The following is a 288,358-nucleotide window of genomic DNA, read 5'->3' on the forward strand; positions in this document are numbered from 1 at the left end:
TGAAACTAAAATACAGGCTTAAAATTCATTAGTATACTTTTCACCCCATGATACCAATGACTCCTACTATCAATTGCAAAGCAGACTACTGTTATCACCTGCTAGGAGATACAGGTTAGCATTTAATGCTCTCTTTTACCTCTGCTGATGTCCAGGAAAGAGGGACTCTCTGGGTCATCCCTCAAAGAAGAATAAAGCTGTCCCTTACACTGTTGATTCCCCATTCCTGAACAAAAGAGTATGTTTTGTTGCAGAGGATAAACTGATATTTCCATGCCCACCCATTTACTACTATTGAACCATGATGAATTCCTCAAATTGAGTTTTCCACATCTGCTATACCTGGTCGACATACAGAATAGTTAAGCTCAAACAAACAGTGATACAGCATAGAGTGAGAACTGACTATTAGAATTTTTTTAATTAACTGCAAGAAACTATTTTGAAATTATCAGCAGTGTCATGTAGTTTATTTACATACCTCTTCTTTCTTCGCAAATATAAGCAACAGTATTGCCATATGGGTAACAAACACTAGGATTTGAAAACTCATATACTGGGGAAGAAAAAAACAAACAAACAAAAAAGCAAAGTTATGGATAAACATAATATTAAACGAGTATTTCAATAAAAAAGTCCCAGGAGCTCATGGATGACTCACGAAGGCATCCTTCATAACTATTATTTAGTCATTTGAACAAAAGTAAGAAACATTTTTTTCCTGGAAACGCTCAGAAAGTGACATCGTAGTCCAAGAGGCAGGCTTCAGGCAAAGCACAGCTCACTGATTTGGGCTTGAAGACAAAGCCATAATTTGCAAGTGAAGAACAAAAGCTGTCCTTAAGCAGCTGTGCTCCACTGAAGAAAACTCATTTCATTATTTCCTCTCTGAATTACCATGGTACTTAAGTCACTTGCCTAGTCAAGGACTTTTTTGAGCTATAAGATGCGCAAACAAAACAAAATAATAATTGATTGCATTAATTTTCAGTGAGATGCTGTGATACTAGATACTTCCATGGAAACTGGAAATGAGATAGTTCTTTCTCTTTCATCAGTTAATAAATTGAGGCAAACAGGGCAGTAGCAGGACAGAAGAAGGCACAAGAGTCCTAGTTATAGCAACAGGGCTCCTCTCACAGCTGTGCCAACTTATATTTGTAGTGCTTAATAAATGAATTAGTAGAAAATTTCTCTGCTTTAGCCTTCACAGAGTCAAAAACAGATCTCTCACAAATGGTAATAATAAATAACAGACAAAAATATAACCAAAGTGACCATAAGAATGCATAATTACCATGTAATTTTTCAGAAATCAAGATCTTCTTCTCTTACAAAACAGAATTATATATAAATATGTAGTGCGCAGGTAAGTCTACATGGGTAACTGCTTTCCAATCATACTCTCCATTTTCATACTAGAGCCATAATGTAACTACCTGTGCCTCCAACCTGCAATATTTTGGGGTAGGTTTTTCTTTATTTTTTCAGCATATACTAAGCACATGAGCACATACTGAGAGAAAGTTAGTCCGCATAATTTCAGTACTAATTTTAAAACCTCTAAGTTAAAAAATACAGTGGTTAAAAACTTTGCTATTTCAAACTCCTATTTCAAAGTCATCCAGTGATGTGGAAGGATATTCAGTTTTGTTCAGATTTCCTTTGAGCCGGGACCTTATCTAAAAATATCTTTGTATCTGCAGATTTGTTAAGCACTGTATGTGGAAATCAGATTATCAAGACATTATTACAGTTTTCATGCACACAAAACTCCCCTTCATTTTGCAAGAAAGTTGGAGTCTGATCTACACTTACCGTAACTAGTAGACATTTGACTTCCACAACACTTCCAAGTAATCCCATGGCTGATGTAAAAGTAATAACAGAACCAATTCCAAGTAATATATAGGAAATAAATGCCACTAGTGGGTTCTTGCCTGAAGATACTGCAACACAATACATTCATACTGTCACTTTTCTTTTTGAGACTTCACTTACAAAACTTATTCCAGAAAAACAATAAAATCTTTGCAATGCTGTTACTGAAAGGGTGGAAATAGCAGAATGATGAAAGGATATTATTATTACTTATGCTATGGACAGTCAGAGAAAGAAAAAAAAAACGTATTTTCATAAATGCAGACAATGGTAAGAACATATAAGATGTAAACAGAACATATTCAACTAAACAACGTGAAACACTCACAATGAAATCAGAGAACAATTACAAGTTTGCAGATATTTCTTTCCATTTGGCAAAAAATTAGTAGCGCATGTGCAAATACTGTGCAGACATATAGTTCTCATTAAATCCAGACTCAGATTCAGTGCTAAGCTCCATCTTTGTGACTAGCAACTTTCCCTGTTCCGCTCTAACCATTTTTGATTGGATATGGAAAGTAGCAGGAGGTTTCATTACTTCTATCTCAAATGTTTCATACCAGAATTACTATGTTGGATGGTTCCCATATTATCAGTTGGGAATTGATGTTCCTTGGCATAGCCAAGCAGGCAGCTCCTTGAAGATCCCAGCTGTGACCCAAACCTTACTTCTCTGTGAAACGATTTGCCAAGACACTCTGGGAAAAAGGAATATCTAAATGGAGAGACCCAAGCTCCAACCTGTGTTTATTCCACCCAAATATCCAACTAAAAGATCTAATGTCAAATGCAGGCCAAAAGCAGTCTGTTAAACTATATAAAAGATCAAGAGAGCTGAATTACATTTCAGTGATCCCTCTATGTACCGCACATCAAAAGAAAAAATCAAACAAGTTACAAAAATATATAAAGTGTAGGTATACTGACATATATTTTTCCCTATTTTGATAATTGTACTTGGAAAAATATACACAAAGAGAAAAAAAAAAAGTGTATGCATTCCAATCCAATACTGCCACCTTGTGAAAAAAAAAAATCTTCCATCACTGTTTATGTTAATTTATCCTACAATCATTTGAAACAAAAGAAAAATTCTATTTATACTCACATAGCACACTGAATAAATTGTTTCTGTCAAATAAAAGCCACAGGCCAAACGTCAAAAGCATAAGACCCAGAGCCTGGAGAAAGAAAAAAAAAAAAAAGGAAAAAGAGTTATTGTTTTAATTAAAAACATTTAAAAAAAATAATTTGAAGCTTATAAATAAGAAAGAGAAAACAGAATTTTTACCAAGAAAATTCCATTGAAGACATTTAAGTAGTACTTCTGAATAATTACTTTATCTTTTATTTTCATTCTTCTGCTTTCAGTTTTGAATCACAGCTGAAAATATAATTATATATTTAGTTCAATATGAAACAGATATAACTAAGCTTAACAATTACAATAGGATTTATTTTCTTCAGCTAATTTTTTATGAATTTTATCACCTCATACATTGAACAGAAAAATACTATCAACAGTAGAAGCATCAAGATGGTGTCTGGTCTCAGTTGCCTCTGATGTTACACTGTACAACATGTATTTCTTTTTTTAGCTTTTTTTTTTCTTAACTGCTAAAGACATTTGGAGACAGCATGTATGTGGCAAGATTTATATTGCAGAGCTGGCAAGACTTACATCATCTGGAATACACTTTTGCTTATATATTTCAATATACTTAGCTTGCTAATTATTGAATATACCAGCTGAAATGAAGAGACATAACCATAGTAAAGACATAAGCTCTCTTTTTTTAAGTGACCTAATTCAATTTTTGCTGAAAATAGCAGATACAGCCTAATTATTTCAGTGTGATTTAGCACACAGTTCTAGCAAAGCCATAAGAGCTGTCAAACTGTGCTACCAACTGCCTTGTACCAATCTAGGGTACCCTTTACACTTTTGAAGTAAATCTCCTAGTCATTCTGCTTACTTTTTTCCTCTGTTTCTTTTAATTGTGGAATGTGACAGGATGTGAAAATCTGAATTCCTTTCAAATGAAACTGGACCAAGAAATGCACTCCATCTGTCATCAACAGCAAGTCAATGGAAGGGCAAGCAGAGACCCTGCCCACAGCAACTACCTTGAAATACATGTAAAGTATGCATTAGACTCTGAGTATCATCCTAGAATCACCCTTGAAAATGCTTGCAAATGTTGACAGGACCACAATGAAGTCACCTGGGCATTCATATCTTGAGCACATTTTAACGTACTTCAGTGGGAAAGACCCCTAGCACTGTAAACTCTTTGATGCAGGATTTCTTTTTATATACATATATATCATTATTATTCTTATTATCTTCATAGTATCATATCTTCTGGGCCTCTCAAGCTTTTTGCAGAGAGAGTGAAACTCATATCTGCCCCATGTTACCTTCTTGCCTCTTCTCCAAACATACTCCATGATTTTAGTCTGCCTGGCTTTGTGGTACAAGGCAAGAGGAGTCCAAGAGCAGCAGTGTTACAAGATTGACTCTGCAATGGCAGCCAACTGCAGTTGTCCTACACTTCTCATGCGTTAAGCAGGCAGGCACACAAGCATGCACAGACACATGAATGTAACCAGCACAGGCATAGTCTTCAGAAAGTATTTTCTAATGCAAAGGGATTTGTTTGAAAGGAATTGTTCTTGTCTTCTGTCAGAATTACTATGGATTGATTACAGTAAGAAGTTATGCCTCCTGTTATTTGCAAAATGGAAAAAAAAATAACCCAAAGATGAAACTTCTGCGGTCAAAAAAATCTTGCGTTAACAACTTATTTTACATGCAAAACATATGTTACATATGTACCAAATTTGTTGATTAGAAGATTCAGCAAACACAAGCTTTGCCTGCTCTGTCAAGATCCTTATGCCTGGATTCTGAATGTTCTGTTGCTGAAATGTAGAATGAAGAAAGCTGTAAGATTCTCAAACTAGCTCTGTAGAGGGTTTGGGTCAGTAATACACTGTGTAAACTTATGGACTGTATTAGATAACTGGTCTTGCACTTTCCCAGAAGAAGATCCACTACTTTAAAGAGTAATAAAGCTTCAACAGAATTTTCAGAAACATCATGTGTTAGAACATTGGTGTGATGTGTTATCCAAGTAAAAAACCCTCAACAGTATTTCACTTGAAAATTGGCATCTGCAGTAGTTTTTGTTGAACAACTGCAGTTTCTATGCTTTATTTTGAGCCATTTTAATAAGTCAGTTTATCTTCAATAATTTATCTTAAAGCCAGAAATATTAACTTTATAAAATTATTTACATTTTACATTACATTGTTGCTTCACACTAAAAATCCTTACCATCTCTGAATATTTCCAGCCTACCTTAAAGAGAGCAGTCGCATAATGATATATTTCTTTCTGAAGTCCCACTTAACCACATTCTTACAACAGAGAAGTTTTCTTCTGTTGATCAGCCCTGACTTCCTGGTTACAGGCAACAGGCCTACTGAAAAGAATCTTTTTCATTGGCAAAGTTGTTTGCTAAAGGCATAACATAGTGCCTGTGGTCTTCAGTCACCATGATTACAGCCTAACTTGCATTTACAAAACAAATACTAAGTGCACAGTCAACTCAGTGCTTGAAGGCTTGACCACATTGAAAAGTTCACTGGTTACATAAGTCTGTAAAATACAGGATATTTCGAATGGATGAGTTTCCACTGGTTTAAAATTTATATATCTTACTCATCCATAACACTGATGAGAAAATGGTAAACAGTTGCCCTTTAATCCAGTATCCTGAGGTTAACATCCACAAGTCTTTCAGAAAGGCCCTCAGTTTATTTTAAAGACAGTAGATGGAAGAAAAACCTGCTATCATAGAATCATCATAAAATCATAGATTGGTTTGGGTTGGAAGGGACCTTAAAGATCATCCACTTCCAACACCTCCTGCCATGGCTAGGGACACCATCCACTACACCAGGTTGCCCTAAGCCCTGTCCAGCCTGGCCTTGCGAGGGATGGGGCAGCCACAGCTTCTTGAGGAATGCTGTTCCAGTGTCTCACCACCCACTCAGTAAAGAATCCTTGGCAGACCCTTCCCATTGCTCTCAAAAGTGCCCATTTTCTATGTAAAACCTGTCTTTACCTTTCATGTATTATTTTTCTGTTATACCTGTCTTTGCACCTTGGTATTCCTAATTTAACTTTGGGGACAGATGCATTGCCTAGAACACCATTAGATGCTAAAAGGATATTGCCTACACTCTCCCTGCCCAATATGACTTTGCTAGACTGAACTGTGTGGAGTCTTTAATTCCCAAAGACCTGTGTGTGGCCGATTGTAGCAAAGTATTTCTCATCTCCAGGCAGCTTATAAAGGAATAGCATTCAGAAGAGTTCAGAATCTTGCCTAACATTCTGCTGTTGCTTTTTCAATCAGATTCTGAAGTGTTCATATTCCAAACCTTAATTATTTTTGAATCTTGCAAAGTGAACATGGCATTTGTTTGTCATTTATATGGGTAGCTAAAGAACAAAATCAAGGGTATACATCTAAATTACACAAGGCTGGTTAATGAGCAAACAAATGTAACAGATAATACCCCATGCCCTGTGGCAGGCTGCTGGAGATCAGGAAGTTCTTTAGGTTCTCATGTACACTTTACATGTAGTTCAGGGGCAGTTGCTGTGGGCAGGGTCTCCACTCACCCTTTCATTGACTGAGCACCCACTTGCAATTAATGACAGATGATGTACATTTCTTGATTCAGTTTCATTTGAGAGGAATTAAACTTTTCACACCCTGTTATAGTCTGAAAAAAAACCCGACCCAAAACAGGACAACCCAAAACCAAAAAAAAAAAGAAACAAACCCCAAAACAGAGGAAAAAAGTAAACAGGGTGACTGAGAGTCTTTCCAAGCTATGACAGAGCCTCAGCGTGTGATCACAGCGGGGATGTCTGGTGTGTTTTCATTTTTTATGCCTCTGGAGTTGTCCTGGCATAAAGGAAGCAAAACTGCAGTGTTTTAATCCATCTTTACATAGTTTATCTTTGGTTTGCTTTAATTCTTTTTTCTGATTTGCCGATTCAGATATATTCTGAACACTACATTCCACTTCACTGCTTACCATAAAAAAGCATTGAAAAGTGAAACAGCGCACAAAAACAGGTTGAGAGCTGCCTGGTCCCATAGCGCGGACTTGCAAGAGCCACCGGCCCATCGTCGCGAAGCGCCACCTGCTGGCAGAGTTTGGATCCTCCGGCTTGCCTTCCCAGCAGCGGCTTCCTGTTGCCTTGGCGACGCTCCGCGGTCAACAGAGCGGTGGAGGGATTATCGTTGTCCCGCGAGGGCCTGACTAGGGGCGGTTGGGGGCTGCGGAGTTTCACTGCCGAGGGGTGGCCTGTCTCCGGAGTCAGCCAGGAAGGCGGAGGCTTCGGCAGGAGTTCGGCTGAAGGAGGAGTGAGTAGCTGCATGGAGTAGATAAAGGAGACCGGCGGGCTATGGTCTACCGAGAGCGAGGACTACAGCCCCCAGCATGCAACGCAGCGTCTCTGCGGTTGTTCCGGGAAGGGGCGGTGGGTGGGAGGCCTCCCTGCCGCCATGGTTTCTGGGAGATGTAGTTCCTCTCAAGAAGGAAGTTCTTTGTACTAGACTTTACATCTGGGATGCGCTCGGCGTGTTCTTTCTCCTGTGCCAGCAGCCGGCGACGGACGAGGCTCGCTGGCTCTAGTGGAGCTGGTTTGGGCTGCCTCCCCTGCCCCCTGACTGGGACTAGGAGTGAGGGAGAGGGGTGCGGGTTGCAGAGGGAGAGAGGGATAGCGGCGGACCCCTTCCCGTCCTGCCTTCATCCGTCTGCAAGTCTTGTATGTTCTTCTGTGGGTTAGTCTATTTCTTACTGCTTTCTCTGTATCCGTACAACTTCATCGAATGCTTTCTGTGTTCTTAGTTTGTCTTTTTTTTTGTAATTGTTAATATCAACTATATATACATTATTATTTTTTATTATTTGCAGCTATTAGGTTTGTGGGGGAAAACAAACAAACAAAAAAAAAACCAACAAACCTTTGGGAGGCTTAGATCGTAGCACTGATACTGTCCATTAGAAGTAGAGAGCAGGCAGACTTTTTTAATACACGAATTTAGTAACACCTGCAGAACTTCGAGGAGTAGACTGGGGGCAGAGTCTCTTATCACAAACTAACAGTTTTCTTATTTGCTTGCTGGTATGAAGTTCTCAGAACAAACTTCTGCTGTTCCTTTCATGTTTTAAGCCAAATGTTCAGTAAATACAACTAAGCTTATGCTAAAAAAAGCATCGTCCTTATTTTGTTTCATGCAGTGCTGAAAGTTAATATTTTCCTTGTGCAGCTTTGAAAGCAGATAAGACACTGTGGAAAGTAAAATGTCAGAAGATACTGAGGGAATTGAAAAAGAAATAGAAGTTGAATTAAGCAGAATCAGTGTTTCTTCCTTTGAAGCAGATGACCTTGACACAGAGGTATCAGATGAAACTTTGAGAGACAGTGAGGTGGTAAGTATTCAGTGGGCTAAAACTGCTTCTATTTCTGCTTGAAAGTAGTACGGGCATTGGAAAGCTGATGTAATGAATGAACTTTTTCCTGACATAGCTAACCTGAGGATTTATTCTGAAAAGTTGTCTCAGTAGTATAGCTTCATGAAAAAACTGTAACTGCCAATAGTGGCAAGACAGTAAGCCAGATGAATATCAGCATTCTGCTTAAGTGAGGAAATCAGGCTTGGAGGTAATGTTTTGTTTGAGATCCTCTGAAGCAGGAATATTTTATTAAAGTTGATGAGGTAGATTAAATCTGGATGAATAAAATAATGCTTCTTCATTTAAATCTGTATTTAAATCTTACAAGATACTATAATGTTTGAAGACTTCCTGTTATTAATTTAATAATTTGATTGCTTAAATCTTCATTTTTGGATGACTTCTTATTTTGGAAACATGTTTTCATTTGAAATCATGTCATAGCAAAAGGATTGGTCTATAGTTTATTAGGGTAGATTGTACTGGTTGTGTGTGACTGTATATCATATGTTTGACATGACATAAAGATCAGCAAAGGCATCAATGATAATTATTTATGCACTCACATGCTGAATGCCAGCAATGCTTACCACAATTTACACACCTGAGAGAAGGCAGCCCATTTCCCAAAATCCTTGCAGTATTTGTTAATTTTTGTCTTAACCTTTCCTTAATTTCTTGGTCCAACGCAATTACACAGAAAATGTTAACTGAAACATGCTTGTGAAGGTAATGGAAGAGAAGTTTCTAAGATATGTTCCAATCAAAATTTACTTAGAATGTAATTAAAAGTGAGAATTATTAATTGTTCAGTAGGTAATAAGACAATGGAAAGAGTGTAGTAATTGAGAACAGTGTTGGTAGCCACTGCTACTAAATCTCCATCAATGCGTTATAGGTGAAGCCAAAACGAGTATTCTTGCATGTCAAGTATTTACCTCTGATCATGATTGTGAGATGAAGATGCAGAATTTGTGTCAAATACTGTGTTTTTCTAGATTTCAGATGACTTGCCAGAATCCGTTATCTCCTATTTAAACTTCATAAAAAGCAGAAATCAAGATGCTGAAAAGTTTATACTGCAAGACTCAGAAGATGAAGAAACTACAAGTAAGCAAGCATCACAGATAAAATATTTATGCACCTCATATTGCCAGTAGAAGTTAGACTAATAATCTGAAGCAAAGTTCAGCATTTATATGCCCAGGGAGCTGACATTGTCTGTTCCATTTTAGTTTTTCACATCATGTTGGGTTTCACACTCATTTAGTGTAATGGTCTTTGTGAACAGGAAATTCAGTAGTTGTCTATATATTTTTATATTTAAGGAAGGTTTCTTTTTATAATTTGGGGGGTTTTTTTGTTTGTTTGTTTTTGTAATGGGCACTTACTTACTCCTCCTCATTATTTTCGTAGTACTTTGGGTTTGACCTGTCTGATACAAGTTCTACTGTATTTTTCTACATGGAAAATGTTCTTCTGTGTTTTGTGCTGTGGAATTCTTTTTCATATTTCCTATAACTGGATTCTTACAATATCATTGTTTGTGTTCCAGATGCTTGTATTTGCTGCTTTTCATGTACATAAATGACTCGTATATATACTTGAGTAAAATTGGGCCTGTTTAAGAGTTTTAAAGAGAAATAATGTTTTATTTTTCTTTAAAGAAATGCAGTAGCAAAGCAATATAGAACAGAAGTGAGTACTGGCAAGGGATTTTATCTCTGTGTACCAAATTATGCATTTATTTCTTCTTGCCATCCTTCAGTTTACTTGGCAGACTTGGCTTCTGAATATAATGAAGATCCAGAGCAATTTAAAAAAAAGGTATTCTCTATTTAAACAATATTTGTAGTGAACAAAATTCTATTAATTAATCTAGATAATTTACACTTCGTTGACCTCCTAAGGAGACCTATAGATGTGTTCAGTTTTGTTTCTGTCAGACTATGGTATTAAAATGAGTTTGTACGTGCTGTTCGTTATAACCAGGTCAGCTGTAATACACCGTGTTTATAAGTTTTAAAATTTGGAATAAATTCTCTGTATCAGTAGTTGAGGTGCTCAGCACAAAAATCAATAAGATGAATTAAAACTGAATAATCTTTTATTGTTAATTATTTGTAGAATATTATCTCAATAGTATGATAAAACTTTTAAAGTTCTCTAATCTTTTTATCATGATTACGAGTATGTGCTACTATTAGTCTTGCCCCTAATATATTCCATTATTTTGTAGAAAATGTAAAGATAATGTCTGTAACTTTCATAATAAAGAGCTATCCATCAGGATTCTTGTATGTTTTCATAGGATTTAGCTGAATAACTTGCTGGAGTTTTTAGAAAAACATAAAACTGTTTTGAATTTAATCACTTTTAATTTGTTGCCTGGCTTTTATTAGTACACACTTTTGCATACATGATTTTTTTGTTCTCAGAACACCATTGTTTAGCACAATTACTTTATGTGACTTCAGTTGCATTAGAAATATTAATATATGCCCCAAGCAGGTGATGAACAGATGATAAATGAGCAGGAATAAATTGCTTCTTGCCAGTGAAGAACAATGAAAGAAGCATGGCAATCTGCATGTCCATAGTATTACTTCCAAGTACATTCCTTAAAAATTTACTTTGTGACTAGTTTTTCCCCTGTGTGCATAACAGTATTAATGCATAAATATAGTAGTTAGTTCCAGGGAAAGAAAAACAAATCCCAAGTGCAAACCATTAATTTTTCTAAGTCAAAATATAAAATATATTAAAAAAACCCACATAGAAATATGTATTTTGAGAAATGGTCCAATATTTATTACTCTAGAAAACAATATTTTGACTGATATATTTACATTATTCAGTGTCTAAGGATTCCAGTCAGTAGTAAGTTTTGTATTATTGTACTTTTCATATGATGAAAAGGTACTATTTGAAAATGAAAATGAAGACCTACAGATTGCTACAACAACTAGTTATAATAGTCAGTCCACCAGTGATGAAGTGGTATCTGATGACCATTATGTTACAGGTAAGCAAATGCATTAGTGTTTTGGTTGAGTTGCTCTTCAGTGTCATATCACTATTTCCTGCTTTTATGTTTTCATGACTATCATAACATTCTTTGTAAAGAATTACATGCTCCAGTATGCATTAAATTTTGATACTTCATGAATTGGACACGAGCAAATGCTTGCACTTTTATCTCATTTCAGGATCACAAAATGACCCTTTTCTCTAATGTCTTTATAGAAATTTGTTTCAAAAAATACTACTCAAAAATTATTGAAATATTTATGGATACAAATAATTATAAACACAAATGGAAACCAGATTTGATGCCCTAAGCAGGTTGTGCTTTGCTCATAACTTATAGTCATATTGGCTAGGAGTGTTTCCTTTTGCCATGTCCTTTGCATGTTTTGGGAGTGGAGTGCTTCAGTTATAAAACCCCTGTGGATAACCACAGAAGACATTAATCCTGAATCCAAAGTGTAATCCTGAAATATACATCGATAGAGTAAGCATGATTGTAACAGAGTCAGTAATTGTGCATCATGATAATAAGACATCTCTGATGAAAAAGACTCATGTTGTAGTTCTGATTTCCCTGGGGATATATATTGCTGTCTTTATCAGCACAGAATCCTTTTCTTGTCAATACTTTAAAACTTTTTAATGTCCCTAGTGCTTATAAGGAAAAGAAATAAAAGGTTTGGTTGGTTGATTACAAATTCATAGCTGATGTTGAAATAAGCGTAAACTTTACTCATCGTGAAGTAGAAGAAAAGTGTAGACAAGAACTTGAGCAGTGGGAGAAAAGACAAAAGGAGCTTGAAGATGAAAAGAGGAAAAAGTGGAAAGCTGAGAGAGAAGCACAGGAAAAACAAAATGAAGATGAACAGACAAGAAGGAGGCAGCATCTGGAGGAATTGGAGGCTGAAAAAGTAAAGCTAGAGCTTCTTCATAAGGTAATCAGTGATGCTAAAGTCAATCTGTTCCCATCTAGACTATTTTAATTGAAGATCTAACGTGAAAAGGAGAGTACTATCCCAAACTGTATGACTGTCCTAAACTCTGTTACTTGTGATCCCAAAATGAAATGTAAGACATATTTAAGTATGATCCATTAAGTTTTATGCATTTACTACTTTGATCAACAGTGATTGAATTTGCTGTGCTAAGTGTTAAATTATTCTCTTGGTTTTGCTTTTACTAAGTTTTTTTTATATTATGACACTAGCCAAAATACCAGAATTGAGAGTTGTGCTAAATTACTCCCAAATGAAATATTGTCACTATACCTTAGTTGAAAATACTTACTTAACTTCGTACCTTCCACCCCAATTTAATATTTAGATGACAAATTGTAGGTGAAGTTTTCTAAATCAAAATAATTCAGTTCAGAAATGCTGGTTTTGTGCTTCATCTAGATAAAAATTACAATACTTCCTTTTCTTGCCTGTATCTGGGAGTCAGACTTCATCTACAGAGTACTGCCACAATGGAACATGACTCCACATGTTGACTGATTGCACTCTCAACATATGTAGTCATATTTTGTGATAGTTTGCATTGTGCATACTGAAGAATAAAATTTGATAGCTTCCCATAAAAGAGCATAAGAATGTGAAGAAGTCTACCTCTCAGTCATTTTACTGTAAGGCCACGATATTTTATTATTTAGCCTAAATATTTGTATTCTGAGAGATGCATTAGCACTGTATTTTTAGTTAACTAATATGTAGCTTTCTGAAGAGGTGGGCATCATGGTCCCAGCAAGGTAATAAGAGTCACCAAAATTAAGGAAGGGCTTAGTAAGTGAAAAGACCTTTGATCTCTGAAGGCTAGTTCAGTGACTGATACAGCTCCCTTTTCAACAGGCCACAAAATTCATTAGGCTTCCTCTGCTCTTTTATGTCATGAAGCATTTTTGGATATAGAATGACTTTCTTTCTCTGGACAAGGTGGAGCATATCCCCATTTAGACACTTTGGTAGTGCTGTCACTAACACACTCTTTTTGGAGGTGAGACATGGAGACCAACTTCCTCCTTTACAGAAGGATCTAGACATTTAGTCTCCTACTGTCTCAAGAGTATGCTTCTGAATATGCATGAAAACCAGTGCTTAGACACCTGGGAGACTTTATGCCCCAAGTTGGAAGTGCTAGGTTATTTATGCTGGTTCCTTTATATCCTGGTGTATATTTGATTTGGCTGATACTGATTTATCTTGGTTCCACTAGAAGTTATGTGGTTCTGGATCAGCCTCTTCTTTTTTTTTTTTTTAGGTACTTACTGTCTGCTAATTTTCAGTCAGATGTAATTTCCAGATAATTCAGTCTTCTTTCTCACTGAGACTCTATTGAGCAAGGAGTGAAACACTATTTATTTGCAAATAGCAAGAAAATAGACTTGAACTTTCATTTTCTGTTGGGGAACAATTTCAGTGAAAAGAATTTATTTAGCTTTACTGAACAGAATTCCTGTTTGAAAGATTTTAAGATCAACAGTAACATACCAGTTCAATTAAAGGAAGATAGTTCACACTACTTTCAGAGTATTTTGGTTATATTTCTGTTATCTACCTGTACTTTTAATAGTTGTTTCACAAGCAGAGTTTTCATCTTCAATAGTAGTACAGAACTTGGAGAGGAAGGTGGCAGTTGTTTGGGTCAGTACCAAGATGCTGACTTTCTGAAGGTACGCATCTTTCAGTACACGACCAAATCTGCATTACAAGTGTAAATGCCCAGTTGTTTATTTTATTCTCGCACAGCTGAGCTTCTAATTTTAATTTGGGCGTTCATAAAAGTGCAAAGTCAAGAAGATGGGGGATATTGGAGAGAGGGTGGTTTGTGATATTCCAGATTTTGTACAATATTCACTTGAGTTAATTTGTTGTGCAGAAACACCAAATTGCAATAGAAGATCAGTTGCAGAAAGAAGAGAAAGCTTGGAGAGACAAAATGATGCAACATGAGGTAAGGCTCTACAATGAGGTTTTGTTGAAAGACTGTGAGGTTACTGTCATACATTGTAGAATCAATGTTATTCTGAACCAGTTAATATACCATATTTATTTATTAATAATAAATATGTGTCAACATATATGTGTCATATTTTAAAAGTGTTTGAAGTCTATTGTTATTGTTTTGGCCTAGGAATTGATCATGAAACCACAGTTGCAAATGGAAGATGATAAAAATGCCTTGGAAAAGCAGAAAGCAAAAGAAAGACAACACCTGACAGAACAACAGAATACAGCAGCTGTGAAAATCCAAGCTAGATTTAGGTCATTTTTAGTCCATAAAAAATATGCTCCCATCTTAAAACAATGGAAAGATGAAGTAAAAAAGAAGCAGAAGATACTAGAAGAAACAGAGAGAGAAATGAAAGAAAAAGAGGAAAAAATGAAAATGCAAATGGCAGAAAATTGGCAAAAGAAAGAAGAAGAAAAGAAGAGACAAGAAATTCTTGAAAGACAGGAATATTTGGAACAGGTGAGGAGATGTGAGGATTATGAGAAAAAGAAAGAAAGCCTGGCACTTAAAAGAGAAAAACAGTTGCAAATAAGAAGAGAAGAACAGAGAAAACAAGGACAAAAAAAATCAAAAACTGTGATGAGTGAAAGCACAGAAAAGAAGAAAGGAAACATAAACAACCATAAGCAGACAGAAAATACAAAAGTAGTAGGAGAACAGGAGGAGGAAGAAATAGAGGAAGAAGGAGAAGGAAAACAGGCTGAAATGATGGATGAAAAAACATATTGGATTATTCCAGCACAAAGAACTTTGACATTAACATCAAATATGCTAGGCTGTGAGAAGGAGCACTTTTTTCAAGTAAATAATGAGAGCATATACAAAAATTCAGTAACACATATAGGAGAAACTTACCCACAAACTAGAGATCTTAATCAAGCTTCAAACAGTCATACTTCAACCAATGAATCTGTTAATTTTGGAACTAACAACATGGTAGAAAGTAAAGCAAGCAATATATGCAGCAGTCCACCAGTCGTCCAACCAGATGGTAGTGAAAAAGAAGTCAAAGATCATGTTTCTCAGTCTGAAGCAAGGAAGAAAACAGTGTTTCTGATGGAAGATGCTAATGAAGTCAGAGAGACTTCAGACAAAATTCAAGATTCAACTGAGTGTTCCAGTAGTATAATTCTTCCTGATGATATTGAAAAGAAGAGAATAAACTGGATGAACACATGTAAATCCTGGTCTAAAATACATGAAGAAAATCAAAGAAAGAAAGCAGCTGAAAAAAAAGGACCAAGGAAGAGTTCATTTAGCAAGATGCCTAAGATGCCTCCATTAAGTATAGAAAAGATACTTCATAGCAGCCCTTGGTGTACTCCAAAGCAGGTAACTATACAGAGTATTTAGAATGAAATTGGAAGCTACAACATAGCTTTTTTATTATGATTTTTTTTTTAATTCAGTATGTCAACAAATCCTTTTTTGGAAGAGGAGATTATTATTGAGTAGGATATAGATCTTAGTGAGACTTCCTCTGCACAACTGCAGAATAAGGACAATGAGAATTTGCCTTTTTTTTGAGACTTTTGAATGTGTGTAAGCATTGTGGAGCAGCCTGGTGTGGTATTAGTCTTCAGACAGTTGATAGTATTATAAGTCTATAAAAGGCAGGAGCACCTAGCTCCTATTTTCTTTTAATGTGTTTTTTGCCTTGGTATGAGGGTCTGCATTTCAGCTCCTGCTTTTCTAGCCTCTTCAGAGTTTTGAAAAGAGTAGTCTCTTCCAGAACCAAGACATTGCTGTTCAGCTTATAGATGGTGGTTTTGCCATAAATAACATCTCTTAGTTCCCAGCACCTACTTTTCTTTCCACTTGTTAACTTATCACTGTATGCCTGTTCTGTGCTCTCATCTTGTTATCCAGTCTGATATGACTGCGTATGCTTTTAGTCTGAACTATTTTTGTCTGGTTTTGTACACTCACTTATTATTATGATAGTGTGATGGGAAACAATTCACGCTATTGGTTCCTTTGTTTAGTGTTAATCTTCCACCCATTCAAATTTCATGTCATTAGTAAAGCACTGGTTTTATTTGTTATAAGGTGGGTGTTAAAATCAGATTGTTTTCATTACATTTTCTCCCATTTAACAGATCAAACCCATCATTGTCATCCTTTTCTACATGAAAGGATTAACATTAGTTGTTTGCATTTTTCTAAAGTGGAAGTAGAATGTAGTTTGGTTCTTTTTAAAGAAAATAGCCATAATGTGACATTGTACAATAATGTTCAATATATGCACAATTACTTTTATTTATCAATAAATTCTTGTAGGTCACAACACTTACACTTGAAGATTTGCCAGCTTGTAGTCTCTCAACGTTATCCGAGTGTTCAAATCTTCAATTTTTGACTCTGAGGCGCTGTGGTCTAGTTGCACTGGAAGGACTAAGTAGCTGCAAAGACCTGAAGTATATCAATGTGGAGGTACAAAGTGTGTTTGATTCTTTATAATAACCCAGGTAGAACTGCCAGTTCTGCTGCTTAGTTGGTTATGCAGTTGTGTCCAACTGTGAATATATAGCTTTTATTGCCTTAAGAGCATAGGAATTTCAACAAAATACTCTCAAGTGTTAACAAAGTTATACCAGCAGATTTGCACTGTGTATAAAAATTTGCGTTGTACTAGACCAACATCCTGCAAAACAATCAAACTATACTAAGAAAAGCCTATGATAGTATCAGTCTAGGATTAGCGTTAGTATGGCACACTGATAGATCTTCATTAACTCAGATTTGAGTGGGCAGATGCTGCTCACCATAGCAGATGCTCAACTTAAGCAGGAATGGGTAGAAGGAAAAGTCCTTTGCAATACACACAGTGAATGTTAGTAAAATTATTCCCGTATATGCTCAAGGAACAGTACAATGTGTTACACTAGAGGCATAATGTCTAGGTACTTCTACTGCAGTGTCGTACATGGCCTTGTAAATTTAATGACAAAGGAAAACTTTTTGCTCTGTGGTGCATCTTAGTTCCAGAGCTTGACAATTTACATAAAGCAACTCTGTTCACATTTTTCATTTCATGTGCTTTAACAAAAACAATTCAAAAGAAAGATAATATGCCCTTATTTCCATAAGGAGCTGGGAGACATGGTTACTTGGGACATGGAGAAGGCTGAGGTACCTAACAACTTTTTTGCCTCAGTCTTCACCAGAAAGTGCTCCAGCTGCATCACCCAAGTCACACAAGGCAAATTCAAGGACTGGGAGAATTAAGAACTGCCCACTGTAGAAGATCAGGTTCAAGAATATCTAAAGAACCTGAAGGTGCCCAAGTCAATGGGACCTGATGAGATGCATCTGCAGGTCCTGAGGGAACTTTTGGATTAAGTGCCTAAGCCGCTATATTTGAGAAGCTGTGGCAGTCCAGTGAAGATCCCACTGACTGGAAAATGGGAAACATAACTCTCATTTTTCAAAAGGGAAAAAAGGAAAACCCAAGCTGTGTGATGTGGTTGACATGTTGGAGGGAAGGATGCCATCCAGAAGGATCTTGACATGCTTTAGATGGGCCCTTGCAAAGCTCATGAAGTTCAAAAAGGCCAAGTGCAAAGTCCTGCACCTGGGTTGGGGCAATCCCAAGCATAAATACAGTCTGCGTGGAGAAAGGGTTGAGCGTAGCCCAGTGGAGAAAGACTTGAGGCTGTTGGTTGATGAGAAGCTCAACATGACCTGACAGTAAGACATGTTGAAATATCTGTATCTTTTTCTCAGTTTTCTTACCAATTATCAGGATTTGATAATTTTGAGTATCTCAAAATACAAGAGCAAAATATTAGTATAAGGGCATAATATCCATGTTTCCAGCCTTCCTGAGACTGGTATTTTTACGTGATTTTTTTTTTTAATCAAATATTGGCTGTCACAGGACAGATTTGGGTTTGTGGTTTGGGGTTATTTTTATTATTATTGTTTATTTATTTTAAAATGTTATGCCTTTAAAAATACACAGGATTGTCTATGATATATCAGGATAATTTAGTTAAGGAAAAGACTCTTAGATATATTTTAAGTAGGCTTTATTAATAACTTAATAATAACTTAGTAATTATACATGTTATTAGTTATAATATTTCATACTTTTTTCTGTGGCAGCTAATGTGGCAGTTGTCTTCTATTCAGCATTAATGAAGAAACAGCCTCTTTTGTCACAGTCCAAGATTGGTTCATAGATATTTCTCACATAGCTAAAGCAGCTGCCTCTTTTTCCCTTGGACATTCATTTCTACTTGATATTGCTCCTCATTTCTGTTGATACAAAAGCTAACATGTGAGCCATATCAGTTCTGTGCTTTAACTTACTGATACAACTGAAGAGGCTGTCCAAGGTCAGGAATTAGTGTTATGGCTTCCAAAGGAAACCTGTAAGCATTTCTGCCTGCAGCTGAAGGTAGTGCCTAAATCCAGTCAGTTTGTTAATTCTGGAATAGGAATTAGACCCTTTGGTTTAATCAGTATGTTGCAGAGGGAAGGAGTTCAGGTTTGTTTGAGTATTTGCTGGTGAAAAACAGGAAAACAGCAACGGCACCAAATAGTGTAATAAAAATTTGAGGAAGCATTATTAAAACGGTTTTGGGAAGGGGATGTTAAAAGAGCGAGATCTCTTGGGAGCAGAACATTAGCTGAGAACAGTGTTAATGTTTGTGACCAAAATATCTCTAAATGCAGATTTTCAGTCTTTGTTAATAGATTCCAGCAAAGTCATAGCTCTTTTCATTATTGTCTAATAAATATGATGGCTTCTATTCTTTTTTTTAATTTAGTCTTCTAAAGGGATTCGGGAAACTGGGAAAGCATAAATAGAAACAACCACTCTGTCCTTAACTTCTTTTTGTACAACATTTTTTGTGCAACTTCTGGGCATTTTCAGAGCCAGAATTAAGTTTGAAATATATATTTGTTCTATTCCAGCAGGACACTAAAGACAGCTTCTGTGACTCATCAATTTATTTTTTTAATGGGAAAAATAAAGATGACCTTACTCCTAGCTAGAAGTTTAGGATAAAAATAAGTTATTATGAACTTCTGTCATATTTTTAGACTTAATTCTGACATTTCACTTCAGATGCTTTTTAAGATTCTCATTTTCCTTTATTGCAGGAAAACGACATTCAGACAATCGACTGTGAAAATCTAGAAAATCTTAGTATTCTTATTCTGAGCAAGAACCATCTTTCATCAGTTTGTGGCTTAGATGACTGCATAAATCTTCAAAATCTTGAACTTTCCTACAACAGAATCACTCGGATTGGTAAGAAAATTAATGAAAAGTTATTCTAAATTGTATGACAATGCTTGTGCTGTTTATATTCAGTTATACTTCACTTGGATTCAGAGCCAGCTAGCTGCTAAAGGAGGATGACAAAAGAGGCTTAGAACATACCTGCACTTTAAAGCATACTCCACATTTGTAGCATGGCTTAGCTACTGCCGTGTGTTACTTCTACCAGGTTGTGTAACTATTGTCAGTCAAAGATAGCTAAAAATCTTTCTCCAAAGGCACTTAAGATTACCTGCATTAACTCAGTCGGAATATGTGAGTAGCCTGAGTTCAGTTTATCTACAGAAACAATATAAAGCCTAGCCTTGAAACTGCAAAGAATTACAGTGTGTTCTTGACTGACACAGTAAGTAGTTGTATAGAAACCATATTATCTGGTTGTTATTATTATTCCACTCTGCCTCTTCATTGCTACTCATTGCTCCAAAGTTGGAAAAAAATAATGAGTTTAAGGTAGAATCATGCCAATCATTTAGGCACAGCAGGTGTGCCAACCCCTCTTGTTTCTACAAAGGTAGTTTGTTATATTTGTCAGGCCTAACACTTGACAGGCAGCAGGTGTACCTTTAGCAGTCAACCATTTAGAATTTACATGTACCCAGACCACACAACTGATTCATCAATACATAAAATCTTTCTGCCAAGAGATAGATGTTTTCTCTTGGCCAGCAAGGAATTTTTCATTGCCTGTATGCTTGTACTGCTACTTGGACTATAAAGTGCCTAAGGTGCAGATAGCGTGTCTCAGCTTCTGGCAAGTTTTTTCTTTTATTGCAGTGAGTTTTGTGTTATGTAAATTTCATGTAAATGTAAACAGTATCCAGAGCCTTTTCTACTGACAAAAGTTAATGAAAAGGTAGCATGGTGAAAATAACAGAGAGCTTTGCTGTATGTAAGTGGTGAAGATGTTTTTTTTATTTTAAAATTATGTATGTCCATGCTAAATCTAAAGATGTTACTGGGAAAGACTGCAGAACTGGGAATGGAAAGGGTATAAGGAGTTTCCAATTTTGATCAACATGACACAGCAATGTGCGCTTGCAGCCTAGAAAGCCAACTGTATCCTGGGCTGCATTGAAAGGAGCATGATGAGCAAGTCAGGGGACGTGATTCTTCTGTCTACTCCACTCCTGTGAGATGCCACCTGGAGTACTGCATTCAGTTCCAGGGCTACCAATGTAACAACGATATGGACGGGCTCAAGTGAGTCCAGAGGAGGGCCACAAATACGACCAAAGGACTGAAGCACCTCCCCTGTGAAGATGGGGTGAAAGAAATGGGCTTGTTGAGCCTGGAGAAGGCTGCAGGGAGGCCTTTTAACAGTCTTCCAGTACATAAAAAGGGTCTACAAGAAAGCTGGAGATGGACTTTATACAAGAGCATGTAGTGATAGGACAAGGGGCAATGGCTTTAAACTGAAAGAAGGTAGCTTTAGTTTAGATGTTAGGAAGAAATTCTTTACTGTGAGGGTGTTGAGGCACTGGAATAGGCTTCTCCAAGAAGCTGTGGCTGCTCCATCCCTGAAATTGCTGAAGGCCAGACTGAATGGGGCTTTGAGAAACCTGGTCGAGTGGAAGGAAGATGTCCCTACTCCTGGCAAAGAGGATTGGAACTAGGTGGTCTTTAAGGTGCCTTCCAACTCCAGCCACTCTATGATTCTGTGATATTTTCTTTTTTTTTTTTTTCCTGATTGATTTAATTTTCTTTAAAGTAAATGGACATACTTTATTTTCCTGCAGCCCAGCAGGAAAATAATATAAAACAGTTATTAAGGTGATAGATGAAACACTTCCATGTAAGACATTTATATAATTAAATGGTTTCCACTGTTAAAAAAAACCCCAAAACTGAAACAGTATGAACGAGGATAGTGCAATTGCATGATAGACAGCAAAGGCATAGCAAACAGGAAATCGGAAAGTAAAAAAAAAAAATCTCTAGATTTAGAGGTTTTAATGTTTATATTTTTAATATTTTTTGCTTATATGTTAAAATTTGGAATGTTACTATTTATGAACTGAGTTTATAATGCATGAAAGTAAAGGTGCTGGCATATCAGTGCTAATTGTAAAAGCATATCAGGACCCTAATGAGAAACAGTAGAATAAACTGGTTAAACAGACATCACCTATATCCTTGTGGCCGATAACGATGAGTAGGACTCTTCTTCAGGTTTGTTTCACTTGATAAATATGTTTGAAAGATTACTGCAGGAATGATATGGTATTAGTAGATGACATATAGGAATATGGCATCTGTGTGGAACGTAGTATGTGGAATGTATAGGCCAAGTGGAGTGAAATCCTCTCATACTTTTCTGTTTTGTTCAGTGTGCTGCTATGTTTACTGAGTCTGTAATAGTATGAGTGGGTAAATAACTGTTCACAAAAGTCAGCTTGGAATCCATCTTTTTCCTCTCCAGAATTGCTTTGAGGATGTCTGGTTAAAACATCCTTATTATAAAACAGTACAGGATTTGTTTCATACAGTAACATACTGGTTGTAAGTAGTCACATAGAATACACAAAAATGGATTTATGGGTTTTAAGATGTTAATGTATCATTCCCATCCAATCTTGGAAGATGTCCCTTAGCATTTTGGAAGCTGCAGTACTGCTTTTTAACAAAATCTGTGGTCTTTTGTCCTAAGACGTCAAGCTTATTTGTTTGCAGTGCTTCTATTTCAATAACTTATCGTAGGAAACTTCAAGCATACTAAGAGGTTTTTTCTCTCACTGAAGTACAGCAATCAGTAGGGGAAAAATTAGTTGCCAGAAAAGCCTTAAAAATAACAGTAGAAGTATAAGAAATGTCTCAATTATGCTTTTGCATTTAAGAACGCATGATCACAAATTAAACAATTGTGTCAGTAACACACTGAAGGTCAGTGTGTGTTTGTACTTGAAGATGAATGCATTACTTACACAAAAAGTAGTATTTTGACTTGAGTCATAGAATACGCTTTTGTAAGGTGTCTGTGTGGTCAGAGTGTGTTGGTTAAAATTCTAGCAATGATCAGAATAGCAATGCATAACCGTGGATAGTTGTAAATGCTTCTTTGGACCTACTCTTTTTAAGAAAGCAGGGTTTTTTTAACCAGACACCTTTGAGATTTATTTGGGTTTTTTTGTTTGGGGTTTGTTTTTTTTTTTTTTTGCATGTGTGTTTTCATCTTCATGTTCGCTGTCAGCTTTCACTCCTCACTTATCATTTATCTTTGTCACATGTAGATGTTATTTCAGAGCTGCATTGATAGCTAAGATAGAGTCTCTAGCTAACAGACTCCGGCTGCACTTTCAAATTGCTAAGAGCTACTTCTGTAAAGGTTCTCCACAAATTTTGCTGAAACCATATGTTTTTCAATAAATGCATTTTCCCATATACTGATGTATTGGTTACATCATATGTAAAACAGAAATATCTTCTGGAAATATGCGGAAGACTTTCATGCTTGTTTTTAATTTTGCATGTGTGCAGAAGAAACATTAAAATGCCATCTGTTTGTATTACATTATTCTCTCTTGTGCATGTTTCTGATGGACTGCATTTGATAGTTCCAGAATAGATTGTGATCCTATTGTATGTAGCCTTGGCATGTCTGTTCTGGATGACATTTGGTCTAATTAAATGAGACAGATGAGGAAGAGATGTTAAAAAAGTGCTTTTTGCAGCATGCAGAATAGGAGATTTCTAGATCGAGTATTAGCTCATTGCCTTTTCTGACTGTGTGTGCAGTCTTTTCTCTCTGTCCCGCTCAAGACCAATTCAGTGCTTTTAAAGTTTTCAGTACTGGTATGTTTATAACAGCAGAGTCTTAATGACTGCTCTTGTAAGGAAGTCTTGGGAGCTCTTGACGCTGAAACGAAATTGTTATTGAGACCGCTAGATGGTGCTGGTTCCTTTCTATTTTTATCCTAGAGTAAAAGAAAATATGGACCAGGATCTTGCAGTGAGTATAGTATGCCATGGGCATGTTTGAAATTCTTTCAGAATAATTAAAGATTTGTATATTTATTTCATAAAGCATTGTTTTGAAGTTACAGTATAAGACATTTGGTTTAGATTTAGGATTATATCTCTTCAATATCAGGTGACTATGTTGTTTTTATTAGGTGCTTCCCATTTTTAAATTACTGTGATTCAAAGGCCTGTATTTGTTTGGGTATTTCTAAACATACTGCTAGTCTTGGCATTTCATTCTTTGCCTTTGTTTTCTCCTTATCATTAATTTTCTCTTTTGGTTCCTTTTCTGTATTTTCAATAATCTGTGGCGTGAACTGGTCTCTCGTCTTATAATCAAGTTTATTTTCAGAGGACAATCACAGAGACATTCACCTCTGTAAAGCTGATTTGACTTACTTTTAGGGACTTGGGAAGTCTCGAGTGAGATAAAAATGTGATAAAGTATTATTTGATATAATAAGTATATAAAAAGTAAGAAAAGTAAATTCAGAATTTCTTATTTTAGATATGTTTTGTAAAAGTTGTCCCTTCAAAGGAGTTTTACTACAGATACACAGAAAAACTGCTTGGACTTGTAGCAAGCCAGATGCATCTGTGTCATTGCAGAACATGTAGCATGTATAACACCATGGAAAGACAGTGTGATTTTGCCATTTTAAGAAGATGATTCAGGAAAAATTCTGTGGAAGAAACAGACAGTGACAGGAACCTTTTCCTTTTTATCTTTTTAGGGTAGAGATTGCACACATTCTTGCTCTTTACCTGGCAGGAATAAGTTTGTTGGGAGTGTAATGGCTATAGAAGTATAGGCTTATATTTAAAGGCACCAACCTTTCTTTATGAAGTTCTTAATTAAAAATGTTTCATGATGTAATTCCTGAAACAAGATGCACTTTAACAAAGGTAGTGCTGTCTTAAGTTTTAACACAATTTGTTCTCATGGTGCTGATAGCTTGAAAAAACCCCACTTTTAAAAATGGAGTAATGAAAATTAAATTTTAAACATAAAACCTGTTTCCATCTTGAGGGGTGATTTTAAGAGGGCTATTAGCATTTCAGAGAGCCCATAGGTTGTAAGTAGCAGTTATAAAGTGTTTAAAGTATATTAAGTATAGTTTATCACTAAAAGAATGTTCTGTTGCAACAGAAATGCTAAAGGGGTTATGAATTGGTTTTATTGCTTGGTTAACAGGTTCAGAAATTTTTGAACTATACATGTTGTATATTTGATGAGGTCAAAATACAGAAATTATTTTTGAACCTTATATAGGACTAATATTAATTGTTACTATAGTTAATATAAATATATTGAAAGTTCAAAGTTTTCTTAGTACTTGAAAGCCAACAGGTTTTTATTTCATCATGGTTTGATTTAGATAAAATCTTTAACTTTCAGGTGGTCTGGAGTCACTGAAAAATCTTCAGCAATTAATTGTGGACCATAATCAGTTAATCAGCACAAAAGGTCTTTATGAGGCACCTACTCTCATTCACCTAGACTGCTCTTTCAATCATCTAACACAAGTTGAAGGCATTGAGAACTGTGGCCTACTTCAGATTCTGAAGTTGCAAGGCAATAACCTGCAGGAGGTAAAAGCTTTGAATTCAGTGGTTGTTTTGCACACACTTATGTTGACAGTCATGTTTTTCAGAATGCTGATCATGTGCACATTGCTTGCTGTGGGATGCTTTCTGCTCTTGTGTGAGGGTTTTTTTCCACTATTGGAGATTTTTCAAAGGTACAGACCGCTCACAATTAGTATCTTCTTGCTCTCAAGTCCTTGAAAAATTTGCCCTTCAGAAATTATATTTCTTCTCTCTGTAGCATTTAGTCTTCAATTTGTATTGAGGCTGACTCTTTGTTTAAAATGTAGCTGAATATTATTATAATTACATGTAACTAATAGTTCAGGCTGATTTGATATATGCTGATCCTCCAAAAGTTGAAATTTGTGCTGCAGCATTTCCATTTAAAAATAGAAAGTAGTTTGTTAACTACACTTAGTCGTATTTACTAACACTGATTCTATTATGAATCTGAGAGAGGAAAACCATTGTCAATAAGCAGCAAATAAGTGCATGAATAAAATAGAGACTGTGCCTCTTGTTTTTTCTTTTTTTTTTTTTAATATTGACTTTTCAGACTAGAAGGCATAAAAAATACCACCTGATATGCAGAAATCATGTGAGACAACTGGTACATATATAATAAGGAAATTATACATATATCAAAAATGTGGGGTTTGCTTGTATTTAGTAATGATTTATGAAAAGCATCTGGTAAGCATTCCACTGTTGTTTCTCTAATTTATATTAATTTTAAATAACCATCTCTTTTCTGTTTAGTTTCCAAGACTGGAAAATCATGTTCTCCTTAGAGAACTATATTTGGATGACAATAGCTTTTCTACTATGAGAATGCTTTCTTTGTATTGGTTGCCTCTATTGCAGATTCTTTTGCTGTCTCAAAATAGGTAAGCAAGTATAATTCTACCGCTTACAGAACTGGCAGAGAGATGTTTACTAACATAACACTTCTCTGAAAAGTAAAATTCTCAATGTGATTAAAATATCACTGTCTTTTCATATGTGGTTGACAAGTAATGATACTGGCTACCTTTAGCTAAGAAAATTTAAAACAGCATTAACTATTAAAAGTATTTTTTCTATAAGATGTTATATGAAAATGATTTTTGAGCATTGTGACATTATTAAAACCATGATGTTTCTTTTTTTTCTTTTTTTTCCCCTTTCTTTAGCAATTGTTTCTAGAGTATGTCTGTCAAACTTTGTATTTCACAGCTAGCTTATTCAAAACAGACTTTGCAGGCTATGTTAAGTGTAACTGCTAGAGTTAAAAAGGACAGAAAAGAATGGTTTTTATTTAGCATGCATATGTTAATGCCCTCCAAAACGGGCATATTTGCTTTAATTTTTCACTGTTATGGTTCAGTTTGAAAGGTATAAAATAAAAAAGAAGGATCAAGACAATCATCATTAGACTAGATCATGCTCTCAAGTACTCTGTAATTAGCTTTCTGTTCATTTTCTAAGCTAATCTGTACATCTGTAAAGTCATAACGATCAGATATTCAGAAGTCAAAATTTTGATTTCCCTACCCCCTTTTTCTCAATTTAAATTCTGCCAAAAAAATAAAGAACACATTATAATTTCCATGTTAGTCGTAAAATTAATTTTATTAATATAAAATATTTTTCTATACTGAGACCATTTCACTCTGAACAAGATTGATCTTAGCGAAGCAAACAGAATATACTATGCTACACATCACATACACAATATACACTGAGCTAATCATTTTACTCTCCTGTTAGTGAAAAGGAGATGCTTTTAGAGTGGGATCCATCTGCCATATTTAGTCATTTGCTTAGAGACTAATCATATCCTACAAGTGCCTCTTCATCTTCACTGACTATTAACAGTCAAAATGACCAGCTCATCTGTAGGTGTCTAGTTGAAGAAATTAATCTCATCTCATCCTATGTGACATTTAGTTGAACTGTCTCTGGGAGCCTATGGGATAAAAGAACTGTAAGACTGAGTCTTGTTATTATAAGGCATTTCCTTCATGGAAAATGAATACTATTTGAGTGCGTACAACCTATATTTTTTTATAACTTTTCAGATTGTTTTCATATCATCTTTAATGAAGTGGTATGCATATAAGCTCTTAGGTGTAAATATAACACCTATTTATATTTACAGAATCTACTCTTCAAGTTGGGCTTTTAGGTTTTTGGGTTTTTTTTTTGTTCTTTTATTAATTCTATAGTTTGGAGAAAATGCTTTCTGCTTTTGATTAACAAGGACATTAGTTGTTAAGTGTTAGATTCTGAATCAAACAAATTGATTTAATTCCTGTTCTTCAGTTTATTTATTTTTTTCCTTATCCTGATCAGCATTTTTTTGAAAAATGCAGTAATGTGGCTCTTTGTGTAGTTTCTTCCTCTTCATACCATTAGTTTTTTGTTAACATTAAGATGTAGGTATGATGTGTGTAATAAAAGGTGCAAAACTGCTTGAAGACTCATGTGCCTGCTAAGCAGAGAACAAATAGGAGCACCATCTCAGGCATAGGTTGAATGCAGCCTCTGGATCTAGGTTGTGGTGGACTGGCTGCATATATGTAGCTTATGGCACTCACCTATCCCATCTTACCATTTTTAATGTTCCTTGTAGTGCTTATTATATTTTTCCGATGGTCAAGCTGAAACGCAGTGTTTGATCCCCTGAGCTGAACTGGGAGAAAACACGTATTTTTTCAGCAGCAAACTGGATGTGCTGAAAATAAACACATACCTCCTCCCCAAGCAATTCTCTTTCTTTCCTTAATGTTTCTATAGTTTATCTCAAAACTTTGTGACAAACAGGATAAGATAGCCTTAAATGTGTATTAAAAGCCTTAAAATTCCTGGCGTTTCAGTAGCATGCTCTGTTACACTCGCTTTATGTGCACTTATAAGCAGCTCCATATGTGTGCTACAGCATAAGTAACTCGATGTTCTATAGGAACAGTGAATGTAATGGAGTAAGCTGTTGAAAGAAAAGCTGTTTCTTTACTTTTATCCTACAGCTAGTGCAATTTTGTGAATTTTTTTCAAGTGTGCACTGAGTGCCATTTCCTTTCTACTGATTGCAGGAAGCCCATATAATGGTAATGCTGTGAATCTGTATTCTTTCACAAAGTGAAGTACTGTGAAAAGAAAATTCTTACACTAATTTACAGGATTTTTTTATTCCTGAGGTGCTTTTCCTGCATCATAAATCAGAAATTGCCAAAGATAAAACTCAAAATAATAAATGCTTTAAACCTGGAATCTAGCAAAAAGGAATTAGAATAGAACAGGTAGTGATGAACTCCTTCAATTATAAAAAATGGCAGCTATTTCACCACTGCTGCTTTTATTATTTTACTGTGGCTTTCAAATACAAAGCATAAACTTCATCAATATGCAGTTGACCAAAACCAATGATGAATATCCTTTTAACTTGGTTATTGCAGAATTGCGACTATGAATATCTGTGCTCTGTTTTATAGTGGTTGGAGAACACAATTATTAAGTTAGTTTAAAAAGGGAACATTTTCCTTTTTTCTCTTTTGTTGATAAAGGTTTAGGAGTAGGAAAGAAAAAGCTTTCCCCTGGGACTAAAATAAATATATATTTAACATGTATTTAGAGTTCATATGGTATTTATATTTACATGTAATTCTACTTGATTATGTAGCTTACTTGTTAATGTCTTTTGTTTAGAAGTTTTACAGCGAGGCACTAAATCAGTCTACTGTTCAGGTAGCCATTGCTTTTGGGGGCTTTTTGGACATCAAAATAGAGAAATCTATCTGTCTTAAATTTTGTGTTTTAATATGGCAATAATAGGGCAAAGTTCTTTTTTTGCTATTGCTTGTTTTTCAATAAGATAACCTACCTGTGCTAGCAAAAAAATTAATATTTTTAAAAAATACAGTCATCTTGCAAAAATTCCTTTTTTGGGGGAAGCTGACTTGGCCAGAATCAAATTCTTTATGAAAATGTTGCTCACATGTTTTTACAACTAGTTGCATACTAGTCCTAAAATTCTTATAATAGAAACGATAAAAACTTGGCTTAATTCTGTCTTAGTATGTACTGTTCTCCGTACTTCAATATATATGGTATCTATGTTTTTAACCTAATTTCTCAAACATTGAACTTCCTGTCATTGCAAGCCACCATATTTTGAGAATTTGACCACTTTTACAGAGTTGCCGTAATAAATTTAAATATCAGTGGATGTTCAAATAAGTTAGTCATGAAAAGGTTATATTTACAGATAGTGGGGTTTTTCTCCCCATCCCGTCCTTACCAGTCTAGATTATTTTTGATCACTTTCAGTAATTCTTTGCTGGTGATAAGTTTAGCTCTAAGTATATGGCAGTACAGTTGAGGTAAGTGCCTACTAGAACATTCAAGAAACAGGTGGCTGAGAGATTTCCTACATTATATTTGATTACCACTTATAAATATGGCAAATATTGTAAATTAAAAGATTTCTATTTTTAAAGAATGAAACAGAAATGTTGGCTTTACTTAAAATTGAGATTAGTATAAATTTATATTTAATTATTTAGCCCTTCTTACTGCTAACATCTCATTATCTAGATGATAATTTTGCTGGGAAAAACAATGTACAGCAGGGTTTGGGCCATCCTGAGCAGTAACTGCTGTTCACATTAAAGTTTATTTTGTTTGATGCATACATGCAACTAGTCTCTTAAATCTTGGTTTTTAACCTAGAATTTCTCTGGCTATCTGTGTCTTGTCCGGCTACAGACTTAAATGGGAGCAGAAAGAGGAAACTATAGTTTGCTTTTTTGTGAATATCTTTTTCTTTCGTGTCTTCTTTGTAATTTATCTCTCTCTTATGCCCAGGGCTAATGTGACAAGGTCAAGTAGTATTAAGTTTTCAGTAATGTCCTTTGTCTTTCTGGTTTGAATTTTCTTAGGGAAAAAAATTAACAAAGAACATCAGCAAAAGGAAAGCTATAGAATGACGGGGAAACATTTTAACTCTCATAGTGCCAATAGCAGGCAAGGACAGTCCAGTAGACATTTTCTAATTCACCATGGCATATACTGATAAAGATCTAGAGAACTCAGTCACTGTAAATGAAAAAATGCTGCATTATCCTTCATCCTTTGTGCAAAGTGTGACATTTATTTTTCTGGGTATTTCTGAATATGTGACTGTATAATCTGAATCATGTATTTTCAGTCTTTGCAGCCATACTGTTATTAATATCTATGATTGTATTTGTTACAAATATTAAACATATTTATGTACTATTGACTGGTTATGAGAACCTAAAATACTGATATTTGAAGTACTACATACAGTTCTGCATAAAGCTACATGCTTTTTTAGAGTTAATACTACTTCTTCATATTTATTTGATTCCATGGAAAACTGGCAGGGAGGTAGTAGAACTACGTAGGACTAGAAGCAGAAAAACTTTACAGTGTGGTTTGAGAAACAAATGGAAGTATACTGAGACATACTCAATTGCTTTAAATCTGTTTCTCTGCATTTATTACTAAAACGTTATGTTTTTTTATAGAAATACTCATGAACTGAATGTGGAATATTTTAACTTTTTTTAATTTTTTTGCGTAAAGTCAAATGTTCAACAAGATTAAAGAATCTGCAACTAATACTTGGTCCCAAATTTGTGTATCAGTTAAATCCAGCTCTATCTTTAAATTGTAGTGCCTGTGCTGAAATACAACACAGCCCCACATTTCAGCAACAAATAAGTATTTTTGACTCTGACCACTTGTATGTTTGTTGATAAAATGGGTTTTCCTTTTTGCATGTTTATGTTTCAAACCATAACAATTCTGATTTATAGCTTTCAGAGGCACTATGACCCTCAGAAAATGCTGTTTTTCATGAAAATGTGTGTCACAAAATAGATACACATTGCCATTGGTGTTACCTTTCTCTTATTATGCTCAGGCCTTGTCCTTACAAGGATGAAAGATGTTACATAAGTGTGTATTTTTTTTTTAAAGATAGTTGATAAAGTACTTGCTTATATATAAACATTCTAGTTTTAGTTGAAGACTGATTTATTTTGCATCTTGATTTTAATTTTTCCTCCCTTTTTCATATTTAACATAAATCAAAATAAATGTTTAAATCTGAAAGGTAATATTTGCAAATAGCCTGGCAGTTGACCAACCCATTCAACATTCCTTATTAGTTGCACCAGTGCCAGTTTGTAAGTAAAAAACCCTTGTTTTAATAGTAGTGATAATAGACACCTTACAGTCCAAAATCCTTTGTACAGATGAATATCAGCTGTTTCCTTATGTTTACTTTTCAATAAAAATTTTGAAGACAAGTAAAAATTTTGTCATGGCTTTGCTCATGTTTTGCTGCTTTGTTGCACAAGAAAAGCAATTTCATAACTGTCTGTATAATAGGCATCTATTTCACACTGTCTGACAGTAGTAGTAAAACAGAGGAAGTACGAAAAATACATTACTGAACAGTGCAGTCTTGACCTGCAATGCAACTATGACAATGATTAAGTTAGGTTTAAGATCTAGGCAGTAATGATGAGTGGAGAAGAGAACCAAGGTGACAAGTAGTTTCAGCAATGCAACATGTAGGAAGAGAAAAGAGAAAAGCAGATTATATTTCTTCTCCAAACTCAAGGCTTTCTGTTAGTTTCATTGTAGTTATGGTGCCTAAAAAAGCCAATTGGGTTGTCTAAATTTTACAAGACTCAGCACTAAATGCATGAAACAGAATAAAATGTTTACTAACTAAACAAAACCAATAATGAGCAAATATTAAAAACAGAGCTAATGAGAAGACTAAGAAATGTTTTCAAGTTAAAATTTCAGTAATTAGTTCTAGCACCTTGGATAGCTAAATGAGTATTTTTTCTATGTAAACAAGCAAGTTGTCATGACTATAAAACATCCTGGTTGCCTTCTGTTTATGAACAAATGTTTTATTTAATTGAAAACCCAAAGCCTTTCTGTTTTGTTCTTAGATTAACTGAGCTTGTGCCTTTGAATTCATTTGTATCTTTGGAAAAGCTGGATATCAAAAATAACTGCTTGTCAGGTGAGTTGTATAAAAAATACCTGTAAACCCCCATCCAAGCAAAACTTTCTTAAATAAATTCTTACTTGAATTTTATTGTTCCTGTTTGAGACATTTATACAGAAAACATATGTGTTTTCCATACATGGATGTTACACATAATATTTACAACTATACTGTATAGGAAGCGGAATTGCTTGTAGTACTTCATGATTTTGGTACAGTTGACTTTCATGTAAGATTTAAATGGTTCTGCATTCAAATTTTAATTTAATTTCTTTCCTACTATAATACAGACCTTGAAGGTGTCATTTCATGGTTAAGTGGCTGTCATAAGCTAAAGGACTTGTCACTCAGTGGAAATCCTCTTCTCCAAGAAAGAAATTGGAGGTAAGAAATTGATTTGCTCAATCAAAAAAATCAAAATCAGCCAAAACCTAGGTGTATATACATATTGCTCATCAACCAAAATCAGCCAAAAATTTAGTGTACATGTGTTACTTAAATACTAGAGATGAGGAAATATGAACACTATGACAATTTGAAAGAGAATTATGTGAAAACAACAAAGAAAATTCAATTCTGTGATCTTTATTTTCTATTAATTTCAGTTTGTGGTTTTGTTTAAACAAAAATCTTGATGTTTGACCTAACACTTGGAACCTTATTAATAAGCAGTTTGTGCTAAAACTTGACAATGGTCTCTCTATTCTGTTTAACTGTTATTCTGGATATGTATTTGTAACTGCTTCTTTGTCCATTGATCACAATATCTACCTTCTAGGCAAGAACTGTTCCCCTTTACTGACGAGTTTACCACCTTTGGTAACTTTAACTTTCTGGCGGGTGTTTTGTCTGACTTTATTACCCAGTTTTACATTTCATTAAAACTTCTGCACAAAGACGAGTATCCATTCAACCTTTTTCTTCTTCTATCTGTGCTATTTAAAAACGTTATTTATCTTGATTATCAATGGTCTTATACTGCTTACTTGCCCTTCTTATAACCATCAGCTTCTGATTATCACAAAGCTTCATGGAGTATTTCTTTTTCTGCTTTGCGTTCTCTTTTTTTTATTATTATTTATTCCCTTCCATCACTTCATCCATTCACTGCTTAACAGTCTTGCTGCTTTGGCAGGTTCAAAGTACACATAGCTAGAGAAAGGATGGTGTCAATAATATATGTATCAAGAAACCTTGGCTTAACATCTTTTAAGGAAAAAATTTAGAAGAAAAAAGGTCGGAATGAATTGTTGTGTTTTCCTTAGTAGAATCATAGAATAGTTAGGATTGGAAAGGACCTCAAGGTCATCTAGTTCCAACCCCCCTGCCATGGGCAGGGACACCTCATACTAAACCATGCCACCCAAGGCTTCATCCAACCTGGTCTTGAACACTGCCAGGGATGGAGCATTCACAACCTCCCTGGGCAACCCATTCCAGTACCTCACCACCCTAACAGGAAAGAATTTCTTCCTCATATTTAATCTAAACTTCCCCTGTTTAAGTTTCAACCTGTTACCCCTTGTCCTATCACTACAGTCCCTAATGAATAGTCCCTCCCCAGCATCCCTATAGGCCCCCTTCAGATACTGGAAGGCTGCTATGAGGTCTCCACGCAGCCTTCTCTTCTCCAGGCTGAACAGCCCCAACTTTCTCAGCCTGTCTTCATATGGGTAGTTGAAGCTTAGATTTTTTTTTCTTTTTTCTGAGATTTTTTATCTTTACACAAAAATTAATAGTTCATATGATTATGAGACACAGGTGTAAAAATAATGCTGTTTGTTGCCTGCCAGTAATGTGTAATACTTAAAGAACAATCTGGGCTAAAAAAAAAGGCTGATCCTAAAGACCAGCTATATATACAAATATATACACATACACGGTTGGACTTGGTGATCTTTAAGATTTTTTCTAACCCAGTTGATTCTATGATTCTGTATGTGAATATATAAAAACTGGATAGGGTAAAAAGGAAACTTGGCATATGAAAAGAGATGCAGTCACCAAAATCCCTGAAATGAGCAGTTGTGATAGCATTGTATTTGTAAGCCATATTAATAAAATTGTACATGGATAGTTCTTTTTGATTTTTTGGGGGGGCTTTGTTGTTGGGTTGTTTTTTGTTTTGTTTCATTTTGGTTTGTTTTGTTTACTTTAGTAGAGGTCTCCTTGTTTCTTGAAAATTCTGTGGTCTGAAACCCTGTGCATGGCCCAGTGTCATCAAGACTTAAAGCTGTCAGAGAATTGCTCAGCAGAAGCACAGTAGTGCTGTTATTTTAATATGAAGCGTTCTTTCATTTTCCTTAGAATTAGCCCTTTCTAGTCTACAGGCCTTAAAGAGCAGAATGACAAGCTAGAAATACAATTTTAGATATTTTTAAGTGATTTTCCAAAATATATGTATTGAAATGGTAGTGTCTTTTTATGAACTTGTACTATAATTCCCTTTAATGTCCAAAGAAGCATTTAATCATTAAGAATTTAAATCATTATCAATTCTTTCAGTTAAGGAAATCTAATATTTACCTAGGAAAGCTTTGACATAGTAAAATATGAGGACATGTAATGAGACACAACAGTTAGACTTCCATTTTGGATGTAATTAAAACAGGTGACTGAGGTTTTTTTTTTATTAGGAAAATGTGATTTTTTTATTTTTTTTAAGCTTAGCAGTTTTGAAGAATGACCAAAGTTATTCTTTGTATGATTCAAGTCAGTTAAAGGTGAGGCTTTACACTGCAATGTTACACAAGAATGTGTTTAGATAAATTGTAATCAAATTTGCTGTATTAGATTGCCTATTTTAACAACAGCAAATCTGTGGGTATGTGTGTTTTGGCACATGTCTTCTAAGAAGAAAAAAAAATAAAACCACTCTTAGATGTATATCTTACATTATAAGATTTTTGCACAAATTTCTGATTAATATTCTGATGGAAAAAAGAAAATCCTCTTTGAAATGTTTAGTTGGAAATGAGTCATTTAAAAGATAGCTGTACAAATACATTCTTGATGGTTGGTTTCTTTTTTAATGAACAGACTTCTTTGCACTTCCATGGTGCCTGCAGGTAATTTTGGGAATAAAATTCTGTGACTGTGACAATATTTTAAATTCCTATGTGCATTGTTTTAATTCCCAGTATTTTTAAGAACTAGCTGTTATTTTACTAGTAACCTTGAGGGAAAAAGTTTTCAGAATTCCAATTTAACTGTAAGAACTGACACTTTAGATTGCTCGACCCAATAGAGCTTTTATGATTAGACAAGTGATTCATTTGTCTAAAGGATTTAAAGTAGGGATACTATAAAACATGGATTTGCTGAATACAGCATTGACCATAACTTTAGGCTATATGTTCTAGTGAACTTTACATAACCCCTTGATACCAACAAAGGAATTAATTGTAAAATTTCCCAATTGGTTTTGTACTTTCATGTCCAGCCAGTGATAACACCAACAAAAGTGAAGTAGTAAGAAACTGCTTTTTAGAAATTAAACCCTGGGATCAGTCTGAGCACTCCTAGGGGAATGCGTTTCAATGCTGTAATGATTAATAGAGCCTCTTAAGTGACAGAATATTCACCAGGAAGTTTTCACTAAATGAAATATTGACTCAGCCCTTCACCAGGAGAAACCCAGCTGGAAAAACTAGTGTTGAGATCCCATAGCTCTAAGACACAATACTTCCAGCATCAATCAACTTTGATATAGCACTTTCATATGTATCACTATTCAACATCAACTTTGGCAGTTTCTCTCTATGTGTTCAATGGCAGTCTATCTAAACCCATCGTTTTATACCAGATGTATTTCAGACAGTATTAGTCTTACATTAATTGACAGTAGAGAAGGAAAGTTTGATATTTTCAAAAAACTAATTCTATTGAGCAACATTTTGGAATATTCAAACTCAGTCACAGAAACTGATTTTAAACTTGGTGTATATTGTCTAAGCTGAGTAATAATCCTTGACCTTCCCAGCAAACAATCAGGTAGTTCTAAAATTTTGGAAATTGCATTATCTTTTTTAACAGTAAGAGGACTTAAAGCCTACAATAAGTACTCTTTCAAGTGTTAATAAGTACTAACTTAATGAAAATGTCAAGTGTTGATGGATTGATTTAAGCAGCTTTGAAATCTTGAAACTGTTGACAAATTTGGTCTGGTGTAAGAAATAGACTAGCTAATATTTCACGATAACCTAAAAGACTGAGTATTGATTAAATTATTATTTTTTTTAATTGATAGACAAGTATCTCATACATATTGTTTTCTTACGTCAGTGGCCCCAACTGTCCTTTTCATAGCAAAGAAATGTCATCCCTGACATCCCATTCACTGACCCAAATTCAGTATTTCAGAACTGGAAATTTTTTTCCTGTCAGTCATACTGAATATCATATTGCTTTATGCAAATGCTTTAAGGGCAATTATATCATATTTATATCTTTTATATACAATTTATATCATATTTATGTCATTATATGCAATTTTTATAATATTGCTTTATATGCAAATGGTAAAGGGACTGACAATATTTAGTATTCTGTGAAGTTTTTATATCTAAACCTTTCAATGGTCAACAAAATCAGTGCTGTATCTTAATCCTATGGCTTTGCTTGCTGTGTTAGCTACTAATGGAATGTGTTACAGGTGCCTGTGCACAAGTGTGTAAAATTTCCTGTTACTGTTGAAGTAGGCAAAATGCTAGCTCTAGTGAATTGAGGATGTTGCCACTGACCTCTCTGGAGTCAGTATTTCAGCAGTGCTCTTTATATCAACAAAGTATTAAAAAGTCTTGTTAAGTTGTGTAGTTTATTAAGAATAACGTTTTTAGTTAATAAATTCATATATGAAGTAATGAGAAATATATATATGTACTTAGAGAACTATCAATTTTTTCTGTTTTGTTATGATTGTATCAATAAAATCGGAGTTTTAGCAATAGATGATTTTTGTACAAATGATTATAACTTTTTCTTTTCTAAGGCCTTTCTTTTGTAAGGTCCTTCCTAGTTTACAGTTGCTTGATGGTGAAATCTTAAACTGTAATACTTTGCCTACAACTGAAAGGATAAAAAAATCAGAATCAAGTACTTTTATGGAACTTTGTCAACTTCAAATTGAAGAAAATGTTCTACTGAAAAAAAAGGCTGCTGAACTGAGGTATGTATATGAATATAAATTACATTCAAAAATATGTTTTCATGTATTATTAGTGTAGTTCTTGGTGTCTTATGAATTTTACTTAACTTTTTGCCTGGAAATGTTAAGAAAGAGATTAGAATCACAAACTCCAGTGCAAAGAGTATTTCAGACAGGCATTAAAATATTTAGGCCTTGACTTTCATTTGTTTAAGTTTGAGTAAACAGGTGGTTCAAAACCTTCAGTTAGTAGCAGTTGAATGAATTCATACATGCAACATAGTACAGTGGTACACAGGAGTAGTAGTTTAAATCCTGAAAGTAGTATAATCATATTAATGTGATTTTAGCTTAATCAAACCTAGTTTGGCTATTGGTGGGATATATGGTCCGCTTTTTCCTGCATTTATTTCCCATGTCTGTATTATTGACGTTCTAAATGACTGAAAAAGGTTTGACCTCTTTTCTCTTAAAGTAGCAAACCAGATGTCTCTATTTCTACATCTTTGATTTTTGTCACATTTACTACCTTTACCATTATTACCATGATCAGTTGTCTGGTTACTTCAGCTTAGACATTGCAAGTGGTAATTTATCATTTACACCTACTATCTTTTCACCTCTTTACAATATCTAAGTATCACAAAATTCTCATGTTTGTACTCATCCTCTGTGGTAGAGAAAACTTTCTTATGTCTGAGATTTAGGTCCTGTTTCATCAGTATTATTTGAGGAAAAAATGCCAGTCTGTAATTAGGATGTGTCTTGTGAGAGAGCTGTAGTAAAATCTAAGGACCAACTTTTCTGTACATGTCTGCAAGATCATAAAAATGGGAGGGAATTATGATATTCAAAAAATTTAATGGTTTATTTAACCATCGTATGCATGAATGGGCAGCTGCAAAGGTAAGAAATTTGTTGGATAGTCAGGCTCAGACCAGAATGGCTCATGCTGCTTTATGGAAGCTGACATGTCCATCTGACCTCATTATCAAAGACTTGGAGCAGGAGATAGAGTGCACACTTAAATGTGCTTGCAGATGACAGCAATTTGGAAGAAACAGTTTGCATGCCTGAGGGCAGGGCTATTGTTCAGAAGAACCTAGGCAAGCTGGAGAGGTAAGCCAGCAACATGGACAAATGCAAAGTTCTTTATCTTGAATGGAATGACTCTTTGGAACAGTACAGGCTGGGACTGACTGAGAAATGTCTCTGCTGAAAAGAATGTTTGGATCTGGGTAGATAAGAAACTGAATGTGAATCAGTAATGTGCACTGGTGCCAAGGAAAGTTAAGAACATCCTGGGTTGTATTTACAGAAGCATAGCCAGTAGGTTGAGGAAAGTTATTTCTTTTTCTTCAGCCCTTATTAGCTCACTGCTGGAATACTGTGCTCCATATTTTGGGTCACCAGTGCATAGAAGACACTGATAAATTGGAACAAGTTTGGTGCATTGCCCTTTGGATAAAGCTCTGAGCAACCTGGTCTGATCTCAGAGAAGCAGGAGGTTAGATTTGAGACCTCCTGAGGTTCCTTCAACTGAGAATTTTTCTGATTCAGTGTAAGTTTTGCTTGAAAGAGCTTTCAAATGTTTGAGAAGAGCAATAGTCAGAAGAAAGAATTATGTAAATGTCTCTTCTTTCCTGAATGTATGGTTTGGGGGGAGGCGGTGGAATGAGGGAGAGTTGTGGGGTTTTTAAGGTCTTGAGAATTCATTCACAATGTTTTAAATTGGTAACTGTGGCATGGTTGAAGCATCTTGTATCAAATCTAGTCTTAAAGTTAATTTTTTATGTGTTAAAGCTCACTATGTTTTATTTTGATTAGAAGTATGATTTAAGAATTATTTGAAAACCGTTGAAAACTGCAGTTCATAAAAGGAACTCTAAATAACTTGTTTGTATATAGGTCTTCACAGTATAGCTGTTATATGTACATACTGCAATACTTCGACTGAATTAATGTGACGTTGCTAAAGAACAGGCCAACAATAGAGCAAACTTCTCTGTTTCACATCTTGCTAAGTTATGAGCCCCTGTAGGTGTGACCTCAAATATGTAAGCTGCCAAAAGTAATCACTGCTTGCTTCCCTAATCCATGTTTCATAAACCACTGCTGGCCAGTTAAATTGTCTGTTCTGTTTCTGCCTGAAACTTCACTGTTCTGGCCATGCTTAAGAATGAAACATGTTGTAAAATTAAACTTCTCTATTCTAATAAATGCTTTCTGTCACATAATATTTAGATGTCTAGTAGTAAGTCATTGTATAAAAAAATCATACGATACCTTAGCTGCAGTAATTTGCTTTCAGTCATCAAATATGCAGATGTCTGGCTAGTGGAACTTAAAGTTTATAAATACTGTATGTATAATACAGTGAAAATGACAGGAATTTCATAAACGGTATTGCAGGGATAGAGTCTGTAAACAGTGCCCTCTTTCATGTGTTTGCAAGGGACTTTTGTAACCCACAAGTAAACATCAGTGATGATGCTTATAGAAGTTTTGCCAAAGACAAGTTAGATTTTACCACACTATTACGAACAAAAGCTCAGTTAAAATTGGAGTGTACTATTTATTAGAATAATGGAAATCACAGAAGAGCTGCAAAAGGAAAAAAAATTACATGAAGCAAAATTTTAATGGGTACACAAAGTAGCAAACAAAGGAGTAGAATATTATTTATGATTTACCTGCAGTGGCCAGGAAAATACTGCCATTGCTGACTAGAACAGGCTTGTTTGTCCTCTGTCCATTTTGCTTCTAGGAGGTTTGTTCTGCTACTTTTCATATAAATTTCACTGTCTTAGTCAGACAAAATGATGCTCTTGGAATAAGCTGACAGCAAGTAGTAAATGCTGTACAAATGTGTCAGCTCTGTAAGCAAGCTTCCACAGTTACCTTAAAACTTTGTAAGTGGCAAAGTTTTGGCTGATTTAAACTCCACTGGAAGGCCTTTAAGGAGGAATTACTTGTCCATTTCCATATTTGTTAAGTCCGCCTGTGCATGGCTCCTTACACTTTCTAGATGGTGTCAGTGGAGGTTTGTTCCTCGTCACCTTTACTTTTCCCTCCCCAGATACTGTGTGGGAAGCTGAACAGGGTTTGGTCTATATTAATCAAGCCGACAGTGATGGACACTCTTGGTGGATTGATGTTAGGATTGAAGTTGTAGCAGTCATTAATAAATGCCTGCCTTGAATTTCCAAACAGATTAAAGTCTGATTCTTATGCTTTTATCTTTACTCAAAGTCCTTGCAAAATTCTAGCACAAGTTGAAAGGTATCTTTTTGGTAAGAGAACTGCAGGTAGCTTTCTGCTCTTAGCATTTGTTTGCAAAAGTAATGTCTTGGTCTTTAGGGCCACTATTCTAGCACATTTGTACATTGCTATGAAAGACACATCCCTTTGTCTTCTGACTTGTTAACACTTTCCCCCACTGCAAAAGCAGTGCATCTTTTGTGGCTGTGCTGAAATTTGAACCATTAAACATGAGAGAATGTGCTGGTCAAAAATGCAAGACCTAAAAATTTTACTATAGCAAGACTGAATGGATATTAACACTTCTATCAGCATAATCTCATTTCTTGTTTTGTCAAGATGCCACTTTATGCTTAAAACCTTGGTTGTAGCTTACCCAACAAGCAATTCCAGAAGAGTTATTGTGACCAGACCCCTTGACCTACTGTGCCAAAAGAGGTCTGAAAGGCAAGCAAACAATTAGCATTAACTGGAAAGGAAATAGTGTGCTATCAAAAATCTCAATACTGTTAGTATTTTTTACTTTGTCTTCTCTCTTTCCTCACACGTGAGGGTTGGTGGCTTTTTTTTTCTATTACAGAAGTAAATCAGTTGTGCATATTTTCCATTATAGCAGCTTCCTATCTGTGGTTTGAATAAACAGTCCTCAGAAACATGTCTCTCGTATCAAGAATTCAGTCCTGAGACACTGAGAAAGCTGCAGTTCATTGGTAGGATAGCTCTATCCCAAGCCTATTGAACAGTTCTTTTTTTCTCCAGAGCTGCTTGAAATCCCTGTTCACCTAAGGGAACCACCAAGCTAACTGCTACCTAGGACTTGTGTCCTATCTTAATATTTGTTTTCTGTGTTTTGGAGCTTCACTTTTGCAGGTGAATCCCAGGTACAGTTACCAAGCCCTTTCCTTGCTTATAGTTCTCTGAAATATCACTACAGCTTCCTTTGTGGTTTCTTGATGCGGAGGCTGATCTGACTGCCTTAAAAGAAAGCCACTGATCTATGGGGAGCAGCCTAAAAATCCTGCAAAAGCAGAGTACAGTTGTGAATTACCAGGGAATGTGTCAGCTGGGAAACAGGGTGCATGCCCACAGCGACAAGACTATTTTGCAACTGCTGCTTGGAAAAGCTGCTCAAAAGGAACCTTTGTGAAAAAAATAACACAGGATCCCCGGTGACCATACAGTTACTCCTCCCTGCCTGAATTTTCAATTTCCTTCAGCCTTACCTTCCATTTCTGCTTCCCACATTCATAGCCACTGGAAGGGTGAGACAGCAGCTTGGGATGGCCCTGCCTCTGTCGAAGGAGAGGATGCGCAAATATCCTTTTCTGTTCACTGTTACAGTGTTTTGTTTTTCTTTTTTTTTCTGTTTTTCAGTTTTCTTGAGAGTAAACAAGTACACTCAGGATATGTTTTCCATACAGAAGTTTATTTAGCTCAATACATAACGCATTCTGGATTTTTTCAGGCAATATTTTAATCCTCAAATAAACAACTGAAAGCAAACCAAATAAAGAAAAGGTGGAAATTAATTATATTTTTTTTTGCATTCTCACCATAGTATTTTTGTAGAAATTTTGTAGTGATGTACCAAATTTATATTTTCAAATACCTTAGCTAATTTAAAGCATTAAACTATTTAAAGCATGTAAACTATTTACATATTTCATTCTTACTGTGAAGTTAGAGACACCTAGAATTTATTAGATCCTTAAGTGAATGCATGTATTGGTTTAAATATTTTTTAAGAATTGTCATATTTGTGGAATTAACAGGAATAGGAGTAATATTGTGTAATAGGTAATCAAATGTACAGCTAATGCACAGTGAGTTGTGTAATTAGGCTGTGTGGATTTGGCTTCCAATTTAGCCATTCATATTTTGTCCAGTAGCACTGAAGTTGCACTAGGAGAGGAAAGTGTGGAATGTTTTTTAGTCTTGTAAGATCTGATTCTATATGTTCTTAAAAATCAGAAAAATTATTAGTTGAACTTCACTAGAGGAAATAGCTGTATAGGTTAAGAGCCTTTTCACAATAAAACCTTATAAAAGCTTCACCTTTCAAGAATAATGAACAGGAAAGCAAACTGTTATTCAGACTATAATCTTAGTACCTGATTTTTCCAGTTTCCTGAGAATTGATCTTATTTCTATTTTTTTCTCTTGGATTGCTGACTTAGAATTGACTTTGTGGTCCTCTGATAATAGTGCCAGATTAAGATCTCTGCATCTACCTTTATTATCAAAGGAAAAAATTTCATTATTCCAAAGGTACCTTCTACCTAATACAACGGACAAACACTGTCCTAATACAGCCTTATGAATCTGTAACAATTTCTTCATATTTACTTTTATTCATTCTTGTCATTTAGATGGTGTAGCACAAAAAATGAATGAGGTAGACTTTGCAGATCAGCGCTGCTTCAGTCTAGTTAATTTCCTTATACTGATATTAATATCTATACCAAGAAGCTCTCTAGCATTGTGGTTTGTTGGTTTGAGTCTAAGTTTGGGGTTTGTTGATGTAGTTCTAATCTAAATTGTAGAATTACTGTTATTTTTATATTAGCTGTCATAGTTTCGAGATAAAATTTGATTATTAAGGCTATTACAGCATGTGTAACAAAATTATCTCAAATCCTTTACAATTTTCAGCTTCATATGCCTCTAGCCACATGTAAAATTAATAGTGAAATGCATGCCCTGGTGTCTGTTTCAAACAGATTGAAACCTTTAAAAAAAATCAAAAGTCAGAGTAAAATAAGCAATCTAATATATGAGTGTATTTTAAAAGTTGCCAAAAAAAAAGGAAAAAAGAAAAAAAGAAAATAGGATTTATACTGAAAATGTTTTTCAATCAGAGTAATTATTGTTCACCGTAAGGATATGGAAACATATAAGAATACTTTAAAATACAAGGTAGCTTAGAAAGCAATAGAGGGAATATTTTTTTAAAAAATCATTCTTACATTCTGAAACATGTAAAGACATTTTTGTCTTTTTTTTTTTTTTTCCAGAACTGCCTCTTCTATAAATTCTGCACAGGGACAATGCTGGTATTTTAATCAGTTGATGAAACTTAGCATTAAACATCGATATGCACATGAGTATGGTGAACTATACATTACTGACAGAGATGGACCAGAAGCACTGCAAAATCATCTAAAGCAAACATCTACTGGCTGCCTACAGGAAAATAACCTCTTTATCATGGGTGCGACAGAAAATAAACAGGACTTGTTGGATCCTTCCAAAAGATGGATTGCTACTGGCCATACTCAGGCCACATTCATTAACTCCTCCATACCTGTGCACCGAAAGGAAAATAAAGAACATCAGAAAGTGAAGGAGACGAGCACTGAATCTTGTATTAATTACAGTGGGGAGAGCAAAGGCAACAATAACATGTCAGCTGAACTCATGTTGCAGCAGTCAGTGATAGTAGTAAGTAATGTGGGAAAAGATCTTCAGCATTTTGAGAATGATACAGAAAGGTAAGAGAGATATCAGACTGCTTTCAAATAGGTTAACTATGTAGGCAATAGGAGTGATGATTTCTTCTTTAAAACAGAGGCACAGAACTTGTAGTAAGAAAACAAGATTTTTACAATTATTAGAGAGTGAAGAGTTGTTTTAAGGAGATGTACATTAGAATTCCATATTAACAGCAATCCTTTGTAGTATTCTGTCAGTTGATGTATTAGAATATAGATATATATGTACTTAAGATAATTGTTAAATACTGTCTAACAAGAGAATTTGAAAACTTCCACTTGATCTCCTACTTTTTTTCTTCTTTTTTGCAATAAATTTATGACACCAATTCAATTACATATACAATATTAGAGATGAAAATGCTGGATGGTTTGTAGAAATGTTGGGTCAGGTTACAAAGTGTAAGGCTTTTTTTTTGCTATCCTGTTCATTAGACATTCAAGATTCATTTGTGTAGAGTTTACTATCAGTATAGTTTAGAAGGCAAGAGGGAAAAGTTGCTTAGATCTACCATCCTACTCCCTTGACCTTAGGCCAATCTCCTGCTGTTGTGATGACTGAAGAACTAATAGCCTGCCCTGCCCTTGGTACTCCTCCAACATGCTTCAACCTGCTTCTTAAAGGCAGGGGTGAGAGGCCAGTTCATCTTCTTCTGTGTTCCCAAATATTCTCCTGTATGAAACAGACTGGTTTATTATATCTTTGGAATGTCTTTGCTGCTGGTTAGTATGGTTCTGGATTTATGGTCAGGGAAAACAGAATCTGATATTTTTGCTCTAAATATACAAAAATTCAGTTATGGTTCTATAAGAACTCCATTTTGAAAATACATGTTTTGAGGACACTGCGGAGAACAAGAATGAAAGGTATGCTTCTTCGCACTCCTTAGACTTACAGTGAATGGGCAGTAGTGCTTAGTAGGTACTTAAGACAATAATGATTCGTCATAACATTCAGGAAGACAATAGAATTCATCATTGCCTCTCAGGAAGTTGAAAGTAAGTGCACAATAGTAAAAAGATTAAGAGTACAGTAGTCTATTGTGGAATATGTATGCTTCAGAAAAATCTTTTTTAAATAGTTAATTTAGAGTTTTTAGTTAATATTTTAAATGCATTCTGTTAGTGAGTTGTTGAACAGTTCTCTTCAGTCATAGAGTCAAAGAATGATTGGGGTTGGAAAGGACCTTAAGATCACCTAGTTAGGATCATCAACACCTCACTAAAAAAAACATGCTACCCAAGGCTTTCTACAACCTGGCCTTGAACACTGTGAGGCATGGAACATTTTCCACTTCTTTGGGCATCATGTTCCAGTGTCCCACTGTGCCCTCACAGTAAAGAACTGCCTCCTTATATCTAACCTGAACTTCCCCTGTTTAAATTTGAACCCAGTACCCCTCATCCTATTGCTACAGTCCCTGATGAAGAGCCTCTCTCTGCATCCTTGTAGACTCCTTTCACATCTTGGAAGGAAGTTATGAGGTCTTCATGCAGCCTTCAGTGCAGGATGCAAACCACTGGGCAGTTGTTTTTTAACTGAGCTACTGCTTTTTATAGATGCAAAGCTTATAAATAAATCATGTTTGGGGTTGGGAAAATTAATGAACATATTTTAAAATTCTGGCTTAACCCCTGAAGTGTGCTTTTGTTTTCTAAAAAGTACACCTCTTTTTGTGTGTACTATAGATGTGCTACACGGGGAAAGTAATATTTAAAGACTGGAGGAAATATAAATTTTTTTCTTAAACCCACTGTCCAAATGAAATGAGAATTTTATGGAGAAAAGGATCCCAAGTCATAATGCAGAGCTGCCATTAAAATTTTCCTCTATCAGTACAAATTAATTGAACATATAAAGATCAATCGTTCAAATATAAATATACTAAGATATTTGTATGTAGTAAATAGAACAAATATAAATAGCATGTAATCAGTGCTTGTTAATCACTGAGCAAATTAAGAAATGTACACATATAAGCAGTGGTTAGTAGTGTTAAAGTGAAGGGTATAAGTAGGCAAAAAATTAGATTGAACTTTCCATTTTTCCTGTTTACTCCTTTGGAGATATTTGTCTCATGCAGTTTTCAGCATTTAGCTCTCTTTAATGATCCTTTTTTCTTCCTTTTGGACAGTGGACATAAGTGGACCCCTCCAATAGTTTATTCATTGTTAAACCCCTTAATTTTAGGAGATTCTTCCTGTAGGGTCAATATACAGGGAACAGAGCCTAGTGGGAATTAGTCCGCTTGGATAATTGATTTCCCAAGTTATGTGATGTGAATATCCTCCAGTGTTTCTGGGCATACATGTCACATCTGCATTGTAATTTCTCAACAGTCTTAATTGCAGTGCCTTCCATTTGTCTCAATGCATAGTACTGTGTTTCATGGTTATAATTGGACAGCTATAATAATCCAGTGTACTGGCGAGGCTATGTCATTCATAAAAGCATTTATATCTCTGTAAGGCTACATATGGCAGCATCAGTGATCCAGTCTTTTTGGCGGCAGTACCATGCCAGGAGGAAAACCAACTGCACAAAACCAGAGAATCATCAGTTTATAGAGTCTTTGAGACAGAAGCATGAAGCTGCCACACTAATCCAGGTTGGGTTATGGTATTCTCTTTACTTTGCAAATTTCATAAGCAAAAAACCTTACTAGTTTTGTGTACTTGTCATCTTCTATTTTTGTTTAAGATTTTATTAGTGAAAGATTAATAGTTTCATAATTAAACATTTATTTTATCATCAGCTTAATGTTTCTAAAAGAGGGCCTTCTCTACAAAAAGTTTAGTAGAAGCATAAAAATGTTTTCCCTTTCTCACTATTTCCCTGAATTATTTTTGCTTGATTTCTCATATTATGCTTAAGACATACCGTGCCCATGTTCTTACTGGGGTATGTATGCTATTAAACTGACAGATGCTTCACTACTGGTACATCATTTATGATAGCCATACAACTAACCATTCTTCCCATCTCTTCTATTCCCCATCTTCAGAGCCTAGGATTGCCCTATCCATAGTGACACTGGGAACAGACCATGGCGTAGGCTGTCCTGTGGTAGATACTGAGCTAATAGTTAAACAGAATAGATTCCTATGTGCAAGAATTGAAGTCCATGCCTTGACTCTGTTTAGTTTGCTAACCAGTTTACTTACCTGCAGAGTTGTCAGGGTTCATGGGGTTTTTTGTATTTTTAAACAGACCCTGTATTGAATCCAGATTTCAAGTTATCTTGAAAGCATTCTATATTGTAGGTCTTCTATAAAAATGTCAACAGTGCCAAAGTGATTTAGGTTTCTAAGTTCCATTTTCAAACTGGAAATCCAAGTAATTCATTAGTATCTACGTAACAAATTGGCAGTAGCAAAATGTTTATTAAATGTGCACACTAAGAAACAGGACAAGTAGAGAATCATATTACAGCAGTCCAGTTATCTGGGAAATTGAGCTAAAATTTTTTTCTGGAATATAATTCTTAGCTAGTATGTTAATTGATCTCCATAAACTTTATAGACTTTTAAACTTAGTTATATATTTGACTTCTATTACATATTGAAGAGTTTCACAAATTCATATAGTGATTAAAATGTCCTTCCTTTCATTTGTTTCAGACCTCAGAATTTCATAAGCTAGTATGAAAATAGTCTTTCACTATTTATCTTCTGTGTATTTTTTTTAAATCTCTTTATATCCATTCTTACATTCATTCATTTGTAAATAAAAGTTTAGTCCATTTATTCTCCTTTTACATTACTCTGTACTTTTTATCTTTTTGTCTCTCTATGAACCTTTACCTCATTCTATTACAACCTTTTTTAAAGTGACTAGAACTGAATTCCATGGGAAGATATATCATGAACAAATATATATATATATATATATATATAGTTCTGTATATGTTTGTTCTATATATTTGTTCTGTAAGGCAGTTTTCATCTTCTTTATTAAAAACAAATATATAATTTTACTTTTTGATCATGAATGAGCACTGACCTATTGCTTTCATAGACCTTTGTTAACAGCTGCCTTACAGTTTATCCTTCTGCATATACTATTAGGATTCCTTCCTTTTCTCCTTTGCATTTGTATAAACCAATCGTATTTGTTGTATTAAATATATTTTTCATGTGATCACTCAATACATAAGGATATTTTATCAGGATGGTTATGAAGATCTGTAGGAAAATAGGAACAATGAAATTGTAAGAAAGCAATTCTAATACCTTTAATCTTTTTTTTATAATAATGTCTAGAACCAGTAGCATTTTTCAATATCCTATGCAGTTGGACAATAGTTTCCTAAAAATTAATAAGCTAAACATACCTATACTTAGAATAGACAGAATATAAGATTTAACCTTCCTATTTTAGTGCCTTCATTGCAAAGCCATTAAATATGGACTACACTACATCTTTCAGCAAAGTGAAATTTTTTTGCATGGTGCTTTAAATGCTTAGGGCATCTTGAACTTCAGTGGTGTTAAACACTGATTTGGGGGAAAATTGCAGTCCTGAATTTAATTATCTTAATATCATCTATGTAATTTTGATTTCTGAAGTGTTTTCCTGGATCTGATTCTAAAGCTTGGCATGTGTTCCTAACACCCTTCCTCTTTTTCTAGCAGTTAATTCCTAATGTGCTCATTTTTCTTAGATATGATTATGCCTACTGGTAATGTTTTTTTAAGTAGAGATCTTAGACAGTTAAGAAAGAGTAACTGACCTAGGTCAATTGCATGAAATGTCTTTAAGAATTGCTACTTGTAAACTGTAAGACATTTAGTACAAGTGTATTTTTATTCTCAGAAATTTGAAAGTTGACACTCAGCTTTTTCTTATGTAGCCTTTTCTTTCAGTTTATAATAGTCCCTGAAGGAATTGTCAAATAATTAATTAGTTGACCCAGGTTTGTAGTTGAGGGAGTTGCAGGATTCCTTTCTGCTTACTTGTGGAGAGCCTCTTGAGTACTCTAAGCTTTAGACATATGCTGGCATTTAATTTGTCTTGTAGTTTTAAATGTCACATAAAGTTCAAAAAACAGATCATTGAGCTATTAAACCAAGGCCCAAGATGTTTTATCTTCCTAATGGGATAACATAGAGAATCTGGATTTGGGGTTGATCTATGGCTTTGTATAACATGCTTTAAATTTTTTGTTTAGGCATTTTGGAAGGGTTTTCTTTTGCGAAAGAAACTGGCCAGTGCTCTTGCAGCTGTTAAAAGCAATGAAGTAGAGGATGACTATGAAGAAATAAATGTGGATGATTTCACGTTTTCTGAAGTAAGCACAATCATTAGCATAAAAAAAATATGTATAAAATAAACATTTTTATTATTAAGCAATTGTGTAGGTGTTGGAAATAATCAACTATGAATGGACTACCAGAGCTAGAATTAACGATGTCCAGAAATAAAGAAGTATTTGTTATATTACATATAAATTTTAAATGTATTTGTCATGGATTAATTGCTTCCTGCTCTTCGAGATGCTCTGGTAGTTGCCTTGCTGTTAGTGTCACACCCACCATTGAATCCCATAGATTTCTACACTTAAAGGAAAATTGTGTGAGAATAAGGAAACAGCTACTTTTGTTCCAAAGTGTTTAGCTTTTTAGTGTTTTAATAACAGATTATAATGTCAACAATATTTGCGTATGTATTTTGTTCATTTTCAGGATAGACTGAGAACAATAATATATCTGAAAATATAGCTGAGTTTCAGTGTTGTAATATTCCAATAAAAAGAGCACACCCACAAAACTGGAGGTGAAGCAGGCTTACTAACTCTTCTTTTGGCTTATAGGTATAGTGCTAAAAAGACTACAAGTCTGAATACAAAAGTAAATTATGAAGCAAATTACAGTTAAATTGGGGGGAAAAAAACCTCACACATAGAAGGTATGTGATGCATAAAATCCAGAAATCATTTCTAGTAATTTTCACAAATTATAGTTAATAATGTTCTTTTAGTTTCAAAAGATTTTAACTGGTTCAGAAGTTTTCATTCTAAGAAATAAAAGCAGGCTCCAAAGGAACTTGAGGAGTAGCATCACATTCAAAACTTAATTTAGCAATAATTAAGTGGGAAAAAAATGTCTACAGGATCAATATTTTCATTCAGTAAGCAAGGAAAAGAATCTTTAAAACAATTTTATCTTATATAGCTTCAAAAGGCACAGTATACAGGGGAAGTTTGAAACTCAGTAAGCATGGTAATGCAGCTGTTGGTGACTTACCTATGTATTTGCAGCTTGCTTTCATTTTTTGCATTTGTTGGTTGCCCTTTTTTACTTTTTTAATGGTTTCAGGTAAAGCAAAGAAAACTGATAGCAATTTGGCCATTTGAGACCTAAGAGGATATATGACTGAGGGGTTTTTTTTTTCATGAACCCTTGTCTCTGAATGTGCTTATTCAGCTGCTGCATCTTTGCAAGAGGAATTTATCAATATTACACTGCAGTTTTGCAAATGAGATCGATGTGATAGCCCTGCTACTGGCAGGATTAAATCCTGTTTATGATCACATGTTTGTATGGGTCATAGAGAGTTATGAAACCAAATATGTTGTTAGTTGAAACAGTACAGTTTACAGTTGATCGCTCTTCAGTCATCTGAATATCAGCCTTTTTTGCCACTTGTTGTGGTTTGTATGAAATTATTACCAATGACTTGATGACTTGGAGTAATTTTGTTTTTTTCTTCTACCTTTCAGCAGCTATTTTAACACACTTTTCAGAATTACTGTCTTATTATAAGACCATGCAAAATGTTTGAGGCAGGAGTCCCAGGAATCATTTGGTAGACAGGAAATGTGTTTGTGTAAACATAGAGATCTGGCTTAAATTTTAGGATTTTTTTTTATTTTAATTTGGAATATATATACAAAAAAGAGCAGTCTCATTAGTTGTTCTCTGATCCCTGGCTTCTTTCTAAAATAATAAAAAGCAGAAAGTTGAAGGATTTATTTCTTCACACAGGAAGGAAGTATCTGTTCGTATATTAAAGAAGGAAAATATCCTGGTTTGAATTATTCAGTCAGTAGGCCAGAGTCTTATATGCTGTAATTCAATTTAGTTGTTCTTGTTTCCCTCTGTTTGGCCCAAATAATCCTGTGATGTGTCTTGATATTTTTTTATTTTAATTACTAAACTGAAAACTACATGGGCAGTTTTATTTCATCTGTCTGTCAGGAAGGCAGTCTCATGGGCAGGTGCTCCTGAGGCCAGGGAGGAAAGGAAGAAGTGAGGAAGGCAGGGAAAAGGGCCAGTTCATTTGAGAGAGGCTTGCACTGTATCACCCTCTGGTGTCGCCACATAGCTCTCTCTGGTTTGCTTTTTTGTTGGGGCTTGAATTGTTTTTTTTTTTTTCCCAAATTGATACTGTGTTTATAAGGAAAGAAATAAAAGATATGTCTAAGGAGCAATTCTCAGAGAAAGTGTTCAGGTTCAGATGATGACAGGAGACCCACGAGTTGACATTTTAATTTGCACAGCTGGCTCAAATACTGAACTGGGGACTAATGTCAAAAAAGTTACTCGAGCACTTAGCTTCTTGTGATGAAAAATGTAAGAACATCTGTTTTCTACAGAGCAGTGTATGTGATAAATTTACAATGTATATGCCCATGAAAGATATACTTTGTTCAGTGAGTGAGCATTTCAGTGTTCCAGATTGATGTCTGTAACTAGACTTACACCCTGCAATATTTGTCTTACCATTTTTTTATTATTATTCTTTTCCCCCAAGCGTATATCTTTTCTGTACTAAAGAGTTTGATTGTGGGAAGTATCTGGCTTAACTAAAATGGACCTACGCTCTGCTCTGCTTAGCCCAGACTAGCCATCCTCCATACTAGGTTGCTTGGTGTTAGATTACCTGGTTCTGTGCATCTTTAGCTGTTTCATTCTCTGCAGCTGGGCCATACAAAATCACATGGACTTTCTCCTTCTGCAGAAATACGCAGCAGAAGCTTAGAAGAGTCTATACTGCTTATTCCCTCCTTTTTCACCTCAGTGTTGCTTTCTGTCCCCAGTGTTTCATAGCTGAAGCAAAGCCAAATAATGGCACATAATATCAGTGCCTATCTGTTGTGTTTCAAACATGTAGGGAGGAGTATATATTGTGGGGTCTAAGAGATCCCATATGCTAAGGTGTGAAAGGAGAGAAAAATATCCAGACACCATTTTGCACTGCAGAATTCAGTTTGGATAGGGTAAATGAAATGAGAGAAAATAACAGAAAAAAAACATTCTTTATTGCAAACCAGTAGAAGTAAACTAAATTTTCTCCAAAGGTCTTTGTAATAATCCACTATTTTCTAGTGTAGTCATTGTTTGGGTTTTTTACCAGTGTTGCATATATTTCAGTCATAATTATTTTATTTGTATTTTTTAGTGTTCTCACAAGATCACTAGTGTGCAAGCACCCATTTAAACCATTTGCAAATACTTCAATGTCATTAGACACCAGTCTTCATTAAATTACTATTTAATATATTAATTATAAACTCAGTGTACCCAGGGCTCTGTGGAAGGTGAGGCTGTGAAACACCATAGGGAAAACTCTAGTCCTTGCCAAAGTTCCTCTTTTTACTTTTTGCTCAATGAACAGTGGTATATTTTAGCAGAAGTTTGGCACCACATCACGTGAAAAATGAATTGCATGTGATTGACCTGGAGGAAAGGCCTTTATCTTGTTCACATTAGCAGGATTAATAATCTTTTTCCCTGAACAATTACTGGTATCTTGTTGTATTCATATCAGCTCTCATACCTTGCCAAAGACATTCAGAAGCAATTGATGGCAGTAGTGTTTTATGTCTGTTGTATTGTGCAGTGTCAAACAGGCTATCCCAGATGAGATGAAAGATCTGGCCAACACATGTCTCAGAAAGTATGAGTCTGGTATTTAGTGATATTTTCATGTCTTTCATGTGGACTTTGGAGAATTTCACCTTATATGCTCCATAAGGCTGATCTTAAGGCAGCCTTTCATCAGCAGTCCATCCATGCACCAAATGATCTACAAGGCAGAACTCATTTCACCTCTGGTGAACAAAATCTGACAATGTATTTGCTTGACATAGTTTTTACTTTCTGTATTCTGTAATCATTAGCATTGTTATTTTCTCAATGTGAATATGGTAAAAGCCAAACGCAAAATGGCTGAACTTACCAATGTGACAGAAAGCTGAATCAGTTGAATATGATCAGTTTTAAGACAATACTTTACTCAGAACAATGACTACTGAATAATTTTTTTCCTACACCGAGTCAGCATATGGACATATGTCTTATTCTCATCAAGGTAAATACCGGTAATGGTAGTTACATAGCACAGAATGTAAATACTGTTTTTCTCAAGATGTCATTTTTTTTAATTTGGTTTTAAATCAGGACTATCTAGTCGTACTTTTCAAAAGAGAAAGTAACTTTGTAAGTTGCACCCAAGCTAAAAAGAAAACTGTCACTGTTTTCTTCATCAAACAGAGAACAGCTTTGTTGCCCTGAGACAAAGTGTTGTCCTGCTTCTGCGATTTATTATGTAGAATTTTAAAATCCCAGTTTTTTTGAAATTATAGGCTGGGAGTTTCCTTCACATTTTACATATCCACAATCAGACACATAGCCATTCCTATTTTTTTTTTTGTTTGCCTTCTATGGCAGCTAGGTAGCAGTTCTCTGTGTTGTTTTCTGGGGGTTCTTTTGTTTTCTTTTTTGGAGGGAATGCAGGCGGAAGAGGGGAGGAGAGAGAAGAAAAACTATGTTATATGTGCTAACTCTTGAAAAGTAAACATCAATTAGAACAACAATTTCTTTACACCTGATTTTAGTGTTCTTATCACATGTCAAAACTAGACACATGCAATGTGTTTTATTTTAATATAATCTTTCATAATGTGGTTTGTCTCAGTCTTTGAGGTTGTGACTGTGGGCTTGTGACAGTGTCAGGATCCAACTGGAGACTCAGCTTTTCATACCAATCTTTGAGACAATGGACAGCAGGGCCTGATTTCAGATCAGTCTTTCACAGACAATTTTCTGTCTGTTTTCTGGCTAGTGCCAAGAAATAAGTGTAGCCTATGGATTAGAATGTCTCCATAATATTTCTTGTATCTTGACGCACTTGCATATGTCTAGCTCTTGTAATTGCTTATAAATGTCAGATCAATATCCAGCCTTTCTGTATGGTATACTGTAGAGAATATGATCCTTTTTCATCAGAGCTATGACAAAGTCACAGTGTTGTAGAAAAGCAAAGAAGTGTATGATGAAATTTCATTAGATCCATCCTCTTTAAAAAGGAGGGGAAAAACTCTCTCCTAAGTAACATATTGGAAGAGCAATCTTCTCAGTAAGTGTTTATGAACAATGTCTTAGTACAATCATGTTTCTTCAGCTGCTATGTTAAGGAATTGCATGCCATTCTCAGTCTGTGGCATCATCAGATACATAAAGCCCCTTTTTTACCTCTTTCAGCAATGAGGCATATTTAAGAAGTTGAAATCTTGTTTTCTAGTTATCTGATAAATATCCTGGGCTTGGAAGTAGATTGTTTCAGTCAGTATCTGATAAAATAAACACAAACACAGCTATTAGGAGTTGTGGCTGTTGCTAACACTCCGGCTTTACAGCTCATGCAGAATGTGCTCTGACTGCTTTCTGACCTTCCATCATGAGATATAAGTTCTAAGCCCACTAATGATGCAGAACACTAAAGATATTTAGCCAAATGGCATAGTATTTTTTCTAAATTATATTTGGCATGTATGACATATCAAAGTATGGTGATGTAATTAATGTACTTCCTAGTCTTATTCCTCTAAAGACAAAGTAAAGCATTGGAATTGAATAAACAGGCCAAGCAATGGAAAAAATATACAAAAGTAGAAAAGTCTTAGTTCTGTGGAGTTTTAGACTCATTATGTAGCCTCAAAGGAAAAGCCGTTCTAAGCCAAATGCCTCATTGTAAATGGAAGAAATAAGAGAACCATCAGTTCTTCTCAGTGAGTACATCTGCATCTGGAATCTCTTAAAAGCTGAGCCTAAGGATCACAAATCACTGAATATATCTTCCCTAAGTTCTTTATTTTTTGCATAATGTTAAGACTGACATTTTAGTGTTGGTATAGATTGTGTTATAGATCTAGTTAAATGTTTGATTTTTACCATGTCCACATACCTTGATTTCCACTGAAAAAAAAAAGATATTTTTAGTAATGTCTATTTAAAAATTTCAGGAGCTATCCTAACTGACTTGTCTGTGCTCTGTGAGAAGAGGCCATTGATACAACCAATACTGTAATTGAGTAAAATAGCAGTACTTTTGGAGGAACCAAAGAGGAAAGTGAGATCTCAGCTTCCTTTCTCCTCCACAATTAAATCCATACATGTCTCATTGCATGGAGCTTGAAGTCATTTTAGTTTAGAATGTAGCAGTTGTTATCCAACCACAGCACAGCTTAACTCACCTGAACATATACAAGTTCCATGGAACAGATGGGATGCATTCAAGAGGATTGATCAAGCTGACTGATGTAATTTTGAGGTCAGTCTCTATCATCTTTGAGAGATCATGACAACTAGAGGAGGTTACTAGTGACTGAAAAAGGCAGACATTGCACCCATCTTCAAGAAAGACAAGAAGATTCAAAGAACTACAGGCCAATCAACCTTACCTCACTTCCTGGGAAGGTTGCAGAGCAAATCCTCTCAGAAGCCATTGCTAAACCCGTGAAAGAAGGTGATTGAGAGCAGCCAACATGGGTTTTCCAAGGGCTGATTATTGCTTTCTGTCACAAGGGAACTGGCACTATAAATAAGGTGAGGGCAGTGCATATTGAATGCCTTTATTTTAGCAAGGCCATTGACAGTCTCATGCAGTCGTATTATCAAAATTTGTTGAGGTATGGGCTGGACAAGAGGGTGGTAAATTAACTGGACTGCCAGTCTCAAATAGTTGTGTAAAATCCAGCTTGAGGACAGTAATTAATGGATGGTAGGGGGACCAAAGTAATTAATATTTTAATAAATAACCTGTATGATGGAACAGAATGCAATCTCAGCAAGTGTGTAGATAATACTAAACTGGGAGCAGCAGTCAGTATGCTGTAGACCCAGGGTGTTCTTCAGTGCAGCCTGCACAGACTAGATAAGCACGTTGACCTCATGACGTTCAGCAAAAGCAACTGCAAAGTCCAACATAAGGGCTAGAGTCACACCATGCAACACTGTTAGCTAGGGCTGCCTGTCTAGGAACCAGTACCTCAGAAAAGGATCTAGGGCCCTAATGGACTTTCTTTGCCATGCAATTCTTGAGTTTCTAATAGTGGCAATAGTGAAGGGAAAAAAAAAAATTACAACAACCCATACCCTGTAATGCAATCTGAATTTAGCTAAAATTTATGTCTATTTTGCCCTTGAATGGAGTGGGCTAAGGAATCCTAGATGCTAAATACTGTTAAAATCATCATCTGGTTAATAATAGGAAAACATCCCAAAGAACCAGCTGCTAAAGATCTTGAATTTCCCAGGAAGTGGCAGTGTAGGCTCCAAAAGAGTAAGTTGTTAAGACTACAGTTATGTATCAACAATTTTCAACTTGCAGATTCCTTTGTGCATAATTTATTTCAAATACAAAAATTATTGCTAGGAACATATAAGGAGGACTGTATAAGTGAAGCTGAGAGATACTTACCTTCTTTACAGCTGTGTGGGTTTAGTGTAATTAAAGATTTTTTTATCATCAGTTTCAAAAAACGTATGCTTACAACTGAGTCCTTTGCTCTTTATCTTCCAAATACTTTTTTTGATATTGAAATAAGGATTTTTCAACAAAAAGAAAACATTGTCTAGAAATTGAGTCAAATGTCTCATGTGACAAGAACTTTGAAACGTATTAAAGGTTAGATGACTATAAACTTGAGACTAGTCTATTTTTAATGCCCTGTGCTTCTGCCTGACTTCCCTTTGACGATAAATGCAAGCTGAAGTACAACTTTCTTTTCTATTGTCTTTTTAGTATTGATTTCCCAAACTTGATAGAACATTTCAGGTTATATTCCTTTGAAATTCTGTATTCTTTGAATGTACAGTATTTAAGGGGTGAGGATGAGCGGTCCCTTGGCTGTTCAGTTTGCTGCGTTTTCTGATTCATTGCCCCCTGAAAATTTTGTTTCTTTTCACAGAGGTACAAGAACTTAGGGAAAAGGCCTTTAGGGACATACCAGCCAAAGTCTGTATAATGTGGCAGAGTCAGAGAAGGAAAGACCTGAATATTCTTGTCATTTTAATGTGAAAAGACTGCATCTGGGGTCTGAGAGCCTTTTTGAGGGGTGGTCTAAATTCAGTCCTAGGAGCCTGAGGTTTATTGACGTGGGTGGGGGTATACATCTCAAAAGTTTTTTTGAAGCATACATTTCTTGTGCTTACTTGAGCCATGTCTAACCTCTGAGGCTGAGGTTACCATTTACCCATCTGTATAGTTTATTCTTGTATTCAAAAAAACAAAGATGTAGGACCCAGAGCTTGGTTTGAACACTTGTCAGGCTTAAGACAAAAATGCATTTCTAGAAAAGCTTGGGTCATGTAGGTCAAGAACGACTGACACGAAGTACAGTAAGATTCAAACTTTTGGAAAGTTAATTATGTATGTGCACAATCAACCTTTTTTGTGAATGAAAACTTTTAGTGTCCCTGAAATTTTCATCATTTACTTACTTTTATATATTCAGAAATAAATTATTTCCATAATTTTAATAATACATATCTAGGGAAATCACAGTTACATATATATATGTGTAGTAGGATTACATACCGTAATAATATATTAGGATTTGAGAGAACAGTTAGATTTCTGCATATAAAATATTTTGGAGACATTACATTTGGATGAGACATTCCCCAGTAAAATTTTCTTGCATGTTTTTCTTGAGAGAATGTTACAATTTTTCCAGTAATTGTCAATACATGCTTCTTATAAATGGATATCTACACAACTACATCTGTTCTCTAATTTTCCTACAAGAATGTACTCTAGTAATTAACCAGCTTTTTTAAGTTTATAAAATCTCTTGTGGTCAATTAATCATTTCAATGTTTTTCTGGAAATCGGATGATACTTGCTACTTTTTTTGGCTTGAAACGTTGCTTAGTTTTAGCAGTCATAAGAATGCAGCCATGCCAAGCTTTCTTTCCTAATTCTCTTGTCTTCTATAAAGACAGGGCTGAAAAAGAAGCATCGCCAAAGGTTAAAATAACCTTTATTAGGGTGCTAACCTATTTATCTTTACCACATAAACTATGTGAAAAACGTGAAAGACAAATGCAGAGAAAGACTATTTGTTCTGCTTGCAGTTCAGAGATCCATTTTCTATAAAACATATATTCACTAAGCCAATTAAAAAGAAGTCTGAAGGTTTTTTTTATAAATTTGTTCAAGTCAGCACATTTACATGTAGTTTTAAAATGGCAGAACTTAGACTGAAGTTTTGTGGTGCTGGAAATGGAATAATAATGCAACTAATAGATGATTCAGTTGAGAATGTTTGTATTTGATGCTATCTTAGCTTTGGAAGTCTTTTAGAAAGTCTGGGTCTGAACTGATATTCAACTTCCTAACACTGAGCTAAGCTTTACACATAAACTTCAGTAACTCAGCAAAACTACCACATAGAGCAATCTGCTTCCTAAAAAGACTGGGGGAAATAAAAAGCTAAATACAGATCTTTAATTTCAAAGGAAGTTTTCAATCACAGCCTGTCACCAGTATATAAATGAACATAGAAAAACGATCTGGTCCTTTTGTATCACCTACAGGAGCTAAAATTTGTGATTTCTTAAGAAGTTTCTCAAAACTTACTTATTCTTTTATAGAGGATATTTCTAGCAAATAATACTTGGGCCTTGTCAGAAATTAAGTTGTTTTTTTTTAAAGAAATTAAAGATGTTGTCCTGGATTGACATGATATTTGAATTAAATACAGAGTGAAATATGTTTGCCAGGAATGAAGAGAGAAAGTTACAGTTTTCTGCCAGATGAAAGACAATATAGTATGGCTGGTACAGCCGGTTGTAGTAGGACCTTTTCTGTTGTGAGCATCCTTCAGCATAGGATCTTTCTGCCTGACCACTCCCCCTTGCAGTCTGATAAATTATTAAACTACAAAATATCTAACACTAGGAAAAGCAGTTCTATATGTGACATGTATTGCCCAAAAAGAAATTTTGCCAGCTTATTTGAAATAGTCATAGAATGCCAATGAATGTTCTGCCTTTGATTAAAATACGATCTTTCACTTATATTTTTGGTTTAAGTTTTTGATTTATTTTCTTGGACTAAGCTAGATTTTAACTGCACTGTTGAAATATGCTCACTAAAAAATAGGAAAGTAGAAATTAAGGATATCGCCACACTAAAGAACTTTAAACTTGTATTCTATAAAGAAAATAGTGGAAAAGTCCTTCAGATTTGTTCATTTTGTCTTATTACATATTCTTATTAAAAAATAATATAGTGCCATATAATCATAGGTTAGTTTGGGTTGGAATGGATTTTCAAAGGTCATCTAGTCCAACCCCCACTGCAATGAGCAAGAACCTCTTGAACTAGATCAGGTTGCCTGGAACCACATCCAGACTGGCCTTGAATGTCTCCAGGGATGACACATCTACCACTTCTCTGGGCAAAAAAAATATGAATGTAAACACTTTGTAAAATCTGGTGGAATAAATGCCTTTCTAACTGAAAATGACACTAATGGCCTGCCTCACTGAGGGGAGAAGTTCAGAAACAGGTTAGACAAAACCAGGCAGGTGAACTGAAGGCTGAATCATTTTTTTTAAAGAAAAGAGTTCCACACACAATTTTTGTGAAATCGCAATATGCATTTTTTTAATTTATTTTTTTTAATAAAATGCCCTTTTTTCCCCTCCCATTTCTTCTGCTCTATTGTAGTGCTCAGGAGCAGTCATGAATCATAGAATTATAGAATAGTTAGGGTTGGAAAGAACTTTAAGATCGTCTAGTTCCAACCCCCCTGCCATGGGCAGGGACACCTCACACTAAACCATATCACCCAAGGCTCTGTCCAACCTGGCCTTGAGCACTGCCAGGGATGGAGCATTCACAGCTTCCCTGGGCAACACATTCCAGTACCTCACCACCCTAACAGTAAAGAATTTCTTCCTTATATCCAATCTAAACTTCCCCTGTTTAAATTTTAACCCATTACCCCTTGTCCTGTCACTACAGTCCCTAGTGAAGAGTCCCTCCCCAGCATCCCTGTAGGCCCCCTTCAGATACTGCAATGCTGCTATGAGGTCTCCACGCAGCCTTCTCTTCTCCAGGCTGAACAGCCCAAACTTTCTCAGCCTGTCTTCATATGGGAGGTGCTCCAGTCCCCTGATCATCCTTGTGGCCCTCCTCTGGACTTGTTTTAACAGTTCCATGTCCTTTCTCTGTTGAGGACACTAGAACTGCACACAGTACTCCAAGTGAGGTCTCACAAGAACAGAGTAGAGGGGCAGGATCATCTCCTTTGACCTGCTGGTCACGCTTCTTTTGATGAAGCCAAGGATACAGTTGGCTTTCTGGGCTGCGAGTGTGCACTGCTGGCTCATTTGTATTTTCTCATCAATCAACACGCCCAAGTCCTTGTCCACAGAGCTGCTCTGAATCTCTGCTCTGCCCAACCTGTAGCTGTGCCTGGGATTGCTCCAACCCAGGTATAGGACCTTGCACTTGGCATGGTTAAACTTCATAAAATTGGTATCAGCCCATCTTACAAGCGTGTCAAGGTCCCTCTGAATGGCATTCCTTCCCTCCAGCATATCAACAGAACCACACAGCTTGGTGTCATTGGCAAACTTGCTGAGGGCACACTCAATCCCACTGTCCATGTCACCGACAAAGATGTTGAACAAGACTGGTCCCAACACTGATCCCTGAGGGACACCATTCGCTACTGGTCTCCAGCTGGACATTGAGCCATTGACCACAACTCTTTGAGTGCAACCATCCAGACTGTTCTTTATCCACCGAGTGGTCCATCTATCAAACTGATGTCTCTCCAATTTAGAGACAAGGATGTCGTGTGGGACAGTGTCAAACGCTTTGCACAAGTCCAGGTAGATGACATCAATTGCTCTATCCTGTCCATCAGTTCCATAGCCCCATCACAGAAGGCCACCAAATTGGTCAGGCAGGGTTTTCCCCTAGTGAAGCCATGCTGGCTGTCACCAAGCACCTTGTTGTTTTTCATGTGCCTTAGCATGCCTTCCAGGAGAATCTGCCCCAAAATTTTGCCAGGCACAGAGGTGAGACTGACTGGTCTGTAATTCCCCAGGTCATTCATTTTCCCTTTCTTGAAAATGGGGGTTACATTTCCCTTTTTCCAGTCATCGGGAAGTTCACCTGTCTGCCATGATTTTTCAAATACGATGGGCAGTGCTTAGCATCTTCATTCGCAAGCTCCTTCAGGACCCGCGGATAGATTTCATCAGGTCCCATGGACTTGTGTACATTCAGGTTCTTTAGATGGTCTCTATCCAGATCCTCTCCTACAGTGGGCCTAGGGTCTTCATTCTCAAAGTCCTTGCTAATGAGTCTGAGTTCAGCGTGAGGTTTGGATATAAATTTTCTTCTGCTTTTTTATTTTCTGTTGGTTATTTTCCTATTATTCTCTTAGATACCGTATAAATAAAAGCAGTACATAAATATCAGTAAAACATTTTATCTGGCCTAACCATTGCTATTCTGCAAACAGTGAATGAATCAATGAAGAAATGAAATAAGAAAGGAAGGAGGTATAAAGAGTTATTTCTTCCTGATTTTCAAAAGTAGTTTTACAGTTTTGCCAGATAGTGATTCAACATGTGATTCTGAGTTTCACTATGTTTGGAAACCCCGCGCAGTTTCAGCTCCAATGGCAACAAACATATTGACCTTTTGGAGTTAAGCTACACCACTTTAGCAGAAATCCTTAAACTACCTATTTCCAAGATCTGAAAGAATATATGAAGAAAAAGATTGTCTCCAACATGTCCTGTTTCTTTCAATCTTTCCATAAGCATCTGCTACTGAACTCTTCTGGAAACAAGTATCAATCTACTGATGTAGATAGATACTTGGTCTGACCGAGAACACAGTTACATATCAAATGCTGGTCTTCCTTTTCAGTCTGTGTTAATGTCTTCTCGCATCCTCTGCTTCTAACCATAGCACAGTTTTGGGGATTGGTTTGGTTTTTATTATACTCTTGTGATCCTCCTTGATCTAACAGATGAAAGACAGTATGTGATAACATTATTCACAGTTTGGACAGTTACTTGTTGAAGTGCTTCAAAGCTGAGTGTAGGTTTTACACTGTGTTCTGTCAGCTATTTTTTGTTCATAGTTTAAATAGGACTCAGAACAGTCCAAACTACACATATAGTCATTATAAAAGATTATGTAACTCCAGAATGTAATCCGGAGCATATAAAATATGCCTAGAATTAGATTGTGTAAATAATATTTGCACTAAAAGTCTTCTTTTCAATAGCTCATTCAATCGCAGTTTAAGTTAGTAGAACCATTGTCGCTGATTTTTATAGTTGTAGGATTTGATTCTGTTTCTGAAACCACAGGATTTTAATGTTTTATTGTAAATAGTGATTGCAGTCTGCAAAAGAAGGGACAGAAATGTTTTAGAAATGAAGGAATAACAACATGAAAAATGTTTTATATATAATGTGCAATGAAAAATAAAAAGTCCATAAGTCTCCAGAGTTCGTTGATGAGCTGCAATATCAGAGGGGAAAAAACCCTGTAGGGTTAGATTCTCAAAGGGTTAAAAAAATGCATTGTGAATCAGGATAAATAGGTTTTGACTCTGATGGATAAATGGAAATAGCAAATACCATGGAAGTTTTAATAATAAAATTCAGAAAGAAAACCCCAAACCCAAATATATTTGCACCTTCTTATTGTTGAAGAATAATATCAGGGATAATAATTGCATTGTATTTAAAAATGAGTTTGGGGGTCTGTATTCTTTTTCGTCTTGGAAGTGTTTTATTTGTATCTTGAGCAGGAGCTAAATCAAAACAAACACAAAGTCTGGCACAAAAAAAAAAAAAGAAAATTAAAGAAACCTTCGAATAATTTGGCAAGTATTAAAAATGTGTTTCAAATCATAAGTTAGAGTGAATTTATTTCTGTGAAGTTTTAACAAACATTTATAAAGGTCTATGTATGTTTTGTGTACCTGTAAAAATTGCAACTTTTAAAAAGTAATGAATACAGTCTTTGATTTGAAACAAACACTGTAAACAAAGTATGGAGGATACAGAAGTGTGAGAGATCTTCAGATAAATTAATGTGTTTTAAATCAACTGTATGCGATTTACACGTATGTGTAAAACTACATATATATCTCAATATTTATGAAATTGGTTCCTTAACTTGGCTTCAGAAACAAATGTATGCTTGTAACGGTTTATGTAGACCATATAATCAAGCACTATAATTTTATTTGCTTTGTAATTCATCTCAGATTGTTGGTTTGTTGTTGTTTTGTTTTTTTTTTTTGTGAACAATATCAGTAGAAATGGATGTAGGTTTTAGCCTTAAGTATTGACAATTCTGCCATAAACTTTGCATTAGTTTTAATTTAGGACAGTATTTATGGGGAAAATATGGACAAAAGTTTCTTCAATTTAACACTGTCAAAATCTCTAGGGATACACATCGTGGAAGAGCTTATATCTGAAAATCAATTCTGTGTTTATTTTTGTTGGTCAAAGCAAATGTCAGTGTTGTATATTTTTATAATATGCTACACATTCATAGGAGTGTGAAACGTGCTTAATGATAAATCAGTTATCTTTTTTTCTTGTCTTGCACCTTTGAAAAAGCACCTTTGAAAAGTGCTTTTAGATTTTCATTGAAATTTATATTCAAGACTTAGAACACTGATAGACATTTTACAGGCTATGAAAGAAATAGAAACACTGTGAAGAATATTAAAATAATAACTGGTGAACAGTGGGCTAAGAAAATACTTGTGAGAAAATTTCAGCCTGAAGTTTAAGAGCAAAGAACTTTAATTGAGTCATGGTACAACTATTAAGCAGAAGGATTCAGTCAATGATTCTTGCTGCTTAAGTTATTTTTGTTAAAAAAAAATGACTACAATTTTGGAGTGGTAGTTTTCATGTTTCATGATTTTGTTGCTTTCTATCACAAACAATTTAATCGGAGAGCTAGAAATTCAAATAGCTAGTATGCAGGCTGTACCTAAAATTTGACATTAGAACTTGGATCACATTCACTTCTTATGTAAGACATCTAAGTAGCCAGGTAATTAATAGACATGTCACTGTACACAAAAAACTAATTAGATTATTTGACATTTAAATTGTACAAGAAATGGAAATCTACCCCTCTCCCAGCTGTGTTGATTCTCTTCCAAATAAAGGAGGAAAAAATACTTCAGAAATCTGCCACTTTCATAAACCTTTATATACCAGCAAAATTAAGAAACAGCTTTTACGAAAAACTGAGTTGACCTATGACTGGGTTGCAAACCCACTCTTAGAAAATTGTTAAAAAACTCTCATCTGAAAAACTAGAAATATGATTTGTTCAGTGCATTTGAAGAGTAAATTCAAGGAGGACAAGGAGAACTAATATCTAATTTCACGGATAGTTTTTGGTCAGATTTTCTCCTTTTTCTCCTAGTTGCTCGTTTTGCATTTTGGCCATTCTGCCCATAGACCCCAGGCAATTACAAGACTTGAATATATCATAGCTTTGTCTCTGCTGAGATACGGATGTATCAGCCTTCTGTGCCTGAATTGTACCAGTTTCACATCTTTAAATGATCACCTATGTTTTGATTTACTACAATCTGCTTCTGGCATAGATTTTAACTGTGACCTTTTTTTTTCTTTCTTTTTTTAATGAAAATTGTTTGAATCAACCACTCAGTTGTTATTATTGGCATAAGACTAATCACTGAGAAGATATGGATTAGTGGGTTGCAGGTAAATGTACCAGTTAAAGAATGTGATACATTTTATTTGTTGCATGCCTCTAAAGTTTATTTACATAGATTTCTTAACATATACAACCACCTGAGAGAGGAGCTGTGGTAAAAAGGATAATGGTATATGTTTATCATTAATTGAAATTATAGGAAGGGGAAGAGTCATAAAGGGACATTATCAGTTAATCATGAGAGCATAGAGTTTATCCATATTTATTAAATGAAGGAATGAAAACCAAAACATACTGTAATCAAAGAACAGGGAGTTCAGAAACAAGGAAATAAATATGTAAGAATAAATCCCTTTTAAGATATGAAAGTAAAGTAAAAATTTATTTATTTTGAACAGTTAAGTCTTAATGGAAGGTGAAGAATAATACTGGTTAACCAATTACCTTATAATAAAAAAGAGTGGTCTTAGAGTTACTGAATTATGTGACCACTACCTGAAGCAACCTTTACAAATAGCCAGAATATGATCCTTTTGTCTCTCAGAATTTCAAAGGGTTTGGAAGACCTTCTTCTTCACCAGTCTAAGGCTGTGCAAAGTCCTGTTTACGCAAACTAAACAGTAAGGTATCAGAAGTTAAGATAATTTCACAGGGTCAGAAATCATGCAATCTGGAATAATCTACGAATGAGAGAAACACAGTCCAGTTTTATAAATTAGACATTTTCAAAAGAATGAACCCCAGGCTCTTTGCTGCTAAGGTAAGAACAGACTGAATGACTGAGCCCTGTGTAAGCGAAGCCAAATTCTTCAGCAGTATTTACTTACTGTGTAGGAGTAATTTATTTCTCTCACTTATCAGAATACAGTGAAAGAACAGATGGTAAAAAAAACCTCAAGGACTTATAAGAAAAATAAGTCACATGCAGTTGAGTTTGAAACAAAATCTAAATTTTGCTTTTATGAAAGAAAACTGAATTCTGCCCTGAAGTGCTAGAGACACAAGTTAGCACCTAATCTTATCACCCTTCATTCCAAGCTATTGTTTCACTTCAGAAATTATTTCATAATATCAAAACTAAAATTGATTAATTGAAGGAATAAGTACATATAGCATTCACTTTTTTTAACACCAGGTTTCAGTGAAAACTGTTCACTGATTCAACTCAACAAAAATAAGTTTGACAGGATCAGGCGCCTACATCTGGATATAAAATACTAGTTGAAAACAGTGAACAAAGCTGTTCATGTTCTTTAGACCTTTAAATACCTTAGGTTTGTATTTATTCAGCCTTTGTATGGCAGTCTTTTTGAATAACTTGGGTTTATTAACAATATTGGGATAAAATTACAAGAATTTGAGGAGAGGATGCATATTCCCTAAAAAATTGAATGCCTCTTCCCAAAAAAAACCCCACAGCTCACAAATACTATTAATCTAACTTTTTAAAAATAAAAAAGGATAATACAGATCTCCAAAGGTGTTTTAAGTGTGATTGCTCTGCAGGTGGCAGTTCTGATATACGACTTGAAAACACTTGGAACAGTGAGTAAGACAATTTAAGAGACTTTAAAAAAGCTATCAAGACTAAACTATTTAGTTTAACTTTACTCATTCATGCAGGCTGCGTTAGAGAAGGAATGGCTAACTCTAGATTCCACCCGTTTCCCTTCAAAAACACTCCTGCTCTCGAACCAGCTGTACTGGCCAAAGGTAACATGTCACAGAAACTTCTTACTCTTCAGTCTTTATTCATTCCTTAAAGATATGCTATTCTGGGGTGATTAACATGACAATCTATTGACTTGAAAAACACAATTACTTTTAGAAGTCTCAGACTTCCTCCTCATCTCCAGATGCAATTTTTCTTTAAGGTTTTCTTTCATTTGCTTATTTTTTTCTTTATTTTGGATCTATTTCAACACTTCACAGTAGCAGAAAAAAAAGATGATGTGCTTCATCTGTACATTTGGCAGTGGATTAAGAATTGCTAGTTGACACACTACTTTAAAAAAACTAAGATCTGCATTATATGACAACAGCTGACTGTTTTCAGAACAGCTAAAGGTCATTAAACCGTAATATCTGCTAGTTATTTGACAAACTTTGAAGTTTTAGCCTTTTGTTTTAGTAGATCTATCTCTTCTTGTTACAAGCTTAGTAATACTAATGTTTTATTTCCTACAGTTAAAAGAAAGGACTCCTATAGAAGTATAATTCATTATATTTAGGGAATGAGTCCCCACATGTAAGGTCTAATGGGTATATCACTATTAAGACTCCTTTCTATTATGATAACAGATTCTGCAAAGCATGGTGCAGGTTTACCTGCACATTTTAAACTCAAACTTGCAGGAATCATTAATAGAATTTTTTTTCTCCTTCTCGCTTATAAGTATTCTAGGCCTTCACATTCCAGTGAACATTCAAATGGTTCGCCAGTGTCACCACAAGAAGTTGGGGAGTGCATTAACAGCCCACATTCATATTTAGCAGAAAATAGTTGCTTTCATAGCAGGTAAGTTAATTTTTTTTCTTTATATTTAGTTCATTTGTATTTGACAGAAATCAAAATGAGGAAAACTTGAGGCTGTTTTCTGATGCTTTTCCTACATTTGGTTTATATATTACTGGAGTTAAAAAAACTGGGGCAATCCCAAGCACAAATACAGGCAGGACGGAGAATGGATTGAGAGCAGCCCTGAGGAGAAAATTAGTGCATTGGTTGATGAGAAGATCAACACTACCTGGCAATGTGCAATTGCAGCCCAGAAAGCCAGCTGTATGCTAGGCTGCATCAAAAGGAGCATTGCCAGGCTCCCAACACCAGAGGGATGTGGACCTACTCAACTGGGTCTAGAGGAAGGCAACAAAAGTGGTCAGAGGGCTAAAGCACCTCTCCTGTGAAGACAAGCTAAGGGAGTTGGGGTTCTTCAGGCTGGAGAAAAGAGCGATCCAGGGAGACCTTATAACAGCCTTCCAATACCTGAAGAGACCTACTAGAAATCTGCAGAGGGATTTTTTACATGAACGTGTAGTAACAGGGCAAGGGGTAATGACTTTAAAGTGAAAGAGGGGAGATTTAGTTTAGATATTAGGAAGAAATTCTTCACTATGTGAGTGGTGAGGCACTGGAACAGTTTTCCTCAAGAAGCTGTGGCTGCCCCAGTCCTGGAACTGATCAAGGCCAGGATGGATGGGGCTTTGAGCAACTTGGTCTAGTGAAAGGTGTCCCTTCCCATGGCAGCGGCGGTTGGAACATGTGATCCTTAAGGTCCTTTTCAACCCAAACCATTCTATGATTCCAAAATGTATTAACTTGTTAAAATCAAATATATTAAATTCAGTTGTTGTTTTTCATTGCCTATCAGAATTAAGAATATAAGAATATATGTATGTATTTTTATTTATCTAGTTTTGACTTTAAATCATAAAACTTATATTTTTCACATATAACATAGATGTTGAAATAGAGATTTTTAAGACTAGATAAAGATTAAAAGGGATTTCATACACAGCTGCATTCTTTTGGAGAGAAAGGACTGAAATATGCTCCAAGTAATTGAAATGTAAACATTTCAAATTGATGGCAGACTTTTATTACTCTCCAAGATAAAGCCTTCCTGGAGTATTAAAATAGATTTTTTTTGTATTATTTCCAAGCTCCAAAAGTGCTTTTAAAAGGCACAAACAACTGTAGAATAATAATGACTGCAAAATAGTCACCCAAGAGCCTTATTTACCTACTTTTTAGTACCACTCTTTTACTTTGTTTTTAGGTCAGGGAAGGGAACAATGTCACAGCTTTCTGACTGGAAGGAAAAAAAGACATTTTCATTCATGTCTCAAAAAGAAGAGAAAATTTCAGAAGAATGGTATGTTAAGCTATTTTGCTTACATAGGGACTTCCAAGAATATACACAGTATAGTTGGCTTTTGTTGATTGCCTTTTCTAAGTTCCACTTTTCAAGAATCTCTGTTCTATACCAAATTAAAAATTATTGTAATTACTTTTACAAGTGTGCGAGAGAAGCTTAGTAAGTTGCAATAATGTAATGTTAAATATTGCAGCTATCTGTGTAATTCATAAAGCTTCATACCATGCATAAGAAGTACTATATGCACTTTTATTCTTTTTAAAAGTTTATTATACAAGAATATGCAGCTGGTGTAACAGAATACATGTGAAATGCTTAGTAAATTATTATCTTCCCCTAGGGGTTTTAAGGATATTTCTACTGCACAGCTAATGCTGAAGAGGGCCCGTAAAATGAAGCCTAAAAAGTATAGTAATAAAAATTTAGGTAAGTAACAGTTCAAAAAAGGGTTCTATTAATGTAATTTTTCTGTAGTTAAATCTCAGAATAGTTACTTTCTCTTAAGAGTTTGCTTGCACACGTTAAACATTCATTTGAATAAAGGTGGGTTCAGTAAAAAACTACTCAGTTTAAATCCATTTGTTCCAGTGATAAAAAACATCCACTGGATTCTGAAGTTGAATATTTGACAGCTATGCTAAACAGATTTGTTTGTTTGTTTGTTCATGTATCTCTTTTTCCAAATGTGAAATTTATATCTCTGCATTTTGTGCTTTTTATGCTTTCCTCTTGTGGGAATTGCAGGTTAAAAGTGTTGACCTATGCAAGAACTATTTATGAAAATGATTGCTTAATACATATAAAATGAAATAATGTTTTTTTGTATTAAATATTCACTGTGGATATAATGTATCCAACTCCTCTGTAATTGTCTTCTCGTTCCTCTCAAATACTGCTTGCGTCAATGAACATTTTCTAGAACCATGTTAGTATGATACGGTAATGCAAATGTTAATGGAATATGTTGTTAAAAATAGTAATAAAATACTGCTAGTATGGAAAACATTCAAATATATAAGAACCTGGTTGACAATAAGACCTAACTCTAAATGATGTTTGGAAAATGTACTTTTATTTAGATTTAATAAATGTAAATTGGGGAGAGTAAGGGGGAAAAAGAGACATGTAATCAGCAAACCATGTTTTATTGTTATGGAAAGGAAAAACATGGGTAAAAGGTAAAAGTTAATATATTTAAATCTCCATGGCTTCTCATGATGCCCTAATATGTTAGCTAAAAAAAAAATAGTAATAAATAGCTGGTGTGCAGCTAAGGTTTTTACGTATGTTCCGTTTGGTGGCCTCTGCATTATATTTTAATGAAAAGCTTATTAGGTTATATCATCTTTTTTCCATATGCTCTCTGGTTTATGTTAGTGGTAATTAATCCAGTCATAAATGTCTGATTGAGCATATCAAATTTGCTATCCTGTTTTTGTTGTAGTTCTAATGGATTATTTGGATATGTTTGTATTCAGTTTGTTCAGATTATTCATTATGGTATATGGATGTTGAGCTTTCTAATGTATCACTTGGAATATTCTCAAAGTATATTACCAGTTTTAAAAAAATTAAAACTTTTGCACAATTATTTTACAGGTTCAAATTTTCTTCTTGACACCACCTCATACAGAATTTTTTTGTCTTTTTGACTTACCTCAAGCACGAAAATAACCTGTATATATAATTTTGCTGTGTAGAGTTTTCTGACAGTCATTAAAATCACGGTCCTTTTCTTCAGCTATGCAGAAAGTGTAATTTCTACAACCAAGAAATATAACTGAAAATATTGCATGCTCAATTTTCAGTACAATATCAAGCCAACTATTCTTGCTTATACAGCACACTTATCAGTGTGGACCAAGTATACCATTATCAATTAAAAAAGTATTTTTATCTTAAACTTATGTTAAAACTCAGTTGTTGCACTAAAAAATTATCCTGATCTAATAGTCACCATGTGGGAAGAATCTCCATGTATATAATTATGTTTTATACCAGCTACCTCCTCTGAAGTGGTGGGAGCAAGTCAGGGTCTTGTTGAGGGTCTGGTTGAACAGAGCAACTTTACAGCATTTAAATTAGGGTAGCTATACCTTATCCTGGAGGCTGGCCATCTCCAGATCAGTAAACTGTAACCGGATCCATTAGGCTGCCAGCATCTTTCTTGAATCTACATGTGATATAGCTCATGCTAGAATACTTGCAGCAATTTCAGTATAACTAGAGAGAGTTCAAAATCTTATGCCATTGTTGTCAGTTTAACCCTACTGAAGAAGGAATTCTGGAAGAGACTTTATTCCTTCTAATATTTAAAAGCAGATTGAAATTAATCTGAATAAGTAGATGACAACATTGTCTTTTAATGTTTCTATACCTATTAGCATCCTACCACCTTCACCTCCTCTGAAATGAGCTTCCTATATCTTATACTTATTGAAGTTTGAGAAGCTTGGTCAAGTAGGAGTCCCTGCAAGAGAGTTGGAACTAGATGGTCTTTAAGGTCCCTTACAACCCCAATCATTCTATGATTCTATGATAAACTGCATATGAAATATTATAGGATTTGGTTTTAGTATTATTATTTCTGTTCTTTTGAATTTCCAGGTACTCAGTGTAATTGCAACTGTTTCATTTTTAGCTTTCTGATTTAAAATAGTTCAATGTATGCTACCTACAATAAAATAATTTTGTTAGTGATAAGGATTGCTACCCACTAGAAAAAAGTAGCCAGCATCCACCTGAAAGAGTGAATTATAAGGTGTAAAAAAGCAATTATCCATGATATATCCTTTACTACACATCAGTAGTAACTGATAACTACAGTAGTAACTGCAGTAACTACAGTTTAAGGGCTGACAAAAAGAAAAGCAACAGCATCTCTAAAGGTTCTAGATGCAAATAAATTATAAGCTATTAATAAATATACTGATAACTTTTATGCTAAGATTTCAGCATCATCTCAACCATCTTTTATGTGCTATTGATCATTCTGTGGTACTGATCTTTTTAGTTGCAGGTAATGATAAGGTGCTGGTGGTTTTTGTAGGAACAAATGGCTTGTCAGAGGATTCTGTCTGCTTCCATATGCTATCAAATTCCTTTGCCTTAGGCCCAAGATTCACAAGTTCTAAGTGTTAAATGAGTTTCCATTCAAAGAGTTTTACAGTTGCTCTTTAATATAGTCAAGACATCTGCTGGATCGGAACTTGTATTGGACAGTCATGAATAGCTTCAATTATTAACATTCTCAGGTGTGGGAATTTTTTCTTTAATTTTCCATCTAAAACTTTTGCTCCTTCCAGCGCAATTGGTTAAATATAGAATCCCACATCTGAGTTAGTCATGTGCATTCTTTTGTGTAAAGAAATAGCCACCTTAATGCTATAAATTTCCTCCTGAATCATAATTCAAAAACAGGCTACTTGCATCTCACTGTAAAAGCACTTACAAATCTCCATTGCCTAGAAGAAAACCTGAAGTGACAGGCTGAAGTACAGAGTTAAACTGTAGATATGTAGAAGAAACTGAGAAGTATCTTACCTCATCTGTCTGGCCACATACCTTCTCAGTAGTGAAAAAAAAATGGAAAATACTAGCAAGTGCACTGAATGCTGTGGTTTCTATTACAAGACACACCTTAAAGTAGCATATCCTTATAATAGGGAGTGAGTCAGGCAATGCTTATATTGCAGTAGACTAGTCCCACCAAATAATGGCCTTAAGGGCTGTTATGCCCTAATCCACTACAGTTACGTATGCTTGTTTATGTAGTTAAATAAAGTTGTGGCCTGTATTTTAACAATACCAAATGTAGGCTGTGTCTGCTTCAACTATTTTACTCTACAGTAAGATAATACAAAAAAGTGTGGGCAAGAAACCAGAAATATTGCAGCCAAGTAAAATGGATATAATGTCAGAAATATTCCTGTTTATCATGGCTGCAGAAAATTCTATAGAAATTCTAATTCAAACTCTAAGTACAGCAGATGTTAATGCACCTCACTGTGCTTAAGTACAGTAACTCAAAACAATTCTAACTTCCTAAAGATATCTTGGCACAACAGTGCAGAGTTTCTTGATTCACTTTGAATTTTCTTGATTCTGTGGATTTTACATTAACGTATGAAAGTTAACTTTTCTTTTAAGATGGCTGGAAGCATTGTCTTGCTTTCAGCTTGTCTCCCCTACACTGCTGTACTACTTCTTGTTTAACTATTTCCTAACCAAAGGAAAACTTGCCAGTAACTAACAGCATGAATGGTTAATTCTTGCTGCCACATAGGTATTTAAAAAAATAAAATTAAAAAAAAAATAAAAAGGAGCTAGAGTGGGCCTTGACTCCTAAATCCAGAACACAATGGCACTGGTATTTCACACAGGTCAACAGATACTTTTAGTTCTATTACAGAATTTAAGAGAGCAATGCAATGATAATTATATAAAAACAAGCAAACAAACAAACCCCAAAACCAAACAGCAAAAAATCCAACATACCCCCTTCAAAACCCACAACCCCACAACAGATGATCTGACTATACAATACTGATTTGTTGAATTAACAACAGTGGGAATAAAAATGTGGGGGATGTTATTCCTTGTTGCACCTTACATCAATAACCATTGATCTATATTTCCTTAGTAGCAGAAAGAAAGCTGCTTCTGTTGCTGTGTATTTCATGTAGCAGTATCATCTGGGAACTCCAGCTATGGATGAGTTGAGGTCCTAATTGCTGTTCAGTTATAGAACAAAATATGGTCTTCCTTCCAAATGGATTTACAAATTGAAATATCTTATAGATAAGTATCTGTCACTCTGTGCTACTTTGATTTGTCAACTCTCTAAAGTTGACAAAGATATGTTTATGTTTTTTCTAATTACAGATATTGCACAACAAAAATTAATGACATTTAATTTTTTTCAGTTTTCCATATTATCAAGAAGTTATTTAGTAAATGTGGTGCCAAATCAGGCAGTAACTATTCCCTCCATATTGTTTCTATAACATTTCTTGTGTTTGTCCAACTTATCTTCTATAGTTGGAGTCAGCCAAGCAATGTGCATTAAATTACCTCCCTGGTTCCTAGACTGCCAGCGCAGATCATTGTCTAGTAAGCCACATTTAAATGAGAATGCCAGAATCCAGGAAGATATTTTGTATGATTTTGAACTGCTGGACTCTTTCACAGTTCTCTGTGTGAAATCTAAAACATTTGATTGCTTGTCATCAAAGCATACATACAGTTCATTTCCCTAGCTCAGAGACTGAAAAGCACTAGTATTATAAACTGTGTGATATTGCCTACGTTTGGAACTAGATAAAGAAAAGGACTCATTTTTAATAACAAAAGAGCTGTAGGCAGTGGTTGAGGTGATCAAGGTAGGTACAAATTCAAGTACTCTGGCACTGTGTTAAATCCCTGTACTTAATTTTGCAAAGACTCAAAGATAAATCTTCTGATAGAAATCTCTTAGAACAGTTTCTAACATTTCCCTGTCATCCCATTCCATGGACCTTCTTTACTGCTGGTATCCTTGCACACAAATAAATATTTGAAAAATCTAGGTGTACACCAATAACTTCACGTGACTTCACCCAAAAGTCCTTGGTACAATTTAAATTTGGACTAGTTGGAGTTTTCATAGAATTTGGTGGAAGGCCGGATTAAGGAAAGATGACATTTTAAAAATATTTTGGAAATATTTTAGTAGACCCACACAGGAAAAGAAGTGTATAATTTCAGAAATTATTTTAAGTTAATCAAAAATAGTTTGGAAAGCCTCAATTGCACTTTGTTGAAGTTTTATTTTTTTTCACTTTGTTTTTGTTCTTCTGTTGAAGGAAAACACTGACTTCATAATTAGTATAAACCTAGTTATATAGTACATATGGGAACCAGTATATAATAGAAGTTAGAAGTCCTTTTATTGATACTGTTGTATCAACACTGAATGCTGCATGTTGAAAAAATTGCAATTAGAAAAAAATTTGCTCTGAACATTTTTGTCCATGTATAGTACATGTATGGCTATGTATTTCACCACTATAGAAAATGCAGTACTAATTCATACTTTACTTAAAATATTTTTATAACTTCTGTTACTTAAAATTTCAGTGAGAACTTTTAAAATATAATGTATTACTACTCAGTATTATTTTGGCCCAAATCTTACTGTGATCTAGTGCCTCAAACATTTACTACCCTTAAGAACACTAGGTTGTTACAAATTTTTTTTAAGCTGGGTGGCATGGCAATATAGGCCTACTTCATCCATCTGTGCAAAGAAAAAATATCTACAGACCTGGCAATCCAGTTTGTGAATAAAGTGATCCCATTATCAGAATCATTCTTATAATCTGCCTTTAAAACTAATGGAGCTAATCATTATTTATTGTGATTCTTAGCTTGTTTCATTGAATTTACAAATTGTGCAGTAAAAGGTGTTAAAATTACTTTAAATCTGATATCCTCTGGGTTAATCTGGAATAATCATCATACAACAAGATGAGAGATGCTCTACTAGACAATTTGAAGTAAGAAAATGTATCTCTGATTCTGCCTTGGGAAGAATTATTCCCACCTGTGTTTTCTACGATTCCTTCGTTAAAGGAATTGAATTAAAATTTTCAAGTTTGCTGCTTTGTATTTTGCTACTTCGATTAGCCCCATTAAGAGCATTCTGTCAACCAAATGCTGCTACAATGTCGGCTGACCAAGGATATGTAGCAGTTTGATGTGTTTTGTCAATGCATTATCTCTTAAAAGTATCCACACTCATTAAAGATCTTCACTCAGCTTGTTGTCTTGCTTGTGTCAAGAGAGCATTCTCTGAAAAACAGTGGAGTTCCTAGTATGCCTTTATATACCATTAGTTTATACCTGAAGCATCTACTGCAAATACAGAGGTCTAGTAAAAAAAAAAACTTTGTAAATTGGGGTTAAACTGTGCAAGAAATTGCCCATTGACTTAACAGGGCATTAGTATCCTTTCTTTCCATAGGTAAGGAAACAGCAAAAAAAACTACTTACTTTGCTGCAGAATTAAAGATACTCCTACAAACGTTTTCAATAAACACCAGCCTGGCCTTGTAAAAAACTCAAAATGAAGCGTCAGCTATAAATAGCCATGTAAATTTATTCTGCCTCAATGCTTATTGAGTTTTTCAATTTCCTCTCTTTTCCTGCTCTATCTCTTCTGGCAATGTCTCACATATTCATTTCTGTTACAGTTACACTCTTTGTGGAAATTTAGATTATTTCCTTGCCGTATGTACTTTCTTGCTATGTTCTGCTGCTGTATTCCTTCTTTAGTTTTATTAGTGTCTACCCTTTTCTGACACTTTGTAGTCACCTCTGTAGACAACCTTCTGCCTCATTGTTTCTCAGATATTCCTGAGAGTGTATTTGTCTGCTTTTGCTATTGTCTTCTTCTTTTAACCATGAGAAACATATTTCTTTGATTTTTCCTTTGGCTTTCCATTACTCATAATATGCTCAGTGCCATAGCTTCACAACCCTATATATACTTTTGCTCATCATTAAGTATCTGGTTTTGTTTCTACATTCTTCTAAATCCTTTTGTTTGTTTTTTTTTTTCTTTTTCTAATAAATGGCTGGTTTATTCTGTGCTGTGCATAAAATTTTCGCATTCTTTCTAACCTACTGTTTCCCTTAAACTCCTATATTTCTTCTATGTCAAGCAAATAATACTCCCTTCACATCAGAAATAATGTATGAAAATTGCCTTTCGTGACTTGGGTGGTTTCACATTAGTTTAACTTTTGTTAATTAAGCTTTTTTTTCCAGTTTAGTAATATGTATTATCTAGATTTATACACAATTCTGTGCTCGTCTTTGCTTCTTTGGAGAATTTTTGAAATAACAGTTACGAAACTAAGAATTCATACGGTGTCATATAGATGAGTCTATAGACTTTTGACTTTTTTATTTCAGTATGGATGGCACATGCAAGAAGGTTCGTTTGTTATCTTCAAGTTTAGCCTCAAAAAAATAATCTGCCTCTTGTTAACATTTTTTGGGTGTAAATGACTTGATTTATACTGCTGAATAATTCTGAACCACAGCTTTTAGAAACAGTGCTTGGCATATATTCAGTCAATATTTCTGCTTTAATTTCAAGATTTGAAAACATATTTTTAAAAATATTTTCTGGAAATATATGCTTTAGAATTTAATTTGGAGATGAGATAGCTAAAAGATCAATGGTGTTAAAATCCTGTGAAATAGTGACTTTGATTCTCAGTTGCACATGTTGCTTTATTTTAGAAAGTGTAATCCTTTGTGAATATAAAACCTACTTTTAAAGGTATTTTCATTTATTAAGTGGCTAAAAGGTGAAAAACTGCTTGAAGGAATGAATGAGCCAGGTCTGACCTTTGATTTTAACTTGTTCTTGTCATCTAGACCCAGCTGTGAGACTGGCGTTGTTCAAAAACAATGAAAATAAACATCTCCATGTGAAACCACTGAGGAAGACACAGCCTATAAATGCTAGTTACTTTGAAGGTATGAACAAGTATTTCACTTTATGCATATAAGCGTTTTTATCTTTTAATGTGTTTTAAGCAAGCCTACTTGAAATGTAAAACAATATGCACAAATAGAAGAAGTCAAGAGTTTAAGGTCCTTATCTTTTCCTGAGTATCTCAAGTTACAGCAGTGAAACATTCCAATTTCTGTTCATCAGGGAGGGTGAGGGTGCTCCTAGCGATTAATTCATAATAAACTGGTACATAACTTATTTATTATTATTACATTTTCATCATAAAAATAATCATTATAAAAACATAAAAACATGTCAAAAACATATAAAATGCAAAACACTAAAATAAAATTTTCAAAATGAAATGCCACTTCAAATTCTTCATCTCTTTGTCATCTTTTCTCAAGCTATCCATTAATTCCTGATAATCATTAACATGTTTTTAGGAAAGTACTTTCATAAATATTCCCTAAAACCCATTATTTGACAGAAGACAAGAAAATAATCTCCAGCATGTAAATATAAAACTGACCTTCCAAAAGCATTTAAACACTGGTGTAGCTCCTTTACTGTTGAAAATAATTTTAAAACCCTCTTCGATTTCAGTATAATTAGAATAAAGCTAATTCTACTGAAAATGCTCTTGTTCTAAGAAGCTGAACATCTCTGGAGGCATTTTTTTTTCACTGTTTTGATTACTTTTGCAACTCAGTGTGTTCAGAGAGTTGTCTCTTCTGTCCTTCTGTCTTTTCAAAGAAGTATCCATATGCTGTCTGATTTTTTTCCCAAGCCTACAAAGTAAAATTTAAAATAATGCTGCATTAATATTCACTGAATGAAAATAAAAATTAGAACCTGAGACAGGTGTGCAATCAACCTGAATGTACCTGAACTGAATTTGGTCAGTTAACCTAGCTGTATGAAAATCTAGATTTGCCTCACATTCATGAGTACATGCTCAGATTTGGTTGGAAGCAACTCTTGGTAAATTCTGAAGAGGAAAAATGTTTGCACTATTATTTTCCTTGGATCTAAGCATAAATTCACCTAGAATATAATCTGTATATATGTGACTGATTTAGTATTCCCAGTATCTCATATCTGTTGCTGTGGCTATGCTTATATGCCAGAGTGCATCATATACTGAATAGAACATGCTGACTACGTATAAAACACTGAATGTCCTAAGCTTACAAGCAGTAGCATGACTGTTCAAAACCATATCAAGCTTGATCACAGGCTCAATACCCTAAAGTCATTATAGGTTTAGCCTAGCTTTTCTGCCATCAGTTTATCTGTTCCTGTCTGGAGATATTGGAAAAGCCAATGTATGCGTCCTAAATATTAGTGAAATTATTTTTGTAATACATGGAGAGAAGGTACCATAGCAGATGAGAGATCAAAAGGCGAGCACTGTAGTGGCACTCTTGTTTATCTTTCATTTCAGGGACCACTGGGTTCCTTTGGCCAGCTAATAGATTTTTTTTTTTTTCCATCTTTTACTGGGTGCTCATATGCAATCTGCTAATCCTTCAAGATGAGCAATACTCTTCTGTTGGATCAGAATATAAAATTCTCCTACCTGAAGTATTGCTATTGCAGATGGTATGGCTAGAAAAAGCTAGGTTGTGATTTAGAACTCTGAGAGGAACACAGATCATTTATTTATGTGTATGTGAGATACCATCAGACCAAACTAAGAGTTTAAATTTAGAATTTGGTAACACTTTGCCTGTTACCTACTACAAAGCAAAGCACATGCATGATAATTTCAGCATTGTGTTATCTGTCATTTCTTCCCTCACTCACAGAAAAGCTTGTTTCCCATTTCCTCTCTCTCACCTTTTGACCATTTCTTCCTCTTTTGCCTGGAATAGATTTCTTTGGGTCTGTTCTCCGATGGGAGTTCTTTCTGTAACAAGAAGGTGGAATGTTTTCACTCTGTATCCATAAATCTTGTGGACACTGTATTTTAAGTCAAGAGAGAACACAGACCAGTCCATTGCATGGTGGAAATAAACTTCCTCCATTCAAGCCCTTTTACCTTCACAGACTGGTAGTCACTGCTCTGGTAGAAAATCTGAATTCCAATCTATCTTCTTCATAAACTACTAGATAAATTACAAATAAAAAAATTAAATAAATAAAAGACATGTTCTAAATATTCCTGCTTTATTTCTTTAAATTGTGAAATGGGGGGAGAAACCATAGCATCAACAGCAAGTACACATATGTTATCTGTTAAATAACAGAATCACTACTTTTGAAAGGGGATGCCCTCGGAAGTGAAACAATTAGAACAGTTTTAGATTTTCAAACTGGAACATGTCATGGTAGTGAATATTTAAGAGGTAATCTAGTTAAAAAGTAAGATGAATGTCTTTTGTCTTCCCTGTGTCTTTAGCTTGTCTTTAAAAAAAAATAAGACAAAAAGAAGTAAAAAACGAGAGGTATAAAAATAAAGAGTGGAAAGGAATAAGTTTAATGTGTGTTGCTTGTGTATTTCAGAGGCAAAGGTTATATTCTGTTGTAAATTACTTTCTCATCTAAACTACTGCATCATATTGGCAGTGTTGTATCCTGCAGGAACACTGCATCTGTAAAAGAGTATCTAAACATAGTGAGGACACAGTATTGATTCTATATTCAACTCTATTCCTGTTATAAAAGTTGTGATGAGCTAATATGTGAAATGTTGGTATCCAATTTTGAAAACCTGTGCATAACTTTAATCCCATGGGACAATTCACATATCTCTAATCTGGCACACACATTGTAGGAATATACTTTTTTAAAATTGGAGAGACATCATAAAATTTTATTACATTTTAGAAGAGCCTTACTCACTGATGTTATAAAAATCCCCAGAGGGGACCATTATTTCACATTTGTATCACAATAGTATACAGAATTTAGTTGGAGACAAACCCCTTTGTATTATACGCTTCACCAACAGCATGAGGAAATGTTCCAACAGGCAAGAATTTACCATTTAAAAGTACAAGCAGTATGTGAAGGCACAAACCATGGGAGCATAATTAAATGTGTATTCGTGTATATGTGTGTGTGTATATGTGTATCTGTCAATATGCATACATTACATAGCACTTACGATTTTTTGTTTCTGTATTTAGAAAGGAAAGTAAATAATGAACAATTACTCGCTGGTGTAATTTGTAGTATCAACGTGTGTTTTGTAATCCTAATGCCTTCTGTCTATGTGCTGTTTCAATATCTTTAAAATGAAGTTAATACGTGTGGTTATTATCTAATACAGATTCATTAAAACGATAATTTAAATAAATAATATTTTTGAATCATGCTTATATATTATGACATTAACTTCAGTAGGTTATAAAGTATAAATATGTGTTTACTGCTTCTCTTAAGAAACTATAGCCTAATCAATAACCTGAAGACAGATGAAGGCCTGCCTTAATCTACTTTCACTTCTGATGATTTGCTGGATGTTCCCTGGAATTACATATACTACACTGTGGGGTTTTTTTGGTGTGATAAGTTTATGCTTCCACCCTGGTTGTTGAGTTTCAGTTAGTGTCAGTTGGTTGACAAACAAAATATGCCTGCTTACAATTTTAATGAAGGTTTTTTGAGATTCTCATGTGTTTTGTAGATGGTGACATTTCAAAAGATCTCAAAATTTTGGAAACGTTATGAGGATCACAGATAATTTTCGACATTTCCTATTTTGCTGCAAAGCATAACTTTAGAAAGCTTTATGACTGCTTCTCCTCTTGCCTGGAGGCTATTTCAGTTATTGATTTAACATAAAATAGTCTTGACTATTTTCTATCAAGTAGATCAGGAATTGGAGGAAGAATATACCATTGACTACTCTTTTCTTAAGAAACTCCAATTAGCCTTGACTGAACAAGTAACAGAACATCTCTCTCAGCAGTGGGTCTGTAATTACAGGGTATGTAATTTCATTTCTACGAAGGAAGAATACCTACTTCTCCAACCAGCAGAGTGAGTGCTGTGTCCCAGTACAGCAGCTCAGAACTAAAGAAGAAGCCCTGAGGCCTAGTACATTGTTTTGCTTTAGGAACAGTATGTATCTTTTGGGGTCCTCTTTAATCCATCTACCTCAGCGATTTTGGTGGGTTATCCAAATAGTTTCTGTTCAGAGGAATGGGAAGCTGGATTCCAATCTGTAGAGCAAACTGGGAGAAGACAGTAAATCAGCTAAGAGTCCAGTCAAACTATCCGAAGTATTATTTGGATATGATTATTTAACTTCTCAGAAATTCATAGACTATGCTCTAATTAGTTATGTAATTAGGTGATTTATTGCCACATATACATTTATTTTCAGTCATATCCATATCCATCAGTGGCACATCAATACCACACACTTCCAAGGAGTAGAAACAATGCAGCTTCACCCAGGAATGTGCACAATGACCAATGCCAGGAAGTTTAACTATATTAAAAATGCATTGGACTATGTTGTCAAGATATGTTTACTCAAGCTTGCGAACCTGTAGTTCTAATTGTTATTACTGTATTTCCCGTCATTTAATGCTCATTGGTGACTAAAGAAAACAATGAGTATACTGCTAAAGCAGATTTCACCAATACAGATTTGATAATGAACAGATTATGCTTTATCAGTTAGCTTTTAATTGCAGAAATATTTATTCATTTCTCTTTAAATTGTCGGTAGAAATAACATTTATTTTTCATATTGGAACAAGAAAAGGTAAAATGATCTTGTGATTATGTACTATGATTGGAAGATAAATATCAAGGATCCATTTAAAGTCATCTGTTTTCTAGCTTTCTGATAGTTAACAATTATAAAACTCCTTGTAGTCTCAAGTGGAAAATGTTGCAGAACATCTTTATAGATTATTATTACTAATGCTAATTAAAAATCTGAACTCGAGACTTTGGAAGGTGGTAATTTAAGATTATCTTTGAGTTAAATATGTGAGCTCATTAAAACATTGTTACATAGCGATCAACATAGTGTTTTAGGTTTTCTGTATTAAAAAAATACAGTGAAGAAAAAGTATATATGGCAATTAAATAGAACTTGTGTTTGTTCAAGTCACTGATGTTTTTAAATATCTGCATCAGAGTTCAGCGAGTTCTAAGAGTGGAATGCTAATATTCATCTTTTTTTGAGCCTGAAGTATTTTTGTGTGTTATTAAAGAATATTTGAAAAGGCATTGAACTACAGCTGTTAATTTGTGTTGGCTATTTTTGTATTTTAAAAATTAGCTATTTTCAATGGAGAAGTAAAAATGGCATCAACTCCCAGGAAGTGCATTGTTTGTGCACATCCATTTATAAATTAAGTCATCTTTTATTGAGCTGTGGTCTGAAAAGGATTAACAAACTTATTCTAAATCTGGCCTTGCTGCAATTATACCCTCTGAATTGACATGTTTACAGTTAAATTTAGTTATTACGTATCTCCCATGCTTTAAATTTGTATGCCACGTTAGTGAAGCAGTTTCTAAACCATAAAGCATTGACAAAAATGACAGAATAATGCATTTCCAGAGAATGCAAGATCTGTCCTGAAACGTGATGAAAATGCATTACAGAAACCTGTAGTGTGGAAGGGAATCTGTCTTTTTAAAATCAGAATTCTATGGCTTTGTTTCTTGTTATTTAATTTGAACTCACACAACAGAACTCTCGCATTGAAATCTTTTCTCATTTTAAGGAATTAATGGCTCTCCACCAGCCCTTTAACATGTAAAATGAGTAGGTTACTTGTGTCCAGTACATCCAAAAAGAGCCAGGTTAAAATAAACATAAGGAGTTGGATATCTTGGAAAAAATCTGTCATGGGTTTGGGTTAATCATCTCCAGAAGAAATTCAACTTGATGCCTGAAATGTAAGACTTCTTGGAGAAAGCAGTAAAGCCTGAGGCAGTGTTGATCTGAAGGAGTGCTCTCCATGGGTCAGAGCTGCTCTGCTGGCAGAGTGCAAACCCAGTTCACAACAGCGGTACGCTGAAAAGTTGTAAAAGACTGCAGGGGCCTTACAGTGCACGCAGTCAAGCTTTGGTTACATAGTTCTAGTGGCCCAGTTTCTTATTAGAAAATAAAACTAAAAAATAAAATCTGTGCCTAATTTTCTAGCCTCCTGTCCATCAATGACAGTGTAGGATTTTTTCAGTATTCGTGCAGTGAAGGAATCCTGAAATTATCATATATGTTAAAAGATAAATATGTAAAATATCATTTATGTGTGCTTATGCAGTGCACTTCAGTGTCTGAATATTTATAAATGATCTACATATATGACAGTTATATTAATATTTTTGCTTTTCAGATTTATTTTAAAAAAATAAACAATAAAAAATCTATTTGCCTGAACAGGAGGTACTTGCCATAGATGCATACTTACTTAATCTTATGAATTCTCAGTGTGGTTCTAGTCTTCAGGGTTTCTGTATTCCTGTGTTAAAGGTTTCTAACCACATATTTCACCTGCCTGTGTATTATCTCTTTGTTCCTGTCTCTAATATTTTGCAGACTCTTGTAATTTGTGGTGGTATAAGGACTTTATTAGTACATCAGACTTAAATGCAGTCTCTAAGCTAGAGTGTTTGCTCCAACAAAGTCCCAAAACTCCAATTTTATACAATGTGTAGGCTGTTACCTGCGATTCCATAGCACAGTAGTTTACCAATCTTTAGCCTAAAGGAACTGAACATGAAAAAAAAGAAAAAGAAAAACAAAAAAAGTCCTTCTGCTTTTTTGCTAATAACTACCCAATGATGACATCAGTGGGAATGGAATTTCACCCAAAATGTCATCAGAGGTGAAGACTATGTTATCTCATTATTGAATAAGGTAACACAATTGTTCAGATAGTTTTATTTGTATCTTCTAAGATTCTATGTCTCTTTCTTTCTGCCTTTCCTAGACGTTTTATGTCCAAAAGCTAGGTAGTGTAGATATCTGCATCTCAGCCAATGTATATGTAAACACGTTTACTCCACATTCAGATCCACAGCTTTTAAGACTGAATAAGGCAATCATTTTGGATTAATAGATCCCTGAGTACTGAAGCATTTCAAATCCTTTTTCATTTGACCATTCAGTGACCTGATAACTATTTCCTGTCCCTAAGTAAGGTTGTGACCCAGGTCTTAGAATGCAAAAGACAGATAATTTTAGCAACAAGTTAAATCCAAAAGGATTTGGTTGGAGGGGGTAAGGAAGAATAGGTTTGGCTAAATTCCTCTAAATAAAGCATTACAGCACTTGGCTTTAGTACATCTAGTTAAAAGTAATTGTTGAATTTGCTATCTGTTTGGATGGTTGGGGACTGTAGCCCATATTGGGGTGGTTACTGAACTGTACCCAGTTTCTACACTTCCACAAACCAATTTCTAATGAAGCGGTCATTAAAAGTGGATTTTAAAATGTATTCCAAGCATTTTCCAAAGCAACTTGTTCAAGCATTACAATCATATTGCTATGCAAATTACATTTTAACATAGGGCACAGAAAGTGTATAGTTTGTGTCCGTAAAAGTGTCATGAATGTTGCATTTCACATTCATCTTGCAAAAGAATTTCCATTTAGTATGAAGCTACGAACAAGGAATATAAGGTATTCTTAGAAATATTTTATAGGTACAAATCTTGTTTCACTTGGACAACATGATGCATTTTAAATCCTAAGAAACGTTTCCTTTAGATATACAGTTTAGTAGCAATACCTCTGCATATTTTAAGTACTTTCAGAGGTGAATTAAAGGAAGGCCTTCACTACAGAGCTTTTCATTGATTTGAAACTGTAATTGATTGAAGTAATGGAATATTAATACTATTAATGATATCAGAGATCTACTGCATTACAAAAAGGCCATTTTCATGTGTTTAATGTTCAACACACATTTAAGTCTCATTTTTTCATTAATAACGTGGTTTAGATACATAATATTTGCTGGTATTGGGCAATATTTTTTATGCAGAACATTACAAGAAGACTTTAAAATTGAAATATAGGTATTAAAATTTTTATGCTGTTCAATACTGACTCTTATAGCAAAGCTCTCTACCTTTTACAGGTTTCATATGATCTATAAGATCTATGTGTGATAGACTTTAGATAATTTTACAAGAAAATGCAATTAACTCAAATATTCTAAAAAAAATGTACAATCATGCAGTGATACCTGAGTAACTTTTATACAACACTTCACATTTTATTTCTATAATGTACATCTTCCAACTTCATAACTTTAGAGTTCAATTCTTATCACATGCAGTACAGAAACGATAGCAGTTTTTTGAAATTTGAATATAGGTTTGTGATCTTTTGAAGTATGCGCTGCAGATATTTTATCTGGTTTATGCACATAAAAAAGGTAGAAATACTGATTTTTCCAGTTACTTTCATGTATATGTATGTATGTATTTTTTTCTCATATTCCTGAGAAAGGTTGTGTACAGAGATAATATTTCTATATAAAATTTTGTTTACATGGTGTGCACATTTATTCCCAGGTTAACTAATCCAACATGGTTATAATTTCATAAAGTACTACTTTTGGGGAATCCTGTAGGCAACCCAGTCCAGGTAACGAGATAAAGAAATACAAGTGCCCAGCCAAAAGAACACCTTCATTTCTCTTTCACAGTCATTATTAGACAGGAAGATTATTAATAACTTTAATTTTTTGAATGTTTTCTAAATGCAGATTAGGTATCAGGCTGAGAAATATATACTAAGAAATTGACTGTGGAATCTCATTTTCCTATAACACTTGCATGCTTTTTTTTTGTGAACAAGCAGCAAGCTCAGTAGTTTCCAGTTGATGAAGACACCAGAGGTATCTTTGTCAAAAATAAAATTAACTCTTTTAAGAGGAAGAATTTAAACATTAATGTGTATTACGAAGTTAAACTTACAGAGAATTTGCTTTAATAGTTGATGTGTATTTTGTGAGAAATTAGAAGTGAATGAAAAAAGAAAGGAAGCTATGTGCTACTAATGCAGAAAGTTCTGATTTAACCTACCAATGACCTGACTTTGTTTGTTCAGATGACAGTTCTAAAAGTGTGCAGAGAATATTCCCTTTTAATACAGTTATTTGCCGCGAGCTGTGACCTCACTGCCTGTCAGGGAGCAGGTCTGAATTGGCCCTTTCTCTGATATCGTGACATTGCTTCTGTTGCCTCGATTGTGACCTCTGATTGCCTGATACCCCTGAGAATTCAATTTAATAAGCGTGACTCCTGACTCTTAGCCAGGTCTGCCTTCTTAGGTTTTGTCAGACTCTACTTGTAGTCTGGTCTACATATGCTAAAATACTGCATAGGCTGTCATCATACTATGTGAGTTGTGTGCACTGTATTTAAAATTCTCTTTCAAACATATTTCATTTATTGCAAACAGAAATATTTATAGAAGCTTACTAGGAATAAATTATTAAAGCTGCTACTTCCACAGTTATGGCTGCTCAGGATTTTTGTTTTTTTACCTTTTTACAGTTACTATTATTGCACTATATTACTAAGAATGCATGTTATCCGAGCATCATACTAATTTCTTATTTTGAAATTTATTTCCCCTATGAGAGTGTTATGTATTTCTATGACTTCCCAACAACAATATGTTCATTATAGAATTAGCAGGGGCAAATTCTCTTTTTTCACTGCATATCTCATATGGTTACACAACAGACAGTACTGATGAGCACCCAGAGCACTGAGATGTAGTTATTCAGGACTAGTCAGTTGAAAGCTGAAGAGTCTGTTTGGAATGCAGAAGGTGAGTAGAACTATGACTTATTAAATATCATTGAAAATTAGATATCTTGGGTTTAGTGATTATTTTACTACATCATTGCATTTTCTCCTGTTTTCGTCCTTTTCTAGCCAGAATCCTGAAGGAGAGTCTATTCAAAGATCTCACTGCCTTGAAGGTGATGATGCTATTCAGACATTGCTGCAGTTCTAGTATCCCTTGATGCATTCACTGAACCAGAATATGGAGAAGTTCAAAGATTTGAAAAAGAGTTTCAAGAACTGTGGTACAATTTACAGACAAGTTTTTGTATTTACTTATATAAGTTTTTGTATTATTGAATATACATATACCTTTTTCTAACCTCTGTATCAATACCTCTAACATACTAGCTCAAATCAACATAGCTTTTCAGAAAAGCAGAAAAATCTTGCTGAACAAAATAATGCTTTGTTCTCACTTTTGTAGTAAAATGAAAAAAAGTCTGTAAATATTGCAATTTCATTTCATATTTCTCTATTTCTTCAACTGTTTTATAGAACTCTGTTCACCTTTTCACTCAGATTATTTTATGTTAAAATTGCTGTATCTTGTATGACAATGAAACTATATTAGAATCTTTTGTATAAAACATGTTCTCTAGTATAAGGTAAAAAGCAGGTATTTTTTTACTGCATTCAAATTTGGCAATGAAATGCTGTTTGTTCTTCTTTATGACAGCAATTGTTACAGTGGAAGTAAAATCTTGGTTTGGACAGTTATTTTTTTATTTTTTTTTTATCTTTTTCACAAATTGATGTGTAAAATAATACAATTTTAATAGCCTAATGCAGTAAACCGCATAATATCTGTTTCCTTCTTCTGGAGTAAATAGTATAAGATTATCTACTGAAGTTCCTTGACCTGAAGTGAGGGTTTGCTTACCTAATTGGAATTTATGGGACTTCTTTTCATTCTGCATCAGACCTAAATGCTCTATAAGTGCTGTTTATAAGCTCCTGTGCTATTTGCAGGAGCATAGATAATTAGCTGAAAAAAAGCCAAGTTAGGAATGGACAATTATTTTACCTGTTGTAAGGCAACAAGTAAAACAAATCACACTTTTAAGTTAATTAGATATGGCTGCCTAGAAGGCTATTACAAATATAATCAGAATACACATGAGGCAAATTCATCTATTGAGAATCATCATGGCATTTAACTTATTCCCTCCTTTTCAAATGAATTTTATGTATATGTACATAGAAACATATATGCATATGTCAGTGAGTTGGGGAGTTTAATAGCAAACTTAGCTGAAAAGTTTAATTAAAAAAAAACTAATTTAAAAGTAGCTAGTCTAAGAATATTTACAGTCAAGCTTAAGGAAGATTAATTTATGTTTGATAATGAAACAGTTTTTTGTTATATTCATTTTCTCATTAAAAAAAAAGAATTTGAATTAAGGTCTAAACAAAATTCTATAGAAAAACAGGAGGAGTCAGGGCTAATTTATTCTCTTTTCATCTCTAATTTCTTCATTCAGTAAGGTAAATCATTCAAACCTCTGCACGGATAGAAAAAAATGTCATTGTAACTACAACTGATCTCACATCAACATCATCAAGCCAATTCTATTATTGCGGGGCTGAATACTCTTGAATATGTGTTGATTTTCCTAATATTATGTACTTATTTCTATTATTGCATTTTTCATGTGTTTACAAGCTGAAAATTTCAGTCCAAATAATCAAAAAATTCATTTTAGGAATCTATAAAAATGCTAAGTGCTTTGAGGCATACGAATTAAGAATTAACCTGGAGCAACTTGTAAGCAAATTGTGGCTTGGGGATTTTTGATTCTAGTTTTGATTTTTGTTTTATTTTTTTTTTTTTTACCTGGAATTCCTTTGTTGTTTTGTTGTGGATTTTTGGTTTTGGGTTTTTTTTTAATATTTAGGTAGATCCATAAGACCCTGAAATTTTATATCATTATTCTCTTCCATGATGTATAAACCAATTAAGTATAACTCAATAAGAAGAATTAGTACTTTAATGTCTATATTTATTAATAGTCACTCATAAGTTTAGTACTTATGGTTCTCCTTAATCTGGGTATAAATATATAAGAATTGTATACACTTGGGGATTAACTCATTTTAGATGTAGAGTCTTAAGAAAAAGAACCATCTCTATGTGAGACTTTTTTTCCATTTAATTCAATGTGCATTAAATCAACCCTTGTTTATACAACATTTGGCATAAAGACAGGCCTGATCTTCAGTGGTACCTCTGGGTTTTACTGTAAAGTAAATTAAGCAGGAGCCTTGCACTTAGTCTGTGTAGACTCTCTGTGTGTATTTGAAAACCTAGAGTAGTTTGCTGCTATGCACTACTGCACAGACAAAACTGTGATTTGTTTTAACAATATGTTCATCAAATACCAACAGGTATTTAATGTCAGCATTCGAAAGTAAGCCAGAAGTAATTTCACCGATGCAAAATAAAACACTTGTAAATTGAAATTTATGTGTATACATAATAGATAAAATAGATAACAAATTCATAGGTATTTGTAACTGAACTGCGTATTGATGTTAATACAATAATTTCATTATTTGACTTTCAGTGTTATTCTGCATTGAAAAATACCAATCACATGTGGCACTAGTGTACGTCATGTGTATTGATGCATGTGAGTTCTTATAAACAAGTCCATATATTATTCAGATAACTATCTAGAAAAAATGTTTATTCACAAGAGTAAACATAACAAAGATTATTTTAATGTACATTCCAAAGCTGTGATACAAAATTACTTATTTTAATTACTTATAAAAATGATGACTATTAATGTGGTGCAAGTCAGCTTTGCTGACTAACTTCATGCTGCTCCTGAGTAATGACTTTTTTTCTTTTTTTTTTAATACTTGGCCATGTATCTTCTCAGATTTTTGTTTTGAAATAATTTGTATTGGGTTTGGATTTATTTTTTTTTGTCCCTTTCTTGTACTTTTAAGTCCTTCAGTACAAACAAAACCTACCTTACTAGTTGTCACACTCAATAAAATTTATTGTATTTTGTATTTTCTGTCCTCCTGACAAGGGACAACATTGTAGTTAGACCTCCTGTGCCCTTACATAATTTTATTTTGTGTTTGTTTTTTTTGAGAATTCCTTTAGAAGATCTGATGTTGTAAATCAGTTTGCTTGGTTTATTGAATTTAGAGAAGAGTATTCCTCTGGCTTGGTCTCGATATGAAATGATAATCTTTTTTTGTTTGGGAATACTGTTTCATTAGTGAACAACTAAACACTTCTGTTCAAGTTCTTAATTGCTTCTGTCAGATAACCTTAAGAACTGGGAATGCATAGAAATAAAATCTAACAAAAAACTTTATAAAAAATTGTTTTGATACCATGCATCTTGTAATTTTCTCCTGAGCAATATAAAACCCATTCCTCTGTTCAGTAGAGAGCATCCATCATTAGGGGTTTATTAATTCCCAAAGATTCTGAGAAAAAATAGAGTCTGCACTAGGCGTATTTGTGGGATAAGACAACTTATGTAAGGATGTAGGAGGTAAGGATAAACAAAATAGGCTCAGTATACTTGCATTTTATTTATTCCTTACACTTACTAATGAATGACTGAGCATGGAAACACTCAACATATTATTTCAAAATATTTTTTACATCTCCTTGATTTCTTTGGTTCTTCAAGGGCCTTGACTGTACAAAGATCTCTGAGTAACTGTTGGCTATATTCCAAATTTGTTTCTCAGGTTTGGTTTTGGAGGGGTTTTTTGTGTTGTTTTCATTGTTTTTCTTTTTAAGAAAGAAACAGCTAGATTTTTTCACATATATGAAGCTGTTTTATGTTGTTTCCCAACCTATACATAAAACAAGTCTGCCCTTGGGTGGTCAGACTGAGAAATGTTAATGTTCATTTTAGTTGTAGTGCAACTTCTACCTGTTTGAGTTTGAGGAACCTGAGGAAGCCATGTGTGTATCTGTGTACATAGTTAGATGCTGAGATACTTAAATTTTATATGTCTATATATTTTACATCCTATCTTTGTCACTTGTTATACTTTTATTCCTGAGTAAAATACAGTCTATCTTCGCTTTTACCACAGCATTAATCCAATAAAAAAATTCTCACTATCCTAATAGTAATGCTGTTTATTATATTATTACCACTATGTACAAGTCCAGCATACTAGGGCTGAAGACTCTGATGCTTGGGTGCCTTCAATACTTGCATTAGTACAAACAAAAATACCCAGAACAGCTGATATATGGAGTCAGTATCTATATAGCATTCAATCAAAAATTTAATAAATGCAAAATCCTAGACTTAGTCACCAGAGCTCGATATTTGCATTTCCAGTCTTGGAAGGTTTCAGAGAAACTAGAATCTGACGCTTTCCAAATGTTTGTGCAGCTTATTCTTCTGCATTTTCTTCTGCTTTTCTTCTGCTCTTCTATGGTGAAGAAAATCACATGGGCTTTGTCATTCACTGAGATTAAAACAAATAACCATAACTATATTTTTAATTCCACTATTAAATAACTGCTGTAGCATTCTGAAGAAATAAACCTTGTTTTTTTCTGAGTATTTCATGGATACGAATGTGTTTCAACAGTAGTCTACATAACTCTAAGCAAAATGGTTTAAATTGTGCAAAATTAACCAGCTCAATCAAATGGTAGAATATTGTTTTGGTTTCCAGCATCTTAAAAAAAAAATTATATAAAATGTTATATATATATTTTTTATATATGTATATATATATATATAATTATTTGGTGAATAGGGAATCTTATGTTTACTAGTGTGGACCTGTATTAAAGCAGTTCACTAATGTTCCTTTTTCTTGTTTTCCCATCTCTATACCTTTTTAATTGACTCGAACAACCAAGTCTTACATTATTAATGTTATTAGCCCACCTCTATTCAATCCCTAAATCTTCCTCTATATGGATCTTAAAGTTCCTATACCAAGATCCACTGCCCGAATCAGATCAGAATAGTCATAAATTAGCAAAAAATTAAATCAGCAATTACCTGTGTGGCAGCTTCCTGTCCATACCTCAGGTGAAATATTTCTTTAGATTTACAGGTCAGTTCTGAAAGGTGATACATATATATAGATACAGATATATATTTATATCTTAGGAAATGTCACTATATGAAACTGATATTGTTCTGAAGGAAGTTATAGAAGAAAAATGAGAAACTGTGTTTAACGTAAATAGAATACAGAAAGTGGTGACAGCCCATAAAAGTTGCAAAAATGGGATAAATTGGAAGGAACAGTGTTTAATGCTGCCTTGAAGTCAGTGCCAGGAGAGTGGAACTTATGAAGTAATTCAAAGGGAAATGAACCATGTTCATAAGAAGAGTAAAAGACATAAGCAGTTTAAGATGAATTAGTTGTTTGTAATATATTTGTGTGATCAGATGGCTGCAATGGAAGAGATTAAATAATCTGGAAATACTGTAAGAACCTCATTGACACTGTTGTGGTATGAAGAGAGAAATAACATTAAATAAGTTATCTTAAAAGTATGCCATTGAAGACTATGTAAGACTTGGATTTGCCTTAGCTTGGGGAAAGGAGCAAATTTAGCATAAAAAATAAGCTAGGTATAAATACTAATTGCTACTGATAAATAGTAGGGGTGGAGTATTCTGCAGAAGCAGGAACAAATAGCAAAATGGAAAATAATGTGTGGGAAGGCCCAAGTTTGAAATCCTGTTTTCCTTGAATTCAGAAGCTGAAATCTGTGCAGTTTCAGTGGTTTAAGAATCTCAGTGAAAGTGTTCAGCTTTTGCATAATCAAATAAGACATCAAAGAAATAACACAGAAACCAAAGGCTGAAATATGGTATCCACTGAAGCAGAACGAACTATGTAAATGAAGCTTTATTACTGGTGTTAATCACCTAGAAATAGAGCAGAGTGTAAAAGACAGCAAAAATTAGAAATGAAAACAGAGAGAAAAAGGACAGCCAAAATAAAGACTACAGTCTTAACTGAAGATTGTGGGGATCTGGAGTCAGCGAAGGAAGAATGATGTGAAGGTGAGGTCAAGGACAGTCATGGTGAAAGGAGATGATTACAATAGCAGATGAAGAGACAGAGAAGAGAAGAAGGTTTGCAGATGGAATAGTAATATAGTAGACTTTATTTATAGTCTGAAAAAATCTGAAATACCTGGTAAAAAGAGACACAAGTCTGGGGGAGGGGAAGGTGGGAAAACCCCTCAGATTTATTTTTTTTTTTTAATTTCATATTTGCTTTTCTATTTTCTGAAAGACATGCTCTTTTGAGTTGTTCAAAACTCCCTGTTCAAAATTCTCTGTGATGTAGTTGATAAGGCATTTTTAAGCATCAAGAAATTTTGTAGGTCTTAACCTGTGGGTGGTATTCTTGTGAGAAAAACCTATTTCCAATCTTACTCAGCTGTGAACTCAGACACCACTATAAATATTTTTATTTGATTCGTGCTGGTCCTAGAGATGGAAGTTGATTCAGTCAAAAGTTACTCAGATGAAGAAGTTTCATCTACAATTACCTAATCTGTGCAGTATAGCTATGTTATAAAGAAGTTTCTTTGATTTTAAGGCAGAAATGTGTGTGTTTCACTATCTGAAAATTCCATACCTGAGCTGTAGATAAACAGTGCCTGAAGATACTGTAATTTTAAGTGAAAAGAATTCATATCAATTACTGCCCCATAATATTAATACCTGTCTGAAAGTCATATGTGTTAGTAAAATAGATGTATTCACTGAGTACCTGTGAATATGCTAAAGACCACTCTGAATACCATTGGTTTCCCAAAACCATGGAGGCATGTAGTGTACATTTGGGCATGCAGTGATTGTTATGTAATGCTTAGGTGTATTTAATGTCTTCTGACAAATGTGTCAAGGTTTTTCTGGAAATGAAGAAATTCATTTCTCCTACATTCTCTGTAATTTCCTGGATAGTTTTGGGGGTAGAGGTGGGGGGGTTGTTCTGGAGCTTTTATTATTGTTATTTTCCTGTCTGTTTCCAAATTCTTTAGTTTCTTGCCTTGATAGCAATGTGATTACTTACATTCTTGCTTTCTGTGATTCATGTATTACACAGATTATAACAGAAATAATGCTGGTTTATTTATTAACTAACATATGCAGAAAATATGATAAAATTTTTGAATTTTAGGTTTCGGATTTAAAGGTTATTGATGTGTATTATAACATAACTTTATAGAAGACATGAGAAATTAAGAAAATTCTCTTAGGTTATATATAATTTTAATTTTAATTCAGTATAATATTTTTACATAGTTTGTACAGCCATACACATTCACATGCACATGCCCTCATGATACACATTGCTGGCCAGTAATGTATGCCAGAATGCTAGCAGATAAGAAAAATATCAATGTATTAATAGCATAGACATTATTTTTTATAACCAAACCCAGCTACTTAATTCTTATATTAAAAGCACCATTTTCAGAATGCATATTGAGAAAATTAACTCTGTTCACAAATTTTTATATTAAGGGAGGAATGCTGAAGAAATCCCAAGCCCTTCTTTCACATTCTGTGTCTTAGTTTTCTTAATCTCTTACTTTATTTGTATTGTGCTCTGTATGAAACAAGTTTTGAAGTGACTTAAATCACCCTCTAAACACAAAATTCAGCTTTGAAAAGTTGGATACAATGCAGACTTCCACACACACTTCTCTGTTTAAAAAAATGTGACATAATAAAGTTAGATCTTTTATCTTCCCATCACCAACAAATAGATTTATTTTAAAAAAGATAAATCACTGTGTTGAATCAGGTTCTTCATCATTCTCTAGAATATAAATTGACAGAGAGTTGAGTAGCTGAGATTTACAAGAATCAGGATCAGGTTTTTCTGGGCATACAATCTCAAAACTTAAATGCAGAATCTGAAAGATCACCCTGAATATTAACATTGTATAACCACTTTCCTTCTTTGTGTATACTTGCTTGCTGTTAGGAACAGTTGCTCTCCACTGGGGAACACTGATATAAGGTGCACCTTAGACAGTGGGAAAAGGGTTTCAAGTACTCCTTTGTGTGGTGAGATTTGAATCTCCAGCTTTCACATACAAAGCTTTTTTGGTGTTTCAATCCTCAAAGCTGACTGCTACAGCTGAGGGCACAAGATGCATCAATCTTGAAGAAAATTCTCTCTAGAATTTAGAGCACTTCACCAGAACTAGTTCACAGATTTAGCCCTTCTCCTTTAACTTGTGTAATGGATTATTCAGAGATTGTCTAAAGTGCATAGGTAGCATCCGTATTTTAAACTGAACATGGGTTGACTGTCTCAGAGCATGCCCAGCAAACAAATAGATGTTTTATGGAGATTGAGGATAACATTTTTCTAGATCCCAAAGTTCAGTTTTTTACAGATTTTCGTAGTGATTTGGGGACATAGAAAATAGATTTCTATTTTCCTGTAATGTTCAATTCCAAGGACGTTTCATGTGGTTCTGTATAAATTCTCTCTTCTTAGATGACCAGATTCTGTAGGAAAATGGCAGTAAGTGCCCCTGAATCTGCACTGGATCTGGCCTTAGTGCACAGTATGTGTGTATATGACTAATTGGCAACATCTAAAAATCATTACTGTATTAATGCCAAGCGTAAGACTATTCCAATCTTAAATTATTAAAGTGTGTGTCATGTCAAGAAAAAAAAAACACAAAACAAACAAACACAAAAAGTCAAAAAGATTGAAAGCTTAGAAGTGATAATATAATGAGGGTATGATGCTTTAAATACCTCTGGTATTGAAATAATTTGGGTTTTGACAGAGTTGTGCCTTCTTTGATCTATTGCTTTTTTCTTTGATATTCTAAGGGTTGTCTGGGCTTAACAATTAAAGATTATAGGTCTGATCCATTTCAAAGATGCAGAATGCTTACTGCTCTTAAGAACTGTGGAATTTGTGAATGTTAGTACTTCTACAAAATCAGGTCCAGGTTTTTTTAAAAGACCCAGAGCCCTAATTTAAGAAAGATATCAAGCAAATGCATGTTAATGATACTGATATGCCAAATCCTCAAACACATGATTTTCATAAGTGAAGGAGAAAAGTGATAATTCTACAGTTTAATCCATAACAGAGCATTTTTTCATAAGAATTAAAAGGAGAGATGTTTCTATTAAAAAGTAAGAATATGATTTTGTTCCAAATAAGAAAATAGAATACAGAGTTCTGCAGTGTTATTAAACAAATTATTGACAGTATGTGCCTATTTGAGAAAAAAAAAAACACTATTAACACTAACATGGAGCAAGAATACTCCATTTCCTAGCATATATCATTTTATGGAAAAAAGCCAACTCAGTGCTTTGTGCACATTTATCTTGGTCCCTTTCTCGTTTGAATAATGATTCAATCATTAACATGCAAAATAAATAAAAATAAATTTAAAATAAAATTTTGTTAAATAAATGCAGCTGTGTTTCAGACATAACTCAGTCAAAAATTCAAACTGCAACTAAGGCAAGTCATTAACAATCATTTTGGAAACATAACTTGCTGAGTTAAAATTATTCTTTTTGTTTTGAATGTTTATTCATAGCTTATTGTATGTGCATCTTTTTTCAACCATCACTGACACACAGACTCAGACATGAACTTTTAAAAATGGATTTAAATCCCTACATTGATTTCCCTCTTAATGGAAGAATGTAATAGTAAATGCATAAATAATACTCAACCTTTTAATGCAAAGATGTAATTCCCTTGAGAAAGATGGCAATACTGGACCAATTTTTCTGTATATAGAGAAAAATCCTGCAGGTAATTTACTGGGGACTTATTCCACATTGGAGAGCATACACAGAAGGCTCAATCTCCAGTACTGCTCTTATGAAGCCATACAGTCTTCATCTGAAGAGCTGTAAGCATATTAGTGTAGCTTCAGACTTGGAACCTATAAATTTTCAAAATGTAAAGGTCGGAAGACTGTATTACTGAACCAGGAATAGGGGAAGGCAATATCATAAACTTAGAAAAGAAGAAATGGCTCCCACGTTAATCAAGGAAGGTGATGATCTCTGTACTTGACCTTTTTACACAGCCCTCGCAGCCTCATTTGGTTAGATACAGTGACTGCCCATCCAAGCTTTTTCATTTTCCATCTTCCTACAGAGGTAAATAAAAGTTCTTTAAAACATCTGAGGGTAAATTCTTCTGCCTAAATTCTAGTCTGTGTGTCACTGGCAAGACATCTATGACTCCATATTCTGGGCCAGGACCTTGCTTAATTTTAATAAGCGGGGTTTGGCAATTGAACATGTTCAGCCCAAGTAACTGCCTTCTTGTCTTTTGTAAAAGGCAATGCACTCAAGTCTATCTATCTGAGGAATCTTAAAAAAAAACTATTTTAAAACAATAATGAAAGACAGGAGTATCTTTTTTCCTCTGCAGGTAAAAAAGAAGAATTTTCTCAGCTGGATACTTCTTTAGATGAGAAATTACAAAGGAGAAAAGACTTTACATACAAATGGCTTCATACACAGCTTTTGGATTATGGAGCTGCCAGTTTCAAAAATACGAAGTGGTGAGGTCATTGCCTTTTAATTAGATTTTTTTTTAACTTTTAAATTTATCTTGTAAAGTGAAACCCAGGTTAATAACTCTAAAACAAACATGATTTTGTAGCTAGCAGATAGTACAATGTATTTCGTGGTCTCAAACATGACAGCTTTTAGAATTACTTTAGTAGTCATTGTACAGACACTTCTTCCACAGTGGTAAGCAGTGCAGAATTTTATGATAAATAACTACATAGCTTTATGCTACCAATACAGTGTTTGTTATGTTATAAAGAGTGTAGGAAAAAGTGCTTATTCATCACATATTTTATAACATTATTGGTATATATTATGGTTTTATTAAGATCAGCTATAATTAGATCAACTGTAACATTACCTGTATTGTTAGATCTGATTAAGGAAGTAAAACACCAATTTTTTAACTAGATTGTATGTATTTATATTTTTTCTTCAAAACATCAGCTCAACTTTTTCATCTTCAGAGTATACCTTAGTAAAATATTATAAACATGCTTGTTCTTTATTAATTTTGGTTGTTAAACAGGTAAAATAGCAATATAATTTAAAAAAAGGTTACTCTTATTCCATAAACTAATATGAAGACATAGTAAATATATTTTGGTCATAAATTCAGTATAAACTATTGATATCCCAGTAAAGTCATTAGACACAGTGTCAAGCACCCCTAATAAAACCAAACAAGTTGTCAGTGGACAAGCAGTGGACTAAGTGTAAACATTTTAACTTCATTTTCCTTAAAAATATATTTAATTTTTTATGAAGTGGACTGCATATTGCTATGTTTTGTATGGAAAAATATTCCATATTTCTTAATTGTATCAGTAACTCTAGGGAGTATATGGAGCACGCACTCCCTAGAAAATATTTATCTGTCAGTCATGTTCCATAAAAATGAAACACTCCAAGTGTTTAAGATAACTGCCGTTATTTTTAATTTGAATGAAAACATTGGAACAGATCATAAAATGATGTATAAAAATAATAAGACATGGAAATTTATGAAAGAATTGTTTTAAATGTTATTATGTTACCTCTGCAGGTGTGCACTATGCACTAGTACTTGTAATGCCATTTTTTGCAATTATGATACCATTTTGGACTGTGGCAGAAGTCCCGCTGATCTCCATTGGAATATCACTTGTAGACTGTTTGTAACAGCTGGTGAATTTATGTAACTGAGAACAGTTTTATTCCTATGTAATATAACAACTGATTTTACTATAATTTATGTCAGTACAGCAAAAACTCATGCACAGTTGCATTTATTGGCATTATTTTTTTAATTAGTATTATATCATTTTAATAAACAATATTAATTGTTAATGTTTTCTTGATTTTAATCTTAAATATAAACATTTTAATATTAATTACTCTGCTACATCTTAAGCATAGAATTATTTTAAATAGTATCATTTCTACTTAAGAACGAGTGTTTCCAGGAAAAGATGCTGTACAGGTATTTTAGTGAACCCAGTAAAGTGGGACTTAATGAAATTTCTATCCTATGTTTTTCCCAGCTGTCATTTTTTGCCTGAGTTAGATCCTGTGATATGTGACAGTAGGCAAGTACAACTTGTGGTAAGAACTTGTTTCTTTATGGGACTTTACGGAATTCAGCTATGCCTTGGTAGTGCTTCCAAATGCATATTCGATGTAAAAAACAGACTTTTTCTAATTAAATATAATCTTTAATATTGTCTCTATTTGGCAATCAAGTCACCCATTGATGGAGATCACAAGAAAATGTTTTAGCACAGGAACCCATGTGTATACATAGCATTCTAGTTTAATGATCTGATATTAGGTTTAGATTTAAGTCATCAAATGCTACTGTGTGTTTTTTAAAGCTTCTAAATCAATCAAAATGTTTTCAAAAATTAGGTATGGTTCAGCACCAATTACATTTTTGACTGAAAATATGTACTCTTGTCAGTCAGACAAGTTTAAACATTCCTAAACTCCCTAAATCACATACCTAAATCATTCTAATGTGCCCATAACATCATTTATGGAAATATAATGAGTTGGGCTTATGTGTTAATATGGTGACATTATAAAAAACGGTGTTTAAAATCAGAAACTATTACAATTTCTTCTTTGTGTTCTTGCATCACTGAATGTCCACTACCCTTTTCATGGTTTGGTGGTTTGGGTTTTTTTTCAGCATTTGAAAAAAATCATTTTCTGAAATGGGTAGGTTGGCAGTAGGGGGAATATGATAAATTAAACAATCTGAAGATTTACAAAATAAAAAGACTCAGTGTCAGAGATAAACAAGCATTCCTTTGATAGTCAGCAATGTTGGGATTACAGGCCAATTTATACTCACCCTGCATACACACACACAGAGATATATATATATATATACATACACACACACACTTTGCATTTTACTGCCAAATTACTAATATTCTTGTTTATATGAGTATATAGGGGGTTAAAAAATCGGAAAAAAATTATAAACTATACAGAATTAGTGTCTTATATTCATATATATATATTGTAAAATGTTGCATAAAAAGAATTTCCCAGTTAGAGATGTCATGTGTCTCATTCTGTACTCTGAGAAATCTTGGCACTTTCAAACTCCTACCTTCCTTAGCTTCATCATCTATGCAATATGTGTTTTTTGGACAAACCTCTAAAATTCAGTGTTGAATAAGTGTTTTTAAGACTTAGATGTTTCTATTTACTTTTTTCATTAAGTCAGATTTTGTCAAAGATGTTTCTCTGGTGTGGGGTGTCCCCAGTTCTTAGATTCCTGTTAAAGTTTAGGGGCTGAAATCAAGAGCCAAATGACCGTTGTGATGGGGTTTGGTTGCAGCAGCACAAATAGTTATTTGTTGCATGATGTCTAAAATAGTAATTGCTCTAATTTGAGCAAGTCATAATCTAATAATGTTATCTAAATTACATATTATGTAATTATTGTTAAGCATATGTACATATAGGTAGGTTGTATTTTATTTATAGTAGACAGTTCTGTCCACAAAATCCTACTGCAATCCCACAAGAGTATTATGTGGTGTGCCCACATAACTGGCAATGTTATGGAATTGTCACAGCCTGTGCCACATAATTACATAGCTGTTCCACATGAATGACATACAGAGAAAAATACAGTAGAAAAAGGAATAAAATGTATCTCTAATGCAGAAAGCAGTACTATGTAGGCAATGAAGTAATGATGTGGTTTGTACACACAGACAGCTGGAGTATTATGGTTTTTAAATTTATATGGATTCTCTTAACTTGTAAAGGTTTAAGTGCAAACATACTCCTGCTGCTTTGGCACAACAAATCAGTTAAAAGCTATGAAATCATGGCAAAAATTAAGCTAGTACTTTGCTGCAATTGTTATCAAAAAGTAGGAAAAGTTGTGGTAAACTGAAAGAAAAAAAGCAAACATACATTAAGAAAATAAAAGAAAAAAGAAAAATATATTAGAAAAGAAAAGCATTTCTAGGAATTTCCAGTAGTCTAGTCATATGTCATATGCTTGATCATAATATTTCCTTGTGTGTAATAGGGTCCCTAATTTGTATGTGTTTCATAAGCCTGCATTCTGAATGTACCAGATTAATATGATTTTTAATTAAAATTAATTTTTTTATTAAAATTAATTAATTAATTATAGCATTTTCTAAATTATATTTGTGAGCATTCCAAGAGTTTAAGACATTCTTTTTCATGGATACAAAATGTTATTTCAAAGGTTGCATATTAACAATCAAATCTTAGCTATTCCAAATGGGAAATAAACCTGATGTATTAACCTGCAGTAAATCTAATATCTTAGTGCATTCACCTAGATTATTTTGATGATTTGGATTGGTAGTAAAACTACAAAAGTCCTTAGGAAGGCATGCTGACTTACAGTTTAAGCTGGACACATGAAAATAATATTATTTCCTGAATGACAAGTAGGATATACTTACTGATTCATCTTTGTATTCAGTTTAAGTTATCTACATGCTTAGTCATTTCACTGTTAAATAGTATCTCCAAACATTAAGATATAACTTGAATTTAAAACCACTCAACCTCAGAAGGTTACAGAATATCTTGATAACATAGGAATAGAAAAATATTCAGATGCAGAGCTGTATTCAAAGAAAAGGTTCCTTCTGGTTGAAATTAATTTCCAATTAATTAGAATTTAAAAAAAAAGTTTGTAGTAAAAACTAATGGCAGAAAGTCTGAAGAGTTAAATCTGATGATCACAACAGACGGCAGTCCAATACTGCACTCTGTGAAAAAGTGTACAAGTATCTTAAATGTCTTCCAAATTTTTGGCTCTAAGCTATAAATGTAAAAAGGAAGGTTTTAATTAGCTTCAGAAGACCTTCAATCAGGTTCTTTACAAACCTGAAATTAAGTTTGCTCCAGTGATTAATACAACCTTAAATATTACTCTGACTGTAATTGGGTAAAAACACTTATCTTTATTTGAAAGAAAATAACAAAGATTTTACATCAGAGAACAAGACAGCCCTATTAAAGTCTAGTATATAATACTAAATATTGTTGTCTACGTGATGATGAAGACTCAGATTCTATGATTATAGGGATTGGATAATACTTGTGTGGAAAGAGTTGTTTAAAATGCTGTGGCCTCCTGGGTCTTTGGGAATTGGGACAATAGAAAACTTCTGCTGTGTATTAAAAGAGATTAGACGGAAATAAGAATGATCAAGAATATTGTTTCAGATCACCCTGAGCATCACAATGATTGCATTATTTTATTACTGAAGGACTAAAAGCTTTCTATTTAAAGATTTTGAACATGAGGAGCTCTCACAAGGTTAAAGTAACTGTAAATATTAAGGCAAAAAATATAAAGAGTTGTCAAGATAAAACTCTTGTACTTTTCAAAGTTTCTAGACACTGCTATGGAAGAGAATATAAAATATTGATGCTAGCAGCAATAATATAGCCTGCTACTTGTGCAAAGAAAATTTTAAAATCATGGTCATTAAACATATAAAAGGCAAGCATCAGAAAACAAAGGATAAACTTTCGGTACTAACACAAGGGGTACACAGTCACTAAGGAAGAGCATAATATTATCTGTATCTTTGGAGTTGTTGGTTTGAAAATGCATGAACTTTTTAATGAATTTTACATAAAACAGTGACTGGGTAAAGACAAAGAAATGAAACAGGTCTCCATTTCATCTGAGTCCTCTAAGTTAGACTGGACTACAAAGCCTGTCTGCATTGGTGCAGTGCTGCTCTTGGTACAGTGAGCTGGTTTAAACAGGAAGTCTGGAGATCGTCTTCTCCAGAATACCCTACAACTTTATAGTAACAGCATTTTCTTGAGAAAAGGGGAGCTGCAGGCTTCAACCCCCCCCCGAAAGGAGTTGAGACCCAGTCTCCTGATTCCCAATTAAGCACTCTAGTTACTATGATACTGTTTGCTTTTATAAAAAGTGGACTCTACTCAGTTGGACACCTATCTTCTGAAAGGATTTGGGGCTTTTCAGCCCAGATAGAGGAAGGATTTAATCTGCCTTCTGGACTCTGCTTCTGAAGGTCCAGAGACTAGAAAAGTATGCCCTTATGTTCAGTACTTCCAGCTGACTAACTACACTGTGGATTTTGTAGATCACTCTTCCACAGTGTCTGTTTTTTCCTCATCATTGTTACTGCCTCAGTATCTAGTCAACAGTATTAGATGGCTGCTTTTGGTATTAAGCAACTTCATTTCAAGGAAAGGGAGCTCTTGTTGGGCAAATGTGAAGTCATTTCTGCAAAACTAACAATCCACCATTTACAGTGTGTGGCATCTTCCAGGTCGGTATTTTTAACCTTTGCCCTAGATGTCTCCAAAGCAAGGACTCATTGCTGAATATCTATTTTGCCATATTTATGTGCAGAAAACAAGCATTATGCCAAAATGTATCTCCACTGGATGTTAGAAGTTTATAATTAATATAATACTCTTACCTGAAGTACAATTAAAATGCTGTCTGGTGGTTATGGTTAATTAGCAAAAAACGTAGATTAAATTACTTACTGGGCCCTTGACTGATTAAACTGATACGTGTCCTGGATAAAACATAAATATTGCAGAAAATAATCCAATATGACATCTCTGACATTCAACTATAACTTAAATTATAGACTGGTCAGTAAATGATCTTAAGCTGTTTAAGGTTTCATCAGCCGTCTGCAAGATTGATTTTCTTCAAAATTACTGTACTAAAATGTTTTCTTTTGTTGTTGCACTGACTCAGATCACAAACCACAATTTTAAGATCGGCTCTTATTTACAAAAATGCTTTGACATAGTGCATTTGTTCAGCTTAGGCAACAATAAAGGATTGTGGTATCATTTTGAAGAAGGTTGTTTGACAGACCGTGTTTGTTTATTTGGGGTAATGTGAGCTGCATTCAGAAAATGTTATATTTTATTTCATGATTGTGTACATTCTCTCCCACTGCTTCCAGGCAAGCCCTGTAAGCAGAGAAGACACGGATTTAGACCTTGTTTCCATGGCCAGTGGAAGTGCTTTGACTGAGAACAGAGAAAAAAATAAGCAGGCACACAGACACTCAGCAAGATCCTCAAGTAAGTTACAGTTTTTTTAAATACCAGTTTTAAAGATCACTTTAAAATGCTACGAAAGGAGCATGCTTGGAATCCCTAAAAACACATGCTACTACCTTTCTGTTTCTTTCTAACCTAAAACCTTTGCATATGTTTTCTACAGTTCTGTTTAAAAACGGTCATGAATAAAACTTTGCTTTTCTGATTTTAATGGGAATTTCCATATGATGGAATACGTCTTCTGATGATCTGGTTCTTAGAAAATTTTTTTGTAAAGCATAGTGAGTTTTTTTAAAAAGTTTGCTGTTTTGGGTTTTTTTTTCCAAAAGCGGTTTGGAAAATGCATGTTTCGTTAACTGAATACCAGAGCACATATCCTAATTGAGCCACAGATTTCTGCTATGTTGATTGCCAGTTATGCTGTAGTATGTGTGCCCCACTGAACTTACTGTAGCTCAGTGGCGGAGGATCCTTTTAAAGCCATATATTTTTACCACTCTATTATCCTACAAATTAACAAAAGAATGTCTATACAGAAAAAATTAAAGTTATAAAATGTTAGCATTATAAGTTTCATGTTTTATTCTGTGTAATGTAAGTGAAGAAAATGTTACTATATTTCTAATGATATGAGGTGCTATATTTTTTTTGTTTGTGAACAATACCTTTTCCAGATAAATAAAACTCCATGCCCCCAAAATTACAGAAAATATAAGCAGTATTAAATAAATTTGGCAAAATTATTGAAATTCCTAAAACTATTTAAGTAGTGAAGCTTCTTGAAATGTTGTATGTCAAAATAGAAATCAGGTTAGTTCATAAATTGTATGCATTTTCCACATTTGCCTTTTTTATTATGTTTTCATATATGATGACTTTTCACTTTTAACAAAAAAAAAACAACAAAAACTCACTCTAAACATGTAAAAATATTTGATGCCTCTATTTTTCTGACATACTTTTTAAAGGCTTTGGAATAAAGATTTATTTACATTATATTAGTCTACCACAGGCAAAAAATAACAGTGAGTACAATTTGTCCATGCTTATTTACTTGATTTACTTTCCTAAAATTAGATTAGATAAAATTAATCATCCTAGTCTAAATTAATTTCGTCCATGAAGAAAGAATATGATTCTCTCTCTGGCTGCCATCTTAGAAAAGAAAGAATTATGTCCTTAGTTTTCCTGGTTCCCTCCATTGGCTGGTTATGAACCCCCACCATTTAAAGTAGATGAGATTCCTAACTGCTAAGATCTTAAATTTAGGTAAGACAAGTCTAAGCTACTGACATCAATGGCAAAATTAACGTTATATTCATATATTCAGAATAGAATGAATTCATATCTTGGATAACTGAGGTATGCAGTATACACTACATTCATATTAATGTATAATTGCTGTCTAGATTGTAACCCACACTGTATGTCCATCCAGAAGAATAAATAAGTATAAGGTCTTTCACCAATGATAAGCATATAGAACTATGTTATGAGTTTGGGAACAATAAAGATAAAAAGTGTCATTCTATTATGCCTTCAAAAAGAAGAGACTAGGAAAGGAGCAGGAAAGAATCATCAACTGGTGAAGTCAAAAGTGCGAGAGACAGAGAGACAATTTACAGTGTCTGCTAATATATATGTATTTTCATAAAATACACATATATTACAACGCGATTTTATATTCATTCTCCAGATCTCATGTATTTCTGCACATGCATCTATATAAATCTTTTCATCATGGATTTGATAAATTAAACAGTGATGATACATTAAATTATAATGCATATTATATATAAATGTTATTACTATTAGCTTTGTACAATTTATATTCAGTATATAAACATGTTTATTGCATTAGTTCCGTTTGCAGAAGACATTCAGTTTTCAATGATCGAACATAAATTATTAGCTGTGTGGGTATCCATAATCTGATACACTAGAAATTTGCCTTTATATATTATAAAATACTTTCTCGTTGTATTGTTTCTCTTGGTCTTGCTTTCTGAAATAGCTAACAAAGAAGCCTGGAAACCTCTTTAGTAATTTAGTATGTCTATTCATTTTGAGCTAGCCTTTTATTACAGAAGAGCTTAGAAAAGGTGCTGTGATGTTAGAGGTGCTGCCATTTGAATAAATAATTAAATCAGGTTCTTGTACTATTTTTTCAGGAGAATTCAACCTTGATGGTTTGCTTTTTAGGTATATTTACCAAAAGAAAATCTCCAATATATATGATACCAAAATAAAATCATTTTATATACTGCAGGAACATGACTTCATGACTGATAATGTGTTTGTAAAGACAAAACATACAATGCTTCAAAGCTGTTATCCTTTCATTCAGAGGGGTTTTTTTAGAAAGGCCAAGTCAAGATTTTCAGACATATTTTGGGAACTGCCCAATTTTCTTAGAATTCTTCATTAAAGAATTTGAAATGTTTATCACCCAAACTTACCTTTTTTTTTTTCTGAAAAATGTGGATGGTGTATGTTAATTCTAAACTAACTTAATTGTGTTCCTTGACAAAACAAGGTGAAATGAAGAATAAAAGAAATGCTGTGGCCATATCTCAGTTTAAGGAAAGCATGTGTGTATTTGAAGTATTTGACGTGATCCCATGTTATATGTTCAAAGGGAAAATTAACTGTGCATTAAATTCATCAAGTATTTAAAAAAAAGTATATATAGCCTAAAGAAAGAGTAGCAATCATTCAATTAGACTAATTAGTTATCTGTCTAGTTTAGGACCTTGTCTCTACTGATGGGCAATATGTTATGTTCTCAAACACTTTATAATCCAGAAATTGTAGGGGTTTTTTTATGCTCCCTGGTAACTAATTATTCTTTTCCGTTTCTTGAGGTGGGCTTTTTTTTGCGTGGGTTTGGGGCATTTTTATGCATTCTTGTCTGACCAATTCTAAAATCTTGATCTCTGTGTTTCCTAGTGCTGATAAATTGCAAAAGTAGGCGTGTTAGAATAATCTTTAGCTGAGTATATTTTCTGCCTTTCAGTTTCACATAAACTTACCCTGCTTTTATGCAAAAGGAGAGAAAAAAGCTCTTCATAAGATGGTTAGTGGCTTACAGTTTGAATTATGCAAGATTCAAGTACCAATATTCATTGGTATTTTCATTAACTCTGTAAATATTGGGGTGAATTGCTGGTTACATTTTTTGTTTTAATACTTGCTTGAACACTGTTACTGTTGCAAGATGGGCATAGAAATGTTTTGCAAGAATTAAATGTCATTTATTTTTTTTATATCTAGCTAGACAGGATGATTTTTTTCAATACTAATGCCCACTTTGTGAGCAGGCAATGACAATCGTAACCTCTATTCTATCATCCTTATCTGATTCTAGCCAATCGACCTTTGGATGAGTCTCCTACAAAATTACATTGTCTACCTGTCATCACAATTTTGTTGTTTTTCTTTGCAAATCATACTTTATTTTCATTGTACTTCTTGTCTTATGAACAGTCTTGTCTTTTGACAGGGGTTTCCAGAAGCACCAGATTTTGAAAACGGAATGCAATGGGAGCTATGCCTTTAACTGTTATTTAAAATACTGTCCAGAATTCTTAATTCTTCTCTTGCTTGAATTCTAGTCTTTCAGGGAGTCTCTGATATGAATAAAAAACTCTTTCCAGGAAAAAATTTAGAAGAACTTGGACCTGAATCTTGTCATTCCTAAATCACCCCTAGTTCAAAAAATAGCCCATAAATACTCTCTCCACTACAAAACATTTATCAATTTCATTTCTCAGATAAATTCAAACCTTACCATTCTGTCAGTCAAATGAAATTAATGAAGTTTAATAATGCCTTTCTTAGAGTGGAAAGACTTCAAAATCAAGACAAAAAAAATTAAACACAGTAACTTTTATGGTACAGCTTCACTTCTTAAAAAAATCCCTGCTTTCCTGCTCCTTTCTTGTTAGCATTAGTATTGTCTATATATTCTAGTTCCATAACTGCTGTCTTTCATTTAGGATTTATAAACTCACTGCATGCAGTAAACATCTCATTTTAAAGCTCTCTCTTCATGCCTTTGCTCATATTTTACTGAGGGGTTTCTGGTGGTCTTTTTTCTCTTTCCTTTTTTTGATTTTTTGTACGCAGTCTGAATTAGAATGTTATAGAAACTGAGTAAGAAACATCTTAGAAACATGGCATTAAATATGGAGGTGCTCATTTAGTTGTCTTTTCGTTTCCTCAGCATTTGCCTGCTTAAGAGTCTCCCTAGAATATAATGGTAATATTTGTCCTTTCTCTTTAAAAATGTGTAAGAATGCTGTAAATTTATAGTGGATATTTACCATACAAATTGCTTATTATTGTCAGCAAAATGTTGAACCCAACTTACCTTAGAAATCACAACTGCTGTCATGATTTTAGGCATAAAAATGTCTCTTCTGCAAGCCACATCTGGTTATATGACAACATTAATGTTAGTGGACAAACATTTTGCCCAGTAAAAGATAGTGAAATGAGTCTGTAGTATTAATATTTTTGTGCTGAAAAAAGGCATTAGATGGATGCAAAAGGGTTCCACAGTTCTGACGTAATCAAAATTTACCAGGCCTTGATACCTAGTAAAAAAACATGAATGTTGTTTTGAACATCATTTCAATGTAGTATTTTTTCACCAGATTCCTCTGTATATCTTACCATAATAAAAAATATGCCTCAGAAAGAAAGGTGTTAATCCACCATACATTCATGCCTAGCATATATTTACATGGTCAGAGAAAAATAGTTAAAAAGTAATTAAACCTATGTTAGGCTCTGAAAGAATGCAAAATAGTCTCAATCTGGAAACCCTTAGACATGTTAGACTAGAATGTTACCTAGGCAAAAAGCCATGCAGAATGATGGGGTAATTTAGCAGTGGCACAGCTCTATAAATGACTTCCAAATTAGAACTTCCTTATATTCTGCAAACTTATGGTGCAGGTAGATGAAGTTCATAGATTTAGTATTGTGTCATATCCAAATTTTTCATCTGACTTTGATTCTTTCTTTTAAATAATCAATGAGAAAAGGCAATGTATTAGAAAATAATAAATCAGTACAGTAATCTTCATTACATTTTAAACATTCTTGAGTATTCTGAATTTTAATTGATGTCCTGTATATGAAAATACACAGCACAATGGAACTTGTTCATTTGCAGGCTTAGATGCTAAAACTTATTTTTCTGTTTATGATGCTGGTAGGATACATTTTATCCACACAAGGAAAAGTATTTGACTGCAGAATCAAGAAGTTTGGCTTTTTCCCATTCTGTTGCTAGCCTGTTAGCTGATACTAGGAATGTCATTTGGAATCTATATACATAAATTTTCCTATCTGCAGAAATAATAGTCATGATATATACATTCCTTGTATAATGTTTATATATCTGCTGATGAAAACATCATTATGTTTAACAGTTTGGAAAGGGAAGGGGCTTCTTCCTCATTTGTGAACTGGATAAACTATTTGGAAGCTGACATGTCAACAAAGGAGTCATGTTACAGATGGATATACATAGGTACAGCCATGCAGGCAACAAACTAGTTACAGTATGGTGACAAAATCAAGGGATGTGTCAAATTGTGGAATGGTTAAATCACAAAATAAGGTAATTGATGGCAATGTAGGTCTAACTCTCATTCTTTTACTTTCTTAAATTCACTGATTCTCATTTTCTTTTTCCTTAACTGGAGAGATGTTTTGTTGAGTAACAATAAAAGTGCAGTAGTCCTTGAAGAAATATTGAAGAAGGTTTCTTTCAAAAATGAACATATAATTGTGAAAGTGAATATGAGGTGAAATCCTAGCTTAATCAAAGCCAGTAACCCAGATATCAATATGATACATACATCTAATAGACTGCAAAAAATCTTCAATTTTTTTACTGTTTTGTAGGGATTTTTTTTTAAAGGTACAACGTTTGAGTATTTCCCTGTTCTTGAAATATGCCATCTTAATAGCATATTTTTTTTTAAATGTAAAGAAATGCACATAAAAGCCTGTCTTATCAGTTAGTTCTACTGATTTCATGCCCAAGTGTTCTAAAAATTCAACTAGTCATACGTGATTCAACTAGTCATACGTGATACAAGACTAAATAAATCTGGATCAGGAATGTAGTTGTGTATAGTTTTGCATAATGAGAATACTTATGCATACAAATTTGACAGATTCTGCAGGATCATGACTTTTTCTGTTTGTTAAACATAGCTGAAATATACTGCTTTTCTGACCATTTGAAATCGTTATGGAGCTACATGTATATTTTTCTATGTATTAATTGTATATCAAACAGCACACACCTAATCTTTTTGAACAGACTGCAGACTGGTGATTTACAAGATGCTCCTTGATTCAGTTTTAGGTTATATATTTTAAAATACCCTAAATGCAGACTTTAAAAGGCATTTTGAACTTGCTTTCATAAAATTTATCAGGGAGAAAAATTATACAGTAATTTCATCTGGTTTGATTTGTGAAAATAATTCAAGAACTGTGTTTAACAGATCCACAGAGGCATTTCCTAAAATTTAAGTGCTTAATATTACATACTGATAGTCTTTTAGTAGGGTTTGGGGATACTTGGGTGCAGGTTGGTTGTTTCTGTTAAAGAGAAGCCAGGTTCTTAAAAATGAAAATCCAGTCTGAGACATTAACCACTTGGAACCTTGGAACCATTAGACACATCAGAAAAATATTTTTCATATGGGAGGGGCAAACAACAATTTTGGATTTCCTTTTCTGTGGGTTTTTTGTTAGGTAGTTTCAAAAATTTTTTCAAGTCAGTGCACAGAAGGACACAGTAATGAATGCTGGGCTACTATGGAGTAGTTCTGTTGGATGGCAAAGACGTGTCTCCCCCAAGAAAAATCTTTCCTTGTTCTTTTTTCCCCTTCTAATCTGTCTGTTTTTCATTGCTGACTTTTCCATACTTGTGCTCCATACTCCTTTCATTTACTATGAAAAATTGTTCTTTCTGCTCCTCAAACTTCTTACTCCAGCATCATCATCCTCTCCCATCCACTCTTAGGCTGCCTTCACACAGTCACCAAGTCTTGTGTTTCTTTCCACAGATCCTTCTCTGATTACCTTTTTCCTCAGTCTCTCCATTCCTTCTTGTACCCAGATATTCCTTGCCAGTGTTGCTCAGACTTATCATCTCCTAGTTTAACCTTCTTCCAAATTTGGCCTGGTTTAGTGTACTATTTAGATAGATCTTGAGCCCAGACTCTTAATGTACTTATTCTGTATATCATTTCTTATCATCATCTGTGTTTTCACTTTTTTCAATTAGGAAATTTCTGAGAGTTAGGGCCCATCTAGTGACACTTAATCCATGTCTTTTATTCTTATTTGGTCCCTATTTGCCAATTCAAAACTTTCTTCTTTCCCATATTTTCTCTCTGCTCTCAGTGTCAGTCTGTACGTCAAGTCATTCTAGTCTCTTGCACCATCTATGCCAGGGTATTGTGTACCTGGTTAGCCTTAGTTTCTCTAAGAAACTGAGTTAGAGAAACTAACTCTCACTTAGTTTCTCCTTAGTTTCTCTATTAACTCCAAGTCAGTCTCATTTCTCTTTCAGGTTTTAATTCCAGCCCCCTGCCTCTTCTCTCAGTCTCTGTCCTATGGGATCTGTAGTTTTTATCCGTTCCATAGCTAGGCTACATCTGCCACAGAAAGCATAAAACAGTCAGACTCTTAAGTTCCCTGACCTAGCATGATCTTCAACATTATTTTTAGCTGTAGTCTTGCTTAGCTCTGTGTAACATCATGGTAAAGCATGTTTCCATGCTGACTGATATTTTAGGGAATAAAGCCCAAAAAAATCAAGACCTTGTCCTCTGATCATGTAGAAACTTCAGTTTGTATATACTTTATCCAAATTTGGACAGATCCTAACAGCAAGTCTCTATTACTTGGCAGACTTAAAGTCTTCTGTGGAAAGGGGAACATAAATGTTTCACATATTTTCTTAGAAGTGACCGACCTTTCAGAAAACTTCAGCCAAAGGCAGATACTCTGTGTAAAATTTCATCCTAAATGGTCAAAAATTGATAAATGGATAAGGAGCTGAAAAATAAATAAATAAATATTTGGCTTCAATAACCAACAGTGCTTAAAATCCTGTTCATAGTTAGGAAAATGTTATAAGTCACAGGAACTTATTTGAGCATTATGTTTATTATTTTAAGTGTTCAGAATGGCAATTAATAAATTTTATAACTTATTCTTGCAAATGCTTGTAAATATTTATCTATCTGAATTTCTTCATGCAACTCAGTCACATTTAAGTCAAGTATTTAATTGTCAGCAAGATCTAGTCAAAACAGCATCATTGTTCAGTGATTAAAGATATTTAAGTTCATTGTTTCTATAAAATTTTAAGCTTAGCCTCTAGTCCTACCAACTTGAAGTCAAGGAGATTTACAAAGAAAACTAATCATTTGCTCGCAAAACAAAAAGAAAATCATAAGTATGTTTTATCTTCAGATCTCCATATGGAAAGGAGATATATCTTTGCATATTGCACGGGATTTCGTATATAATGCTCCTTCTGAAGGCTGTACAAATATAAGTGTATGAAATACAAAATTTAATGTAAAATTGCAATACATTTTTATTTTGATGTAAATAATGCAACTAAAAAAATGTTTGATCCACTTTCAATATATCCATAAGTAACATTATTAAAAAATAACTTTCCTGAGATTGTAGCATTTACCTTTTTCACAGACCTGCTGAACCTAGCTTCTTTTCAGAGCTTAGATTGATGTAAACGCTTTGCTGCTATGGATTTGTTCTGGTCACTTTCATTAAAATGTTGAAGTGTTTTCTCCATGCCTTCTTATGCTGTATTTGCACTTAAGTAATACAATATGGTAAGGACTTTGAAATAAATTATATCTCCAGACACACAATGTTAGGTCGATCGATAAATGCCCTATGACGTCTACTATACATCATAAAATGTCTATCATAGCCTGTTTAACAAAGCTTTTCTTCTTGGACACCAAGAATTTCATTCAAAGCATTTTACATATTGCATTACTTATCAAAACAGAGGATATGTAAACCTTGACATTTGTTAAAAGACCCAGGCTTTAACCAAAAAAGACCAGAACAAATCAATAGCAGAAAACAGATTAAACAACAGAAAAGTGACTGCTTAGAAATAGAAGCATGTGAGCTTAACCCAAGACAAGCTTTCAGCACATACTCAGAAGAAATGGTTATTCAATATATACAGGCACCTGAAAATCTCTCAGACTATACTGGAGCTTCACATAGGCAATGCTACAATTAAATGAAAGTACAGTAAATAACTGTTACAGCCTGTCTTCCAAGCCTGATTTGGGATAGGAGAAGTTAAATTGCTTTTCTTGGCTAAGATTTTGTTTCCATATGAGGGAGTATTAGAATAACTGTATATCATGTAAAATTGTACTTAATACACTTACCAGGTTCTATTTAATTCCTGTACCAGTAATGATAAAAGTTATTGCTATTATAGAATCATAGAATCGTAGAATCATAGAACAGTTAGGCTTGGAAATGACCTTAAGGTCATCTAGTTCCAACCCCCCTGCCACAGACAGGGAGACCTACTTTATTAACATTACTACTATTACTGTTAGTATTATTGCTATTATTCCTATTATTGTTACAAAAAATATCAGTACTTTATAAAGTAAAAAATCATTAGTTTTAATAGGTCTACTTTATACTTAGTAAAGATACTTATATCTTGAAATAATGTAGAATCTTTCTGTTGTTGCCTTTGAGTAAGTCCCACTTCAAATATACTCATGGAACATAACATGAAAAGAAAATATCATGACTGTGCTTAAAATTACTCATAAATCACAAATACACACATGCCAATCTATGTGTGTATGTGCACATTTTAATGACATATATGCCTTACAACTATCTTTACATTGATTACAAAATATAAGTGTAGATATGACCTTTTATTTTTCCAGTTAAAAAGTTCTGATAGCAGTTATTTTTATTCACTCATATATGCTAATACATGAACTGCTCATTTGCAAGACACATTGCAGATAAGGGGGAAATGAAGGTATTGCAAATCCAAGCTTGCTGGAAAAACCGTTTACATCATTAGTAATGGAATAAGAGAAAAATATAAGACTCTCTTAAAAAAAAAATAGAGGTGCAAAGTAAGACTTTAAAATAAAGTGCACCCCAAGGAACAGTTAAAGGAACAGATGCAGACATTTTAACAATACCTCAATATTGATCTTGAAGCACGTCAAGTGTATGCTCAGTAGAACATTTTTGAAGAAATGCAAAATGCAATCGTTTTTTTGTGAATCTTTATTTATTTCTCTACATTGAACTAAATATCCACTCCACTTTTTATTACTTTTTCCCTTGTTCTTAAAATAATTTAAAAAATCTCATAAAGCAATAAAATTGCATAACTTCCCCTGAGCAGGCATAAACATACTTATGTCCAAGGAGATGTAAAGCATAATAAACGTAAGTAAAAGTAACAAATATAAATTAAATAAAAATAATAAGCATTTTTTGTTTGGTTTGGTTGGGGTTTTTTGGTTGATTGGTTGGTTGGTTTTAGTTGGGATTTTTTGTTTTTGTTTTTGTTTTGGGAGGTTAAGAAAAATAAGACTGTATTTTAAAGGAATGTTTCTAAGTGTTCTGTTTCCTTTGAACTAATTCAGCATGGCATTGTCATCCCTTACCAGACTCTTTAGTCTTCTGTCATCTACTTGATCTCGAGAAAACTCTAACCATTTGCTAATGGAGCTGTCTTTATTGAATATTTCTGAAGCAAAAAAACATTGCCCAGTTGAATAATAATGTAGAATCAGAAAGCTAATTGTAAATACAGGTATTGACACCAAGTAACTGTGTTTTAGTTTTAATTTGTATATGGTATCTTTACTTCTTGCAAGATCCTACCTAGAGGTTTAATTTACACTTAAGTTCAAAGCTGTTCTTACTTCACTGCAAGAACGTTCATACCAAGAGTTTCACTGAAATTGCAAAAGACATAAATTAAAAATAAGCATAGTAATTGTGGGCATGTATGATAAATCAAGCAAGTCCTATATTTGCAATGCATTCCATTCCTGTATTTTCTTTTTTTTTGTTCTTTTTTCAAACATAATTATCATTTAAGCCACTAGCAGTCTAAGTATAATATCTGAGAATTAGGGATAATATGAATAGAAGCAAGCAAACCTCACTATGCTTATATGCAGGTCTAACTCATAACTTTGAGAATTCTTCTTCCGGGAATAGGTGGTTCAATCTCTATGCCAGTTCTCTTTTTCTTTACTGCAGTTAGACTGGTCACCAGGACAGCAACACTGGTAATAATACCCACCTCTTAGTACTATTTACTAGATATAAAAGGTGCTGTATCAGAAATGCAAGCATAATTATGCTCATTTCAAAGATGGGAAGATGGGACATACAAGGGGAGTGATTTACAGTGATTTACAACAAACTTGTCTTGTAGATGTAGTTGATCATTCCCTATATTTTTTTTATTTTATCTGGCCGACAGTGCCGAGAACTTTATGAAGCATGGAAAGAAAGAATACAGAGTAGTCTATGCCTTAATCCTATCTTTCTAGGTCACTAGTGTGTAGCAAATTTTGAAGTAGACCCTAGGAAATATAACCAGCACTTCAGGATAGATAAATGGACTTGTGCCTTTCAGAATTTGGGATAGGCTCTGATTTATTAACCTGCATTCAAGGCAGCAGCCTACACCTTTAGAGTACCTGACATTTTGCAAAAATATCTTCAGGCTGAGGAAGGTGTCCTGTTCTGTTACTGAGGGCCTACAAATCCTGAGATTAGATTCTCACAGACATCTAATACTTTGTTTTGTTCAGTCAGTTTATATTCACTCAAAGTTAATAAATTATTACATTTTGCTCACAAGATATTTGACTGTGTTGCCATCTAAACAATGCAAAAATGAGTTGCAATTAACATTTGAGTCTGAAGTTTACACATGCAGAATTCATGCTATGACAGATGTGGCTGTTATTCTGCCAAAATAAAAGGTTATATTAGTAATTTATGAAGACTTTTCACAAGTTTCCTGCAAAAAAATATGGCAAGTCTTTGGGGATTTTATTTTTCTGTAATAATTATGTACATTTCATAGTAATGGGAAGACAAAATATCCCTTGCAATGAATTTTCTATAGTTGTAAGAGGGAAGCCAGAAAATCTGTAGACTTCTAAAGTCCATTGTGAAAATTATATCTAGCATTAGAGAGAGATTCATAAACAAGTGAGGTTATTAGTCCAGAAATAATCCAGATTAGGCAATTAGGATGAGATTGACTTCCTGTTTTGCTACATTAACTCTATCACTTCTAAACTAATTTTCAGATTTACTGTTACTGATGGGTTTTGTTCTGTCATTTGTATTTATTCTGGTTTTAAAACAGTATAATAACCAATACTTATTTTGTTGAAATATAGAAATAAATAACTGTTATGTTGTCTTTACCATTGATACAATCTTGAAGATGAGTACATGGGAAAGTCAATCTCAAGCATAAATTAGCCCCAAACTTCCTGTCCAGTCTGAACATGCAATACCTATTTCCCTTTTATTTATTTATTTTTTATTCTTTTTGTTGTTTAACAATGTTTTCGATTTCATAAGACATCTTTTAAATTAAAGGGGTACGTGGAAAAAGGAATTGTAGGCTGGGAAAAGCTCCTGACATTTAGATCTAGCAGACTACAGAAAAACATCCATGAGAAAACAAAGATGTTCTTCCTTTTGAAATGTATAGCTATGTTTTTTATATTAATAAATAGAATTATATTCAGCCATATGATTTAAGCTTTTAATTTTGGGGACTATTTATTGTGAAAATTTTATTTTTGCTATTGAACAGTACTAAAAAGTTGACATATCAAAAATGCTAAAAATATGCAATTAGTAAGATTTTGCTTTAATAGATGGCAAAAATATGTTTGTAAAATTTTTATTTGATAAGCTAAGTGTGCTAATTTTAGATATATGTATGTAAAATGACCTGTTCTACTGTGAACATTTGCTTGCACAGTTTGTCTTCCACAGGTGCTATCTTCCTTACAGATGTCTTAGAAAAGTATTTCCATCTGTAAAGCAATGTTTTTTTATAAAATAAGAATCATACCTTTTCTTAGGTATACTGGTTATTTTATTTAAATAATTAAGTATTTTGTAGAAACTAAATTACTCAGGCATTTGTATACATGACTATGAAAGTGATTATTTCACTTAATTTTATGTGTGTTTATATTTGCTGTGGCACAATTCAGCATCAAATTTAAGTATTTCTGGGTGTGAAAAAAGATAAATAAATATCCTCTTATATTTGTTCTAATATAGTTAAAGAAGAATTTGTTAATTAGATGTATGTTATGAACTAATTATCCATTCACTTGAAGGATGGATGACATTACTAGTTTCTATGTCAAAGGCACTGAGTATCTGTGTATGTGTTTAAAATATGCTCAAAATGGACAGTGGAGCTTTTAAAAATATCATTTTGTGTAGTAATTTTACTGCTTATTTTGATAAAGAGATAGCTCTTTAAAAAGTGCTATCTTGTGAAAATACTTGTATTACTTTTAAAACAGTAACCAATAATTATGAAAGTTGTGTGCTATCACATTAGACATATTAATGTGAATTATTATCTTGAATATGATGAAGTGAAATTTAGGGAGTTTTATTTGGTTTTTAATTTCATGTGTCTATTTATTGCCTAGAAAAGAATATACCTACTCCAGAAAAATCATGTTTGGGTCCATCTCATAAAGAGCGGATATCATTTCGAGACCATCCGGTGCAGTTCAGCGGAGGATGGGGAGCAGGCAAAAAAAGGACAAAGCTTAAAAATACTAGAGATAATTTAACTAGTTGATTTAATCAAACACGGAGGGCATATGGAGAGCTGTTTCTTTTTAAGCCTATGAATATTAATTTTTGGATTCTCATTTAGTACCAATATAAAGAGTTTCAATTAACTACATTTGACTTTTTTATTATACATTATTTCAGTGGTTTGGGTTGGTTTTGTTTTGATCAAAGTATTTTATACCTGTCAGTAAGTTATCATAGTTTGTGTTTTCAATTACTTGTATGTTTATGTCTTGTAGAATGCAGAGCTGATTAACCCTACAAGGATTGTTGTACAGTCAATAAGTTTAGGCTTGCTTATAACAACTGGTTGAGATGTGCAAATTTAATAACAGTTCATGCTCATGTGATATATGTCACATATCAAAACAGTGAATTCTCATTTTCTCACAAATAAAATACATGCTTACAAACTGTTATGAGCTACAATAGCCAACAATGCCATTCTTAGAAAAGTCTGTTTAGAATATTTCTCTGAAGCAGCAAAAATTCACAGCTGTCTACAAATGGTGGTGATACACTCATCTTTTTGTTTTAGTAATATAAGTCTAGAGCTAAATTATGGTCATAATATGCTAAAGCAACCTGTTTATAGTCTTATATTTTCATAGACTTCTAACATCTTCATAGGTTCTGGGGTAATATAACATTACATCTATATGACACTGTTAACCCAACTTTCTTGTAGCCAGACTCCTTCAGATCTGTGTGTGAAAGTTTTGTGGTATAACAAGAGGTAGAGAAAGAAAAGAAACACTGTATCAACTGTGTATGTGTTTCTGACTCATTGCTTCTACTGAATGCTTTGTCCATCAACATACCGGACAGAAAATGCTCTTTGATTTCAAAGCCTAACATTATTTTAATGTTTTCCACTTTGAGGGTAGAAATTGCTAATTGAATCTAGAGAGGTCTGTCTTTGGTATCTATCTTCTGCAATATTGTGAAGCCCCAATCTGCAGCAGATTGAGAAGTGGGGAAGTTAATGGAGCGTGAAACTTCGGTCAATAAAGAATATAAATTCTAATGCTGTGGCTGATTTAAATATATACTCAAAAATGACATTACTTTGTGAGGTGCTTTTTATGCTAACATACATATGACTATGGATTGAAACATCTCATTTTTGTGAATACTTGCATTTACGTTCATATTAAAAGATGGTTAACCTCATGGAAAACCTCATTTGAATCAGTGTGCTGATTTTAGGTTTTTTTTAACATTTTACTTTTTTTACATGTTTAGCATTTTACTTTTAATCAGTCAGTGCAGCCTACTTCAGAAAATATTTCTCTATCTTTCTGAAGAATGATGGTCAGAGAGATTGCTCGGCCTGGCTATAAAAATGCTGTAGTTGTCAGCAGTGTATAAAATATCACTAGGTGTTTATGCTATCTAGTTAGTTTCCCAATGTATGTTGCAAGCATTAAAATTGATTTCCAGATCTGCTGTATAATGACTTTTAAATGTCACCACCAAACACTGGACCTTTTTCTTTATAATTTCAATTGTATTATCAAGGATATAAGTTTTGTAGGGAAAACTTTGTTAGTTCAAAATGCCTGACCCTATATGTGGCAGTGCAGTCAGTAAATAAATTCTCCACCATTACAGGTGTTAACTGGAGATCTAAATGCAAAATCAAGCAGTTCAAAGTTTAGCACTTCTTGCAGATTATTCTGTTTGCCTTGAGTGTCCATAATATACTACACATCATCACAACTGTAAATAAGAGAATTATATTTCATATTTCATAAATCTGTCTGTATCTGTATCATCTATATCTACCTTTATATACCCCCCCCAACAGGGCAATTCCCATTTAGGACAAGAACATATTCTTAAAAGTGTATTTCTCTGACAATCTGTTCTGATGGTTGAGTGGCTGTGAGTAACAGTCACAGCCCAGCAAGACCTGCACCACAAAGCCCCTAAACTGCATGTTTCTAGATGTGCTGCTGCCTTTGTAGTGCTCCAGACCTCTTCACCTCTCACTAGCATCATTTCAGTACTTTTTTTCTGTTCCCTGTAGATCCTTTAACATGAAGCAGGAGGGATGTTATGGGAATAAGCTCTTTAAAAAAATATGTCTCAGATGTATGAAGCTCCCTTCTCAGAAATGTAGAAAAGCCTTCATTCAAAATTAAGAATGAAACAACCGAAGTGCATTTATGCATTGATCCTTTGATGAGTGTCATTCGCTGAATCAAATTGAAAAGCTTTTTGCAGGTCTCCTGGATGGATCCCTGTAGTGTCTTTTCCTGTACAATTTACCTAAAGGTCTGCACAGCAATTCTTTAAACCTTTGGTCTTTAAAGGATGGTGTTAGGATCATCATTATCTCCTGCAACAGAAAAAAAGTGTTCCCCAAAATACCTGTTCTGAATGAGAAAGAGGTGTTAATGGTGCTCAGATTACCCAAACCTGAATGAGAAAACACCCTAATGAGAAAATACCCTAAGGAAGTGTTTTTCACTGAATAACGGGCAGATTTTCTTACTTACATGTTGAGACACTCTTTAAGAGTAACCTTGGTGACTCAAAAAATTATTGCTCAGATTTATTGTTTTAACAGATCTGTAAATTGCATGTATGCATGTATCTATAGCATAGACATTGCTTTGGTGCAGGGTGAGTTAGTGTCACATTTTGACTTATAAATAATTATAAATAACCTATTATTCAAACATGCATTCATTAAAGTGTCTCCTGTACACACTGTTCAGATTTTTTAAACACGTGTCACAGGTGGTGTCAAAATCTGGCCTCAAACACACAGGTGAAAAACTACCACTTGGTCTCCCACTAGGAACGATGAGAAATACACTTTTGATTTTAGTTTCATATAAAATAATAGAATCAACTAGGTTGGAAAAGACCTTTAAGATCAAGTCCAACCTGTACCACAAGTTTGCCAAGTCAACCACCAAACCGTGTCACTAAGGCCCTCATTTACACATTTTCTAAACATTTTCAGGGTTGGTGATTCTACCATTTTTCTGGGCAGCCTGTTCCAATGCCTGTTCACCCTCTCAGTGAAGAAATTTTTCCTAATACCTAATCTAAACCTCCCCTGGTGTAACTTGAGGCTGTTACCTCTTATTCTATCACTTGTTACTTCTGAAAAGAGACCGATCCCCACCTCACTACAGCCTCCTTTCAGGTAGTTATTGAGAGTGATAAGGTCCCCCCTGAGCCTCTTCTTCTCCAGACTAAACAACCCCAGTTCCCTCAGCTGTTCCTCATAAAACTTGTTCTCCAATCATGATAATGGCAATGTATATTTGTGGAGACAGAGTTTTTTCTTGATACACACTGAAATTATTCCTATTAGCATTAGTAGAAGTTAGGCTAATTTTCTGTGACACTGCACTCTCTTAATGTGCTCTTCTTTAATTAGAAAAACATACAAAAAGTAGCTGTTACCACATGGCCCCAAAAAGTTAGGAAAGAAACTCAACCATATTATAAAAGATTGAGTAGCCTGATATCACATCTGAGATCCAAGCTGTTTGTACTTAACTGTACTAGCTGGGAGGGAGGGGAGGGAAACGAGAAAGAAAAGACAACAGTAAACTTTATTTTGTTTATTTCTTTTTACAGCCATAAGTGAAAAATGAATTAACTAATTTTATTTTTATAGGAATAGTGAAAACACAGGAGCTTTGACCAGTAGCCTGTGGAAAGCAGACAAATCACAGTCAATGGCTGATCTCATCACTGCATAAGGTCTTAGGGAATGGAAATCTTGGCCCACAGTGAAATACTGCAGCAGTCATGAAACCTCATGTGAGATATAGGTAGATGATATAGATAGACATAGATTATAGACTATAGATTAGATATAAATATAGATATAGATAGATATATAGATATGTATAGATATAGTTGATATAGATTACGTAGATGACATATAGATGTAGATGATACAGATATAAAAGGGAGATGCCAACTCATCTGTGGTTAAGTAGCTATGGTTAAGTAGGAATGGAACACCTCTTTCTTCTCATACAGAGGCAGAAAAATGTGCCAGAGTAGAGCAAGAGCCAAAGTATGGTCTGCAAGTAACCATATAGATCAGTCTAAAGCAGCTGTTGAGTATTATGGAGAACTGCTTCCCTGGTTCTAAAGGCAAAGGTGAACAGGAAGGTCCTGACCATACGTGTTTGGATCCATCCTCAAGGCACTTTCTGGGGCCCAAGTTGTGCTGAGGGTTTTCAAGCTCTAAAATCCCTGCTGGAGAGGCATTCCTGAAGTTCCATGATGGCAAATGGGTTTTGAAATATTTTTACTAGAAATATTGTGTAGCTGCCACAGACTGGCCATCTTTACAAGGGCTGGAATTTGAAATGGATGACATTATGAACTACACTATTATTTGCAGGGCAGGTGGACAAATTGATTGTTCTTTATGAGAACAGATGTACTTGCTTCATAATTTTGGTGATATAGATGATGACACAACAGGTTAGCACATACCTCGCTGCCAAGGACTAGCATTTTTTCCTCTCCTGGTCTCCACTTGTTTGATAGATAGACTTTTTTTTTAGTTAGAAACCTTTTGTTAGTTGCTTGGTGGATTTTAAAGAAACTAGAGGTTAGCTTTATTTTTTTAGTGAGGCACTACTTCAAATCTGAATGCAAATAAGTGCCATCACTGAGCCGATACACAGTCAATGTGCACAACAGATATCTTGAGGTACAAATAGCTCTTTAGGAGAGATTGTGATAGCTATTTAGTTAAAATTCTAATAAACGATAAATGCCTCTGCTTTAAGACAGCTTAATTTTCTGTGCTTATCAGACACGCTCTGAAAAGAGAACATAAAACCATAAAATAGGTTCTGTCTTCCTGCCACATTCTGGTCGTTAGATGAGAACTGTCCCTTCAAAATCACGTTTTCTGCCACCGTCACTATGTGTAGGGGATTCGAGAGGTTATTCATTGCAAGAAGACAAGTCAGCCGTAAACGTAGCTCTAATTTGCCTAATATGTTGCCATTCACGCGATTTAATACTGTTCTACAGCAATTAAACGACAATTTTCTTAATATGAGACAAAAAGGCGTGCCGCGGGGAATAAAATAGCACGGCTAGAGCGACAGGAGAGAAGGAGAGGATACATAGAACACGCAGTCCCAATACCTGGAAATTTCTGATGGCTTTTTCTCTTCCATCGCAGTTTATCCCTAATTTGCGGCTCCAGTGCAAACCACCGGGGCTCCTCACCATACCCACCCCCCAACCCCCTTACCTATCCCCGGGGTGGGGGGGTCACAGAGCGATCTGGGGGTATTAAGTCGTTGCACACTGTCGTTACCCATTTTTATGTGCAACGGTTTCAATCTTCATTGCGGGTTCAGCCCCATTGATTTCCCTGTGATTTTAGCCTGGAAAAAAATCAATTAAAAAAAAAAAAGCAAAGAGTTGCATTTTATGGAGCTCCTTCATGTTGATGCTGTTTTCATTCGCTTTGAGTTGCAGGTAATGCCTTGGGAGGTTATTGTGTTACTGTGATGTGCAGCCTGGCCGTCTGCTAGGTTAAACTCGGAGACTGCACCCGGCTGCTTGGGAAGGATTCGTTGGCTGTGATGGAAAGTGGTCTAGAGGGCGACCTGCTCTCTCTTGGCGGGCAGGAGACGAGGCAAAGCTTCACGCTTGCACCACCTCTGCTTTACCTGATCACTTGAAACCACCTCCCTTGCCCCACCACAAACGCAGGCTCAAAGAAGGGACTTTCCTGCTGTGTCATGTCCTCTCCCCAGCTCCCACTGCTGCCTGGTACCCCTTAGAAACAGCCACGGCACAAACGTGCTTGGGGAAGAGGTCCCACTCTCTCGACGACATATGCCAGGTACGCGTTTTGTCAGGAAAAGTGAAATATTCTGAGGCAATTTGTAATACAGTGGATTAATTTTGATTGCCCGGGGTAGAAACAAAAAGAAGACTGTCTCTAACCATAGTCTGGGGGCTGGCTTTATTTGCCAATATCAATATTTGTGTGGAAAGCTTAAAATATGTTGTTTTTCCAAGAGCTGAAGTTTAAAAGGGGAGGAAGAGGAGGAGGCCTGTGGATGAAATATTAGCAGCGTATCGGTTAACCACTAAGTCCTTTTCTGTATTCATCTAGCCGTCTTCGGTAGGAAGGGCAGACTAAAGACTGGGGGATAGATGTTTCTTAATGCAGGCTTGCGTTTCAGAAGGTAGGGGCAGTTCTCAGCAAAGGACAAAATAAGGCTGAGACTGTACAGAGCCGGGTGCTGAAAGACCGGGATAAAATTGCTCTGTGGCTTTCAGCGTCGCTGAACTATACATTTTTAATCTGATCAAGCACACATCACATTAAAAAAGGGGGAGGGAAAAAAAAAAGATTCTTTCAAACGAGCTAGCCTTGGAAATCTGCAGTCCCTGTCAAAGCAGCTCAATGCATCCGTTTGTTAGTGCCTCTAGCATGAACAGGGATCTGTTTTTTAGCCCCTGTCCCTTCTGTCTCACACCTTCCTTTAGCTTCGTGCTTAGAAACCAAAATGTCGACCCATATTTCATGCCTTAGAAAAAATTAATTCATCTGAGATGACAAGGCAGCCCCCACACACACTCTCCAGGCCCCTCGATATATTCAGAGCCTCGGGGTCGCTCCGGTAATGTAACTCGTATATTTTCGGATTGGTCCTAATATTAATCAAGCTGCCAGAAGGGAAGACGTGTGACTCGCCAAGGAGGGCTTTGCTTTTGGTTAGCTCCTTCGCAGAGGTGAGCTGATGCTCAGCACTCTACAGCCAGCGCCCAGCAAGTTCAGCGTGGGAGAGCGAGAAGGAGTCGCTGGTAAAGGAAAAAAGCAAACCAGCTTTATTTAGTTAAGACTTCTACACTTAAAACTCTGAAACACCTCCTCTGGGGTAAATTAATTCCCGGGGAGAGTGGAGAAGCAAATATTCGCCCGTGATACACTGTGTTAACCTACTAGTGAGGGTTTTGGCGTTTGGATTTTGATCCTAAGGCATGTTTCTCTGCTCTGTTTGTAGTTTCGCCTTGCGTGTGTCTCTATAATTTGTTGTATAGCACGGCGGAGCCGGGGAGGGGGAGGGTTTGGCGTTCAGAGGGCAGATCCCGCTGCAGGAGTCCCTGCCCGCTCTGCTAAGCCAGCCACCAGGGTTGTCCCCCGCCAAGGCGGGTGGAGCGGACCCATCCCCGGCTGAGTGGAGAAAAGGGCTCTGCCTGCCTCTCCTACGGTCCCGTATGGAAACCCGCAGCCTACTCTAGCCTACTCTTATTCCAGCTGCGGGGCGAAAGAAGTCGGATCCGAGAAGTATCTTTAGGGGCAGATCTGTCTTCCTGACAGTGCCAAACTTCACGGGGCTTTGAGTCCACGGCCCAACTTTCAAATCCTTTCTAAACTTGGTAAAGGGCTACAATAGCAGCCTGATAAAACATAGATTAAATTCATGTAGCATTTGTTTTTATAGCACATATGTAAGTAGGATTCATTATAATTTGAACTAGATCAAGATAAGAGATTAATGCTTATACGGAGCATCTCTGCTGAGATTTCCTATGGGGCTAAGATTAAATCCACATACTAAATATTATCTTACTCCGTCTTGTGTTGAAAGAAACGTTAGACGGTTTAAGAAGGTTCATTATGTGTTGCGAGAAGAAAACTGTCGAGGTTCGTCCCGCTTTGACACCAATCCCGCTTCCCCAGCGGGCGGAATGGGACAAGAGAACCTTCCCGTTCACGGTTTCTTGTCTTCCTCCTGAATATGTCTCTGAGGCACATGAAATCTTCATTTTATCTGAGCAGGTGTTACACAGGAAACCTCCCAAATAGCTGAGGAACTGTCAAAGCGCCAAACTGCAGGAACCGTGAAATGATAGCTGTCGTTACATGTTGGCTGGTTTGTGGACAAAGTCTGGGAGCCTCTGAACCTCCAGCCTGGCTGGGAAAGGCTCCGGGCTCTGTCCCAGCCTAATGAGAAACGACCCATCGCTTTCCCCGCGCGGGATGAGAGGGCTCAACGCTCTCGTCCTCTACCCACGAGGAATTAACGTTAAACTACCGAACAGGAGAACGGTCGATGTGCTCCTACACTTTCACTCATCTCTGAAAACAGGGGTCTCAGGTAAAGTCACTCCAGCCAATTATGCCAACTAACGCTTCCCCACCGGAGGAAAAAAAAAAAAAAAAAAAAAAAAAAAAAAAAAAAAAAAAACAAACAAAAAAACCCTGAAAACCAGAACTGGTTTTGTTTGTTTTCCTAGGTGAAGAAAAACTGCCCTGTAGAAACAGAGTTCGTTAAAGGCGGCTTGGATCAGTACCTTCTGCAGCCTGGCTGCAGAGATCCGAAACACAATCGTTACTTTTAGGTATTAGGATAGTGATGCTTAAGACACTTGAAGGAAAAGGTCCAACAAGCCCCCAACTCAACTTCTTTCAGTATTCATTGAGATGCACTGCATATATTTTGTTTGCTGGCAGTGAAAATACTTCACATGATTCTTCTCGCAAACAGGATGTCTGGAAAATTATAACTTAGCCAAGCTAGATTTTGAATATGTAATTTGCAATTTGCCACATTCCGCTGGGACGGAGACGTGGAGCGAGTCGTGGAGTGTCTTTTTACACCTTCTTTCGCCTCCGCTGGTCAGGTAGCTCGTTCCCAGGACCGGGGGACGGAGACGGGAGCGCTGGGCTCTAGGAGGGTCTCCCGGCAGCCTAACTCCCGAATCCAGCTCAATGAAATCTGTGGGTCTGAAGGTGAAACGAGGAACGAGGTGAAACCTCAGCCAAGAAAACATAAGTCTTTTCTGTATGTGGAAATACTGAACCGTTTGAGCACCTGTTTTTCGAGACAGACCTTTCCGTATTTCACGGACCCTCCTTACTCCCGGGGCTGCTGGCGTATCCGATCCCACCCAAGGAAACGCATTTCTCCCCGTCTTCCCCCGCCTGCCAGCCCTCAACTGCCCCTCGCTACGGGGCTTTCCCCCTGCTCTCGTCCTCATATCTTCCACTTCCTTTTTCCCGGATAACTAGAGTGGGAGAAGAGAATAAGACCCCCAAAATTCGTTTAGCCCAGTCCCTGGCATCGCTGATTTCTTCCCATTAAGTCCCTAAATAAATTTCATGTTGTAACTTTTCTGGAGAGAAGTGTTGATGTGAAACAGATTAAAAAAATAAAAATGTATTCTCTGTGACCCAGACATCCGTACTTAAAAGCTGCTATGGGCAGGAAAGACGGGGGGATGAGGAATCCCGGATATTCGGAATTGATGCTAGCCCGTATAGACGCCGTTCGCACTTTATTCAAACAAACGCGAGGATGTGAGGAGAGCTGTTGAGAGAGAGGATCGTCAAGCATGCAGGCTCACTGTTTCGGCTGGAAACTGCCACCCAGAGCCGCCACAGCAGCATCAACTGGGGATCCCGTACCGACATCCCCTAACCTCCCCGGGGCCATTTGCCTCGTCCCGGACGGGTCCCGAACCGGACCCGCGCGTTCCTTTCCCTAAATCCATTCCCTTTTCGGCAGCGAGACGCTTGAGGTTTGTGCAGGATCCTCATTGTTACTCTCGGGTCTGTAACTTCTGATCTCCAGAAGGAATGGAATGCGAAGCGGAGGGGGGAGGCAACCCGCCTTTCCCGCAGGAGAGCCCTGCGGGCGAAGGGCGCGCCCGGCTTATCTCCGGGGACAGGCTTCCCCCGAGGAGCTCCTATGCACTGCAGGGGCTAGCTCCTTCACACCACCTCTGGCCACGAAACGTCTCTCCATCACACATAACACCCTTTCACAGAAGGTTTAGGAGATCCTCCATCTCTGGAAACACAGCGGCACATCTGCACGCAGCTCTTAATAACCGGGCTGCCTGGCGGAGGGAGGCAGTCCCCGAAGAAAGATGCTTTTCAAAGCTGTCTCACCTCAGCACAGGATTTTTTTTCTTCATTTGCCGCCTTCTCCCCCGGGATCTGTCCACCCCCTTTTAAATGGGTTTAGTCAGCTGAAGTCAGCTTTCTGTTTTCAAGATTTTAAGGGGAACGAAAGCCATACGTGGCGCCAATTCTCCCCTAGGTTACATCTCTCCTTCCTTTTGAAGTCAGCTGGGTTGCACAGAGCTAAATGAGAGCAGAATTTGGCCCCTGGAGGTAACAATGATGTGGAACAACTCACTTATTTTGTTATCTATCTATTTATTTATTTATTTTCCTGGGGGAGGAGAGATTTATTTGAAGCTCCGGATATAATTTCTGTCACTCTCCACCTTTAATACTCAGCTATTGTTAGCTTATGCGTATAAACCACGGCGGTAAATTCGCCGAGGAGCGCTTTGCAAAGCCGGGGCTGCAGGGGTGAAGATGCTGCGGGAGGGCTGTCTTCGTCAGCGGAGCTGGGGCGGGAAGGAGAGGGGGAGCAGCACAGAAGACGTGCAGCCTGTCCCGGGCTTGGTCCCTAGCCGCGGCCGGCGCTTCCACCGCCAGCCCCGCGGGGGTAGCTGAGGGAGTGCGCGGCAGCCAGCAGGGAGCGAGTCCGCCGCCGTTGGGGCGGCTCTTGGCTGCCAGCGGGACACGCGTGTCCCCGCGGGAGGGCAGCGACGCTCCCTACATCCTCCCTGGAAAAAGCCCTGCTGCTGCTGGGGACGCTTGGGGTTGGTTTGTTTTTACGGGCACAGGAGATGCTCCATGTCCTTGGCTCCCCTGGAGTTTAATAGCTGCCTTTAAAGAGGGACATTTATTGGAATAAAAGCTGATTGCAGGCTTCAACAACATTGCATGTGTCTTTCATTTAAAAGACACGGAGAGCTCCTTCTTTTTTTTTTTTCTCTCTTTCTTTTTCCCTCCCCCAAGGCATTCAGTGCTTTTAAGGCATAGTTATAAACAAGCTGCCTAAACGCCAGCACACGGAGATGCAGGCGGCGGGGGGCAGGGAGAGGATCTATTTCCCCGGGTCTGGAGCAAACGTTGCTCCAAATGGTGCAAAGAGGAAATGTGCCGCTTCTTTAAGAAAAATCCAGAGACGAGACCTTCCCCTGGAGCGGCTTCTGGGGCCGGGTGCTGTCCTTCCCCCGGGAGAGGCAGCGGCTGGTCGGACTCAGCCGCACCTGGCCGCGTACGGCTGGCTCAGCTCGCCCTCCGGGCCCCTTCCCCTTCCCTTCTCCCTGAGCTTGCGGGAACCTCTTCTACCTCTGCCTCCCGTTAGACAGGCAGAGCAGCACCCCCGAGAACCATCCAACCACCCCAAGTCCCCCAGCGACACATCTGCGGGGCGGGAGGTAATGTGGTTGGGGGCGGGGGGCCAGCAGCTGGGCAGGGGTCTGCTCCTCTCACCGCCGAGGCCAGTCCCGGATGCAGGTAGCGCTGGAAAACGGAGCGGAGATGGGAAGTGTCAGCAGTGATGGCAGAGAAGGGCAGGCTGTGCCCGTGTCGGGCGATGCCCACCCCGCTGTAGCTGAAACAAGCATCCCTCACTTAGCCCCCCCTTTCTTCTGGAAAATATCAAACCAGAGACCAACTAAAGAAGAAGTGGAGCTGCTCGCCGGGGAACAAGCTGGACTTAAACTGGCCTTCTCTTCACCTTTGGCTGGGTTCACAGAAAAGGTCTCTAAGGCGCTCAGCAGTCCCAGCTGGCCATTACTGCACCTATACTTCAACTGCTCATTTGAGCTTCACTTTGCCTTCCGCCACATGGGGGAAGGGCCACTGAACTGATTTCTGAAATAGCCTTAACAGAACAGACAAGCTCGGGCCCACGATGCTGAAATACTGATCCGAATTGATTGCAGACTCGGTTTTACTTTACTCCAACGATTACTCCTTTCACTGGGAAGCAAGGAGCAGCTCCTTTCTAGAATGCAGGCCCTTTCTAAGTAGTTTCCTCTCTCTCTTGCCTGTGTTTTAAATCCTGTCTATGTGCGAAAGGACCAAGGAAACTGATAACTTCAAAGCTCACACTTTAGGTGAAAACCACCCGCTTTTCAATACCCATAGGAATGCATGCGTGTATTGCTCATTTATTTTTCTTTTTATTACTTAAGAGTATTTTTTCAATATTTTAATTTAGAAACTGCATTTTTTCTTTTTTGTGTGTGTGTGCGTTTTGTTTTGTTGTTATTTTTTTTTTTGTTGCATTGTTCTGTTTGCAAGTAGGTAGTGATAATATTTCAGGAGATTTAAAATAAAGGTCCCGTTTTAACCACTTCGCACACGCACGCAGAGGCAGACTGGAGGTCTGTTTGACAGCAGCCGAATTCCCTTTCAGGCTGGTTTCTGATGCGGGAGATTTCTACTTTTAAGTTCCTCTATATTCTGTTCCATCTACACAAATAACAGCCTATTTCTTTCTCTTTTTAATTTTAGGGCCAAACTTCTGAGTTGTTCAATAGAGAACGAACACAGGTTCTTAATTTTACAACATCGGAGAACAGGACTGCAGCTACCGATGTATCAGTCAAACTGATTAAAGAAGATCCTTCACTTGAGGGTATGTGCCCTTGAAATTACCTTGCTCTAAGCCTCTCGGGCAGCTGAGGGGAGAGGGAGGGAAACGAGAGATTGCTTTCTTTCCAGAGTCTCTGGAGAAATGTGAATAGGTTGCAGAGAAGTGTCCTTTTCAGGCGTCCTCCTCCCTCCTTCCCTGTCTCCTCTCACTCTCCTGGCACGCTTGTGTGCGTTTGTCTGTCTGAAACGGATCTGTCTGTCGAAAATGGGCCTGGAACTCCCTCCTGTGTTGGGATTAGGTCTTGGGGGACCTGGGGTGGAGTTACACTGCTTGCCTATTTTCATATTCATTAGAAATGGGAGGTTGCATAAGGAGCCCTGCTGAGTTTCAAGATATAAGAGCAACTTCGGGTTCCCCTTTTCAAGACAAGACAAATCAAAGGCTCAGAAGCAAACCAGCTCCCTGAGCTCTGAACGTCTTTCACTCACTCCCTCCTTTCTTCCCTCCCATCCACTCACCCACTTTCCCTCCCTCCCCTGCTCACAGTCCAGCCTCTGTCTAAGGAAGAGGCTCTCAAGCAGCCTTAGATGATTATGGATTTTCTGAGTGAGAAGTTTGCCCTGAAGAGCCAGGCGAGCAAGAACAGTGACTTTTACATGGGAGCAGGAGGCACTTTGGAGCACGTTATGGAAACTTTGGACAATGAGTCCTTTTATAGCAAAACGACAGGCAGCAAATGCGTGCAGGCCTTTAACCCTCTGCAAAGGGCTGAGCATCATGTAAGGCTGGAGAGGACATCACCCTGCCAGGACAATAACGGTGAGTTGCCATTCTTGCTCCTGTGCTTTGCCCTCCCTGGAGATATGCAGGGGGGGCTGGAGGACTTCTTCCATGGGAGACCAAAAGCAGCTGCACAGCCCCTGGGTGCTGGAATGCGAGAGGCTGTCAGGTAGCAAATAATAATAATAACAATAATAACAACAATAATAATAGTAATAACAGCACCAGTAATATCAGTAATCTTAATAATACAAATAATACCACCACCAGAAAAATGCGATCTCCTATTTCAAAGGGCTCTTTCCTTGCTGGTCTGCTGGTGCTGCCTCTCCCGCTGCTGCCCTTCCTGCCGGCCCCGGGACGCGCCGGGAGCTGCAGGACGCAGAAAGCACAGCCCCGAGAACATATGCACAGCCTGCTGGGATCCGGGGCCGCCCGCTCAGGGGAACTACCGACAGACCGACCAGCCGGCGGGAGAGCAGACGGGCAGGGAAGCACCGCGGCCGCTCCGCGGTGTCCGAGGGCTGGCGGCCGGCGGGTACGGGATGGCTCGGGGCTCTCCGCGGCACTGGGGCTCGGGACCGGCGTTTTCACTCAGCAAAGTCCCCGGAAACTGCAGCGCCGGTGTCGGTGTCTGCGGGACAGCGGCACGGAAGGCTCCTGGCCGGCGGGTACGGCCACAGGGTGGGAATGCGAGGTCACTTAGTCATGTCTTTCAAATAACGCTCTGTGAAGATAATATAGTGGGGTTTTCTTTTCTTTTTCCCTGCTGTGTTACCGAATAATACATAATGGTGATTGTTCACAGTGACCGAAAACGACTTAGGCAATTCAAAGAACAGCATTAAATATATATAATTATTTTTCCCCCTAGCTCATCGGCAAAGAGGATGTAGAATATTTTATTTTTGAAACGTTTAAAATTTAATTTGTCCCATTATTCCAACATGATGAAAATCGCATACAGAAAAATTTAATTTCAAAAATATTTTCCCAGCAGAATCGGAATACATGGTCGAGATCAGCTGAAACAGTGAGACTAGCGACTTCATCTTAAGCACTGAAGTATTTGTTTTGAGAGCATAATTTTTGTATCAAACTGTTTGTAAGAAATAAGGACAGATTCTTGCAAGTGCAACCAAAATAAGTCCCTATAGAAAATTGATTTATACACTGAAGTTTTTTCCTAATTGGCTCATTTAGTGTGTGCCTTGGGGGCTTTGGGGCATTTCCTATGTATGTATGGTAAGTATTTAAAAATTGTGTTTGGTTAAAATGAGGTTGGACTGAAAGAAGTTACTGAGAATAGGAGAATATCCTAAAGCACGCTTCTCATTGTATGTTACATGTCATCTTCGTATTTTAACTTCAACAGTTTTAAACTTTTTCTGCCTGTTTTGAGAGAGAAGGGGAAAAAACCCATTTTTTTTTTAATTCTGTAACATATCACATGACTTTTTCAGTGATGTGAGATATTTAAAAATAAAACAAATAATAAAGGAATGTTTTCATTTCTTATTAAGAAGCTACAGAGGAATATTTCTTATCTCTACCACTCAGATTTTACCTAAAATCAAATAGTTCCCACAATCCTTATACAAAGTATATGAAACAATCTCTTTTAATAAGTTAACATTTTGCAGGAACCCTCTGTATTTTGTAACCATAACAAACTTAATTGGAAGCAATTCCACTTCACAAATCCAAGAAAGTTATATAGAATCTATTGAATTTTTAAAGCGAAATTAATTTTCTGTTTCATTTGCTTCTTGAATTGTCAGTTTACAGCTTTTAGTTTGCTTCACAGTCATTTTCTATTTTCATAGAAGTAAGGTTTGGGTTTTTTTTATATCTACCTCCAAGTTTAAAGGCATGTTTGTCGATAGCTTTATGCCACTTACATGAAAATCTGTTTTAGGCTAAGATTCCTTATCTGTGCAACACCAGTTGAAGGTGATTTCATGGATTATTAACTACTTTTGTGGCAGAGCAAAAATATTCAAGTAATCTCATGGAGTCTCCTTACACTGAAAGATTTTAGATTATATTTTCAGATACAGTTCTCTGTTAAAATTCATTGTGACTTAGTACTTTTACTCCGCATGTGGTTAATATTACAGATTCCTTTCCACATAGAAATACGCAGCCACATAGAATCTGGTTCCGTGTGAAACTGTTTTATATAAACTCTTGAATATAAAGCCTCCCCTTTAACCAGTTATTTCCCTTCCCTACCTTGCATACAGTGAACTATGGGATTACTAAAGTGGAAGGACAGCCTCTTCACACAGAGATGAGCAGGCCCATGGACAATTGCAGCAATCTCAGGATGTCTCCAGTGAAAGGGATGCAGGAAAAGGGGGAACTGGATGAACTTGGTGATAAGTGTGACAGCAATGTCTCCAGCAGCAAGAAAAGGAGACACAGAACGACTTTCACCAGTTTGCAGCTGGAGGAACTGGAGAAAGTATTCCAGAAAACTCACTACCCTGATGTCTATGTAAGAGAACAGCTAGCTCTGAGAACAGAGCTCACTGAGGCCAGAGTCCAGGTAGGAACCCAGCTTCAGCATTTCCATGTCAAGTTGTGCATTGTAGGAACTGGTAAAGGACACTCTTGGGGATTGTACAAAAGCCCATAAAGCTAAAGTAAATAGCTCATTTTGCTTTATTTCTTTACGGATGTGAGCTGTTATGCTTCAATACTAAAATAACTTGTTATTTTTTTAAATGGTTTGTGTTGCTGTTCTAGAAACTTGTTTAAAGGACGAGAAAACAACATCAATAGTAAAACAGTCTTGCTCTCTGGTAGTCCTGTTTTACTGTCAGAGTTCTAGGCAGTAATTACATAAAGTGTTGCATGTAAAGATCCCCTTAAAGAGTCGAATGTAGTTTAGATTGATGGTGATGCAGAACTTGAACACAGAGGATTCTGTGTGTGTTGCAGCATGAAAAGCACAATTTAAAAAGGAATCAAATTCCTTGATTTTATCCAAAGAGTATGTAGTGAAACTGTACATACATAAATCTATATAAATACATGTGTATACGTGTGTTTGTGTCTTGTGTAGAGCAAAGACATTATCATTTCACTTCTGTTGCATGGAATAAGCTTAAAAAACTTGGGAAGTATATTTTCTAATTTTTAAATTTGCATATCTGATAGATAAAGTTATTCTAAGTTTTGGAACAAAATGTACTGTTGACTGCTTAGTGTAGTATTTGAGTGTCTTAACTGCATACAGAGTTGATTCATTCAGTATGTGCATTCGGTGGAGTAATCTCAACAATATTTATGGCTTTGGATGTATAATGGTGGGAAAAGAAGCTAAATATCCAGGAAATACAGCTCTTTCCCCGTTTAGAGATCTTCCCTTAGAAAAGGGTGTGAACTGAATTTTGCAAGCTTATCATACTTTTAGAGATTTCTCTATTCTGGTAATACTCATGATTTCAGTTTGAGGAACAACAGTCCTGTCAATTCTTACAGACTGGGATGTTTTTTTTTTTAATTTAGAGACTTGAATATTATAACAAATTCACAACTTGTAATCAAACACATGCACAACATGCATATAAAGAAATAGACATCAGTGCACATGCATGCAACTGAATTTAAACCAGGATCACTTTCAGAAACTAAATCAGCTAATTATAAAGTGTTCTTTTCATGTCTATTCAAGCAGACAGCATATTCACTGTTACTGGAAAATAGAGGGCAAAATTATATGTCGGTTACATTGATAGAACATTGCCGATGCTGGTGGAGCTTAGTTCAGTGGCTTTTAACTCTTCAGGCTCTGTGCAATCCCTCTCCCTCTAAATTTCATACAGTTTTCCAAGTATGACCTACATTTATTCATATTTTGTCTTGATTAAAAAAAAAAAGCTTGCACAATGTTAAAATGCTGTTCTTACAATTACATAGTTCTGGGATAATGAGAACTACTCCAAGAAAACATTAATAGTCAGAACAGGGAGGGGAGAATTTGGCTAAAATGTGTCAACTGACTTTTTGTCACGTTTTCCAAGTTTTAAAAGCTTTATATGGTAAAAGTATTAAAAATAATAGAGTAAATGTAAAATCACGTATGTCTGCACCAGACTTTCACAGATTGTCTGTTTCTATTTTATTTAAACATGTTCTCCTCTTTCTTAAAAGATAGCTGATCTTTGCATTTCTCATACAGTAAATATGGAAGGAAATGGTGATCATTTTTATCCAGAGTAGCAACAGTATTCCATCACAAGATTAAGCAATTTAAAAGACCTTACGTCATTAGAAGCAAGCATCTGGCAATTCAAGGATAACAAGCAGCAGATTTTTACATTGCTTTGTGGAGGCAAATGGTTATTTTATCTCTGCCAAGAGTCAGTTTCTAGTGAAGTGATGTAAACAGAAACATTTTGGGGGATTGTCAAAGGAAAGAAACGTGTGCCTTTTTTTTTCTCATTTAGTTACTATGAATTCAAGCAAATTGTTTGATTTAATTTACCAGAGTGATCAGCTGGATACTTTACCCACATTTCCCTTCACCGCCATTTCATCAACATCCAGTTTAATATTTGTCCTGCATACATGCAGAGAACTCCAACCTGAACCTAATTTATCTAAGTTGTTCTCTTTCCTGCTGCATGTCAGTGAAGTAATTGGTACCCATTTTAAGGAGATTGTCAAGGTCTTTTTTCAATGAAAGAGTCTCATGACTAAATTCCCTTAGCATGGTTTTGATGCCTTCTGTGGAGACAGATTTTTTTTCTTCACTTTCTTTTCTTTTCTTTTCTTTTTGCTGAGCCTCAGCCATTGTAAATAATACAAACTTACCGACAAGGTCCCTAACAATATATACTCAGCAGTTATGTGCATGGGCCTTGCTTTGATTGCCGAGTACATTTTAAAAGATTACACGTACTAAATTAGCAACAAGTCCTTGGGAATTAAAATGGGGAAATTGATGTCCTGATTTCTTAAGCAGAATCAAAGGACAGTTTAATTCTCCAAGGATCAAGGCAAAAACTGAATTATAAGCCAAACTGTTATTATAAATATTGCATGATCAGGGATCAGAAAAAATCCCTCAAAATGGGATTCACAGGCAGTGTCTTCATATAAAACAAAAATCTCTTAATGTATGTATTATTGTTAATAGTGTAACTTCTTTTAAAGAAATTGTTTGCTCATAGCTGAACACTAAAGTTTTAGCTGGACAATATTACTTTTATAAAGCAACAGCTACTTTTCTTCAAAATATTGCAGAACAGTCCAAAGTTTATTAAAGAATAAAGAAAATAGCTTTCAGTTGACAAGAAGGCATTGCTTGGGGTCTAAATTATTTCATGGTCTAAATGCAAAGTGCTATTCTTTAGTTTTCCATTGTCAAAAACAGATATCACCTAAACAAATGTGAAAATATGGCACAACAGTTTTAAAACTGTGTTCGCATAATTTTTTTTTTTATTATCTTCCTGCCCTGTTAACTTTCCTTATAGTTTTCTGCAGTACAGACTACTGTCCTGCTACCAGCTTAACCTGTCTTTTCATTGCTACTCTTGATAACTAAGTATACCTTTAGGAGGCAGATCACATATAGTCATACCTAGTGGGTGGGCATGTGAAAATGAGGAAGTTTCTTAAGTTTCTTTAAAATTTGACTTGTTACTACTTGGTAATTTTCCTCTATGGAACTGAACTCTGTCAAAATTATCACTGTCTGACAGACTGATCTTTTTTGTTTCTCTTTTTTTGGCACTAGAAAGGAAAAAATCTATACTTTTTAAAATAGCCAGAAATAACTCCGATAGGTCTGACACTGAAAAGGTTGAAACTAAAGGAAATTCATCCACAAGTGGAGAATCATAGAATCATAGAATAGTTAGGGTTGGGAAGGACCTTAAGATCATCTAGTTCCAACCCCCCTGCAATGCGCAGGGACACCGCACACTAAACCATCTCATCCAAGGCTTTGTCTAACCTGGCCTTGAACACTGCCAGGGATGGAGCATTCACAACCTCCCTGGGCAACCCATTCCAGTACCTCACCACCCTAACAGGAAAGAATTTTTTCCTTATATCCAGTCTAAACTTCCCCTGTTTAAGTTTTTAACCCGTTACCCCTTGTCCTGTCACTACAGTCCCTAATGAGGAGTCCCTCTCCAGCATCGCTATAGGCCCCTTTCAGATACTGGAAGGTTGCTATGAGGTCTCCACACAGCCTTCTCTTCTACAGCCTAAATAGCCCCAATTTCTCTTTCTTAGATAAACAGCTACTGTTTTTATCTTAAATTAAAAAGCTACTGTCCAAAATCTTTTGGCTTTTTCCTAACACTCTTTGCACAGTATGAAATTTAGTTTACCTTGATGATTATTTCCTCATATGCTGTAGGTTTGGTTCCAGAACCGAAGAGCAAAATGGAGGAAAAGAGAACGCTACGGTCAGATCCAGCAAGCTAAGAGCCATTTTGCTGCCACCTATGATATATCTGTTCTTCCAAGGACTGACAGCTATCCTCAGGTATGGTAAAATCCAAGTAGTACTTTGGTTCTACATTTACCTTCTCTTCCATCCCTAGACACACAATACACACAAGATGAATGAAGACTTTTGTGTGTTTAGTTTTCTGTGTTTTTTGGACACTCACAGGACTTGCCCCTGTGAACAATAGTTCTAACATCTAATTTGAATATTTAACTTTTGAAATAAGTATTTTTTAAACAACAGGTTTAGGAGCTGCAGAATTTTGTGTCATTTAGGTACTGAAAATGGCTGGCAATATAGTTATACAGTTAAGCCTTTTCTGCACATTAAACAATGTGGGGATTTGAATCACTTTTAGGTCCATCAAAAATTCCGAATAAAGATTAGAGACATGATGTTGACAATAATGATGTAATTTTGACCACAATAAGATCAGGATTTTCCTTCTGGGATATTTATAATCATAGGCAAAAGTGTCTTAACACCTCTGGTCTTGTATGCTTTGGTAAGATGAAGTGTAAACCATGTGATCTATAGGCAACTTCCTTCTGATGTATTGTTCATGCACCATTTCTTTATGGACCTCAATAGACCGTTAAACGCAACAAATCTTCTCCTGGCATGAAACCATATTATGGACACATGCAGTGAGAATTGAGTGTATATGGCTGAGAGAGGGAGGTAGAGAGACAAGAAAGCTCTCTTGGACAGTAGTAGTCTGTTTAATTATTCATTTGTTCTTTTTCTGTGCTCTGTTAGTATATAGTAATGTATACTGTGTAATAAGATCATAATCTTATGTCTCTGTTCTTCAGTCCTTTGATTTACTGCCTTGCCTCCCTCCCTGCTATTGTTTTTCTGCTCACTTGATTTAGTACATTGAATACCTTTATTTTGAAGTGTTGTTTTCCATGTCTTTATCTTCTCGTTGCTTTTACCACATAATTAAAGAAAAAAAAATGTACTGTACAAAGCAGAAAATTGTATAGCTCCCTGTGGTAGAGTCCTTCCACTGCTTGTGTCCAGATGCTCCTCTAGCTCATTAAGAAGCAAGGTCTCTGACAGCCTTAAGAATACACTCATACTCTGTGTGGGCTTGCTTTGAGCATGCTCTACTCTGGCTGAATGTGAATAGCTTTGAAACAGAGGCTTCGGGCCTGTGTAACATCTACTTAGCCTAAAATGCTCTTAGTCTGAGGAGGTTGCATGTTACTGGTTTTGGTGCCTGGGCAAAGGCTAGTTTGTGTTGCAGCAACTCAGAATATGAGCACAGCCATTTCAGATTTGGTGGCATTTATGTTTGACTGGTTTTCTTACATAATGTGCATTAGCCCAAATTGCATCAGCAACCATTTCATGACACACTCTGTGTTTAAGTAGGAGGACCCAACACTTGGTTGAGACCTTTCTAAGTGGAGGTGTGTAGAAGGGTCTTAAGCACTCCTAGGCAGACTCACAAAAACATAGATGCTTGGTCACTCACAGATGTCACTCAAGGTGTTCAAATATCTTTTGCAGTCCTTCCTGACTTACCTATAGCATCACAATAGATGATACAAGGCATAGTACTTAAGCTTTGGGCTTTTTATTTCTGACTCATTTTTTTATCTAGACTAAATTTTGTATCTTCAAGCTCATCTTGTATTTTTAGGAGGACATAATCTACAAATTTTCCCAACTGAAGGTTTAATTAGCATAAGATAATAGAATAATGCAAGCCACTGGTAAGCACAGAGAATGGTTGTCTTAAAATGAATGCTTTTAAAAGAATAAACACTTTTTTAAAATTATATGAGAATATAACTTGTAAAAGTCCAATCCCAATGAAATACCTACTTTGTACTTTCAGTTTGATAAAATGAGGAGTGAATTCACTGCCTTTCTATTTATGAGTAAAAAAAATCCCAACAAAAATACTTTTCTGGTCAGATGACAATTAATTTTTAGCCTGGCAAAACTTTCTATCATTAAGTTATAAGTTCTTAAACCCAGGAGATTGAAATGGAAATGTCGGTACCATAATCTTGAATAAAGCATTTCTAAAATATGCAGAGATATAAAATGAGTAATCATTCATAAACATAAATATGTAGTACTCACCTACAACTGCAGACTAACACACTGCAAGTAAACAGGCATAAACATATAGTTGAGTCTGGTCACCTGAATAAGAGAGTTTTGTTGTACCATACTTCATGACCAGGAGCAACGTGTGAGTTCTCTTTACATTGACTATTTCAATTGAGTACTTGAATGCATAGTTCAGCTACATGATAAAAAAAAGTTCTTTTACTTCTCAGTGAAGAAGGTAGAAGGTAGCAGCTTTGCTGTATAATGGAATATGAAGAGGTGTCCAGGCAGTTATCACAGAGCAGTGAACGCAATTCACATTCTTGCTAACCTGGTGGTAATTCTTCATAGTTTCACTTTCTTACTCTTTAATAAAACCATATCTCTATCATATACATAACATTTCTAATGAGAATAGTGGAAAAAAATTAAAATCTGTATTAAAAACAATGACCACTATGATCTCTACATTCAGATCTTTTAAACTGGTTGTCCATTTATAAATGTCCCACTTGTGGAAAATAAATATACAGTACAAGACTGACTATAAACTCATTTATCTATCCCACAGTTCAGGCAGAAAGAGATATTTAAAATTGTTATCTGTATATTTTATTTTAGTGTTATAGATTTATTTCCAAAACAATTCCATCATTTCAGTGTGGCTAATGTAAGAAAAGAAATCAAATATCCTTTTTATCTTTTATTCACATCCCCACGCCCCATGTACAAGCACTTTTATTGTGACACTGACATGAGTAAATATTAGACAAGCTTTGCCATACTTTGAGTAAATAGGTTTTTTTGGGGATTGTAGAACACAGATCACTAGAGGTTATTTATGAAGCCTTTATTAACATGGGGGAAAAACAGACTCCCTGTTGCTGGCAAAAAAACATAGCATGAATGCTTAAAAACTATTAAATCAAGCTGAGATCTTCACTGCTGTGTTGCAGAAGGAACAGGAACAAATGTGATTTTCTGGTGTGCATTATAGGAATTTGCAGCTTGAGGATATCTGTTTTGAATCCCACCACAGATACGTTCACAAAACACACATCTAACTTACATTCCAGCAAAAACATCAGTCTCTTTTGCAGTCAACAGAGAATATGGAGACCCCTGCTTAGTCTCTTCACCAATTATTTTCATCAAATACAAATTAAGAACATGATGCTGCTATGCATCATGTAACTATATAAACCCTAAAGGATTTCCAACAAGGCAATGATCTTTTCAGCTTATTGCAGATAGAAGGTTGGCTTTGAATCAGAGAATAGCTGATGGTGAGGAACCTCTGGAGGTGGTCTGGTCCAACCCTAATTTCAATAATATGATCTAATTTTGCTATTAAATTGTAAATTTTAATCTTTGAAATAGTAATAAACAATTTAGGTTTTGTTGTTTTCTTTTTGATTGTGTTTTTCTTTCTTTTTTTTTTTAAAAAAAAACTAGGTCATAACTGTTTGCTTTGTTAATTCAGTCTAACCCTAATTATTTTTACACTATATTAGCTTTACATGTTGCTTATTGTGCAAAATGGTTGCTCAGATGGCTGCCAAGAAGTTCACTATCTCTTAAACTGTCCAAATTCTGCAAATGCACATCTTCTAGTAATTATTCTAGTAACACCTGGATTGCAGAAGAGAACAGTTAGTGCAATATTTCAGGACAATCATCCATTTTCCATGTGTTTTTTCTAGGCTTTAACATAAAAAATACCACAACATTGTTAAGTTTTAATTCATATTAAATATCTAACTTTTGAAAACATTATACTGAAAATATTTTTTTCTAAGAAAATATAATTTACAGTAGTTTTCATTCATTTTAGTAAAAGATTTCAGCTTCATTAGTTTCAGTATTTAAGATTCAAGGTTCTCTTGCTGATGCAACATGTGGTCTAAGTCATCGTAAGTACACTCAGAAAAAAAATTAACTGGTTAAATCTTGTCTCAGACACTTTGAGACTCATTAACTGGTAATATTCTGCTGATGGTATGAAAGCTAAGAGGCAGCATCTCAACATCGGCTGGCAAATGAATGCACATTTACTTCATGGAGGTGTTTATTTCAACTCATCTCAGTAAATGCTAGTACATAAGCAGTACTTGATTCGGTTACCTAAATTCAGTTTCTAGTGTTATTAAAGATGTCTTATGATATCTGAGACACAGTGCTGATGAATAGGACTTACACGAAATATGCATCCTTTAGGGGAAGCAGCTGGTGGCCAGATAGACATCTGTGTTTAGGAAACTTAACCAAATCTCTTATGCCAGAGACTGGTTATTTTTAAAGTTGGTGAAAATCTGGTCAATTACATTTTCTCTTCCTAAAGTATAAGGTAAAAAAGTCCCTCTCTAGATACTTTTGTAGTCCCCCTTTAAGTATTGTAAGGTTGCTATGAGGTCTTATCTTGATAAATATAAGTGCATCAGTACATAAATAAACATTAAATTGTATCCTTGAAAAACAGATATAAAGGGTAATGTTTTTCCTCACCTAGTCTATTTTCATACCTTGCATCTTCTAGCTTGTTCTCCAAGTCTACTTCGTGTCCTTCTTCTAAGTTCTTTTGATAGGATCTTTCCTGTCATGCCATTATACTTTTCCTCTTACTATCATGTATGAAATGTATTGTTTGTTTCCTTTATTCACTTGAAATGCAGGCAAGAATTGTATAGGACTGGATTTAACTGTTTTTTCTTTTTTGATGGAAAATCAGCCTAGTGCAGGTGGGAATCCCAAGGAGACGAAAGTATTTCAAAGACAGGGAAACTGGAATGATATGGAAGGTGTAGAGAGAAGGGAGAAGGCTGCAACCTCAAATACAGAAGGAAGAGGGTGAAGTTTACATTCTATCCACCAGACTGATAAATCAAATTAAATATGTTGAACAGCATGGCATCATATGATTTGTTTTGGCAATCAAAGAGTGTAGAAGTGGTATCATTATACATGTGTTATGTACGAAGTCCTTGGATCATCATTACAGTTCTGCTCTTGCCTTAGTACATATGGGTAATTCTCATTAGCAATAATCAAAGTTACATGGTCCAATTAAATCTTTCATATGGCATATATTAGACACCACATGTTATATGACTTTAAAATTCTTTTAACTGTAGTAGACATATAAATGACAGTTAATCACAATAGTTCATTAAGGCTATGGGCACACTGATTAAGTAGGAGTAGATGTGGTAGACATATCTGAGCTAGCTTCAAAGAAGTTTTATCATATACTCATGCTGTCTAGCTGTGACAGCGTGGAGCTCAGGCTGGACCACCACCTGGATGGTATGTTGCTTTGCTGCATATGTGCTGACTGCTGCACTGCTGTGGCTGATCTTTCAACAAGAGTAACACTTCTAATCTTTTTGGGTGGTGTCTGTTCCACACAAAGTAGTTTGTGCACTGTAGTTTTTTTTTTTTTTTGGTTCTAAACCATCATTGTATGTGGTCCTCTTCGGAGTCTCAGCATTTGGTTTGTTGCTTTATTACTTTTTTTTATGAAATATGTATTTCTTTAAGTGTGTGAGTGACTTTGCCTGGGGCTTAGTTATAAGACAAATCAATTTTTTTCTGAGATAGAAACTCTTCAATAGTATTTTTAAAGTATGAAGTTTTGTCTTTAACTCTATTACAGAAGTGTAATATAATTAATTCTTATCTTAACTGGCTCTGAAATTGCAGCAGGGAGAAGTTACATTTTAGATACAAAACAAGAATGAAAGATTGACGACTTTTTGAATTCTGCATTATTTTGCACTTAAGCAAGCTTGTTAAGCATGGAATCAAAGCAACGTGTTTTTATTCTACTCACTGTTTTTAAGGTCTAAATGTGGACTGAATTGAGACTATCACACATTTGAGAGCTGTAACATTGAGCCTCTTGTTACCAAGGGCCAACTTGCATTTTATGGGCCTATCTAAAAATGTGTGCAACTCTTTCATAAGAACCTGAACTCAAACCAGTACAGATGATCTTCATGTGTTCATTAGGTCCATTTGATCCTAAAAAGTGATAAGAAATTACAGCAAAAAGCTTTTTGTCTAGATATAAATGAAAAAAATACAAGAGTGGTAAAGGCTTGGAAAAAATTTGCTTCTAGAAGTTGCTGTATCTCTGTAGCTAGAGCTACTCAAAACTTGTCTAGATAGGTTATAAGTAACCTGACCTAAATTCAATGTTACCTGTGAGCAAGGGTGTAGAATAAAAATCCCAGAGGTCCTTTTCAGTTTAAATTATTCTGGGAAGCTATGATTCAAACCCAGGAATTACAGGTAAATCTCTGCTCAAAATTTGGATTCCATTCTTAGGGGCCTTCCAGTGAAAAACTATTGTGGCAAATGACAAACCAAATTAATTGAGCTGATGGACTAGGAATAACCTACAGAACATGAGTTGTAAACTAGCAGTTTTGAGCAGTTGAACAGCTATTGCATTTAATCTGCCTAAAGTAGCTCTTTGTGCAAACATAGATATCATGTTTTCTCACAGTGCAAGGATTGTTGCTTACAAGGAGGAGTGACAAAAATTTAGCAAATAAGCCTCTTTGACATTCACGTTTTCTATGATTAAGCAAATTCTTAACTGTTCAGGTAGTGCCACTGTTGTCTCCCTTGCAATGTTCAGTAACATCCTGAAAACAAGAGTCAATGTTAGTTTCTAATTACTTGCTAGATTGATTATAATAATGTATAACATGACACGACATAACATACATTATGTAATATAATAATAAAGCCACAATTAACAACTTATTACTTAATATCTAGAAAATTTTAAAAAGATTACAATTTTGTTACCCATGTGAAACAATAAAACATATGTCCACTCAAATAGAAGATGCGTGTCCTCATGATGGAAACAGATTCCAGTATGGGTAGGCAGGTGGCTCAAATAGCATGAGTCAAGACATATGGTGATGGAGAACCAAAGCTGGGTAAGTGATAGTAAGACTCTCAGAAAATGTGGAGATTTGAGTTTATGTGATTTCTCCAAGTGTTGTGGAATATGGCTGAAGCTCCTGAAGCTTGAAATTTTAAGAGGAAATAAGACACCAGGTGGGATGACCAATTACCTCAGCTAATTTTCCTCTGCAGTGTCAAGCAGTCATATACTTAGGAAATGATATCATAACCATGTTAACAACCATAACTCTCTCACAGGTATGAAATCCTACTTCTTTTTGCTATCAGGAAGGGTGTGTACATGTGTGTGTGTTTGTATATAAACCATACAGTAGGTAAATATATTGAAGGGATCTGGTAATTTCACGGTAACCACAAGAGCAAAGCTCAAGTTGTTTGTGATGTTAACAGAAACCAGAGATGTGCTGTATGTATAGCCTCATTCACAGACTCTGAATTGCCTTTTATATAGTTCATGGATCACACAAGAGTTTAAGAGGAAAAATATTTTCTTTAAATTCATGTACATAACGTCCCTTTTCCTTCCAACATACCAAAAGAAGGTCTTATAATTTTGACTTATTGTAAAACATTACTATATTTATTTTTAATACAGGAATTCCTTCTGCACCTAAATTTCACTGCAAGACATTTATGTTGTAAATCCTTGCTAAGAAATGAAAATCTGGTATCAAAAGTGAAGTCACTCAACCAACTGAAAAAAAGTTGATATGACTGAACCTATGACTGATTCTTTTGAAACGTGTAACTGTCTCATGAGAGAAAATGTAAAGCTTCCCTAGCATCTTGTGGCATTTCTGAAATTAAGTTTATTATTTTGGATTCCTTCCTCTAAGGAAGAAACCTGGGGCACCCCTTTGAAAATTTTAGGAATGAATCACTTGTTCATATATTTCTTTAACAAGACATCGGCATGTTTTAGGATTTGCATTTACACCTGCATAATCTCACTGAAGTTAAATTGAAAGACATTTGTCTAAGATAAAAATATCAGCAAAATTGGTGGTACTAAACTTAATTTAATGCAATCCAAACTACTAGAAATATGGAAGGAAAGAGAGACTTTGTGATACTTCCAGGCCGTATAGGTTATTGAGCACTTTCAGACTGAGCATCTGAACCTTTTGAAGTCTACCCATCATGACTATATTAAAGGAAAACTCGTGAGTGTTCCTATTTAAACAGATGGTTTTTTGAAAATTCTGCACATGATTATATCTGTGCAGCCTGGGCCACTGCAACATTTGACATATTGCTTCTTAGAAAGAAATCTTAGTAAGTCAGATAAATGAAACTTTGTCATGTATGAATTAACTTCTTCAGAATTAGCTCCTCTATTAGATGCTGCATAGATGAACTTGTCTCTCCCTGGGCAAATTCATCCTGTTGTGAAGTTTCTGAGACTAACCATTAGGCCTGGAAATAGTATCAGAAAGAATGGGGTTCTGTGTGCATGTGTTTAAAATAGTTAATTTTATTTATTTTCTTCCCCTGAATTCTTTTTTAGCTGTATCATCTCCCTGTTTCAGTTCAGTAAAGACCTGTACCAGCAAACCAAACTGAAATGGAACAGCATAGAAATAGGTATGGGTGACTCATTTTGTAGGAAGAAAGGGATAGATAGCCCCAACAGTTCCTTAATCTGTCACTGCTTCTGCAAGAAATGTATATGTAACTGTGTGACACAATAAAACTTCTAGTGATCCTAAAAAAAAAAAAGGAAGATGATTTTTGCATGGATGACTGGCTTTCTGATCTTCTCAGCTCATGATTGAGACAGAAAGTGTGCAGCTTGGGCTTTTAAGCAAAGTGAAGATGTTCTCTGGATCTTACAGGCTTTCAGCTGCAATCTTCTTTACTACTCCCCTTTGCACTCTAACCACATGCCTTGAAGCTCTAAACTCATTAAGTCTGAGAAGTCAGTAAGTCTTATGAGCCATAATAGATGTGTGGCTCAATGCAACAAACTTTCTTGAGCATGACAATGGTTCATGTAGGTCCAGATAAGATGTGTCCTTTAATCCCCAGATAAACCACCTGTTCCATAAAGATCTAAAAAGAAAAGGTCTGATTATAAGTCAAAAATGGCTCAGGTGGGTTAATTAAGGCAACTGAGCATCATATCAAACTGCAGAGTTTCCCACGGGTTGATGTTTGAGTCTTCTAAAAACTGATGAAAATAGGAGGGAAGGATGGGAACTAGAAAGTTCTGAAACTTTCATTAGATTCACTTTCCTCCTGTAGATCTCAGGAGGCAGACAAGAAGGCAGAAAATTCCTCAATATTCTTCCCCAGGCACACTTTACCTCTCAGCAGACCACCTAAGATATACAGGAACAGATGTCAGAGGTGTGCCCAACTAGTGCATGTGTGTGTATGTGGAAAGGCAAGCTGCATTCACATGAGCAGCTGTGGAAGTGTGTGTGCAGGTATGTATGCATATCTGTGTGAACAAGGAATTGGGCTGACCAGGCTTTTGGGGAGATGTGTTGCTAACTTTTCCCCAGCCTTTTGGGGAGGAAGAAAACCAGAATGGAGCATCTACTGGTTCTTTCTTTTGCTGCTGGAATTGCTAAGGAGCCCAAATTAATTTGTAAGCTCCTGATGACCCCTGCTAATACAGGTGTTCAAAATACTAACTTTTAAAATAACTGTATTTCTACCTCCCTATCTACACTAGATCTCAGCTAGATTAGTTCAGTGAACCATAATTTATCTCTTTAGCTTGTTGGTGGCTAGGTGGATATGTGTTGCTGCAAAGTACTGATACGATGGGAAAAAACCCCAACTCAGCACTACAAAAATGTTTTAATTTTCTGTGTGTATGTGTGTGTCTGTCATAATTCATAGTGCCTTGATCTTTAGTTTGGCAGAAAAAAAACCCCACTCAGCTAGAGGTAACCTACATATCTTAAAAGTCAAGCTTCCTTTGTCTATGGATTTGGAACACAAAGACAAAGTTAAATTTGAAGTGGGAATTTACAGGGCTAACCAGAGTAATTTCGATTCCTCCAATGTATATCTGAGAACAAAGACATGTGGGCTCAATCCCAGTGCATCAGAGCAGGGATATAGTGAACAGGCAACAGCTTCTTACGATGAAGACAAATTTTGCAAAGTAAAACAAAAAGAAAAGGACCTGAGTGTGCTCCTATTAAAGATACTGTCTGAGAAGTTCTGTATTGTGAATGAGAGCTACAAATGTCTTGTATAGTGATATTTGTACACTTAAAAAACAGTCAGCATTCAGGAAAGAGATATAAGTGAAAGTGGAGAAGAAATATAAAGCTATATTTTGTATAATGGTGAGTGCAAGTGGGAAATGACTGAGGAAGTTAGAGTATGCTAGAAATTATATCCATATAGTACTGATAGAGATACTGATATAGAGTCTAAAAAACAGGACAGCTGCTGACTGTGAAATTTGATTAAATCAAAGTGAAAAAAGGAGGAATGAAAGAATGCATGGTCTGAGATAATGACAGGAGCTGACTTATGCTAGATCTTGAAAATCTTTCTGTCTATTCATCTAGTGGGAAATAAGTGAAAAATACCTATCCATAAATAGCATTTATACATAGATGATAGGAGACAGCCTGAGACTCAGAATAAATCTTTAAGTGAGTGCCAAGTATAGAAGGCATTACACATCAAAGCTTGAATACATGGTTACTGCAGATCTTCAGCAGACATTGCTGGTAACCACAAAGTTTGTGTCCTAGTCTGTCATGCAACATTTTCCAGGGGTGCACAGCACATCCAGTTAAGACTGAAAAAAGTGCCCTCAAATATAATTTTGTATAAAAAAATAATGAAAGAATTTCTACCTTAAAACCATCTTTGAAGCAGCTTTAGGAAAAACTCTCAGATGTACTATCAACCATGCCTGTGTTTTATGGATTAATTTGTTTTCAAGCAATTACACAAGGCTTCTCAATATTTAATTTTGCAAATACTTGTTGGGTTTTATTGCTTGAGAAATCCTAGCTTGTTTTGTTCACCCTTTTATACTATTTCCTACAATTATCATAAGAAAGAAATGTGATGAGTAGAAGCTTTTACAGTGAAAACAGCTGTGACACTGTGCATTCTTTTGACACCCTTTCTTTGAAATCAGTTGTGTGCTTTCACTGATTTTACTGACTTGCTGGGCTGATGGCAACCTGAGGTCCAATGGTAAATGCTCCAGGTAAAGCCACAGAACAAATAGTTGACAGAGGAATAGGATTCAGCAGCCCTTACTTTTAAGTGAATGATCAAGTAATGTCTTCTTGACTCAGGTAATGTCTTCTTGGTGTTTTCTAGTACTATTGCAGAGAACTAATTAAGAACTTTTGGCTTGTTTTAGAGAAGAATTAGTAATGGATGTATTAAGTAAAACAAACTAAGCATTGCAGAAAACAAAAGATGAACTATCTAAACTGAATCTTATTCATTTTATATGTTCCAGATTCAGAACAATCTGTGGGCAGGGAATACGGCTAGCGGTTCTGTGGTTACTTCCTGCATGCTACCACGAGACACATCCTCCTGTATGACACCTTATTCCCATTCACCCCGGACAGATTCTGGCTACACAGGCTTTTCAAACCACCAGAATCAGTTCAGCCACGTGCCCCTCAATAATTTTTTCACTGACTCTCTACTTTCTGGGGCCACCAATGGACATGCTTTTGAAACCAAGCCGGAGTTTGAAAGGAGGTCCTCAAGCATTGCAGTTCTACGGATGAAAGCCAAAGAGCATGCTGCCAATATTTCCTGGGCTATGTAATACAGCCGAACCCTTCCTTAACTGCCTTTTTTATTTTTTTTTTAATAGCAAACTGAAAACATTTTTATTTCCCATATTTAAAGGACACAACAATAAGCTGCTCTGTGTGGAATGCTAGAAAGCAAAATATACAAGATGTTTGCTTAAACAAATGCAATATAATATTTAACAATAAACCAAGAATAAACCAAATAGATTTACCATGCAACAAGCTCAACAAGCCCTCTTTGTTTTGGTTTTCATATAGAAATATGTTTTGTTGTACCAGTTGATGAAATATGATTATAGAACCTTCAAGAAAGAATAAAACTATTAAGCAAATATGTCTACTCCGTTGGTTTTTAGCAGTCCTGTGTACAAATTTAATGCTTTACCAATGAATACTTCATAAGGGAACAACTCTGTAAAGGAATATAAATTTATTATGCTAGAACCATGAAGTAACTCCCTAAGCACACCACACAGAGAAGGAAATATATGATCTTTCATGTTGTAGGTGGAATTTGCAGACCTAACTCATTGCTGCTGCTCTGAGCCAGCATATTATAAAATGCATATTATAAAGCCACTGGAGTTCTATCAATACACAACTAGTATAATGAGAGTAGAAGCTAATCCTTTATTTTGTGGACCTGAGTGTGTTCCTATTAAAGATAATGAGATTTTTTTTTTTTGCCAAATATATCACTAAAAGCAGGATGACGGTGTTTAACAGAGTCTTCAAAGACATGCACAGGTTATGTAAGTCAACAAGCGTTTAAAAGAAAACTTTAAGGTTGCAGATTGGACATCTGGAAACTTAAGTGACTAGAAGAGAGCAGGGACTAGTACTGTGCCACTTTCACCAGAATACAGAACTAAACAAAAAGCACAACAGCAAAGTCTTACTTCAAATTCAGTCACTTTTACTAACTGTTGTTATGCTATGGTACACTAAAAAAAAATCTAACAAGGCATGCCAGTTTCATTCTGTAACTGACTTCAAGATGTTGTAAGAGTACATTTCATTTTTTTTTTTCAGAGTGTAAGATGGGTTTGCTCCCTTTAAAACTGATAGGAAAAATCTTTTCAGCTACAGTGGCAACAGGATTTGGCTCGCAGCTCCAGCCTATCACAAAGGAATTAAAATGTCAGCAGACTTTCTGACATTTCTGGTGGAAAAAAAAATAAAGGAGAAGAAAAATACTTTACATCTGGAGAATTGCTATCTGCTTTGATTTACTTCTCCTCCCTTTCCCCTGTCACATTCCAAACTCCTTCAGATGAGTGAAATGTCAGCCTCTTTGAAAGCAACAGTCAGTCGCTCAGGTTCATAAAGGCAAAGTAAATTAATTGAAATAAAGAAGGACTTGCATGGCTGTGATTAGAACAGGATACAACTCTCCAGGCGCCGCCTGCTACTTCTTGCTTTTCTCTCTGGCTATTTGTTAGGAACAGAGGGTGAACTGGGGGGGGGGGGGGGGGGGGGGGGAAGCGAAGATCAGGGAAGTGGATTTCATCACAGCAATTGCAGAACTATCAGCGCTCAAAAAAGGAAACTCACAGGAATCCCCAGATTGTCTCTGCTCCCACTCAGGAGGCTAAACTTGAAAACAAAAATAGGGGATGGGTCCATTCTGTAATCTTTCAGTGGAGTTAACAAACTTTGAAACTGTTAGGATAATCTGAGAATGAGAATTTTTCAGCAGATTTTTACACAGCTGGTTGAAAGGAAAGCTATCTTAATTGCCACTAGTAATGTACTCGGAGTTTAACACATATGTATACTCTACTTTGTGGTTTCCTGATTTTATTCTTTTTGTAAAAATTAACTTCAGCTTTGGCTTGAGGAACTGGGAAAAAGTATTCCGGTTAGAATTTATTATTTCCTTTTTTTTAATGATCTGTTTAGATAGCAGGAAAATGAGACTTATAATTTAAAACAAAAATAAGAATTTTATTAGTACAGGTAAAGATACTAGTTCTATGTGGACACTTGTGCCACATGTAGGTGATGGAAATAGAAGGGTTTTAGTAGGTCAAACTGTTTCCAGTTCTAATTTTTCTCTTTTTTTTTCTTCAGTTTAAACATAATAATTTTTTAAGGTATAGTGTTTAGAACATATCAAAACGATATCCAGATAATTTTTGTTAGAGTATCATTGGTGGATAAAGAAGCAAAAGTTTACCTGGGAAACTGCAAATCTTTTTTATTGTTGGCTCTTTTTAAGCTTACTTATTTATTTTGATGGCAGAATTTCCTATTATTTTCTTCTGAAATCCAGAAAAGTGTTCATTATACAAGGCTTTTTTTGTCAAGAGTAAAATTAAACAATTCTTATGGATTTATTGCAACGACAGAATACTCAGGAGAATAAACATCCATTTTCAAAACTTTACAACATTTTTAGATGTTTAAAATCTGTAAAATCAAAGGGAAAAATAAGACTATGTCATCTTTCTGATGATTTTAATTAAGTGAAAGGGGTAAAATTCTAATTAATTCTTTATCTTCAATTTTAGCAATGGAAATTGTTTGTTATATGTCACCCGCATAACTTTATGCATTAGAGAAACAGGTATTCAACCCTTCATTAAACCTGAGGTGTGATAAGTTGCAGGCCTGCATTAAGCTTGTCATGCTCTTGCATCAGCCTCGTCTCAAAGAATGAATGATAGTCTGTTGGTTGCAGTGTTTCATTTAGCTAATGAAAAAGTATCTTCATGTTAGATGTCAAGTACTACAACAGGGTCACATTCTGCCACTTTCATTTAGTAGTGCTTTACTCCATGAGTAGATGCATTGATGTGAGTGAATCTACTCACATAGGCCAAATTGTGAATCACTTGTAAATGTTTATTCACAATGGCTCCATTCATGCAAAGAACTGCTCAGCACAACATGAGTAATCGGTTCATAATCAGGCCCAGCTTAAAGTACTATTCAGCTCTGGTGAGGATGGCAGAATCTGGCCCACACTGGCTTAAGGCCAGACTCAGATTTTTTAACCAAGATGAGTAGCTCCTTATTCCTCATACAGTGCAAACAGAGCCAACAGGGCTATTTGTAGGGTTTTCTTTTTATAACAAAATTCAAGAAAAGAGGCATTTTAGTGTACACAAATAATTTCAGTTACTTTCTATTCAATGTGAATTATTTAATTTTTCACTGGACTATACTCCCACATTTGACAGGACTCATGCTCTTGTGCTTTGATTTTATTCACTTAATGATTTCTTAGCATAAGCAACTAATCTTTTCACTGCTTCTTCAACATGTGGCAAATGCACTAAAAACAAAAGGAGGTGATTTACATAGCCTTCCTGCCAAGTACTTTAAGTAATGTCTGAGATATGTGATCATCATGCAATGCTGAGAAGCAAATTTATAGAACTTCTGGGCAAAGAGTCCCTATCCTGTTAAAAGAGAAAGTGAAATATTGTTGTAATTATTGCTGTGAGGAATTGTGATGACATAGTACTGTGCTGTTTTTTCTCCTATGACTGATTCATTGACAATTTGAAAATGTTAAGTGTGTATTCAAACAAATTTTTGAACACATGTAAATTTATCTATGAAAATTGAAAACCTTCTTTTAGAGTTTTACAGACTCACTAGAGTGACAGACAGTTGACAGTGACAGACACTTGACAGTGCATTCAGCAGCTAAAGTCCCACTCTCCTTACCATAAAGATGGTCAGAAAAGTTTGATAAAACTGATTTCCACCTAACCAGCAGTGTTACATATCACAGGTACATATCAGTAAAGGCATCTTTTGTTGCTGAGAATAAGGTGGAATTAACTGTATTTCTCACTTCACTTCTTTACTGTCACAATATTTCACACTGACAAGTGCTGAAAAAAACAGACCAATATGTTAAAGGCATTTTCTTTTTATTGTGAACTTTATGCTAAGGCCCTGAATTATATGATTTAGCAAATATGATCAATATTGCTGGCCAATATTGGCCAATATATGACCAATATCGTAATTTTTCAAAATGACACACATTAATATTTTATTGTTAAATTTGTAAATATCAGAGATATTTAGAAATGAGTGTTGAAACAGGCTGACAAGAGTCAGAACTCATTTAAAACACTTCTGATACTGCTAAAATTAAAAATATTTCCAGGGGAAGTTCTTTCTGTCACAAGGCACTGATTTTTTTCCCTTAACGCTTTAATACCCATTTAAGTGGCCCACTTGTCTGCAGAATACACCATTCTTATGATCCTATAGTGATCTTTTTCAGATTTGATGTGGAATCAGAATAATAGTAGATATTTTGAATTATCTGAAGTTTGGTATCCATTTATTTTATACCACTTTTCAGTAGCCTGAAGAAGACGAAATATATGTATAGTTTAACTAGCTCTACAGCTGCTTTGTATTGTCAGTGCAACACAAAACAGCTGTGGTACACTGGTGAATTATCATATGAAATACTGGTGGTATAAGCAAATTTAGTAAGTAAACATCCAGAATGTAAATAAATGGTAGTTGAAAAAACATAGTTTAGATTTAAATTGTGTAAAATAAGCAGTAGACTAGGCAAATACTGAGTGTGAGGTGTGGTATGATAGAAGGGCTGTGCAGGGAGTATAGGTGTATGATGACTTGGAATGGCAGAATAATCTCCTGGGAGGAGAGTCAGGGTGCAGTGCTGGAGTAAGGAAGGAGAAAACTTAAACCCAATGTAACCCTCCTTTTCTCCTTTTGCTTAAAGTCCCACACCTATATCTTACCAAGACCTGTGAACGTAAGATTTTGTTGCTTCTCCTGTCTCTATTTGCAAGAACAACACGAGTTTAAAGGTTATATGTAGAACCTCAAAAGTCAGTCTTGAAGAGGCAGTTCTGGCAGATATATGACTGTCAATTTCAATAAAAACATATTGGGAAATGAAAATGTATTGGGAAATTTGGGGAGCTGTATCTCTAATAATGAGCTTAATATTTTCTTTCCCTGCATTTTTAAGGCAGAATGTTTTAAACACATTGCTGGCTAGACCAATGAGCCTACCAAATTCCTGAAACACACCCATTGTCCTTTGCATTATAAACTCTTTAAACCTGATCAAGCTGTGGCATGCAAATGAAGGAGTATGTCACAGCACTCTCACATAAGACGTATTTGAGATATTGGCCTGTTTCTGTCAGTTTTACTCTTTTAAACAACAACATAAAAATTACATAGTTTCTCACCAAAAGTTCAAATACAGTCCACGTGTAAAATGTCCTTGATTTTTCAATGTATGAAAAAATCCAAATAAATAAGTCTTCATAATCTATTATCTTCTGAAAGAATAAGGTCTGTTGTGAAGCCTTAGACTCAACAACTCAAAACTTCATCTTAGCTCATGCTGCCCACCTTCATAACAATGACTTTTCACATAGGAATAAACAGTAGAATAGACTAATAAATACACCAATGTATATGCAATACTATTGGTTAGAGCAAATGATGTTAGCACGAAAACCGTAATTTGGAAAACTGTAGGTTATAGGCTCAGGACAAAACCAGTTTTTTCTGACTGGTTTATACAGTGAAACTTGGTAGCTCACAAGATCCTGCTACATGAGTATTTTTTCCATGTTCTAGTCTTAACTACATCAACCCTCAATAATCTAACAGCTTTATCTCTCAGAAGGTGAGAAAATTATGGTTTCTGCATCCTTTAATTATGAAAAATAATTGAAATAGGCTTGATCTCCTTGCCATGTACTCTTGTGAGAATGTCCATATACTAGTACCGACCACAGCTTAAAACCACTGTCATTACAGCTAGGCAAAGTCTTCTGCTATAATCCAGTAGTTACAAAAGATTAGATTCTTGTCCCCAAAATTACTCTGTGAATGAGCAATTCACATGATATAATCAACATCATTTATTGATCTGACAAGGGACAACAAAGAAGGCTAAAGCTTTTTTTTTTTATGGTTAAAAAGTGAAAATATTTTCTTTTTTTTGTTTTTTTTTTTTGTTTGTTTTTTTTTTTTTTTTTGCTAAATCGAGTTTCATTATGACTAGTGAGCTATTTGTAGGTGGAATAAGCTCCTAGTTAGCACTTGCATAATATTTTTGTCCTGAGAAGGAGTACAGCTAAAATGAAAGGTTTGTTAAACAGTGTCCTCAGAGAGAGACAGAAGTATCTGAATCTGTGTAAGACTGTAATTGCTCAGGTGTATTTACTCAAATGATTTTTTTTCAGTTACTAAAAATGGAAAGCAGCTGAGACCTTTGTGAAAAAGACAATACAAAACACGTTTGTTGCATTTTTCTTTCAAAGTGATATTAAGGGAACAACTCAGCTTCCAGAGTACTAAAAATTATTTTCTCATTACCCTTTATAAACATTTTAATATATAATGTAATGAATATTTATATATGGAAAAAACCGTCAGATGTCACTTGAACATATAAAGTAAATAAAATACTGAATGATCTTAGAAGCCTTTTAGAAAAAGGTCTGGAATAGAGATCTGAGTTAGTATTATTTAGCAAATGGTTAAGTAATATATACAATGAGAAAAGAAGAAAATGCACTCATTGGCTGAGAGTTTATTGAGTATTTAGAGCCATAAAACTCGGTGTTGGCAAGAAGGGATGAAATTTCTTTAACTGTGTTCAAAAATCTTCTTATGATCAAATCCTAATTGAAATTGAAGGGAATCTTGCCAGTGACTCCACTAGGGAGCAGAATATGATCCCTAATAGATTTCCATAATAGATTTACTATGCTAAATCAAATTGTTCTGGAAAAATATTACTTGGCTTATATGATTATTTTTTTTTCCTTAGGTAGTCTATTTAACTTTTTTTAAAATACTGAAATTTATTAAATCAGTGTTTTACATCTATTTTACTACAGTAGTTTTCATGTCTGTGTCTGCTTCTTTTGATGTTTTTTTTTTAAGATTCAAGTAGACAAGGATGGACTGAGCAATGATTTTTTTCTTTTTAGGGAGACCTGTTCTAAGGAGTGTTAGTTTTAGTTTGAAAACAGTTCTATGCATATGCTAAGTTGCTATTCCAGAGGCAAAGCATTAACCTTTGTATAAACTAGTTGGTCTAATTCTTCTCTGGAATTTAGGAAATAATGTAACTGAGATAAACAGAGAGTCACTTATATGTCCACATTTATCTACACTTTCTATTTATATTGCTAAATGCTTAAAACAACACTGGCCCATAAATTTGCCTTTTCGTTCTTATTCTTTTGGCAGTGTTTCCTACATGCTGCACTTTTAAGAGTGCAGTTTGGTCTCCTCTCAAATAAATAAGAGGCATGGAAGGAAAAAGCTACAGCTACAAAGTAGTTCTAACCCATTAAATGCAGATGGCCCACAGGGGGTTTAATCATAAGAGAGAGAACACACATCATGCTGAAATATAGAGCTGTTTTCTATCACTTGTTACCATTTGAATGTCTGTCCCAGGAAAGTGAATTCAATATATCTTCCTGGCCATCAGTTGCCCTTTGAATACTCCTTCTCTCTCTGATGTAGCTAGATTTCCCTTTAGAACATACAGAGATGAATGAGCTCTTACCACACGTAGAAGTGAAAGAAAACATTTCTTTCTGCACCAGAACAGATGAGATTCATCATTAAGAGAATGGATTTGACCTTGTCAAGTTGACCAAAGCAATTTATAAACAAACTCCTACAGGGGAGGCTACTTTTGGCCAAGTACTATATTAGCAGTGTTTTACTTATGCCCACTGCTACCTTACAATAACTTCACAAACAGGCTGACTTCCTGAAATATAGGGTGCTGAGAGATATCACAGATGTACCTAGAAACACTGGGGTAGCATAGGGTTACTTCCCTCCCTAGAGGCTGTATAGAAATATGTCCACCCACCTCGCTATCTCGTTCTTTGCAAATTTTGCTGATCACTACCCAAATTAAAACTCCATTTGATGTTTAGCTTGTGTATCAAAGAACATATTTATACTTCAATTCATCATTATTACATTGTTGTTTATATAAGTAACATCCATATGAATGTTTGTGTCCAATATAAAATTGAATGGCATCTATCTATTGGAGCACTAGCAGAATAACAAGAGCAATTTAGAGTGTGTCTATCTTATTTCCAGTGTTGGAAAAAGAATACAATGAATCAGTGGCTTGCTACGAAGGGGTTTAGACCAGATGGTGCTCCCAGTTCTACTGATAACTTTTTTCCTTTAATAGGTTACTTAAACTACAGGTAGGAATTTTAACTTTCCTTCTCCCAAGCCTGTGCCACATATGATTTTTAAGTGAGAGCAGTGTTTCAGTGGTTACAAAAGCACAATGGACTGTGTCTTTTTCTCCTATCCAATAATCATAAGAAAGGCAAAAAGATAAGGATATTCAGTGGCTGAAAGACAACCCTATTGTGTGGGAAGACTGTGACAATCCAAGAGAATGGCTGCATGGTAAAGTGGAGGAAAGGCTCACTAGATGCATAAGCTACATATCATCAATAAGAAAGCTTTTACTATTCACTTCTAGGACATACCTCCCCATCTGTAACAACCTTAGTCATGTGAGCAGATCCAATAGTGTTATAATCTCCTCTCTGTCTCAAAAAAAAGGAATCATGGAAAAATTGTAGAAAGAAAATGACAAAAATATTCCCTATTCTCTTAGACTCACTTTTCCTATAGTATCTATCTAAACAAAAGGAAAAAAAAAAAAGGAAAAAGAAACACTCACTACTTACCTCAAAATCTTCAGTAATAGGCCTGTTTATAGTGTATAGATAATATTTTACTGCATTTTTTTTTGTGGATACTGTTTTAGAAATCACAGTTTGGGTTGATGACTGAGAAGGGGGGTTTTCTTCTGACATTCAGAAGCTTTAATGGAGTCCTTCAAGCCATTTCTGAGTCTTGTATGACTAGCCAAGAGCTTGATATATATTTTAGCTCAGGAGAAATCTGTGATGTCCAAGTCTTGCCTGCTTCATCATAGAAGCTCTTTAATGTTCAAAAAACAAGGCAACAGTCAACTATGATTCATTGCCAAAAGATAATAGCAATACTGACCCTCCTGAGGTCAGAACAATTAAAATAATTTCCCAGTCCTTAGAAGGCACTGTATTGCATATATACATATCTGCTTAGCAGATTTATGTCTTATTCTTCAGTAGGTCAAGTTCTCAAGCTCTTCTGCTGTTAGACTGAGAAAAGGCCACTTGCCTCACTTGCCTGCTTCTTATAGCTATTATTACTCATGAACTTCTCCATCTCAGTGTATGCTAGGTGTTTCTGAGCCAAACAGGGAGATGAGGGACCCAGTCGTGATGTCAAAATCCCTAGTTTTATAACTGCATCTCACTCTGATTCCCAGAGGTGTAACGAAGGACAGAGTCAGGACTTTGGACCTTGGACCTAGTATGCTTACACTGAAAATATACAAGTTACAGAAAAAGGAAACGATTGCAACAAAGAACAAGTGATTGAGTACTACTGTGTAACTTATTTATCTTGACTCACATTTTTTAAAAGTATGCATCTGTTTACACTCTTTAAGAGGAAGATCAAAGTTCACAGAGACTTTTACAGAGACTTTTTATTACCCTGGGAAGAAATTTTATCTTTTATTTTATTTTTTTTTTTAATAAAACATGGTTTATTATATCCCTTAAATAAAACAAAAACTCTCTCTCTCCACTTTTGCATGCAAGACAGATGACACTTAGTAAAAGGTATTCTGTTATGTATCAAAATTTCTCTTAGAGCACTAATTCATCCTGAAATCAACCCTCTGAGTTTTTCTGCCTTAAAATGTTTACAGAGATGATATTGTGGTGTGTCAATTTTGGTCCTGCAGATTAATGGGTTAATCCCATTTCTGCTGTCCTTCAACTTTATTGATTCTTCTTGAAACCATAGACTAGGATAAAAAGTGCTATTTTCCATTTATTCGGTGTGTCAATATTCAGCTGAGGAACCTTGGGAAGTTGTCAGAGGCAAGAATTCTATAAACTGCAATAGCTTGCTACAGAAGACATTTTATTTATTTTAACTTCTCCACCTCCATTCCTCTTTGGCATTCAATATGCTTATATAAAGTGTTGCTGCTACTTTCCAGTTTGAGTTTAGAATTCTTTGTTTTTATATGAAATTGTTCTGTTACATTTCCGTAGTATGTCAAAGCAAAATCAAGGTTGTAACTCTTCAGGCTTTGCACATCTCTGCTTTTCTTTTGTTACTATGCAAGGTGATTGTCACCTATTATCTCTGCTTCACCAATGTTTGCAAAATTAAATTCTCCATTTATATAGCTCTGATAGAGTATTAGAGTTATCCCATGCAATGGTTTGGCTGACCCCAAAAATTAGTTTTTTGAAACTGTATTCCTTGTTCATTTTAGTCTGTTGTGGACTTGCACAAAAATGATCTAGTGTCATTCATTTTTCTGAATGTTCAGCTTGTGATACCTCAAAGAAGAAACTGCTCAGAACTTTGTGCAGAATCATTGACACAAACAACTAGGTAAAATAATCCTTGTAGATAACCAGATTTATGACTTCCTCTCAGTTTCCTAGGTTTTAGTTCTTGTTCTGAGCAAAGCTTCCATAGTTACTTCCAAGTGGATATCTTCCATCTATTGGGCTACCTGATTCTCATTCTAGTCTTTATCATTATATAGACTCAATTTTCTTTCTCATCTGTATTCTTTTCTTCATTAGCTTACACCTTTTTCTGCTTACAGACTTAATATAGTTTCCATGCACTGGCTAACATTTTTCCACAAAAATGTGTGCATTATTTGCTGATGTTGATGTTGATGCTTTTTTATATGTAATTCATACGTGATTCATACTTAAAAGGCTTCTTCCATTCAGGGTTTACAACAGAAGTGCTCTCAGCCCCTAGCTTTTACTTGCACCGTACAGTGGTTGAAAATATATTGGTGGTGGGAAAATTATGGTGGAAGTGAATTAACAACAAGTTATATGTTTTAACCTGCAAATACTGAAGGAGTGAAAAACTGTGGGCATCTGTCAGATCTGTTTAGTTCTTTATCAGCCGTCCTTTTACAAAGTTCAGGGAGTATGAGGAAACAATGCATGATTTTTTCATCACTGTAGAAGTATCTCATGAGGAAACCCTTTACACGCAGCTTACTCTTTGATTGACCAACAGATGAAAAAAGTTTGTATACTGAGTATGGAGACATTAGTGCAAAGGGAAGAACTATATGAACTTTATGATGCCAGGGAACTTCTTTGTTTTTAAATGTTATTCACATAAGACAGATTGATTTTTTATATGTCACAGAACACAATAAATTTCCAGTCCGTTTTAACAGGCAAACTTTTTGGGGAATTTGAAGTAATGATCCCAGCCAACATATTTCTCTTGCCTTATCCTACACATACATAAGGCTGTATTGTCCTCCTGCATTTCTAAATAAATAATACAAATAAGGTTTTTTAAGGTGGAATTAGAAACCGTTCTCTCTATACTTGACTCATTTTTGTTCCTTTTTTCCTAAGAATTCTCCCAATGAGTTTTATTTTGCCTGGATCATAAGACGTGAGACATGGTTTTCCAGCCCCTGGTTCAAACCTTATACTAACATCTGAAGCAGAGGAACCTTTCTTTAAGACTGAAAACATCATTAGGAGATATGACAGAGTTATCATTCAGCTCAGAAACATCAAAGGGAGTTCAGCTACTTGAAATAGCACTTTATCATGTAGTAGTACTTCATCAGGGACTGTAGCAATAGGACAAGGGGAAATGGGTTTAAACTCAAACAAAGGAAATTCAGGTTAAATATAAGGAAGTAGTTCTTTACTGTGAGGATGGTGAGGCACTGGAATGGGTTGCCCAGGGAAGTCGTGAATGCTTTGTCCCTGGCAGCATTCAAGTCTGGGTTGGAGAGAGCCTTGGTGGCATGGTTTATTGTGAGGTGTCCCTGCCCATTGCAGGGGGTTGGAAATCAATGACCTTACAGTCCTTTCCACCCCTAACCATTCTATGATTCTATGAAGTTATTTCAATATAGGATTCCAGATTTTATTCCTATGAATTTTTAGTGGAAGAAACTGGCAAATATTGCTGGAACAGGGTGGAAAATTTTTCAGATGAGAGTCTATTTATTAGATGATAAAAGTAATTTTCATTCATATTTGTTCTCTTTATTCCCCTTGCATGGTATTTTCTTAAGCTTCTGATTTCAACAGAAGGTAACAGAAGACATATCTCCCGAAAATACCCAAGGCTTTTTGCAAAGATAGTGTTTGGTAAAAAATACTATAGTTTTTCAAGTAGGAGAAGGAACTGAGCCAGATGTCATAAAAAGCAGAGCCCAGTGATAATTCCACCTGTGTGGAGCTTTGGAAATTCAAATTCACCTTTTGCGAAGAAATTTGCAAATCCTGGCATTTTCAGCTGTGAACCATGCTTTGTGTTGCCGAAACCTAACAATAAGATGGCCTTCAATGACATGTACAGAACAGAATTCTCCAAAACTGGAATATTTTAAAGTCAAAGACACAGGTACCTCTTAGATTAGGCATCTTCATCTAGATGTGGCATTGACATTGTAACCTTTAGATTTGGACATATAAAATGGCAGATAAATGACTAAATCTTCCACAGTTTCTGTATGGATCTATCATAAATCCTTGACTCTGCTCCTAAATTGTCTTCTTTTTTATATCTTTAAAGGAATGTCTCTTTTAAGGTTCATGATTTGCAAAGCAGAAATCACCCTGCATGTCTCAAAAAGTCTAGGTTTTCCATACGTGCATTGCATAGGTTTTGATATTTATTACTGTGTTTATAAAACTGTATTACCATGGTTAAGGATATCCAGGCTGCATTTTTGTATTTTGGTATTCAAAACCAGCATAACACAATATGTTATTGATATAGTCTAAATATAAAGACAAATATTTTAACTGTCATAAAATGTTTATGTTTGAATTTCTCTATTTATATTTTAAACAGTATGTCAAATTCTCTGCAGAAAGTTATGTGAAAGATATTAAAATGCAGAAATTGAAACTATGTGGCTTAACATAGGTGATATTTGCAGTAAAGTGTTCATTAGTCAAAACCACATCATTTTGCAACATTTACAAGCCTTAAAGTGGGACTTATATCCAATTTCAGAAACTAATCTTTATTTCTGACCTATTCTTCCATAAAAATATGGGATTTATTGTCCAGATTTTGAAGAGGTTACAGATGATGCAAGCAGTTAAAAGTACTGACTAGAATCAATGATTGATTAGAAGCTGGCTCTTGTTTGGTTGAGAGCACTTGGTGCATGTTATTAACACAGGCAAATTTTTAATGTTGTAGTGTTGGTTATAAAACTTTCGTGCCAGCCATTGGATTTTAGCCCCTTCCCTTGCTGACAGCTGTGCTGTGTGTAGACATCAAGGTGCTGACAGCAGGGGGCTACAGCAAATGCCTCTGTGGGAGGAGGCCAGGGGCTGCCCTATGCTGAACACATTGCAGAACACATCACAGCCCATTAATGACGCTGGTAGCACCTCTGAGAAAACATTTAAGGAAAAGGTAGAACTGCTGGTCAGATTGAGGAGAAAGTAACCAAAAGAGTAACAGTGGAGGAACACCAGGATCAGAGGAAGAAGAGGAGGGTGGTGGGTGGGGAAGGAGGGACTTCAAGCACCAGAGGAGATATCCACTGCAGTCTGTGCAGGACCTGTGATGGAGCAGTTATTGAAGAAACTAAAGTTTGTGGGGAGACTCCATGCTGGAGAGGGTAGAAGTGTGAGAGGGAAGAAACGACAGAGAGGAACTGTTATGTATTGATCATCACCTTCCCTGTATCACTATTGTACTGGGTAAAAGAGTTGGGAGTGAAGGAACAAAGCTGACCTGGACAGATGGGTGAGGAAAATTGCTTTAATGTTTGTCTTTATTTCTTACTACCCTAATCTATTTTAACTGGCAAAAAATTAAATTAATTTATCCCAAGTTGTGGCAGTTTTGCCCATCAGGGTAACTGGTAATCGATCTCCCTGTCTTTATCTTGACCTGCAAGCTTTCTAATCCTGTTTTCTTTCTCCCTCTCCTGCTGGGTGGGGAGTGATTGCGCCCTTAGCAAGGTTAATCCACCACAAAAAACAAATTGGTTCTGTGTGCTGAGAAATTGGGTCTGGCTCAGACATGTTCAGTCATCAGCCTGAAGATTCCAAGTGGCTAAAAATTTGACACTGCCCATGACAAATTTTTTCCACTTGTCCATCCCTCCCATTGTGAAATATTTTTGCACTGTTTCTGAAAACAGTTCACCAGTCCTAGTTTGCAAAAGTGCCCATTGATTTGATAGGGAAGTTTACATTTTCATAGTCAATTTGATGACCGCCTCTAATACCCATTTATGGTGCACTGGGTGGGAAAGAGATTTTACAAGTCTGAGCCCGAGGCTGGAGAAAAGGTTTTGCTTATTTTGAGTTTAATGCCACATCTTGGAAAGATCATCTCCACGTTTTACTCTTTTACGTTTACAATATATCGGAAATCACTGAGCAGTTGTGAGTGTGCAAAGGACTCATAGTAAGAAATTCATGTGCTCAAAAAATTTATGGGGGTGAGGAAGATAATAAGTCTTTGATGAATAAATGGCATTACTTTAATTTCCCATTAGCCACAGACAGAAGTATAGTATTACCTCAGGAGCAGTTGAATAAAGAAAAAAAAAAGCCAAGTAAGCATCGTAAGGAGGAAAACATGCACTGTAAAAACACAGTAGTCATGCAAGAGGGAGTACTAAGAAGTATCCTTTCATAGATACTATTTTCTACCCTGTTTCTCCCTGCTAAACATTTTCTGTCTATCCTGTTTGTGTCTGAGAACACATGTAAAAGATATTTTCCTGATGTGTTCCCAAAGTGAAAAGCACAAACAGTTATGTGATGCTTTCCAACTCCTGTGATGTCTGGTCCATGGAGATGCACCAAGATAAGGAAGCAGCAACATTCTGTATTGATATAGTGTAAAGAAAGACTATTTGAATTTAGATTTTGTGAACAACTTGTGAAAGTAATAACTTCTTTAAAGCCTTCTCACAGGTTTGCTAGACAGAAGGCACATATATCTCTCTGGCTTTTAGGTATGGGAATGAAAGGTGATTGAAAGAATGTCTACTGGTATAAATTAAAGCTTTCCTAGGTGTGCAATGGATTGCTGCAGCTCGTTCTAAAATTATTATGGGCAGTAAGGAAGAATATAAGGTGAATTCTATGCTGTCTCTGGGTGCTTGGTTGTTGCCCAGGTTGTGACTCATTACTCTGAATCTCTATCAGGAATCAGAGCAAATCTGGTTCTGCTCACTTCACATGACTGCCTTCTCTGGAACTTTCTGTTATAGTGCTACCCCCCCATGTTGCCCAGCCACACATAAGGATTGAGATAAGAAGCAAGGAAGGAAATGAGACTGTTTAAAAAAATGACATGCTCAGGTCTGCACATTTATAACACATCTCACAAAAGTTATGGGAATTGGGTGGTTAAAGCCCGTAAAAGTTTTTATGTCCTCCTGTGGTGAGAAAGTTATCTTCCCCCTATCCCTAAAGGGGAAGGGAAAGCCCTCTGGAGAGGTCATCTGTGATGTTCATTATCTCTGAAATGTAATTGTTTTATAAATCAGGTTCAAACAACGTGGAGTACACAAGTGTATGCAAACCTCTGAGGGCAAGTATGTGGAAAGGTTCCTCCCTCTTCCTACTTCCTTCTCACTCCCCACAAGCAAGGCTTGCAGATGTTTTCTTCTGCTCTTTATTCTTTTGTTCCTGTTTGTCTGTGACCCTTACTCCCAACCGATTCTCTTTTGTCAAACTTTGTTGTTCCTGAGCCTTTGATCCTGTGCTTTGACTCTTGCAATAATGAATATGGCACTATTATTTTGCTAGATTCATTTCATGATTCCTTACCTCTCAGAGTTCCCATAAACAACAATATACACTTCTCTGTCTTGCAGAAAAATGGGATCTCACAAAACCTACCACCTCACCTAAGGGCAGGTGAAATATAACCTTGCATATACAGATTAAATACTTAGGATTCTGCATCATAGGTATACATTTGGTCACCCAGTCTGTCTTTGTTTATATTTCTTCAGTTTCTCAGCTAGAGGAAATTAGTCAAAGGTTAAAAATGATGCTAATAAAACCAAGTTTAGAAGATATACATCAGACAAGAAGCTAGGGCTTCAGCATTAGGTCAGGAACTGCTGTTTCTTGTTCTCAGAAGGAAAATTTGCCTCATGCCCAAATTGTACATACTCTTAGGTCTTTGAATTTTTGTTTTTGTTTGTTGGTGTGTTGGGTTGGTTTGCTTGTTGTGTTTTTTTTTGTTATCTCTTTCTGTCCCCAGATATCTCATTTTAATTGAGAACAGCGCGAGAAAAAGGATCTCTGCTTCAAGAAAAAGAAATGTTCCTACATAGAAAACATTCTAGTTGTTGTAGTTGAGTATCAGTCATATAGTATTTGACATATGCTGTGAGAATGTCATAAACCATGAATCTAGACCTACTAATCTAGACTTTACTAGCAAACTAGTAAGGTTTTACTTCCTGAAACTGTGATTCAGATACATATATTGAGTAGCATACATGTGTAACAATAATTATAGAAGAATACAAAAATACAGCCTGAGAGAAACTGGAACCATGATTTTTCATACACCTCCTTTCAACTGCTCCAGTGATTTACTAGAATCTTAAAGTTGGTGGCTTGCCTTTGAAGTAAGGTGACTCTCCAGTCAACACAAAGCTGATCAAGGGGTCTGTCTCTCCTTTGCAACAACAGTGGAGGAAAGGAAGTTACTTAAGGTTACTACTGTCAGCTGCACACAGATCTTCAGACTATTTTAATTTATGTCATAGGCAGGCAGGCCCCAAGCTCTGCTCAGATGATCAGAAGCAGCAGCAATAACTTGGAAACAATATTTTTTCTCAAGTCTATGTGCTAAGTACAACTCAGCTGGAACAGAGGCAATCAAAAGCAACTTTTGTAATTTGATTAGGTGAAATAAACAATCTATGTGAAGAGAGATAAGGGAGATGATAGTGGCTCAGACAGTAAATCATTGACCAAAGATTTGTTTTCCTACTTTTTTTCTTCTTAAATAAGTACTTTATTTAAAAGCCAATAGTAAATAACTATTATAAAGAAAAGCCTGGATAGGAGAAAAAAATCAATAAAGAAAGGTAAGTAGAAAGAAAAGAACAACAATCTTCTGCTTCATTCAATCTTTGTTAAACATCTTTTCATTAAACAAGCCCCAAAATTTGAAAGCAACATATTTAAATAGAAAAACATATGCATATATAAAAAAGCCCCATAGGATCAAATCCATGTGATCTTTGTCAGACAGTAACTGAAAATTACCCAAGCTGGCTCACTCTGAGACTAGTTGACTACAAAGTTGCCTGGAATCAAAGGAAATGCTGGTGATATCAATATTTTCAAGAGTTCACATTGGCTGCATTTAGTTGTGCCTCAGATAATTTTGCTACTATGTCTCTGACATATTACCATGGAGAATGACATGCCCAGATAGAAATTATGGGAAAGGCATCTAGTGTGTTATTCTCAAGTGATTATCTTAATGTAATTTCATATTTTTTTTTCCCAGATATATGCAACAGAAAATAGAGTATTGCTTGGTACTGAGCTGTTGACAGAAAACAATAATTTATTGTCAATATAAATAAAAAACCTACTGGTAAATTGGCTAAAACTTGATAATCTTAGATATGCTTAAAGGAAAGGATTTGCTGGGTAACAAATTCAAGAGGCACGTATACTTAAATCATTATATTGAATCATTCCCATACTATAAGATGAACACAGACATATTCTATGATTATATGATTCTATGATTTCTCTTACATTTTAAATAGTAGAGTAACCAAAGGCTGGATCTAGTTCAGAACTTTCATAAAGTTTAGACATATTCTGAAAATTTCTATAGAAATTGACATAAAGCAAATGGGGACAAAAGCAGTTACAACTCCATATTTGTAAGTAAAATTCATGAAAATGTAGGCAAGTTATGGTGTGAGGTTACTATGTTTTCTTAAAGAAAATATTTTTCTAAGTACTTATATAGGCTAGTGCCAGATAGTAAGTAGTCCACAGATATATTCTGCTATTGCATCCAAAGAACAATTTAAAAAACCCAAACATTAAATACAAGAATATGGAACAGAGTATCCTAGCAGTTTTCAGTGCTTTTTAATGGAGATATGATGATAACATATAAACAGAACAGAGAGATTAAATCCTGAATTGGGTGAAATCAAACAAGAACCTTCCCCAAATTCTGATTTTTTTATTCTTGTTCTGTGTTACCTCTACTATCCTAATATGCTTACTTTGTTTCCACAAAAGGTTTTTAGTTTCTCCTCTACTTAGTATGTTCTGCTCTCAAGCCCTGAAATTCATTGTCATGTTATCGGTTGTAGATGTACAGCCCAATCAGCTTTGTCGTAGCCTCTTTTATAGGTGGGCTTTCTTTGAACATTACAAAATATATGCTACCTCTTTCCTTTTTGGCTGGAACTTCTTTTCAAATCCCACTAACTTTTAATTAAGATCTACAGAACATGGATTAAATTTCGCTGCTTAACTTAGATGATGCATGAACAACTTGCCATGCCCAGATGATACTCCAGCAGTTTTCAAGGTATGACCACACATTTATTCTTCAATGTGGAACAACTAAATATCATTGGGAGTGCTGGAGTTCAGAACTAGCATACTAGAACTCATAGTCCAGTGTCGTGGTTTAAACCCTGTTGGCAAGTCAGCCATGCAATCCACTCCCTCACTCCACACCCTTCCCCGTCCGTCCCCCCCCCTCCCAGCTCCTGGAGGGATGGGAGGGAGAATCGAAAGAATGCAACTCCCATGGGTTGAGATAAGAGCAGTCCAGTAACTAAGGTATAACACAAACCACTGCTGCTACCATCAATAATAATAATGAGAAGGGAAATAACGAGGGAAGAGAATACAATATCACCCTCCGATACCCAGCCCAACAGAGCAGTGAACTATCCCTTCTGGGCAACTCTCAGTTACATCCTGGGCATGATGTGCTGTGGTATGGAATACCTCTTTGGCTAGTTTGGGTCAGGTGTCTTGTTTCTGCTTCCTCCCAGCTTCCTGTCCTCCATGGCAGAACACGAGACTCACAGAGTCCTTGGCTGGACAAAACATTTGAGCAGTAACTAAAAACATTGGTGTTGTCAGCATTGTTACCAGGCTGAAAGTCAAAAACACAGTCCTGCACCAGCTACTAAGAAGGAGAAAAAAATGACTGCTACTGCTGAACCTAGGACATCCAGCCTCTCACACAACTCTCAAGATCTAGGTTGGACAGAGCCTTGGGTGACATAGTTTAGTGTGAAATGTCCCTGCCCATGGCAGGGGGTTGGAACTAGATGATCTTAAGGTCCTTTCCAACCCTATTCTGTGATTCTGTGATCTACAGTTTGATGATATGATAAATCCAGCTTTTGAGCTGTTAGTATTAGATCAAAAGCACAATAACACAATGCAAAATAGTTCTCTGATGTAAACTAAGTTTATTTCTTTAAATGAAGTTGATTGCTCAGTTTACTTTTTTTCTTTTTTCCCCTTTCAGGTAGTTAAGGTTATTTTGTAATGTATGAGTCACACCAGCAATGTAAAGCATACCAGCTTTGTCTGTATGCAGGTTCTTCCTCTCAAAAGATTACTCCTTATTTATTCTGAGGTAAGATCACAACAGGGTAAATGACACATCATAAAACCACAATCTAGATTTTTTTCTTTTTTTGGTAACTTACTCATGTGACTATATCGTAAATATTGTCATGGTCTATAATTAGTCTTATCTAGGTAGAAAATTTTGTTCAGACACTTCTTGTGTGACAGTAGACATATTTATTAGTACCCTGGAATTAAGCTGGAGCCCTTCGAGTTAGATTTAGAGGTCCAGGCTTAGCTTGAGCTATAACAGGCCCAAGTAATTTGGTAGAAACTAGACAAGCTTGTAGCACTTTTTCATCTCTAATTTAAACTTATCTACTCCCAGTGATTTTTTTTTATTCTATATTCTTCTGTTTAAAATTGGGATCTGTGATTTTCCTTTTCAGAGGGAGCACTTGTGACCAAGTATGCACTTTTAAAACATTGACAATCTACCTTCTAAATAGAGTGCTTAGGAAATCCTCATCTTTGTGAACAGAGATGAAACAAGGCACATCCAGTCCAGTAGTAAACTGGAAATCACATCCCTAGAAAAACAAGCTGGAACCTGCACTTCCTTGACTTGTGTCTGGTACCCCCACCGAGCTTCCCACTAGTTATTAGATATTAAAGTAACTTAAGACTAATTTTTCTTTCTTTTTTTTCTTTTTCTTTTTTTAAGTTATGCAGTCATTGGCAGCTATCTTAAATTAATGTTGAAATAGAATATTTTTTATTTTATATTCTTCGAACTTACCAGACTATTTAGCTAATGTTTATTTTTTCTCAGTACTGATGTAAATTTATGGGGAAAAGGGAAAGAAGGAAACACATACAAAATTCTGCCTTTTTCCTGATATAAGGCATGCAGGTATGAGATGCAGTCAGTGTTCAGTTTGGGCTGTTACAGAGTTGTTAATTTTCATATCCAATAACTTCAGTTGGTAGAATTTCTCTCTGTCTTCTCCCACTGATAGTGAAAATATGATACCACCTGCACATGCACACTTAAAACATCACAAAGGTGAAAAGATTCTTTTGTGAATTGCCATTTCAGATATAAACTAAGACTGTAGCTCCCCATCAATATAAACCAGAAGCTGATAAAAATAAATCAGTCACAGACATCACTCTGGACAGTCTTGATTGGCCCAGTCAAGCAGCAGACAGAAACAGCTTTGAGTTAGTCAAACTTCATCTAAGGGAGTGAGCCATGTTTGAAACCGATAATGTGCTTTTTATTAAGAAATATCTAACATACACCCAGAAAGATGGTCATATATATGAAAGGAAAACAGATTATATATCAGCTTCATGTAGATGACATATAATGCTTCATTAGGAAGAGTTAAGAGCAATAAACTGGAATGAAGGAAAATTTCTTCTACCAAGGATGACACATGAAACAGCCCCAATAAGAACCTATGGTGAATATAAAGCCATGCTGTTCCAGCATGAGTCTCCAGTTTCACTATAGCATACATAAACATTAACATTTCTGGTCTTTGACATATTCTGGAACATGGGAGAAATCACTACATTCACTCCAGGAATGTGCTGTTGGTGACACACTGATGCTCCAGGTTCAGCTAAGTCACTTTATGAAAGGCAAAAAGCTGTGCCACTCAGGCTGCATTTTGAATTCTTGTATCGGAGTAGAGAGTGATGGATGAGCTGTGTGTAAGAAATGATGTAAACACCTCTTAAAAAAACCACAGCTGCACTTACATCAGAGTCCTAAAAGGGAAACCAAAAGGGGAGAAATCATGAAAAACTGACGAGAAAAGAAAAATGGGTCCATTTATATTTACAGAGGAAACAATTTTAAAGCACATATAGAATGCTAAGGTAAAGCACAAGTTAGTTGGAATGCTCTCTTTATTTTTGCACAGTTTCTGAAGGTTCTTAATGTCTCTTTCTCATTGCTATCTTACTCCTGTTGTGAATGATTTTGTTATTTGGATTTCCATGCAAGGGTGAAGTTGGGATCAGGATTCTTCTTGGCTGCATGTGGAAGAGGAGAGTTCTTGTTCTAAAATTATTATACTCAAAGAACTCTATCTTGGAATTGGTAACGTACAGTAAAGAAACATAACTGTTGATGATAGTATCACAATCTCAAATATCATGTTTGTTTAACTGACATAAAATTTCATTGCTTCAAGCACATTTGTAATTGTAGCCATCACTGATTCACACATTTTATTTCACTAGCTGGAAATAAAAATGTTTTTAACAGAAGACAAATAACAACTGGAACAATTTACTTAGTGATATAAATCAGACAGACGTTACAGTCTTAGGACGAGGTCATTGATGAGTTTCTGTTCCCCATATTTTTGTGAGCATGCTAATCAGCACAAGTGATAGCTGACTTAAAGCTACACACATTTGTTTATTAAAATAAGAAATGAAAAGGGAAATAGCATCTCCAAAGTTTAATTCATTAATAAATTTGTATGTGTTTCTAAATATTTTGGTACATAACTTTCAAAGCTGTCAGCCATTAAAAAAAAAAAAAGATATTTTTAAATTATCTAATGGCCTTTGTCATTAAGTTGGTGCCAGGGATGAAAACGTATTCTTTGTATATATATATTTCTAATTGCACAAGATACTTGGCCAGCCAAACTAACATGTAATAACCCAGAAATCCCAACATAATTTAACTCACTGTATTCTTCATATTTTGGGCCTTGAAAAAGATTGGAAAATAGTGAAATGCTGTAAAAAAAGTTCACGCCTTTCTGTTTCTGGGTTAAACTGAGTTTGTGACAACAATACTGGCTTGTGTTGGCTTCATCTGGGTTGCCGCTTCCTTCTTTAAGCTAATGAAATCCATGACATCTTTCAGTTATTTTCGTATTAAATAATCAAGCAATAGCTCCTGTCTGCTGATTATCATCATAATCCCATGATAGCTCCAAAAAAATAGCAAAGACATATGATGTCTTAGAAGAATATGCTTGAAGGATGGATGCAGCATCAGTTTAACTTTCTTTTCAGTGTGCTCACAGTCATGAACTCTGATTGTTCCATGTGCATAGTTGGTGCCTCTTTTAATAGAGATAATTTACTATTAAGACCAAACTTTTCTTCTTTTTATCTCTGATGGACTATTTTTCAGTATGCTAGCATTTATACAGGTGCCCCTAAAAAAAAAGTGTGGCTTCAATACTGATACAGTCGGTGTTCTAAATATGCCATATTTGTGATGCTTATTTTTAGTAAGAAATTTACTTGAAATTGTCTTATTTTACAAAATAAGTATAGTTATTCAATAAATTTCTTCTGTGAAGCAGTTTTTTACTTAGTTTAAATTCATTACCTTTTAACCCACTTGTTTCTGTACCAAGAATTTAGGTACACCTACCCACACCCAAACATACATGTACTGCACAAAGACAGAAGCTTTCATTTTATGTGCAGAAACATACGTCTTGCTGGTTGTGGAAGTGAAGTCTCTCAGGAGCTCATTCCAAATGCAATGTCAAGTTTACAATAAACAGAATAATTGCACTGTTTACAGGATTTATTTTATTTCTATCCTTGTGATTGCTGCAATTGTAAATAAATATGCTCCTTGCCACAAATTTATTTTGTTTTCTAGAAAGAACAGATTTGCTTCCTTTCTCTGCAATTATGATAATGGGCAATATATGTTTGCATTTAGGTTTCTTTAGCCAATGTAAGCCAGACAGCCAGGCAACTGTTGATCTTAAAGGATTATCACAAACCAAGTTCATTTAGCTTTAGATTGTAATTTATCATTTGAGACAAAATACTGTTTTTTTTTTTAAACAGCAGCATTGTAAAAATTACAACTCCAATGTATGTACAGTTTATGAAAAATGAAGTATTCTTCCTTGAGAAACAGCACTAGTCTATGGTGATCTCATGTTCAGATCAGCAATACAAGAATTGAACACTGAAGACCAAAACGTGTTGACAAGAAAGCAAATTTTCTCTTGGAACTTCTGGTTGCCTCAACTTGCCTAATTAGTTTTGCATCACCTTTTCACTAGGAATTGGAGGTAAGATTAAGGTTGCATAATGCTTGAAGGACCTCCTCAGGACTTTTGGTATCTTTTGGATACCAGCAATTGTATTTTATTTTTCTAGGGGTCTGATTCAAATCTGAATTAACCTCATGTAAATGTACCATTAATGTAAATAGACACACAGTTTAGTTAATGAACTGATATAGCACGTTAATTTTGTGGACAGTTTTTTAGGTAGTAGTTTCGCAGGTGGGATTTATTGTTGCTTCATCCTACAACATCAGCAGATCCTACCAGAAAATTGTCGCAGTGCAGGACAGTCCCTTAGTGCAGAAGAGGGAGAAAGACAGCTGCATCATGGCAGTGGTCTGTCCAAGACCCAGAAATGAAAAAAAAAAAAGGATATGGAAGGTTCTAATATCGTGTCAATATACACACAGAAGCATCTTATTTCAACTTATGCCTCAGAGAATTACTATTATATATATATATATATTTTTTTTTTTTTTTTTACTGAAAACTTAAAAATATTTTCAGGTAATTAATTTCATATTGAAAAAAATCAAGAAAAGTGTTGACCAAATTGACAAAATTAATTTATTTTCAGAGAATGTTTTAATGGAGAAAAAACCCACAGGTAAATATCAAGTAAATTTAAGATGACTCTAAATTTCAAGAATATTGTTTTTAATAAAAATATTTGCCTATTTCACTTAAACTCTCAAGAAGTTCGAAACTTCTAAAAAAAATTGTTTGTAATTACCATTCCTTAGGTTGAACTGAAAATACTTTTTTTTACTATATTTTCATTCAATCACTCAATAAGAAATTAAATTCTTACTGGAATCTATTCTGACATGATTTTAAATCTTAGAACACTTCTTGTTAAAAAGTACAAATGGGTGATAAAACTCAAAATGGATAGCTAGATTTTTTAAAATTTTAAATTGAAATTATAAAAAATACAGCATGCCAAGCATTTTGTTTTTAATAATTGATCTCTCTTCAGTACAGAAAACATGAAAGAAGTTCTTATTCTGACTCTTCTACATATCCATCAATCTATGTGCCTCAAGCATTTATAAGTATCTGTCATCGCTTTAGTCTAAAAAACCTTTGCAAATAAGCCATTTGGTTTTTTTGCTATTTGATAATGGGTAAATTTTGTGGTGTTATACTATTATACAGCACAGGATATCATTAGCAGAGGAAAGGAGTCAGCAATAAAATCAACTGGAGGTTAAGCTCATTCGCAGAACTTCAGTCCCTGTTGAGTGTAGTGTTAAACATGCTTGATTGTTTCATTCAATAGTAGAGCCGTTGATGGGGTCCCAAAACCCTAGTTAAGTTTTTATAAGGCTTTTCACTAGAGAACATCACTAGAGAACATAATTGTTATTTCCACATACCTACATTCAATTTTCAGGGATTACTTTAAGTGTGAATTCCCAGGTATTTCTTCCAGCTGTCTCCTGTCAATCCATAATCCCATATACTGAGCTCTGTCCCTGCAGGGTAGGCACTTAATCCTAGGGTCAGAGGTCCTTTAGCTCTTGACTAATGCACCTCATTAGAAGAGGAAAGCAGAATGTCTCCAGCAATTCAAATGTCATGAGAAGTAACAGAACTATATATTTTTAATCATGTTAACAAGGTTTGTTTTATTTTAGACAAGGTGAAATAAAAAAAAAATTGCTGAAGGTTTCCCATTTATAACCACAGGGAACACCAAGTTTCTAGTTTGTTGTGCATCCAAGTATGCAGAAGAAGTGTGCAACTAAAGTGGGAAGAAATGAAATACTAGTTTAATCATGCAGTATCCTTTTTATTGCTGTAGGAAGCTGGTCAAAAACTTAATAACTATCATTACTCAGGCATTTGGGCTAAAATGAACATATCAGTTAAGTCAAATGCTGTTTTTCTTAATACTTTATGTTAATGTTAGGTAATGGTTTTATCCTGTGCTGAAAAATAATCACCTCATAAACCAACATCTTTTGATTAAACAATGAAACTGGAACTTTAGTGCAACGGAATCTCTAAGTAAATGTAAGCTACTGTATTTTCTACAAAATCTTTTTATTAGTTCATTGTAGTCACAAACAAATTCTCTTTGCTTTAGAAATTGCACATAGCTATTTACATTCAGCCAGGACTGTATTTTGAACCAACATCAGCAATTCTAGCTATTTGTCATCATTGAATTCTAAAGGAGCTTTACAAGGAAAATACATTTGTTGAATTTGAGCTGTAATTATTCAGTTACTGAGTCTCACTTATTTCAGTAAGTCAACTTACACAGTGGCATCCAAATAGCTTGAAATAAAAAAAAAAAATCAGCTATTGTTGTACAACAATTGGTTTGTTTAAACAAAACCTTTTGTGCATTCATTGGATGGATACACAGAAGGAGGAATTGTGATGTCACCAAAGCCCAAAGCATGCTCTGTTGATTTAAAAGTGGTCTAAAATTTCTCTAAAATATGTTCCACCAGACAAGCATTCTGGGACTGTGTATAGAATTTTCTGGCATTTCCAGACATATTCTGGAATACAGGTAAGCTTTAAAAGTGATTTTAAGCATTAGAGGAAACAACAACACAGGGATAGACATGATGTCACAATCGTGGCTTTTATACCATGACTAAAAGTATTTTTCTGATAATATTTTGATGTCAGAAAAATCCTGTCAGTTTTTCTGTGTATAGTTCTAACGTAATTATGAAACATAAATAAGGCAAGGCATTTTCTTTTATTGGATTAATTGATAAATTTGGCAAATGGACAATACAGGCACAAACCTCTTTGTCTTGATATAGTCACAGCTATAGCAGCAGCACTTTTATGACTTATTTAATAATATCTCCCATTCTAAATAAAATGTGGTCACATCAGTTTAAAGATGTATTAGTAAGCATTTTTATTATAGCAAGTAAGTCTTGAAGATTTATTTGCAACTTATTATTTGAATATTTATATTATTTTAACTTCTTTTAAGTTAAAATACTACAGAAATTGGTGTTTTATTCCATCTGCATACAAGCAAATTACACAGTGAATTGGTTTTTTTTGCTTGTTTGTTTATTTTTTGGTTTCTTTTTAATGTTTGTTTGGCTTGTTTTAGTTTGTTTATTAACAAGAAAAATAAAATGCCCACTTTCTTAAACAAAATGGGTGCAGTGTTTTTCCTACCCACATCACTTTCAGCCAGGACTCCTGTTGAAAAAAGATGACTGTTAAGGTCCCTTTTGAAGCCAAAAGCAAATTTTTTAAGCTGTGCAACTCTTTTGCTCAGTCTTTATTTCAGAATATACAGCTAAGATTTTCTACCCAAGTTCACAACCCAGCTCATAAACAGTGCATGTACTATTTTCTGCTAAACACTTGACGCACACTATTCACTTATCCTTAGCAGTCTTCCACTTGTCTTTCTCCCAGCAAGTTCTTTAAATGAAAAGCAGTGAACCTTAACAGCTCAGGGAGACTAAATCATCCTGTAACAATAACACAGTTTAATTTGGGCTGTAGTAGTGAGAGTAGAGTTACTGGACAACTTCATGTTTTTCTCACCAGTACATATTATTTCAAAGTGTCATTTACTACAGCTGTAAACTCTAGCCTTCTGGTTTGTAAAAGTTGTATTAAACCCATCCTGCTCATTGAAGAAAAACAGTTACATCTGAGGTAGCTCTCACTACTGAATGGTTTTGTACGTTTATTTTCCTGCTGGCTGTTAGCTGCTATGATTTTCTTGATAAACAAGCAAAACAGCCTTGTTGGCTCTCAACCCTCTCCTTACCATTTTACCTATCCTAGTCTTGTCCTTAGTTTTATAAACCAATCCACACAAAAAGCTCAAAGCTGTCAGAAGAGGAACTTCTCTCAATGTGTTTTGATAATGGTTATTGGTTACAGTTAGAGATGTAAAGTACTGTGCTAATTTTATATATTTGGAGAGATTTACTTATGTGTACTTAACAGGCATATTTGCAGATAATCCACAAAAGTTTTTGCTTCCTCAGTTATATTAATAACTAGTAATGTTATATCTCTTATGGTGCCTGAATATAACATTTTATTCTTCATTCCACAGGGCTTGCTACCAAATTCTCACTGCTGATGGTCCTGTTCCATAAGCGGCATCCTGTTGAAAAGTTTGCAGCTAACCACATAGCAAAAAGAGCTGCTTGATTCACTGCTCTTCTCTGGTAGTGCTGAGGAGTTAACTTTGTTTATCATGAGTGTTTCCCTTGTCTGTTTACCAATAAGCACCAAACATTTTGCACAGCAATGATATTCTGCTCCATGCAATTTGCTTACACAGTAATAAGAAAATATCTTTCTACAAAGGCTACAGATGCCAAAGTAGAGCAGACTCGAACAGAAAAGGAGATTGGAAAGACACTTGGGTTAAAAGAATACTTCCTCTCCTTTAAAAAAGATGAAAGGCACACATTTCTATTTCTTTTCAAGAAAAGCCTTACAGACATGATAGTTAAGAAACTATAATCTTGATATTAATGAAAAAGCTATATATTTCATCTTACTACTGTTCTGCATCTTCCTATTATGTGTCCTATTGTATGAAACATATGTATGCTTTTGATTAAGTAACATTTTAAATGCTAACATTATAAGGAAAAAAGAAAAAGAAAAAAGCAGGGAAATGATTGAATTACATAGAACATATTCTTCTTTTAAAATGCAGTAAAAGATTCAACAGTCCCAATTGCTCAGGGGTGATCACATCTCTTTCAGAAGGTGCTCTGTATCTTGGGGGCAGTGTATGTATCAAATACTGTTGATAGTTCAGCAGATGCTTTTTTATTAAAAGTCACAAAAAAGACTTGCAGTAAAACCTGCATTAACAGCCAGAGCTCAGACTAAGGCGGCCTTGTGATTTATGCACTCTTCTTTGGTTTTGATCTTTTAATGAATGTGCCTTGCCTTGCTATATACTCTTCTGGGATTTTCTCTTTCCCTATTCTCATTACTATACTTTCACTGTCAATGTGAACATGCAATTTCATATGATTCAGGAAAATCAACTACTAGCAGTTGACTGTGTGATTTTACATTTTTTTAGCTAGAGCTCTGATTCAAAATGCTGTCAGACAAGTGAGAGGACTCTAGTTGTTCTTAATGGGCTTTGAAACAGACATGCTTGCTCAAGGCGTATTATTTTAGGTTTTTCCTTGTCCATTTAATGCTTTTCTCAAGTGCTCTTCCTCTGTATAAATCTAGGTAAGAAAATAAATCAACAATTTATTGTTCAGAATAGACAAAGTTGATATTTTTCTTAATTTTAAGGAATAAAATTCTTTAGCAACTACCTTAGTTCACAGACTACAACATATGAAAAGTTCTTCACCTACCATCTATAGCTCGTGTTTATGTTTGATACTCTGCAAAAGTTTTCACATTATACTTGCCTCATGAAATTAACTTGGGGTAAGAATCATTTTTCAAATGTTATTAATAGATAAAAGTAATCCAAGGGTAAATGCTTCCAGACTGCAGCTACTGTGTGTATCTAGGCCAGACATACATATCTCAGTGTTTTGTTTTTTTAGTCTGACTAATTGTCTTTGTCTTTAATGACCCTCCTTTAAATGTCTGCTTTATGTTTCACAAATACTTAATCATTGCTTTTCTCATCTATTTATTGATATAGTTTAAACACTCACATATGAACCAAAATGACATTACCTGAGGAAATGCTAGGGTGAAATCTGATTTTTCTCATAACTCAAATCAAATCTTCTCTCCTAGCTGAAGCTAACAAATGAGCTTGCTGCTTTGCTGTAAATGCAAGAAGAAAAGGCTGTGGAAATGAGATTGTTATAGTACGCATAAAATATGTTTAAAAGGGGACCAAGGGAGAAAACATCCCTTCTCAGGACCCTGTCCTGACCTCTATGAATTGTACCAAGAAGACTAGTAAGCTTACTCAGGCAAGTAAACATTACACACATGTTAAAGACTAAGAGAATGGTGTCTCATAGATGGAAGCTCTTACACTCTAATGAAACACCTTTGTGTATGATGCTATGTCAATGGAACAGCATGTGGCTTTGGTACATATAAAAGCAATTATGGAAGTAATATTAGAGCCTGAGTTGCCTTTTTCCATTGGTTTCAGGGTTTCAGACTCCCTAATAGAGCTAACCTGAGTCAAAATGATAGTAATTCTCTTCTTGTTACATCTCAAAATAAAACTTTCCATTCTTTTAAAGGCTCAGAAGCCCTTCAGATGTGTCATTGGTATTTATATCAGAAACATTTCCATTAGATAAGGTTTACAACTTGCCTCTGAATTTTTTTATTTTTTATTTTTAAAAAACTGTAGAGAGTCTGGGTTATTTTGACAGTGATTTGGTTTCTGGTTATTTATTGACTTTTCCCATACAATGTGTCTTGAAGCTCTGGTATAGCACATGTCCACATTTCAGAGAAACCCAAAAATATAGTGTCAGGTAATGCAGCTACAAAGAGTATGTTATAGTGCTAGCTTGACTGTGTTGGCCACTGATAACCTGCTCCATCTGTCTTGCCTCTGACATGTTAGCCAGACAGGGGAGAGATGGGGCAGCCTCTAAAAACAAGAGTCACTATGAGAAGAAACAGCAGCCCAGCAGCATCAAGTGTTTTGTTGAAAAGTTCAAGAGGTATCTCTTTCTTTTCTTTTTTCTTTTTTTTTTTTTTACCTGCTTTAATGTCCATTATCACAGCAAATGTGGGATTTTCTTAGTCAGTTATAGAGGATGACTCAGTCTTTCTACCCTTCAGCAGTGCAGTGTTATTAGTTAAGATTCTTGGAGTCCATTTGGTCAGCCAAGCATCTGGGCTTGTCTCTTCCTTCTTCCATTTTTTGTTGTTCAAGACTTGAACCCTGATCAACTCTGGCACAGTCGCACTGCTTCAACACTTCATACCTATCCTCTTGATATATTTAGGATGAGTTCTACAAGTAGCAAAAGCTTTCTTTCTTCCTTTTCTTTGTAAACAGCTTTGAAAATGTGAAGACCATTAATATAAAATTAGTCTGATTTGGGTACTATACATTGTGTTATGCATTACACTATACTGCACGTGGGCTATGTGCTCACATATGCACATATGTATACAGGTGGTTCAGAAGGACTAGCATCATTTATTTATGCATACACAGGAAGTTGCTGGGGTTTTTTTAATGCTTTTAAACATATAACACACCTAGGCAATATGTAGATCTTTGCATATGGTATACTTCACTGGCTAGAAAATATAAGCATCTCTGGTACAAATACATATGAAAATGTATTTAACCTCTAGTGCTCTCAAAGAGATGGAAACACAGTCCAAACCCATTGTTTTATTGGAAATTTTCATACTGACAGCTCATGTCATGCTTTCTGGCTACTGACTAGATGAAGTGCGAATTTGAAACAGCACAGTATCTGTCTCACTGTCTCAGTACTTAAGAGCTTAGAATAAAAACCTGAGGTGAAAGGAAGTGGGAAATGTTGAAAGAGAAATTATATGTGGTATGCATGCCAACTACTGACCACTCATTCATATCATCGTTGTGTTCTTAAGGGCTTCTCCCTTTAGGTTAGATAATAAAACCACTCTATGAGTAAAAGAAGTATAATCTTTCAGTTCATGGAGGAAAATCCTATATGAATAATAAATTTTACCTCTTTCCAGACTTAATTTCAAATTCTTCCTTCCTTCCTTCTTCAAATGATATTGAACTTAAATACATTTGCTGCCAGCCTCTGATGCTCATACTGAGCTAAGTACAGTTCCAGATTTGCTATTTTGCTTTCACAGCTACTTTAGCTCATCCTGTGAAACAGAGCTTGAATTTCTGGGGTAGTGGCATCTATTCATTCAGGTATGTTTAGTTTAGTTCCTTATCCTTCTGGTTTGAAAGCTAGCACTGGCATAATAGATGTAAGGTTTCTGGAAAACAGTAGTAAGCTACTAAAAGCCGTAATTATAGCCTTACAATTTTCCTAGCTGTGCAAACACCAGGCACAGCTACTGTGATACAGCAATTACGATGTCTTTTTATTTATCAGAAGCATGATAATTCATATATTAATATGTGGTCCTGATCACAACCAAGGTCCCTACTCTAGCCTCTCCCAAAGGTCTGGGAATGCCCAGGTAGTCCCCAGAAGGTAAATATAAGAAATGAAAAACTGCAGACCAAATAGTGCTTCTTGTGCCTATATAGAAACTGCAGCCATTTCCCTGGCTTAGTCAATCATCTCTGCCACTTTTATCTGTGATCTCACGAAGACCCCAATAATGTCTTAATAATGGTGTGAGCTTTTACTGGCGCACTGTGCTGCATTTCTTTCTTAGTATGAGCTCTGTTTGCTTAAAGACTGCCTACCCATGAACATTAACCATTTGTGATCACAAAACACCCTCCCCCAAAATGTGTGTCTAAAATTAAACTACAGATGGTGTTCACAAAGGTTAACCTTAGCCTGGGGTGCCAAATCCCCTTAGAATCTCTCCACAGTCAATGGAAAAAGGAAATGTCTCCTTTAATGCAGTATTCCTCAATCTGTGCTCTGGGAACCAGTAGTGATCTGGAAGACATCTGATGGTAGTTCATGAAAATGTTGGAAACATTTAACCTTCCCCTGCAGAAAACACCTCCAAACTATATACAGAAATTCCTACGCATACACACAAGCAAACAATCAATTTGGGAGATTTTAAAAGTAATAAACAAACCTTGAAAGGGCATTTGGCTGTAAATGAAAACCATTATGACAACACTTCATAAACGAGCACTTGATTTTTTTTTTCAGAGGTTTTTTTATACTTTCAGTTAGAAAAAGAAAAGAACTAAAGCTTAATTTCCAGTTTTTCTCTCCCAGGTGACTACACAAAGGTGTTAAAGAGACACAATTGCCTGGGGTAAGACTTGATTCTTATAAAAGCCCTTACATTTTGAAATAACAAGATAGGAAAACTGGTGTCCAGTGGGTGGCATATCCATCATGGTACACTCAGTGGTCATTTCTTGGTAGCTCATCCATTGGACAGTTAGAATTATATCGTTTTCCCAAAGGATGGCTTGAAGAAGGTATAAAAAAAAACAAAACCAACAGATTCACCTCAAACTGAGTAACTAGAGTCTTTACTTTTTTAAAATAAACCTGACGTTAATTTTCAATGCAAAAAAGTAAAACCAGAAGCATTACTGAAGTCAAATAGGCTTATGTCATGTCACACGAAAATATTTTAAACTGCAGCTAGTAAAAATAGAATCTAATAAGTGAACTTTTGAATTTTGCAATTTTATCTGAATAAAGATTTTGCTAATTACAACAACTTTATGGTTATTTGTATCAAGTAAAATTCTTTCCCATGTGGAAGGCACCATAAGGATTTCTGCCTAACAGATGGGCTTCTCATACTTTTAATTCCTTTTGGAAATCTTAGCTTTGTTGTGTATGAAACAAAGAAGAAGAAACCGTTGTGAAGGTCTTTTCGTGCAATCCTTTTCTGTTTTGAGCTGCATCAGGGAAAATATCTGAAGCTGCATGCAGCAAAAAACTAGGGTAAAAAAAAAAATCTCTTTCAATCCATCCCTTTGGGTGTCGAGCATTACATTTTTTTGATTTTAGGATTACATATATTTACTGTTTTTTCCTGAAGTTTGCACTCTAGATCCACTGGTAGCAAATGATAATGATCGGTACTGCAATCATAAATCAAATCCTAGTTAAGAGTTTGTTTCTAAACAATCTCTGGGTAGCATCTGATCCTATCCCAAAAGTTGCTCCTCAGGACATTTGTTTCTCTTCATTTGAACGACACCAATTAGTCTCATGAAGTATATTTCTTTAATGTCTCAAGAGACCTCTCACCATAAGAATTCTGAATATTCATCATTACAGAAGAAAATAGTAGACAAAATGCTCTATGTATGAACAAAATAGAAGGTCTGACCTCACCAAACTTCTAGATTTTCTTAAAGATGGGGAAAGTAAATAATGGAGTAAAGATCAGTTCTAATGAACAAAGAGTTGGTGACAATAAGATGATAGATTTTTTGCTAGTTTCTTAAAAACTGAGCTGTCTGACAAGAATTTAAGGCTACAAATACAACTAAACATTGTGGCATACAAGTTGCATCTCAGGATGCCTGATTTTCTGGATCACTTACTTACATTTGGGATTATCTGTGACTGTTGACTAGAAAGCAAGTCCAGAAAGGGCATTTCAATGGAACTAGGGCAACAGCTTCAGAACTAACTCTAGCCCCACTGTGCAGTGTTGTGCTTAGCTGAGGATTGCACCGAGAGTGAGAAATAAGTATGGAAAGCAAAAAACTGAAACCAGAGAATTCTTTTTCAAAGGGCTGACCAAAACTCAGTAATTTCCTAAAGTTTTTTTTAATGTGATAACCTCCATTTGTGAACTTAATATAATAATAAATAAATAAATTTGTATTTAAGTCATGAGGTAAAAATCAAATATAGTCTCATCTAGTTTCTTTGTATAATTTACAACAAATTTACATTTTAAAATATCAGTAGTTATCAGTATATAACAGAAATGGATACGGAACAAAATTCTCTCATTTTTTTGTGAATGTGACTATTTGAATGTTTTTTTTTGTTTTGTTTTGTTTTTTTTTGTTTTTTTAACTTGACAAAAACTGGTAGGAGAAGGAAAATGCCATTTGGCAAATGATATTTTGTGATTGTTCTAACTAAGAACATTCTGCACTTCTATATGCTTCACAAACAAAATAGCAAGGAGTGGGTAAATTTTGTTTTCATTCAGTCAGAACATTTTATTTGAATTTGTCTTGTATGTGTTATCAGTGTGAAAAGTTTCAACATGAAGATCAGTCAAACAGAAAAAAAAGGTTCTGAAAAAACAGCATAGGAAATTTTGACAATTTTTTAAAAAATATATTTCTTTCTTGATTTTAATATGTATTTTCTACAAAATTAACAGAATTCTGTGAAATATTTTCATTACAAATATGCATAAATTTTAAATGTTAAAGGACTTTTATTTTTAAAAATCCTCTCAACTTTTTGCTACGCAGTCAGAATCAGTATTTTTCTCAGAAATCTTATAATTTACAATTGCAGAGTAATCTTTATTCTGACAGAAAAATACATTTGCTTCCAAATGCATAGCAAGCAGCTGCTGAGCAAACAGCCAGTGTGGAAAAAAGGGTTATTATCAGAGAAATGAGATGAAGAGACATTATAGATTCACCTACATGACACAGTGCAGCACTGTGTAGAAGTGCATTATTTAAAAAAATCCAAACTGGTTCTACAATGAAGTCAAACAGTTCACTTATCATAATGCTATTACAGTACCCCATTCTAAATGAAGATTAATAGCACTGTGTTGCATTTGTTCCTAAATATAACAATTTTCATTTAATATGCTTACCACGAATTATATCCTCAATGCAAGCATTTTCCACATCTTTTGTAAAAATATCTATCCTTTTTGGCTTTTGGTTGTAATTCGGGGCAATGTCTCTCTTGCAGACTGTGTGCATTTTTCACACACATGTCAACGTACACTCCTCGAGGAGGACATTGTTTACTTTGGAGAAACCTGCTCTATGAAGGATAAAACCATTCTTTGTGACCACTTATGAAGGACAAGAGTGAGTGTGCTACTTATGAAATGTTTCGTTATACAGTATGTGGTCTCCATTATATAAATAATTCTCATCTACTTCTCTGTGGGAATACTGAATAAATAATTAAGGGGGGTGTATGTGAAAAAAAGAGTAGGAAGAAATAAGTGTAAACAACTTGAAAGATGATTCATGAGTTTTGTTATTTGTACTTCATACTGAAACATCAAAATACCTTTGGTAACATGAAGTATATGAACCTTTCCAAGATTTTATATTTTGGCTCTCTTTTTGTGCTGATAATTACACACAGTAACTTCATGGAAAATATTCCCCAAAGCTTTGTTTAGTGTTTATTTTCACAGGGCAAAACAACACTTATAACCAATTTTATTTAATTTTTTTTAAAGGCTAGTTCTTTGCTGCCTGTTATGGAAGTCTGGTGAGAAACACTGCTGAGTCTACAGTCATATATAAGTGCTTATCATAGTCACATAACTTTTCTATTTGGTGTCTTTATGAAGCTTTTCAGGCATGAGACAGAGAGAAAAATACCCAAACCACTAAAAAACATGAGAGTGGCAGTCACAAAAATGACTGCATTTTGGCTATTCTCTTTGACAATTATTATGCACCAAAATCATTGCCTTTTATTTGGCAGTATATTATATCTATATGTTAGAGTAATATATAGATATATTACTGCAATATATATACATATTGCAATAATATCTGGAGGCCCTGATCAGAGATACAGGGTAATATTTTCTAAAAAGTGAGTAAATAATGCAGCAGCTACAGTCACAAAAGAATAAAGGAAATAATTTCAATTTTAGGTCCATAAGTCCAAATTTCAGTACTTGAAGTCTAGCTCGGATGCTTTGTTGCTATGATAGACCTTGCTTGCCTGTATTTCTGCTGCTGGATGTTTGCACAACTTCCCCAGCCTCTCCAACATAGAAGTAATAATAATACACACTTATGTACACCAGAAATCATGATACAGACTTTCTACCACCTATATGTCATAGTAGGGATGTTCTAGAAACTAGCTTTTATCAAATAAGAGGAGCATTCCTATCAATTCTGGACTGACTGAAAGTAACATCCTCCACCACTCTTTGAGAGCTGCAAAATACCTCTGCAGCTTCCTAAAACAGTGAAAAGACGCAAAAGGCAGCAAAATGACAATTATGCATAAATCATCCATTATCTTATTGTCTCTATCTGAGGATAATTTGAATGACAAAAGCCTATGAAAAATCATCAACAGTATGGAATAATATACTTTTTTTTCTTTTGCACCTCTTCCCTGGCTGCTTCCACACTGCAGAATGGTTTGCATTTTCTGGGGCTGGCTGGAAGAGCGTGGCTGAACTATCCTGAGGTTTTCTTCTACCTAAAGACATCTCAAAAGAAAATTTCCAAGACAATGAAGGGGGGAGAATGTCAGTAAACTCACCTGATTTGTAGCACATTCGCTACGTTCATGGTCTAACACTATGTGGTTCAGAGCAAGTTCTTGAATGTGCCTGCTGTGTGACATGGTTTTCTCCAGAAACCAGTGGTTGATGAATATTTAATGAGACCAAAATAGTTTCAATGGGAGTACTTTAAAGGCTGAGGAACTCACTTGCTAAGCCAGCCTGAAGTAATATGCTGGGGAAGAGGGAAAGACTTCACATCAACATCATCACTCAGCCTGTGTTTTTCTCTGGAATATTAAGTCCCCCAAAATCCACAAACCTGTCTCTTCAGGAAAATTTCTCTAACTTTTGGGAGTCCTGACTATTCTGAGTTCTTGTTCATGGTTTCTGGCTTCCACCTAAATTTACAAATGACATTGCTGAGAAATGCATTATAAACCATGGTTTCTCTAAGAAAACCTCTTAGTTGGCTGAAATGTACAATGCCTAGTTAGCCAGAACTTCTGTTGTCAGGAGTATTGCTTTAAAAATGGAGGAATTTGTTTAATAGAAATTGGCAAAGGTAGTTTTCTCAGTGAATAACAGAAGACATATATCATAACCACTGATATTAGAAACACATACACATAATATTTTATTTTCTACCAGGTAAAAATTATGGGTTTCAAAATAATTGTACATGCTGTATTGTATTTTAACTTTCACTATATTTCAGGTTTTGTTTGATTGTTTTCCACACTGGTAATGTTTAAAAGGTAATGTATTCACTAAACTGAAGCAGGCTGAATAAGGCAGTTCAAAACTAGGACACAAGTAACAGACAGATTTGTGTAAACTTGGTATACATTTTACTTGATCTTTTCTGGTTTTATGCAACCTGTATCATCAGCAGGATACATGATAGGTGCCACATGCCCTACATATTCAGAGTGGCTGCTGAGTAATATCTCTTTTAACATTTGCGGATTGCAGCCCTATAGCCATAAGTCAATGACAATGATAAGGAAATTAGGAGTTGGTTAGCAACATAGAGGTGTATATCTTGCTATGGAGCCTTGCTAAATTGTCTTGCAGTTCAGTTGAAACTTTAGGTATTTTTCATCAAATTTTCTCTTTTTTTTCCCAAATTTTTACCTAATTATGGTTTATTTTGATTACACTGCATTCTCTATGTTATGCAAACACTGTGGGTTTTTTTTAACTGCTTTCCTCATTTGAAACGTCTTTCCTTGCATACTTGTCTTTTGTAAAATCCATTTTTTCTGGGTGTAAGTGTAGCTATATGGTGATTCTTACGCTTGCCACGAGAGGTCTCTTCCTTGTGTGACAAACCTGAAAGCTAAAAGCCAAACTTTCTGGTTTGTCCCAAGTAGTCCTTTAGACTCATTTTCATGTTCCAATGACAGTGAAACTTTGGACATATTAGAGAAAAATCTGTATTTGCAGACTGCAAGAGATCAGAATTAAATCCTTAGTTTCTGAGTCGAGAGAGATCTGAACACAGAAAATAGGGGTGATATTCCAGTGCTGAATTTTACATAATCTTCAATTTTATCTACAATTTCTCCTTTCCCTTTTTGTGTGTTACAGCAGTTTCCTTGTTTCTTCACAAGCTGATGAGTGTGATGAACATGTACTGTGCTTCCAGGCCCAGTGCTCCTGTGCTAGGGTTTCATACCTTTGATGGAAAATTATGTTAAAGAGCTAATAATCTGATTTACTGCATCTTGAGACACCACAAATAAACTTCATGTTCCCATTGAGACACTTTTCATTTCCTCTTTCCTTTAATTTAAATTTTTCAATGTTTGTTTTTGGTATATGAAAAATGTGAGAGTTGTGAACGATATCCTCTTCTGGGATGCCCTGCAGTAGTGACCAAGTTTTTATGAGCAAGATGTGTCTGTTACTCTCTCTAGTCTTTGAACTTTATGTCATAGTTCTATTCAAAATCTGCAAGGACAAAAGGGAAGAAATGTATAAGACAAGAAGAAATAGAAATGTGTAGAAGACCAGCAGATAGCTGATAGGACCTAAGCAAAAGATTCTACCTATCACAAAACTAGATTTGTTGTGCTGAGTGATAAATGAGTTCTTCAGTTGTTAGTGTAGACAGTGACCTTTCTGATAGATTACAAAGTCTTTTAGGCCTTATGCGAGTTTTGCTGCATACATATTGGTAACATATATTTTTATCAAGTTTTAATAAGCTACTAGTAATGTGAGTAGTATAGCTTGGAGCAGCAGCTCTTACTTAGCATCTAGTAGCATGTAGATGGTCAGATTTTATAAAAAAAAGAAAAAAATCATAACCACTATTTTATTAACATTTCTTGCACTTTATAGCTGGTAAATGAAGAGGTTCTTGCTATCAGTAATGTTATAGAAAGATAAAATTACCCTATGTCAAGCATATCCACGTTTCTTTTTTTTTTCCCCATGCTAGGCATCAGCAATGTCTGATGGCTGCCAAAATCATCACAGAAAATTAATGTGCCAAGTGCAGTGGACTGGCAAAAGTTTTAGATGGCGAAAAGCCAAAACCTGTTTTTAAAAAAAAATAGTGGGGCTGCAGGTTTGGGTGAAATCATAAAGAACTATGCTCTTGCAGGTTAGGGGTCAGTGTCATCTGAAATCTTCCTGCTTTTATTGTCAATACTTGGCAAAATTCCCGTAGTCAGATAAAGGCACCATGATTTCAAAATACTGTAAACTATTTATGTTACCTGATAACACACCTCATTTGACTCCCCATTCCACACCCACTCCAGAGGGAATTGCACATAACTTTATGGAAAGAGAAGCTGGAATATTTTGGCACTCCTTCAAAACAGAAATAAAGTTTGAACAAAAAATACATGTAAGGATACAATTTGGTTATATCCTCTGGTTCCAGAATTACTATATTTTGATTTATTTTTATTTAGTTTCTATTACCTCTGGGAAAGCATTTTCCATCCATTAAAAACTAATTTCTGGTGTTACTCATGCACATAATCCTGGTGTTTTTCCACAGCATTTAAAAGATGGTGGTCAGTTTACAGCTTGTTGTACATTTTACCTTGGGTTCTTCAGCTTCTCAGAGAACCAAAATGGGACTTCTGTGGGCAGTTGCATCTCTGACAGTAAATGCATCCTTCAAAGAGGGCAGGCTGTGCAGTGTGTGCATCCTAAATAAGGAATGTAAGTGTCTTGGAACAAAACAGATTGGGCCTAGAGTTAGACGACACACATTTTTCTGAATTGTGACAAAGGCAATTTCATCAGTGTTTGCTACACAATAGCAGAGGGTACTTGAATGCTTCTTTGGTCACATTGAATTAAGTGATATTATTCACCAAGTTAAACACGTTACTTGGCCATACATATATAACAACTTTGAAAAAGCTGTTAATTACCATAGCACAATTACTAAATCAGACAGAAGGCTGAAAGTCTGCTTACAGGTTTGCTCAGTCTTTAAATTTATCAACAGGAGAATGAAAACAAGAGTACATTCATGTAACAGTGCAATATACTGATGAATAATATATACCTGGGACCCTGCCAGACTGTTCCCAAAGAAATATGTACCATATATGTGGTCAAGAAATAAATTACATTTATCATCCACCTTTGCCTGTCTCATTCATCCATCTCTGTCTGGACTACCTTAAGCATTCCAAGCACTGAGCTGCATCAAAGTCTCCATCAAAAACAAAGAGAAAAGAAGGGACAGTAAGAGAAGCAATTAATATTCCACTCCCCCTCAGCTGGTACAACATTAGTCTTTCACTACAAAATACTGACACTTTTTGCTGGTCAGTTTTGAAATGGGCAGCAGCAGAGCATTATCTGATTCTCTGAATGGACAATCCATATAACACTTGACCTGTGAAAAAAAGATGGGCCTGTTTCCTGAATTACAACTTTTTTAAAAATCACTTTTCTATATTCCAGATGAAGAAATCAGACAGAATAAACTAGGTCTGGCAAGTGCTTGGTAGGTCATCTGATTCATCCTATCATGTAATATATTTTATGCTGTATTCCACCTTTTTTTTAAAAAAAAAAATAATGGTATTGTCAATCTTTCTGGATTAAAGATTTCTAAAAAAGTTACATGAGCTAGGATAAAAAGCTACAGACCAACAAAAGTCCTGGAAATCTACAGCTCATAGATTCTTAGCTTTCTGTTCTCATTTGTTCTATAACAGTAAGTTCAGTTTGATGTCAGACACCTTTTACATTGGAAAAAATCTTCGCTCTTTTGCCTTTGCTTCCTTTCCTTTGCATTTCCTTGTTCCCTTCCTTCTTATTTGAAAAATGATGTCAAAGTAGTACAGCACTCATAAATAGCTACCAATTTCTACCGTCAGACTAAAGTTTCAGTCATCCAGAACCTCCGGAGAGTAAGGTAGACATCAGCTGAGGTCCTCCATGAAAAGCAAAGATTTTGATTATGTGGGTGATTAGCTTAGGTTAAAAGATATATTGCATTAATAAAGTCACACCAACTGAATTTCTAAGAGAGACAAAACAAAGAACCTAACTAGAATAGGAGGAATATAAAGAAACAGCAAGTCATTTCTGGATGTTGACATCATATTCTCTCATGTCTGTGAAACTGGGAGGAATACTGAAGACAGCATCTTATGGTGGAAACTGAGGAACAGGAAGTATTTAATGATAGCTAAGAAAAATAGCTGAAGATTTCAATTTTTTTTTGCTGAACTTGCAAAGACTGACATTTTAGAAGAGTGCAGGCTTTGTGTAAAAACTTTTTTTGAAGATGATAAATTAAGAGGTCATGGCACAAAGACATTTTTACGTAAAGTATATTCCCCTGCCAACTCCCTGTGTGTCCCACCTTCTCCTTCACTCTTTATTCACTCTTTGTTCACTCTTCCAGTGTCCTGTTGACATGGTAACCTCTTTGACATGCTTTCTACTTGTCCTTCCAAGGCTGGAGTGGCCCAGGATTGGGAACTCAAGTGTCTTGTGCCTCCTTTGTGTTCCCGAGCACTCAGATAAACACGTGGGGTCCAATTGAGGTCAGTGCTCTGATACTTCAACATAAAAAGTTAAAACACTAGTTCTGGACCTTGCTGAAGTAGAGGAAACCATTTAATTCCCAAACTAGGAATAAATATCATACTAGCTGAATCATGAAATTGAAAGAACCATTAAATCACTAATCATGACAGCTAAAATCCCAGGCAGACCTAGGCATTTTAAGAGAGAGAAAACCTAGACTCAAACTGAAAAATATAGCTCAGAGAAGACTTCACAGAATGTTTGTGCTCATAAAATTAAAATGTGAAAATCCCTTTGGAAATTGGAAGCTATGCAAGTTTCTAAAAAGTTGAATCAGTACAGTCTTGTGTGTTAAAGGACTGTGAGGATCAGAGCGTGTTTCAATAACCTCAGTGGTATGCCATTCCTTGAGTGTTAGGTGCAGAATTGCACCTAAGGCATTTTGCACAGGAAAGCCCGGTATGGACTCACTCAGCAAAGAACAAAGATTCTCTTAGCGTTGGGTACCCAATCACAACACTTCAAATAGTGCTTTTGTGTAATTTAAACACAAAATAAAGGGTGAATAGCTTAAAAAGTATTCATCAGTAATAATCACCCCTTAGAACAGTTTAGAATAATTCAGTGAGAATGTTTTTATGGATAATATAAAAATATAAATTAGTTATTTGACTAATTATTATGCTCAGTTTTCAAAAGCAAATGACCTATTCAAGACTATGGGAATTTTGCCTCTATAAGCCCTCAATAAAGCTTGAGAAGACATAGCCCATGATGTTGCCATTAGCATTAAATATCTTTTGGTTTTTTACAAGCTGAAACCAAGATTTATAAAAAATGGACTCCATGTGCTGTTATTTGTGGTGCTGAAGGCACAGCAGAGGGGTAAAGAAGATGTTTCTAATAAAGTTCTGTCTCCAGCTTGCTATGAGACTGAAGGTTGTTCAGGCTGTATCCCACTGGGAGCTTCCACGTGGACTTCTACCTTTGCCTGAAGCTAATTAAAATTCATGTTTTCTTAACGAATTAAGGACAGTGATAGCCACTCACCCTCTAATTGCCGTTAAGCCTAATAGGCAGCCCAGGATGGATAGTTAGCCAAAGTATCTATCCAGCAAATATTTTGACATTTTCCTCTATTTCACATTTACCACTGAGCACTCAGCAGGTGCTCCCATTTTAAAAAGGAAGTGCTAATGCCTCCAGTCCTTCTTTTATTCTGGTTAGTATGCATCTAATTGAGGGCTCACCTCTGGGAAAACAAAGACAGCAAATTCAAGCTGATGCTCCTGAAGACTGGGAGAAAGGGCTAAGTATACTAACCCAGCCAAACCCAAAACACCACCACCTACAATAACATAAGGAGAAATGACAAGATTCCTTAGAAATACTATCATACATCAAAAGTGGTCTCTAAATGATATCAGAAAAAAACCCCCAAGAATGGTTGGAATTACTTTTTTCATATTTAAAGTGTTATTTACATGTAAAATAAAAATACATTTTGTGGGAGAAGTCTGAGTAAAGAACCAAATGACTGAGGCAAACATAAGTGGTTTACTATTCTAGCTGTCTCTACTGAAGAGCAACACTTCAACACTGATTTGTGGTGTGTTTTCAACAAAGACCAAGAAATTAATCCTAAATGTAGGTGCCCACAGTTCAGTCCCTGGGATAGATCTGGACTAGTCATGCTTGTCTCTTACTATCTGAAGGAAGAAAATGTATTTCGCAACAGAATTTATCAGTTTGTTTCAAGAACCTCCCTTAGGGTGACAAGTTCCACACCTTGGATGTAGTTGTTCCTCTCCAATGTTTATAAGTCTGGACAACTTTTTTAGTTATGATCTCTCACTTGCTATTGATTTCTCATATATTATTAAGTTTCCTTATGAAATCTGGTATGTAAATAATGGTATGATGTTATAGAGAGAACTGATACTCAAAACACAGCTGCAGAGTTAAACATTCAGCTGTGGAAACATGCTTCAGTGTAGTTGCTGTGAGCATTTATATTTACACCAGCTAAGCAGCAGTGTCAGGATGATGTACAGCACAACTTAGAGCCTCAAAGATTTGTGGTCCCTGTGAGAAATGTATATCTTAATACTTCTGTAAAGTACAAGGATATTATTCAGAAATCTTCTATTTTGCATTTAGTAACTAATCCCCTTACAACAGATTTCAGCAGTTACTAATTCATTACAATATAGAACCTAGAACCAGCTGGGAAATAAAAAGCATGAAATCATATTTGTTAGCTATGCTGAATTGTGTCTTTATAAAACAAATTTACAGGTTTTCTGAAGACAGATGTTCAATATTGCATTACTAAATGGTTCAGCTCCCAGTAAGGATTTACTGATTTATGTGATTCAAGGTTAAAGAAATCTGCAAGTAGTAATCAAGCATCCTTAGAAAAAAAGGTAATGGACTAAGGCTGACCTTTGTGACATGTGTTAAAAAAAAAACAACTCTGCTGCATTTATATTCATTAAAACTACACAAAAGTTGTTTAGAATCATGCTTTTTTTTTTGTATGTGGAAAAGGAAAGTGTAAGTAGCTTCAGAAGAAGATAAACTGAAACTTCAGGAGCACTCACTCTCTTGATTTTCTTTTAGTAGAGTCAGGTATTAACTGTAATGAATAGGCTATTTTTTGGGGGTTAATTCTAGGCAAGATTATAATATGCTGAAATAAACTGGTAATAAACTGAATAGCAGTTACTTTCAGTGTTTAGGAAATGGACAATGACAAGTGAAAGTATTCATTCAACTTAAGGTAGTAATGAGATTCTGTGATCTATTCCCTGTGTCCCTTCTACAATCCTTCTACAAAGATCATGGTGTTGGGAATGAAAACCCTATTGCTCCACACTCAGGAAGCTCCTGTTTTCAGTGGTTTGGCTAGAAAGGCATTACATCCTCCCACGTGAGGTGTAGAGATTTTTTGTTGTTTTTGTTTGTTTGGCTTGTTTTTATTCTGAAGATGCTGTTCTTTAAACATATTTGGATGAAAGAGTTCACATATATGGCATAATGATATCCTTATTATCTGGACCTGGTGTAATAACTTTTATGAAGTTTTCCACAAGTAAGAATTCAAATACATCTGTGTATTTTTTCCCCAGCACTTGTGAGTAACGTTTGGCAAGAAAACAAAGAAAAACCAGTGGCGGCAGGTCTCTTATCTTTACCCTCATAGAATTGACTTCCACATTCCTTAGCCTTGATTGGAAGAGTGGTTCACTGTAAGATTTAAACTGGCTCAAAGTCACTGCTAACGAAATAAGCATTGCCATCTTCTATTCACACTCTCATTTCCTTCCCTTACTGCCTCAGTCTGCTGTATAAGCATGCATTTAGCCGAGCAATGAATCAGACTGGGAAATTGATCTACTTTGTAAGAAAAAGAAAGGTAGTGTCGACACAGGCCAGTTTCCCAGTTCAGATGACCACAAGAAAATGCTTTTGTTATTAAGTGGGACAGGGAACAGGAGGATGGGGGTAGCTTGTGTAGACTTTTAGTGCTATAGACTGTTTAAAAAGTGAAGTAGTCAGAGGTACCTCATAGATATATTAATATTGATCAAGTACAGAAAAATGAATTCAGACTGTAAATCTTTAATCTTAATAAGAAAAGGAGTATATTTCTGTGCTCCCCAGTGAAGAAAGTACTATTTCCTAGTCATGTGAAAAAAATAAAAAAAGTTTTTTAAGCTCATATTCTCTATTGGAACTAATATATTTTATTCCACTGTCCTTCACTATTTCAAATTTTTCACTTTGAAATAAGCGTTTTGAGTCTTTATTGCATGTAATATATTTTGTTTGTGTCATCATTATGACTGATTAAAATACTTAATTTTTATTATACATATATCACCTTTATATAGCATTTTGTATTGAAAAGTTACTCTTTACTTTCAGCATATGATTTTTCCAATTTTGTTTGGTAAGAAATAATATTTAAGCTCAAAATAAATGAAAAAATCATGTCAAATTGTTCTGGTTTCAGCTGGGATAGAGTTAATTTTCTTCCTAGTAGCTGGTACAATGCTGTGTTTTAGATTTAAGATGAGAATAATGCTGATAACCCACTGATGTTTTAGTTGTGCTAAGTAGTGCGTATCCTAAGTCAAGGTATTTTCAGTCTCATGCTCTGTCAGTGAGGAGGGGCACAAGAAGCTGGGAGGAAGCAGAAACAGGACACCTGACCCAAACTAGCCAAAGGGATATTCCATACCACAGCATGTCATGCCCAGTAAACAAACTGGGGGGATTCAGCTGGGAGGGTTCAATTGTTGCTCGGGGACAGGCTGGGTGGAGTCAGTGGGTGGTGAGCAATTGTATTGTGCATCACTTCTGTTTGTTGTTTGCTTTATTCTCCTCTTTTTCTCTTTATTATTATTTTATTATATTTTACTTTATTACAATTTTTAAACTGTTCTTATCTCAACCTATAGGGTTTACATTTTTCTTTCTTTTTTCCATTTTTTTCCCCATCCCACGAGGGGAGAGGGAAGGAAGTGAGTGGTTGTGTGGTACTTTGATTGCTGATGGGGTTTAAACCACAATGGTGGTGAAATGAATAAAAGCACTAGTTTCAAGACAATAAATGGAAAAAAACCAACCTCCAGCCATGCCTACTTGTTGAATTTTATTTTTGGCTATACTGCATAAATACTCATAGTTTGGTTTAAATTCTGGAAAAATCATCCAATGAAGAGACCCAGAATGCCTTTTTGTAATCTATGTCCAGTCTACAACACTCAAAGACATCCAAATAGAAACCAGAAAGACTGAAACACTGACTAGGGACAATCCATGAATAATCAGAATTTTTTCTTGCAGTACAGTTGGATAGCAGTATAGAAAGCTGGTTTATACTAATTTTTCCATTGAGAACATGCATCAGTCTTTGGTCTTGTTTATGCTACACCTCACATGCAAGTGTACACAAATGCAAGACACCATCAAGTTTACATACACAGTATGGTGTGTTACTTAGCCCATACCTGGGATGTAATTGGGATGACAAGTAAATAGTGATGAATGATGCTCAGTCTTGATATGGCAGCTCACATAATTTCATATGAACTGATATTTTATCTTAAGATGATGTTGAGCACTTTTGCACCAACACAAAAAATATCACAAATCTCACTCATGTATAATGGCTAAAAATGAGAAATGCAAAGGAATGGCTTCCTGAGTGCTGATTTTTCAAAAAAAAAAATGTAGGAGAAGGAAAATACTACTTTAGCTAAAACGTAAAGAAATGTTTTCCAGAGTTTCTTGATAAAATTAACAAAGAGCAAAAAAAAAAACACCCAAACCCCTGAAACTTCTGCCTCCACGCAAAAATACCCATTCAATTTTCAAATGAAAAATGATATTTTGAATTATAAAAAATTTACAATATGCCTTAAGAATGTTATGGAATTCCAGAAAAAAAACCTAACATTTGAAACAAAGTGACATTTTGCTACTTCCAAGTATTTCCTATCCCTGTTTTAGCCACATCAATTAGCCAGTTCTTCAATACCTTTGTGAGCATTCCGAGGTCCTCAGAAACATAACTTGCAGAGACAGATTTATTTTTCATTGGAAATAACAGTCTGCTGTTGAAGGTGGTTCGCATCTAAAGATCTCTTCATTGTGAATTTGATAATGTAACACTGCAATATTCTTTTTATCATACTTCATTCAGTAGGAAGAGAGAGACTGAGCCAAAAATTGTATATTTTTTAGTTAAAACCAACCCTATTACATAGATAATATAGAACAATGGTCTAGTTTTATTTTGCATTTTTTCCTGTTTATTGTTAGGAATGATTTAACTAATTTGTCAATAGCAGATTAGCAGCTACTTCTTCCAAATATACCTTTGTATATTGTAAAGACTTGACAATTTATCTATTACATTAAATGTTTTACAGTACCTTGAGAGAATTCTATTGTAAAAATTGAGTTAATAATAGGTCATACAGTGCACTGACTAATGCATAAAGACAGTCCCAAGGACTGGATTTTTCAGTGAGAACAGGCACAATTAAATTTTTGAATTTTTTCTTTTTATTATCATTCTTTAATACTCACTGAATGGTGCATTTAAAAAAATAATTTCTTAAAATAAACAAAAACTATGTGTATAATGACTATTTAGACTTTTACAAATTTTAATGACAGCTGTAGAAGTAGTTTGCAGTGTTGTAAATGTGGAGAAACAGGTACAGCCAAAAAATAATGCATGACTACACACACCCAGGCCAAAATATAACATTTCTTTCCATTCAGTCTTCAGAGGGAATAAGTAGAATCTTCTCACATAATCTCTGTTCTTCTGGCCTGCAAGTTTTATTTCAGGGAATAAATGTTTTAATTCAGAGTTAAGGGAATAGTTTTCCCATTCCCTGCCAGTTTTTTACAACCTTACTAAATATAAACAGAGAAGTCATTTAGCAGAAAGGGCCATTTAATACTATAATAAAATAATTTAAAAAATAAAATAGCTACTGTAAATAAATAGTAGCATAAAATTGTAGAGGAAAAGTATTTTCCTGCTATGAAGAACGAAGGAAAACTTTTTTTCTTTTTCTCACAAATATGAATATGCACACTATAAAATTCACAAAAATAGATATGTATTAACACACATATCTATAACATTAATTTATCCATACATTGCAGCAAACTCATTAGTTTAGAGACACAATCTTTTACAATGCATTTCTGTACAATAGTTGTCTATGAAAATGAAAAAAAAAAATATTCTTGAGCTGACTTAAAACCTATTCTGATTATTCCATTAACCTAATGAAGGCTCCTGATGCCCCTGTTCTCCTACCATTGAAAGACTGCAAAAAGTTACACTGCAGTTCTCTTAATTGTCTGCAGTGTTGCAAAACCTCTTAGTGGATGTACCTGTCCTAGCGCAAAGTAATATGACTCTGAAAGTGAAATCTCGATTGTTCTGAAATCACTGATAAATCTCATATGACCTTCATAAGGCTGAATTTCACCCTGCAGACCACCCTAAGTAGTCCTCCTTTTGTCGGGGACCATTTTAAGCTGTAAGTGTAAGCAAATTATAGTCTTTTTCTTGCTTATCAGACAGATATAAGTGCAACATACATTATACATGCATTATACACTTCCTTTTTATTACCCATTTACATGTATACTGAGAACATAGTCTTAACTTAGGATACTATTGTAAGCACATGTTTAAATGTAAGCCAGAGTGAAGCCAATTCTCAAAAACTCTGCTGCACTGAGACCAGCACCTTTAAAAACAATATCATGGTTATTTCTTCTTTTGGATCTGTCTTGGCTTGCACTAGGTTGGAGAAGGTCAAATCTCTATCATATTTCCCTTCTTTTAGAGCAAAATTGTTTTCCTGAGGTCTTAATGCACAAATAAACTAACTAAGACTATATTTCCAGACAAAACTAATTCAAAATTGAAGGTAATCATATTTGGCAGCATTTGGCTTGATATAAAAATCTGGACAGTTGGATAAGAGAATAATATTTAGAGGAATTTGTAGTCCAATTTTGTTTCTGCCAATTTATTATTCTGCCAATAAAACACAAGACTTGTTTGCAAGAGGAAGTATTTGGGAAAGAAGCAAGAACAGAAATATTGCAACAGAATCATTGTTATCTGTTTTATTTCTTGCACGGACACCCTTATTTATGTTCCTAGGTGTAGTTTAACTGAGTCCATCTCCAAAGGGAGAGTAAGAGAATCTACTTACAGAAATCATCTGGTGTTGAAATACTATTACAGAATAGCCATGCTGTTCTATTTTGCTTTACGTAAGAGACAATCTCAGTTTTTACATGCTGGAATAAAAATGGCATTTCACATTTCCTTTTCTGATTGAGCTTTTTTTTACAGATTTGTGGGATGTTATCTATGTGAATCTACAACCCAGAAATGTTCAAGTCTTCAGAAAACTTTGAGACTAGGAAATCTGTGTGTCTTTTATCCTCTGAATATGATTAATGATGCTTTGCGTTTTGCAAGACATTATTAAAAACAGAAGCCTATGACTTCATTGTCTCTGACAATGACTTTGAACATGGGTCAGTTATTCCACTTTTACATTTCTTTGCAAGATTAAAAGAAAGTAAAAACAATTGCATTGGGAGGGAGAAACTTTACACAGATGTAACAAAGCAGGAATCACACACGTTTTTAATATGTTTCTTCCAATGAAAATTCACCTCATCCGTATGATACTGCTGGTAAGCAAACACTAGTGACAGGCAAATCTAGCCATCAGGAAAACATACTAGGTTCAGGATTATCTCAAGTACCACATGCTAGAATTGTTGAAAACATCAGGAAAAGAGTTCAGAGTTTGATTGGGGAAATTACAAGTAACAGTTGCAATCTCTTATTTGCATTCCTGGACATCTAGTGACTGACAAAAAGTTGCTATGCAGAACAGAAACAAATTTGTAAAAGTGAGAATTTATATGAAAATATTAGTGAGCTATTAAATTTATTTTCACATAAAATACACTACAAGTTGAATATGCTATACTTTATACAGTTTATATGCAGCATTGTTTAAAGTGCTGAAAATGCTAGGTCTTTCTTTAGCAGCTAAACAGGAAATTATTTGCTCTTTTTGAGCTATCCTGTTCATCTGTGATGCATTATTCTGTTGAATTTCTGCAGTGTAAGAGTTGGGTTTTTGGTTGTTTTTGGTTTGGTTTTTTTTTCAGATATCTTTACCTTTCATGAATTTCAACAACATTCTCATTGTACTTAAAGCCCAAAAGGGGAATTAAAACCTTCACAGAAATTATGGCAAAATCGAAAATTATTTCAGCAATGATGAGGTTTTGCTAAGTGAGGTTGGGAATATGTTTGTGATAAAATCGCCATTGTTTTGCCCATTGACAGAGGAATGAGTGCTGTTGAACACTGGCAGTTTTCTGCCATCATATCACTCATTCAGGAAGATACTGGAGAAATCATGGTACTTTGTCAGCCAGTTCTGGTTTACACTATCTTTAACTTGGTTGTAAAAACTGGTCTGTCCAATGAACCTTATCTGTAACTGGCTAGAATAAATATGAGGTTTTATTACACAGTAATAAATGAATTTCATGTGTTATCAAGATCCCTTTTTCTGAGTTCTTCTCAGGCGTCTTAGTGTTCCATTGCCCTTAAATGATACTGTAAAAAGGAAACACTGTAAAATGAACTTTATTCAGTATATGGTCAATGAAGGGTTGGAAGAGTGAGTTAATATTGCATTTGGAGCTCTTGTATTTGGATCTTCTATGCCTTAATCAGAACACTTAACTGATTTAATACAAATCTAAAATGCCTTCTGTAATTTAGGCTACTTTTTTACTTTCTTTCCATCTAATGATTTTAAAAAGAAACACAAATCTCCCTTAATTGGAATTAGATGGGAATTATTATTAAACAGTCTATACTAACACTGAAACATTTCTTGCTAACACTGAAGTTTAAATGAGATGATCATCAGGGTAATTCTCTAAAATAATCAAACAGTGCATAATAGCAGGACTCTTGTTATTTCTCTGCCATCAAATAACAAAAAGTTGATTACTGTTTGCAAGGGTTCTCCTTGGTTATCCTTGATACCCAAGTCAGCTGTATCTTCATGCCTTGAGAGTTAGGGAGCTTAAGAAACCAATATATATACATATACATACAGTTACCTTATATAAATATATACATGTATACACACACATATATATATACCTGAGGAAGCCTGCACTGCTGGAAGCTCAGGAGATCAGCTTGAGAGAAGATGAGTAGGAAAGCAGAAAATCAGGACAGTTTTGAAGCTTCCTTGTGTTCCCTCATGTACTTCTCAAAGCAGAAAATTTTCAAATTTTGTTATAAATCTCCTTTGTAATTGTTCTCATAGACTTTACAAAAAAATCAGTTTATTGAAAATCTGGGATTAGTTTCTGTAACATTAATCTTAATATTTCTGCTGAAGGGTCCCTACCAGCCTCTGGACATCCCCACAACTTAGGCTCAGCACCACTTTATTGCTTTGCTTCAATAAGACTAGACGGAAGGTAGATTAAGATTCTGTTACATTCTTCAAATAACCTTTCTGTCAATACAGAAATGTCTTTAAAAAACCCCACAAGAATATTTTGCTTTGACATATATATGTAATTATTCTTAAATAGGGAAGATGCAAATGTTTATACAAAGAACAAGCATAAGGTCTTGTATTTACCGAACAAAAGTAAAAAGCAATGGCAGCTCTTTAAATGTTGCTTTACTGATACTTTTCCTTTTGCTTGTGTAAATAACAAGTTTTGCATTTATAAACAATGTTTTTATTACCTAATCAGAAATATGTAGCAGCATTTTTTATATTGGCATTCTTCAGTGTTTGTAGATATCTTTTATACACAAACAGATATATGTAAAGTTTATAAAATTCATATGCATGTTCATAAAGTATATTTTCTTGAAAGTCTAGCAGAACTGTGTCATTGTTATCCACTGATGGATTCTACACTTACTTAACAGTAGTATAAATCTGAAGAAGTCCATTACCCCATACAGTAATGGAGCTGGTGTAGTTTTAGTTTAACCAAGAGCAGGCCCCTGTCCATTCTCCCTGGTTTCTCTTCATAATCAGTTTCAGGGAATTACTGTTCTAATGTTACATACACCTCACTGGTTACCAGGCCACAACCCGACCTTAAATTTGTATGAAAAATTAAGTGGAAGGCAGACGATTGAGCTGTGGTTTCTTTCAGTTTCATATCATTGCCCTTGCATCTGGCTGGGGGGAAAAGAAGAAAAAAAAACCCCACAAAAAAAGCTGCCTGATACCATAATGTCACTTTTAAGTTTTACACAGAAAAAGCACTAAGCAGGGCTTACTCAGAGTCATTTATCAGCCAATTCTTCTTCCTGGAAATGTGATGATGTGAAGACAGACAGAACTGAGGGAAGAAACAGTCCAAAAACCATCTCCCTCACTCTATTATTACGAATCACCCCTGTTATAGAAGGAAAACTACGCATACCCAGCATGCTTCAAAGAAGGAAAATGATGTGACAAAGGCATTAATTTAAATTAAACAAATCTGATCTACAAAATCAATTTAGTGTCTGCATATTTCTCCTTTAAATTAAAAAGTAGATTGAGACTGTTCTTACAGTCCGTGGTATCAAGTTAATATAGTCAATCAGAATGTAAAGTAGTACATCTGTCCAAAAGAACTTCATGTCTTGAATTTGGTTGATCAAGTTAAGTAAAATAGGGATTTTATTTTGCAGGGCTAAGGTAAAGCTGTCTTATAAATAGTGTGTACGTTGAATTAAAATTTGTACAGTATTTCAAATATGCATCTTAACTACCATTACTTTAGGATTTTAAAACATTTATGTTTCACTAAGTACATTTTAAGGTTAGTTAGCTACTCATGCTACCATGCGTAGGTTCCAGAATTAGACAATACGTAACTTTAAAAAAATAAGACTTCTTCATTCTCTTTTTTTTTCCTTCTCTTTTTTAACAAACAGATTTTACACATCAGAAATAAGTGCAGCAAAGTTACTAAATAACCCGTTTCCTTTATGCCCTCAGTGAAATAGATGATCTGTCAAATAAGTCATGTAGTAGTTATAAAAATTTGGGCAATTAACAGGTGACCAAATGCTCACTGCTGCATTGCTAATGAATTAAAAAGTTGTTTACTATTCACGGTGGAGCAGGATGGGAGATAACCTGTTTCAGTCCTAATACATTTTCCAAGAATCATAGAAATGTGCTATAAACATCTGACCAGAATTACTAGTTGAGGAAAACTACAGCAAAGTGATTGGATGAATCAAGCTCCTAGAGATACAGCTTAACATAGGTTTTGAGGAGATAGTATTTTCAGCAGCTCTTTTCGTACTGCTTGTTATTGACATCTCTGCTCAAATAAAAGTGTAACACTGGAAAATCTGAAGAAAAATGCTTTTGCAAGCCTTATTGTTCACAGTTTTTTAAGATCCTAATGAATTAACTTCAGTAGGGTCATCTTGAATTTTAGCAAGTGAAAAAGCAATTATGTCCATTGTTTCTGCTCACTGCTATCCAGTTTCTAATGACTCTGGACAAAAGATGTATTTGTTAAAATGTCAGCAATCTCTCTTACCCTTCACCTATGATGCAAGAGTTCACAGTACACTTTTCTGAAATTTCCCTTGTCATCCCTTAGGCAAAACAAGGATACATCTACCCAACATATAGCAAAGTAGCTTTAAAAGAACTGGGTTGAAAAACTAAGCTGTGATGTAACAGAGCTGTAAAGGTGCAGAACTGTTTGCATCTTTTGAATACATTATATAGAATACATTATTTAATACATTGTATAGAACAGGGAAATTCTTTTAAATTACTAAGGACAAGCCAACAATTAATATGTTGCCACAGCCAAACTCAGGTTGCTGGCTGGGTCAAATGTAGTTAATACTGTAGCTAGACCTGACCGAAGTTGCTTGAATGATTTATTATTTCTGGTTACCCTACAGTTCTCTAGGCTTTCCTTAGTAAACCTTTAACAAGATTTTTTTTTTCACAGTTATTATCTAGTTCATTTACTTCCAAAACAATGCTGACCTTCAGACTTTCTCACATATCAGCTTGTAGAACAGTTAACTGACTTGACTAAAAACAATGCAAATGTGCTTGGTGGATTCATGGGTCAGCACTGGACCACTGACAGTGAACTCAGAGATCACCCATAGTCCACAGATCACAGTGAAGAGCCAGTGATTTACATCATTTTGTTCTTTTGCACACTCAGGACAACCAAACATTGTCCTATGACCTACTTGAGTTGGTAATACACAAATAGTAAAGATGACTTAAAGTGAAAACACTAAAGCAACAAAACTTGTTTCAATAAACATCTGCATTCCTTTCCAATGCATGTTTCTGAAATTTGAAGAACAGAAAAGTAGATAAAATGTGGTTTTGATTAAAACCAGTATTTGTTGTTTTTTTATAGTTTGGGTGTGAAAAGACCTCATAATCAATAAGCTCCAGAGGAGCGGTAATTTATTAAAGCCATTATGATATAGAAAAACCTGGAAATATTAATCACCATTGGGTAAACGATGCTATTTATCTGCTAGAAAACCAATCTTTAACATTATGTTTTTGGTTTATGCTAGTTGCTTGTTAATGAAAGATTCAAATTAATTTCAGCTGATGTCAGGAAAAGAACATGTTCAACATTGTTGAGTAATACATATGTGTGGAATACCATTGTTGTTTTATTAGACCATGAAATTACTGCTCACTCTTATGGAATAATAAAAAATATATTATGGAAAGAGTCTTTATGCAATTTCTAGCTATAAATGATAGATATATTTTTATACTGTAGGCAGTAATATTCCTTCTAAATGTGTACCATATAGCACTTTAGTTTGAAATGAGGGAATAGTCTACCCAGACTCAAAACCATATGTTATGGCTATTGCCCTGTGGAATTTTCAAGCAGACTTTTAGTATAATTATTCTTACTTAACAGCATTGTGGAGAAAAATGCATTGGATGACAAGATTTACAATACTATAAGGTAACAAAATCCCTCTGGAAGGTTTCTCAAGTTTTATTTTAGATACTAAATTTCGATTTTTTTATTATTCTTTTGTCTAATGAGAAAGTAAATACTGTTCAGAGGCAAGACAGACACTTCAATTACTTTTAATCATTCACTTATTTCTCTAGGAGAATTTAGCTTTATCAGGGGAAAGAAACCTGCGGAAACACAGTTTAAGGAAGGTGCTTTTATCCTCAGTAAACTCAGTATCTCATAAAGAACTCTGTAAAAGTTTTTGGCAATTATGAAGAGGCAAAATTATCATTTCCCTTATTATAAAGAAATAATGTATTTTATAAAGATATTTTAACACTCAAGACATAAAAATCACAAAAAATACAATATTGTTTCTACAACACTGGTAAGGGGTAGAAAAATACAGACTAAGTTATTTATATATATCTTTTATTTTAATGAAAAAAAATAATAAAATATACTTAATTAAGGAATGACCATTTATATGACATCGCTTATTCCAGCTCCTCTCACTAGCTTTATTACACTCAGACACAGGATAACGAAAGTTGCTCTAAGAAAACTTCTTCAGTTTCATGTTCTTACATAAAATTTCATGCAATTCTCTTTTAAATAAGCTTTCATGTTTTAAACAAACCATTATTTTATATATATACTAATAGATTTCATTATTATTTAATTATTATACATTGTCTTATATCCTTTCCCATCTTGTTATTAACAAATCATGTAATTGACAAATTACGTGAATTTTCCTCATGTAGAAATCTTTTCATTATTCAGTGAATCCTGAGCCAAAAAGAAAGTAGCTGCTTAGCTTTAAATACAGCCTAACAGCTCTGAGTAAGTGGAAGCTACTCCTAATAGACATTATTTTCTCTATATTGTGATAAAAACCCCACAGATCTTTCTATGGAATTAAAAATGTTATCAAATGAAGCTCTGCCATAAGCATGGGCAAGGTCTATGTAAAATACGTATCAGTTGTGAACAGATATTAAAACTCTCCTTTCTGAAGGGTTAGCAGATAGATTTTTGGTTTTGATTTTTTTTTCATGTCGTATTTACTTACAGATAATATAATGTTATATATGAGGAGTATAATTTATTGGTACTTACAGGATAGAATGAAACTCACAGAATGCTCATATCCTTCTGCTTATATTTCTTATGATTTTTTACTTCAGGTAGATACTTTATCTTGTTAATTGTAGTTAGAATCCCCCACTGCTGAAGTACCAATGCACAGTTGCTGAAAATGGTAAATGTGATAATGTCAAGTCTTTTCTGCTGGTGTTTGGGTCAAAACAAACAAGCAAAAACCTTAAAAAACATCCATCATGAGCCAGTCTTTCTTTTTATGATTTAAATTATATCAGTGGGGGAATTTTAGTGAATAAAAGATTGTGTCAAGATATAAAAAGAATACTATTACTAATAAAAACCCCCAGTTTATGTTACAGTCAATGATAAGTGTCTTATCTTGAATTTGTTGACTAAATATGATAAATGGCTATCATCAGGTGTGTGGTTTTGAAGTCAGTCTAGTCATTTTCTTCTCTAGCATTTATTTAAAGTATTTTAAGCATTTTTATTTCTGATTTCTAGATACCATTTAGTTAGTATTAGGTTTTGGTTTGGTTTTGATGTTAAAGTAAAGTAAGCAATTGTTCCTTACTAATAGTTCCAAGCTTTTTTTTTTTTTCCCCCAAGAAGCATAGCTAAAAGGATTTATCTCTCCTCCTGGATTTTTTTCTGTAGACCTCTTTCTCCTGGAAACCCGCTTACTAAAGTTAAACTAAAAAGTTGTGTGCATGTGTGTGTATTATTAACATTTGGTTACAAAAAAATTCAGTGATCTATTCAGACTTAAATTTGAGGCCTAGCTTAATGGGCTGAAATGCTCCTTTAAAAACACTTATTTAAAAGATTAATTAAAAAAATGTTGCTTTCCCACAATGGAGATTAAGCCATATATCTGAATAGTCTGGGTGTCCTGTGGAGCTACTTGTGAACTAGTTAGTGGTGACTGACAGGACTACCTAGTGTGCCAATGTGTCTCTTGTTTTGGTTCATCAGATAAGTGGTGAAATGTAGTGCTGATGGTGTCAGATTCCTATTCACTATATTGCTGGATAAACAAAGACTGCATAGGATTGTCAGGGATTTTTCACTCATTTGAATTCTTAATTTGTCCTTTCTTGTAATGTCTCTGTTTCTAATTAACAGCATTTAAGAGGAAATTAACTCTCTTTTAGCCTTTACCAAATAGGCCATGACCAGTCTTCTATGCCAAGTAGAGCTTTCTAATGTAATTACAATTTATGCCACAGAAACATAAAAAAACTGAATACCACGCAATGATATTTTTGCTTTCTTCCAAGCTCATGCTGGCCACTTCCATTGGAATAAGTTGTATATGAAAACAATTTTATACTGTGTGAAATAAAGTTTATACTGTAGAGAATGAAGTTTTTGCTAGTATAGAATAATTCAAAAGCTTCCTCTCAGTTGCTCAAATAGCTATACTGATAGAAAATTCCAGCATAGGTTGGGAATTCTCAGTTTGGAACCTCTAAAATTAGGAGGATTTCTAAATTAGTTCATTTTACTGATGAAATTGTTTCACCTTACTTTAGATGAAAGCAAGTTAAGTAATCCAAGTAATGTGAACTTAGATTGGTTACCCTGGTTTTCCAGCCTTCGTAGATATTAAGAACTGTGGATTCCAAGAGAACTTCCATCTCATCCTTAAACTGTCCCTCAAAATAGATAAGATTAACGAACTGCCTTTACAAGCTCTATTATTAGGTAAGTGCTTGTAATACTTCCTTCATTATTTCACATTTATAACATCATTTTTTAAAAAATGATATTTGGTATTGTGTAAGTCCAAGATAGAACTGAACTTTTATTTCTGTTAGAATAAGCAGTTCTCCTCAAAAATTACTCCTGCATGAAATTCTTATTCAACAGATTATTTTCATAACTAGTTTGCAGAGGGATAAGGTTCAAACCTACAGAAATTTACTGTTGTGAGACTTCTCTCCTTTGTTGTTTTGTCAGTTTTTAAATTTCCATCAGTTATCCTGCATTAAAAATATTAAAAAAAACATTAATTACTGCAGAAATGGAATCTGATGGGTATAATATTTTCTACTATGAGTTACCGAAAACTTTCCCACATTCTATGTGGGAACAATAAATTTTAAACACTCATACTTCATTATATTTACCCAGTAATATTAAAATGTCTATAAGTTATAAAAAGGTGAAGTGCATTCTTCTCAAATCAACAACATGGTGAATTTAAAACAAAATTCTAACTTCTGTCTATTTGAATTTTCTCCTGAAATTACACAAATCTGAATAAAATTGAAGTATGAATTTAACATGTAATACAGAGTGGTATGACAAAGCAATCTCTTTTTATTGTAAATACTGCAAGGAGTAACATGGTGATGGAATAAAATAAATAAAGAATGTTACTGCTGACCTATTTCAGGCAGACGGGGTGGGGTTAGGCTTTTGTTTCTCAACACTATTATATTTTTCTTGTAAACTAGACCATCTGCTGACATTTATCTGGAACTTCATGTGTCCCAAAACTGGTGAGATATTCCCTCACCTTTTCTAAATTAGAAATAACAATGGGCTGCCTTTATTAAAATATGTAGAAGCCTCACGCTTAACTTCTCAGAGCACTCAGTTCAAAGCACCTGCATAATACCTGCTACATAAATTACATGAACATTTCATGGTATGGAGACTGTGGCCTTACTAAATGATTGTCTTTCTTTACCTTGCAAGTTTACTCACTTTTGAAAATGTTATTAACAATAAACCAATAAATGATAAAATGGGAATCTTGTCATATCCTCATGAGAAGTATCAGCTTAAGCTAGATTCACTTACACCATTCATGAAACATTTAATTTTTATCTTATTTGTATGACTGTCTAATACGATAAACTCTTGTGGCTTAGCACTGATAGGCAGCCAAGCCCCACACAGCCACTTGCTTAATTTCACTGCAGTGGAGTGGAGGAGAGAAAGGGAAAGGCAGAAGTGAGAAAACTCATGGACAGAGATAAAGACAGTTTAATAGATAAAACAAAAGCTGCGTGTGCAAGCAAAGCAAAATGAAGAATTTTTCATTCCTTCACATTTGTGGACAGGTATGCAGCCATTTCCAGGAGAGCAGGGCTCCATCATGGAGTAACTTGGGAAGATAAATACCACAACCTCACTGTCCCCTCCATCTTTCCAACAGATTTTATAGATGAGCATGGCACCATGTGATGTGGAACATTCACTTCCTCAGTTGGGGTCAGCTGTCCTGGCTGTGTCCTCTCTCAGCTTCTTGTGCACCCGCAGCCTGCTGACTGGTGGGCTGGTGTGAGGAGCAAAAAAGGCCTTGATTCTGTGTGAGCACTGCTCAGCAATAGCCAAAATGGTGTGGTATCAACTGTGTTAGTCACATATCCAAAATGTAACACTGTACAAACTGCAATGAAGAAAATTAGCTCTGTTCCAGACAAAACCAGTACAATTACAAAATGGCATCTTAGGAGATACTCCTGTGGGCAACAGAACTAAGAACCCTTACAAAGTTGGGATAAAAACCAGAAAAACTTCCAAAGATCTGTAAACAGTTCTCCAAAATACTTCAAAACTAAACTTTAATCCACATTAGGCAGAACAAGACACAGGGTACCAAATAGCAACGACAACATAAATTAATATGCTCCTCATGTAACATAAATTAAGGAACATAATACAAAGATTAAAGTATCTCCTGCTGTCCTCTATTAAATTATAGGATCTTGGAAAGAAAAGGCTAATAAAGCATGACTTCAAAAGAGAAGTTGATGTACAAGAAGAGGAAGAAAGACTTTCTAAATATGTAGAAAGGAAATTTTGGGCACATTAAGTCAGTCATAGCATTTACTTGCCTACAAACCTATCCTTTCACATAGTACAGCTTTGATGTATTTTAATTTCTTTTTCTTTATATGAGTTATCTAAATAAATTGCAGACTGATTAGTTGAGGAATAAGAGGAACTCAAAAGTGTGAGTACCTGAATTGCCTGACTAAGGCAGAGTGGGGCAGAGATTTTCAAAAGTGAGATTTATGTCCATATTGTTAATATTGTAAATGCTTATGTGGATTAACTAAACAGGAAGAAAGAAGTATAAAAAGTCCCCTTTCAAATCAGAAAACACCAAAAAATTTTCATGAGAGAATATGAGTCAGGTTGAGTCATTTGTTCTGGAAATGCTTCTTTGGCTGTAATGAGCAATGATGGAGATGTAAGAACATGCTAAGTGATCTTTTTATTTTTTTTTTTTCTGAAAACTCAAAACATATTGTCCTGCTTTGACAATTTAGTTTCTAAATTTCATTTTACTTTTCTAAGCTCTCTTTGAGATTCCCAGTAATATCCAAAATAAAATTATAAAAACAACATAAAAAGGCTGTAAGAACTGTACTAAGTAGAAGTATTTCTATGTAAGTTTAAAGCCATATCTGCATTATTCTTGTTTTCTATGTGATTCTTCTGGTGAGACAAATACAACAAAAGTCTAGGAATTTGAACAACTATAATGACTGAAACCAAAACCAGTTACTGGTGAGAGACTCTACATTGCATGTTCATGTAAAACTAAACTGGTTTGTAGTGCAAATCAGTATTTCATGCTTTGCATAAAACACGTGGGGCATAACTATTCTGGTTTTGTATTCTAGGAAAGTTCTATGTAGCAACAGCAAACTGTGCTCAGGGGAAAAATTCAGTACACTGTGAAAGTAGGAGTTAGGAGTAACTGTTTTCATCCCATTGCCTTTTCAAGCTGCCAGTCATCTTCAGTGTGTGTCTTTCCACACTGCAGAAGCTGTCTTTTTGATCATCTCTGCACGTCAAATAACAATAACTTAACTCTGACAGAAAGCAAGGCCAATTTTACAATACTTTAACAACAACAAAGAAAAAATTATTCCTGATTTTATTTAGCTTCTGAGAGGCAACCAAGTTTCATATTAAACAGAAATCTTAGAAGACAAGAGATTAGGATTACTTGAGATATTTAGGAATTAGAATATAATTAATATTGCATCATTTTGCTTTGCCACACATTAATGGAGCAAAATCTAACTTAAGGACCAGATGGCCCTTACCACTAATGTAAATTCTAATTAATCTGAAAGTATGTACCTGTTCCCTTTGGAATCAGATACTGTCTACAGTGGATTCTTGGCTCCAGGAGTCCAAGAAGTGAAGCAACAACAGTTACATCAGGTCTACAGAGCTGCTGGATTTAAGGCTGATGAGATCCAGTTCTTCCAGTGAAGTTGCACAGGTTTGCCCATTGACTTCAATGAGAACAAGAGCAAGGTCAGGCTTCAGATTTCTTTCTAGTTTTAACTGTTAATTTGCCATATTGAACAAACAGCTTGCATATATGCACAAGGCTTAGTAGCCTTGAATCCTTTGAAGCACACATGATGATTATTACTGGGTTAAAAGCTCCCCACTTCTGTCTTCTAGTCACTACAATCTGCAATTAAAAAAAAAAGGACTTGATCTGTGGAAACCATGCCGTGTTAAATTTCCTTAGCAGGCAAAATGATACTGTGTAGCATTACATGTGGTTACTGTTAGTCATATCCTTGCTGTAAGTTACCATAGTGTAGCTAGGGTAATAAGATGTGACAAATGGCAGTATGGCAAGTCATTCTGGGTAGTTTCCTTTGGAGCATAAAAACTACATAGGAAGAGGCTTTTCACATTTGTTCATGGATGTAATGAACAACCGTCAACTTTGCTTTGAGCTGCACTTTCCTAGAGAGAACAGGGAAGATACTAGGAAACTGCAAGAAATCTGCTAGGGACGAATGGTGAGGCAAGGCAGACTACGAGTCACCATGAAGAATGGATATGCATCTTGGGTCATTTATTTGGCCACAGTTACTTCACAAATACACTTAAAACTTTATATTAAAACAACAACAACAACAACAACAACAAAAAACCCAAAAAACCCCCAAACCACCAAAACCTAATTTTGACATTTAGGCACAAGAAACAGTAGGGTACTATGAAAATTGCCCATGAAGTGAGATTTTTACTCTTGGATTGTGTAAATCCAACAGCAACAAAATGATTCTATTGCTCTTCAGTCTTGATCTCCAAAAATAAGATTGTCAAAGTAGGAAATTGTACAACTGCTCAATTTTTCCAGCACAAATGCAGTGTGAGTTCTTTGGTTAGATTTACTGATGCTGGTAGCTTTTATTGATTGCCTTAAAAATTGCTGTTACTTCTAAGTGCTTTTGAATAAAAGAACAAAGGTGGAGGGAGTGATTTTTTTTTTCTATATGAAAAAGGAAAATACACAGCGCTTCTTAATCATAGAAACTTAGAAATATTTTAAAGGATCTTTTGCAGCTATCTGGCATCCCATAGATTGTAGAACTACCAGGAATAGCTGCTAGCAGTAATTGGCTTCAGTGATTATTGGGAGTGAAGACAAAATATTAAGCTGCCAGCCTCCACCCACTCTTCCCAATCCAGCTATAGTCTGGCATTTAGATTCAGTGTGATAATACCCATATAAAGCAAGCTAGAGGAAAATGGCAATTATTTTGGGAAAGTTTTTTCTTTTAACCTTACTTGTAAAAGCAAAAACTGAAAGCATTTTTTTCCTGACTTCTGTTGCAAAACCAAAGTTGGTTTGGGTTTTACAAAACCATGCTACGGCAGAGATAAAACTTAACCAAAAGATATGAATTTTCATTGATGGCTATAGTGTTGAAATTTTTTTTTTAGCTAAATTACATTTCAACTTAATAAATAATTTAGCAGATATTTAAAGATATGCAAGAAAACAAGATAACAGCACAGCTATCCTATATGCTTCAGTTTATTTGTGGGGAAGAGAAATAGTAATAATTCAAACATAAGTATTACAAAATGGTTCTTATCATTACTTTAGAAGTCACACAGAATTAATAACTTCTTACAGAAAATCCTATTCTGTGATTTGGAAAAAAAAATTAAAATAACAGCTTTGAAAATGGAACACAAGGATACAAATGGACCTTGAAGATGCATAATATATTGTAGGAATGGTTTTTAGGTTGTTTTTCAGTCCTTCTTTTCATTAAGTTTGGATTTGTTTTCTGTTAATGTTATTGCTGAGTACCATCATTTGTTTAATATTTGTCTGTGTAAAACACCGAACACCCTTATGAAGGGATGTCTTGGCTCTTGTCTCCACAAAAGTTAATTACAATTTTTGAGATTATATTTCACTTTAGTTGTATTATGAAAACCAGGCAACTCCACTATTAAGGGACGTAACAATACCAGTGTAGTCATGTAACATAAAACTTGGAGAACACTATTTTAAAAACATCAATTTCTTTTAAATGGTTGTATCATTGTGAAAGTCAAATATGTTAAAACAGAATTTTGTTTCCCTATCCTATTTTTAACTAAAGGTAAAATCAGTTTCAGACTGTACCAGCCCTTTTTCTTCTGCTTATACTTTACCCTCATTCAGCCATTTTTAAAAGAAAAATTGGCACTTTTCATTTGTCATTCTAAATGGTCCTCAGAGTTGGAAAAAACTTTAAAGTTGCCAAATGGGAAAACTAAAATAGAAAATCCAAACTCAGGCATTCCAAACAAATAGAAAATATGTCACTTTATAGTGTACAAGTTAAAAAGTATGCCACTGACCACAGATAAACTCAGATGGTGGGTCTTTGCAATTCTATTTTTACCAACATTTGTTGTGTTTGGGAATGACTTGTCCTATCCGACAGCTTACCTGTGCTTCCAGAGGTGTATGCCCCAAGGTGTAATCTAGACCATGTACCAAGGCTGCTGAGATCAGACCAGCATCCTCAGCCAGAAGAGGTGACTGTCCTCTACTGTCCAGCCACTGGTTACCAGAGGTTTCTGTGTCAAAACAAACTGAGTTTTCACTCCTCCTTTTCCTCCTATCACTCCTATCTATGTCGTCTCCAGCTCACCCAGCTCTGTTAAGCTGCGGGCAGAAAAATGCAGCTGCTAGAAGTACTAACCCTGTTGACTATGGAACTGGGACCAGACCAGAGGCACAAACCATTTTACATGGATGCTTGAGAATCAGAGCAGCATATCTGACTCTATCTTATTGTACAGAATTGGTACATTAATGTTCCCCTTCATAGGCCTTAAACATTTGCCTTCTGAATATTGATGGACACACAAATTCTCCTATGAGGTTAGAAAGATTTCCAGTCTATAGCTTCTCTTACACATTCTCTTTCCTGTGGACAGTTTTGACGTTCCAAGTATCTAAGAGTAATTGATTTTCTCATCCACTAACATAGCTGTGAACAGCAATAGCCTCATGGGGTGTTTTATCTCTTGCTCCTCTCAAGATTTCCTCTGTGATTATGAGAAGTTCAATTGGCTGGAGCATGTGTGAGCCTTCAAAATGTGAACAAAATATTACTGTAAGGAGCACAATGGAAAGGTTGAGATGTGCAGCTTCTGCACTCAAGGATCCTATTTGCTATAATTAGTGCGTGTTACACATGAAAGGGATTTAGGATTGCATTACTGGGGATAGTCAAGGAGTATTAAGCCATTCATAGTTGCAAGAAGACCTAGGTGGAGGGCTGTGCTTTTTTGTAAGGCAACAGATGGGAATTCAGTTAATCTATTTTTCTGTTTCCTGTTCTAAGAAGGAAGAATAGCGGTACTGTGGTGACACTGACTTTATTAAGCATTCTACAGTCATCCTGAATATCTGAGTAGAATTTGTGAAGAAAGTGGATTTTTTTTTTTTTTGTGTTGAAGTAACTTAAGTTTAGGTAATTCGGAATAGATAATTAAAAGCCCTGGGTATCCTGGTTCTGCCTTACTTTCAACTATTTTGGTTATGACATTCTGGGTATGCACTTCTGGCAATAATTTAATGAATATTTTCTGACAGAGCCAGTTGCTGATAATCAAAAATTTAGTGTCAAACATTTCACCAAGAATTTTATCACAGTGCAAGCCATATGGTATATAGTTTTATTTCCATATATATATTTCTAAAATTTGGATTAAAATCACAGTTAATTTCACCCTGTGTTTAATTTAATTTCATGAGAAATAGTTTAGAATATCTCACCTAATGCTGTTTACCAATTGTACTTGCACCTGATCAATCTCCGTAAGATATGAATATATTAAACGCCACTACATGCTAAAAGTCAAAGAAGTATAGGGAGAAAAATTACATTTTAGCCAATAGCTATGATTGCTGTCATTTCATAAAACATAGATACAAAGCATTTTAGTTATTACATTGAAAATGTGTTTTCTAGAGAATTATTTCCAGTCTGAGTAACCATATGGAAGCAGAAAACCATTAAAAAAATGAAAATAAGATGGTTTATATCACCTGCATAACTTGTTTTGTTCTTTGCCTTCAGGCTTCAAAACCTGCTTCCCATATTTTTTCCTTTCTTTAAAAATAATGTACATCAGCTTAATTTATCCCAGGTCCCAACAGAAGGATCAAATTTTAAGCATTTAATGCTGTGGTTTCAAATCCAATTTTACAGTGTTCATCGTTTCAGAAGTGGCAGAATACAACATGCGCTTTTTTTTTTTTAAAAAAAAAAAGAAACAAAAACCCTCTAGCTGCTCGGTGTGCACACTCATTTTTTTTTAAGGTACAGCTTTAGTATAAAACTGTAATCTGATGAATATTTCTGAAGGTGTTAATTAGGAATAACTTATTTTAAGAATTGTTTCTTATTCAAAATAAGCAAAATTTTGAAGGATAGCCTTGTGTGTATATGCAAATACTTTTGTACTTCCTCTGACAAGTTCTACTAAAAGTAGTGCACAGGAAGACAGAATTTCAGATTACCACTTGAACACAGAGTGCAGAAGCATCCCTTTCTTGCCAAACGTAGTTGTGAAGAAGCTGGTATAATATGATCCATTCTTCTTTCTTATGTGATTGTTTGAGTAGTCTTGTCTATCTTTCAGACTTTACATCCATTTGCATGATACAGTATCACCTCTTTTATCTTGAAAGCACCATTAGCAGGACAAAAAAAAAAACTTTCAGACAAATTTAATAAATTAAATGCTAATTGTGGACCAAAAATTGGCCATGTGGATTTTTTTATTGCACAAAGTTGTCTGCTGGACAAAATTTGAGCACACTATCTTAGTTAAGTGTAAATCAGCAGCAGTGGTGCCACTGAGGTTGCAGGCACAGCACCTTCTTTGTGTTCACTAAAATTATTTGAATTGACTGTCAGCTTCTCAGAGGCTGTGACAGAGGACTGCATGGGTAACCTGGTTTTGATGTTGGAAAGAAGCCAAAGATTCAATGGAAATAGAAGGTGGACTACCTTCTTTACCATGAATGGGCTCCTACAGGTCAGGGTTCAGACACATTAGTGAGGTAATTTGACAAAGCTTGCTCTAATACTACTTTTTTCTGAGGATGCTTGGATGGTGTATGTCAGCTAGGTGTCATAAACAGTCCTAGATGGACTCTATTTTAAAGTGGTTGGAGAAACCTTACACTATCTATTCTGACACAGCAACACCTTCTAAAACATTTTAAAATCAGAGAAAGAAAAAGAATCTGTTTTGTTAACTGTGTTGTAGTTTATTTGTATGTACCTTTTCTGTACAGCCTTTTCTTTGCAAGGTATGTAGAATGCTAAAATTCACTCCCTCTTTAATGAAGTGTAGCCAAAAATAGCCTGGACACATGATACTGAAGCTGCTCTTGTGCTACCCATTAGTAGTTATGTATCAAGTCTAAATTTAATCAAGGCCACATTTTATTTATACATTTCATGCATTAAACTCATTTAACTTTTAGTCAGATTTCATTAGGGGAAATACTACCACACACATCATGCAGTAGTAAAGCTAATGTGCTTCAGGAATTTGAAAGGATTTAGAGATCAGAGGGTCTGATTTCCAAATTTCTTTTTCTTTTTCTGCTTAGTGCTTGGAGCAGGTCTGTACGCTGCACATAGTTTGTCTCCTAGGACACTAATATAGTCAGCATGGTCTGTACAAATGTGTAAACACAGACATTCTCTGTAATCAGTGCGTTTGGTGTCTTAAGGCAAGATTATGTTTTTTTAGGAAATGCAATTTATGTTGAAGATTAAATTTCTCCTCCAGACTGATAACGTCTTGAGGTTTGAATGAGATCATAAATATTGTGTCCTGACTTCTTGTTCTCCATCTTAGATCTTCATTGTCTTTTTTCAGTGTTTTAGGAAAAGAGGGACTGAAAGAAATCTATGTATAATGATATAGTCTGCAAGGCTTTATGATGCATAAGTAAATAAATAAATAAAAGCGTATGAAATTATGGAAAACTACAATAACATTCCAAATCAATATTGATCTTTCATTTTGTTTCCTTACAAGGTTAAATAAAAGCCCACAAACCAACAAACAGAAACCCCACGCATAAGAAAACAACAACATAACCCTAACTGAATATAAGGTTTTTTGTTTGTCAGGTCTTTGGTCAGGTTCTCCTTGATGCTTACTCATCCCACTGCTTACAATTTTGAGGAAACGTCATGTTTTGTCTTTCATTTTGGAAACTTCCTGTTGTATCTTTAATTTTAACTTAAATATATATATATTCCAAATTCACAAAACAGATTAATATATTGTTTTTACAAAAAAAAAAAAAAGGCAAATAAATCCGCCCCACCCTCTGCTTTTTCAGGCAAAGCAATAGGAATTTATTGTAGTGTGGGGCTTTTTTCCTACTGGTGCAATTTCACCATAGATCTCAAGAATGGAATTTTGTTATTCTCATACACATTGTGTCTTACAGTGCTGAAAACCCAGTACATGGCAAAGCTTTATTGACCCAAGGCATATTTGAACTTGTGATCTAGAGATGAAAGACTTCGCATTCAATTCCCAGTCCAATGACTCATTCAGTTCTCCAGCATAATTTTGGTTTTGGAAAGAAGTTTTTGAATTACGAGTGAGTAAAAAGCTTTCTGACAGAATTGCAGTTTGAAAACAGAATGACCTGATTTACAGACATGTTGAACCCTCAGGGTCCCACTGAATTAAGAGTATGCAGTCAAAGAAGCAGACCTCACTTAACACCTGTCTTCAAAAAATTGCATGAAAGGTAAACATATTGCTGGAGGACCTAGGGATCATGATCCCAGATGCAGATACGGGGCCAGGCTTGGAAAGGAATGTCTTCTACAACATCGTTCCTTCTCTCCTCAGCTTGTGAAGAAGCCACTACAAAAGAGCTTTTAAGGACTATGGGTACGTGGTGTGTCCTGAAGGGCTAACAAGACTAGGAGCTCTGCTTTCTGACAGCAAAGAGTATGATTATATCCCTGATCTCTGTTTGTTTCCCTTTTTTGCCTCCTTGTCTTTCAAGGAAAAGATGTTTTTCTCCCTCTTAACAGCAACTCTTACAGTATAAATCTGTTTTCCCCCAAGCTCAAAAACTTTGTTTCTCTGTCAGAAAGTTTCTTTGTAACATGGAGTCAGGGGACCAAAGGGTGCCTGGGGAAACCTAATGCTGCATAAGAAAAATCCTTTTCCCTGTTAAATATATTACATTGGTTCATATCTCAAGCCAAACACCTTAATGCTACCATGTCACATGAGTCAGCTTATCCTCAAAGGAAGCAGTCCCTCCAAGTAGATAGTTTCAGACACTCATGCTCAGGTATGCCTCATAGTATTTAACATACTCAAACCCTGGCTATCTTAGTAGTATGAACACAGCTTGTGGGAGCTAAGTGCTGTGGTTAATACAAAGCCTGTGCTCATGAGCAGCCAACTAAAGCAATGTAATTATTCTTGTAGGTCTTAAACAACCTCTTAGCAGTTGAAGTCCCTTGTGACTACATAGTCATACCAACGATTATTCCCCACAGAAGAATTTCTGGAATGTGGTAGCTAAGTTAAAAAGAATTTTAACAATGGTATTCAGGAGAGATCTTGCCAAGACAAAGAAATCATGAGATCAGAGAAGCAATGAAATAACTTGTTTGAGAGATCTCTGGTAACCAAAATCCTTATGAGGTCTGCTACTTTTTGCATCTTAAGCATCTTAAGCACAGATTATAGTTCTTCTGTGTACCAGAAGAGTCTTTCCTGCTGAAATGAAAAATTAATTACTCCTGGCTTGAGCTGGGTAAAATATGCCTCACCATAACACCGATTAATGAGTAAAGACTTTGTAACTGTTACAAGAAGCTGCAGTGGAAACTCTTTGCTGGTGTTACTGGGCCTATTTGGTGAAAATGGATGTGTAATTAAACTTTAATGTAGCCTAAGAAAGAGGAAAAATGCAATCAATGAAGAACACAAATAGAAAACACTGCTAGAGCTACCGCCACTTTATGCAGTTACAACTCTCTCTCACTGCCTTTGAATTGCACAAGACAATCATACTGATTCCACACGTATCATCTGTTATCACTAAACAAAAGACAGCATAATGTCCTGTAAGAAACTGGAAAATTATTTCATATGAACATGAAAATAGATTTTTTTTTTATTTTTTTTTTTCCCTCTAGAAGACATTAAAGAATCTTGGAAATAGAAGGCTTTGAAATAGAAAGATAGTTTTTGGCAAATACTGTGTCTAGCCTCAGCTGCAGAGGGATTATGTCTTTGGGCCAAATTACTAGTGAAGGTAAAAAGCACTACTTTTTGAACTCATTTGTGTGCTGGAGATTTAGATTTCTGCAGAGGTTTTGATCAGACATATTTTAAAACTCCTTAACTAAATTTGCTTCTTTTCAGGTAAAAACCGATTACAGTTGCTAGTTTTACCCCAGTTTTAGACAATACCATTATTCCTTTCAAGGGGCCTTGGAGAAGGAAGCACTTAATTTTCAGTTTGATCTGTGTTTGAACATTACTAATAATTAAAGTGCAAACCATAAAATACTCTGGGATGAAACCAGACTATGCTTCTGCTTTCAACCAAAATTCCAAGTGACATGAGTTTCTTGCTGATCTGTGTTTTAGATCAAGCAGTTTACACAACTTTCATGCGCTTCACATTTCAAAAAACCCAACATGCAGGCATCGCATTTTTAGAGCTGGAGTGCTTCTTTTCTCCACTGGGTGTCACCGTAAGGCAACAACACTGGGCTTGGAAATCTCAGTAAAAAGTTTATTACATTGGAGATTTTGCATTAATTCCAGAAAGCTGCAGTGTGATAACGGTACTTGCTAACCACTGAAGAAAACCCCATCTAGCTCTGAGCTTCACAGAAAGATGCTTGCATCCCAGTGAGTATCAGACCAGGCCTGAAGGTGCTCACCAAAAAAAAACCCCACACAAACCAAAAACCTGAAGAGATTGTTTCTATGAAAGACTGTAAACAGATTTTAAGATTCCTTAGCCAGTGTTAATGAAAAAATTAATGAAAGATCCCTCATTAAAGACTAAAGGTTTCATTGAAACGTTTAATTTGGTAATAGAGGGTGGGGTTCAACCAGTCCTAGAACAGTTGTGTAGGGAAGAGCATTTTACCTGACTTGGGAGAAAATTTATCACAGTTTCACCTTTCTATATCATTTCAACCTTTCCATTAAAAAACTTGGCTCCAAGCCATCAGTGATCTACCATGGAGCAACAACTTATGTGAGTCCCAGGTGACTCATAGACAAAAATCACAGCATTACTCTCTTTACCTGCAAGAGTTACAGATGGATTTGATTGCCACCTAAATGGCCTTGACTACATCCCAGAGAATATTTGAAAGGAATGCAGCCAATAACCATGTATCTTCTTTTTAAAAAAAAATATTTTCCCATAAACTGTATTTTAAGCAATCATTCCAAACAACATCCCCCACCCCCCGGATTTTACTTACTTTTATTTTTAATTCCTCTTCCTTGCTGCTTTTTTCACACAATAATATTTCATGTCACAATCAATAGCCTAGACACTAGCTGGTCCTTTTGCTTAATTTTTTTTTTTTTGTTATTCTGGATGCTTATCAACAATTCCTCCAGTGTACATTATGAAAAACATATTGAGAACTTTTGTGAAACTTTTCTTACATTTGAATTCTGGCCAGGCTACAATTACAAAAAGCAAAGACAGCTTTTGTGGTTTGATTCTTTACTGCAGAATTTTGGCCAAATTAAGAAATTCAGAAATATGGAAAAATAATGAAAGCATAAATTGTAAGGCTGTTCCATCCATCCCACATTGTCACAGCGCTTGCTTTTTTACACTGCTTATGTTGAAGGTGAATAAACTGTAAAAGATTAAGCCTACAAATTAAAATGAATTTGAGCACTCCAGATGTGTTCATGTAGACTGACAGTGAAGTAGACACTATTTCTTTGCTAGTCATCAACTTTTAAATGGAAATATAACACTTTCTGTGTAACTTTGTATTTTCTTCAATACAGCAATACTTTTTTTTTTTCTATGGAGACCAGGTAGTCGGGTTTATTTCTGGGAACAGGAGAAAATATTTTGTGACAACTGTTGAATTTTCATCCTAATGTGACCAAAAAATACTTGAAAAACAGAAGGAAAAGGAAAAAAAAAAAGAACAAAGAGCAAAGAAAAAAGAAAAAAGAAAAAGGTTAGATTGGAAATGTCAATAACACCCAGCAGGTGAGAATTCCTACCTGAAAAATTTGAGACTGAATATCTGTTCTGAAATTGGTCACCTTCTGCACCCCAAAGAAGCACACTTCCTCCTCTGTTGGAGTTTTATGTATACTGTGGGTCTACCTTCTGCAGCTTTCAGAAGCTGTTATGTATTTATGTCTTAGGAGATGGCCAAGCAGGACTGTTGTTTTTAAGCATCAGTAACACACTAAAGAGAAGATTTTACCTTTTCTGGTGAACTCTAAATCTTTGGGCTGAGACTTTGTTCATTAGACTAAACATAACTATATATTAGAATAAATATAATTTGTATTACTCTAATTAAATTTATGAATTCACTCTTTTTAACCCTGTACTGATGGAGAAACATGGCCAGCTTTAGAGATGAGATGATCACTCTTACAATCCCTTTGAAAGGATAGAAGGGTATCAGATTACTCTGCTAACAGACTTTTTTATAGTCAGGGTTGAGCAAGATCAAGGGAACCTTACAATCAGCACAAGCAATTCTTCCGGAAATATCAACTCAACTTGATTTTGGTTGGATTTGAGATTCAAATACTTTGGAAAAAAATGCACTGTCAGGAGTATAATCAACAAAACTTTCAGTTTAGAAGAAAGATTATTGCTGGAAATTTGTAAGCATTGGGATTTAGACAGCTAAGGGTCTGGTGTTTCAGTTATTAAAAAATCCAGTGACCTCAGAAATACCATGCAATCCATACTAATGACAGGGAAATGGGAGCACAAAGCTCTAAGTAACCCTGGACTATAAAGGGATTATGGGAATTTTCTTTAGGCTAACATGAAGTCTGAGCATAAATTTTATGTAAATTAAGCTAAGAGGCAGAAAAAGTAGAGAAAGTTTAGGCTGCAACAAAGGAATATAGTGCTGGTACTAGGTTATTAGTTCAAAGAATAAAATAACCATTTAATTTTTTAAGATCTTCTGGTGCTTTTCCCTTCTGGGGTAATATTATGACTAGTATTGCCTGAGAAGAAAGAAAAAGCAAGTACAGGGTGCAAGTTAGGTCTGAGTTTTTCTTAGACTCCAGGAAAAACTTACTTTCCAGATTAAGCAGACAGAAGTATCCATCAGTCGTCACCTTTAGATAGACACCAATTCTGCCAAGTACTCTATGTCAATTGCTTAGCATCAATTCAGGAAACACAGACTCGTTTTCATTTGATCTCTGTGCAGGTCTATGCCCTGCCCCTCAAAGACACTTTCTGAACACACTATTTGAGATGACTGGATACATTGCTGTTCTTGAAATTATTTTCAGTGCTTTGCTTTCAAAGCCAAAAATATAAGGCTTCTGGGATCTCTTAGTATTAATACCTCTGAGCAGATGATTAAAAATTATTTTTGCAAGACTATTCAGGGTTCTGTCTTGAAAGTTCATGACAATTCGTAAGACAAACAAAGGAGACTACTAACTGGTTTAGATATAACACAAAAATCTAGCTTCAGTAGTCAGATATTGAAGAATTTAGCTCACTTAATATATATCTATACAAATGCCTTTGAAAACAAAGATAAGAAGCTTTGCTACTAGAACTGAAATCTCTTAACTTTCATAGTAGACAGTAAAGCATGAGGTATATTATTATCTGCAATTTCCACGATGCCACCACCAGAAGGCAGAACTGGACATTGGAGTAATGTGTTCTTTTTGGTAGAACCAGGACCACATATCAGTTATTTTCTCTGATGCTAGAAGTTTTACAGAATTTACCGAATAATTAGAAATTGTCTACTAGTGAAGTCAATAGGAAGATTTACTGGTATTTCTGTGAAGTCATTTTATGATTAGAATCTGGCTTTTGTCCTAGTGTAGAAATGTTCCATAAGGGTAAGCAAAATGGGGTATGTATGGAGATAACACTGCCTTGGGAAGCAACAACATAATTACTTTGGTTGAGCTAGTTGCTACTTACAATAGGATTCAGAGAACGATTCTATTGGAAATTATCAGGAAAGGTAACATTCTTCTTGTAAGTCTGTCTCTTGTATAACAGCCTGTCTAATAATACTCTTTTCTTGGGACATTCTCTAAGGGCAGGCTAAAGCAATTCTAAGCCCATTTACAACATTCAGAGGTTCATATAAATTCCTTTTGCCTCTCTACTTTCATTCTGCAGAAGTTCTATGGAGAAAACAAAGGACACTAAGTAGGATGGATTTTGTGTTCTGCTCTGAACAAGGGGAACAGCTGCGCTTCTTCTCTCAGGGATGCATTTCTGAACAGGAAGGAGGTGCAATTCCTCCTTCCTCAGCTGGTTAATGAAAATTTTTTAACTTCAGGGTAGGACTTATGTCCCACTGCCCTTGGTAAGAGAAGTTTGGCTACAGCTGACTTCTGGTATTCTATCTGATGGTCATTTGATGCTACAAGGTCTGGCTGCCATGTAAACAGTGAAAGGGGCCAAGAAATCCCCTCTGAAGATGCAAGTTCAGTGTTGTTAAGCTGTTGTAACCCTAGCTTTCTGACTTCGGGTAATGATCTTTACTTGACCATATCTGGCGGTATGACTCAGTCACAGGAAGTTTTCTGCTTGCTGGTCAAGTAACAGTGCAAAGAGGGTGACCAGATACAAGGGAGCACGTGTGCCAGCTGTTTCAATACTGCCTTTCACTTCCTTGTAAGCAATGCTTTCTTGTGGTCACCCACAGCTATATGTTTTACAGTAACAGTGCTGAGGACTACTTACAGCATTTTTGGTTTTACCCTGAAAAATTTCCTCCTCTATCTCATAAAAGCAGCTGTTCTCACCCTGTCTTGAACATAAATGTCCTTTATCTTTTTCACCATAATATTTTACTGATCTTCGTGGCTAACCATACTGCACAGATAGTGAATATTCTGATCAATAATCTCTGGAGAAAAATGGCTGCAATGCTTCAGAGCCAAGCAAAACCCCAAGGCTTTGCCTTCAGTGTAAGAGCTGCCAAAATTTAGATGGTGTGGATAGCTAGGAAAATTAGTATCAGGTGTTTGGGGCCTTTTAAGAGAATAGCATGGATGTGGCCTTCATAGACCTGCCAAGCCACATATCTTACCAGCAATTTTGCTTCATGTGAATCATATAAAAAATACTTTCAGATAAAACACAATGAAAACAGTTGACCATGATATGAAAGGCTCTAAGAGAGGTCATATCCCAAATATTTGTACCATGCAGACTGGTACAAACAAAACTGAAAGAAAACTGAAAGAGTTTTCAGTCAGAAAATGAAAAAATTGTTTAGATATAAATTTCTTAGTAGCTGTTTGCCACATGCCTGGAAAAAGATAAAAGCACACTCAATGAGGGGCAACAGAACACCTTGTTCTGATGTTCAGTCACTCTTCTTTCTCTCTAATGTTTTTGATTTAGCAAGAAATTTAGCCCCATGGTTCAGTGTTTTGCTGAGCTGAAGCTTATATTTCTGATAATGGCAACACACTTCACAGATTCTCTGCAAAACAAAAAATTCTCTGCCTGGACTCTGGCGCTATGTGTAGCTCCACAGTTTCTCAGCAAGATTATTACTTAGCAATACATTCACAATCATTGTTATCATGAGACCAAGAGGAAAATAATAACTTTGTATGCACACAGCATAGGCTTTGTATAGGCTCTATATGCATTTGAGTAAGAGCAAAAACTTCAGACAGCTTCTATAGCTAAATGAAAACTGAGAGCTGCACTGACAAAACAGAAGAGCCCCTCATGCTTGAAAGTTTCAGGCTTGAGACTCGTGGCATGAGTTCTTAACCCCGAGTTACTGTCTCTAAAATGCAGAATCCAGATTCAGGCCACTGTTTTTAAAGTAGTTACCTAGATGCAGACTCCTAGATGATTTGATCACTTCGTAAGAGCAGAGCATGCCGATCACCTCTAGCTAGTAGCCCAGGTCTGCATGGGTGGTTGGTTTTGTTACATCGATGCTGAGCTGTGCTCCTGCATGTTGGAACACAGCACCATCTAGCGAGCCACAAAAAATTGATTCACACAGAATAGGGTCTAAAAACTCAATATAAATTATAAAAATTTAAAACAAATCTAAGAAAAGCCCCCCTTTCTATGCAAAATGAAAGCTCCCAATATCTTAGTTATTAAATGCAATAATCAATCAGCACTTAATTAAACTGTGACAAAAGCTTGGCAGACTGTTATTATTCATTTAGCCATGCACTATCAAAATCAGAAGTACTTTTCCAAAGAGTAATAATATCCTCCTGAAGAGTTTAGCATATTTTCACCTTTTGAAGAGAAGACTAAGGGTGGATATGACTGGCAGAAAAGTCACCACTTCTGTATCTGACCTGACCTGATTTATTTATATGACAGTAACAAGACAGATTAAAATCATGCCTTGTGCTCCCTCACTATGGCAACATAAGCTCAAATTTTCCTGTGCATTGTGCTGTGCTGTACTAAAAGGGAATCTGTAAAATGGTATCTAATTGCATCTCTGTACTTTTAGTCTCCTGACATTTCCCTCAGTAAGCCCTCTTTATCTTTCTCTTAGTCTTGTATGTATGCCTTCTTCCATGTCACCTTTGCCAGTCTTTGAAAATCTATCCAGGCTAAGCACTTCCTTTTGGCTTCAATAGCTTCTTAAAACATTGTCTCCTTGGGAACATTCTCAACAAGGAATCAATTATTTGAAACAAAACGATGCCAATCACCTTTGAGACTGCCCAGACTCAATTAGTCGTATATTTGGTATCATCTCTTGAAAATCATATAATACTTTCAAAAGTGAGTAATCTTAAAAAAAAAAATCAAAACAGGGAGATATGTAGCCTTAGATTTCAACACCTGTGGTTGGGTTTTATTGGGGGGGTTATTGTTTGGTTGTTTGGTTGGATGGATTGGTTTTGTTTGTTTTTTCATTACTTGAATGATAAATTGTTTGTGACAATCTCAAATCTTTCTAAATCACAGATTTGTGATAAACCTCTTTGTTGGCAGTACTGCAAAGCATTATAAATGAGGGTTTTAGAAACAACATTTAATGATCCAAACCTAGGAGTTTCTGAAAGACATAGGTAGATTGTCATAGATTCAGTACACACAGTTTTCTAATTTACATGACAGGATGTGGATTAAAAACTAACATGATAACTTACAGGTTCCTTCATTAGTGCAAAAGTTAAAACAAAGAAGGTTTTTTTAAGAGGAGGTTTTGATTTAAAACTAATAAACTTGAGGAAGCATCACATTTTAGTGATATTTTAGTCCCAAAATTAGCTAGGTTTTGTAGATACTCTTTCTACCAAAACTAGCCTTTGGTCCTCTCAGGGATCTAACTGTACCTTGGCAGACTCTCAGTCAGTCTCGGTGTACAGTCAGAGGATGGAATGAATGATTCTGGCAGCAGCTCAGTTCTTGCCATTCATGTTCTCGCTATTGGCAAAATCCAGAACATTTCTATAACTTTCTAAAAAAAGAAATTTTCCTGATGCAGGTGAGATGCATGAAACAATAGAGCCTTTTGCTAAGGATGGACATTATAGCGCTTTGCAAAACCTATAATCTTGATATAAAGATATCCCTAACTTCTATTTAGATATATCTACATCCAAACAACTCATATATGAACTTCATCATGGAATAGAATTTGTGCTTGGATTATAAAGGGTTATTATATGTCTGAATTTTCTGTAAATATATTCCTTTTCACCTGTAAAAAGGTTTGGCTATTTGTCTGTAATTTTTGAACATCTGGAGACATTGTTAGACTCCTGGATGTATCAGGTTTGCACCAGCTGTGTTGTTTGATGGATGGGCCTCTATTTTTATCAGATGTGTTTCAGTCACAGAAATGGAAACCCCAAATCAAAAATCCTTTGTAAAACAGAAAATTTACCAGCCTTTTGCATTATGAGTCAAACAAATGAGTAAAAATACTTATACATAACTTGTAAAAACTTATTTTGATTTCTTTTGTGTCTTTGAAAGTGGGCCAGTAAATGTAATGTTATCAAAGTTCTGTAGCAGTAACGGCTCCATAACACTAGACCATAAACAGTCAGAAAACTTCTGCACAAGACCCAGTGAACTTCTGGGCAAACAAAGCATAGTTTGGAAGAAAGCATATTTTAGCTGTATTTAATCCTATTTAGCAGCTCTGACTTTCACAGAATCATGCAGAATGAGCTAAGAAAAAGTACAGTTGTACTTCTAATGTACTTTCTCCAGATCTAAACTCATTCCCCAACTCAATCTTTTAATGTGGCTAGTCATCGAATTCACTGATTCATTGATAACTGTTGTCCTTTATGTACAATGCTTGTTTACAATTTTCCACTTTTTCCTTTTTTTTTTATGTCTTCTGGTCATATTTTACACCTACTGAGTAGGTCTCATCCCTATTGAAGGTTTCAGGGCTTCTAGATGTTAGTGTAACAATACAATGATGGCGTAATATCCTCCTATTAAATCCAGATACAAATGTAAGACTGATGAGAAAAGGCAGGTTAAAGTATATATTTAAAACTGTTTTCTAAGTTTTAAAGTTTGAAATTAGATTTTCGATACTGATGACTGAAACAGTTTACATACAAAACTGAAAACTGCGATAAACATTCATTACAATCTTCTGGGAAATTGTTGTGTAGCTTGATTCACTTTTCCCTCAGAATCTCCTGTACAAATGGACGGTGCCAATAAAATGAGGTGATACAATGTTTTGCCCCTTGATGAGATGTATGGATTTTCCCATTGCAAAGTCAACATTCACCCTCTCATATGACATTATACTGATGTGTATATATCATCCAAGCAATGGGGCACAGTAAGAGTATCTGCAGTGTATTTTTGGGGTATTTATTTCAGATTAGTTCTACTATAGCTCTAGACTAGTAGACTATAAACATGTTAATAATTGGAGCATATTAGATGTGATCCTGAAGAGTATCTAATTTAATATGGTGATTACTTTGAGAACCCTTCAGGATGTGGGTCCAAGGCACAGCAGACAGTAACACTCAGGAGATTCACTTTAAAAATGCACCAATCTGAACTAGAATGCTAATATCCTCAGAAATATCCTGAGGCATTCCAGTTAATTCCTATTCTAAGCATGCAAGGAAGGTACATTGATTTCATAACTACTTGCAATGTCAAATACTGATAAAACATTCCAAAACAGATTTTGTTGAGTGGATCTGAGCAGCAGAATACTAATCCAAATTAGGGAAGAAATAAAATTCTTTAGCAAAGAGGGATTTCTGCAAATGCTACTGAAATAATAATTTTATTAATCCGTTTTGGGGTTTTCTTTTAGGTATATTATCGTTGTATAGTCTCCAAAAATACAGGACTTGGTTTCTAACTAAACTACATCCACTACAACTCTTTAACAAAATCTTGTCTCTCAACCAGGTGCAGTAAACACGAGCTAGCAAACATATTTCCAAGAACACATTTTGAATCTACTCAATTTTCAACTCAATAAAGTAAAAATATTTTAATTTATTTAAATTTGTACAGAACTTAAATAGTTAGAAAAACTAGATCTCAGTAAGATATATACCTTGATTTTACATGTTCAGTTCCCAGATGTCATGTTTTCTGAGGGGTGTGAATACCATTAGATCTGAATGGTACTTTTTCCCTTTTCACAGATATTTTGGTAATCTTTTCTTCAAATCCACACATATCAGTCGTACATTCCACATCACAGCACGTAAAACACAGCACTTTAAAGTATCCATATCAGACTATCCTTTTTTTTCAGAGCATTGAATTCTTTATAGGAAATGTAGAAACAATCTTTGAATTTCACATCATTTTTGCAATCAACAAAATGTATGAGAAAGCGTGTTCCACCTGCTTCCTTGAAAACAGGCTGCTTTCCCTGCGGTACACCCCAGCAATGAGTTAAGGAAATATGCTGACAGAGCTTGAGGGAAGAAGAAAATGAGCATTGTTCTTCAGCAGCTCTCAAATTCAGCTTTGGCAGCAGAGTAAGCAGCTACAATCTAATGGTGTCTTGTGTAAGTGATTTTACAAAACGTCATTTTTAGGGATCATTTTCCTGTTATAAAACACATATAATAAATAAGAATTTTATGAAGAAAAATTATGCTTAGCTTTATGCATAGTTCTTATGTTTTCTCTGACAAAATAATTTTCATTAGCTTTAACTTTTCTCCTTTAGGAAACATATTTAAAGCTCATAACTGTTACAAGTGGCCTTTGTGAAAGAAAAGGTATGAGACTAACTCCACCACAATTTTTAAGAAACTAGTCACTTCCAAAACCTGTCAAAAGGACAAATATCTTGTCTTTTTTTTTTTTTGTCCTCAGACAATGTTCATCATAATTAGTGCTGAAAATTATAAACCAGCTCGATACTAGAAACTGTGTTAGATCCTAGTCATAGAGCACCAAATAGTCTTTATCTGTGGGCCTCTTCTTTGTCATGGCAATTCAGGTAGAATGTGGACTGGTATGTGTGTGTACTTATTATGAGTTATTACCTTGTTAGTTTTCCAGCAGCAAAGTGGTGAAAATTAATTTAAAAGCTATTTTCAGTCATAAAAATTCTTATTTTAGATACTTCTAAAATATGGAAATTTGTACTAATGACATTGATGAATAGCTTTTCAGGATATGTGAGAGGATGTGGTAACAGTAATACATCATACATTTCTTTACCTTTTCTTTGTCTACAGCTGGGAATAGAAGTTACATTGATTAGCTAAAAAATTCTGGCAGTTTTCGCCTTCTTTTTGTTGCTAAGGAAACCATTTCCTTGGCATCAATGCATCCAGCAGGTCTGTCTTACACTCCTGTGAGATTAGCTTTAACAGAGGCAGCATTGTGGAATGGCACTGGGGGGCAAAAAACCCCAGAGATAAACAAGGAGGAAAAGATCGACAAAAGTAGCTGAAAGTTAATACAGGAATATTGCCTAGTTGAATTGAATTAAGTCTTTCAGGTTTCTGTGTGGATCAGCTAGGGAGCTCTGTGTATAGGTAAGGATTTAAGGCTTCAGGAAGACTACAGTTAAGAGCCAAAGAGGAACCATAGTCTCCACATCAGAAAGCCCCAGTCACAACCCCATGCCTTCTTCCACAACCCAACCCCCCCCCCCCCCAAAAAAAACCACAACAACAAAAAGCAAAATGAAGAGAGTAAACTGAGCCATGTGGTCTGGGTACAATATCTGAATGAAAAGATGTTGGGTTTCTGCTCTTCTACCAGTCTTAAAATGGTAACCTTATTTAAAACCGCATCTTTTCTTCTATAAGTGCTACCATTACTTAATTTACCTAACGCTATATCAGATGGGGCATTCCAAGAGAATATAGTTATTATGTACTTAATATCATAAATAAACTTTTCGATGCTGTTTCTGCAGCTGTAATTTAATTCTTACTTCAATTCTGTGCTGTATATCACAAAACCAAGAGTGGAAAATGAGAAGACAGTTAAGTGACTCCACTATCCACTCTTCCTGGCTGGCTATACAATGCCTCAGCTGTTTCCTTTTCCAGCACTGTTCCTTGCAAATAGCTTAAACTCTACTAAAAATGAAGTGAGCAGCAAGCAGGATACACCAAACACCACATTTGGCAGAACTCTGGGTGACACATGAAAAGCTGTCAAATAAGTTATACAAGTAAGACCAAAGGAAACCCCAAGTGGGAAAATGGTTGGCTTCAGGACATAGTACTGGTACACATTTTTTTTTTTTTTTTAAAAAAAGGTGGGGCAAGTGATCACTAAGACAGTGGTAAGAATCCAGGCAAGAGCAACAGTAAAAACATCACTGTCACCTTACAAATTTACAACAGCCTACCATGTCTGAAGTCTGTTAATAGTCTCCGTACCATTTCTTGTTCAAAAGTCAGACTCAAAACCCTGTCATCATAGCTAGGACTATTTACGTTCTTAAACTGAGAGTTTAAAAAAGTATTGTTAGTATGGAGGTATGAAGACGCAGAAGCTGGTGCCTTCAGTAAGTGAAGCAAGGAGAGACATTTCCAATTTATTCACTCAGTGCTTTACCTATTTCTGCACATAAAATAGGTGTATTTTTCTGTGTATTTCAAGGTTATTTTTGTGATTATGAACAGGTACTTGTATATATTATCAAGATACGGGCACAAACCTGGAGACTGTCAGAAGTTACAAGACTCAGACTGCTCCACAGAGAAGCAGAGCTGGGAGCTAAGGGTGGCCCCGGCATGGCTGGGCTGTTATCCTCCTGACCAGGGTGCAAAGCAGAGCAAAGCAGTGGAGGAAATGGGTCACATTAACAGGCCCGTTTCATCAGACAAAGACAAGGTAACCTCAAAGAATTCAAGGTCAGCTCAGGAAAGCCAAATGGAATTTGGGATCAGCAGATGACAGGACTAGAATCAGACCTGTGACAGAGCTCAGGCAAGCCCAGCTCTGAGTGTCAAAAGTCCTCCCGTACCAGCACCATGGGGTGCTGGGGTCAGTCCAGGGAGCTGAGCCTATGGGTGCTCTCAGGAACCCCATGGGGACTTACTGTAGAGTGATTTGTGAAGTTTCTGTTTATTCTGTTAGCATGGGTGGATAACCAGACAGTGTTTTGAATATTACTGGAAAATACATCAGAACTGACCATGATAACTGATCTCATTACAAGAGTTTAATTATGCTTTGTGATTTGTCCTCCCTGATGGAGAATACAAAGTAACTCTGGGGACATCTGTTCCATATGTGAACTTAAGAGCAGTAATGAAGATCTCACTGTGACTTGAAGAGAGCAAAAGTCACAGAGACATTAACATCGTCTTAAGAGCATTACACCATACAAGAGCGAGGTCCATCCCTTTGCAAGGTACAGATGGATGAGTGTCACAGAAACTTACAAATTTAGACAAATAATATACTCAAATGAAATTAATTTTTATAAACCAATCTAGGCTTCATCTACACTGGTTGTTTACAAGTTTGATGTGTCAAATGGAATTGCTACCACACAGATGAAAGAAATTCCCAGTCTTTAGGAGTGTATCCTAGAATGCGCAATCAGTCCACCTGTTAAGGTGAGGGCTCTAATATCAAGGAGTTTCTTTGGGAGATATCCTTACCTGGAGGGCGAGTCCCTCACTGCAGGCCTGCTGTTCTGAAGATGACAGACTCAGCTGGCCCTCTGATGGAGCTCCATTTATATCCTAGTTGAATCTTATCTGTGGCCAAATATGGTCAAGTTAGTCTTTGGCTGAGGGTCTTATGCAGTCAGCATTTGTTTTCAGTCTTTGCCAGGGTGGATGCATCTGCCATGATAAGTAAGGCTGGGGAAAAATAATAGCCCTTCAAAAGTTATGATTTTCATTACCTCGAAGTCTTTCCCCTGGTAATGTAAAAATGAGCAAATTCATTTTACAACAGTCCCTGCCATACAATACATTTAAAGAACTGGAAACTGTCAGAAAACAAAATATGTTTTTGTTATGATATTCTGATATGACAGAGGGCAACTGGCCTTTCAAAAGTAGTTTAAGGCTACTTTAGAATCAGTTATAATTTTTTTTTATAGGGAATACATTCATTCATTCATGGCTTGACTTTATGAACAAAGATTTGGGAAGGGTTTTACCCACGCTCACTACAAGCGCACTGATGACTAAAAAAGCCAATGTGGGATAGGCAAATCCGGTTGCAGAAAGCACAGCAAAAGGTCTCCTTGGGTGGTATAGGTGGGGTGTTATTCTTTCTACATTGTCTTTTCTTCTCAAAACTAGTTCTGTGTGTGTTCTCAAAGGAGACAATGGCATTATGTATAGTGAGTCTCCAAGTCTCCCAACTGGAGGCCAAGTTGGACCACTGATGGTAGTCAATTGGCCAAAGCTAAGGTATTGTTTCAGGGAGTCCTTTTATCTCTTCTCTGGGGCACTTCTTTTGCAGCAACTAGTGGCAAGTTCACCATAAAACACAATCTTAGGGAGGCAATGATCCTTCATCCTAGACATGTGCCCTGCCTAGCACAGCAGCAATTTCAGCAATATGGACTTGATACTGATGGCCCCTGCCTGTTCAAGGCAAGTAAAATTTGACACATAGTCAGTCTAATGGATGTTTAACATCTTGCTTTGTGGAGGCAGCTGAGCTTTTTGGACTGGAAGTCAGCTTGAAGAAGACAGTAGTTCTCTACCAACCTGCACCAAAAGCAGATTATCATCATCCTCACATTACCATTGGCAAGTCAGAGCTTCAGTCTGTTCAGCAGTTTAGCTATCTGGGAAGCATTATTCCCTCGGATGCCACAATTGACAAAGAGATAGACAACAGAATAGCAAAGGCTTATAGAGCCTTCAGAAAGCTCCATAAAAGAGTCTGGAGCAATAAACACCTGAAGAAAAGTACAAAAATTAGTGTCTATAGAGCCATTGTACGATCTACTCTTTTATATGGGTCTGAATCATGGGTTATCTACTGCCATCACCTGCGACTCCTCGAACGCTTTTATCAGCACTGCCTCTGTACAATTCTAAACATTCATTGGATAGGGAATACATACTACAGACAGATAAGCAGCTGATACCTAAACAGACTACACAAACACTGAAATATGTCCACTACAAGTTTGAATTCCCTGAAGAAGATAAATAATCATAGTGTCTTAGACTTAGACTTTGACCATCTCTGAATTCAGTAAGACAGCCCTTCCATAGCAAATAATCATTTTTTTTTAATTATTTATTTTTGTGATGCCTTTCTCTTGCAGTAACAAATAAAAGCTTTGTTCTGTATTCTGCTAGTATGTAATACTGGTTGATTGAATTTTCATACGATACATCCAGCATACACATGAAATGTATATAATTGAGCAGTTTTGCTTTTAAAGGAAGAATAAATTGAGAGAAACACCATCCAATATTGCATGAAATTGGCTTGATGATTTCAAAGCCTTAATTATGTCTGGATAGTAAGCTTACAAAGCGCATACAGTGCAGAAATATACTCCCAGCTTTTTGATAGAAGTAGCATTCTGTGAATGACTAATGTTTACTGCATAATTAGGGTACATTAAGTCATTACTGACCAGCAAACAAATGATCACTTTTGCCTCTTTTATATTGAGAAGAATTTGTGCTTATATAAAATGCCACCTGAATTAATGCATGTAAAGAAGCTGTTTGTCCTTGTATGCTTGTTGTCTGAATACAGGCTTTTTATTCTTAAATCTTAATCCTTGGACTCAGTTTTAAAAGAAAAATAGCCTCAGTTTTTCCACAGAGTCTGTTATTAGTTTTCTAGAAACAGAATTGTACATCTTGAAATTTTATTACTGTTTTAACTAGAATTTGGAGCACACAATAATTCAGTGAGTAAACCCATAAGATTATCCTAAAATAAATAAATACTGTTTCCATATAACATAGTTCCATGAAATACTGCTACAGTGAATAAACCAAGAATTTTCTCAATCACAAATACCAAAGCTGAATTAGCCTGTGTATGTAGTTTAGTTCCCAGTGAAGATGTAACTGAGAGAAGTCTCAGCTGATGACAGTGAAGCACTTGGTTCATCTTAAACACCTAGGTACCTACACTGGAATGCCCTAGCCAAAATTCCCAGTTCTCAAGTTAAGTAAGGTTAAAAGTGACTGGTTTATTTTCATCTTTACTTTGAGGCTTATTTCTTCATGTCTTTTGGCCTTTATTTGGATAGTTTTTTTTTTCAGCAAATGAGTAAGTAATTGACACAAAATATACTTTTAAACTTTCAACTGTAGGTAGATTTTACTAATTTTCCATTTTGGTTCTTTACCTACAGCAGTTGCCCATCTACAGCAACTACCCAAGGAATACAACTTTAAGAAATCAGAACCTATTTCTGTTCTCTCTTACCTGTGGGCTTTACCCAAAGCAAACTTACATCATCCCTTTTTATTTTGGATTTGTGTGAAGAAATAATAAAGAAAACCCTCACATCTTGCATACTTTCACATACAGAGCAAAATTCTGGAGCTGTAGGATTGCTATAGGCTGTACTGAAGCTATATAAGTGAGGTTTTCTAAGTAAAAAAAAAAGACCTTAACCTGAGAAAATCATCTTTATGAAAGATAGAAACTCCTTAGTAACAAAGATCTCTAATGCTCATTTGTTAGGGATTACAAAAACCTCAGAAAATGTATCTAAAGGAGGCACCATTTAGAAGGAAAATCCACTTTATTTCACATTTCTGCAATACTACAACAATTCAGATAAGTGTATTTCATTAAGTCTTCTGTTTATCAGCAATCAGCTTACATTTCTGGTGGCTGTTTAGTTATTAGTACCAGTATGTTTTGCATTTTTTATGTCATGTATAGACAATGTAGCACTTATCTTCAGACCAGAAGTTTTTAAATTAAAATTAAAAATGTGTAAGGTAGTAATTTCTTTACCTGTAACATGAGAATGGAATAAGCTTAGGGAGAAACAAACGGCTTCCTGTTGAAGACATTGCATGCTATTGCTTCCAACAAAAAAACCCCTGGTATCTCTTTCATGCCACCAACTCTCAGTAATCAAAGAACATTTCAAGGGGCACAGGACAGAGATCTTCCTTATAGGTGAATTTAGTTAGAAGATTTTTTGCTCTATATTCCAAAGCATTCCAATAATCTTGGAAAGTCTGCAAGGTTTAGCTGAGGGACTCAGTTAAAGAGGGTGAAGTTTCATTTAAAGAAATTAAAAAACCCCAATCAAATAACTAAGCATTTTGTCTTTATTTCACAGTTCTGCTCAGCTTCTTAAAAATTCACTGGAGTCCTAAGGAATAAAACTGGATTTCTGGAGTGAAAAATGTGAACATGTCATAATCGCTGATGTCCATTCCCATACATCCCTTGGTTCAAAATATAAGAGGATTTGTATTGGCAAATATACAGAGCCTACAAAAAAATAGAAGACTTTCTGTTGCATTTCTTCCATACATATACTCAAAATAATAATAAATATAATCTACCTAGTTTAAAGTGAGTAGTAAGGGATGTTTCTGAATTTTACAGAGAAAATCAGAGAGACATAACTAAACAAAAGGAAAATGCGACCACTGAACCACTTTCTAGGGTTTGAGTACTCTTATTTGTCTCTTTTTGCAATTGGTAGGAGGAAATCTGAGAACTCACTCTTTCTAGCTGAAATATGGGAGGCATGAATCTGTTTGAAGTTGATGTATACATCTGGAAATACCAAGACCTTAAGTATATCTGCAACGGAGCTTCAGGTCATTACATATTCCAAAATAAATCTTATAAAAAACAAAATACATAAAATCTCAAGTATCTTCTCATTCCTTCCTACTATTCTTGCAGTCCTGAGGTGAGAAGAGCAGAGAACTAGTCGTGATGGCCATTAAGTGAAGGAAAAGAAATCTATTTCTTTCCATTTGAGCTACCTTCCTGATTCTAACCAATGGAAAGAAATCTGTTACTTTCCATTTGAGTTACCTCTTGTGTTCTGCTTGAGGAAAAGTAGGAATATCAGCCTTAGAATAATGGAGAAATACAGTCATAATTCATAGGAATACTTATGGTACTTCTTAGAGCTGCTGTCCCTAAAGCTGGACTTTAGATTGAGAGACACCAGTAAGAATTATGAAGAATATAAAGAGTGCCTGCACTGGTCTGGTGAGGGAAAAGTACACAATAGGCAGGGCTGCACTTGGTGCTCCCTGGTGGATGTCCTCCTGCATCAGGTGGCCGAGCTGCGGGACGCTGTCAATAGGCTGCAAGATGTCAGGGAAGCTGAGAGGAAGCAGGACTGCTTGCTCCTGGCCCAAACTGTGCAGGGGCCACCAGCGTCCCCTGTAGCTCATGGAGGAAAAAAGGAGGCCGTTAACCCAGGGAGCTGGGAGATAGTAACAAAAAACAAAAACAACAAAAAAATGAGGAAGAGGACAATTAAAAGCAAGGGGCTTCCTCCTAAATCTGTTGTCCCCACCAGAACCGCTTGGCTGTCCTGCAGGGGGCAGATGAGGAAACACTCGCACCAGAAACAACCGGCTGGGGAAATGGCAAAGATCATTAGCGGTGCTGCCAGGAAAAAGCGGCAGCTCGTAGTGATAAGGGACCCTACCTTGAAAGGCACAGAGGCACGCATCTGTCGGCCTAACCCAGTCTCAAGGGAGGTGTGTTGCCTCCCAAGGGCGTGAATCAGGATGTTGCAGAGGGGCTGCCCGGTTTAGTAAGTCCCACTGACTATTACCCACTTGTAGTGATACATATTGGTGCTAGTGATATAGATAGCAGTAGCCTGGAGAACATAAAGAAGGACTACGAAGACCTGGGAGAGGTGGCTAGGGGATCTGAAGCTCAGATTGTCTTTTCCTCAGTTCTCCTAAGCTTAGTAAAATTTGGCTGTGTCAAAATCACAGTGTTTCTATGGTACTGCAGTTATGAGTAGAGCTGTGGAAGTCATTCATGTTGTAGATCGATATCGAAATTGAACAAAACATTTCTATCATCAGGGAAATATATCAATGCAAGAACCCACTCCAAATCAAGTGCAGACCCCAGTAATGGCAGAGATTCTCCCCTTTCCATTTTTCAAGCTTCTTACAAGGAAGAAACATTCCTACAGTTTAAATCAGAAGCAATCCTCTTACTCTTAGATAAAGGCAGTGTAAGGAGGTGCAATTGCCAGCAATTAGTGGGAGCTGTCTGCAGTCTCCTCTGTTACAATGAGCTGTCTGAGCTTAACCTGCATTCAAGGGACCTGTGCAGCACAACACAGGTCTGGAGGTCATGCTGTATATGCAATACTGCACACAGCATAGCCTGCACCTGCTTAGGTTAGCTGTGACATGGATCACTCACTCCTCCATGGTCAGGAACACTGCAGCAGCTCCCATGGCTCAGCATGGTGATATTCCTATTCACTTCATATCAGGCCCAGAAATCATGTAGGTTACTCAGCCCTGCAGAGCTTCAAAATGTGGATTTGTACCTTTATTCCTTCAAAGCAAATAAGATTTGAATTATCCACCTGTTATAGTCAGAAATCAATTTATCTATTTAATTCCTCTGAAGCTTTATAATGCCCTCTAGACTTTCCTGATTTAGAAGGTTGTGATGAAGAGTTAGGAAAAATACTGTTTACTGAAGAGATTCTGAAGATAAAATCCCCAAAAGTGAGCAAAGAAGACGTAAAAATTTTATGGGGATATTCACTTTATTACAATTATCATTCTTGTTATTCAGAAACCTTTCTCTTAAAAAACCCAATTTGACTAAGCTTCACTGAACAGTTTTTGTTAAAAAAAATAGTACAAGAACACAGCAGTTTTCCCTTTTTCTGAGAATGTTTATAGTTAAAATATTCACCCAGTATCCTAGAAACAAGATTCAGTTTGCTCTTCAGTTTATAGAAGAAAGCTGCATCTTATTTTTCTTGATAAAAATCCCTAGACCCCACAGAAGTGTTCTGGCCTCTACTGTAAGCTACAGTCCCATTTAATTTAAACACAGATCAAGGAATGGAATCTGTATGCTTCATTAAGCTTGGTAAATGGACAGTTTACTTGAAAATCACTAGACATTAGTACACTTTCCACTTTTGCCCACGGTTATTTATTTTTAATAAAGTGCAACCACTCTTATGACAAGTCTGAATTGTTCAATCTCTATAATTAGTATCTAGGAAAAAGGTCAATGTCATTATATGGTAAAACATACAGTACAAGATTTCATCAAGCAGTATAAGTACTATGTCTTCAACTGTTTTGTCTTATTTGTTTCCTCCTGCTTATTCTTCCTTTCCCTCTTCTCTTACATGCCATTACAGATGAAAACAAATTTTTGTTAAGCAGAAATATTGGGGTCAACAGCTGAAAGATGAAATCAGTTAATTGAAAAATCAGTTTACACATTTTAGACCTGTTTTTCAAATGAAGAAATCAAGATCAAAAATACGTATTATTGAACCCTAAACAAACACAGAAATAGATAGTTATAACTTTGCCAAATTATGCTGTTTGAAATTGTTCAGCTGTGAATGACAGAATATGTAAGCAAGAGATTTTCCTTACATATCACTTGTATAAAATGGAAAATTAAACTATGGTTGTGGTTAGTGTACACATATTAGATGCTGCACACCAGCATCTTTTTTCCACACTGTCTTGTTTGTGAAAAATACAGGACAAAAAGTAAAACCAGCACAGCTTTTCCAAGATCCCCATCCTCAAAGCACAGACTCTGAGATGCAACAGAACGGAGATCTCAAAACATCTTTGATATTCCTGTGCCTTTGAAGTTTTGGGCCACCTCTACTAGGTGGCCATTTGACATCAATGAATCATGGCCTTGGCCTAGTTTGAACTCCAGATGGGCATCTTTCTTCTTTGTCATAGTTTTCTGAAAATATACACTTTTCAGTGTTTGATGTATCATCTATGGTTAGAGATGTTGGAAGTCTGTCACAGAGCAAATTCATTTTGGATCTGAATACTTCCTCTACTGTAAATCATATAGTCAAAAAGACTTGTAATCCAAATTTCACATTTCCACTTTCAGTTGTATAGCATGTGCATTTATTACCTATTCTTCATATTTCTATTCACTATCAACCTGATTTAACGTCCTTGCTTAGTTAGGGTGCACTAATATTGGTATGTCTGAAGTTATGCCCTTGGTTAAATATTTCATAAAGTTGTACCTTCAAATGATAAATTCTGAGGACAATTCCTATTTTCTACTTTGATTCCTAACATAACACAACCAAAACTGTCAGATCTGAAATTACCTTTCTAAGTCTGGGCATGTTTGGGTTTTTTTGGTTTTTTTTTTTTTTTTTGGTTTGCTTTAGCCATTTCTTTCTTCATTTCCTAGCACTTAGTCTTATAAAAAGACTTTGCCAGTAACTCTAAGATTTTCTTTTTAATGAAGTACAATTATTTTGTTATTTTCTTTTTTTCTGAAATATCATTATAAATAAAGTATTGTTCAGGCACTCAGGTGGAAGAAAATAAAAAAATACCAAATATCTTTTTTAATGTCATAAAAATCACAAGCATTTTACTTAGATATTTTTGAATATACTATTTTTTAATATCCTACCCAGTTTTAAAGATATAGTTTATGGTCTTGTTTTTAGAGGATGTTTTCCAAACATTTGTCATCTTAGTGTATTTTATAAGTAGTTTGCCTTATCAGTAAAGAATTTCTATACAGAAATTTTGCAAATATAAATTGATCAGTTTTTAAAGTGAGAACATTTACTATAGGAAATGCTCCATGTAAAACAGAATGTTGTAATTCTATCAAATTATTTAGTTACACTTTTTAATTTTTATTACACCAAGGTAATTTCATAAATATAAAACTAATTTTTCTCACTCTCCTGTAGCAAACCAAGTCAGAGTTTTTCACAATATCCTTTTATGGCCCATTAAAGTTCATTTTCTTGTGGCAGTACCATCCGTAAGTAATTTAAAGGTAGACAGGCAGGGACCTGTTCTTAACATTTTACAGAAAACATTTTGACTAGATCATGACCCAAACAAGGACAATTAGATTTTGGTTTAGGACTACATGACCTATTACAAGTTACTGTAAATTTTCTCATAAGAGAAAGAAATAACAGATGTTTTCAGAGCCATCCCTAAGGACTCTGATGCAAAAGAAAGATTTATTTCCCAAATACATTAGCACACAGTTACCTTCACATAACACACATTGATTTAGTTGCTATTCAATATATTTTTTTATTTTCAATTAATTTTTGTGAGCATGACTGTGAGAAAAAAGTTTCTTACACTTTCAGTAAAAACCTGTGTTGTGGTTTAAAACCCAATCACAGTCTCCCTCTCACCACCATCACCCCCCCCCCTCCCCCCACCCCCCCCTTCCCGCTCCCAGAGGGATGGGGAGGAGAACGGAAGGAGTGTAACTCCCACGGGTTGCAACAAGAGCAGTCCAGTAACTAAGGTACAACACAAATCACTACTGCTACCACCAATAAAAACAATGATAGAGGAAATAAACAAGGGGAGAGAATATGATACCACCCACTGAAATGAGCCCGACCCAGAAGAGAGCAAGCCCGAGCCCTTCCAGCCAACTCCCAGTTACCTCCCCGGGCATGATGTGCTGTGGTATGGAATACCTCTTTGGCTAGTTTGGATCTAGTGTCCTGTCTCTGCTTCCTCCCGGCCTCCCCTCCTTCCCTAGCAGAGCATGAGACTCACAAAGTCCTTGATCAGAGTAAACATTTGAGTAGTAACTACAAACATAAGTGCTATCAACACCGTTCCCAGGCCAAAAGTCAAAACACAGCACTGCACCAGCTACCAAGAAGGAGAAAAAATGACTGCTACTGCTGAACCCAGGACACCCTGAAAAATGAGAAAGGAATGCTAAGATTCATTAAAGTGATTTGATGGTAAAGTAAAATCAAAACTATGATGAAAATAAAACAGAAAACTAAACCTCAGAGAGATAATGGACTAATTAGAGGAATCAATGTATTTAAATAGATTTATTTTATCAAAGAGAAAGTAGAGGTGACCTGATTGTTTTGGGTAATGTGGTCATCAGAAGAATATATGAAAAATAAATCTAGATGAGAAAAACCTCATAGTATTATTGTTTGGAACCAAGCAGGAGATAAATTAAATTTTGAAATATACATCTGTATGAACATGTATCATGAATGTGGTGATTACTGAATATGCCAGGAAAAGAAGAGGTGGATTCTATATTTCTTGGCATCTTTAACTTAAATTAATGTGATTCTCTGGAAGAAATTTAAACACTATACATTGACTTTGACTGGCTGAACTTCTGCTGCTACAAAAATGGCAATCAATATACATAGTTTTAAGTTCCTGATTGGCTGGTTTATGCTTTCTGTACACTTTCTTGAATTTCAGACTGTTTTTTCCTTTAGACTTCTTTAAATGCAGGTTTTGAAAGAACTGTTTTCAATTTTTTTGTTCATCTAACTCATGTCTATATGCCAATAAACTTCCAAGTATATATAGCTGTTTACCTAATTAAAACCTAGGACATAGAATCATAGAATAATTTAGGTTGGAAAAGACCCTTAAGATCTTTGGGTCCAACCATAAACCTAACACTGCCAAGTGCACCACTAAACTATGTCCCTAAGTGCCACATCTACACATCTTTTTAACACCTTCCGTGGTGAGGACTCAGCACTTCCTTGGGCAGTATGTTTCAATATTTGAAAACACTTTCAATGAAGATTTTTTATCTAGTATCCATCTAAACTTCCCCTAGTACAACTTGAGGCTATTTCCTCTTGTCCTATCACTTGTTCCTTTGGAGAAGAGACCAACACAAATATCATTACAGCCTTCTTCAGGTGGTTGTAGAGAGCAATAAGATGATGTGTATAAGAAAATTTACATTTACAAGGTGTGTGTAGGAACTACTCATATGCATCATCAATGCTTTTTTTTTTTAATGTTTATACAATGTTCTTTCCACAAAAATCAGTTCCAGGTTGCTTCTACTTTTTACTATTTTTTTCAATGCTACTATGTGAGTCTTCAAAAAATAGAAAAATTCTTGCCATGTAATTTCACAATTTTACAATTTATACATTAGAGAGAATGGCGAATATGGTGAACAAAGGTAATATAGTGAAGATACTGTTGGGATCTGGCAGTACACATTTAAAATTTCAGTATATAAACCTGTTGATTGTTGAAAAAGATTTTGAAAATATACTTGAGTCTGATTTTTCTTGATTCCAGTGGGTACATATGTGCCATTATTTGTGAAAATCCACCAGGATTATATACTCTATTCAGCTACCAACAACTTTCAGAAGCTGAATATTGACACTAGGAAGTTCTGTAGATTTTTTTTCTGTTCTTGAAAGATTTTCTGGATATTTCTCCTTTCTAGCATAAAATACCACTTGTAAATTCTACATGAAAACTTTTAGGCAAAGCTTCATGAGAATTGGTAATTCAGGCTACTCAATGCCTTACCTGCAAACATTTTAATAAATGTAGCCTAAACTATTACTGGGAGAAATTACTTAAAAATGAGGTCTGAGTAAAAAAAAAAAAAATAAAATTGTTGGTTTATGGCACTCTTCCAAAGCTGTGGAAAGAAATTTCAATCTCAGTGACTAAAATCTAAGAAATAAATTAATGACAACAGTGCTAGTTTTCAAGACAGAAAGCAGCGTTCTCCATGCTGAACAGCCCCAACTTTCTCAGCCTATCTTCATATGCAAGGTGCTTCAGTCCCCCGACCATCCTCATGGCCCTCCTTTGGACTTATTCCAACAGTACCATGTCCTTTTTATGTTGAGGACACCAGAACTGCACACAATACTCCAAGTGAGGTCTGACGAGAGCAGAATAGAGGGGCAGGATCACCTCCTTCAACCTGCTGGTCACGCTCCTTTTGATGCAGCCCAGGATATGGTTGGCTTTCTGGGCTGCAAGCGCACAATGAAGTTGGCTCATGTTCATTTCTCATCAACCAACACCCCCAAGTCCTTCTCTGCAGGGCTGCACTGAATCTCTTCTCTGCCCAACCTGTAGCTGTGCCTGGGATCACTCTGACAAGGGTGTAGGACCTTGCACTTGGCATGGTTAAACTGTCATACATGTTTTTTATTCAATGACTTTTGGGGATCACAGAAAATCTGATGTCACCCTTATTGGGGAAAGTAAAAATGAAATACTATAAACTGAGTGTGACATCCAAGCTAATCACTGCTTTGTAGGAGGAAGTAAGTCTATTACACATACATGATTTAGTACTTTGTGTATGGCTGAGACCTAACACAGAACTCTGTTCTCTTTTGCAAACTTGTCTGCAACTAATCTGACATTAGTACCATCAGTAAACCTGCCAGTAATTTTGTTTGCTAGGTATTTCCAGATTATACACTCACATTTAAATTATTTACTAGACATTTTGAATCTCATTTCATTACTTAGTCTCATATATTATGCTTTAATTTTGCAATTTTTGTCTTGTTCCCTCTTCATTTCCTGTTCCCTGTTCTGCTCCACCTTCTCTTTATTTTAACAGTTTGCAAACCTAATTAAAGTGATGTTCATCTCTTCCCCCAGACAATTAATGAGTATGTAAAACAATACAGGTGTTCTTGCAGCTTCCTTATGTACTTCATTGCAGATCTCAGGTCTAATAATGCACAATGCATATGTATTGAAGCTTTTCTGTTTGTTCCTGTTAGGGTGGTTTGCTTTTAGTGTATCTGTGCTTATTACTAGGCAAATATGATTATTTATAGTGATTAAGGTTTTTGACACACAATCAAATGACCTATCAAAATTGAGGGTGAGGCAAGAAAATTATTCTACTGTTAGTTAACTTGTATGTGGGTGAGAGAAACAAGTTATTCTACTATTAATTAATTTATAAGTAAGTATATCAAAATCAATGACTGCTTCAAAACAATAATCTTTAGATTGCCATTGCTTAATTATATTAGTATTTTATCCCCTTCTTTCCTAAGTCTATTTTCTTTTGCAGACTGTGTTACTACTGAGCAGAGTCCTTGTTGGACACATTACAGTGATTCCTTGCTCCACACATATTCAGAGTACTGAAGCATTCTTAAACTAAATAGGATATGATGGCTTAGGGAACTGATGATGAATGTTTTGCTCCATCAGATTATCTGATGCAACAGTTCTTAATAAGAGCATCTGGAGTCAGAGAATCCTATAAGTAATTAATTGCAGACCAAGTATACTATGATGCAAATTCAATTCCTTCAAAAAGAATGTACATGAAAAAATATATTTGATAAAGTTGCTTTTGTATAATATTTCAGATAGCACATTCACCTGTTTTTCAGGTTTTTATCTTTCCATTAAGAGGCAGTACTTTAAGGCTTAATTATTTGAGCTGTGAAAAATGCTTAGTTCTGCTCTGTGCAAAATGCAAATTTAAAATGTTGTCTGACTATGACACTAGATGGAGCTACCTGTTTGAAATGTGTCAACTCTTTTGGAAATTCAGTTTCTGTTCCACATGCATCAAACTACAAATTATCATATAAGCGAAAAGGAAAATTTAAAAGGGAAAAGAATATAGAGAAAAAAATCAAGAGAAATAACTGTACAAGGAATATAATTATTTAAATTATTATGAAATGGCATCCAGAATAATTTCTAATTAATATATATAGGATGTTTCTTTTAATACACAGAGAAATTTTCTCCAATGTGGTAATTATAACATGTCCTATTGAGAACTTAGGTCTGAAGAACCTTTGGTCGACTTTACGTAAAATGAAATTAATTAACATATAGTTGCTTTTTTACAAAAGGTGCAGTAGCAATATGTAAAGTTACTTTTCATAGAATCATAGAATAGCTAGGATTGGAAAGGACCTTGAGATCATCTAATTCCAACCTCCCTACCACAAGCAGGGATACCTCACACTAAACCATGTCAGCCAAGGCCCTGTCCCACCTGGCCTTGAACACTGACAGGAATGGAGCATTCACAACTTCCCTGGACAACACATTCCAATACCTCACCACCCTAACAGGAAAGAATTTCTTCCTTATATCAACTTGCCCTGTTTAAGTTTTAACCCGTTACTCTTTGTCCTGTCACTATAGTCCCTAATGAATAGTTCCTCACCAGCATCCTTGTAAAGCCCCTTCTGGTACTGGAAGGCTGCTATAAGGTCTCCACGCAGCCTTCTCTTCTCCAGGCTGAACAGCCCAAACTTACTCAGCCTATCTTCATACAGGAGGTGTTCCAGTCCCCTGACCATCCTCATAGCCCTCCTCTGGACTTGTTCCAGCAGATCCATGTCCTTTTTATGTTGAGGACACCAGAACTACAAACAATACTCCAAGTGAGGTCTCACGAGAGCAGAGCAGAGGGGCAAGATCACCTCCTTCAACCTGCTGGTCATACTCCTTTTGATGCAGCCCAGGATATGGTTGGCTTTCTGGGCTGTAAGCACACACTGCTGGCTCATGTTAAGTTTCTCATCAGCCAACACGCCCAAGTCCTTCTCCCCAGGGCTGCTCTGGATCTCTTCTCTGCCCACCCTGTATCTCTGCCTGGGATTGCTCTGACCCAGGTGTAGGACCTTGCACTTGTCATGGTTAAACTTCATGAGGTTGGCATCAGCCCACCTCACAAGCGTGTCAAGGTCCCTCTGGATGGCATTCCTTCCCTCCAGCGTATCAACTGAACCACACAGCTTGGTGTCATCAGCAAACTTGCTGAGGACACACTCAATCCCACTGTCCTTGTCACCAACAAAGATGTTGAACAAGACCAGTCCCAATACCAATCCCTGAGGGACACCACTCGTTACCGGTCTCCAGCTGGACATTGAGACATTGACCACAGCTCTTTGCATGCAGCCATGCAGCCATGCAGCCAGTTCTTTATCCACCAAATGGTCCACCTATCAAATTGATGTCTCTCCAATTTAGAGACAAGGATGTCATGTGGAACAGTGGTGAACGCTTTGCATAATTCCAGGTAGATGACATCAACTGCTCTATCCCTGTCCATCATTTCTGTAGTCCTGTCATAGAAGGCCACCAGATTGGTCAGGCAGGGTTTCCCCTTAGTGAAGCCATGCTGGCTGTCATCAAGCACCTTGTTATTTTTCACGTGCCTTAGCATGCCTTCCAGGAGAATCTGCTCCAAGATATTGCCAGGCACGGAGGTGAGACTGACTGGTCTGTAATTCCCTGGATCATCCATTTCCCCTTTCTTGAAAATGGGGGTTATATTTCCCTTTTTCCAGTCATCAGGAAGTTCACCTGAATGCCGTGATTTTTCAGATATGATGGGCAGTGGCTTAGCAACTTCATTTGCCAGCTCTCACAGGACCCGTGGCTGGACTTCATCAGGTCCCATGGACTTGTGTACATTCAGGTTCTTAAGATGGTCTTGAACCAGGTTCTCTCCTACAGCGGGCCTAGGGTCATCATTCTCACAATCCATGCATCTGCCTTCCCAGTCTTGGGTGACGCGCTCAGAGCATTTGCTAGTGAAGACCAAGGCAAAGAAGTCATTAAGAACCTCAGCCTTCTCCAAATCCAGGGTAGCCAGTTCTCCTGATAGCTTGTGGAGCAGGGCCAAGTCGTCCCTAGTCTCTTTTATTCTCTGTGTACCTATAAAATCCCTTCCTGTTATCCTTAACATCCCTAACCAAGTTTACTTCTCACTGGGTCTTATCTTTCCTAACCTGGTCCCTAGCTTCCCAGACAACATCCCTATATTCTTGCCAGGCCACCTGTCCTTGCTTCCACATTTTATAAGCCTCTTTTCTGATTTGAAGTTTCCTCAGCGGCTCCTTATCCATCCAAGGAGGTCTTCTGGCCCTCCTGCTGCACTTCCTTCTAGTTGGGATGCAACACTCCTTAGCTTGCGGTAGGTGATCCTTGAATACCAACCAAGAGCCTTGGGCTCCCCTGCCCTCTAGGGCTATATCCCATGGAACCTTACAAAGCAGGTTCCTGAAGAGGCCAAAGTCTGCCCAAAGTCTGCTGTCTTGAAGCCCAGGGCAGTGAGCTTGCTGCACGCTCTTCTCACTGTCCCGAGGATCTTAAATTGGACCATCTCATGATTGCTGCATCCAAGGCTGCCCTGCAGCCTCACGTTTACAACCAGTCCTTCCTTGATGGTGAGCACGAGGTCAAGCATGGCACCTCTCCTTGTCAGCTCCTCTATTACTTGCAGAAGGAAGTTGTCTTCCTCACAATCAAGGACCCTCCTGGATTGCTTGTGCTGTGTCATGCAGTCGCTCCAACAGATATCAGGGTTGTTGATGTCCCCCATGAGAAAAAGGGCCTGAAGGCGTGAGGCTGTTCCTATCTGTCTGTTGAGTGCTTCATCCACATATTCTTCTTGATCAGGTGGTTTGTAACAGACCCCCACAATAATGTCTTCCACTGCTGCTCTCCCTTTAACCCTGACCCACAAACTCTCTGTTGACTGCTCACCTGTCCCCAGACAGAGTTCCATACTCTCCAGCCTATCCCCAACATAAATAGCAGCTCCTCCTCCGTGCCTGCCAGCCGTGTCTTTTCTAAAGAGCCTGTAGCCTTCCATTCCAGCACTCCAGTCGTAGGAGTCATCCCACCATTTTTCTGTGATGTCATACCCTCAGAGACGTGCACACGTCTCTAATTTCTCTCATTTGGTGCCCGGGTCATTGACTGGAGTGGCTGGAATATCTCTACATTGCTTCAAGCATTTATCATAGGTGTTGACAACTGACTGGGTGTGTTGGAATGGAATGATGTCCCCCTCCTTCAACACATCTAGTTTAAAGCATCCTTGACCACTCTGGCAAGCCCTTCTTTATCAGAGCAGCTCCCTGAGCTCCCAGTAGACCTGGTCTACTAACTTGTGTTCTGTTTTCAAGACACCCAAACCCCTGACTATGGCACCACCCTTCTAACCATTTATCTAACCATTAGTTAACCATTAACTCTTCTAACATTATTCTGCTCATCACAGATATTTCAGCAAGTAATTTTGAACAGGGATGAAAAAAATAGATTTTTCATTGTGGTTAATTTGGTCCCATCAGTAATGTGTTTCTTTCTTTCAGCTCCTCCTTCTTAAAAGGTCACGACTCAATATCTAACTTCTCCAAGCACATGGTAGTATGCACTTGGTTTTCATAATACAAGATGATGTGGAAACACATCATCTAAAGGTAGTTCCAGTTAGAACCAAAAGCTGTATTTGTTGATAGAACTTTTCTTGCAAGAGGTTGCTAAAGCTTGCTAATTAAAAAGAATTAAGAATGATTCTTTGTATTAAGGTTCAAAACAAGTTGATTTATAGAGCCTTGGAAGGAATGACTTTTAGTGAGACATGTAAAATTTTCCTTGGGATTCTTGAGTTTTACAAGATCTTGTCAGAAGCATAAGAACAGAAATAGGAAATCTGGCTAAGAGACAAAAAGTAAGTACATACAGTTACATTAGCTTTCCCATGGATTACACAAACTTTGTTTTTTCTTTTTTGAGTTTCAAAAAAAAGGCTTTCCACAAGTTATGCCAGATGTCTTTCTCCAGAGCCACATCATCACCCTTTGAATCCACTGAATAGCTAGACAGCTCTTGGCTAGCACTGAGAGTTGCTATAGTTTTTTTTCAAAGAAACAGAAAAGATAAGGAAAGCTGAAATTCGTTTCTTGACATTCTAGCCAAAACCAGATTTACAATGTTACCAATATGTGGCTAGACTGTCAAGCCCTAAGCTGTACCATATAGTGAAATACACTGATTTTCATGTGGAATGTTTTCCCTTTCTCCTGTGCATGTTCCCATACTTTGCTATTTTCAAATAAGCAAAAATTCTGCATCTTATTAATCCGTTATGCATTGTAAACATGTTCTTTAACTATTTCATTGGCCATATTCCTGGTAACTACAGGTATGTAAGATGGTATAATTAAGAAGGAGTGAGACTGCTGGTAGACAAAAAATTGGACATGAACCAGCAATATAGAATCATAGAATCATAGAATAGTTAGGATTGGAAAGGACCTTAAGATCATCTAGTTCCAACCCCCCTGCCATGGGCAGGGACACCTCACACTAAATCATATCACCCAAGGCTTCATCCAACCTAGTCTTGAACACTGACAGGGATGGAGCATTCACTACCTCCCTGGGCAACCCATTCCAGTGCCTCACCACCCTAACAGTAAAGAATTTCTTCCTTAGATCCAGTCTAAACCTCTGCTGTTTAAGTTTCAACCCGTTACCCCTTGTCCTATCACTACAGTCGCTAATGAATAGTCACTCACCAGCATCCTTGTAGGCCCCCTTCAGATACTGGAAGGCTGCTATGAGGTCTCCATGCAGCCATCTCTTCTCCAGCCTGAACAGCCCCAACTTTCTCACCCTTTCTTCATATGGGAGGTGCTCCAGTCCCCTGATCATCCTCATGGCCCTCCTCTGGACTTGTTCTAACAGTTCCATGTCCTTTTTATGTTGAGGACACCAGAACTGCACACAATACTCCAAGTGAGATCTCACGAGAGCAGAGTAGAGGGGCAGGATCACCTCCTTCAACCTGCTGGTCACGAACCTTTTGATGCAGCCCAGGATACGGTTGGCTTTCTGGGCTGTGAGTGCACACTGCTGGCTCATGTTAAGTTTCTCATAGACTAACACCCCCAAGTCCTTCTCCGCAGGACTACCATGAATTCCCTTTTTGCCCACCCTGTATCTCTGCCTGGGATTGCTCTGACCCAGGTGTAGGACCTTGCACTTGTCATGGTTAAACTTCATGAGGTTGGCATCAGCCCACCTCACAAGCGTGTCAAGGTCCCTCTGGATGGCATTCCTTCCCTCCAGCGTATCAACTGAACCACACAGCTTGGTGTCATCAGCAAACTTGCTGAGGGCACACTCAATTCCACTGTCCATGTCACTGACAAAGATGTTGAACAAGATCAGTCCCAACACCAATACCTGAGGGACACCACTCGTTACTGATCTCCAGCTGGACATTGAACCATTGACCACAGCTCTTTGAGTGCGACCATGCAGCCAGTTCTTTATCCACCGAGTGGTCCACCTATCAAATTGATGTCTCTCCAATTTAGAGACAAGGATGTCACATGGAACAGTGGTGATCTCTTTGCATAATTCCAGGTAGATGACATCAACTGCTCTATCCCTGTCCATCAGTTCCGTAGCTCCACCATAAAAGGCCACCAAATTGGTCAGGCAGGATTTTCCCCTAGTAGGACTGCAGTTCAGAAGAAGGCCAGCAGGTTAAGGGAAGTGATCTCTTCTCTTCTCTTCTCTTCTCTTCTCTTCTCTTCTCTTCTCTTCTCTTCTCTTCTCTTCTCTTCTCGTTTCTCTTCTCTTGTGAGACTTAACTTGGAATACTGCATGCAGGTCTGGGAGCCTCAGTACAAGAAAGGTATGGACCTGCTGGAGTGGGTCCAGAGAAGGGCCACAAAGATGATCAGAGTGGTGGAACACCTCTCTTGTGAAGAAACAATGAGAGAGTTGAGATTGTTCAACTTGAAGAAGAGATGGTTCTGAAGACACCTTATTGCAGCCTTTGAAAATATGAAAGTGCTTATAAGAAAAATGAAGAGAAACTTTTTTACCAGGGCCTGTAGTGGCAGGACAAGAGGCAATGGTTTTAAATTGAAATGAAGCAGATTGATATTTTATATTGGGAAGAAATTCTTTATTGTGAACTTGGTGAGACACTGGAAGTAGTCCAGAAAATTTTGGATGACCCATCATTGGAAGTGCTCAAAGTCAGGTTGGATGGGAGTTTGAGGAACCTGGTTTAGCAAAAGATGTCCCTGCTGATGTCAGAGATGACAGAGATGGACTAGATGATCTTTAAAGGTCCCTTCCAACACAAACTATTCTTTTATTCTAAGTAACTAAGGTTTTAAATCAGTTGTGATGGCAATCCATCATGGGCACATGATAGTCTCGGCAACAGGATTATTAGATGACTAAGCCAGTGCTTTGAAGAGAGTTCTGCTGTGGAAAAAATGCTAGCTGAAGCTGAATTAGTGGGCTTGGTGAGCACACTTAAGAAGTCTATTTAATCCATCTTAGTATATTTACACAGTAAGTAATCTTCTGAAAACAGAACAAAACAAAACAAAACCAAATAAAAATTATCTGAAAAGCATAGATTTCAGGTGGAGTTGTCAAATAATAGACTAACAATAGATTTGGCATTCTTCTATTTACTGTACTAAGAAAATAAATTATTCATCTTTAATATATTTTTATGCAATTCTGACTTATACAGACAGAAAAACTGAACAACAATAGCAATAAGAGTAATACCAACAACAGCAGACATTAGTGCCCTGCGTAATAAATATGTAACAACTATTTATATGCTCTAAGTTTTTTAAAAAACAACAAGGTGATGGATGATAAAATTTACAGCAATGCCATTCATAACTCAATGTTCTAGCAAATGATTAAGGATTTTAATTTCCTGTGTTTCAGGGTAAAACAAAATATGTTAAAATATTTACGCAATAAAAACTCTAGAGTTAGATGGAGTCTGTTCTGAACACTCCAAGCCTTCATTGCTATGGAAATCATGAAGTTATTTCTAGAATGCAATATTGCTTTTTCTGGCATATGCTAGGTTGAAATACAGAGAAATGCTCTCCATCTTGCTTCTAAATGAATTATGGCTAGCCAAGTTATTTGGAAAAATAAGAACAAATTCTAAGTAAATGCTTAAGTTCATGAATAATGTGCAGGGAGAGGGAATTTTAAAACCCTGAAGAACAAATTTAAATTTCACAAATAACCATCACCCAAGTTTTATGTCTCATATAACCAGGTCTATTTAAATACTCATGAATAGAAATTATTAATCAACTTTTTAAACTTCAAATAACATTTAAATTGTTTCTATCTTTGAGAGTTGTATTAAAAGCATAATGCATTCTATTGACACAGTTTTGTATATATAAACTGCTTACATTAATTTGCATTAGCCTGTGTTGTTAAAGGTGAGTTGAAGTTACAGTACAGATGACTTTTAGGGACTGTTCTATCTGTTTCGGTTTCAGGAGGGATCTTGAGTTTGGTTAGTACTTGTTAACATGTTCTTGGAAAGTAACCTACTGAAAGTTGAATAGGAAAAAAAAAAGGGGGAGTAGGGAAATCTGAGCTGTACTGGAAAAACACAAATGAAAGCAGTCTTCCATTTTGCAAATACACTGTATTTTCTGAGGGCAATGAATAGCTCTCTGAGGAAAAAAACATTTGTAAGAGTGTAAAAAGTTTCTGGTTTTTTTATTACTATGACATTAACGTAACTTAACAAGCTTCAAGCAGTGGAAGTAGGTTAACAGGATTAATGTTTAGGTTAGGTGATTAAGAGACTACTTGCAGAGCAGTCTTACTTCTGGAATGTGAGAAAAAATGAAAGTATAATGAAGTCATGCATGAAGCTGAGTTTTTCCTTGAGGAATTGACTTTTCATTAACCATTTAAATAGTAAGTGGTGATTAAAATACAGAGCAATTCACTCAAAATTCCCACATATTTACTTCCATTAGATTTACACTCAGCAATTAAATTGGTTGCAGAGATCAGCACAGTTATCCCAGTGACTGGCACCAGATAAAAATCTAAGAATATTGGTTAGACTTTCTTTTTTTTCCAATTCAAAAATTGCATGAGTGGATGTTTCTTGCCAAAACTTCTGTTGCAAGTATCATAAATCAGTCTTGGAGCTAAAGTCTGTTCTGTGTTTTTGTGTAATCAGTACAGATTTACACATGTGTAATGTAAAGTCTTATGTGCAAGTAGAATACCAAAAGGGAACACTAGATGAAGTAGTGTAACTGGTATTAATTTAAATTGGGATAGAGAGGTACAACATACACTGAAGGTAGCAAAGGAGAAAACAGCATGAAAATAATTAGCACTATTTTAAAATAGGTGATTTCTTTCCCTTTCCACTTTTCTATGAATTTCCTTTCCTGCAGTGATTATATCACTTATTTCCTTATAGATCTCTTACAATGCATGCTGTAGCTGTATGAAAGAATTCTCAGTGGTGCATTGGAACTTTTAGGTTTGTGCTTTACTTACCAACTCAAATGAAACAGGATTTTCATTTTTCTTTCCTCATACCCTTCCTAAAATGCACATTTATAAAATGTCACTATAATTGTTTTTAGGTGGTCCATACCTCTTTTATTCTTTCTTTTTAATCTTTTCTCCTGTTTCTTTTAATTCTACTGTGAGATACCATCTACTTTATAAAAAAAGAATTAATCTACTAAGTAGGTCCCAAAAAATTATGTCCTCCTTTTTCCAAGAACTGCATTATAATTATCCCTCTGAATATCTGTGATTTTCTAGCTCTATAAATGAACAAAAGCCAGAGAGACCTTTCAGATATCCACTGTTCCAGCACTATGAATAATGTGTTAAATGAAATCCTCCTTTTGCTTTGCTTCCCAGGTTTTTTTTTTTTTAAATTTTTTTTAGCTCTATATCGGTACAAAGTGACCAGCAATGAATGGTCTTTTCATCCCAGATTTGAGGATATTGCTTAGTTTCCACACACAAAACTGTCTTTTCAAACAAGAAAATAGATGATTGAAGCTGATTGAAGTGACTGAAATATGATTCGTGATTGAAGCTTGTCAATCTTTTATTACATCCTTAAATTTATGCAAATCCATGGTAGAGCAGGAAACCAGCAAGCTAGGGACTTTAATAAATAGTGTGTTTTCAAATACTGATCCAGCTAAGTTCATTTTAGGCTAGTTAGGAGAGGGGCTGAAGCAAGTCTCAGAGCTGTCTTAGTTATTTCTAAGAACTTACAGAAAATGTGTGGAAGTCTAGAAGACTGGAAAAAGGAAAGAAAGGATGTGATGGCTAGGCTATCTTTTGGCAGCTTTCCTAGGCAGATGGATGTCATGCAAGAAATGCCTGCACTGAGTGTGAGAAAAGTCAATGTCACGTGTTTATCTTCTGTCACAAAAAAGAAAAATTTACAGAGTTTATGAAATGTTTAAGAATTCTAAACTTATCTTCCTGGTAGCAGTATAATACATAACTTTTTTTGATTTGTCCTCCTGGTTCTGGACAGCAGGTTGTTCCTTTTTTGCAGTATTACATCTGTATATAATCATGGAACATAGTGCATCTATCCTCTCTGTCTCTTCACATGTGTAAAGACATACCCCCTTAGCTGCCTACTGAGTAACTGCAAGAACCTAGTTCTTTTAAATTTTTCTCATCATATTTTCTTGACTTCGAATCATTCTCTTATCACTCTTATTCCCTGGCCTCTTACATGAGTACAGCCTTGTCAGTGAGCCATAACTTTCCTCAAGTGTTGTGGCCAAAACTTGCTGTACAGCTCTAGATGAGGCCTTTCTACTCCTAACTAGAAGAAAAGGATTATGCTGTGTGTCAAACTGATACCAATTCAATTTATGGATTGTTATCTGTATCCTTTGTCTTTTCCATCTCGGTATCCTGGAGTCATAGAATAGTTTGGGTTGGATGGGACCTTAAAGATTACCTGGTTCCAGCCCCTCTGCCATGAGCAGGGACACCTTCCGCTAGACCAGGTAGCTCAAAGCCCCATCCAACCAGGTCTGTATGATACAAGTTCAGAGCAGGTCTTGTGTAACCTCCACCTCTACCAGGGTCACAGCCCTTAATAAAAGAACTTAGTTTTGAATACTGTTTGTCCAGTGATGTCTCATTTTGTCACAGAGGCAAGAGTCTAAATCTTTACAGGAGTATGCATATTTGCAGCAATCCTCAAGGCTTACTACAATGTCACAGAAGGAAATCAGATTGTTTTGATATTATTTGGTCTTTAAAATCCATTTTGATCATCACATCATTAGACTCTAGATATTTGCCTATAGCATGTTTATTATTATGTTGTTATAGAAACTGAATTTAAATTTTTAATTCTATAGTTATTCACTCTTTACCTTTAAAAGGTAGGCATGATAGGATAGGTCACAGTCTGTTATACCTAAATTAAACACTGAAGTTTGTTGCCTACCTAGAGGGGTATCCAGCTCCTTACTACTATTTGGCTTGGAAGTTTTTGGTGTCTAAATTTAGGCACCTTTACATGCTCACAACTTCTTTGTATCACGTGAAACTTAAATTTCAGGTCAAAACCCTTCTAACTATTGTTGGGAGTGTCTGCAACATTTGTTGCTGGAAAGTGTATAACTACTTTTTGGATATTCACTACTCTGATGGAATCTGTCCTGAAGCTTCCACTCAGATCCTATGAAAGGACAGCATGGATCTTCATATCTAGCTCTTTCCACTGTAAATGCATATTTCATCCTATTTTGCAGATATTTAAAACTTGTCAGATGAAGGGTGCCTGAAAGTATTTGTCTCTTTTTAGTATCTATAAGAGTTTCCTATAATGACTCATCCATATTTAAACATCCATCCTGGAGATGCCTGAAGTCAAATGTGCTCAATATCCCTCTTGTTTGTTGGAGAGAAATGCAGTGATGGCCATGAACAAGGAGATAGCTGAATCCAAAAAGTGCAATTCCCCAGTTTTAGAACAGCACTCAGTTTCTCTACACAGTCAGACTTCCAGCTTCTCTGATAGAGAACACTAAGTCAGCACTAAGTTAACTTTTTCTTCCATATTATAATTTTGGGGGGATTTATATGACAATGGCAACGGGAAATGATAAAGAAAAAAGAGCAAAATAACATCTTTGCTTCTAGAACCTAATTTATTTTATGTTGAAGAAGATGAATAAAGACGAAAAAAATCTCTTTACTGATAGAAGTAGACAAAATAAAGAAAGATCAGTCATCTGCTAAAAGTCTCTGAGATATACAGTACTGTAAAGTAGCATGGCGAATGAAAATCAATGTGAAAGCTCAATCAATTATTCCTTACAGTGCAGTTCATAATTTATAAAAACTTCTATCAAAACATAGAAAATGCTCTGCTATGTAATCTTATATTTACATAATTATTTCATAAAAGGATTTTTTCTTTTTATTTATATTTTTTTTATATATTAAAAGCTTCAGAGTAGGTACTCCTATGCCTCTCAAAGTTTACTTAGAGTAGCAATGAATTACTCTGACCAATAAAAAAAAGATAGGAGAGCTAGGTAATACCAGAGAGTACCTGAAAAAAAAACAATTTCAGGAAATTGTCTTTTTTATTCATGATAAATATAAAATTTAAACAAACCCTTGAATGGCCTGTGATTTAGGTGGGACTTGCAAAAGCTTTGTAAAATCTTAAACCAAATGCAGCAGACAGATGTCTAGCTCTGTTTCAGCATTTTTGCGTGAGAAAGCAAACGGCATCCTAGGGTGCATTAGAAAGGGTGTGGTTAGTAGGGCAAGAGATGTTCTCCTCCCCCTCTACTCTGCATTCGTGAGGCCACATCTGGAACATTGCGTCCATTTCTGGGCCTCTCAGTTCAAGAAGGACAGGGAATTGCTTGAAAGAGTCCAGCGCAGAGCCACAAAGATGATGAAGGGAGTGGAGCACTTCCCTTATGAGGAGAGGCTGAGGGAGCTGGGTCTCTTTAGCTTGGAGGAGACTGAGGGGTGACCTCATCAGTGTTTACAACTATGTAAAGGGTGGGTGTCAGGATGATGGAGCTAGGCTTTTTTCAGTGATATCCAGTGATAGGACAAGGGTCAATGGGTGTAAACTGGAGCATAGGAGGTTCCACGTTAACATCAGGAAGAACTTCTTTACTGTAAGAGTGACAGAGCACTGGAACAGGTTGCCCAGGGGGGTTGTGGAGACTCCTACGTTGGAGATATTCAAGGCCCTCCTGGACAAGTTCCTGTGTGATGTACTCTAGGTTACCCTGCTCTTACAGGGGGTTTGGACTAGATGATCTTTTGAGATCCATTCCAACCCTTGGGATTCTGTAATTCTGTGAGTCTACTGGTGGATTTATTGAGGGTTTTATTTATATAATATCCAGTTTCTGGAAGACAGTGTGTTCTAGGACTTTAAAGAAAGATTATTCCAGTTCTCAGAAACAATAACAGCTGTGTCCCCTCTTTTCGTTGCTGTATTGGCAATTTAAAAAATGTTATATTTTCTCTTTTATATGCTTTGCTGAATGAAATGACTCAATAGTGATATGTTAAGCACCTATTTAGTTGTTCACCTAAGAGTGAGCAACTATTAACCTCCCTTGAATTCTGTCTTTGCTGTTGGCTTCATGAAAATCTGACTTTTTGTTTTGGTTAGACTTGTGTTATATAGTGAAGACTCTCTATTTACAATAGCTAATCCCCTTTTTTACTTTTTTTCATCTTTTTCAACTACAATTAGAAGTTCTACCTTTAATTCTTTCTTAGTTCAGAAACACCACTGAATTTAGCACGAAATTCGTTGTTTCTGTGCTCTTTTATATAGATATAATAGTTTGCATACATACCGCGCTAGGTACTGTTTTTCAAAAATACCATACCAGATTGTAATTTAAAAATACTAAACCATATTCATAAAATTTGGAGATTTCTATGTTTTTTACTTTAGTTTAGAAAGCCTAGAAGTCTTGCGGGTGCATAGATTGCCCTTCTCATGAATCATAGTCCCTGTAAGCCCACAGCAGGCAGGAAAATACATGAATGTTAATGGAAACAGAGGACATATGTTGAAAATGGTACACTCCCATGAAAATTTCAACACTTTGGTTTCTGCTTTTTTCAAAAAATACTCTCTTAAGCTCTTTTCAGATCTGGCTGACAACATGCATGTATTACACATAAGGAGTAAGTTAGAAAGATACTTTGTGGAGGTGCTTCAAAGAATTTATAAAGGAAGGATACACAAGTGCATATGCTATTCATTTCCTGTCCCTTGTAGGTATGCCAAATGGGTTTGCACAGAGATTAAATTACCTTCAATAATTACAGCAATTTAATTGAATTTGTACATACATGTAAAACTGTTCTGCCCTATCTGTTACAATTTGAAGCTATTTTATAGAGACAGAAACTTCTCAAAAGCTATTAAGCCTACATGTAAGATTTTGTAATAAAAGTAAAAAATATTCGTCTATTTTTTTTAGTCAGGTTCCAGGTTAAATTGTCTGTGGGGAAATAATAATAAAAAAATAAACCTCAAAAGCTCTCTTTGTGCAAAGCACTGGATGATGAATAGCTCAAATTTCTACAACACAAACATTTGTTCAAATAAATTACTTTTCCCCACATAAGTTGGAAAGAGTCATAAGTACCAAGCTCTTGGGTAGAGAAAACAGTATTTATCTGCTGATTCTTCCAGAATGGATATGCTAATACACAGAGCATGTATCTTGGCAGGTAAGAGAAATTACCACTATTTAGGATGTAAATAAAGTAGGAGTATTCCAGGGATCCTGAGGAATTGGAAAGAAAATGTAGCAGTAAGAGCATCTATGCATTTGCTTAGGTGAGGCAGATGTTTTATATTTTTAAATTTTGTTGTTAGTGTTGAATTTTGGCTAGAAGTCTGTGCTGATGAAGACAGTCCTGCTGTTGCAAGTACTCATTTCTATTTCACATCTCTAAATAGAGAATGCTAATTTTGCTGTACTGGGCAATAATTCACTGAAGCCACAAAGTGAGAATAATATTTTTAAACACTGGGGAAACATGTGCTGCCCTCTTTAAAAACTACTCTGGATCTTATACATCCAAAACAATGCAGTTCTTGCACATTGTTTTGTTCTTTACTGAGGAGAAACCTCTCAGATTTAAATGGGAGTTCGTTCTTGAGGAATTCGAACAAAAATCTATCAATCTCCCTGACATATACTGATTTTATGCTAATATCTAATTGGAAGCTGTAGGTTCTCCTATAGTTTGTGTATTTATGCTGGAAAAACTGTTTGCAACTTTAAACTGGAGACTTGTGGGTTTTTCCTAATTTTATATTGAATGCACAAATGAGCAGTGTCAGAAATTATGCCAGCATTTCCTATTGTTCAATTTCTAATTCATGATTGTCTTTATACTGTTAAGTCTGGAGGGCGGAGCTAAACATATTTTCCTAAAATTTTCTGTCTTATAGGAAGCATATGGGTCTTTTATCTCATAAAAATGCTGGGCTCTGCTGATGTTTCTAGTAACGAATGGGAAGCCTGCTAGAATGGGAGGAAGACCAGCCAGCTGGAGGAAAGCTGATGGTGACACAGGTTTTGCCAGCTCCAGGATTCTCCTTGAATAACATGAGGTTAATTAATATTTTGTATATTCTGTCTGTTTCCTATCTTAACTTTGTTTGATGTAGAAAGTCACTGGTGTCATCCACATAGTCCTGTGAATCTTAATGACATGTTAACAGTATAATCCTGCATGTGTTAATGTGGATAGAAATTCGGGGGAAGCTTTTATCTCCTCTAAACATAACTGATGAGTCATAATTCTGGAATTCAAATGATACAGAAAATTTTCTTATGGAAGAATTAAGGTTCAGGCTTTAGATAAAAATCCCCTCCCCCCAAAAAAAACCAGCAAAACCAAACAATCCCCCCTACCCACAAAAAAGTCACCTCAAACCAAACAAAAAAGAAAATCCACCACAAAACAACAACAACAAGTTATTTTTTTTTCTGAAAGATCCCGATTCAATGATGCGTACTGTATATATATATATAGAGGTAAAATTGTGGTCTGGTCAAACTTCAATATCAAAAAGTTGTACTTTTCTTCCTTTTCAGGAGAAGGCTTGCAACTATTTAAAATGATAAGTCACGGCTTTTAATATTTTGAGAAGACAAGCATCCCAGCTAGTAAAAATGTAACTTGTTTTCTGAAGAATGAGAACTAAAGAACTTGAATCTTACAGTATGAATGACTTTTAGACAGAAATGGTGTCACTCATTTCGAATGTTATGTGCTTAGATCTACCAGTAACAAAAACCTATGTCCTTAAATTTAAACCTATTTCCAACAGCTTACCAGTCTGTTTTGGGGACCATGAAATAGATAAGTAAACAATTACCTTTTTTAAGAAAACCCACCAACAAAAAAAAAATTATTATGTTCTTAGAATACCTTCTTAGACAAATTTATATAATGTGTATGAAACATTACTTAAACTTTGAAAGTACTGGGTTTTATCTTTATTGTCTTTATTTTTGGAGGGAACAGAAAGAAAATAGATATGTATAGAACAAAATCACTCTGAGCAAAAGTATTAATTGAATTTATAGAACAGTAGGATAGCAATATTGGTTAGGCTCTCTTCATGTATTCTTTGTTTGGAAGTTTTGTATTTCTGCATAGGAATTTTATGTATAAACAGTCATACTGGAAATGTCTTTGTCACTTTTTTGTCATTAGCCTATTAGAGAAGGTACTGCAGTATAGATAGTGAACAGAAACATTGTAATCGAACACACATAATTCTTCATTTTTTGGAGGGGAAGACAGACCAAGAGCATAATAGTCCAAGGAAAAGGTGTGAGAATAATTTACTGTTTGAAAGTTCTTCAGTCAGGAATATTCTAGTCTAAAATTTACAAATACAATGCAACATACAATATGTGACAAAGAAAAATGCTTTATGCAAATGTATACTACATTAAAGTTGTTTGACAGCTAGGTAACATTTTTTTCCCTAGGTATTTTTCCCTTCCTAAAGTACTACATTGATTCTAACTTGTCTATAAGAGACAAAAATCAGTTTTGCAACTCTCATTCATCACACATTTCTAAAAATATGAGTTGTAAGAGAAGGATGGAATCAAGATCAATTTCTCTCTGACTTCCTAGGAGACACTTAAGCAATAAATTCTTGCATCAAAGATTACCAGAACTACCTCTAGCCAGGGATTTTAACAGATGTGATTCTAGACACAGGTTTTGTCACTCTCATGTTTGTCTAAGTTAGCTTTTGAACATGTGTTAAGAGATTTTTCCTGTGGGATGGAGAAATCTGTTTGGCTTGTGATTGAACTTGGGGCTTCACTTAAAGAATTCAGAATACATTTTCTTATAATTTATTTAATCTTAAGTTTAGCTGGAAAAGCAGTTCTTAGAACTGTTTATAAGGAAAGGATGAAATGTTTCTATTGGGTATTTTTGTGTGTCTATTTAATCTGTGGAATTTTCTGCATGTTATTTTTCTTTATTTCATACATATCCTAAAATTCCAATTTTACTGTCTATCAGCTTTCTATATCTTTCTGTAGATGTGATATGTATTCTTTTTTTTTTACCATTTTTTTTCAAATAACTTCATGAGGAAATTGAAGAGATGCAGACTAGATTAGAATAGTCTGTATGGAGGATAGATCTGAAAACAAAGAAATAGAAAGTATTTATATGTCTAAATTTGTCCAATGGCCAGTAACAACTTCAGACCACAAAATCAGAATCCTATTCTGAGCTGTCATATTTTCTTTCTCACCTAGAATGTCCTATTGTAGAAATTAATGAAAAATAAGTAAACGGAATGGAGGTAAAATGGAATTAGATTGACCTCTTTGTAGTTGTTGTATTCTTTTGTGGCACATCTCACCCTGGAGCCACAGGGCGGCTGAGGCTAAAGAAATCATTTGTCAACTGAATCCTCTGCTGGTACAGTTTAGTCAAATAGGGAAACAAGAAATGAACAAAGTAGGAAGAGTTAAAAAAAAAAAGGCTTAGTAGGACAAAGGATCAATGAAGTTAATATAATTTGTCTTCTGGGACCAGATAACTGATCTAGATAAATGCTTTGATGAATTCTCCAATATCATAATTCACAATTTTATTATTTTAGAGATCCATCTTTGAGATAATTTTTTTCTTACAGAAAACAGATTTTGAAATAGCAGTGCTAGAAGTGAATCAGTTTCACTATTTTTCCTTTTTCTTAACTGTCTGAAAATTTGTTTACTTACAACATCCACTGTTAGGGCATATAACATCTCACAAGAGCAAAGATCTTGTGTTCAGTTATCAGACATTTCAGTGTTAAGAAAGACCTATGTGTTTCTTGCTATGTCACTAAAATACAAGAATTTTCATAAAGTAGCCTTAGGAATTAGTTTCTACTATTATTATTACTAACATTATCAAGTAAGAAACTGTCATAATCTCAAGTCTACATTCAGCATTTACATTTTATAAATATAAAAAAATTATTACCAAGGCAGGCTATTTTATGCCTTTTTTTCCCTCAAATGTAAGCATTAGCTCCTGACTATGAATTGAAAGCAAAGAGAAAGGATAGAGAATTAAAAAAAACCAACAATCTCATGTCTTTTGTTTCACTCGTGTGCTCAGCTGCTGTGTATTGCATGGCATTTTATGCTTTCTGCAGAGAGGCTGTAAACCTGTATATGAATTCAGACACTGACCATGTAAATACTTGGTTAAATTACTTAGTTTAACCCATTATTTACTAGCTGATTCAATTACATGGACTAACACTGCTTCTCTTGGAAAGAATTCCTATGTTTAAGACAGTTTTCAAGGAAGCTGAATACTGCATCCATTTTCTTTGAGTAATAAAAACAAGCCTTTACATAAAAAGGCAGGTGCAGCCAGAAATAATCGAGGAATACTAACAAGAAAAAGTAAATCATGCTTAATATTTTAAAAAGAAAAAAGAAATTAACTTCCAGGAGACGGGCTTCCCGGAGACTGTCTTTGAAAAGGTTAAAGATACCTGAAAGCCCCAGTACCTTCAAAGGGAGGCAGAACAAATTCATGGAAGGAAAATTCACTGAGGACTACCGAATTCATAGAAAGCTGCAGATGACCAGGAGCTCTGAACTGATATGATCATAAGTCGCTGACAGAATTATCACTTAACCTGTGTTCAGTGCTGGTACTTAGACAACTCCTTTGCAGTTGAAGACAAACTGATTTGGCTAGCAACATGGCTAGTATTATTTGGCACAAACTGTAAACAAAGTGTCTGTAGGTAGTTCATAAAATTATATTTGCTTTCTGTGATTCTAGTGTGACTTTATATCATAGGCCTTGATCTTCAACAGGCACTTCTTTCTGATAAAAGTGATCAGTGCATCTTTATTCCCTCTAATAAGTCAGACCCCATCTTTCACACCTTTAAAATTTAATTAATTTTAACCACATACGCAAGTCATGCATACCTAGTGTTTGGCAAGCTCACACTTGTTCTCAAAGTGCAGTTATTTTTCATAGAATCATCAAATAATTTTGGTTGGAGGGGACCTTTAAATGTCATCTAGTCCAATCCCCCTACAATGAGCAGGGGCAGCTTCGAACAGATCAGATTCCTCAGAGCCCCATTCAACTTGCAGATGTCACATCCCTGGAAGCATTGAAGTCCAGACTGGATGGGGTTTTGAGCAACCTGGTCTTGTGGAAGGTGTCCCTCCCCATGGCAGGGGAGTTGGAAATAGATGACATTCAAGATCCTTTCCAAGCCAAACCTTTCTATGATTTTATGGTTCTATGGTCCTGTGATTCTGTGGTTCTATGATTGATTCTATGATATTAGACGGTACTGATCCCAGTACAGCCACCTGAGGGACAGCACTTATCACGGATTTCTATTTGGACACTGAGTTGTTAACCACTACCTTTTGGATGCAACCATCCAAGAAATGTGTTTTGGAGACATTATTCCTTTGTTATCATTCACATAGCACCTCATAACACCCTATAGCATAGAAGATCTTGCTAAGAAATGAGTGACCACAGGTGATATCTCTTTCTAGTTCATTTAGTGTCATGTAGTGATAAAAAATTAATGTCTCTATCTGAAAGCAATGGAGTTAGGTCCCTGTTGAGAAGATGGAACGGGCTGTGTGTGTTTCAATATCCTATAGAGGCATGTCCTTACCTATTGTTTAAAAAGTTCTTCCAAGCTCATTTAAGAGAATTGTGAATGGAAATGAGTGGGATGGAAACCATGATCACCCACTGTTCAGACATAAAATTTCTCACAGCACAATAAACCCAGTGTCCACTGACTTCTGCTCTGTAAAGTTTATACCCATGAATAATTATGTGAATGCCCTGAGTAGGGGCATTTTTCTGCTGCTGACTAAACAAGGCAGAGGAGATTGTTTTCTTTGACTCTTTCTGCAGACAATGATCATCCCTGTCCAATGTAACAAGTGAATTCTGGCATGATAGTACTGCTTGAGGTGTCTGCTGGTCTTGAATATGATATGCAAACCACTTTGTGATGGTCTGACTGGCACCAAAGATAAGCTTGTGAAAGAGGCCTAGGGGAATTCAGTAACCAGATGAATGGAAAGGAGAAATAAATGAAATATTTTTTTGCTGCTTAAAGTAGCAATAAATTCAGAGAAGACAGAATGATGTGGGGAGATGTAACATTAATAACACTCTTTTCTTACAGTCAGGATTAAAGTTTTATTTGAAAGGACTTGCCCTCTTCTAGAACAAAGTTGTTACCATTCTTGAATACTTGAAAGCAACACAATTAGAACTGCAAATCTGACATAATTTCATTCTTTGACTATTATCAGGAAAGTAATCATGCCCTCCTTAAATAACTTGTGCAAGCCTGAGCTCCTGCAAGACAAGTAATCATTTGCATACTTATTAATTCTGACATTTTTCTAAGGTTTTTTCTACCCTCTTCCCTTGGTTACCTATAATAGTGAAGTATGTAACTACTATTCAGATATCTGAAGCAAAGATCACTCTTGAAAAGAAAAAAAAAGATTATATTGTACTTCATAAATTCTACTTCATCTTTATCTTCTCTAGAATCTGAATTGAAAGTTTCAAAAAGGAAATAAGTGGATCTCATGGCAAATGAAAAACAAAGTTTTATTGAAGTAAACTTAAGAAAATCTTACAGGGCTTAAAACTTATTTTCCAGATGTACCTGAGACCTGTAACATGTTTTATTTAAAGAAAAAAATAATCACTAAAGTTTAGTAACATAATTCCCTCCTTGAGAACTGCCCCTTACTATTTCTATTACGTTTATCACAATTTGAGTCTTTTGATGTAACTAAGAAAGGAGACATATAAAGAGGAAACAGCATAAATGTGTTCAGCAGTTATTGGATCTTAAGCATTGATGAATACTTGACCCATGCAGGATGTTATATCCAGCTATTCAGCAATCCAAACTTATTTTTTAACTAGCAGATTAATTCAATTTTACTGCTTATTGGAGATAATAGGCAAATATCGAGGCTGCAATATTCTGTAAGAATTTTTAGAATCAGACAAAATCATAAAAGGGTTTACCTGTACATTGACTTGAAAAAACAACAATAAGCCAACTAAATCTAATATTTAGGAGTAATTTTGTGGTTGCTAAGTCAAATATATGGATGACTTACTGACATGGATAGGTTTATTTCAATTTTATATTTTCCGTTGTATTTTATATCTCAGTAGCTTGTTTCAGACAAGTATTATTTTCTATTGGAGGCCACTCATGACCATAGATTCCATATAACCTTATTGTCTCTATGCTAGCAATAGAAGGAAAAAACTGCATACACAAAAGAAAGCAAGCACAGTAATTGAGAGAATTCACTGGCATGAAGTTACGTGGCCCAAGAAGCTCACTCAATAATTTCTGCTGATGAAGCAGATGACAGGAGCATGGTACGGTAGGACCCCAGTCTTTATCTATGGTTAACTGTAATATAGGCTGCAGTAATAGCAAAAATATAGTAATCATTCAGGCAATACTTATTTGGCATGACCTTGTATTTGCTAATGTACATGTCTGAAGAATCACACATGGAAAAAAGGGAATTTAACTAACATTATTACCTTAACATGAAGTGGTAACATACTGTCAGTATGTGTCATTCCTGAAGCAAATTCAGTTCTAATTAGATTTTGTGTTGGAAATAATTAAAGTTAACAGATTTTAAGTAAGGATAGGAGCATTGTGTGAATCCAATCTGATCTCCTATAAAACATAGGTTATGGATTTTTTTCATCAACTCTTGTTCTGTATTAGGGCACATTTGAAGAACACTCCATTTCAAGTAAAATATTTATAACATTGGAGAACCTATCACAGACCATAATAAAGTGGTTTATTTACAGTATTCTCAGTATTCAAAATTAATTCGTTAGTTCATGTATGAATTTTTCTTGTTTCAGTTGTATGTCATTAGATGCTATATCATTGCTTTTTATGAAGAAAACACAATTTTTAAAAGAGTCTAGGTGAATAATGGAGAAAAATACAGTTTTATGAGTTCACTTGCAGGTCTATCTATGTGACATCATGATATACTTTTTTTCTGCATTTCTTTTACTCAAAACATGAGCTACATATACAAAGAAATATGACAGATCTTTCAGATAATATACAGACTCAAAACAAAAATTGTTTTGTAAACTTTTCTTACCTTGCAGTTAAAAAGTTTTCAGTTTGCATTTAGGGTAAGATATTATAAAGAAACAAAGCTTTACTTAGAACACATTGTCTTTTTGTAAGCATAATAAAGTGAGCCTTTATGTCAGGAATGGAAACTGCAGCATCCAAAATATTTAAAAATTTTTCTGTGAAACATCCGTATGCTGCGTTTTCCTGAGGTAGTCCCAGATGAAATCCTGATTCATGACAGTACTGGGTTTTGTGAGTTTGAATCAGATTGTAATATTGTGGCTCTGAGAATAACATTTATTTATTTTGTAACTAGCTTAGTTTTTACTAAAGGTTCCAAGAGATGCAATATGCCTCAAGAGTACTTTACTTTTAATTTATCTTGCTGAACAGATCCAGTAGTATTAATGGGGTTATATTTAGGCACAGAAAATTTAATTTAACTTTAATACTGCTTAACAGATCAAGTTTAGCACTGCTGTAGTTGCTTAAAGTCATTAAGTTTGTATTGCTTTTATTTGAATTATTAAGTATTGAATGATGGTTCTTTAACAAAAAAAATAAAGAAAAAAAGAAAATGTAAGAAAAGGTTCAGGTTTGAGGCTAGAAGTCACACAATTTTAATATCAATTATCATTAATGAATCACTACTTCCACTAATAATAAAAGCTTAAAATTTTTCACAATCTGTGTAACACATTTTAGAAAGATAGTTCTGTACTAGTAAGATCTCAGAATATCAGTTATTAACTCACATTCTTCACAGACATCACAAATGTTTATTTGTATACCAGAACAATTAAGTCAATTAGAATTTTGACAGCAATTTTAATAATATAAGAAAAGGCTCTTTATCTGTCACTTCATGACTCAACTCAAAAGATACCAGCACTGTATTATAAACTTAAAACTACTATTACTGAACAGGAGAAGCTACATGACCACACACTACCCAAGAAGTATATACTGCTGCATATTTCCAAAGATAGTAAAAGCAGAACAATAATTTCCAAATTGGATGAACAGAAAAAGTCCCTGTTGATTTGATATGGAGAAAATATTTTGTCGTAAACTCAAAACGAGTGGTTAGAGTGTATGAGCAAGACATAATAGCCAAGCAGCAGAGAGGTTTCTCAATGCCACCAAAAACACCAGCTTGCCTAATCCAGCATCACTTCTCCAGCAGTAGCATGTCTCAGTGGTTCAGAGGATGGTGGGAGCAACCAGTAGGCCCTGATGCATAGAATTAATTACCAACAGAATAAATCAAATTAAACAGTGAATAAGTTTCTTTCTCAGCCATCTGCTGCTTTCATTCCTAAACAGCAAATGTATTCACAAATTAAATACTTAGAGCAGAAAACCAGACTGTAGTAGCAGCAGTGAATATCACTGGTACACTCATGTAATTGTTGCAGGACAGGAAGTGTCATGCACTGGTTTATATCTTGCTTTATTTATGGCTTTCATTTTTACTTAAAAAGGAGTAAATAAGGAAAAGAGTAAACTGTAATTTTTCAAATATCAGATATATAACTTAAAAAAGATATAGTAACAAAGCATTCCAGTTGTTTCACATATTGTAAGACTAACAACACACATGCTCAGGACTGATGTTCAAAGCTGAAGGGCTCCAGATAACAGCATAATGAAATGTGCATGACAAACACTGTATCCCATTTCATAGTAATCACAGAAAATATTTTATTTCAGTGATTTTTTCTCTATAATTTTTGCAGCATTGTAGATGTTATGGAACCTTGAAGACAGTGAAATTGAAATGAATGTGGATTCAAAAGCTGAACAGCCGATCAGTACGTAAAAGTCATTTACTGTTATACATGGGCCTTTCTTACTATTTGATAACTAAAGAACTTTTTGTTAGCACAGGTTTGGCTTCTTTTGGGTTTGGACCATCTTCCACTACACAGGGGCAAGGTTCTGTTCATATCTTGTCCTATTCTGAAACTTTCCAACTATTCTTAAATCTATTATCCTGGTTTCTATGGAAACTTTATGAAATTACACAAATTTGCTGCAAGTCACTCTTCAAAGCACAATTAGAAACAAAGTGAAAAAGCCTCAAATTTGGTTATTCTTGGGAAAAAAATAGTTGAAGCTGAATATGATTCAAAAAACCCCAGTGAATATTATAGATCACTCTTTCAGATCACTGATTTTAAAAGATTATATAACTCTCCTACTTACCAATTACTCTTCCCCCCTTGTATCTGAAATTTGAAAATGAAAATACCTAATTCTCACCATGATATCAAATTCATCAAATTTTCTTTAAAATAATCACTCAAAACTTACTTTCTCTGCCACATTTCATGAACAACGGTATATTTATTAGTGTATCAGCGGCACCTAAATATGGAGTAAAAATACTGACAACAACATAGCTCTACATCCATATCATTATGTCAGAATTTTCCCAGTTCTAAGAAATATCTAAGAAAAGTCACAGATTTCTACAAGTGGCCCCTGAATTCGCCATCATAAGCATGGGAAACACTTTGGATAAAGTGTAAAGAAGCTTCTTTTCTTCTATTGTCTTCTTCAGTAGAAAGAGTATGTTATCATATCCTGTTTGTTTCTTAGACTGGCTCATATCTTCATTCCAGGACTGTGCTTTATCACATTATCATTACATTAATTATTTTTTCCCTTCATCATTTAAACCAAATAAAATACTACACTAATAATCTCAGTGTGATGATTATTCTATTGTGAAGAAATATTAACACAATTTAGTTCTTTGGCAAATATTAAAATTAACTTTTTAAGTAAGAACAATAAAAGAAAAAGGTTGCATTTCCAGCTTCATTGCCCAAATTTTAGTTTTGATGCAGTGGATGTCTGGATCTAATGGAGTAAAGAAAACAAGATGACATCAGAAAGCATAATATCAAAATACTATAATTCTAATGGCTGTAGCAACTTAAAGAATATGTATTAAATAATGAGGGGTTCAACACTGATTTTTTTTTTTAATTCTACAGCAGCGTAGTAATCATCTCCTGAATCATTTTTGTCATTGTAATGAAAACTATCTCACCACTATTTACTTTCTGAAGCTCTTGCAAAGATCTGAGCTAATATGAAGATATATAAACTAAAGAAAATCTTAAGAAATAGGGAAAAAAGTAAGTAAACTATTGTGGAGACTTTTATTTTTCCTGTTGTAGAAGTATGCATAAATAAGGTGTACAATTTGTATATAGGCCATGCTAACAGGTATGTGAGCATATATTGTCTCTGTTGCTTGGAAAGGTTTGCTATATATGAGGGAGAGTTTACAGCCATCAAAGTGGAACATTCTCATTAGGTTTTTATCAATATGCTTCAGCATAAAAATTTTTCCACTGAGTCTGAATATTTTAGGAAATTGGGCAAAGGCATAAAAGTTGATTAATTTTTTATGGGGCAATAAAGCTAACATTGAAGAACATGAGTTTAGGACCCCATTGCTCCTCCATTGCTCCTCCTCACCATTTCCTCACTGAGACATATAATCATTCTGACATTTAACATAATGTTTGGCTTAAAGGAATTTAACAGCATTGCAGAAGAAAACCAGTGTGAGTTTGAAAATTATCAGCTATGGATAAGCAAGTGTTTGGAATCAGTAACAAGGCTTGTTTAGAAATGTAATTTCCAGACATTCCATTGTTGCTAATGTTATTTTCATTCCCATGAGCTTTCACTGATATGAAAACCCATTGAAAATATGTAAATAGTTTTCATGGCCTCATCTGTTAGCTTAAGTTTGCTTTCTTAATAGTGAAATTTCTTTTACAAATATTAACCACATGTATGTGTGTTAAAATCAGTATAAATTAGCTTGTGACTTCAGTGGGAGTAAGATCTGGCCCTACCAGACAAAAAAGATTTTGATTCAAGAACAAAGTACATACTGTGCTTTTCAAGTAGCAGCTGTTTTTTTCCAGTATATCAGACAGTGAAGTCTTTTGATGTATATTTGCTTGCAATGACAGGTCAGACCAAGAATTTTGAGTGGAGAGTTTTATTATGAAGTTAGCTACTGAAGTGAGATTCCACTTGACCAAGTCTCAGTCATTCTGGGCCAACTTTGGAAATTTAGGTGGGTGGGGGTTTTATGTTTTAGAGTAAATCAAGCTCTGTAAGAAACAACGAAACCTAGTTGCACTGAGAAAAATGGCACTGGGATAAGACAGCATAGGTCATATTACAAAGTTAGATAGTGATTTATGCGTCATTTTTAAAGAGTGTTTTAGCCTGTTAGAGCTCATGATGGAGCAGTTTTGCTGGTAGGACTTATGAACCTGTGGGATGTCCAGGCTGGAGCAGTCAACAGAAGGGACCCATGCTGGAGGAGGGGAAGTACATGAGGAGGAAGGAACAGTAAAGACAACATGTGATGAACTGACCACAACCCATACTCTCTACCCTCCTGTGCCACTGCGTAGAGAAAACTGGGAGTAAAGTTAAGCCCAGGAACAAGAGAAGGGTTTAGGGAAGATGTTTTAAGACTTATGTTTTTTTTTATTATTATACTATTATGATTTGATTGGTAATTAATTAAATTAATTTTCCCAAGTTGAGTCTGACTTGCCCGTAATTGTAGAGGTCTGTGTTGATCCAGGAGCCTTTCATTGTATATTCTCCTCTCTGTGCAGCTGAGGAGGTGAGTGATAGAGTGGATTTGGTGAGCACTTGGTATCCAGCCGGGTCAACCTTGCATACAGATCAAGTGCAGGAGAGGCTGGAAGAAAAAATTATAAACACAAAGGAAGCTGCATATTACTTCATCCCACTAATCGAGTCAATGAACAAGATCAAAAATGTGTAATTTCATTATGCTACTGAGTATATATAGTTATTTTATAGCCATTCCTTTAGAACATTTGTTTCTGAGAAACATAAAAAATTAATTTTAGTTATTACCCTAAATATATATCTAGACATTAATAAATATACTCATTCTGTATTGATATATGCATAAGAAAACCATCTTCTGTCCCCTTTTAGTTATAGTTCTACCACTTCTGTAGCATAAATCTGTAGTGAATATATTTTCAAAAACCACAATTCAGTTTTCTTTACTGCTGATTATTTGAGGAATAGTTATGGGTAAAATATTTGCAATATCTGATTTGCTTTCTATTAAGAAATCATTGTATTTGAACTTGTTAATTCCCCCAGATAAAGCTGCTCAGAGTAACGACTGAAAAAGAGTTCTGTTCTTCAACAAATCTACAAAAATACATGCCTGTCAAAGTAGTTCTTTTCCCAAATATTAGTGTACTGTTCCCAGTGTACTTAGCAATTGTTATTTCACTCACCTACACCTCTAAAGAACTAGAAATATCTATATTGTTCACACTGTAACTGCCATCTAATTAATGAATAGATTTACCTTATTATTTGAACATTACAGAAACATAAAATCTATGCTCAAAATGTTTAGATAAAAGAGAATTAAAAATATAGGCAGACATACTAGTTTTTCTTTCCATGTACCTTTACATTCTCTGTTGATCCATGGCGCATGGATTTACTCCAGTAATCTAACCCCTTAGATTTCATGGCTTATATTTTATCTTTAACAGTTGTGTTTGTTCTTTTTACTTTTCAAAAATTATTTTATATACTAACATGTTTTCAAATCAATTATTTAAATATACTATAACAAGAAAATGCAGAAAAGAAAAAATATGAGCTAATTCACAAAATTGCATAGGAGACCTGGGGAAGAAGTAATATTCAAATAAACAAGTGGTAAATTTACTATATAGACAAGTAGCAAGGGACACAATCAGAAAGGGAGTAGCCTACAGTAAGGTGCTAACTTTGTTTACTGTAGACAAAAAAAATCTATTCCATGCTCCTCTCTGAGTGACTTGGAGCTAAAAGAGATCAAAAATTGGCATAGCTGTTGGAGAAGTGAACTCTCAGTAGAGGCTGCAAGCAAAATAAACTTCATTCCACTTAAAAGACCAATGCAACATGTTTTCCACGAGTTTTTTTTTTTACCTTACTGAAATACAATTGTGAAAAGACCATGGAAAATTATGCTTTTAGACTAAATGTTAACTCAGAAGCTATGCATTAACAAAGTCTACAGAAGATCCTAGTTACAAAAAGTAGGAGAAAAACTAGGCACAGCTAAATACTTATTCAGAATCTTAAATCTACTATCAACAAAAGTCTTTCAGGATTATCACTGGAAAAGTATTGTCACTGATTAAAAAAGAGAAAAAGTACACCTCAGAGTTCAGTAATGAGATATTTTTAGCAGCCACATCATATTTTTATAAAGACTTATCAAATACTTGCTTGCTATTAAGCTATATAACATTTCAGAACTGAATCAACAGCAGTGTTGTAACACACAGGCAGGCCTTTATTTTCAAGTTCCTTGTTTGTGATCCTCGGAATACAGGCTGCAGGGATCCTGACTGTGAGTACTGTGCCTGGAATGAGTGATCCACATCACAGCTAACCTGACCAGACTGTGCTGTGCTGCATGCAGGGTGTACTGTGCTGTGCCACAGGACAATCTCAGCCAGCTCATTGAAGTGGGAGAACCTGCAGTCAGCTCCTGCTCAGCACTGATTGTGCTTCCTCCATGACCTTGCCTTTAACCAGTGCAGTGAGAAGTTCTCATGAGAATATCTTTTATATTTGACTGTGGAAATGGTGAAGATACTTGTTTCCTCATGAGGAAATTCTATAATATCTTGAAAGACCAGAAGGGGATAATCTCTGCCATAGGGAGGATCTGAATGGTGTACTCCATGTGGATCAGAGTCTTGTTCCATGCTATACTACTCAGGACTCTCTGTTTCTAAGGGGACATAAAATTATCCATGCTATTCTTTTCTTCTAGTGTTAACTCTAATGAGCAGCCTTTTAAATGATACTTTAAAGAATATGTGTCTTTCTTATTTGAATCATAATGGACAGCATGTCCTGGGGCAAAACTGGCCTACCTAGACATTTTTTAATTTCAGTATTTCAAAAGGTGATTGCCCATAGGATGTCTTTTGTCTTTTCCTGCAAACATTTTGAAAGCCCTGGGTCAAGAGAAGTTGTTCTGATTCAGAGTCTAGTTGAACAATCCAGGGTTTGTTGGGTTTGTGTTGATGTCCTGGCAAAGTAAAGCTATTCTTCTGCCAGCTCTAAAGATGATCTCTTTCCATTAACATTTCCAACTAACTGTTTTTAATCTGTATAATACCTTATCAAAGCCAAAGCTGAGTTTGTGCTTGATCTAAACTATAAAATAAATCTCTTATTGGCATCATTTATACTCATTTCACAAAGCACAAAGCAGGATATTTTTATCTTATATACTTACACGAACCCTGTTCCAGGCCTGCTTGAAACATTCATAGCCAGCCGATATAAAATGCTGTGGCATCCCCCTTGTACAAATTAAGAAACAAATCACAGTGTCCAGATTTTATCTCACCGAACCTCTAGTATCCAAAAGACATGTTTCATTTAAAAGTTGTGCCAGTTTTGGCTCCCTCTATAGTCACTGGGAAGAGAAAACTGAGAAAAAAGATAACTGTTCAGAGGAAAAGACACAGCTTAGGGGAAGCAAGACTAAGCTAGCAAGATTGGGAGGATGTAGGCGCTGCAGCATTCCCACTGTATCATGCAGATAGCATCATTGTACTGAACAGTGTACAGAACTCTGCATGAGGACACAGAATCTCCATACCATGATTAATAGCTTGAGGTCCAAGAGTGGATTCTACATCAATCAGCTTATTCTTCCTTTAGGAAATAATGAATGCCTACAAAACTTCCTACCTCACTCATCTTTGGATTCATAACCATCATCAGTGTAAGATCTTTTGGGGTAAACAGCCAAAAATTTGCTGTTTTAAACAACTATAAGATTAAGTGAGAAAACCAGTGCTTAAAGAGCTCTGATGAAGTCAGGAGGTCAAAAATTCATATCCCTTTTATTGGTTAAAGATCCTAGTCTCACATTTTCACTCTCCTGGGCAGTGCCTTAATTATCAGCTTTCAGGTTTATAAGGATTTTTTATTCAATCTTTATTTGTAAAGTAATTCCATTATATATTATTTTGCATGTTTCATGTACCAAGGTGGAAGGGAAAGGAAGGAGAAAAGCATGGGAATGGGTGGATAGAATGTCCTGAGTAGGGAAAGAACTTCACTTCAGGACATATTCTAAAAAAATAATATATACAGAATGGATAGATTGGAGAGCATGAAATCCTTTCTGTCCTCATCGGTATTCTCTTGATAAATGAGAATTCAGGTGTTCCTAGACAGCATCAAGAACTGTTTCCATCGGCTTTGGTGATTAATCTAAATACCATTTAGCTTGTCTGAAGAAACCTACTCCTTGATGTGGATCAAAGCTGTTACTTAGAGATTTCTAAGAGGTTGAGTCACATAGGTTTACTTGATACAGGTTTTGGAAATGAAGGAAATTCTGAGTAAAACTGTTTGAAGTCAAATAAGGAATCCAAGCAAAACATGAAGTTAGTCCCATTTGGTCTCGATGTTATTAAACTACATATATTATCTTAAGAGTCTCTAGAATAGTTGATGTCAAGTAGCAAGATATAGAATCACAGTTACTATTTGGTGGAATCATCATGAAGTCTTTAGGTTACATGGGCTGCATTATTTTACACAGAAAAGACTCTTTGGATAGAGTTTCTTATTCCCAGAAGGATTTGAATGCTATTTTCTTCTCAGATGAGTGAAAACAGTACCTCAGCTGTTATATCTGCAGGGAACAACAGATGAATAACCATGTATCCTGAACATATTGTATTGCACACTGATTATTTTACTAATGTCTTTTCATTTACTGTTCTCTTTCCATATACCTAAATGATATTTAGCCTTTTCAGACTAAATATGTTTCAGATGAAGACTTTATTTATTTATCTGTGAATTTTCTTTTGTTGTAAATTATTATACAGTGAATTTTCACCAGGAATAAACTTATTCTGTTTTTTTTCTGCACCCATCCTCTCCCCCGGATTGTAATTATTAGGAAATTAGCACAATATACATGACAGCTTTCACTAACTCTTCTGTCCCTAAGATGAAATTCATTGGCATAACAGTGTGGGAAGTGTTCCTGAATTAGATACACATGCAAAAATCCGTGGTGTTCAAACCATTAATGAACAGGAAAGGGCTAATCATTTAACCAAAATATTCTTCCAGCTGCAGTTGTAATTTCATTTTTCAGGTTACTATTTAATTACTGTTAAAAGTAATTAAGAAAATTTGCCTGAAGGATGCCATATCAAAGTCTGTCATAGTTGATGATAAGCAATGATAAACAACATGGTGCTTGGTGACAGCCAGCACGGCTTCACTAAGGGGAAATCCTGCCTGACCAATTTGGTGGCCTTCTATGATGGAGCTACAGAAATTATGGATAAGGGTGGAGCAGCTGACGTCATTTACCTGGACTTGTGCAAAGCGTTCGACACTGTCCCACATGACATCTTTGTCTCTAAATTGGAGAGACATCAATTTGATAAGTGGACCACTCGGTGGATAAAGAACTGGCTGACTGGCCGCACGCAAAGAGTTGTGGTCAATGTCTCAATGTCCAGCTGGAGATCAGTAAGGAGTGATGTTAAATAAATAAATAAGTAAACTGAATAGACATTGATGAGCATGGCAAATGTCTGTATGTCATGCCAAATCTTGCAGGGCTTAACTCAAAGGTTTTTGTAGAAGTTCATATGAGTCTAGATTGAGTCTTGAAAATCAGACCGTTTGGAATGTGAATGCCTAAATCACTGTCAAAAAGTTAGTGTTCTATCATTTAAAAAGGAGTCAGCTTTACTGTGGGGAAAGATAACACACATCCTGGAATGACAGCTACAAAAATCCGCATCTTAAATAATACTGATCAAATTATAAACCAAACTAATTGTTTGTGAAGATAAGGAAAATTCAAATATCTGAAGAACAATCTTGTGACAGAAAAAAGATGTTGATAAGAAGCAGATTCACTTAGAATGCTCATTTAAGGAGAATAAAGAGAAAGAAAATATAAATAAAAATAAAAATGATGTTTCTATATTCTTCAATCAAAAAATAGTTGACATCCTCATAGAGGTAACTTGAATTTTTCAGATAAATTATTCTTATTCATACCCATTTTTACAAAGGAAATGAAAATAAAATATTAAATATTCTATTTCATTTTAATGGGGGCAAATAAAAAGAAAAAAACCCTCTAGAGCATCCAGATGTCCTTGTGGCATCTTAGCCGCTAGTAGGCTACTTTTACATGCTTTCTAGTATTTTACTAAGTTGTTAATGATTCAGCAGCTTGGTATGAATCCCTGGAAACATTCGGATATCTTTACATTAAAGAAAAATAGAAATTTCCATCAGGTCTGAGTACCGATCTCGTGGTCAAAAAAGGAGGAAAACCAACATTCTGGCTGGTCTCATCCTGTGCTGGTGCAGTGCTGCTGGGAGAGGGGACAGTAAGAAGACAGCCTGTCCTGGTGTTCTTTCGGGAAGACGGGTGGGAGTGAGCATGGATGAATGTTGGGCGCAGCAGGAGGCTGGGGTTTACTTGGACTGGATCTGATGCTTCAGTTCTTGGTGGACAGCATCCCACCAGCTTCACATCCTCACCTGGGGCTGTTTTTTCCAGGAATTACTTGGTGGAAGAGAGTTTCTGAGCCCCTCTCCATGGGGAAGGGATAGGCTTTACTTCCTTAGGGCCTGGATCATGGGAAGCTGACATGGAATTGGGTGAGTGTCCCTGCCCATGGAGGGGGGTTGGAACTAGATGATCTTAAGGTCCTTTCCAACCCTAACTATTCTATGATTCTATGATTCTAAATTGAAATAAGTAGAACAGTAGAAGCTTAGCTAATGTCCAGATATATAGCTTGACCAGATCAAAGAATAAGTAAATAAGATGGCTTAATTCCAGTGATTTGCTGTCAAACACCCAAGTCTAAACATTTATCAGCTTTAAAAAACAGTTCGAACACTTCAGCTCTAATCATGGCATGGGGGGTGGATGTCATCCTATTGAAGAGAAGAAACCAAATGCTTTTGCCTTATGTATTCTTAGCAACTTTACTGAGCCCCAAGGGAACAGGGAGATTGCCTATACAGGACTCATTTGACTGTGAATCAACTTCTTTCCAAAATTATCATCCTAAAGAAAGCTTGAACAGTTTTAAAACTGAAATTACAGAACAGAAAAGTTAGACATCTATCTCCTTGCTGCGTACCTTTTCTCTGGGCACAAGACTAAATGTCTGCTCAGAGTTTGCCTCTGAGAGAGAGTGTCCTGTTCCATTAAAGGCATTTTTGTGAAGCTGAGTCTGAAAGACGAACACTTGAGTGAAACTTAAAAGCTACAAATGGCTGTTTCAGACATTACTAACTACCTCTTAGTCTTACTCAGACCTACTAGTAGATAGAACAGCATTTATGTTTGCAAGGTGGCTTTGTCATCACGGAAGACCATTAAGAGTTGCTTTTTCTTCAGCTTTGGAAATGGTGTCTCAACAAATCATTTTTCTTTCTGTCTTAGTTCTTTAAAGACAGCAGAAGATGGTCCTGTTTTCCTTACAACCAAATGTGTCACAAAAGTGGTTAAAAGAAATAGCTAGTAAACAAGTTGTAGACTGCAAATTTCTACATGAGCAGCTTCAAAGCTTTTAAGTCTGGTATATAATGATACAAAGGTTGGAAACTATAGAATAAAAAGGATTTAGAAGATATCATTATTGGATTCCTTGTCTCTGTAAGTAAAAAACAAGCCTCAAATTAGCAATTTAAATTGCTCTTCAATCTATGTGTAGGAAATATTTTGTAGAATTAATAATGTAGAAAATTGTTCAGATCTGATAACTAATGATAAAAGGAAATTATTAGTCATAAATAGTCAGAACAGAGAATAACTGAAATTTAGTTTCAGGCAAGAGAAATCACTGCAGCTGAAGCTCTGCAGCTGAGAAACAGCATAAAGCAAAAATCTAAATTTTATTCAGTCTTATACAGTGCTTTAATCAAAAGTTTTACATTAAGATTTACATATTATGTAACTTCATTTGTCCAAAATTTGGGCATACTGAAGTCATTTATGCTATCTCACCAAATGAAATAATTTATCTCAGACTTAAAGAACATTTTTAAGATGTATTTGCTATTTTGCCTTGGTTAAATGATCTGGTTTATAGTATTATTACCCCATGGAACAATTGCAGAGATGCATGTTGCACTGCAGTTCACAACGAAGCAGGTATATAAACCAGTTTTGCCACTGGACAAAAAGTCTATAAAATTACAACCCTAGGTTCTGAAAGCTATGAAGTACCCCAACCTGTGTACCCACTAATCCCCATACTATCTACACACATTTCAGTTCTTCAGCAATGTACAGACATGAGCCTTGTCAGTTCAGAACAATGTGTTTTATAAAGCAATTTTAACTGGGACACTTCTCCAATTTTTTTCTGTGTTCACCTACAATTTATATTTTTTTCCTTTTGTGGTCTTGTTGGGTGCAGTAAGATTCTTCAGACAAATGCAGTGGTGTAGCTGTTGAAATGCTATATTTTTGCACAAAGTATCTCCTAAAGACAACATCACTTTAAATAATTGTTTTAACTAAAATATAACTTCAGAGCAACCTAGCCTTGAATCTTAAGCAAATATTATTACTTGAAAGCATCAAGGAGAGAAAACTAAAGGTTTTAAAATTACATATAAAACTAGAAAGTGTTAATGGTTTAAGATCAAATAAATCTTTAAGAGAACATGGTACAAAAGTAATTTGTGCAGTTTATTCATATTCTGCTGGTGCCTTTACAGAAGACTGTAATGAAAATGGTCCAATGCTGGTTTTGCAAATAATTGACTTTTTGTTGTTAAACTACAGGGATGCTGGAGAGGATCTATTCATTAGAGACTGTAGTGATAGGACAAGGGGTAATGGGTTGAAACTTAAACAGCAGAGGTTTAGATTGGATATAAGGAAGAAATACTTTATTCTTAGGGTGGTGAGGTACTGGAATGGGTTGCCCAGAGAGATTGTGAATGCTCCATCCCTGGTGGTGTTCAAGGCCAGGTTGGATGAAGCCTTGGGTGATATGGTTTAGTGTGAGGTGTCCCTGCCCATGGCAGGGGGGTTGGAACTAGATGATCTTAAGGTCCTTTCCAACCCTAACTATTTTATGATTTTATGATTCTAAGATATGCCTGCTCAAAATGTATCAAAGATTTTTCAGAGGATCTTCATATTCATGTAAAAGTTTGGCCACATCTCATTTATAGTACAGGTCAATCAGCTTCTAGGATGACCACAAAAATCATAAACCACAAAACACTTCTCAAGTACATGACTTTTTTTTTTTAATAATCATAGCAACATTTATTTTTTCCTCATTTTTTTTCCTAAGAAACAGCTAGCTGCTGAAAATTCTTACAAAATAAAAGGACAGATAATTGAAATTTAGCAAATCTTCAAAAAAAATTAAAATTGACAACTTATTCTTTTAGTATCCTTTCCAGTTTTACCTATGCAAAAGCAAAAATAAGGTCAGGTTAGCAAATCTTTATTTTACCCTATTTTTATTTTCTGATTCTTTTATAAACTTTCTTACCATCAAGTAGATAAACATTACAACTTATCAGGTTCCCAATTACTTTAAATTTGGAGACTGGCACGTTTATTCTACTTAAATAAGTATGTGGTTTTGACAAGGAGTTTAAAATGCATGTCAATCAAACAAGAAGATGGTATTTTTCTCAGTTACTTCCACTGTTGACATATGGCATGGGAAAAACAAATGTAGTACTTGTCATAAGGCTGCACATACTGGTGTTATCTGCTAAGTAACAGAGCCATAAACATAACTTTCAAAATACCGTGAATTTTCTTTGTTTCTCTTTTTGGACTGGATGATCACACAGCTGTCGTGCTGTATATTTTACTCAGATTAATTTATACACAAAATATGGCTAGTAATGTAGTAAAGAAAAAGTCCTGACTTCATTAAAAAGAAAGAAAAATTCCCTGTATGTTAATTGCGATCAGTAGTCTATCTATAAATTTTTGATTGACTTTTTGTACATATCAGTTTTGTCTGGGAATGCAATCATATGCTGTACCTCTGCTTAAAGAAAAATGATAAAAAAATCTCCTAAGAAGCTTATTATCTAAATACGTTCGTTAGAGAAGTCTTTTCATAACTAAGTCAGTTTTAACCAATAACAAATTTTCATCTAAGAAAACCTGTACGGTAAGAAACTTTCAGAGTGGATTAGCTTGTCTTGGCCGCACTTTTGTCCTGGACAGTGACCAATGGTGTACATTTAGAGAAAATGCAGAAAAATAAGCATGTGCAGAGTGATTACCCAGCTCTTTGTAATCAGCAATTCAGGCACTTTCAAAGTCAGAATTTAAATCCATCTATGCTCTACTAACTTCTACAGATCTATTTTGAATTCATATGTTTTTTTGTGTGTTCATTGCAATCTGTGGCTATACCCCATAAGTTTATTTGTTTCATAATTAACTCTTTTAGATTGCTATTTATTGTAATAAATCTATCACAACACCTGATTAAATGAGCAGCTTGCTGTTTTGAAATAGTTTATCCTTTTCAAGTCATCATTTGCATAGATTTAACGATTTTATAGATGTCTTCCATAACCTTCTCCATTATATGTTTTAGGAGTCCTAACCTATTTAATTTCTACATAGATGATAGCCATTCCTTATCTTTGAATATACTGCATACTCACCCTTCTGTACTTTGTCTTGTAATGAGGGGGAAAAAGTATTTCTGTACAACTATTCTTTCTATCAGGCAAATGGAAAGATAAGGTGGATGCAAACTATAGAGGTAAAAGAAATAATCACAGCAATACTGGCCAGCACCTTGCTGTGATTCTCCCCATTTTTTTTCACAATTTCCCTTCTGTCTCCAATAAAACTAATAACATTTATAATTGTTAGATACATTCTTGCTCTTGGAGTTAGAAGTTACTTACATGTGCTTTTGATATCTTGCTTACTCTTTTGAAGGACAAAGTATCTTCTCTTTTCCTGAAAAAAAAAAAAGGGAAAAGAAAGATGAATATAACAGTCCTAGGGAACTTATTTTTGTAGCTGCAGAACAGTTTTCAGGACTGGGAATACATAGAGGTAGACAAACCTCTATGGCTATTGTCAGATACATACTTTTTTTTCATGCATATAGATGTCAAAGGTGAGTGCAACTTGATCTAATTATAATACTGCTTTCATTTGTATTGGAAACTCAAGAAGACAAGGGACCACCTAGTACACGAAGAAAAAACTATTTTTTTCCTGAATTTTTTTCATTTTGATGCCAAATGTGGATAAACCAGAACAGATACTTTATCTAATTAGATATATTTAAAGAAATGCTTTTCTTTATTAAAGGCTTTAGAGCTAAGAACATAATTAGTGTATGCTGTAATTAAGCCTCCAGTGACTTATAGATCAGTTGGCCTATAGCTAAGAGTGTTAAAAGTAGACTTAAAAGCTAAGATTAAAAAAAAATAAATGTAGAGAGGCTGAAAAACTGAAGAACCTCTTTCTTGATTAATTTAATTGGATTTTAACCGTATTAGAGTTGTCCATAGTCAATTGAAAATCTGAGGGGCAAGATTCTCAGTTGACCAAATGAACATGTAATAAATGGATGTCCTTTGACATCAGATAACATACTGGGTCAGGTGCCTAGGACATTCATAATGTAAGCCAAGTTCTGTTTTGTGTTTCATGGGTTGTGAGCAAAATTATTTCCTGATTGAAGTAAAGGCACAAAAGTGAGGAACCTGCTACATGATCCTGAAGTATGCGAAGTTTTATGTTGCATAAAAAAAAAAGAATGTAAGATTTAAAGACAAAAATATTTAATATTAAAGACAAAAATAGTCCTGGAAGCTGAAGCCAGATTCAAGGTGTTCCAAAGTCATCTATACACGAGAATACAGTCACATTCACCCTCTAGTGCTTCCTCTCTGGTACAGTATACCCTGCAATTTTATCTGCCTGAGAACATCTTCACAAGACACATGCAGATTGTTTTCCCACACTTCAGGAGACTATTGTCTGGTGACTAGGACATGAGCTTTGAAAGATGCAGATCATTGTTTTCAGTGAAAGGATAGGATTGAATCTGGGAGCCCAACCTGCTCAGTGAGCGCACTAAGTAGTAAGTCAGTAAGCAATATGAAGCATAGGAAAAAAAGGGAGAGGTTTCTCTGTCTGTGGTCTAAATCTGACCTACTTTAGATTTGTAGTGTGTGAAGAGAGTGGTCCTGCCATGTTCTATGGCCTCTGGGAGTGTTTACTGGATTGAGTTTTTGGCATGATTCAGTCTTCACTCCTCCTAGTTTCTCAATCTAAACTGAGCTCAGACATGATCTAAGTGCTGAGCTGCTTAAGCCTGCCAACTATAGGACAGTTCTGGGCACGTGCAGTGACTTAATAGGCCCCTGAAGAGATTTAGCATCAAATGTTGAAGACTTTATAGAGATTAGGTGTCTCCAGCTCAGAAGGTGAGTCAGGACTTTGCAATTACAATTTCCCCTCAGTGGCTCAAACTTATTTTATTTTAGTATCTAAATCTTGTACTGGAACTTGCCTTGAATGCCCTCTACATCTAAAATAAAACGAATAAAGTCAATCACTATAAAGTAGTAGGGTTCCTTGTTTACAGTAGTTAACTGCAGAAACATCTTTCTTTAGTGAACAAACATTAGAAACACATTAAATGCTCAACAGTAGATGAAAACCTCATAAGCCAGGTTTCTGCACTTATGACCCCTCTGATCTAGGGAATAGCGATACTTAATCTTTTTAAGAGAAAATGTGCACAGAAACAAGAACACACGAAGCACATGACATTGAGAACAAATTTGTCTGGTAGTTTGAACAGCATTACTGACAAATCCAAGGTTCCTCATCTAAATGCCATTCTTTTCTGAAATAATTATGACATGTTATAATGTAGATCTTGTCTGAAATTAGGTGAAATGAGTGCTGATCATCATCACTGTGAATATATACAGGATTTAGCTGAAGGTATTTGAATTTTTAGGTCACCAAGATGTAGCCAGAGACAAGTTTTTGACTTGACTCAGGTTAGGCCACTCAATCCTTAAAACCTATTTAGAAAAATTTACTTTCTAAATCAACTCCAAGTTAGCTGGAATACCTTTGAATGTTAGTTCATATGATCCAGAGGACACAGGTAAAATGACCTTTATTATTACCACTGGTTAGGCACTTAAGATGAAACAAGCAAACAAACAAAAAACCAAAAATGTGTGTTCCTAATTTTTTTTTTGCTGGTTTTGAATGACTTTTCCTTCTAAACTCCCCCCCATACCCCCCAAAAAAAAAATCCTAAATGTGCAGTTCTCAGTTGTGCTGAGTTCTTGCCACTGCCACTGGTTTTACTTCTGTCCTGCAATCCACATATCTTAGTGGTTTATTCTGAGGTCATTCATGTTTGGAAATGGTCAAGCTCTCTTTTGTGAAAAATTTGCAAGTCATACATCAAAATTAAACTGTTTAAATGAGTCGTCAAGCCTTTACTAGTTGATTTTTAGGGATCCTACTTACTATCCTAGATATTATTGTACAAGAAGAGGAGTTTCCTCAAGCAGTGAAGTTACCAGACAAAGCAGAGTCCCAGACAAAATCAGTGTTTATGTGCTTTTGAGTATCTGGATTCTTGTCACTAAAACAAAGCTCAAATGGATGGCATATTTTTCTCATTGCACAGTTTCCTAAAGTGTCCTGGCTCAATAACATGTTGATTCAGTTAATTGCATCATATAGGGGGTGCACTTTGGATAGCATTCTATTTTTAAGCTACGCTTATCTGAGTCCAATAATACCTGTGATTCTCATAACTGATGGTATAAAATTTTAAAACTTGCTAACTCTTCTTTGACTCTTTTGTCACATTGTTAGTTACCTTGGGATTATTTGGGTATACTTTTTTCCATTCTTATTCAGGTTGAAGTCCACTGGAAAGGAAAAATGAAGAGCTGAGAAATCAAGAGGATTTGAATGTAGATAAAATAACATTTTCTTTTTAAGGTGTGCTTCTTTTTGTCTTCTTTTTTTTTTAAGATCTTTACCACAGACTGATGTTCTCCAGCCACAGGCTATTGAACTTTCTAGTACAAAGATCCACCTGATGCTGAAAAATCACACACAACTTTTGTGTTTGATCTGTTCAACATGAAGCTTTTAAGTCAGGCTGCTGAGACCATTTCCCATCCTGCTGACCAATACTGTGTCAGTTCCTTGTACTTCCCTGCCGGTATGCATTCATCTAGTGCCTCTTACCTTACCTTACATTCAATTACAAACTTTTTTTGAGGCAGTAACTGTGTTTCATGATTGTGCTATATATATATATATCTGAAGCCATCTCCTGAGTATTACCACAGTGCAAATATCGATCAATAGCTATGTAATTTATATTAATTTAATTTACTGCTCTCTTTTTTGCAAGAATAAAAAAATGTATATCATGCTCCTAGCAGGGCACTTCAAGACCATAGATCTGCATTTGAAGGTAATTTCAATTATGCATATTTTGAATATAAAAAAATAAGCTCTTTAAATATTCAGCTCAGTGAGAGCTGGAATCAAATGGGTTTATTTTGTATGTGAAACTCTCAAAGATCAGTGAGTTTAGAAATTCAAACACATAAATTCTTTCATTCTTAAGTGATTCTGAAAAGTGCCTACAAGTTAGGTGTCATGGGTTGAGCAGTAGCAGTCATTTTTTCTCCTTCTTGTAGCTGGTGCAGTGCTGTGTTTTGACTTCTGGGCTGGGAACAGTTGCTTGATAGCGAGCATGTTTTGAGGGTGTTTTTGTTCAAGGCTTTTTCTGAGCATGTGCTCTGCTGGGGAGAAGGGGAGGTCGGGAGGAAGGAGAGACAGGACACCTGACCCAGGCTAGCCAATGAGGTATTCCATACCATAGCACGTGATGCCCAGGATGCAACTGGAGGAGGGAGCACATGGTGCTCGGCCGGGCAGGGTGGAGTGAGTTATGGGTCGGTGGCTGGTGAGTTGTTGTATTCTTTTCACTTGTTGTTTGCTGTATCATTATTATTTGTAGTAGTAGTGGCAGTAGTGATCTATGTTATACCTTAGCAAATAAATCATTCTTATCTCAATCCGTGGGGGCTACATTCTTTGGATTCTCCTTCCTAACTCTCTGGGAGTCGGGGGAGCAAGGGGGGGGCGGATTTGGTTTAAACCACGACATTAGGAAGTAGTAATATTTGTTTCTTATCTAATAAGGTTCCATAGGACTACCTTTCCTCAACACATGCCTCATGCCCTTAGTTCTGACTCTTCCAGCAGCCAGGTAGTTGCTTACCCAAGTGCAACCTATATTTTGAAGAAATGCTTCTCCTTGTTTCTGAAAAAAAGCAGACATACGGTTAAGTTCTAAAAGCACTGCAAATGCATATAATTGCTAGTTGTGGTGGATCAGACTAGAACATATAAAGAGCTACATTCTTTATAAAATGAGCTTAGTCTGCTAGATAAAACAAAATTATTAATTGATGTGTGAAAAAAGACTGAGAAGAATCACTTCTTTTCAAGTCATCTGCCACTCCATCAAATACATCTGGAATTCAGTATCCCAAAGTTTAATTACACCTGCAGAAAAATTAACCATTTATATACAATCTGCAGAAATCCTAATTTTGTTCTTCCATGAACATGACTATAGAGCTGCATTAAATGAATTATGGTTTGAATTTCTTCTAAGCCACTTATTTTCAGTCAGAATAATTAGCAGCATTAGTTTTATTAATACACACACTCGAGATTCTACTGGCATATATAAAGAGATATATAAAGCAGATAGTCAATTTACTATAATTTTCTCTTTGACTTATTGCATATTCACTCTTTAAAAAGTCATGGGTTTACAATCTTCATGAAGACTCAAACCTGCAACCTGAACATGAGATGTAGACTCAAATGGAGGGTAAGACGAAGTTGGTTTGTGTTGATGGAAAATATTACAACATTAAAGAGAAGTTTTCTACAAAAGTTTTCACATATTCTACTTCTTATGTCTTCTCTCATATTCTTGCAATGCATAAAGGAATAAAGAAAATTATTCACTCAGTTTAACATACTTAACATTAGTAGTTAGATGTGCCTGAAACCTCAGATCACAAGCTGTGAACATTCACATAGGTACATTAAGCTTTTTACCTACTTAAATAAAAGGAAGTCCCAGAGCCGGTTTGTATCTTGAGATATGAAAGCAAGGAAGTCCACTGCCTCCTCAGATAAAGCTGCAACCTTAGAAATAAGAGTAGAAACAGCCCACCAAGAGACAGTGAAGAGACCTAGCAGAGAGCAAGAAGACCCCAGACACTGTTATTATTGGACTGAACTGCTGTGCGAAGGGCAGGAAACTTAGATTATTTGGGTATAATTGTCCAGCAGTTTTTTGTTCATGATCTGTCTCCAGAGGCACCTAATTCCTAGAGCTGTATCACCCAAATAAATTACATCATCAGATTTAAAGCCTGGGAC

The 288,358-nt window shown here is 35.5% G+C and overlaps 3 protein-coding genes across 4 annotated transcripts in view; 2 read left to right on the plus strand and 1 right to left on the minus strand.

The window, feature by feature from the left end:
- Positions 1-3,256, minus strand: part of TSPAN19 (tetraspanin 19) — a 9,472-nt gene extending 6,216 nt beyond the window's left edge. The window contains exons 1-4 of the mRNA XM_005147917.3: positions 3,176-3,256; positions 2,993-3,065; positions 1,819-1,949; positions 482-556 (exon numbers count right to left, since the gene is read on the minus strand). Coding sequence (XP_005147974.1) covers positions 482-556; positions 1,819-1,949; positions 2,993-3,065; positions 3,176-3,241 — 345 coding nt within the window. The 5' untranslated portion in view covers positions 3,242-3,256. The remainder of the gene's footprint in view (positions 1-481; positions 557-1,818; positions 1,950-2,992; positions 3,066-3,175) is intronic.
- A 5,009-nt stretch (positions 3,257-8,265) lies between these two features.
- LRRIQ1 (leucine rich repeats and IQ motif containing 1) lies at positions 8,266-118,590 on the plus strand. The gene is made up of 26 exons (XM_034063056.1): positions 8,266-8,406; positions 9,429-9,544; positions 10,134-10,257; positions 11,350-11,455; positions 12,166-12,395; positions 14,335-14,409; positions 14,590-15,801; positions 16,750-16,902; positions 19,582-19,732; positions 25,122-25,315; positions 26,072-26,199; positions 32,290-32,363; positions 32,639-32,732; positions 37,339-37,515; positions 43,770-44,246; positions 46,717-46,855; positions 49,418-49,537; positions 66,859-66,948; positions 67,632-67,753; positions 69,015-69,110; positions 69,454-69,539; positions 77,541-77,642; positions 97,825-97,957; positions 99,491-99,551; positions 104,429-104,549; positions 118,328-118,590. Exons 1-26 carry the CDS (start codon positions 8,278-8,280, stop codon positions 118,480-118,482), a joined length of 4,665 nt encoding a protein of 1,554 aa, XP_033918947.1. The 5' UTR covers positions 8,266-8,277; the 3' UTR covers positions 118,483-118,590.
- Positions 118,591-130,889: 12,299 nt separating this feature from the next.
- ALX1 (ALX homeobox 1) lies at positions 130,890-150,278 on the plus strand. 2 transcript variants are annotated; one of them, XM_031047974.2, is made up of 5 exons: positions 130,890-130,954; positions 131,459-131,731; positions 133,939-134,243; positions 138,075-138,203; positions 149,629-150,278. In XM_031047974.2, exons 2-5 carry the CDS (start codon positions 131,500-131,502, stop codon positions 149,947-149,949), a joined length of 987 nt encoding a protein of 328 aa, XP_030903834.1. In that variant the 5' UTR covers positions 130,890-130,954; positions 131,459-131,499; the 3' UTR covers positions 149,950-150,278. The 2 variants fall into 2 exon arrangements, with proteins under 2 accessions (XP_030903834.1, XP_005147975.1); XM_005147918.3 differs by lacking the exon at positions 130,890-130,954 and having other exon boundaries at positions 131,350-131,731.
- The last annotated feature ends 138,080 nt before the right edge of the window (positions 150,279-288,358 follow it).

This window comes from Melopsittacus undulatus, chromosome 5 (assembly GCF_012275295.1).
Source record: "Melopsittacus undulatus isolate bMelUnd1 chromosome 5, bMelUnd1.mat.Z, whole genome shotgun sequence".
Taxonomy (NCBI): domain Eukaryota; kingdom Metazoa; phylum Chordata; class Aves; order Psittaciformes; family Psittaculidae; genus Melopsittacus; species Melopsittacus undulatus.

Excerpts from the sequence above, each read along its gene's own strand:
- ALX1 (XM_031047974.2), top strand. The coding sequence starts at position 131,500 with ATGATTATGGATTTTCTGAGTGAGAAGTTTGCCCTGAAGAGCCAGGCG. Across the intron at positions 131,732-133,938 it reads ACCCTGCCAGGACAATAACG|TGAACTATGGGATTACTAAA; the intron begins GTGAGTTGCCAT and ends CCTTGCATACAG. Across the intron at positions 138,204-149,628 it reads GGACTGACAGCTATCCTCAG|ATTCAGAACAATCTGTGGGC; the intron begins GTATGGTAAAAT and ends TATATGTTCCAG.
- LRRIQ1 (XM_034063056.1), top strand. The coding sequence starts at position 8,278 with ATGTCAGAAGATACTGAGGGAATTGAAAAAGAAATAGAAGTTGAATTA. Across the intron at positions 8,407-9,428 it reads CTTTGAGAGACAGTGAGGTG|ATTTCAGATGACTTGCCAGA; the intron begins GTAAGTATTCAG and ends GTGTTTTTCTAG. Across the intron at positions 10,258-11,349 it reads CAGAGCAATTTAAAAAAAAG|GTACTATTTGAAAATGAAAA; the intron begins GTATTCTCTATT and ends TATGATGAAAAG.